The 274190-nt window shown below is 41.9% G+C and overlaps 2 protein-coding genes, 1 long non-coding RNA gene and 2 pseudogenes across 9 annotated transcripts; 4 read left to right on the top strand and 1 right to left on the bottom strand.

Moving 5' to 3' along the window:
- The first annotated feature begins 2343 nt into the window (after positions 1–2343).
- On the top strand, positions 2344–24621 carry LOC112658557 (proteasome subunit beta type-3-like; annotated as a pseudogene).
- Positions 9304–21468, bottom strand: LOC125752270 (uncharacterized). The gene is made up of 4 exons (XR_007401344.1): positions 21382–21468; positions 20839–20940; positions 19086–19175; positions 9304–9881 (listed from the first exon to the last, which is right to left on the bottom strand). It is a non-coding gene; the product is annotated as an uncharacterized LOC125752270 (long non-coding RNA).
- Positions 24622–31255: 6634 nt separating the features above from the next.
- Positions 31256–31783, top strand: LOC112658268 (ferritin light chain-like; annotated as a pseudogene).
- A 24035-nt stretch (positions 31784–55818) lies between these two features.
- SEC63 (SEC63 homolog, protein translocation regulator) lies at positions 55819–129767 on the top strand. Of its 2 annotated transcripts, XM_025444400.3 has the most exons (21): positions 55819–56017; positions 72248–72347; positions 76923–77037; positions 78656–78768; positions 85693–85754; positions 86765–86823; positions 88359–88409; positions 89663–89771; positions 92115–92209; positions 92308–92440; positions 93947–94039; positions 95442–95596; positions 97415–97562; positions 100436–100518; positions 103241–103300; positions 103526–103699; positions 108379–108537; positions 112596–112697; positions 115901–115999; positions 127142–127246; positions 128665–129767. In XM_025444400.3, the coding sequence occupies exons 1-21, from the start codon at positions 55894–55896 to the stop codon at positions 128806–128808; spliced, it is 2283 nt and encodes a 760-aa protein (XP_025300185.1). In that variant the 5' UTR covers positions 55819–55893; the 3' UTR covers positions 128809–129767. The 2 variants fall into 2 exon arrangements, with proteins under 2 accessions (XP_025300185.1, XP_048948403.1); XM_049092446.1 differs by lacking the exon at positions 72248–72347 and having other exon boundaries at positions 55882–56017.
- Positions 129768–158755: 28988 nt separating this feature from the next.
- On the top strand, positions 158756–273509 carry SCML4 (Scm polycomb group protein like 4). Of its 6 annotated transcripts, XR_004804286.2 has the most exons (11): positions 158756–159148; positions 168291–168350; positions 206332–206546; positions 222514–222643; positions 224817–225017; positions 229324–229518; positions 249278–249568; positions 259289–259434; positions 261936–264664; positions 265651–265729; positions 266201–273509. XR_004804286.2 is itself a non-coding variant. In XM_049092442.1 (8 exons), exons 2-8 carry the CDS (start codon positions 206391–206393, stop codon positions 262059–262061), a joined length of 1245 nt encoding a protein of 414 aa, XP_048948399.1. In that variant the 5' UTR covers positions 158756–159148; positions 206332–206390; the 3' UTR covers positions 262062–263333. The 6 variants fall into 6 exon arrangements, 4 of the variants coding, with proteins under 4 accessions (XP_048948399.1, XP_048948401.1, XP_048948400.1 ...); XR_004804284.2 differs by lacking the exon at positions 265651–265729; XM_049092442.1 differs by lacking the exons at positions 168291–168350; positions 265651–265729; positions 266201–273509 and having other exon boundaries at positions 261936–263333.
- Positions 273510–274190: the final 681 nt, after the last annotated feature.

The raw sequence follows: 274190 nt of genomic DNA, 5'->3' as shown, positions 1-274190 counted from the left end.
TAAATAATAGACATCAGCAGCAATGAATTAAAAAGCAAAATTGCACTCATAACCTATGTAACAGTTGAAGATAGAAAAAAAGATTATGTTCCAAGTAAATTGTTTTCAGAGACAGAAGAAACATTAGGGGTCATCTAGTCATAGAATCCTAAGCCAGATGGACCCTTAAAGATCCAGAAAGATCACTTGATCTAATCTATCCACTGCATGGATTCCCTCTAAAAAGTGTATCATTTATGTCCTCTCCTCTTAACTAAAGAAGCAGAACATCATAGCACTCCTTATTTATGACTGGGCCATTGTTTGATAGTTCTAAAACTGAGACTTGAAATACCCAATCAGATGTTTTTCTACTCTGCTTATGGCGTAAAAATTCCAAGAAATGATCATATTGATTATAAAAAGGGCTTTCACCTATGCTGAATTATACGTGTAGCACATAAAAGTTATAACTCCAGCAAGTCTGCTTGTTTTAAACTATTACATTGGGTATAATAAATATTAGTCACATGTAACATCCCTAATGACCAGAAATTTTCTTTGTCTCCTTGACACTACAGAGAGCTTTTAAAAGATGATATGACTGAAAAAAAATAAATTAAATTAAATTAAAAATAAATAAATAAATAGAACATGATATGACTAAAAAAATTAATAACTGATTCATGCTTCTTAAAGTAGAAGGTTTTCAATAATAATTTTTAAAACCTCTTTCCTGTGATAAACAGATATATTTTAAAAAAACCCATCTAGTACCCAAATGGAATCAAAATATTTCAAACCTTTAAAAGGAATGATAAGCCCATTTTAGCTAGATATTGTAGTAGATCCTCCAGTATCTTACTTATGTGCCAGAATTGTATCCAAAAGATTTGCCCAGATTTTCCATTTCATTGGAAATGAAAAACAATTCAACAACTGTAATTTCTGGAATAACTGTAAGTAGCAGGATTGAAATCGTTACCTTATCCTATTGATTTCTGAAGCAGAAGAGTGATCAGAAGAAGTTAGGCGGTTTCTGGTCACTGGAATGTGTATCTTCAGAGACAGGCGCCCACAATAGACAGCCTCGCAGTTACATCTTCCCTTTTTTCTCTCCTACTAGTATCTCATTTTCTACATTCATTTGAAGTGCTATCACCAGTAATGTAATAGAAGCTGACATATATGGGCTTGACCTTGGCTTTTTAAAATCCTTGTTATATCTTGGCTATTCTTTACTAAATAAGGCAGTGTTTTTTTTGTACAACCCAGATTGTATATTTACTGGGGGCGGGGGCTTTTAGAAAATGATGGATCTTATGAAACGGCTAAAACTGCTTGAAATTACAATGCTTGGCACACTTTATTCACCGTCCTCCCAGGACTTCTTGTTCCAACCCAACATCTCAGGAGCAGAATGAAATGGTTGCTTAGATGCTTTGATTCCTCCCTCTAGGTTTATGTTCTCTGCATCTGGAGAGTCTGTGTTCACTTCTTCCTCTGTGTCCTAATACCACAATGGATGGACTCAAAGGAACTATCCTTTGTAGTTTGGCTCTTGTGACCGAATCTGCACCACTCATTCTGTGTCTTTAAACACCAGGGAAAGGTGCTTGGACGGGTACAGAAATTTTGCTTGTAACCAACCCCACCGTGCTGAGAGTGATTTAAGGAATGTAGTCTCTGGTCAGGCTCTGAAAAACCCTTTTTGGAATTGGGATCCTTGCTCATTGATGGTTGATTTCATGAGGCATATCCATATCACTTCCAGCTCTCAAGGCCACCCAGCTCCTTGGATCTAAGCTCTTTCAGTTTTCTCTTGTTCCCATAGTGCCACCAGTTTTCCTTGCTCTGATTAACCTCACCAACATGAAAAATTCAAGGGAGCTGATGGGATTGTCGTGAGGTCTAAGTTTTCCAGTACTTTAAAGAAATCACTCCTTTGCCTTCAGGACTGCAAAGTTTCTGATGAGAGTCCTGCTATAATCCTTTTATTTGTTCTTCTCTATGTAATGTTTTTGTTGTTTTCTGGCTACCTTTAAGATTTCCTCTTAATTTTTTATTTTTAGCAGTTTTACTATGATGTGTCTAAGTGTATTTTTCTTTGTATTCTCCTTGAGATTCTCTGAGCCTCTTGGATCTTTTTGTTGTCTTTCATTAATTTTGGAAATTCTCATTCTACTATCAAATATCCTTCTGCCCTCTTCTCTCTTCTTCTGGGATTCCAATTAGATTTGTTAGGTGATATAATATTGTCCCACAGCTCAGTTGGATGCACACTTCTGTTGTACACTCTGACTTTCTTTCTGCGTTTCAGTTTGGATCATTCCTTTGTTTGTTTGTTTGTTTGCTTGTTATTGAAGAAAAAGAAAGAGTGAACAGGGGGAGGGGCAAAGGGAGAGGGAGAGGGAAAGCATCTCAAGCAGACTCCCTGCTGTGTATGAAGCCTGACAATGGGGCTCAGTTTCATGACTCTGAGATCATGATCTGAGCTGAAGTCAATAGGCAGTTGCTCAAGTGACTGAGCCACCCAGGCGCCCCAGTTTGGATCATTTTTATTGACCTGTTTTAGGTTCATTGATGCTTTCTTTTGCTGTGTCCCGTCTGCTGATGAGCCTATTGAAGTGATTCTTTATATCTTGATACTGTATTTTATTTTGAATATTTTCACTTAACTCTTTTTAAAAATACTATCTCTGCTGAAATCCTCCATCTGTCTTGTATGCTGTGCACCCATTCCACTAAATCTTAGTATTTTATTTTTTAAAAGATTTTGTTTATTTATTTGAGAGAGAGGACACAAGCCAGGAGAAGGGTAGGGGGCAGAGAGGAGCAGACTCCCCACTGGGAAAGGAGTCTGATGTGGGGTTTAATCCCAGAACCCTGGGATTATGACCTGAGCTGAAATCAAGAGCTGGCTGTTCAACCAGCTGGGCCACCCAGGTGCCGCAGATCCTTTATTTTAACCACAGTTATTTTGAAGTTCCTATTAGATAGTATCAATATGTGGGCCATCTCTGGATCTTGTTCTGTTGACTACTTTATCTCGTGACAATACATTTTTGTCATTTTCTTCTTGATTTTTAATTTGTCTTTTAATTTTTGGTTAAATGCCAGATATTGCATGGAAAAGAACGGTAGAAACTGAGATAAATAGCATTCATACCTGCAAATGGGCAAACCTTTCTATGAGGCTATTAGCATGGAGGGAACTGAATTTCTCCTGCTAGTAGTTGATCTGGACTTGGGTTTTACTGTTAATATCATTACCTTCAGTATACCATAGTTTTCAAATTGCTCCAGTGGGGGGACTGCTGCCATTTTGTGTTTGTTGTGTGCCCTGGAATGCCAGAGGATTTTTCTGTGTTCCTATCTCACCATCAGCTCTCAGCAGATTGTGTGTACCTGTGCAACAAGTGGGGTCTCTCTCCCTGGTCCTATCCCTCCTTCCGCTGTGGAGTTATGTTGCTGGTTTCTTTGCACAAGGCTTATGGTTGGGGCCGGCAGTCTCATGCAGGTCCTGGGCTCTTGAGTTTTAGGGTGGGCCTCCCTCTTCCCATGGCAATCAGACTTTGCATTGTAATGAGGTGAGGTCTTAAATGGGAGTGAATTTTCTGTCCTTCTCTCACTGGTAACAGACCTCTGCTTTGTATCACCCAAGGATCCTGGGGACTGGTGGCTTTCCTGCCTTCCTGCAGCATCTGATGGCTTTTGCTTCAACTCTCTTCTACCACAGCCAGTCTTTTCTTGGGACCAGGGGTCAGGAAGGTTTTGTACCAGTGCTCTAGTGGCAGATGGCTTTTTCTTTGTATAGAAGATGGGCATGGGTTTTATGCCTCTCTCCCATTGGTAGCTGGTTGTCATCTGCTCATCTTCCCCAAAGGGAGGCTCTTTCAATTCTCCCCTAGTCTTTCATGAACACCCAGAGAGGCCTATGGAAAAGTGCTGGCAAATGGGGCAGACTGCTTGTATCCATGGCCCCCAGAGATTCTAAGTTGTCATACTAGCCCACAATTGGTCTTTAAGCTTTTGTTAACATTTCAGTTTTTCTTCTCTTACTTTTTTGGTTACTACTCTTCCTCCTGTACTCTGTCCAAAGCAAAACACTTTGTAGGAGCAGTGCTTACGGCTTTCTATATCTTAAGTGGGTCTAGAATTCACTGATTGCTTCTTTGTTGTCAACTCTAAGTTTTTACTTGACAGCAAATTGCTTAGTAGTTCATTCAATACGTTCAAAAAGGTAAAACAGGCAGTGAGCCTTAGTTGACTGGAATTGTGGCAGTTGGAGGTCCCAGTACACTGCAATCATGTCTGTTATGTCCTATAACAGAAGGGCCACTGTGGCCATGAATGGGAAGAACTGTGTGACCATCACTGACGAAAGGTGCTGTGGGATCCAGTCCCAGATGGTGACCATAGACTTCTAGAAGATCTTTCCCATGGGCGATTGACATTACATAGACCTGGCTGGGCTCACCACAAATGTCCAGACTGTTGCCCAGCACCTCAAGTTCCAGCTGAACCTGTATGAGCTGAAGGAAGGTCGGCAGATCAAGCCTTATACCCTCATGAGCATGGTGGCCACATCTTGTATGAGAAGTGGTTTGGCCCCTACTACACAAAGCCAGTCATCATGGGGTTGGACCTGAAGACTAAGCCCCTCATTTGCTCCCTAGGCCTTATCTGCTGCCCCATGGTGACTGACAACATCATGATCCGTGCACCTGCTCCAAACAAATGTATGGGGTGTGTGAGCCCTCTGGGGGCCTGACATGAATCCAGAACACCTGTTTGAAACTATCTCACAAACCATGCTGAATACTGTGGATCAGGATGCACTGTCAGGCATGGGAGTCATTGTCCGCATCATTGAGAAGGACAAAATTACCACCAGGACACTAAAGGCTGGAATGGACTAACTTTCTGTTCTCAGAGACTACTTAAAAAAGATGAATAATTTTGCTATCAAAAACAAAACAAAAGGTAAAGAGGTAAAACAAAAAAGAAGATTGGCAATTATGAAAGCCAAAGAAAGGAGTAAAATCCCAAATAAAAAAATATGATAGCTGAAATTAAGTCCGTGGAAGGGTTTTAATAGTAAATAAGTCCTAGTTAAAGAGTCAATTCAAAATCTGTTAGAAGAATATCTCTGGAAGGAAACATTTAAAGAAAAAAGTTTGGAAATACAGATTGGGTAGGGGATATAGGGGGTGCATTTAGAAGATTTAATATAAATGTAGTTAGAGTCTCTGAAGCAAAGGAGAAAGAAAATACAATGGGAGCAATTTCTGAAAAGCTAATAGCTGAGAATTTTCCAAAATGGTGAAAAATGTCACAAATTAAGCCTAACCAGAATTTAAAACAAACCAAAAAACCTAGTCACATTCATTGCATATGAAAACCAAAGTGCAAATCTTATAAAACAGCTAGAGAAAAGATATGTTACCTTTAAAAGAGCAATAATCAAACTTATTGCTTGTTTCTCAAGAGAAATAATGAAAGCCAGAAAGACAAATGAAATATCTCCAAAGTTCTAAAAGAAAGTAACTGACAACTGAGAGTTATATGCCCAGCCAAAAAATTCTTCAAAATTAAAAGGGGAATAATGGCATTTCTGGACATAAAGACAAAATTCTCACAAGCAGGCCTACATATTAAAGGAATAGCTAAAAACAGTTTTTCAGGCAGGAGTAAAATGAACCTAGATGGAAACTCAGAGGTATAGGGAGAAAATATATGGATAAATTTAATAACAACTGTATACAACAATAATATTCTGTGGGATGTCTCTATATATATCCTTTCTACTCATTTATCTATCTAGATATATGAGAGAATGACTAGAATGAAAACATAACAATGGCATAAAAGTCAGGAGGGGATTATTTTTGGAACAAAATGTTTTAAGGTCATTGCATTATCTGAAAAGGTTATTTCTTTAGGCTCTTCCTGGAAGTAGAATGAACTGTCAGGTGGATACTGGTAAAGAACTTCGTTGTTTTCAAGTTGGACTGACGATACATTCTGATGAAGATACATCCAATTCCATTCCTTTCATTGCCTCTTTTAGGATTTTTTTTTTTTTTTTTTTTTTCTGCTCCTGACTCTTCATATTTCTTCAGGAAGCAACTTGCTAGAAGCGAAAAAGCAAGAGCTTTAGAATCAACCAGACCCGGGCTTAAACTCCTGTTTTTCCCCTTACTTGGGCCTTCACTTTGAGAGGGCTGTGAAAAGGGGAGGTAATCAGAGTGACTTCACAAGATAATTGTGCAAATTAAATGAGAATAAGTATACGAAGAGCCCACAGTGCAATGCCCAATATCTAGGACTTCATATTGCTCAGTAGGTGCTAGTTTTTTTCACTTATGGACTGCACTATGCAATGGGCAATTGCTTATACACCCTCTCACATTATTTCCTAGGTTTCTAATATTTTTTATTATTATCCCCCCTCTTCTGACTAGATTGTAATCTCCTCCAGTTTTGGGACAATATATGTCCCTTTCCTCTCATACCCCTAGTTCAGTGAATGGTGTTTGCGGTAAGAGTAATACTTGCTTGAGGCAAGCACAATGAGATAAAATACATTCCTGCACTATACATTATGTTGGAAGGTGTCTTCATAGCAGGTCCACCCAGAAGGATATTTAAGACCTTGAAGAAAAGTGCTTCAGCTGCCCATGAGAAGCATAAATGGTGAAAACATCTTTAATGGAAAGAGAGAAGTGCCATTTTACCACTCAGGAACCCTCCAGTTTAAGCCTTAAAGATTCCAGGCTGGAGGCAATGTTGAGTATCATGGATTGCTGCCCTGAAAACTAGCATCTTAAGTTATATGTAATACCTTTTCTGGGCAAAAGGCCCATCTACTTAATCTCTGCTAGATGAGTATATATTAGATCTGACTGTTGAAAAATACCAAGTTAAATCAGACAGTTAAGAAAAAATCAACATGATGCCCATAACTGGCTTAATTTATCTTTCCTTTCAGTAATCCCACATATTACCTACTTATTTGCTGTAATGAACATGCCATTCAGCTAAAATAAGATTAACTGCTTAAACCGTGGCATTACAGGCAGAGAACTTTAATGCTGCTTTGTGTTTCATTGTTAAGTTCAGCAGTTAAACGATACGGTGTTGTCGTTTCTTCCTTTGTAATCAAGATGGTTTCACTTAGGATTAGTGCTCCCCAGCCGATTCTCCCGATGGAACATTTGAAGCAGCAAATTTATATGTCTAGGTTACAGCCTGGCAGCAATAATAACCTTCAGGATCAAACCTGTTGGCCTCATCAACACTCAAATTGCACTGCTCTTTGTGAAGCCCCCCTCTGCTCTAATGGTGATGGGAATCTCGCCTGCCATGCAGAGTACGGAAGGCAAATTGAAGAGGGCTTGGCCGTGCATCTGGAAAATAGCACTGTGATGACTCAGGTGGGATCAGAGTGCAGAATGTTAACCTAAGTTCCTCCCAAGTGAATGAACATTCACTTGTTCTCTGCATCAAGATCAAATCCTACTTCAATGGAGCTTTCCTAGATTGTTCCAGCCCCCACTCATCTCTCTTTCTTTGAAGTTTAATTGCAATTATAGTTCTCTCTACATCAGGCCATTTACGGATTTATAATGGTTCATATCATTATTCTATATGGGCTAACACTGTCCCTTCCGTTAGGGGAGTCCAGGACTAACGTCTACATGGTCCTGGGCCCCAACGGGCATATGATTTAACAATTGCTCACTGACTGAAAGAAGCATCCTCTGTGATGTGACCCATTATGATTCTGCCCGGATGGTCCACAGCAGGGACTGCCAGCCTCAGCTGAGCCTGCGAGGAGCCCCCATCCTTATCAGGCCTTGTCTTCCGTGGAGCATATTCCGTTTTGGTGGCTCAGCAGAGAATCAAAGACAAAGAGAATGAACATGGTGACCGACAGGTTTGTTCATCCTTTCATTGATTTTTTTTTTCACGTAGTAAACATTTATTAAATGCCTACTGTAAACCCAAGTAGTTTCAAAACTCTAAAAACTGAGAAACTTCTTGCTGACCATTTTGGTGGAGTTGGGGAAAACAGTTTAAAGGAGCTAGAAGAAAACTTTCTTCTCACAGACTTATCCTTCAGCCCCAGTTTTTGGGCAGGAGCACCTTCCATAATGCTTCCTTTCCTCTGTTTGTTTATTTGCCTCTTCTTCCCATTCTCACTTCTCCTCCTCCTTCTCCTCCTCAAACCACTCTGATAGATGGGATTGCTCCTCCCCTGCCTCCCTGGCTGTGATAATAGCAGGCTATTGAATTTTCCTGTGTGAAACTGGTTTGCTCAGGTCTCTGCCAGGCAGGCTGCACTTGCTAGGTTGGATGGATTCCAGGTATGCTCCTCTGGATAGGATTTAGTGTGGGTCAGCACTCCTCAGTAGGTAGGATGAGGATGAGGAGGGAAGAGGGAGCTTAGGTTGGTTCTGCCCTTTCTGACTAACGAATTCGATAAATTATTTAATGAATTATAAACAGGGAGCCCTACCTTGGATCTACTCCCAGCCCAAAAATTGTTGACCATGTTTTGACTTCCTCAGGGGACAGCCAGAGCCTCAATTGTCCATAGGATGATCTGAGGCTGCCCTGGGTGTGTCAGAGTAGTTGCCATCCAAGCTGGACCTCTTGAGAAAACCTGAGGTCACTCCCTTGATATCTGTGAATCCAATAGTGAAGCATCCTATTCCCTGCTTCCTTCATTTTTCTGGCAGATATAGGGGATACACTAGAATCATAGACTGTTGGAACCAAGAGGGGCCTTCATCACCCTTTATTACAGGCTTCCTTATTTCTCAAGTCTAGAAATCACACAAGTCAAATGGTTTACCCAAGTAGACGAAGCTGTAGTGACAAAGCCAAGGCTGTGACCCATGTTCCCTGTAGCTGGGACTACATCATGCCATCTCTCAAAAATGGAGTTGATGCCGGTGAGCAGATACTGCAGTGCTAATGACAAGTGAGGTATACAACAGGAATGGGAAGCAGGTGACAGAGATTTACTCCAAGGTTGTTTTCAGGGGACACAGTAGAAAAGGGTTGAAAGTAGGAATCTACCAATTTCCATCACTCTGTTCTCATACCTCCCTTTACTGCCTCTCAATCCCTTCTCTCTAGACTGACACATCTCTTTTCCTTCCTCTTACAATTTCAAAAGCAAAAACTACCAGTGTCAGAAGGACAACAACAAAACTGAGCAAAACTGGTTTCTTTGACATTCTCTACCATCTCTGATTTGTTCGTAGTTTGCTAATAAATCTTTATCAGATACCAATGTGCTTAAGTGTTCATTTCATTGAATTTGCTGTGGACTCATAGTCTCTTTCTAATGGGAAGAGCATATTTTTTTCCCAGACTTCTTTTGATTACAAGTGGTGGCAAAAACCCAACTCACACTAGCTTATGCATAAGAGGAGATTTATTGGACTCCATAGCTGGAAAGTCCAGGAAATGATCTCACTTCTGGTTTGACTGGACTCAGGAACTCAACGGGTTGCCCTATGCACCCTTCACCCACTTATCTATGTTGCTTTCATGCTTGTAGACAGGTGCTCTTCATGTAGAAAGAAAAAGGCTGCTGGCAGTCTTCATTCACATACTTCCAAAAAGTAACTCCCCTTCTCCTCTGGCTCCGAATTGAGAAGTCTTAGAAAAGGGCTCTAATTGGCCTAGACTGGGGCACCTGTTGCCCATCCCTGGCCCAATCACTGTGCCTAAGAGAATGAAGTACTGTGATCGTCTGGGCCTAAGGTTCTAGGCTGTTCCTACCACTAGCACACACACTCATATCTCTGTTCGTCTGTTCAAATGGCAGAGTCCTTCAATTTGACAGTCTTGCCAATCATACAAAGTGGCAGAGGAACAAATACCTACAAAGACAAAATTGAAAGATAGTTATCTGAGAAGACAAAATTGGCAGATTCCTACATTCAACCCCTTCCTACTGTGTCCCCTGAAAACAATCTACTTCTAAATCCTTTGGAGTAGGTCTCTATCTGTCATCTGCTTCCCATTCCTGTTGTATACCTCACTTGTCATTAGCACCGCAGTATCTGCTCACCGGCATCAACTCCATTCTCTTTCTCCTGATCACTTAACACCTATTTTGCATATTCAATTAAAAATCTGTTTTGAGTCCTATGAATTATGGAGATGGCCACAGGGAAACAGAACGGACTTGCCAGGCAATTGCCATGGGTACCCATTGAATCCACGCCCGAGTGGTTAAAGATAAACATCAGACTGTTTTACTAGGCTGTCTTTATCCTTCAGGTATGAAATGTATTCTGTAATTCCAGTTACTGTCAATGTTGTATTTATTTATACAGATTTATGCTCTGATTGCTTGGTATGTTTGGGCAGGGGCAGCAGTCTAAAACAAGGTCTACTGATTGCTCAGGTTTGGAAATTGTGAGCTGAGTAGAGTTTGAGGTGGGGCAAAATAGGATACAGTACAGCTTTCTGGTTTCCTTTTGATTTCACACCATACCATTTCTGGAGGCTGAAAACTAAAGTGCCCTTTTCTACTGTCAAGATAGCATTGTGTTTTTTTTTTTTTTTTTTTTTTTAATGTCTGCCTCTGTTTTTGTATGGTGAGGAATGTTTTTGTATGTTTTGTATGGTGAGGAAGAAGAGTGGTAGAAAGGAAGGTGGTAGAAGTTACTAGTAGCCCCCATAGTTGCTCTACATTTCTTCTAATGTAGTAACATTCTTCTAATGTAACATTCTTCTAATGTTAATGTAGTTTGAGCTGGACATGTGACTTCCCAGGATAAAGTCAACATTTCCCAGCCTTCTTGATTACTGGAGGTTGGCGGGGCCAGTGGTTGCCATCTGACTAAGTTGTGGCCCATGGGCTCACAGCAGAAATGTCTAATGGCAACTTCTGGGATCCCTGTTTTAAGAGAGAGCCAATGCCAGCCAATGTAAAGGAACAACTCCCAAGCTTCTCATTTACTCCTGTTCTACTATCATACTTCCCTCACTTCTGACCCTAGATGTGTAAGTTTTCCACATAATTGAGCAATTCTCTGGTACCCTCAGGGTGTCCCTACAATTTAAATCAGTTTTGACACTATCTGCCTGGAATTAGTGTCAGATCCCACAGGCTAAGGGCTTAATTCCACAGAACTGCCTGCAACCTCTCACTTCAGATGCCAATCACAAGTCCAGTGTTGTTCCCTATACTTTGGACTCACTGGCTCTAATCGGGGTTCCCACAACCCTCTTTTTGGGTTTGATAGTTTACTAGAATGGCTTTAAAAAGTCAGGGACACACATATTTGTCAGTTTCTTGTATAATTAAGAATACAATAAAGAATACAGTTGAACAGATAAAGAGATACATGGGAGAGGTCCAGAAAGGTCCTGAGTGCAGGAGCTTCTCTGTCCCTGTGGAGTTGGGGTACATCACCCTCCCCACATGTGGATGTGCTTACCGACCCACAAACTCTCTGAATCCCCCATATTTTGGTGATTATTATGAAGGCTTCATCACATAGCTATGATCGGCTATCACCTCAATGTCTAGTTCCTTTCAAAACTTCCCAGAGGGATCCCTGGGTGGCTCAGTGGTTTAGTGCCTGCCTTCTGCCCAGGGCGTGGTCCTGGGGTCCTGGGATCGAGTCCCACATCCGGCTCCCTGCATGGAGCCTGCTTCTCCCTCTGCCTGTGTCTCTGCCTCTCTCTCTGTGTCTCTCATGAATAAATAAATAAAATCTTAAAAAAAAAAAAAAAAACTTCCCAGAGAATAGGAGGTGGGATTAAAAGTTACAAGCTTTTAATTATGGCTTGATCTTTCTGGTGACCAGCTCCCATCCTGAAGCTATTCAGGAGACTACCAAGAGTTGCTTCATTAGAACAAAAGACACACCCAGGAAATTCCAAGCAATTTAGGACTGTGTGTCCAGGGCTGGGGGTCAAAGACCAAATATTAGAACAAAAGATGCTCCTAGTACTCTTATCACTTAGGAAATTAGAAGGGTTCTAGGACTTCCATGCCAGGAACTGAGAATCAGAGGCCAATATACATATTTTCTATTATTTCACAAAATCTTTTATCTTTCCCCTTTCTCTCCATCCTGCTACTTGGAATATGGCTGTCATGGCTGGAGCTCCACCTTGAAAGAAAGGACAGCAGAGCAATCAGCCTGTTGATTCCTTGCCACCATGGAGCTCCACCATGGAGCTCCCTGCCAACTCAGGACTGCCCACTCAGATTTTATGTGAAGGAAGAAGAAACTTTCATCTTGCTTGGACTACTACTATTTGGAGTTTGGGGTCATTCACAGATAAACCAACACCAGCTGATTCAGTAGATTTCAGGTGAACAGATGAGGAATTCCAGTTTGCGCTAAAGGGACAAGACAATGTAATGTGTTATATCGCCCAGGACGTGTGAATATGTGAAAGCCTGGTGTGAAAAGAGTGAAAAGTTAGGTATCTGTTTTGGGGGGACTTGGTAGGGGCAATGCTGCTCCTAAAGGTGACCAACTTGGAACTCCTTTCTTTCTCTGCTATTGGCCTTAATCTACCAGTACAGATCCCTCGAGCATCCAATGTCCATATTGATAAAATAATGTTCTATAATGTGCTTGTCTTTCATTTCTTGTTTATGAAAGGACTAACACTAAGCAATTCATAGAGAGACACAGATGCAGTCAGTTTGAAAACTGAAATATACTTAAAGATAAAAATAATAAAAACAAGAGCTCCAACTTACTGACAATCTTTGATATTTTAGGCACTGTGCTGAGCATTTTACAAACATTATGTCATTTAATCCTGACAACAATCTGATGTGTTAAAATACTGTTTTTAGCTCCATTTTCTGGATAAGAAAGCTGATATTTAGAAAGGTGAAGCATACTTAGAATCACACAATTAATAAGAACGGATCTGCATGATTTCAAAACCCGCATTTCTACACAATCCTCTGAAGCTGTGAAGAAAATATATTTTATTAACTCAAGCTCTCTTTTAACAGCTTCATTCTGCAAATGAGTGGCAGTTGGTTTATCAGTCAGGTTGCCCACAGGAAACAGAATTCACCCCAGATAGTTTGATGAAGAGACTGGAACAAAGAGGCTACCTTCAGAGGTGGGGGCAGGGTTGAGGACATGAACAAAGGGATTTTGGGTCTGACACTGGCAGGAAACCATTATTTCCCCTAGGGCTGAAGGGGCCAAGGGGAGGAAAATCGGTTTTGGAGCCTGGTGAGAGCTAGAGCATGAAAGATGGGCCACCTGAGGGGAGCCAAATGTGTGGAAGGTCACAGCTACCCACAGAGACACAGCTCCTAAGCAGGGAGGGCAGAGAATAAGGCCTGATTGCTCTCTCCTCCCACCCTCTCCTCTGAAGGGGGCCAGTTTCCTTGGGCATGGAGCAGGGCTGGGAGGGATGGAGAATGAATCGTGAAGGCAAGCAGAGGAATGATAACCAGCCCACTCCATCTCTGAGCTACAACAGCTCTGTAATCCAGCCATCATTTAGACTTTGATTTAAAAAATGGTCTGTTAGGGCAACTCTTCTAGGGACAAATCCTGCAGGACCAAGGGCAGCTTTCAGAGTTTGATACCCCCACTTTCTTATGCCGCTGAGCAAGGATAGCCCTGCAGAAGGCAACCTGCTGGACACTGTGGGCAGTTTCATCTTGCAGGCCCAGTGCTTTCCTTGATGGGACTTCTCCAGGAGCCTTTAGGACAGTCTCAGCCTTTATGGCCGAATCCCTTCACGCCATAGGGAGGAGAAGCACCCGTCAGAGTATAGAGTAGATGATGATCAATAAGAAGCTGTTTCAATGATTAACACATATTTCTTACTTGGGCCTAGTGTAATCATTTATTTTTTGAAAAGCCATGACTATTTCATCAGTAAAACCCAAAAGCTTGTTTCAAACTGTGGTAGACAGACACTTCCTTTTTTGTTTTTTTTAAAAGATTTATTTATTTATTTGAGAGAGAGTGAGCAAGCAAGCACATGCTAGCACCAGGGGGAAGGGGGCAGGAAGGGGCAGAGGGAGAGGGAGGGAGAGAGACTCCTTTTTTTTTTTTTTTTTATAATTTTATTTTATTTATTTATTTATGATAGGCACGCAGTGTGAGAGAGAGAGAGAGGCAGAGACACAGGCAGAGGGAGAAGCAGGCTCCATGCACCGGGAGCCCGACGTGGGATTCGATCCCGGGTCTCCAGGATCGCGCCCTGGGCCAAAGGCAGGCGCCAAACCGCTGCGCCACCCAGGGATCCCGGGAGAGAGACTCCTAAGCAGTCTCGGTATGGAGCATATTTTCGTTTTCTTTCAGAACATATTTTATAATCACTGGCTAAGAAAAAAATCGATATTGTGAAGAGAAGGAAAAGGTATATATAAGTCTCCGAGAGGCACAAGCGATTAAGTGACACTGCCCACCTGGGGTGCAATCTTGTTTTCATGAGAAAATACCTGGAAAAAAGTCAGCAGGCTGCACAGTCCAACTCAAGGCTTTTATAAGCAGATATTGCCATCCTTTGGGGGCCACTAGAACATAAAATCAAATCCTTGGGCAAATTATTGAATGGTACTCTGAGGAATTATGAAAATAATGAGTAATTCTCCTTTTCAAACACATGATGACACCACATTATATCTCAGTGTTTGTGGTTAAGTTTTATTTTAAAAACATTTTTGGAGTTATTTTTATAAATTGTTTTTCTAATTTTGTGTTCTTTCCCAAAGCAGTTTTGTCACATTTTTCTGTTTGTGTTGGTCACTAAAGGGCTAGTTTATATATAAAATATATATTATTTATTTATATTTATTTATATTTATTATATATAAATATATTAAATATAATCTATTTAAATATATTATATATTTATTATATATTATATATTTCTATGTAAAAATATATTTATATATGTGTATATATGTTCCGGTTTCAATGGGCAAAACACAAAAACTTAGGAGAAAAACATTTCTTTCTTACTGAAAAATATGTATTTCAGGTCTTTAAGCTTTCATTTGGGCTCTTGCCATGCCACACAAAAAGCAAATGAAATTCTCTGAAGAGAAAGGTGTTGCCATTGATGGAGAATTTCTTCTAGCAGAAGAGTGCTTAAGGGGAAGTGGGTGGACCCCTGGGTGCCCCAGGACCTGACCCTGGAGTTTTGGACTCCTTGCATGGAGCCTGCTTCTCCCTCTGCCTGTGTCTCTGCCTCTCTCTCTGTGTTTCTCATAAATAAATAAATAAATAAATAAATAAATAAATAATCTTTAAAAAAAAGAAAAAAAAGAGGAAGGTGGGATTACTCAATAAGTCAGTATTTTCCAAAAAGCGCTGTGCGGAATTCCAGTCTTCTTTTTTCTTCCCCCCCTGGAATTCTAGTCTTAAGCGATGCTACACACACACACATTCTTTTGGAGATTCCTAATGTACATTAACATATTAAAGGCTCTGAGAATTGCTATAAGAAAGTAATCTGCTTAGCATTTGTTTTACTCACCCTTTTTTTCCTTCCCACAAAACCTTATTAATCCCCCATGTAAGTTATTAAGAAAAATTTAAAACTATGTTTTGGGGAATGTGACCTTGAGCTAAGGTTCCTCCGACTTCAGTATACTTCACTATAAAGATTTTTGTTGTCAAATTATTTTGAAATGTTTAAGCCATCCCGGGAGGACTCTGGTTTCAAGAAAGCTTCTTTGGGGACCAAGTTTAATGTTTAAACTGGAGGACCCGCCCATATGTCACATGACCGACCAGCACCAGCAAGAACATCTGGGACCCCTGCTTAGTTCTTTGCCCTGTTCACAACCTGAGTTTCTGAGAAGTTCCTGATCTTCGCGGCCTGAACTCTCCTTTTAGCTCTTATTTTTGGCTTCATAAAAATCCCTCAAGGGAAAAACCAAAACAAAGTACATTTGATACTCCTCTGGTGTTGGCTCCCTTCCCTCTGCTTTGATTCACATTTACCTCTTAAGTTCTATCTCCTTCCAGCACTTCAGAAATAATCCAACCAGATTCAGTTTATCCTAAAGGCCTGGTCCTGGATTGTGTCCACTCATTCATTCTCTGAAGACATATTTCTGGTTCCCTAAGAGATGCAGGCAGTGCGCCAGGCACTGGGGCTCCAGCGGTGACCCAGACGGGTATGGGCCTGACCTCACAGAGTTTCTGATCTGATGACCATGCCATTGAGGTGGTCTAGCGCCCAGACCAAGAAATAGGCAGATCTCAGGTCATAAAAACAGGGATTACTAACTTAAAGTTAATGGAGACTGGAACTTGATTGTACATAGGCAATTGCATTTTATTTAAAACTTAAAAATGTATATCCTTTTAATAGAGTGCTTATTGTTTCCTTGGTTTTAATTTTATATGAAAAACAAAGTTGACTATAAAAGCATGATGATTTCTGGGGCGCCTGGGGGGATCTGTTGGTTAAGTGTCTGCCTTTGGATCAGGTCATGATCTCAGGGTCCTGGGATCGAGCCACTTGTCCGGGCTCCCTGCTCTGCGGACAGTCTGCTTCCCCCTCTCCCTCTGCCCCTCCCCACTGCTTATGCTCGCTCTCTCCACTCCGCTCTCTCTTTCTTAAATAAATGAATAAAATCTTTTTATTTATTTATTTATTTATTTTTTAAAATTTTTATTTATTTATGATAGTCACACAGAGAGAGAGAGAGGCAGAGACATAGGCAGAGGGAGAAGCAGGCTCCATGCACCGGGAGCCTGACGTGGGATTCGATCCCGGGTCTCCAGGATCGAGCCCTGGGCTAAAGGCAGGCGCCAAACCGCTGCACCACCCAGGGATCCCCATAAAATCTTTTTAAAAAGCATGATTTCCTGCTTGATTAATTGTTCTTACAGATAATAAAATCATAACCAAGTTTATTTGGTGGCTGCATATTCCAATTTTAGTAAGATAACTGGAGACCAATAAGAAACTTCTTTAGAGCTGGTGTCATAACTCAAAACTTTCATTTTAAAAAATGCTTTGAGGGATCCCTGGGTGGCGCAGCGGTTTGGCGCCTGCCTTTGGCCCAGGGCGCGATCCTGGAGACCTGGGATCGAATCCCACATCGGGCTCCCGGTGCATGGAGCCTGCTTCTCCCTCTGCTTGTGTCTCTGCCTCTCTCTCTCTCTGTGACTATCATGAATAAATAAATAAAATCTTTAAAAAATAAAAAATAAAAAAAAAATAAAAATGCTTTGAGTCATTTTGTTTGTTTAAGTAATCTCTGTGCCCAGCGTGGGGCTCAAACTCAAGACCTTAAGATCAAGAATCACATGCTCCACCAACTGAGCCAGCCAGGAGCCCCACTCAAAACTTTTAAATGCTAAATGAATAGTAGGTATTAATATGTGCAGAAAAAAATTATGAAGAACCTTTTTTATGTCCCAATTCTTTGGAACGGAGGATGGTGATTTTTTGTAAGGTGCTCCTCAGGATGGTTTTGGAGCCACTCACTGGGCTTGGATAACTTTGGAGGTGAGTGAGGTTTTTGAGAATAGGATCAGAAAACCTGTCTTCAAACAGACAGTGTAGCCTCTTTCTCTTCCTTGTTCTTCTTTGTGAATATGAAATTCTACTGATCCCAGCTTCTCCTTCCTCTCCCTAGTTTTGAGATGAATTGAACTACTTTTCAGAGACAGAGATTGGCAGCTGTTTGGAAGCTTGAGCTCTCCCCTGACTCATGGTGGATGAGGTTTGGGGGCAGGAGGTGAGGCGATGCTTTGGGAGGGGATCTGTGGCCACTTTCTCACAAGCCATTGTGAATGACATAGCCTTTTGGGTCAAGATGTACTCAGGAGCAACTCAGGGAAATTCTCTACCAAATCTCATGTTCCTAGCACCAAAACCAAAAGAAAAAAAATTTAAGAACCCCTTTCCCGGGATCATGTGCTCATCTCCATAAAATGTCATTGTGCCCCGAGTAGGGAATTCTTGTTACAAAAATGAAAATCCATAAATAAGTCCAGGGGATGTAATGTACAGCGTGATGATTATAGTTAATAATATGGCATTGTATGTTTGGAAGCTGCTAAGAGTAGATCTTAAAAGTCATCATAAGATGGGCAGCCCGGAAAAAAAAAAAAAAAAAAAAGATGGGCAGCCCGGGTGGCTCAGCAGTTTAGCGCTGCCTTTTGCCCAGGGTGTGATCCTGGAGACCTGGGATCGGGTCCCACGTTGGGCTCCCTGCATGGAGCCTGCATCTTCCTCTGCCTGTGTCTCTGCCTCTGTGTCTCTCATGAATAAATAAATAAAATCTTTAAAAAAAAGTCATCATAAGAAAAACAATTTTGTAACTGTGTGTGGTGACATGTTAGCTAGATTTTTGTGATAAATTTCACAATAATACAAATATTAAATCATGTTGTACAAATGTTATATATAAGTAAATGTTATATAAAAAGTAAAAATGGGGTGGCCCTGGTGGCATAGCGGTTTGGCGCCGCCTGCAGCCTTGGGTGTGATCCTGAAGACTCTGGATCGAGTCCCACATCGAGTCCCACATCGGGCTCCCTGCATGGAGCCTGCTTCCCCCTCTCCCTGTGTCACTGCCTCTCTCTCTCTCTGTGTCTATGAATAAATAAATAAAATCTTTAAAAAAAAGTAAAAATGTTATATAGATGCCAATTATATTTTATTAAAAACAAATGCAACAAAAAACTCCCCAAAACAAAAATGACAACCCAACTGCTTGCCAATCTACTCTCTAGCTAGTGTCACCCTTCTTGATTCTTGAGAGCTTTGTCTTCAAAATGCACATCTCCCTTGGAGGAGTTACAGCTTATCACTGAACATGTCCCAAGTTAAATGTCCTGATTTCCCATCTCAGTAAATGGCTACCAAGCTCACACACTTAATCAAACTAGAAACCTTTTCCCCTGTGTTTCTTATAGAGTGCGTTACCCTTACTCATCAGTTTTTCCTCCAACATATATCTCAAGCCCAACTACTTCTCTCCCTCTCCACCGTCACCATCCTGGTCCAAGCCACCCTCACAGGTCATTTGCAATGTTTTCCAATGCATTCCCTCAGCACCATGTAACACCCCCCATCACCAAGTGCTATAATTGCTGTTTACTCACTTGCCTCCTCTCACATGAGTTCAGGGCCTGGTTTGTCGGAGAGATGAATTAATCTAAGTGACACCATCTTCTCAGCTGCTGGAGATGAGGCTGGAGATGAGGTTGTGAATTCTATTTAGTATGCTAAAGACTATTCTTTCTCTAGGTCTGGTCTCTGGATACTTAAGAAAAGTCCAGAGATATATTTTGAAGGGTAACTTGACCTGAAATGAATCCTAATCAGTTTAGACAGAAAAATAAAAGACTTGATTTAGAACCAAGAAATTTTTCTGTGGCGCCTGGGTGGCTCAGTGGTTGAGCGTCGGCCTTCAGCTCAGGGTGTGATCCTCGAGTCCCCAGGATCGAGTCCTGTACCAGGCTCCCAGCATGGAGCCTGCTTCTCCTCCCTCTACTTATGTCTCTGCTTCTCTTTCTCTATGTCTCTCATGAATAAATAAATTTAAAAAAAATTTTTTAAAGAAAATTTTCTAAGCTTCTCCTTTCAGAGTATCTTTGGTCTTTTTTATGTTGAAATCCTTGATGATGTATATTGCAAAGCACTTAAGAGATGATTCTGGATAAATTAAACAATGGTATACTTTTGAATTAAGATGATTGGGAACAGCTACACAGAGCAAAGATCCCTTTTAACCTTTTGGACCTCAGGATCAAGTTGTCATGTGAGGGGAGAAAGCTACCCTCACATCTAGATGGTTTGAGGGCCAGTTATGCTTCTTTGGTCCAGCTCTTGCCTTTCTCCAATGTACTGCAGCCCATTTGCACTTATACCAGCAGATGCATAGGAGAAAAGAGAAAAAGCCCAGAAAATTTAATTTAACATTGCTGATGTTTCACAAGGAACAGGTTGACACAGTACATACCCAGACTCGTTTTTCAAACCTTATTTTGTTTTTTTTCTTACAGTCTGTCTCTTCTTGCTTCCCTCATCTTTTAATATATTTCCTTTATCCGTTCTCAGAAACATCTCCTTGCTTTCTAAAATCACAGACTCTTAGAGCTGGAAGGTCAGGAGACTCCCCAGTATCTGGTGTAATATCCCCTGCAGGGAAAACTGGCCTCAGAGAGTTGAAATGGTTTGCCCACAGCAGTTGGAAAGCAAGTCTTTGACCCCTGGCCCTAAATCCTTCCTCCCCTGTAATGCTACATTGCCTCTCCCAGAGAATAACGAGGAGAAAGAAGACTCAAGTGCTTGCAGGAAAAAAAAAAAAAAATCTCTTTCTTTTGTTTGGAAAAAGTCAATAACAATATCACATATGCATTTGTGTTTTCAAAATATTATTTTTCTGAGTTAAAGAGCTAAAGCCCTGTAAAAGAATAAAAGAGAAATCCCAATTAAACCAAGAAATAAAAAAAAAATACTTTTAATATCAGTTTATCATTAGATTTCTGACTTGTTTCTCCAGTTAACTAATTAGTTGCCCAGTATTTCTTTTTTTTTTTTTTTTAAGATTTTATTTATTTATTTATTCCTGAGAGACACAGAGAGAGAGGCAGAGACACAGGCAGAGGGAGACACAGGCTCCATACAGGGAGCCCGACGTGGGACTTGATCCCAGGTCTCCAGGATCACACCCAGGGCCGAAGGCAGCGCTAAACCGCTAAACCGCTGAGCCACCCGGGCTGCCCTGCCCAGTATTTCTTAAGTACAAAGCTCTGATAATGTCCTTCTAATCACACTTTATAGAGCAGGGTGGGCACCTTCAGCCCTGGATGAATTAATTCAAGAGGCTTAGAACTCTTCGGCATGCCATACCTGTTTCTTTACTTTCTCTTAGTGGATTTGGTTCACTATTTTTCTTCTACATTCTCAGGTCTTTGGAAGGTACCCATTCAAGTGTCTCTTTGTTTAGATATGCTATAAAAATTAAAATTGACACAAAAATGAAATATCAAATAGATTATCCTCGATAGAAATATTCCAAGGGAGGGTGGCTTCCAATTCAGTCTTTTAAATATAGCTTGGGAACATAGGACTTGTGGCTCAAAGGGGTTGACAGAGACTGACTTAATAATTGTCCATAGTAGAATGATCTGTAGAGATCCAGATTGCCCTCTTGGTACCCTGCAGAAGAGCCCACATGTATACAAATTGAAAGTATTCGCCAAATGTTCTATGAGACAGTCCTGGAGAACCACATGGTCAGCCTAAAGCCTGTGTGGCTCTCATGATCTGACCTCATCTGCTCCCCTGGGGCTCCTCACTGCCCGCTGTCCTCCCATTCACCAGCTATTTTCCATTCTACTCCTTGAATTCCACCTACGTTTCTCTGCCTGGAGGCCCTGCCCTTGCCCTCACCTGTTCTCTTGACCTGGGAATGCTCTCTGTTCCCAGGACTGACTCCTCATCCCAAGGGGAAGCCTTCCTGAAGCACTTAGCCTGAAGGAGGCACCACTTCTGTCCAGTCCATCTCCAGCCCATTGTCCTCTTTGTTTCCCTCATAGCTCCCACCATGATCTGAAATTATTGACTTAATTTTGTGCTGTTTGCACCTGCGCCATTCCCCTCCCCCAAGACGTGAAGCTCCATAAGAATCCGCTTGTCTTGCTCACCCTAAGTATCCCCAGTGTCTCAGATGGCACCTGGCATGTTGTAGATGCTTGATGAATATTTGTTGAATATATGAATTAATGAATCAAACAAGTTAGAGGATTGTGCACTATTGTTCAAACAGCGATGGGCTGTGCAATTACAATGTCCACCCAATTCAGAATTGCCTTCCAGGACTGAAACCTCCAAGGACATCAGTGTGGGAAGTGAGACACATAGACTCATCAGCCTAAGGCAATTGCTTCTAACCGGAACTTTTCCTAAACCTGGTCTGTACTCATTACAGTCCTTTGTGACATATCCTCTCACATATCAGTTTAAATTCCTCAATGAGAAAATGCCCAAGCAGTATTGCAAGGTGTGATGTACATTTTAATGGTAGGTTCTGAGGACACAGAGATGAGGAAGCCTCCATCCTTTTCCTGAAAGATCTTGTAGTCTAACAGGAGGAAGACATAAGAGGCTTTAATGTTTATAAATCGCCTAGACAACAGGATTTTCATTAGCACATGAAGCAGTCTTAGTAGTGTTGTTCTAGGATATAAGATGTTGAAATGATTCTTGAGTCCTTCACCTTTTGAAACCTAGGACACTTTAGATTCCACTAAAGTGTCTAGTGTTTCAAAACTGATAATGATTTTTTTAAAACCTACCCATTACTGAGCTCCTGTTATATGCCAGACCTTGCCCTGGGCATTTTTTTTTTTTTTACAGTTTTTCTTCCAAGGTAGTTCCAATTATATTTATACTCATTTTTTACCTATGATGACACTGAAACTTGGGAAAATTCAGTACTTTGTTCAAGGTCACACAGCTAGTAAGTGAAAGCCATGAATCAAATCCTGGTCTTGTCTTGTCTTGTCTTGTCTTGTCTTGTCTTGTCTTGTCTTGTCTTATCTTCCCCTTCTCTCTTCCCTTCCCTTCCCCTTCCCCTTCCCCTTCCCCTTCCCCTTCCCCTTCCCTTCCCTTCCCTTCCCTTCCCTTCCCTTCCCTTCCCTTCCCTTCCCTTCCCTTCCCTTCCTTCCCTTCCCTTCCTTCCCTTTCTTTTCCATCAGGGCAATTTTTTTTTTATTGCAGGTCTCTTTTTAATATAGGCTAACAGGAAACCTATCCCCAACCTTACAGATTGCACACATATACATACCCATTTCCACACTTCCCTTACAGCGAAAAGTTCTCTGACAAGATACCAGAATGCCAAGAGAGACAATGTTTTAATGGCTGGGCCTTGAGGACAACTCTGGTGGCATTTAAATCTCAGTGCCAAATGCACCAAGAGTTCTCTGCCACTATAATTTTTGGATCAGTCTCTTCAGGAGTCAGGCCATGGATAAAGCAGGATGGTGTCTCCCAATCTCTCCTATAAACCCCAGTGGTAAACAAGATTTCTTTTTGTTCTGGACTTTCCATGGATCCATCTTTCCATGATCATGTGCTTCCTTTTCCCTTAGGAACCACCCAAGGAAGAGTTAAGGGAAAGATCAAAGAACTACTGCCTTGTTACTGGTACAATGCTCTGGAGTTCTGCAGAATGGAAACCCGGAACAGATTCATTGGCTGATGCTCCTTAATAACATGAGAAAGAAACTACTGGAGGTGTGTTCAAAAAGAGGAAGTGCATTTCCTTTCAGAATGCGACCTCAGGAACCCATACACCAAAGCTTAGAGCTACTTTGGAAGACAGTTGGACAAATGTCCAAAAACTCTACTAACTGCTGAACTGAACTACTCTGAGTCACTTCCACTCCTGAGCACATCATTTTCCTCTTGAAAGCCCCTACCTATTACTTGACCATTTTTTGACAGTTTATACAAACTGATCCCAGATTATAACCTTTAAAGGGTCTCTTGTACAATTCCACAGAAAGACTTCTGACTCTTGATGCTTAGAGCTAATGAGGAGAGGTGCTAACTCCAGGTGTTTCTTATGCCAGAGCCCATGTTCCTGGTGCTCTGCTACAGGCTTTTGTTTTGAATATTCCAGGATGCAGTTCTTCCAGTTTTCCTTACAATGGATCTCTTCCCAATTTCCCTTTGCTGCTCATGTCAAAGAACATTTATACGTACCAGGTCAAAACTTTATAGACCCAGGATGCTGGCAACAGGGAAGATTATTAGGCTTATTAGGCTTATTAGAAGGATGAACTAAAGTATCTACCATGATTATTTTTGTAATCTGGTCAGTTAATAAATGACTGCTTTCAAATGGAAAAAAAAGAATGGTGCAGTCCAACGGCTCTTTGTACTGATAGAACCATTAGAGAACATTGTAGAAGTTCTAAGGCTACCTTAAAGACATGCGGCAGAAATAACACCAAATAATTAACTGCAGACATAACTGACACATGACTCTTAATGGGCTCAGCTTCTGCTTCCCCTTTTGCAACTGCAAAGCCTTTCTGGGTGACACACCATTTATTCCCTAGGTCTTTCCAGATTCCTGTCATCTCTTGCTTTAGCCTAGGTATTTTTGGTCCTAAACAGTTATTCAAAATGTATTAATCGATGAAAAGTAGCTGTATCTTCCAAGGGGTATGACTTCCCTGATGACTGGGCAGCAGTGAGGGCTGGTTTCCCAGTGAAGCCAAACTGTCCCTCCACCACAGGGATGCAGTTCCACTCCTCCCATTCCCCTCCCCCCCGTATATATGGTGTTCATAGTATTTTTTATTTCAGATATTACTACTTGGAAAATTATGATTTCATTCCTGCTAATTAAGTCTTATACATATGATTTGCACGTCACATCCCCCAGTGAGTTTCCCCTTTATAAACTCTGGGCTGTTTGGACAGGTGCAGAAACAGGCAGAGAGGCTGGAGTTGGTGGAAATGAAGACAGTCACTCCCTCTCTCCCACCAATACCTTGCAGCCAGTGGCAGGGCACAGCTGGGAAAGTGCAAACATGAGGGAGGAAAACTTATAATAATAATTTTTTTAAAAAGTTTTTATTTATTTATTCATAAGAGACAGAGAGAGGCAGAGACATAGGCAGAAGGAGAAGCAGGCTCCCTGTGGGGAGCCCAATGCAGGACTCGATCCCAGGACCCCGGGATCACACCCTGAGCCAAAGGCAGATGCTCAACCACTGAGCCACCCAGGCATCCCACTTGTAAGAGTAATTATAAATTCTGCCAAGGGAATAAAATTGAGTTTCCTTAAACCACTTTGGAGCAGAAGGCAAACATTAAATTATCTTTCAACCTCTTGAGTCTGAAATAGTTTTGTAGGTATGTGTGACAACCGACTTCAAAACAGGCTTTTAGAGGAGACGGGTCTCTAACTAGCCTCTCTCCTCTCTAAACGTGTTTTCTAAGAAAGCACCTGCCACCAGGAGCAAAGGGACATGAGGAACTGTGGAAATAGTGGAAGAGAAATGGGGGGAGATGGGGAGAGGATGGGAGAGAGGGAGAGTCGGAAACAAAGGTCACGTTGGGTTTAAGCGTTCTGCTTCCTTTTCTCTTTCATTAGCACAAATAATGGGGGTGACCCGTGGGTTTCAAATCCACTTAAGCTCTTCTTGGGAGCTGGTCGCGGCCCGAGGGGCAGGCTGACTCTCCGAGAGAGCCTGGCAGTGACAGAGGCAGAAGTCAGATAGAAAGGCTCTGACACGTGAGCTGTCGGGTGGTGTCAACAACAGCTGACCTGTCATAAGACCTTAGGAAGAAAACCAATGAGAGTCTAGTTCCAGAGCCCCTAGCGCCCAGCCAGCTCCCTGCTAGGTGCTTGGAAACAGATTGACTAGCATAATGGAGTGGTTTTGTAATCTGTCATAATACCATAAGCCACAGACCCACAGACTTTGACCCCTCGCAGGTATAATAAGCTCCTTTATTCAGCTGCACATGTTCTCCCTATGGGGAGGGAGGGAGGGGGCCCTTCTTCTAATTACATATCCACAGCAGATGTTTTGCTGCAGAACAAAGCATTATATTCATTAGCAACAATCTTATAAACCAGGTTCTTTTTACTAGCCAGTTAACTAATTGACAGTTAAGAATTTGTATTACTAATATACTGCAGCCAGGCCTGGCTTAATCTGACAGTTTTATTAAGAACGTAGGCCAGCTCTACAAGCCAGCATGACGGTCAGCCCTTACGGAGGAATCCTGCCTACAAAGGATGCTAACCTGCCTGTAAAACGATGAGGCCCTGGCGGAAGATTGTTCTCTCGGGTCGAAGTGCAGGAGTCAGCACAGTTACTCGCTTGGGTGATTTTTTGCTGTTTTTTTCCCTTGTGACACTGCTCAACAGGGAAGTGATTTTGTCTGGGTTTTCTTAAAATCCTGTGGGTATGGTTTCCTTATCTTGGACCCAATGGTCCGAGTGGTGAATTATTCTGACTCTTTCTTCCTTTCCTCTTTGCTGTGTCCTTTGGTTTACAACTTTATCTCACGCGGTGTAGAAAGAACTGTGTCTCCTAAGTCATTCGCAACTCCATCAAAAGTTACGTGGCGGTAGAAATAGAGAAATTCAAAACCTGTCATATCACTGCCTTTTCCCCATCTCTGCCTCTGAAATTCTACCCATGGTTCAAGACCCAGTTTAAATATTCCCTCCTCCGTGACATCTCTAATTTCCTTCGCTGATGGAAACCAACCATGTTCCTCTTCTGCTTTCCCAGCAGGTGCACCAAACTTCCCTTGCGCCCTCGACTCGCTGACCGGAACCCCCTGGGCACACAGTCCGTCCCGTCTGTGCCCTCCTCCTCTTTCCCATGATCCGTTGCCTAAGCAAATCCTTACTAAACATTTGCAGGCCCAGGGGCACCTGGATGGCTCAGCAGTAGAATGTGATCCCCAGGGTCCTGGGATCGAGTCCCACATTGGACTCCCCACGAGGAGCCTGCTTCTCTCTCTGCCTGTGTCTCTGCCTCTCTCTGTCTCTCATGAATAAATAAATTTTTAAAAATCTAAAAAAAAAATGTGTTGGGTCACATTGAATTTATTCTTTATTGCTTCTTCTTATTTCAGTGAGTCAGTCTGTAAAGACTCTTTTGATCCCTGCTCTTTTTATAGCTGTCTCCAGAATCTAGGCCTTTCTGCCGCAAGGCCTTCCATACCCCTTGCCCGTCTCCCTGCTTCAGACTCAGCCTCCCTGAGACGATCTAAGACATAGGCGCATTCGCTCCTCTGCACAAACTCCTTCCAGTCATTCCTTCCCCCCCAAACATGTACGGAGCGTGCGCTGTGCCCTGCCTTGTGCTGTGGTCTGGGAATTCCGCAGGAAACAAAACCTTCCGAAATCCTGCACCTGTGGGGCGGACACTCTGGTTGGGAGAGAAACAAGAATATAGGGCTACCCTCTCCGGTCCCCTCCCTCTTCGGGAGCTTTGTACTATCACTTTACTATTGCTCAATATGTTTTGCTCTGCTGCCCACCAAGAACCCCCCAAACCTGCCCCCCTCCCCGTAGAACCCCTCCCCCTCCCCCCAAGAATATAGTATGTCAGATGGTGACAAGTACTGCAGGGAAAAGAAAACAAGGGACGGGGTCAGGCATGACGGCCGGGAAGGTTCTATCCTGGGTCGGTCAGGAAAGGCTTCTGCATGAAGGTGATTCCGAGCAAAGCCTGGCAAAGTGAGGGTACAGGCCGAGGGGGAGCCTGAGGGACAGCTTCCCCGGGGAGGGGACACAGTGAAGGAGGTCATCTGGCAGGAAGGGGCACATCCAGAAGAAGGGTCAAGTGGGAGGTGGGTGGGGTGTGATGTTGGGCTTTGGGAGCATTACTAGGAGGCCTTTGGATTTCACTCTGGGTGAGAAGGCGAGCTTTGGAGGATTTTCAGCAGAGGAGGGTTTTGATTTAACTTCAGCTTTAAAAGCTCCCCTGGGCTGCTGTGTTGAGTCCTGGGGAGAGCCCTGGGTAAGGACAGAGGTAGGGAGACCCGGTCAGAGGCTCATCACAGCAATCGAACCCAGTGATGGCAGGTCTTGGGCCCAGGTGGATCCTAGGGGTGGTGAGAAGGGGCTGCGCCGGATGCTCTGTGAAGGTAGAGCCAACAGGAGGACTTGCAGCTGGTGTGGGTGGAAGGAGAGAGAGAGGGGTGGGGAGAGAGGAATCAAAGGTGACTGCGACTGTTAAAATGTTCATGGTTTTGGATGAAGACCAGGGGTTTTTCACCCTAGGACTCCATTTGGCCCACCCCTCAGTGTTGTCACCCGTCTCCCTCTTTCTATGTTCTATGCTCCATCCACACCCAGCACCTCCGTGCTCCACACTCACATTCTTTCACATGCCTGAGTCTTTTTTTCGTGCTAATCCCTCCTACAGGGCTGCCAAAGTGTGGTCATCTGTCCAACAGGCGAACTCCTACTCCTGCTTCAAGATCTCTAAGATGACACATCTTCTGTGAGGTCTGATTTCTTTTACACACATGCACAGGCACATGCACACGCATACCCCTGAGCAGGTGCATCCACACTCAGCTCTCTTTCCCATGGCTCTTTACCAATACCTCTTCGGCCCTTAGCTTGCTTATTCAGATTCCCTGCATCTGTGGCCTCCTGGAGAAAGCATGCTCCCGGAGGGTGGGACTCTGCTGTGTCTAGCACTCTAACCTACAACAGCAAGTGCAGCTTGGTGGGGCTGCATTAGGTGCTTATTAACTCAGTGAATGAATGGGAATCATGGAGGGATGTGCCTTTCCCTCTAAATCCCTCTTCCTCCTCCCCTGCCCTTGCACTAAATGTTTGGATTCCCCCCCTGTAGCCTCTTAAGCATGCATGCTACCTGGCAGGGCATGTGATGAAGTGACTTGATGGATAAACACTGATTTGGTTTGGAAACAGAGGAATAAAATTTCATTTGCACCTTCAGTATGGTTTAAAATATCAAATGGACTTAGGACTGCTTTAACCATCCCCCAAATGAGACTGTGTTGCAAGGAATGACAGCTTTCTGCTTCATCCCCAGGAAAGCTTTCCCACAGGTCTTGGAACAGAAAGGCTCATGAACCAAATCAAATAAAAAGATATTGAATCTATTTAAAACACAGGATGGGAACAGGGGGACAGAGATGGGGTGAGTTAACACCCTTTTGATAGGGGGCAAGCACATGCAAGGGAGATTATCTTCCTCTCTCTGCTTATGCTGTAGTTAGGAGGACCAGGGTTGAGGATGGACAAGGTGGGATGTGTCAGCAGAAAGAAGGTGCCTGGAACTACGACATGCTTGCTTTATTGAAAAGACACGGGGCAAGTGTGCCTGCACAGACCTGAAGCTTGCCAGTCAGAGTGCTCAACAGCTGTGGGTTTTATTTGTATTTCTAGGGCAGAGTATACATGAGGCTGTAAAGAATAATATTGAGATCACTGGAAGGTGGCTGGTTGTGTAACTATCAGCCTTGATGTAGCATAATCCATACTCCATGACATGTCTCTCCATCCTTTTTTGTCTATAAATAACACTCTTGTCGTTCTGTCCTTAAACATATAATGTATTTTACAGGTTACCAATTTACTCACTACCTATTACCTAGCACATCTTATGAATTCTATGTTTCAAAGTCTATTTGCTCACTCATCCTACACTTAACAGAGTTCTAGCTCTCATAAGCTACTCCTTCTTTCTATCTATGCTGAACCATTCTTCGGAGTTTTATCTATCTTAGGTGTTTTTCTTTCTCTTATAGCGGAATGGGATATCTTTTCTTTTTAAAGATTTTATTTATTTGAGAGAGGGCAAGAATGAGAGAGAGAGCAAGCATGAGCAGGGGGAGGGACAAAGGGAGAAGGGGCTTGAATCCCGGACTCTTGAGTCATGGCTTGAGCTGAAGGCAGGCACTTACCCGACAGAACCACCCAGGCACCCCAGAACTGGATATTCTTAAATAACACAGCAAACACATGCACCCGTAGGCTGGAAAAGAGAGATTCTAAAATGCCAGTTTAAGTGTATCTGTGCCCCTAAGACAATGTCTAGGGAGGTTAATTACACCAGGTAAGTTATGCCTTTCACCCCCTACAGTGCGTTCCCATGATGGGCTTACTGAAGAACATGTTTAAGGGCAAAAGAAAAATGAAAGTCATAAAAACCTCTGGGATCATTAACTATGGAAACCCATGCTGGCTGGTTAATAATCATAATAGTTAATTGGAAAATTTTGTTTCCAGTCACTTTAATAACTCAAAATCTTTTTATTTTCCTGCTTACTCCTTGAAAGTCCTAAATTGTTTCCAAAATGGTATGGCTTAGCTGCAAGGAAGTCCAGGGATAGTGATTACGTATGCCCGATGAATTATATATATGTATTTATAGATTCACTCTGATATCTGATATTTTTTTATTGTTCAAATTGCTTTTTAAAAATAAACATTTTTTAAAATAAATAAATAAATAAATAAATAAATTAATAAACAAACCTTTTTGAGGTATACTTTGCACACAATAAAACACACCCATTTAAGTATGCAATTCAATGGGGTTGGACAAATGTTTGCCCCCATATAAACACCACAATCAAGACATAGAGCACTCCGTCGTTTCCTCCAATTTTTTCATCCCGGTGGCAATTTGACACAAAAAAGCAAAAGGCTCTAAAATGTCAATTCTTAAAGGATTTCATTTCCCTTAAACTCCCAATTCTTGCCTCTGTGGGCAAAAACATCACTTAGTAATTTCTTTCCAGTAGGTACTGGGCAACACTTATCCAATACACGGCTTTTAGCTTTGGTGTCAATTTGGAGCATAAGTGTTTTTTGTCATTAGTGTCAGCCTTGCCTTCTGCCATCATCCTGAGAAATGGCCCAACCGTGGTTCCAGCATTACTTCTTTCCCCTTCTGGGCCCTCAGCCACGGTCAGACAGGATGCGTGACCGCCTTTTAAGTGCACCGCATTGACACAAAACCCAATGCCAACTCTACGCATTTGTTCACACGAAGTCCCAGTCTCAGTAAAGCCCTTTCCGGGGAGCAGCTCAAGCCCTGGCTGTCGGAGAAGCCAATCCACCTGCAGCGCCGGAGCTCCCTTTCTATCCAGAGCATTCATGTTACGTGCTGTTCAGCACACGGGGTGGGGGTCATCAGTTGAGTGTGTGGAGCTGGGTCGTAGCCTCCTCAACGGCAGAGACTTCTCTTCCCAATAGCAGTGTCCGATGCTCAGTGAATAGTAACTGAATGGAAAAAAAAAAAAGAATAGCTACTGAATGACTGAGTCCATGAGACTTTCCTTGGCTGAATACATTATATGTGAACAGGTCCCAAAACACTCCTTGAGGGACACCTGGGAGGCTCAGTGGTTGTGTCTCTGCCTTTGGCTCAGGGAGTGATCCCAGGGTCCTGGGATCGAGTCCCACATCAGGCTCCTTGCAGGGAGACTGCTTCTCCCTCTGCCTGCGTCTCTGCCTCTCTCTCCGTGTCTCTCATGAATAAATAAATAAAATCTTTTTTAAAAATTAGAAAATAAATATATATTCTGGTGGTGCATCTTGCAGTCCTGCAGATCTGTCTCTTGCTTCAGCAGCACTTGGATGGAACAGACCCAGGGATGCTCCTTCTACCAGCCTCCAACCACCCTCCAAACCTTTTTCTAGTTGCAACTTTTGGAGCCATCTTCTCAGCCACCCTCTGCCTTTGGGTCCAGCCAATACCCTATTTTGAGCTTAGCTCCTTATTACAGATCCAACATGAGCTCCCAGACTTGTCAGAATTATTCCACTGAGGTGGAGGCTGCCGTCAGCCACCTGGTCAACATGCATCTGCGGGCCTCTTCTACCTGCCTCTCTCTGGGTTTCTATTTCGACTGCAAAGATGTGGCTTTGGAAGGCATGGGTCCCTTCTTCTACAAGTTGGCTGAGGGGAAGTAAGAGGGTGCTGAGCATCTCTTGAAGATGCAAAACAATCCTGGTGGCAGTGCCCACTTCCAGGATGTGCAGAAGCCTTCCTAAGAGGAGTAGTGTAAAACCCTGGATGTCATGGGAGCTTCCCTGGTTCTGGAGAAGAACCTGAGCCAGGCCCTTTGGGATCTGCCTGCCCTGGGTTCTGCCTACATAGATCCCCATTTCTGTGACCTCCTGGAGAATCACTTCCTGGATGAGGAGGTGAAACTCATTAAGAAGATGGACAACCACCTGTCTAACCTCCACAGGGTAGCTGGTCCCCAGGCTGGGCTGAGTGAGTATCTCTTTGAAAGACTCACCCTCAAGCATGACTAGGAGCCTACGGAACCCAGCAGCCTTTGAGGGGCCCTTCTGGCATCCCCCTGGTGCCAGGACTTGTGCCTGAGCCTCTCCTTGCAGCCACACTGGAGCCCTCTCCCAAGCCATGGACCAAATGGAAACAACAAAGCCCTTTGTAGCAGCTGGTGAAAAAAAACTCAAAAATATCAATAATAAAAATATCTTCTATGTCTCTACTTTTTTGAACATATGGAGAATACTATTTTAGTGTTGTCTGCTAATTCCAAATCTATACCGGGTCTGAATTGGCTTCAATTAATTGTTGTCTCTGCACAATGGTGCATATTTTCTTGCTTCTTTCGTATAGTTGGTAATGTGTGATTGGCTCGCAGACATTGTGAACTTTAACTTGTTGGGTGATGGGTATTTTTGAAGTTTTATTAATATTTTCAACATTGTTCTGAAATGTGTTTTAAGTTACTTGGGTATCATTTGACCCTTTTGGCCTCACATTTAAGAGGTTATAGAATAAACTAGAATAGAGTTTAGTCCAGGGATAATAATCATTCTCCATTGTTGAAAGCTTAACTGACTGAGCCACACAGGTGCCCCCCATCCAATAAGTTCTGCATCCTAAATATTTACCTGTCTCCAGCACTACTTCCTAATCATCTCTCCCTATGACTATGGCAAGCCTCTCATCCTAACAACCACCACACCCAATCCTTTTTTTCCCCACAACATGGCCAGAGAGATTTTTTTCTAAAATGAAAAACAAACCATTACCCTCAGGATAAAGTTCACAATCCATATTGGAGACTCAAGGCCCTTCCTGGTCTAGTTCCACCCTGCTTGCTCTCTTGAGCCTTTTGGGAAACCATTCTTGCCTTTCCCTCCTGGCTCCACTCCTACTCTTTCATCCTGTGGCTTCCTGCCTGCAGTACTTCTCCCAGTGATTTTTCACTCAGTTAATGCCTGATTATCATTAAGTTCCCAGCTTAAATACCACTTCCTCAGAGAAGGCTTTCCTGACCACCTATGTGGTCAACTCAGGTGCTGGTCCTGCTACGCACTCTCATATTTCTTTGCTTGTGTGATCCTAGCACTGACCTCACCATCTTATTAATTGTCTCCCCCCAGCCCAACTGCGGTGCCTCTTCCCTATGGCATCCCAGCACCTAACCCAGTGTTTGGTTCTAAAAAGAACAAATATTTACCCTTTATAACATATTGCAGTTCTGCTCCTTCCATCCCATTCCCAGAGCCCTGTTCTAGGCCATGCCCTTGTAACCCTGGATTCCTGAAAAAGCGTCAGATCAGCCTCCCTGGCTGAGGGTCTCCTTCATCTAATCCACCCTGCTCACAGCAGCAAGAACCATTGTCTTCAAGCATCATTTTGATCATATCGCTCCCCTTCTTAGAAGCCTACAATAGCTCCAATTGCCTCTTGAATTAAATTAAAACTCCTAATCATGGGTCTCAAGGGTCTCTACCAATTAGCTGCTTCCCTTCCCCCACACCTAGCTGCTGTCATTTTCCACAGGCCCTCCAGCATGGCTTCCCCGGCTGCCCTGCAAATCTGCGCCATGCCCACCTCCCCCCTAAGCTTCCCTTTGACACTCTCACCTCCTTCCTTAGCTTTCTCCCTTTTGCTCCGCCACATCATATCCCTTCCTGCGCCGAAAAATTATGGCTCAGTAGTCATTTTCTCCATAGCTGTTTCCTAAATCAACTCCATGTGGTTTTTCCTTTCTATGGCACAATCTGTTTTCAGGTGTGTAGGATATTTGTGCTTGTGTGTATGTTGCTGGTGTCCAGGCCCTATGGCTTCTGCTAATTTATTATTGGCAATGTCTTCCCTATTAGGGTCCAGGAATGATGTCTTTTCATCCCTTGTAACTCCCTGTGATCCTCAGGCATGTTCTGTGCCTAAGGTCCTTGCTTACCTTTGCAGCAGAGATGGAGAGGAGACTGGTTTTCCTTCAGGTTTGCCAGACCGGACTCCAATCAGTCTGATTAGGTGTAGCCCCAGCTACGCAGCAGAGTTTGTGCTCGTGTGTCATGGGGGTGGGGGTGGGATCTCAGTGTGGAGTGAGAAACAGGGACAGAGACAAACCTTTCTGAGTGTCTGCCCTGTGCCTAAGTCTATGCTGGGAGCTTTACGTATATTATTTCATGCCTGCCCGCCGATAACATGACAAATTACAAATGATTATCCCTGACTTACAGATACATTAGGACTCAGAGAGGGGAGTATAACCTGCCTGGTCACTGATTCAGGTCTTTCTGATCCAAAACACGTGCTCCTGTTTTCATACCAAGAAAGACCTGTTTCTGGATGAGTGCCCCAAATCTAAACCACAATCAGAACACGCACCCTGACGCTGTCATATCCACACAACGTGTATACAACACATACAATGTTGTCTAGCACTGTCTGAAGAAGATGCTCACCAAGCCTGAACCACATGGCTCTGCTCACCCTGCTTACTTGTCTAGCCCTTGTGAAATAAGATTCACCCCATAAATGATCATTTTTAAAATTTTTGTCAAAGATTCCTTTAAGAATTTGATGAGAGACGTGTACTCTCTCCCCAGAAAAAAATATATACACATATAACTTAATGTACAATATCAGAGTGTTCACAGACACACCTTACTTCCAGCCATAGGGTTCCAGAGACCTCAGGCCTACAGAGAGAACTACATGTTCTCCTTATGCTCTTCCTATTTTACAGACCCGACCTATTAAAGGTAAATGTGTGAAGACTCTGTGTTAATATTATTTATGTACATGTTCCAAGGATTGCTCCAGAAGGTTTGACTTATTTAAAGATGCAAAGGTTAGCTTCAACATGGAGACCTATGAGAAAACCTTGGGATTGAAAAGAAGTCAGAGAAGGGGCTTTTGGGAAAATAAATTTCATGACCCTTCACAAGACAGGTTGTGCCTGTTTTAATCTGTGATCCCTACTGGTAGGTTTTAATCACATCTTTATTTCCAGATCTGTTTTCATTGTGATTATAGACAACACTATCCTTCCATCTCAGCTTAATTTTTTTGAAGCTTGAGCCAGAGTTTGCTCTATTAACAAGGGGAAGCTCCTTCCCAAACAGTAAACTCATTTTCCTGGGAAATTTTTCCCTTTGTAGTTGAGGAGGAAGGAAAAAGAAAAAACAACAACAACAACAACAACTAGAGGTTTTGGGGCAGCTGTTTGAGGCTGAAGAGTGACATCTCTTGGTGGAGAGATGGAAGAGACTTTTAATTAGGCCACTTTTCACTGGACCGTGTAGGAAATTGAGTGTTCATGGCTTCAGAGTGTCCAAGAACCCCTTAAAGTCAAATGCCAAATTTGGGGTGTAAAATGTGTATTTTTCTGAAGAAAAAAAAGAAGGTCCAGAGCTTTCATCAGCTCCTGGGCTTTCATCTGAAAAAAAAAAAAAGAGGCCCAGGACTTTCATCAGGGTTCTTTGCTCAGGAAAGTTAAAGTACACTAGGTTGGGCCTGTATTTCCTGTGTTTAAGGTCAGAAGACTACGCACAGCAGAACCACTGTGGGGTGCTCATTAAAAAGCCAGATTCCAGGGTCCCCATTCCCAATCGTCTGAATTAGAATCTCGAGGGGTATGACCTGGACTCTGAATCTTTAACAACTTCCCCAGGTGATTTGGTTAAATTTCTGAATATGTTAGGAGGTTTCAAATGTTTAATATCACCTTTTAGAATAAGGCCAACCATTGCCGTGTAGGGAAGTGCGTACATTTCCCCAAATAGGCCTACATTCTAATCCCAGCTCAGTTACTTCCTAGATGTATAAGCTTGGCAAATGATGAACGTCTCTGAACCTTAGTTCCCCCACCTATAAATATGAAGCTAATTTTTCTGTCTTGAGATAATATCGCTTAATACATAATAAGAGTCCAAAAAATATTATTGACTGCTCATAGCTTCTTAAACATTGATTATTCCCCCAAACTCTCTAGGTGTAATGTTTATTTTTTTACATGCTCTATGGGGCTTTTTTCATAAAGGTGTTGTAAATAAAAAAAACAAAACAGGTTAATCATTGTCTACAATTTATAGCCACATATAAAGGGGTTCTGTTATGCCATCAAAAATGCCTGACTTGTAAACTACAAGCTGAAATTTTCTTTGCCTCAACTTAACAAATTAGCAATATTCATATTTTGCAGGCTCTACCACACTGCAACTCTCTCTTTGGACTCATAGTGATTTTAGAAAATGGGCAGCAAAAATGCCAGAGTTTACCAACAAGCACAAAGCCTTCCATGCTTAATGGTTACATTATTGAGAATGTTTGGTTTAATTGAGAATCCACTCTGAGTACGGCTCCAGAAGCCAACAGCAAAAAGGAGGAAAGAAAGTCCTGTTGTTGTACAAGCAGTTCTAAAATCCCTGGGTTTGGTAAAAAACGCCTCCTGCCCCCAGGCCCACTCCACCTCCTTCCACCATTGCCCTCCTCCACCCTCCTCCACGTGCCCCTCCCCCCACCCCCAGGAGCATTGGATGATTTCAGGCAAATTCCTTCTGATTTTGTAGCTCTTTTCTACTACAGCTGTATATCTTTTATCATTGGAAAATAATTTACACAAATAGCCATTTTTCCGCACCAGTGAACATTCATCCCCACTAACAATGTAAGCAAAAGATATAAAGGAAATATAATGCCTAAATAAAAACAACAAGCTCTTCTAATTCATTTTCACAAAGAGCAACCAAAAGTAAAGTTCTCATTTGATCAACTAAAGAATCTCAGAATTGGTCCCTGGCCTGGTGCCTTTTTTTTTTTTTTTTTTTTTTTTGAGGCTAGATATTTATTTCAGTTGCTGGTGGAAGAAGACTTGTTTGGAACATAAGAAATTGTGATTCTCTCAAGAATTGGTACCAAGAGTTCTGCTTATCTTAAATTTCCCATTTTATCAGTCTTAAATCTATCAAACTCTTCTTGAAGGACAAGCTTAGATTTTGTGTTCTTTGATTGCCATCTGCTGGTGGTCCTTTATAACAGAAAAAAATTCTCCGGAAGGTTGCAACAATCTGGTTGTTGCTTGATTTTGGCAGAGAGAATGACACGTCAGAGAGAACATTCTTAATGTCCCATGAAGACCATGATGACACCAGAGAGTCATACCAAAGTTCCAGAAAACATGTCTCTCAGAAAGATTCCTTGTAAAAAAGAAAAGAAAAGAAAAGAAAAGAAAAGAAAAGAAAAGAAAAGAAAGAAAAGAAAAGAAAGAAAAGAAAAGAAAGAAGAAAGAAAAGAAAAGAAACGAAAAGAAAGAAAAGAAAAAAGAAAAGAAAAGAAGAAAGAAAAGAAAAGAAAAGAAAAAAAGAAAACATTCTTTGCATAGTTGTTTCCTGGAAGATGGCACAGCTACTAGGCATCACTCTGCAGGGCCAGTTGCTCATTCTTTTTAAAAAAATACACTTTGTTTTTTAGAGCAGTTTTAGGTTTACAGCAAATTGAATAGAGAGTATGGAGATTTGCTATATATCACCTGCACTCACACAGGCACAGTTCCCACTAGAAACATTTGGCACCGGGGTGGAATATTTGTTAGAATTGATGAACCTGTACTGACACCTCATTATCACCCAAAGTCCATACATTGGGATTCACCCTTAGTGTTATACATCCCACAGATTTTGACAAATGTATAATGACACATATCCACTGTTACAGTATCATGAGGAATCGTTTCACTGTCCTAAAATTCCTTTGTGTTTTGTCTATCCATATGTCCCTAACCCCTGGCAACCACAGATCTCTTTATGGTCTCCATAGTTTTGCCTTTTCCAGAATGTCATATACTTGGAATAATATGGTACATAGGCTTTTCAGATTGACTTCTTGAACTTTGTAATATGTATCTAGATTTCTTCTTTGTCTTTTCATGGCTTGATAGCTCATTTCCTTTCAGCACTAAATAATACTCTATTGTTCATCTGTCCATCCACCGAAAGACATCTTGGTTGCTTTCAAGTTTTGACACTTTATGAATAAAGCTGCTTTAGGAATTTGTGTACAGATTTTTGTGTGGACATAAGTTTTCAACTTACTTGGGTGAATACCAAGAAGTGCAATTGCTGGATAGTATGGTAAGAGTTGCTCATTTTTAAAAGGACTTAAGTGGGCAGAATTGGCCATGAACATCGATAACAAGAAAGATTTTTAACCTTTAGTCCCTGGGCCCATGGTGGGCTTCAAGTGTTCAGGAGTCCTGCCGAAATCATACACAGGCTGTTAGGTAATGTGCATTTTCTGGGGAGATGTTTCACTATTTTTATCAGACGCTCAGAGATTGCTATGGCTAAGTGTTTCTTCAGCTCCTTGGAAACTCTGAAAGGAATATAGTTGAGATATAAATAGAAAATAAGAAAGCTAACATTCCTTGAGAACTTAACATGTGCCTGATACTCTTAGCTTCCACGTTAAAAAAAAAAAAAGCATAATACTAAAAACAATACCTGGAATTTATTGAGAGTCCACCAAGTTAAATAGTTTATCTTTGTTACTGTATCTCTAAACTTACAACAACTCCACACTTACAAATTATTTTGTTTTATAAAAATGACCAGGAATCAGAAATATTGCATTACTCATGTTTGCACAGCTAAACATGAGGCTAAAACTCAAATGTAGACCAGTTTAGACTCCATTCTCCAATAACAAAAACAATAAAACAAAACTTCTACCTCCAGTGGCTTCCATCAGAGAATACAGAGCTTGATACCATCTGTGTTGAAGAATGGAGGACCCCCCCCAAAAAAAAAGAGGAAGAGAAAATATCTGAGCTAAGTGTTGATGGGCAATAAAGACCTCATTAGGGAGAGAAGATGGGGACAGAGATGGAATTCCAAGAAGGAAACAGCACATTCTATGACACAGAACATGAGAAAGAGGCTGATTGAAAGTTCCAGAGCTGGTGGTATGACGCTCAGAAAAAAATGAGTCCTTGCCACTCTTGGAGCAATAGGACAAAGACTAATCATCTCTGGTCTTAAAAAGAAGCAATTCCAAAAGTGAATTTAAAATAGATAAATTGAACTTCATCAGAGTTATAAGCATTTGTGCTTCAAAGGACACTATCAAAAAAATGAAAAGACAACCCACAAAATGGGAGAAAATAATTTTTACTTTAATACGGGACTTTCATCATAGTATATCAAGAACTTCTACAACCCAACAATAAAAGAACCAAATAACCCAATTCTTTAAAAGGGCAAAGGTTTTGGAGACACATTTCTAAAGAGGACATACAAATGGCCAATAAGCTATGACAAGATGATCAACATCATTAGTCATTAGGAACCTGCAAGTCAAAACTACAGTTAGATACCACTTCAAGCTCACTGGAAATGGCTAAAATAAAAAAGATAGACAATAACAAATGTTGATGAGGATGCGAAGAAATTGTGACCCTCATACTGGCTCACCGCCATCCAATGCTGGTGGCAGTGTAAATGGTGCAGCCACTTTGGAAAACAGTTTGGCAGTTCCTCAAAACGTTAAACATAGTTAATAAGATGACCTAACAGTTCAGCTCGTAGGTACATGCCCAAGAGAACGGGAGGCATACCTCCACACCATGAGTGCTCATAACAGCATGACTCAGCTAAACAGTAGAAAGAACCCAAATGTCTGTCAACCAATGATTGGATAAACAAAACGTGGAATGGCCATGTTCTGGAATATTATTCAGCCACAAAAAAGCATGAAGAGTACTATTTCAGGCTACATGGTGGATGAACCTTGAAAACACTGTACAAATTGAAAGAAGCCTGTCATGAAAGACCATGTCATGTAATTGTGTTTATATGAAATATCAGGAGAGGTAAATTCATAGAGATAGAAGAGAGGTTATAGGGGTTGCCGCAGGCTGGGGGGAGATGAGGGATAATACCAGTGGCTGCTACTGGATATAGGATTTCTTTTTGGGATGATGACGTGTTCTGAAATTAGGTAGTCATGATGGTTGCACAACTCTGAGACTTATATGAAAACCATTGAATTGTACACTTTAATAGGATGAATTTTATGGCATATGAATTATATCTCAGGAAAGCTGTTGTTCCAAAAGGGAGTGGGCGGGGGGTAGGGTGGGATCATTCCTGAAGCAGAGTGGTCCTATGCCCGGAGCTGTATGGGAAAGGGCAAAGTGAGAGGGGTCCTAGGGAAAGACAAGGATAACAATTATAAGCCCTCGCTTCATTCACCTCACAAGTAGTTGTTGAGCACCTACTGCAGTCTAGATGCTCGGGATACAGAGAAACACAAAATCTGTCTTCATGGAGATTCTATTCTAATGGGGAGGCAGGCAGTAAGCAAATAAGTCAATATGATTTCAGATAGTGCTAAGTGTTACTCAGAGAAAGAAAGAAGGGCAAGGGCTAGAAAGAGATAGAAGATGGAGGGACTGTTTTAAATGAGAGGCCTGGGAAGGCCTTTAGGGGGTGACATATGCACAGAGACCCAAACACAATGAATTTTTGTCAGTATTTGTCCTGTATGGCACTGAGCTTCGATGTGCATGTTATTTGACCCTCTTAACCACCTTTGGGGTAGATACTACTATTATCCTCATTTTACTGATGAGAAAATTTAAGTGGAGGGAGATGGAGCTGGTGTTCAAACCCAAGTTTGTCCTTTTACAGCACTTTATAACTTTCCAAAGCTCTTTCATGCAAATGGAATAATATATGCAGAAGTGCTTTGTGGATGATAAAGTACTATGCAAATGTAAGTAATTATAACTATTTTAATGTAATCTAGTTCGACCTCCATGGCATCCCCGTGAGGGACATAAGGTGTGTAATATAATATCACTCTTAGACGAAAACAAAGACACACAGCTGTGAAGTGCAAAGTAAAGTGGCTTGCCCAAGGTCACAAGGTTAGTTAATGGTATATTCAGAACTAGTACCTGTTTTTAAAGTTTTGTATTTTCATCTCTTGGGATAATAAATTCTATGTATTTTTCTTGCCAAGCATATTTATAAAACTATATTAATTATTAGAGTTAAAAACCAGTTTAGCATTCCTAAATAAATGTTCAGATGATCCTTTCTTCTGTATCTTTGATTCCACTTACTCTATGGGTTCCTTCCTTCTCCACATCTTTTCCCATTCCCTAACTTTTCCAGGCACTGACACCCTCACATACAGACTCCAGGAATTAGGGAGAAACCACCTCTTAATTAGCATAGGGAAGAGGCACTTACCTTCTTAACTGAATGAGACCAAGTCATTAGCTCTCAAGATAGAGAATCAGAGTGTAGTTACTAAGAGAAATCTGGATTTCTTAGGGTGACTACCCAGGGTTTGAACATCACTCTTCAAAGTGATGAGATGTGCTTGATTTTAGATGCTTGAGGTCAGAGGGCATTGGCAACAATCCTTGAATGTAAGATCTATTAAGAACGGATATTATTCTTCACTTCATCCACGGGACCAGAGATCGGCCCTTCCCTGGCCATTAAAGGCCAAAGCCAGCAGCTTTGAGACTGTAGGATTTCAGAAACCTCACACTGGGGATTTGGTTTGTGAATGGTGCCTTGGAGCAAAGTGTCTGGTTAGGGGCCTGAGGACCTTAACCAACCTCCTCCTTATCTCCCATCTACCGTAAAGCTTGGCTCTGGACCTTTCCTAAGGTTGGCTCTTTATTCAACCTTTGAATAAACTATTGTTTAAACTTCTGTAGGGATTGAAGGCAAGTCTGTATCTGGAACAGAGGACTCAGGCCCCTTCACGGCCGGCATAGGAACCTCACAACTGACCAGGGAGCCTCGCCCCAGAGGAGGGCAGCAGGAGTGATTTCTCTTATGTTCCACCTGGAAAAGTAGCTAGATGCATCCTATGAGGGAAAGAAAACAGAGAGGCTGAGAGCATATTAGATGAACATGGCCAAGTCGTCTATATTTAAAAAGAAAAAAAAATGCAACCATCGATTCTCCCTTGATATTGTGCACACCTCCATCCTGTGCCCCTTCCTGCAGCTCTCAATCCTGCTCCTTCTCTTCCTCACAGGGTAGTCCAGAGGCGGAGCACCTTCACTTGTCCCTGTCTCTCCTTTACCTTCTAATCCCTACACTTCCCTACCCCAACTATTCCACTGAAAGTGCTTTTCTTAAAGCCATCCATCGGTGGCAGCCACCATGCTGTACCTACAAGACCAGGATTTCCCAAAATGTGTTTCTGCAGACCCTTGTGATGCCTGGTTTTTCTTTTTTAAGGGGGAAATCACCAAATACTTTGGGAAGCCTCACATCTTATAACTTCATCTTAGAGATGTACATTCCTGTTAACATAGCAAGGGTTCGGGGGTGTGTTTCAATCCCCTCTCCTCTCCTTGTTTTCTCTTCCTGCCTGGTTCCAGTTTGGGACACCTTCATCTGATACCTGCAGGTCAGGGGTGGGTCACAGCAGTTGTAACCCTGTATGTATTACAGTTAATAATAGTCTGACAGCTATTCACTTGTTCTTATATTCTTTTATTGTGGAACTTTCTATCTGAAGCACTTGGGCTGCCCTTATCACTAGTTTTGGAACCCAAATCTGAGTCATTGACAGCCTGAACAAATGAAACGGAGATTAAATTTTTTATTCCTTTTGCCCTTTTTAGAAATCCCCTTTACCCCCTGACATTATATTGATAGAGTCTTAGAATTTGACGATAGGTTAAAGTCCAGATTCCTTATTCTGATCTTCAAAGCCCTTTACAAACTGGTTCCATCAATATCATCTTAATCCCATAACTGGGGGACTTTGCTGGAACAGACCTAAGATTCAGATGCTCTAGGAGAGTGGAACCTGATGGCCTTCTTTACTGTGTAGCTATTTCCATTTACTGACATGTATCAGGACTGAGGAGCCCTATGGGTAAAACACTTGAACCCTGTCCACAGTTGGGGTAAAGACATATATAGATAAGTCTGACTGACTGGGCCCCCAGGTGGAAGCTGGGATAACATGTTGGTAAGTAAGGGGAATCTGGTGCAGGGAGCAGGGTAGGGAGCAGATGCAAAGAGGAACGTCCCTGTCCTGGATTCCAACTGCCTGGATTCCAAACTCACTTCCACTGCTTACCCCCTGTGTGTGTCCCTGGGTACATTTCTCCATCCCTCTAAGCCTCCTTTTCCTCATGTTGAAATTGGGTGCCGTTCTAGTAGCTACTTCACAGAGTTGTTTGGGAATGAAATGAACTAATGAATGTAAAGTTCTCAGCAAACATTCCTGTTATCAACAATAAGGCTTTAGCATCAAGGAGTTCATATGAGCAGTTCTGGATAGAGTGGAGATTGACCCTGTGCGCTCTGGGGAGAAAAACGCCTTTTCTCATATATGTATGGAAGGCTCTGTGATTCTTGGGCACTCAAGAATCCTTTCTGTGGACTTCTCCATTGGCTCTTCTATCCCCCACCCCCAACTTCAGAGAACACTCTACAGCCATCACCAACAACATAGTAATACTGGGGTATATTCTTCTTGCAAGAGCAATGACATCATGGACTTCAACAATCAGTTGCAAAGGCTCTAGCATTTAAGCAGTGGCAACAATGGTGGTGAAGGCTGGACAATGGCCTCTCTGGATTCCATTGTAGTCTGTGCCTGCAGGGTTGTAACCTAATTAGCCATGGAGGAGAGCAATTTGCAAATCCAAAACGGGCACACAGGAGAGCTCCCCTGGTCACTTGTGCAACGTCCACATGAAGCTGGATTCCTGCAGCCTGCCAAGAGGGGATGGAGAGCCATCAAAATTGGATGAATGAACCTAAATCTGGGGAAGTAGACACTGAGGCTACATTTATACACTGATGGCAATCATTTATTGACGACCTGTTGTTGTCAGGCCCTAGGTTGGGCACCTTTCATTGACTAAGCATACATGAGAAAAAGTTATTCCCATTTTACAGATGAAGTTAAGCCATTTACCTAAGATCACATAGGTAGTGAATAGGAAGCCAGGTTTTGAATTGTAAGCTGATTGGAAGCCCAAACTCTTCCCTTCTACACTAGTCTGCTTTTCTCTATCTACACTTCCTGCCATATCTTCCAGTATTGCACACATTCTGTAACTTTGTGTCAAATCTATCTCATCAGTTTGGTCTACAGTTCTTCTTCCGTTTGTTTCCTAAAGCACTCCTTTTATGATGTTCAGTAGGCATATGGTGTCTTGCCTACATGGCCGGTCTCTTCGATTTTAGCCATCACTATATACTTTTGCAGTTTTTATCCACTGACAGTAAATTTGGGTGGGTGGGGGGAGTTCTACAACTTTGCTACTCAAAGTGTAGTTCATGGTCCAACCACATAAGTTATCACCTGGAGTTTGTTAGAAATGAGGAATCACAGGGACCCCTGGGTGGCTCAGTCTGACTTTGGCTCAGATCATGATCTCAGGGTCCTGGGAGCCCCACTGGGTTCCCCACTCAGTGAGAAGTCTACTTCTCCCTTTCCCTCTGCCCTTCCCCCCACCTTGTACTCTCTGTTTCTCTCTCTCAAATAAATAAATAAAATCTTAAAAAAAAAAAAAAAGAAATGAGGAATCACAGATCCCACCTCAGACTTACTGAATTAGAACCTTCATTTTAATAAGGTCCCCAGGGATCCATATGCACACTAGATTTTGAGAGGCACTAGTCTACAGCTTTGAGCAGAATCTCTGAAGCCATCAAACTTTTTGAGGTTGTTCCTGATTCAGTACAGAGCTTTCTAAAGCTAATACACTGCTGCTCAGCAGTTCAAGAGCCCTCAAATTACTTGATAGGGTATCACCTACCCCAACATTTAAGCCTCTAACACTTAAGCACGCTGCAGGTTTTCATGGTGATTGGAGGCAACTAGGTGCTTCAATATGAAGAGGAGCTTAACTTTTATAAATGATAGTAGTCATTCTAAAATATAGCTGCCGATTGGAATCACAGTGGGAGGTGGGAAGAAATATTCTGATATAACTGGTATAGAGAATGGCTTACACATCGGAAATTTCTTAAGTTCCCCAAGTGGCTCTTATATGCACCAAAGTTTGAGGACCGCTGAACTACTGTAAATATGTTCTTTTTTCAGTTAATATAATTCTAAAATCTGTATTGAATTCTAAGGTAGCTTAACACAGGGTTTCCCATGCTTGATTTAAAGACTTACCTGGAGTAACTGCTAAAAATACAGTAATCAGGCCTCATTCCAACTCGCTGAGTCAGAATCAGCAAGGGCCCAGGATCTACAATTTTAACCAGCACCTATGTGCTGTGCAACTCCTCATAGAGGAGATTTGGAAGATACTGCTTCCAAAGACCAGTGGATTAGAAACTCTAAAATCTGTAGCAGTTGCCTGCTTTTCTCATCTTCTCATTTCTGGAAGGGTAACTGACCTTCACCTGTCAGGAACTAATTGGGCTTAAAAGCATAGAAAAATGGTCTTGGCATCGTTCTACAGCTTTCTAAAGGAAAATGTTTTCTTATAAAATTCTCAGGCTGACTGTAATCTAGAGTCTAGCACAGCTCTTGGCACAGAGTCTCAAATATTTGTTAAATAAATTATTGAGTGGTAAAATGGCTCTGAAAAGGAGCACCAGAGTGGCTGGAAGAAGGAATCAGCAAGCAGACTATCTTCCTTAATTCCTGACTTTTGACCTGCTCATACCCGAATGATACTCACACACATCCAACCACTACACCATACTTTGTATACTTTGCTTCAGTAGACTCGACATTTAACAAATAGGTAAATTAGGAAGTGGTTATTCATTGCACAAAAGGGTGATTTGATTTACAGATATGATTCACTAGAGCAGTGTGGTTCCCAGACTAGCAGAATTAGCATCACCTGGGAACTCATGAGAAATGCAAATTTTTAGGTCACCCTGTATAGCCCGAATCAGAAACTCTGGGTATGGGGCCTACCAATCTGTGTTTTGATAAGCCTTCCAGGTGATTCTTTTGCAACTAAAGTTTGAGAACTGCCCCAGAGGAGTACTTTAAATGACACATTCCCCAGCACAAACGAGACAAAATATTTTCAAGAATACACTTATTGTCAAAGGAGGCCTTATCTGTATTCTGTGGCCAAGTATCCCTATCCATCTTCAGAAAGCTTCCAGACTGCAGTTGGGTATTTCTTTAAGAAAGCATTTTATATAAAAATAAGTACAATTTGCTTATATTTAATATGAACAACTTTATAGGGTAATATAGAAAAATAACACAGCACATTGCACAGGGTGAGAGTCAAGTTCTCTTTTCTGACTTTTTCCCCCCAGTAATAAGATGAGCTGTAATGTAAAATATATTTTTTGCTATGAAGAATGGTCAAAGATAGCTTGAAAAGCACAGCTATATATATTGTACAAGGTTTGGTAGCTCTCATGCATGTGAACAGAGAATGTCATGGAAATAGGTATGCAGAAGGGCTCATTATAAGGATCAAATCAGTAATCCCTGCTAAGGAAGAACATTCTTTCCGTTATAACAAGGCTTTTTATTTCTGTGGTCCTAGCTCAGATTTCAAACAACGAGCTGCCTTCTCAGGTTGTTTGGTTGGTTTCCCCAGAGTTTTGGTGAGAGGAGATGCAGGCACTTGGCAGATAATTAAGACATGTATGCTAGGCTACTAGTGGGTAATACTATACCTAACAACTGTTCAAAGTAATTCGTGTAGCATTTACCTAGTGTGGAAACAAATGAAGATGATCCAAATGAGGACAAGCAGAGGCTATTTATTCAGAGCTTGCTACAGCAAGGGAATCTGCCACCATCACTTGCATCTGGCAGAGACTTAAAGCCAGGCAGGGGAATGGGGAAGCTTTGCAGTGCAAAGAAGGGAAAGCTTCACGTGTGCTCTGACCATAGGTTGTTGGCATGGAAATGGAGGAGACAGGCTAACTTGGAGCGGGTCATCCTGCGTGATGGGCTTAGGCCTGGTATTTGGCTGGTTGATCCCAATTTGAACATGAGGGCAAAAAACTGGAAAGCTGGCAGTTGACCTAGACCTGATGTTCTGAGCTGATGGCTGAAGAAGTCGTGTTTTGAATTCCTGGATTGGTTGCTGGCAAGGTTATGTGTTACAGCTCTATTGTCATAGAGGTCTAGTCTATCTCATCACCTATCAAAGCAGGGTAACGAGTTAACCTGTAGGGCAAGTTTATTCCTTTAATACTTACGGTCTCTTGCCAACTTGTCCCATGAATCAGAAGCTAAAATGAGGGCTGAATCTAAGCGGCCTACAAGTCAAAGTTTCCCTTCCTCTGAGTAGTTAGTGTTGGCGCGGATAACCTATAGAAATGTGCTTTTGGTGGACTGGAAATGTTCACTGATGCTGAAATATCTTCAGCTCAAGGGTGGCTACCCTGAGTCTGTGCTAATCTAAGTGGGCCATGAGAGCCGGGGACCCCATAGTGACCATAACTGCTCACCCCTAGGTAGCCCAGGAACAAAGCAAGCTCCCATCCAGCTGCTTGTGTTGGTCTTAGGCTGCCATGCAAAGGTTGCCAACCTTAGCAACTGAGTGAGGTCAAACTTCTAATATCTTCTTCTTTCAATTAAGGGTTTCAGACAGATGCTAACTGCAGCCCAGGAAGTAATGTCTAGAGGATCTCACCATTTAACTGCCCAGTTTCCACGGACCACTGACATTCTTAGTGGCATCTGTGCCCCTTCCAAAGTTTGGGAATCTCTCACCACATGAGGCAGAACATTTAACTCACCATAGAAGATACTCATTTTCTCATCTCACCAAATTCACTTTCCCAGTCTCCTCTGCAACTGTGGCATGGCTGTGACCCAGACCCACCAATTGACCACAACTGTATGACTTAAGCCCCCTCCCTATACAAATGCAAAAATCCCACAACATACACTACTTCCCATTATCTACGTGATCTGCTATTCCATAGTGTGAACCAGATAAGGTGGGGGAGAAACCGGAAAAGAAGGAAAGGGAAAAAAGAGTCAGGGAAACTTGTTTTAAATGGAAGGTTTTGACCAGGCTTTTGCTCAAATTTAAGCAGAAAATACAGTTTCGGAGACTGTAACAATTAACATGAATTTACATAGCATGTAAAAGGATAGACTATAACAAAAACAATTATAGGGGCATCTGGCTGGCTCAGCCAGTAGAGCATGTGACTTTTGATCTTGGGGTTGTGGGTTTGCACCCCACACTGGGTGTCGAGATTACTTAAAAATAAAATTTAAGAGAAAAATAAAAATAAAAACAATTTTGTGGAGGAGTGGGAGAAGAAATTCAATAAAGAAAAACAAATCAGTATAGAATATGTCACTTGGTGAGAAATGTCCTGAAGAAAAATAAAAACAGGGATCCCTGGGTGGCGCAGCGGTTTAGCACCTGCCTTTGGCCCAGGGTGCGATCCTGGAGACCCGGGATTGAATCCCATGTCGGGCTCCCAGTGCATGGAGCCTGCTTCTCCCTCTGCCTGTGTCTCTGCCTCTCTCTCTCTCACTGTGTGCCTATCATAAATAAAAAAATTAAAAAAAAACAAACAAACAAACAAGGAGATAGAAAATGAAGGAGGAGGCTACTTTTTTTTTTTTTTTTTAATTAAGTAAGCTCCATACCCAGCGTGGAGGCCAACGTGGGGGCTCAACGACGGGCTCAGTCTCACAACCCTGAGATCAAGACCTGAGCTGAAATCAAGAGTCAGTTGCCCAAACAACTGAGCTACCCAGGCGCCCCAGATGCTACTTTATAAGGAGATCAGGTAAGGCGTCTACTGAAGAAGTAATATTTGAGCAGAGACCTGAATGATGAGGGCTTTGAAGGGGACCATTGGGATAGCTGGGGGGAAAGAATATTCCAGGCAGAAAAACACTATGTGCAAAGGCCCTGAGGACAGAAAGGAAGCCAAGTGTGACTGGAATAAGTTAATGAGGGGGCAGTGGGAGCAATGAACCCCAGAGAGGTGGAGTGGGGGGGCAGTTGACTTAGGACCTTGCAGACCCAAACCCTTGGCTTCCTTTCTAGTAAATTACGAAGACTGTGGAGGATTTTGAGGAAAGGAGGCTTTTAAATGATCTCATAGGTTTTTGAAAGATCTTACACACATACACACCCAGGTGTATATGTAAACCTGGTGAAATCTGAATAAGATCTGTAGGTGGTACCAGTGACAATTTTCTGATTTTGATACTGTACTTTAGTTATATAAGATGTTACCACTGGAGGAGGCTGAGTGAAGGGAACATGGCCTCTCTCTACTATTTTTGCAACTTCTTGTGAATCTATAATTATTTCAAAATCAAAAGTTAAAAGAAGGGGGAAAAAAGGATTACTGGCTCTTGTGTAGAGAACAGATGTGAGGAATGACAGAGTGGGCAGCAAGATTGGAAGTAGAGGGGGGAACAGGATGTGAAATTGAAGAGCCAGCCAAGTGAGGTAAGGCATGTCAAAGAAGTCTTTTTGGGGACACAACTTTTGTATTAGATCTTAAGAAGATTTGATTGATATCAAAGAGTGGAAACTATATCCTGGGTAAAGAAGAAAGAAGAAAATAATAGAAATGGTGGCCTAGTTCGCCCTCTTGTTTCCTGCAGGACTGTCCTTAAACCATGTTAGTTCAAACCATTCCTTTTTTCTCTTTCTTTAAGGCATCCCAAGGGGATTGCAATGTCTCCCACTCATGCACTCCTTCAACAAAGTTCATTTTAAAAGCAATATTGCTAGTATGTAGCTTGGAAACTGGAAGCCTGACTTAAAAGTATTTTTTTCAACTCTGTTAGTCCCATTCACAGACTGGACTTTATGGTATTCTCCAAATGTTCTTTGAGCTGACTCCATCTGGATTTTTAAAATTCAATTTCTATTTAAGTTTCGAGGCCTACCTCAATTGCCATCTCTTCCTTGAAGATCTCTGATGTTCTCTGACAAACAAATGCCTCTTTCCTATGAGCTTTGTAAATATTTTTATCAGTATACTTCTTATTGCATTTGTCAGTCCCTTCCTTGGGTTTTTACTACTTATTGAGATAGTATGTCCACTTCATTAAAATTGTAGGTGAATTTCTGGAGGTCAGAGACTCTGTCTTAAGCTTCCCACACTTACATTCCCCACACTGGCTAATAGTGTGTGAGCTCTGTGAATGTTAAATGTTGAATGACTGAATTTCTTCTTTTTTTTTTTTAAATTAATTAATTAATTTATTTATGATAGTCATCAGAGAGAGAGAGAGAGAGAGAGAGAGAGAGAGGCAGAGACACAGGCAGAGGGAGAAGCAGGCTCCATGCACCGGGAGCCCGACGTGGGATTCGATCCCGGGTCTCCAGGATCGCGCCCTGGGCCAAAGGCAGGTGCCAAACCGCTGTGCCACCCAGGGATCCCTGAATTTCTTCTTTATAATAATCTGTATATTTGGAGGTTAGGGTATATATTCATTTTGGAGTTAGGGAGGTATTTTTATGTAGTGTAGAGTTCTGTGTATAGTTGTTACCACCTTCAGGAATACTCCTTCTAGGCAGTCATGCCCTATTGTCACATGAAAGAGTGATACATCTTGATTCAAGATATGAATATATCCCAGGAGGCCCAGTACCTGAAGTAAATAGGTAGTAGAGGAGAAACATAGTTTGAAATATACAGAACCAGAAACTATTCTGTGCAAAATTCTTCCACTTAGTACGTGTTAAAATTGTGGGCAGAGGATTTGGTTCTCCTTGAGGCTTATCAAAAAGGAAAATCTCTTAGTAGGAATATATTCAATATGCAATGTGTACATTTATAAATGTACCATAGTTTTTTTAAGTTTTATTTATTTATTCATGAGAAACACAGAAAGAGAGGCAGAGACATAGGCAGAGGGAGAAGCAGGATCCCCATGGGGAGCCTGATGCAGAACTAGACCCCAGGGCCCCAGGATCACAACCTGAGCCAATGAAGGCAGTCACTCAATTGCTGAGCCATCCGGGTTCCCCCAAATGTACCATAGTTTTAAAAAATCCTGATGGAAATCATGAAAATAGAGTTTATCAGAATTCTTTTGTTTATGGTACACAACCCTATAGCAATTATAATTATTATAAATATTAACTATCTTTAGTAGACTTTATTATTAAGAGCAGATTTAGGTTCAAAGAATAATGAAATGGAAGGTACAGAGATTCCTCATGTAATTTCTGCCCCCACTCATGTATGGCCCCTCCCTCATATCTACATCCCTCATAGAGGCAAATCTTTGTTACAACTAATGGACCTATGTTAGTTAACACATCATTATCACCCAAAGTCCAAAGCAAATATTGATTTTTGTGCCTAATTTTATAATCATAATTTTATATTCTTCTTTCTAATTAGGGTCCTCCAATCTTATATGCGGTAGGACCCACAAATATTTGCTTTTCAGAAAGATGATTTATGTTTTTCCTGAAGTCCTGATCTCTATTGAGATTTTTTTTTCTTCCTACTCAAGTATATGCCTTTGATATTTGCCCATAATGAACTCTTCTGTCTACATAGGGCCATTCTTCCAAGAAGAATAAGGTGGGAAATTTCATCCAGAGCTATTTTATGGCTTACTGGGCAATGTCAATCATTATCTTTTTTAATCAAGCAATTGGATATGTTGGTAATTAATTCATAAAGGAATGACTTTGAGGTTTTTTTTTTTTTTTTTTAAGATTTTGTTTATTTATTCATGAGAGTCTCAGAGAGAGAGGCAAAGACATAGGCAGAGGGAGAAGCAGGCGATCATGACCTGAGCCAAAGGCAGATGCTCAACCACCGAGCCACCCAGGTGCCCCTGACCTGAGTTTCTTGATACATCATTGACAACTGGTTTTAGTACAATAAATTCTCAGCTTTGTAATCACAAAAGTAGAGGTAGAGTAAGAATACTGACAAGTCCAACATACTCATGAAAAGAGAGAAGCCAAAAAAGAGACCTACTCCTAACACTTAAAAACCACTGCCCTCAATTTCTCTTTTAAAATTGTTTTCATGGGGTGCCTGGGTGGCTGAGTCAGTTAAGTGTCTGCTCAGGTCAAGGTCCTGGCTTAGTTAAGTGTCTGCTTCCTGGGGAGCAGTGGGGAGTCTGCTTCTCTCTCTGCCTCTCCCCTGGAATCATGCTCTTTCTCACTCTCTCATGGTTTCTCTCTCTCTCTCTCATAAATAAATCTTTAAAAAAAGTAGTTTTCATGGTTTTGGAGTTAAGCATAATCAAGTCCTAATGTCTTTCCACACATCCCTTCGCATTCTCTCCAAGTGTAAGACTGGGGTTTCATTGCATCCTAAGGTTCTTACAGGCGTAGGGAATGAAAGGATTAAAATGGTTTGATACCTTTTATCTAGTCAAATTTCCAATGTGTAGGCCATGATCTGAAATTTTAACTGTAATAATGTGGTGGATGCTTTTTGTAAATTGTAAGTCTGGTACAAATGTTACTTTGTTGATGTTACTATTGCCATTACTAAGGGGGTAACCTCATGTCTATTAAGGACAAATAAGAACAAATTGGTTAATTTGTATTAGAAGAGATACAGCTCTTTAAAAAAAATTATTTATTTATTTTAGTGAGAGAGCACAGGGAGCAGCAGAGGGAAAGAATCTCAAGCTGACTCCTGGCTGAACATGGAGCCCCATGTGGGGCTCAATCACATGACCCTGAGATCATGAGCTGAAATCAAGAGTTGGAGACTTAACCCACTGAGCCACCTAGATGCTTGAATTTAGCTCTTAATGGAAGAACATTCTAACTCTGAAACAAAGTAATAAGGAGTTTAACATTAAAGATGATTTGATAGGCTTTGGCAGTGAAGATTATTACAGGGTAGGGGGAGGGAGAAATGACTAGAAATAATTGCATGTACCTACCTAATAATTTGGGTCTTTCCAGTCTCTTTGAGGCTAATTCCATTAAGTGGAAAATTAAATAATGTTGATTACGGCCACATAAAGGAAAAGTAAGGAAAAAGTAAATTATTAAGAAGAAACTAAAAATAGTCAGGCTTTCTATACTTGAGAGGAATTACCTACCTAGCAGTCGAAATAAAGTTGATTAAAATATTAATTTACAGACACATAGATAATACAAAAATGCCTTTTTAAAACATGCTATTAGATTAAGAACAAAATGTGTATGTAGATCTGGTTCCACCATATTCACTTACTATTATTAAATGTTTCATTAAAATAGTCCTTTGAAAGAAACTACTGTGTTAATTTGAAAATACCCTGAATCAGAAATTGTGATTAATTAAAGATATAGTTCAGATTTGTTTTGGAGAATATTTGAGTGATCTGAGTTTATTTGTGTTCTTAAGTTTTTAACTTATCGTTAAGTTCTAGGATAAAATGTCTTTATATCTTTAAAAACAGAAGATACTTATGAAAAGAGAGGAGCCAAAATACAGACCTGCTCCCAATACTAAAGGACAAACCACAGCATTCAATCCCTCTTTAAAGTTGTTTTCATGATTTCAGAGTTGAGCGTAATCAAGCCCTAATATCTGTCCAACACCTCCCTTCACATTCTTTAATTTGCTTTAAAAAATTCATGTTTTAGATTCGTCTGGAGGTTAGCAAATAATAATGATTCATTCAAAATGTTATTTCATACTTCAGTTTTGTTCAAGCCACTCTTATGCAAACACCCAAAGCTGCAGTGAAAAGATTACTCCTGCAGGAAAAAAGTCAGAAGGAAGATATTTATCATCAATAATTTATATTGTCACAAGGTTATAAAACTGATGTATTATCTTTGCACAAATGCTGAGTAAAACGTATAATCAGAGTAATAAAAAATAACTTGTTCAGCATTATGAAAACCTGGGAAGACTTAATAACAAATTCAACATAAACAAAAGAAACTTCAGGAACCTACCCACTTCAGTTGAGCCAATTTTATGGCTAATTTGTTTCTGAAGCAAGGCAAATTGTTCTGGGCATATCTGAGTTGGGGTAATCAGAATGTTGTGCTGACTTCACAGTTCAGTCCTCTTCCCCTCACATCTCTTTTATTTTTTTCTCCTCTAAAACAGCCTTGAAAACTTTATACAGAAAAAAATGAGGAAGGAAATGCAGAGAAGACGATTTTTTAAAATTTCCTTTTCAAAATGGGTAGGTAGGACACTTGAAAAGGAAGAGACATTCCAGGTGAAAATAATCCATTATGAAGAAAAGCTTTACCAGTTATGATAAAAGCTAGTTTTGAGGACACAAAATAAAAGACATGTGAAAGCATATTGAAAGGAAGTTAGTAAATAGATTGCATAGTCTTAAAACACATTTTAAAAAATAGTGCAATGTGTGGTATTCGCTTATTACATTTTTCTCTCTCTCTTTTTAAAAATATTTTATTTATTTGAGAGAGAGCAAGAGAGCAAGAGAGCAAACGAGCAGGAGAAAGAAGGAGAAGCAGGCTCCCCACTGGCCCGGGTATCATGATCTGAGCTGAAGGCAGATAGATGCTTAACGGACTGAGCTACCCAGGCGCCCCTGCTTATTACATTTTTCAAAGCATTTTCCACTATCATTCCTTTAATCTTCACAACCAGTCTGTGAGGTAGATTGGGTGGGTCTTTCCTTTTGATCCCTAGAGGGGAGATGGAGACACTGGGATAGGCCTCTGGCCAGGGCTACAGTGGGACCGTGGGGAGTCATTCCCAGATCAGGGCACCAGCCCTCTTTCCTAGCTCAGCTGATTCGGGCCTCTGGGACCTCAACAGGCAGCCAAGAGAGAGCCTCTTGACAGCGACTGCTTCCCTAGCTGTCCCTCTCCAAGCACAGACCATGCCCACACCTCCCAAGTGCCAGCCACTCTGAGGGCAATGTGAGGCCCACGACGAGATGGTGGCCAAGGGCACTGGCTTTGTGGCATCAGAGTAATCTGGGTTTGAATCCCTAGACCTTTTTTTCTGTTTTCTTTCTTTCTTTTCTTTTCTTTTTTTTTTTTTTTTTTTTTTTTTTTTACTGTGCATGACTTTAGGCGATCTCTCTAAGCCTCAATTTCCTCATCTGGAGAGGGAGCATGCATTGATTTACTCCAAGGGGTTTACTGACTATTATCATTATTCTTCTTTAAAAGACTTATTTATTTATTTATTTATTCATTTATTTATTCATTCATTCATTCACGACAGACACACAGAGAGAGGCAGAGAGATAGAGAAGCCGGCAACCCTGTCCGGACCCAGATCACTCCCTGAGCCAAAGGCAGACAGACGCTCAACCACTGAGCCATCCAGACATCCCTTTACTGACGATTAAATTATATAAAGCAATAGAGGTCAAAGAAGACACTGGTGACCTGGTGTCTACAACGTGTTGCCTCTGGGATGGGTAGGTCACCGTCTCTGTCCGCCTGGGGAAGCTCCATCTGCAAAATGGGCTCAGTGCAGACCGCAGTCTTTTAGTAGCAAACATTACTTTGCCAACAAAACCCCCCTGCGCCGCCCAACTCTGAATGACCCTCGTTTTCAAAATGTGGGGACTGGAGGAACGGACCTGGAACCTAAAGAAATGTTATCTCGACCAGGGAAATTAAATAAACGAGAGGGCAGGACAAGGTGAGGTAAGGATGGGAGAAGGGAGAGGCAAGGAAGCCTCAGCTCTGCTCGGAAGAGCTGCGGATCCGGGCGCAGCCAGGTGAGCCGCGTGCACCCACTGCTCCGCGGGTCTTTGCCGGAACCCCCTAATACGCCCCCCTGCCCCCCGACACGGCTGGATCGCTGAGAAAGCAGGCGGAAGAGAAAGGGCGGGGAGAGCCGGGGAGCTCCAAGGCTAGGGGCGGGGCTCCGGAGGGGGGAGGAGCCACAGAAGAGCAAGGGGGCGGGGCCGCGCCCTGGGGGCGGAGTCAAGGGCGGGGCCTCGCGGAGTTCCACGGCTGCGCGCGCCACGTCTCCCTTAGCGAGTGCGCTGGGGAGAGGCAGAGGGAGGGAAAAGCCGAGCGGGGCGGGAACTCTGTCTTCTCGCGAGAGGTGGCGACGGCAGCGGCGGCGGCGGCGGCGGCGTGTCCGTGAGAGTAGCGTGGGGGCGGGGAGGAGAGGCGGCGGCGGCGGCGGCGGCGGCGGCGTCCGAGCTACGCCACACAGGGCCGGGGCGCTGGGGGCCGGGGCGCAGAGCGGCGGGGTCGTGGCGGCGGCGGCGGCGAGCGGAGCGAGGCGGAGGGGGGGGTGCCATGGCGGGACAGCAGTTCCAGTACGATGACAGCGGGAACACCTTCTTCTACTTCCTCACCTCCTTCGTGGGGCTCATCGTGATCCCGGCCACCTACTACCTCTGGCCCCGGGACCAGAACGCCGGTGAGTCCTGCCGGCCGCCGCCCGCGGCCCCGCGCAGGCCCCGCCGGTGCCCGTGGGCCGCGCCGCCCCCGCCCGGCCCAGCCCCCAGCGTCGGGGTGCAGCCGCCCGCCCGGTGCAGAGGCGTCGGCGGCCGCGGGCCCCGGGCTCCGCTCCGGGCTCCGCGCTCCGGGCTCCGCGCTCCGCTCCGCCCCGCGTCTCATTGTCTTTTTTCAGGAGTTTCGCTTCGCTCGCTCGCACCCATTGTTCCGGGCGCCCCTTGCAGCCTCCTCCTGCCTCTTTGTCTTCCCTGCCTCGGATCGTATAGGTCGTTTTCCCGTCTGGAGGGAGCGAGATGGGGATGGGGAGGATGCGGGTCGGGGAGGGGAGACCAGAGTTGGCGAGGGGAGGAAGCCGGACGTGCCCGCGGCCACTGCGAGCCCCCGATGCTCCCTCTGCCCTCGCAGCCCCGTTTAGGGCACCGTCGCGCTTGGGGCTCCCAGCGGGGCTCACCTGCCCCCCTCACCCCCCTCACCCCCTCACCCCACCCCCGCCCGCGGCGCCCTTTCCTCCTGTTGCTTTTCCCTTTGCTCACTAACACTGTGGGGTTGGGGTTGGAAGCAATGCCGTTATCCTAACCCTTTGCAAAAAAAAAAAAAAAAAAAAAAAAAAAAAAAAAAAAAAAAAAGATCCTGTTCTCTATTTCCTTCTCTTTGGAGTTTCCTGTTGATGGCGGAAAAAAAAAAAAAAAGTGCGAGCATGAAGGATTCAGTCTTGGAGGTAGTTCATCCTCTGCAGGTAGTTGCGAGGTAGCCAGCTGGTCCATCTGCTTTCAGGCCTGAATCTCCCTCCCCCCCCCCCCCCCCACGTTAAACACCCGGGATTAGAGCACCAACTAACTAACATAGATTCCTTCCCGGGGTTATTTTATGGTCCGCTGTCCTAGGATATACGGTAAGTGATCTCTCTAAAGCTGATGGAACTGCCTGCGGGGCCTAATAGGTTATTTTAACAGTAATCAGTAGGTTTTTTTTGGGGGGGGGGGTATTGGCATATCACAGGAGCTACGCTGTTATGCTAATAACTTGATTAGAGATCTTCTTTGAAGCCGGGTGGGGTGGAAGTCTAGGCTGTCCAGGTTATACACCCTCTGGGGGAGCATTGACTCAGCTGAGAGCTTGTTAACGTTTTAAGACTGACTCAAATGCTCAAATGTAAAATTCTTGAGTTACATAATGGAATTAGGTTGCATTTAAGGTAAATAACAAAGCATTCCATTTTGTAGAACGTTTGATAGTAAGTTTAAAAATGTCCAATAGGTGCAAAAATCTGCCCAGAGTTACCGGTTTTCTTATTCAGTGGACAGTTGACGAAAATCCGATTTCTGGACTGTTGTGCCTCCTTTTCCTAAGTGTGTGAATTGTCTGGGTTCTTTGGACAGGGGTCGTATATAAATGAAGAGATCTTAATACTGTGATGGTTTCCCTTATCTGCAAAGCCTCTAACCTATTACCAAAAATTCTGGTCATTTTATTTTGAGTTAAAAGTGCACTTTTCAGTATAGTGGTTTATTTTCACTTATCCCTTTGTGTGTGCAGCTGGCCGTGTGGCAGACAAAAGGGTACCAGGAGAGTAGGTAGGGTTGGTTAGAATGTGTTTTGAGAAGCTGCTGATTTCAGAAATTAGTCATTTTAATCTACACTGGATTTTTGAAGTTTGAAAGCCCTGTTTTCTTGGTGGGTTTTGTATTATAAAATTTGCCTGATAACTTGCAGGCAAGTGATACATGAGCTCCGTCACAGCATAGAAGTGGTCTTTGGAAAAGTGGTAGGGAATTAATAATGACGCTAAGTTTGGCATTCAGATGTCACTTTATGTAATTCTCTTAAAACACAATGAAGTAGGTACTATTACTGTTATCTCTGCCCTTCTGTGAAGAAGCTGGAGTTTAGACAGCTTAAGTAACTTTGTCCTTTGTGGTGGAGCCTGGTCAGCCTAGCTGCAAAGTCCTCTGTGGTCTCTGCATTGCTAGATAGAAAGGTGTTGATTTGCTCCGTCTTGACATCTGGCTCTCTGCTTCAGGCTTGCCTTAGTCAGTAAATGTGCAGGTGTTGATGTGTGTGTTTGGCCTTGCTCACAATTGCACTGTGAAAACGAAGGTGGACGCTTAAATGCTCTTCTAATCATTTTCGTGAACACTGGCGGACACCACTTGGACTCTGTGTATCTAACATAATTCAGTTGTTTCTTTAGAATTACAGTGCTATTAAAAGGATGTTTTTATCATAAGGACTTTTTTCTGAAATTCAATTTGCACTGTCTTGAATTTCAAAGAGAAATCTTAGAATTAGTAGGATCACCTGAAGCTCTGAGAAAGAAAGGTTTTTTTTTCAGATGTTTGCAGAAAAAATAATTTGGTCATTTGTATCACTAAGAGGCTACTTACAGTCTTTATTCTTCTCATTTAGAAAACTCATTAATATAGCGTATTAATTTGGAATATTAAGTTCTTTGATTATTGGTGCTGTTTTAGACCTCGGGCTTGTAAAGGTAGAGACACTACTGTCTTTTTGGAATCTTAAAAATTCTGAAATTTTTGAATAGAGCATGTTTGTTTTGAATAAAGCATGTGGACCTGTAGTAATATTTTTGATTAACACAACAGGATATTTTCATATTTGATTTTGGAGCTTATTTTATTTCATTTTCCCATGAAACTGTAAGTAGGCAAATATAAAAACGTAGGCATGTAAGTTCAGAGTTCTTATGGTGGTCTTGACACTCTCTGTAGGAAAGCATGAAAAGATTTTCTTTGCCAGTAATTCTATAGTTTTAAAGTTCAGTTTAAGTAATCTTTGTTTAATTTTTTTAAATAGTTGATATATGTGGGTCTTTTAGTTTCAAGGTTTAGTTCTTTCAGTGTCGCTCTTCTGGAATTACTGGACTCGAGTCCATTAGAAAGCATGGCACCATTTCACAGATGGTAAAATCTAGGGTTTGAGAAATAGAAGTAGCTTGGTTGTTGGCATATTTGACATATTAATTGAAGTTACTGTTATCCAGAACACTAATGGAATCCTTTTGCCTTGATTTTTGTCTAATATACTGGGCTAAGTGCACTTAGAATTAATACCCCTTTTAGTAGTTGAGGGGTTCTATTTATCTTACTCTCCTCCTGGCTGTTTGCAAATTGGCTGAATAAGTTGACTGAATTCTTTTTCAGACCATTATGGACAAAAGCTCTGGATGAAGTAATAACAGAGGGTTTAGATTTCCTTAAAACAGTGGTTCTCAACCCTGACTTCACATTAGAATCTCTTGGGGGAGCTTTTAAAAACACTTTTAGCCACCCCCTGATATTCTGATTTAATTGGTCCAGAGTGGGTGCTGTGTTATTGGTTTTTTCAAAGGTCCCTATGTGACTGTAAATTGTAGCTAGCAAAGAGGAGAACTTCCTTAGAGTGGTTTTCTGCTGGAGTTGTCATTTTGGGAGACGGTCTATTTCTTTTAATATGTGCCTTAGCCTTTTTGTTTTACAAAGTTAAGAAGCACTTACTGTGGAGCAGTGCTGTAAAATTCTTAGAGTTGAAAGCCGGGTATATTTGTTATAACAATGTTAATAAGAGAGGTTTACAATGGTATTTAACAAGAGAAAATTGCTTGTAATTATTAGAATTTCAAATAACCAAGAGCATGCTTTTATCTGTTCCCATAGGTGAAGGCTTATTGATCATTTGAATTGAAATAAAATGTTATCATTACCTTTTCCAAGATTTTGTTTTAACTCCTTGACATTTTTTTTTTTTTAACTTGTTTGACCTTACCCTTGATCTTACTTTTTCAAAACTGCCTGGTTTTGAAACCTGTCTGGATCTGCTGCTTTACTAACAGTATGGTCTTAGGCAAGTTACTTAACTTCCTTGTTTTCATTTACTCATCTGTAAAATAGACACAGTTATTTGTTTTACAGAATTAAAATGAGGATTAATATACTGTACTCAGGTTTTCCCCCCCATGGTTTGAAAAGATTATTGAAACTTTATTTTTATTTTTTAAAAGATTTTATTTATTTATTAGAGACAGAGAGAGAGAGAGAGAGAGAGAGAGGCAGAGACACAGGCAGAGGGAGAAGCAGGCTCCATGCAGGGAGCCTGATGTGGGACTCGATCCCGGGTCTCCAGGATCACACCCTGGGCTGAAGGTGGTGCTAAACCGCTGAGCCACTGGTCTGCCCAGATTATTGAAACTTTAAAAAAAAGTTACATTTCTTTATTCTTTGCTTGCCCCCTTTCAAACACTGCACAAGTGATTCAGCTCTCTGACTTGGGAATGTGAGTAGGAATCCACTTTTAGTGCTTTAGTAGCGTGTTTTGATTTTAAGTTCTAGTTTAGTCCCTATTTTGTTAGAAATTTCTGAGATTAGCCTTATTTTTAGGTGTGATAATAATATGTCCCATAAGAAGTTATTATGAGAAGCAAAGCAATAAATGCATATAAACATACTTGCAAAACCAAACACACTGTAGAAGTTCCTTCATTTAGTAGGTATTTATAGAGCATTAACTTTGTGCTAGATGCCGCTTCTAGGCATCAGATTTTTCAGTGCATGTTCTATATACCCAGTGCAGAAAAGCAAAACCAGAACAAAAATTGCTTGTAATCCCATCATCCAAAGGTAATGAAACATTCCCTTGTATTCCCACTCCCCCCCCCCACCCCAGCTATGGGGATGAATTTAGACATGGTCCCACCTCTTGGTGGGGAAGGCCCTACCCTGCCCCACCCCAGCCTGAGACAGGTAATTGTGATTCTCCTCATCTTAGCTCTGCTGCTGTTCATTTGAATGTTTGCTGCCCCAAGGTGGGTAGTGCTGATAGCACTTGCAGTAGTGTTTTGAGCTAGACTCACATATTATTCCAATCTTATTAATGAGAAGACTAAGTCCTAGAGGGGTAACCAACTTACCTAAAGCCATATAGCTTTTAGTTGGAAGATTGGGTGTTGGATTCAAATCTGTATTTCCTTTTCTTTTCTTTTTAAGTTTTTATTTATTTTTTCATGAGAGGCACAGAGAGAGAGGGCAGACTCCCTGCAGAGAGCCTGATTTGGGACTTGATCCCAGGACCTCAGGATCATGCCCTGAGCTAAGGCAGATGCTCAACCACTGAGCCATCTAGGTGTCCCTCAATCCTGTCTTAATGCTAGAATTTCTCTTGTTAGCCATCCTATAATTAATATAACACATTATAGTAAGTATTAAAATGGTAAGTGGAAATTGCTGTGGGAACACATGGGAGGGAATGAATAATTCTGTTTGGGGATTTGGGTGTTTCATGCAGAGGAGGAAATTTGAGATAGGTCATAAAAGGTAAATGGAGGAAGTGTATTCCTTAGGTAGGAGAAAGTATATGCAAAGGCATGGAGATGTTCAATAAATGGTAAAGATTTAACATGCACTTAAATGTAAATCAACCATTTTAGGCTGATTTAACTTACTTTATTTTGTAAGTTCTTGGGTAAACAATGGAAGTTTCTAAGTAGTTAGTGACATGGTCAGTTTTGCCATTTTAGGAAGCTTCTATTTGATCTTGTAAGTTATTGGTAGTTTTTAAGGTAGGGTAATGATTTGATCAGTTTTGCTTTTGTGTAGAGAATGATTTGGCAGAGGAGAGTGGGAGGTGGTGGTTACGGGGTGTGGGGAAAGACTAGATGGAGATGGAGTCCATTTCAGAGGTTTATTAGTCCACTGAAATGTAGGGGAATGGACAGATTAGAAAGAGAATTCTAAGACAGCTTGGACTATTTATGGAATATAAAAGTACCTTGGAGGGAATGAGAGAGTAGAGTGCAGATTTTGAATTTTCACTTATTTCTGTGTTTGCTTATTTCTCCCTCTCTCAAAAGCTGTTTGGTGATTGGCCCAGTAATAACCTACTTTTATCAGTTTTGGGATTGAGTGCAGGGAAAAGGATGGGGATGATCATTTTTATTTAACATGAAGTATTGGCCTTATCTGTTGATTTATCTAGGTTTCTAATTACAGTAGGGTTGATTATTTCAGTCTCTTGTGGATTTTAACAGAAAAAAAACTGGCTAATAATCAGCTTTGTGTATTCACAGGAATATATTTGATGAGTGTTCATATTTAATTTAGAGCATATAATCTTCCTAAGACTTTAGCTCTTGAAGGGATATTAGAGATCTGAGAAGTTTGTGTCATTTGAAAATAAAGTCATTCCCCTCTGTGTTCTATCCTGACAGAAAGGGGTATCAAACATGTAGTTTATATACCCTTAAGGCTTACACAGTAGAGGAAACCAGCTGTGACCTTGGCAGTATGAATTATAGTACAACATACTAGGCTTTGTACGTGTGGTGACAAGCTTTGGATTAGTAAATGCATTGCGTACAGTTGTTTTCACTTAAAGGTCATATTGCATACTTGCTTGATCTTGGAAGAATCTGAAAAACAAAAATAGGCTTATTTTCGTTTTCTCAGATGTTTGTTCCCTTAGTCATACTTTTTATTCAGACTAAAGGAGGTTACAGCAAGTAATCTACATTATACTTGGGCTTCCTTTTAAAGAATGTTTCCTATTACCAGGCTTTATCGATAAGAAATGTTACACCATCTCACCATCACATTGTTTCTTTGAAAAGTATTTGCATCTACTTGGGAATGATAGTGGGGATCTAGAGGTATTTTGACTAAAGGATGAGAAAGATTTAATGGGTAGAATGGTGGGGGTGGTAGTGCAAAAAAGAAATCCCATGAGCATGGCACCTGGCTGGCCCAGTTGGTGGAACATGTGACTCTTGATCTCGGGGTCGTGAGTTTGAGCCCCACGTTGGGTGTAGAGATTACTTAAAAATAAAATCTTTGATAAAAACAAAATCATATGAGGAAAAGTACAGAGGCTGGAAAGCATGGAACGTATTCAAAGTACTGATCAGTTGAGCAGAATTCATTTAGTGAATAAGTGAGAAAAGGCCGGAAAGTTGATTTAAGTCATATGATGGAGAATCTTATATTCCTAGCTGAAGAGTTCATATGGGTTATGGTTGACAGTATGTCATTTTTGGGCATTTTAGAATGTCTTTTTTCTACATTTTTTTACATTTTTTAATTAATGTAATAACTTCTCTTAGAATGAGAAAGAACAGAGACTAAGAAGCAGACAAGAAATAATGAGGGCCTGAACAATGGTGGTGGCAATAGGAAGATAAGGGACATACTTGAGTTGGTACTGAGGAGGAATCTTTTTTTTTTTTTCTAATTTTATGTCGAAAAGTATATATAACATAAAATGTGTAGTTTTAGCTATTCTGAATGAACAGTTCAATAAAATTAATTACATTTATGGTGTTGTGCACATTACATTTATGTGCTGTTTACATTTTTATCACCCCAAATGAACTCTATTGAACAGTAACTCCTCATTCTTTCCTCCAGCCCCTGAAAAACTCTCAAGTCTTTGTCTTTATACATTTGTCTATTCTAAATATTTCATGTAAGTGGGATTATACAACATTTGTTCTTTTGTGTCTAGCTTATTTCATTTGGCATAATTTTTCAGGATTCATCTGTGTTGTAGTATGTATTAGAACTTCATTCTTTTTATGGCTGGATAATATTCCATTGTATGGATATACTACATTTTTATTCATCTCTTGATGAACACTTGGCTTGTTTCCCCTTTTTGTCTATTGTGAATAATGCTGTAGTGAACATAGTAGTGCCATACAGGTATCTGTTTCAGTCCTTATTTTCAGTTCTTTTGGGTATATTCCTAGGAGTGGAATTGCTAGTCATGATAATTCTGTGTTTAGCTTTTTGAGGAGCTGCCAAACTGTTTGCCATAGTAGCTGCACCATTTACATTTCTACCAGCAGCATACATGGGCTCCAATTTCTGCATATCCTCTTCAACACTTACTTTTGATTTTTAAAAAATTATAACCATTGTAATAGATGTGGTGAAGTAGTATTTCATGATGGTTTTGATTTGCGTGTCCATAGTGGCAAATGGTGTTGAGTATCACTTCATTTGTCTTTTGACCATTTGTATATCTTTTTTGGAGAAATGTCCATTCAAATAATTTGCCCAGTAATTGGGTGATGAGCAGCACTAAGGAGGACGCTTGATGAGATGAGCACTAGGTGTTATATGTTGGCAAATTGAATTTAAATAAAATATTTTTAAAAATTTGCCCATTTTTAAATTGAGTTTATCTTTTTTTGTTGACTTGTAGGTGTTCTTCATATATTCTAGATATGAAACCCTTATTAGATACATGGTTTGAAAATATTTTCTTTCATTCTGTAGATTATCTTTTCACTTTCTTGATTGTGTCCTTTGATGCACAAAAGTTCTTATTTATTTTTTATTTTTTTAAAGATTTTATTTATTTATTCATGAGAGACACCGAGAGAGGCAGAGACACAGGCAGAGGGAGAAACAGGCTCCATACAGGGAGCCCGATGTGGGACTCAATCCCGGGACTCCAGGATCATGCCCCTGAGCCAAAGGCAGATGCTTAACCACTGAGCCACCCAGGGATCCCCAAAAGGTTTTAATTTGATGAAGTCCAGTATATCTTTTATTGCTTGTGTTTTTGTTGTCATATTTAAGAATCCATTGGCAAATCCAAGGTCATGAAAAGTTCTCCCTATATTTTTTTATATAAGAGAATTACTACGGTTTTGGTGTTGAGTTGTGCAAGTCCTTTATAGTTTGGATATTAACCTCTTGTTGGACATATCATTTGCAGATGTCTTCTCCTAGTCAGTAGGTTACCTTTCCTTTTTGTTGGTTTCTTTGCTGTGCAAAAGCTTTTTATTTTGGTGTAGTCCCAATAGTTCATTTTCACTTTTGTTTTCCTTGTCCTTTATCTGTTCTTTAGTGATTATTCACTATTCCATTGTACCATTTATAACTTTAGGCAAGTTACTTAACCTCTTGGAGCCTCTGTTTTTTTTTTTTTTTTCCCCAAGTATGATACATATATACATATCCCCCAGGTTATTGGAAGGTCTAAGTAAGAAAGTTGATGCAGTCAGCAAATATTTATTAGGCACCTACTATGTGCCAGGCATTATGTTTAGGCAGTCGAGTGTTTGGTAAACAATGTAGATGGGATTTCTTTTCTCTTGAAGCTTACATCCTAGTGTGGGGGAGATGATTGACATAGTTTATATTAAGTTCATGTTAACAATAAAATATTAGATAGTGATATATACCGTGTAGAGAAATATTCAGAGACAGTCTTCTGAAAACGTTCCTTCAAGCTGAGTGACAAAAGGAAGTCAGTTTTTCAGAGACCTGAAGCCTGTTGGCTAGATGAACAGTTGTGTGTGTACAAGAGCCTTTAAGGCAAAAAAGGAGTTGGGCATATTCCATGAACAGAGAAGACCAGAATGGAAGGAGTTTGCTAGAGTGAGGAGAAATCTGGGATAAAGTCAGAGAGGGAGCTGGGGTGCAGAGCAGGTAAGAAGTTCGAATTTTATTTTAAGTTCAATGGGAAGCTATTGAAGGTTTTTAAGCAGAGAAATGACAAGATCTTGACTTACTATTCTCCTATTAATGAGGTGAAAAAAAAAAAATGAGGTGAAAATAGTTCTTTGGCCACCTTGCCTATGTATCCTTTTATGGATGATGGCTTTCTTACTTAAAATGTTTAATGAAAAAATTTAGTTGTATATTTAAAAAATTACATACTATAAAATATCATACAGATGGTCCTGAGTTATAATAGTTCAACTTATGATTTTTGTACTATAAAGTGTGAAATTGATACACATTCAGTGGAAACTGCTTCAAATTTTAAATTTTGGTCTTTTTCTGGGTGGGTGATATGTGGTACAGTACTCTCATGATGCTGGGCAGCAATAGATGCTGGGCAGCAATATTGAACCTTGGCTCCCAGTCAGCTATGTGATCACTACGGTTAACAATGGATACACTTAAAACCATTCCATATACATATACTCCCATTCTGTTTTTTACTTTCAGTACGGTATTTAACAAATTACGTGGGTTTCCTTCTCGAGTGTAGGTGACAGATAAACTCAGGTTTCTTGAATTTTCCAATTTAGGTAATCTGTGATCATATGCACTGGTGTAGTGGTGGTGGCAAGTAGTGTTTAGTCAGTCCTCTATCTGTCCCAAATCCAAATGGTTCAGACTTGGCCTTGAGAATGACACATTTTGGCATTCAGATTCCAGTTAAGATCATAACAGAAGCTTTAGTTTATCTTAGTGTATTTTGAGATTAGGATGCTTTAGGCCTGAGCTATAAGTATATATCACTATCTAATATTTTATTGTTAATATGAGCTATGTCAATCATCTCCCCCACACTAGGATGAAAGCTTCAAGAGAAAAGAGATCCTGTCTACATTGTTTACCTCTGAGCTGTAGGCCTAGAGCAGCAATTCCTAATTTTTCACTATCAAATTATCATTCTGTGCCTCTCATTTTGAAGCATTCTGGGACCCAGACTGCACTATTATAGTAAAACATGTTTTACTATTTTTTCAAATTAATAAAACAAAATTGTCCCAACAGTGAGTGAGCCATTATCATGATGGTGAGGTAATACATTCTCGACTAGCTGTAGAAAGACTTTGGGTATCTAGAAAACTGATGTATAATGTATTTTTAGACTTTTTTTTTTTTTTAAAGATTTTATTTATTCATGAGAGACAGAGATCGAGGCAGAGACACAGGCAGAGGGAGAAGCAAGCTCCATGCAGGGAGCCCCATGCGGGACTCAATCCCAGGTCTCCGAGATCACACCCTGAGCCAAAGGCAGATGCCCAACCGCTGAGCCACTCAGGCATCTCTCTTTTTAGACTTTTTGGATTATTGAATATAACCTGACTCTTGGACCCCTCAGGGATTTAGGAGTAGTTTTAGCAGTCACTGAATTTTGGGAAGAGAAGTGTGGTACTTTTTCTTTTTAAGTAAATTATGTCCTCTTTATATCATTTAGCTCTATTAATTTAAGTAATCTATATTTGAGGCATGTTCATAAATTTCTCAGGTATTTTCAAAATATATAGTGATGTGTTTATTTGCACTGAAAACTGAAGTCATACTTCTTTATTTTTTTAGATTATTTATTTATTTATTCACAAGAGACAGAGAGAGAGGCAGAGACACAGGCAGGGGGAGAAGCAGGCTCCATGCAGGGAGCCCGATGTGGGCCTCGATCCCAGGTCTCCAGGATCACGCCCTGAACTGAAGGCGGTGCTAAACCGCTGAGCCACCCGGGCTGCCCCATACTTTCTTTGACTGATTTTGATTTATCTAAGTAATTTAACAATGAGGGCTGCCTTTGCCAATTTGGTTATATAGGGTATATTTTCTATAAATTGAATGATGCAAGGTAGTCTTCACCTTGGAGTTTTAACAAAATATACTTAAATTAGAAGGTAGAGCTACTTTGTCTAAAATTGTGTCAGGTTGGCAAAAGTGTACTTTTCATTTTTAAAAATAAGTTTTGGGATTTATGGGGTTTTTACAAGCTTATAAGTGACAGCATAGCAGATATTTTTCTCTAATTTTAGTAATTTATCAACTTATAATATTTATCTTGTCTTAGTAACACCAAAAAAAGTACATCAAATTTTAACATATAAAAGCTTGTAGGGATCCCTGGGTGGCGCAGCGGTTTAGCGCCTGCCTTTGGCCCAGGGCGCGATCCTGGAGACCCGGGATCGAATCCCACGTCGGGCTCCCGGTGCATGGAGCCTGCTTCTCCCTCTGCCTGTGTCTCTGCCTCTCTCTCTCTCTCTCACTGTGTGTCTATCATAAATAAAATAAAATAAAAATTAAAAAAAAAAGCTTATAGATGTCAAACCTGAGCATGATAAACTTCCTGATGTTCTTTTACAATGTGTTAAAGCATTTGGAGGTGAAGCATCTTGATGCTTGCAATTTATAGGAAGTTAAAAAAAAAAAAATGAGTGGGGAAAAGGAAATTAGAGGAAAAGCCAGGAGTTGCAAAATGTTAACATTTGGTGAATATAGGTGAGATATATTGTCCATTGTAATATTCTTTCAACTTTTTTGAAGTTTTGAAGATTTTCAAAATAAAAAGTTAGGAAAAACTTCATAGTCACAGGGAATAAAAAATTAATTTTAAGAAATAATGTGTCAGTATTATAAGAAATGGTTTGTCAGGATAAAAATATATCACATTAGGATAAAACTATGTGCGGGATGTAAAATGAAGGGTTGGCTTGTTCATGAGGTTTTGTGAATGGATGATGGTAGGTATGAAATTGCTGTGGCTTTCAAGATTTCATTGGTGTGTTTAAAAGTGATGGAACTATTTTAAAATGTCAATTTCATGTCAAAAATGACATCTTTGTGATAAAAAATTTGAGATGCTGTATTAGAAATCTACAAGTAGATACATGATTTTTAAAAATTCTTTAAAAATTCTTAGGCAGACAGGTTTGAAGACTTCAGTTCCGGTTAACATTCTTTCGGCTCTTTTGGGTTCTAGGAATATGGTGCTAAGAGTTCACTCAGTTATACTAAACCCTGACAGATCATTCTGGCACGGACAGATGGCTGTGACTATTTTAGCAAAGACATTATATAGCTTATGAAGCACAACCATAATAGCCTTCCCCCAAACCTGTACTATTTCCACAGACATAAAAACTTTTATGTTCAGCTGCTGAGAGCGATCATAATATGTTATATTGTTTTTTAAAATCACAGAATTGTTTTATGACTTTGTAATTTCCCCTTTTCTACAAATGTGGATAATTTCTTTAAAAACTATCATAAGTTAATGGTATTACTTAACATAAGTTTTACTAGGCATGACACTAGTAATTCTCTAAACTAGAAGTTTAAAAATGAACTTTTGTTTTGTTTTAATTCTAAGATTCTTCTAAAACCCTGCCTGGAAGGACTCTACTTGTGATATTTACTTTGACTTTGAGGTCATTGTTGTAGAGATTTGGAATGTGTGCTCTGAATATTTAGTTGTGCAGGAAATCTAAATGCCAGTGTGTTACTGTGTAAACCATAGCTTGTAGTACTAACTGATTGACTTCGGTATTATCCTAAAAAGTTAAGATTTGAGTTTTGGATCAGAAGAGTGAGGCATAGAATGTACACATACACATTGTGCAAAATTACGGGGCTGAAAACCATGTGTACATTTTTTTGTTCAGAAACATTGAGAGAGGGATCCCTGGGTGGCGTAGCAGTTTGGCGCCTGCCTTTGGCCCAGGGCACGATCCTGGAGACCCGGGATCGAGTCCCACGTCGGGCTCCCGGTGTATGGAGCCTGCTTCTCCCTCTGCCCATGTCTCTGCCTCTCTCTCTCTCTCTCTCTCTGTGTGACTATCATAAAAAAAAAAAAAAAAAAAGAGAAACATTGGGAGAATATCATTCCTTTGAATAGGTCAAGCCATCTGGTTAATAGAAACCTCAGCATTATTCTTATAACCTTATTAAAATTTCCCCTTGGTTTTATAGTTGAAAATGGGAGACTGTGGAGGCTTAATTTAATGAAATATAGATTAAAAAATCACCAGTGATATATTCAAAAGTGTCCATAATTTATCCAGGAAAATAAAAAAGTTAACATTACTGTCATTTCATTCTCGGACTCTTTACATTTTGTCACTTGTCTCAGTGAAGTTCTTTATAGCAGAAATTCAGTTTAGAATCACACATGACATTTAGTTGATGTTTCTTTAATCTTCTTTAGTCTGGAACACATCTTCAGTTTTTTGACTTGGAAGATTACAGGCCAATTGTTTTGGGAATGAACCTGAATTTGGGTTGTTTGGTGTTTTCTCATGATTAGATTGAGGTTATATATCTTAGGCAGAAATTTTATGAAACTGATGTTGTGTGTTTCTTATTGCATTCTGTCAGATGGTATGTGATTGCATTTTGTCCCATTGCTATTGATGTTCACTGATCACCTGATTAAGATAATGTCTGCCAGGCTTTCTGTATTAGTTTCCTATTGCTGATGTAACAAATTACCACAACCTTAATGGCTTATTACAACACAAATTTATTCTCTTACAGTTCAGGGGGTGGAAGTCCAAAATCCGTTTCACTGGCTAATCATGGTGTTTGGTAGAGCTGGTTCTGCCTGGAGGCTATGGAGTTGAGTCTTTTCTTGCCTTTTCCCAGCTTCTAGAGACAGCATGTGTTCCTTGGCTTATGACTCCTCCCTCCATCTTCAGAGGACATCACTCCAGCATCTCCCATTGTCATATCATCTTCTTTGTCTTTGGTCCTCCTGCCTCCTTATAAGGACCCCTGTGATTATATTATGCTCATCCAGATAACAGGATACATCTCCCCATCTCATCTTAATTTTGTTGGATCTGTGAAGTCTTTTCTGTTAAAAGACTATTTCTGTAAAATAATGCATTCACCATTTCTGGGTATTAGGATGTGGACATCTTGGATGTCAGTTGTTCAGCCTACCATACTTTCCCACTGTAAAATCATTCTTTTCCCTTTTGTAATAGTCTGTGGAGAGACACTTGGATCCCTTGTTCTTGTTAGTGGAGAATGGTATTTAGAACCTAGAAACTAGCAGTAAAGTGCCAATGTTCTGACTGCTATTGATCTCATTCACTGCTCCTAGGCTCACTTAATAGTGCTAGTGAATACATATGTATAGAATACATCTGTATTTCTCTATGAAAATCTATTAGTCCCTATAGATATCTTTAATTCCTATTCAGTACCATAGGATTCATTCTTTTTATTTTTTTCATGTGTGTATCTCCCTTCTCTGACTGTGAAAAACTGATTCCAGTTATCTGTTATGTATGTTAACTTATTTGATCAGTTCCCCTGCATATTGCCAGTCTTCTTTTCTGTCACCACTCCTTCCTGTATGTGGATCTGTCTTCATCACACCTGGTTCTGATATCTCCTGCCACATACCTCTCCTGTGTGGATGCTTTCCTCAAAGCATGGTGGTTAACAGGGTAGTTGGACATCTTACATGGTAGCTTTGGAACATTCTGTTGTATGCAATGTATGTTCTCTTATCTAAAATCTCATTTAAGTAGTGTGGTTTTGTAGTTTTTTAGTATTGTGAAAAAATTTCTATTTAGTATTAGCCAGCTGGAGTCAGTTTAGGTGATTTCAGTTTTTTGGCAACAACAAAAGCATTATAGTCAGGAGCCAGTGGACCATATATATGCCTTCTCCATCAGGCCTGATCGAGGTGTTGACCTTTGGCTCTTGTCAGTGTCATAGAGCTTCTTCATAATCAGTTTGATCTGGTGCTTCTTGGCCTTGACATCCTTAGTGAATACAACAATTATTGTTGTCTTCTATCTTCTTCATGGCTGACTCATTGCTCAGGGAGAGCTTGATGATGGCATAGTGATCAAGCTTGTTGCTCTTCCAAGGAAAATATTTGGGCTGCCTTTGGAGTGTCTTGGGCCACCAGAAAGTGGGTGACATGCAGATCTTCCTTTTTTTTTTGTAGCTGAGGTTGCTTTTTAGCACTGCCTTCTTGGCGTTCAGGCCTTTGTTTAGGCTTCAGCTTTAGGGGGAGGGGCTTTTTCTTTGCTTTTGCATGCCATCTTTGTAAAAAGGTACATTTTTATTTTAAAACATATTTTTTTTAACTTGTATTCAAGTGATAGTAATGAGTTTAGTAAAACGATACATGATATTTTGGCTTGGTTTAATTCCTTTTTAATCGAGTTACACATTTTTCCTGATGAGTAAAATAATGCCTTTTCTCATTCCTATATGAACCTATTTTAACTTCTCAGAGGTTTGGGTGGTTTTTCTAACTTAACATAATTATTTACATAATTGAATAATACTATTTCTGCTTAGCTTCCTTTACTAAGCTGCATGTTTCACTTGTTTTATACTTTTGTACCTTCTATAGCAGAAGGGAAAAGAAGAGAGAATTTCTGAGAAATTACTATGTGACTAAATATTTTGGGTTCAAGTCAGTTTTTTGTGTTTTTCAGTTAGAAGTTATTTAAGTCTCACATGAAAAATGATTGCCTGATAGTTGAACAAAATTTTCCAGGTAGATCATTTGTTCTGAGTGACAGAAAAATTAACCTATAATGTGAATTTTTCTTAAAGGTTATTTGATTAGGTAGTCTTTTATGTTCCAGTAAAATTTTAGCATAATAATAATGGTTAGTATAGTATTAACTGGTTTCGCCTTCACTGTGAAAAATGCTTTACCTTAACACCCTATTTATTTATTTTTTTGACAGAGCAAATTCGATTAAAGAATATCAGAAAAGTATATGGAAGATGTATGTGGTATCGTTTACGGTTATTAAAACCCCAGCCAAATATAATTCCTACAGTAAAGTAAGTAATTGGTTTCAGTAAAAAAGTACTTAGTGCTTATTCTTTGCTAGGTAACAAAAATATGCATATAAAGATGAATAAAACATATGTTTAAAGAAATTGTAGTCTTAGTAGGGATAAAATGTGAATTTGGGAGTTTATAAACAGTGATTTAGAAGTTCAGAGGAGAGAGAATGTACTTCTGACGTGGGAGGAAAGGAGAAGGGGAAGTCAAATCTTGAAGGAAGAACTTGTGCATCTTGTCAGGATTAGAATTCTGCCTTAGACTATGGGGAAATGTTTAAAAGATTATGAAAATGAAAAGTAGGGAGGTGACAAATTCAAGTTTGCATTTCATAGTGATAATTAAAGTTTATTGAGTACATACTATGTGCCAGATGCTGTGCTTAGGGGCTTATATGTTGTTATCTCATAACTTTATTATTATCTCAAAGTAGATATTTTTGCTATTTTTTTTTTTTCAAATAAAAAAAATTAAGAGTAAGATGAAGTAACTTGACTGTGGTCCTGAAGTTGGAAGTGTTCGAGTGGGGACCTAGTCGCCCTTTATTTTGGCAGGCCAATCTGATTAAACAAATCATCAGCCTGTTAAATTAGAGTAGGCCTGTTTGATTTTGTGAGGTTCTGGGGTAAGCTTTAGAGCCTAGGCTTTGGGCCTTCACCCCAAGTCATCAATTTTGAGATAATAGATTAATCTGATAGGTAAAAAAGTTGCCATTGGAGGATTGTATCTTGTGAATTACTTATATCTATCTATCCAGTAGATAAGAGCAAAGGAAATTAGCAAAAGTAGAACCATTTATTTTTTAATTTTGGTTTAAATGATGATGATAGTTTTCAGCATATCTGTGTAACTTCAAGGAGTTTAAATAGTTTTTCTTTGTAAGGTTTTACTTTGCCTGGTTTAGTTTCTTTGCAAAGGGAGGGAACTATTAGCTTTCACGTTAAGAGTTCTTCATTGATGTGAAACTAAAAGGCAGAATTAGTGTTTACAGGAGTAGTTTTATGTTCACAGTTTATTCTTTGCTTTTGCTTTTCATTTTATTTTATTTTTTTATTTTTTTGCTTTTCATTTTAAATTATAAGTTTTATGAGGTAGCAAGACAAATATTTTTGGCCTCCCAATCTCTTCCTTTTTGAGTTTTGGTCAGTAATTTGTGGGTATGCGAACCTCAGTTTTCAAGGAAAAAACCCAACTCTGTGAAGATCTCTTCAGTGATTAGTAAACTCATTTACTTAAATGGAAGCACAGAGTAAGGGATGTTTATAAATAAGGAAGAATTAAGTGGATAACTAGGAATAATTTAGATAAGATAAACATCAAAACCTTTGTGCTACTTAATTAACCTTAAAGCATTGTTTTGTAATTAAGCAGTCATTATGTAATGCTTTAATTTCTGGAAGTTGCTTCCAAAATGACCTTTAATATATGCCTAGAATAAAAACACAAGACTTCACAAGTTGATCACTGATGCTGTATGTAGGGAAAAATGCTTATCTTTTCACAGGACCTAAATATGTTTTTAAAAAATTGAGTATAAATCATGATGATGAAATCCATTATGTTTTCACCTTTGCTTTGACTTTCAGGAAATTAAAGCATAGTTGTACTGGTTGTTACAGTTGTCATCAGTCTCCAGGGTTCTCTTACGAACTTCTTTCTTCATTCTTGGGCTCAGGGAGCCAGGTGCAACATGTAAAGTCTCTATCATGGGGTATAACATATCCTAGGTGTTTTGATTCCTCTTCTACTCATGATTGCTTTTAAATCTTGTTTTAGTGATTTTCAATTTTACTTTTATCTTTGTTTTCTGAGCTTTTATAGCCTTTTGGGGCATGGGCAAAACAAAATGTGGAATTGTTAACTTGTAGATTTATTTATGATAGTCACAGAGAGAGAGAGAGAGAGGCAGAGACACAGGCAGAGGGAGAAGCAGTCTCCATGCACCGGGAGCCCGACATGGGATTCAATCCCGGGTCTCCAGGATAGCGCCCTGGGCCAAAGGCAGGCGCCAAACCACTGCGCCACCCAGGGATCCCTAGATTTTCAAGTGTTCTGTAGCATATCAAGGGTATATATAGCAAGCTTTGGGTTTGAATTAAAAATTACTATGTAAATTATTTTCATTATTCAATAAGTAGTTCTTGTGTGCCTGTTATTTATGTGTCAGGTATTATATCAGGAACTGATACATTGTAATTAACAAATAGATGTGGTTCAGCAACTTGACAGTTGTGGGAGAAAGGGGTGGAGTAAACAAGTAGTGATAATAGAGTTTAGTAAGGGCTGTGAGGGGGGTGCTATGATAGAGCAGAGGAAGGGTGCTAAACTCTGGCCTGAGATTCAGGGCTTCCCACTCAGGGTTGAAATTTGGGTAAGAAATACTAAGAACAGCTAAGAGGAATTATTTACTATCTGTGAGGTGCCTTCTAGGTGCTTTCCATACCTTTATCTCATTTAATTCTCAAACCCACTCTAAAAATTGGAAACTGAGTCGTTAAGGACAAAGCAACATTCCAAGAAAGTGTTGTGAAGCTGGGATTTGACCTCAAGTAGTTTTGTTCCAGAGCCTGTGTTAATTACCTTTCCCTAGATAGCTAGGTAAAAGTGGGAGTTTTCCAGGTAGGGCATCCTTTTCCTCTTTGGGGATGTAGGTAGTGTGGAAAGCAGTTTGCAGTATTAGGTACTTAATTAGGATTAGAACATTATTTTGGTCAGATGGAAAGAAATTTACATCTGAATGCCACTTGTGTATAAGCTACTCTGGGGTTAGTCAAAGCTCCTAAGATCCTGTCCAAGTGCTCAAGGAGCTTGCAGTGAATTAGAGGAGAAAGATCATGGTTTTTGCTTCTTTGTGATTGTAACCCTGGTTTACCCATTGATCACCTTGACAAGGGTAAGGATTGCTTTGAAGTGAGTCTTGAAGGATGAATAGAGCTTAGATAGGCAGATCTGGGGAATGGGAATTCTAGGTAGAAAGATTCAAGAGCAAAAGCATGATGGTGGGAACTTGGGAGATGGGGATTTTTTTTTAAATGGATGATAAAGGTCAGTAGTTGAGTTGGAACTTGATCCGTGAAGCTCATTCCAAATAAACATATATAAGGTAGGTTTCTACCAAATTAGCTTAATTAAACGTGGAACATTTTCTATCTTTGAAAATAGGTCACTCTGATTTTCTTTGGTTAGGCATTGTGTGATTCATTTTATGCGTTTAGCAGTTCCTGTTTAGCATAACAAATTGTGATATAGAGAGTATAAAAAATAAAAATTACTCAATTCCATCATTTAAAGATAGCCACTATTAAGATGATTTATCTTCTATATTTTTCTATATTTTTTTCTATATATTTCTATATTTTTAATAAACTTTTATTTTTTAAAAATAGCATTATATTATACGTATACCTTTGAAAGCTGTTTTTCTTGTTTTAACAATACAAGGTAGATAGTCTTCCACAGCAAATACTGTTTTTATTGGCTAGATGGCATTTTACGTCATTAATATACCATTAATTTATTTGTCTACTACTCTGTTGATGGACATCTCTAATATACCATTAATTTATTTGTCTACTACTATGTTGATGGACATCTCTGTGTGTGTTTTCTGTTATTTGTATCTGTAATCAGCTTTTTATATTTTATATGCTTTTTAAATTTTACTTTTTATTATTTTTAAAAATATTTAAATACAGTTTGCCAACATATAGTATGACACCCAGTGCTCATCTCAAGAGCCCTCCTTATATTTTATAAGCTTAATTCTAGTTTATTTCTAAGTTTCTTGAAATGGATAGTTAAAAGGGTGTGTACTTCTGCAGGGTTTTTGATACTTTATTGCCAGATCATCCTTCAGAGTGTAGTTTCTTTTTTCTTTAGCCTCTCCAACACTGGTAATATCAGTCTTTTAAATATTTTTACTAAACAACATATTGGAGAGAAATTGTTTTTTTTTTTTTTCAAACTATATATTCCTTTATATCCCATTTTTATCCTATTATGTACATCTTCTTATATCTGTATTGGCTAGTTATTTGGCTGTGTATTGGTTTGTTTTGTCTCCTATAAATGGTTTGTTTAATTAGTTCCATATAAATGGACATTTAATTTGTTTCCAAAGTTTAATTGTTATAAACAAGACTATTCATTCATCATTGCACAATTGACCCATTATTTTTTGCAGTTTATCTTACTAAAAGTCTAATTGCTAGGTTAAGAGCAGCTCTTTTTTTTTTTTTTACATTAAATGGTTTATTAAATACTTAGTATTAATATGTTTTGATCAAATTAAAACCATTAGTTAATAAGTTGCATTAAGTTCTATACATAAAATTCTGTAAATAGTTATTGAGGGAATATTACATGTAATCTAGATGCACACTATAGATTCTAGGGAATTCAAAGGTAAAAAGGGCACTGTTCAAGAAATTGTAGAATGGAGTCAGTATCAATGATGTAAAACACTTTAGATTGTTTTATTGTCTTGATCTGCCATAATGTCTGCATAGACTCTTAAAGGAATACTACATACATGTATTTATTTATATTTCACTTATGTTTTTCCTAAACAGGAAAATAGTTCTGCTTGCAGGATGGGCATTGTTCTTATTTCTTGCATACAAAGTTTCCAAAACAGACCGAGAATACCAAGAATACAATCCTTATGAAGTATTAAATTTGGATCCTGTAAGTAGTATTTTTACATAATGTGCAGTAGTTTATTGACTGTATGAAGACACTATAAGTCCATATCCTAAATAATTGGGTTGTGCCTAAAGAAATCAGACTTTGGGGATGTATCTTATCCATTATTATTCTAATATATGCATGTTTTTTAAGCTATAGATGTTAATTTCCATCCTTGTAAGGCTTACTTTGAAATTGCGAAATATAAGAATATTTGAAGATGAGATAAGAAAGTAATATATTTTTTATTTTATTTATTTTTAGGAAGTATGTATTTTAAAGATTTTTATAAGATTGGTTTAATGCAAAGTTAAAACCAGGAGGATCATGTATGTTGGGTGGTAAAAATCTCATGATCCTGTGTTAATTAACACTAAAGCAGTGTGTTAAGTCTTTATGTCTTATAAAGAACTTCATTGTTTCATTGTTAATGGAAATTCAGATTAACTTTGGATAGACTCCTTAGGTGATCTCTTAATTGAACTTGATTGATGCATCCCAGTAGAAAATTTGTCTTTTAGATATATCAGTGGAAAGTTAGAATTGAAATGAATGCTAGAGATCATCTAGCTTTTTTTTGCCAATGGAGAAAACAAGGCCTGGAAAATTTTTGTCTTGTCTAGAGTCCCATAACTTCTTATTAGTCAAGCTGAATCTAGTGTTCTTTCCATTTTTTTTCCCGAACCACTTTGTTTACTTCTAGTATTTGCTCAGTAGGTGGCTTTATCCAGATATTAATATAATACAAATACAAACCATGTTTTCTAGTTTTATGTTTTGTAGAAGCAAAATTTGCATATCTGATTTTTCTTATTGTGATGGTGATAGTCATCAAAGAGTTTTTTTTTTTTTTTTCCAAAGAGTTTTTTTAAGGTTAAAATATTTAGGGACAATTTAATGCCATAAAAATATGAAAAATTTATTGATAGAAATTGAGTCTAATTAGGAAAAGCTAAGATAAACTTATGTGTTTAAAATTAAAATACTGATAAACAAATGAAACCAGATGTTCTTCAGATTATTTCTTAGAAAGGAAGTTAACCTTTGATTTGAGAGTTTCTTCAGACTTAATTTACTGTGATAATTCTTTGATATTTAAATGTTACTATCCTTTTATTTTATTTTATTTTATTTTATTTTATTTTATTTCAGTATGGCATTGTGTGGTTTTCATTCTTAAATTATTGGTGCCTACTGAATCACATGACTCCTAGTAGGTGCTCAATAAAATAAATATATTGGACAAAATAAGTATATTTTTATTTAAAAGATACATGGGCTGAAATTTATGGGACAAACATACAGGATGAAAGCATTTTTCTCTTTTTGAAAATATTGAGTAGTTTTTTTTTTTTTTTTAAGATTTTGTTTATTTATTCATGAGAGAGACACGGAGAGAGAGGCAGACACAGGCAGAGGGAGAAGTAGGCTCCATGCAGAGCCCAATGTGGGACTGGATCCCAAGACTCTGAGATCATGCCCTGAGCCAAAGGCAGATGCTCAAGCACTGAGCCACCCAGGCATCTCATGAATAGTTTATATTTAAAGTTCAAAATGGGATGAATTATGGTTTTACAGCATTGCGCATATTTTTATTAAAACAAAGCTTTCCTTTTAGGGGGCAACAGTAGCAGAAATTAAGAAACAATATCGTTTGCTGTCACTTAAATATCATCCAGATAAAGGAGGTGATGAAGTTATGTTCATGAGGATAGCAAAAGCTTATGCAGCGTAAGTATCATAGAACCCATTACACATTTTTAGGAGTGGTAAAGATAGTTTTTTATTTGAATGAAACAGTTGTTATACACTTTTAAATGCTGACCTCATGTGTTGAGTCTATTACTTATGGAACTACCTTGGCAACCCTAAAGTGCTAATTTAACTAAACTTGAATTTTAAGTAACTTAGAGCAGAGTAGTACTTTTGCCCATGAAGTTTGTTAAATTAAGTAGTAGGTAATACATTAATGGAGTTATTTTCCAAGCATGCTGATTAGAAGAGGATACACTTAACACCTTGTTTTCATTTCTAGGCTTTTATTAGGCTAGATCTACTTCTCTTGTTTTGGCAATGTAGCTTGTCTCATTAAGCTATCTAAAGACTAATTTAATTTTGGAGAAACAGGATAGAGTATATAAAATTGGAAGTAATTTTTCCTTCTTGAGTGTTAATATTACAAGAGATAAAAGTTAGCTGGATTCTTCAGGACTGATAGGCATATCCCCATATAGCTCTTATGTTTTAAATTAAAGAGTAAAATACAGACAAGATGTCTGTTTTTAGGACTCCGTGATGTATAATTTTGTAAGCTAGTTTTAAAAATGGAAGTAAATGATAGGATACTCAGGTATAATAGCAAACTGTGAAAGTGGTGTATGAATTACAGAAGTTTGGGAAATACTCATTTTGTGCTTAATAAAAGTATATATTGACTGTGCCTCCTCTCCCTTCTTTTTTTGAGTCGCTTGTTATGTATGTGAATAGGATTCTGCGATAAAGCAGTGCCTTCAGGAGCTTCCTGAAGTGTGTACTACGTTTTCTTTTCTGTATAGCAGATATCCTCCAGATTGCTGTCTTTCAGTTGATGTCTCCTCTCTTTTTCATTGTGTCTCCTCCAAGCATTTATTCTCATTGCCCAAGTGTTTCAGTGCCTTAATTGCTGTCTTCAGGTAATTTAAAAAGAACTGAAGATACTCAGGAAAATCAGATAGCTAAGACTATTTAATTAGTAATTTTAATTTTAGTGCCTTTGGTACAGTTATTTTTTTCCTCCTCAGTTTTCAAGTATTGTAACATTTTTAAGTTGATGATTTTGTTCTCAGGTTACTGGAAATCTGACTCTTTATGATGTATGGTCACTATTCTAAAAAGTACAGAAGAATAATATCTGGCCTTTGGTTTTAACTCAGTTACATGATCAAGCTGTAGAATATTTTATAAGTAAAATGTCTTAAATAGTTGATGGTCCATTAGGCAAATGAAGAAATAAAATGACTGTGGGACCCAGAACTTCAAGATCTTATAACTTGTGGAAGTATAAATGAGTTAGATAAAGGTACATTTTACTAAATATAAGTTCTGAGTGATTGAAGTCCCCATTTTATGCATAGCTCTAACAGCCTAAGTATAACTCAAGCAGCTTTTGAAATGCATTTATAGGCTTTGAACTGAATTCTAAAATTTTTTATTTTTTATTATTTTTTAAAGGTTTTATTTATTTATTCATGAGAGACACAGAAAGAGAGAGGCAGAGACACAGGCAGAGGGAAAAGCAGGCTCCATGCAGGGAGCCTGATGTTGGACTCGATTCCGGGACTCGAGGATCATGCCCTGGGCCAAAGGCAGGCACTAAACCACTGAGCCACCCAGGGATCCCTGAATTCTAAAATTTTTTAGAATTTGCTTTGGCTGTTCAGGATAGTTTTCCCTTATTTGTCCATTATAATAATAAGCTGGGTCATTCCTATTTCTTCATACCAGTTTCTAGCTTAAAGGAAAGAAGTCTGGTTATTTTAGAGGAGTTAGACCAGCAATTGAATTTTCTGGTTCATAGTTTCTGGCTTCTCTTTTGGATGTAGTTGGGATTTGGCTTTCATGTGTAAAACCTATGTTTAACCTACTTTATAACAAGTGAACACCGTAGATGTTACTTTAAAGCTACTTTTTTTTTTTTTTTTTTAAATAAAAAGCCTGTGTTTTCATGTATTCCTATACATAAATATGTAACTTAGCTTTATATAGTCAACTCAGGGTCAGTCACCTATAATTTAATGAATTATTATCTAGGTTATGATATAAAATCTGGGGCCCCTGAAACTGTACACAGAATTTATGTGTATTTGTAACTGTGCATTTTTCCAGGGCAGAAGGGTTACAGATTTTATTGGATTTGTAATAGGATCTATGACACAACCTCCCACTTGCAAAGTTAAGGGATATAATCATGTTTAGGAAACTTTATACTCATTGAATTTTTAAAAATTATGTTAATATCATTGGTCTTTTTAAGCTTATATATATATATACATATATATATATATATATATATATAAGCTTATATATGAATTATACCAAAATTACATAACTTTTAAGTACTTTAAGTCTTAGTAATGGTATTATACTGAAGCACTAATAAGTAGCCAAAATTATTTGTTTTCTTACACTTTTAAAAAGTTGATAAAATTCCTTTAATTTGAGTATGGAGCATGGTGCCTGTCACACACCATTTGTACAAGTCAGCTTAATGAATTAATGGAATGGTAATCAGCTGTGTTTGCAGTTTGAAAAAATCGAGTGCTTCTATGATGTGAGCTATGCTTTATTTTGCAAAATCTGAGGGCATTGTATAGAGAACAGAACAGTTTATTATGCTGCCATCATCAGGAAGGTAGAGCAGACAGATAATTACTTTTGGGAAAAGAATCTGATTAGAAGACAGAATATTGAGAAAAATAGTAGCTAAAGCCCTGGGTGGGTGGACAGTTGTACTGGGAAACCAGAGAAAAATATTTTGAGAACTGTCCCTCCCTTAGTTAAAAAAGAGCCACCATAAATACCCCTCTTTATGAGCTTGCAGTCTCTTCGACAGTGCTTTTTGTTGGCTTCTGTATTTTACTGTGGACTTAGGTCAAGTAGTGTAAGTGGAGTTACAAAGGGACTGAAGATGTCAATGTACTTGTTTTTTTTAAATGACCAAATTGATAAATCTAAAAATATTTTCAATCCTTGATGAACATAGGTAAAGAAATCCTCAACAAAATACTACCAAGTTGCATTCAACAATACACTGAAAGGATCATTCACCACAATCAAGTAGGATTTATTCTGGGGATGCAAGGGTGGCTCAGTATTTGCAAAAATCAACCAGTGTGCTACACTGCATTAACAGAGCAAAAAAATAAAAATCACATAATCATCTCAATAGATTAAGGAAAAGCATTTCACAGAATTCAGCATCTGTTTATGATAAAACTCTCAAAAGTGGATTTAGAAGGGAACATGCCTCAACGTAATAAAGGCCATATATGAAAAACCCACAGCTAACATCATACTCAGTGGTGAAAAACTGAGCAAATTAAGACAAGGATGTCTACTCTCACCACTTTTATCCAACCTAGCATTGGAAGTACTAGCCGTAGCAGTCAGACAAGAAAAAAAAAAAAAAAGAAAGAGACATCAGTATTGGTAAGGAACAAGTTAAACTATAATCATTTGCAGATGGCATGATACTATACATAGAAAACCCTAAAGACTGCCAAAAAAACTTTTAAAAATAATAAGTGAATTCAGTAAAGTTGTAGGGTACAAAGTTAATACCTAGAAATTGGTTGCATTTTTACACACTAATAATGAACTAGAGAATTTAAGAAAAACAATTTCGTTTACAATTGCATCAAAAAGAATAAAATAAAATAATTAAAAATTAAAAATAAATAAAAATAATAAAAAAATAAAAAATAAAAAAATTTAAAAAAATAAAAAAAAGAATAAAATACCTAGAAATAATCTTAAGATGAAAGACCCATACTCTGAAAACTAAAACAATGGTGGAAGAAATTAAAAATATGACACAAACATGGAAAAATATTCTATGCTCATGGATTGAAGAGTTAAATTTTTTAAATGTCTGTATTACCCAGAGCAATCTACAGGTTCCATATAATCCCTATCAAAATACCAACAGCATTTTTCACAGAACTAGAATAATTTTAAAATTTATATGGAATCACTTGTGGTTCCCCAATCAAGAGATTCTGAATAGCCAAAACAGTCTTGAGGCTGAAGAACAAAGCTGGAAGTATAACAATTCCATATTTCAAGATATGCTATAAGGTTATAGTAACTAAACTATATAGTATTGGCACTAAAATAGACACACAGATCAATGGAACAGAATAGAGAGTCTGGAAATAAACCTGGATTTATATGGTCAATTAATCCATGACATAGGAGGCAAGATATGCAATGGAGAAAGTCAGTGTCTTCAAAAATGGTGCTGGGAAAACTGGAAAAGAATTCTTATATGCAAAAGAATGGAATTGGACCACTTTTATATATAAAAATAAACTCAAAATAGATTAAAGACTTAAGAAGACCAGAAACCATAAAACACTCAGAAGAACTTAGGCAGTAATTTCTTTGAGATCTGCCATAGCAGCATTTTTCTAGATAAAAATTGTAAGACAGGGGTGCCTGGCTGGCTCAGTCAGAAGAGCATGTCATGTGACTCTTGATCTCAGGGTCATAAGTTGAAGCGCCACATTGGGCATGGAGCCTACTTAAAAAGATTTAAAAAAAGATTGTAAGGCAAGGGAAACAAAAGCAAAAATGAACTATTGGGACTACACCAAAATAAAAAGCTTTTGCAGGGGCCCCTGGGTGGCTAGGTGATTGAGCATCTGCCTTTGGCTGAGATCGTGATCCCAGGGTCCTGGGATTGAGTCCCGCATGGGGCTCCCTGCATGGAGCTTGCTTCTCCCTCTGCCTGTGTCTCTGCCTCTCTCTCTCTCTGTGTCTCTCTTGAATGAATAAATAAAATATTAAAAAAAAAAAACTTTAGCACAGTGGAGGAAACCAATAAAACAAAAACTACTTACTGAATGGGAGAAAATATTTGCAAATGATACATTCAGCAAGAGGTTAATTTCCTAAATATATAAAGAACTTAAGCAAAGCAACATCAAAAAACCAACAATACAATTAAAAAATGGGCAGAGAACCTTTTTTTTTTTTTTAAATGGGCAGAGAACCTTAATAGACATTTTTCCAAAGAAGACATATAGGTAGATGATCAACAGACACATGAAAAGATGCTCAGCACTAATGATCAGAAAAATACAAATCAAAACCACAGTGAGTTATCACCCTGCACCTGTCAAAATGGCTACAATCAAAAAGAAAAATAAGCGTTGGCAAGGAGGTAGTCTGTGCACTGTTGGTAGAAATGTAAATTTGTACAGCCACTGTGGAAAACAGTAGGGAGGTTTCTCAGAAAATTAAATACGTAAATACACTATGATTTAGTAATTCTGCTACTGGATTTTTCCCAAAGAAAGCAGAAACATTCGTTCAAAAAGCCACATGCACCCCTATATTTATTGTAGTATTATTTACAATAGGCAAGTAATGGAAGCAACCCAAGCATCCACTGATAGATGAATGGATAAGGAAGATGGTGGTATACACACCCACGAACACGCACAGGACTCTTACCTAGCCATAAAAAAGGATGTGATCTTACTATTTGATATGATCTTACTATATGATAACATGAGTGGACCTAGAAGTATTATGCTAAGTGAAATAAGGTAGAGCAAATAAGGGTATTATGCTAAGTGAAATAAGGCAGGGAATAAGAGATAAATAGCATAGGGAATATAGTGAATGGTATTATGATAGCATTGTAGAGTGACAGATGATAGCTACACTTGTGGTAAGCACAGCATAATTATAAACTTGTCAATCACTATTTGTACACCTGAAACTAATACTGTGTTTAACTATACTTCAATTAAAAAAAATTAGGGGGCTAGCTCAGTCAGTAGAGTGTGTGACTCTTTATCTCAGGGTTGTGAGTGCAAGCCCCACATTGGGTGTAGAGCTTGCTTAAAAATAATAATAGAAATTATGGTTTAGATGAAAAAAATTAAAATCATTGAAAAATTTTACAATTTTTTAAGGTACTTCTGCATTTTCCCTCAATGTGGAGCTTTGTTGAATGAAAACCACATTGTATCCTCTGTGTGTATGTTCTGGGAAATAGAAATATTAAAACTAAATTTGGACATAAACATAATCTTTTGCCACTTGGTCTTCAAAAATGCCTTTTTAATGATATTACTGGTCATTTTGTGTGTGTCTGCATTGTCTCCTTAAGAACATTGTAAAATTTTTGAAGGATTTGAAATTTTCTTTAAGTGTTTTTTTTTTTTTTTTTGACATCTATTTTGGGACCTGGAAAAAAAAAACACTCTCATTCTGTGCTTTGAGCCATTGCCCAGGTCAAAGGTTATATTTCCTTTTAAGTTTTTTAAAAAAGATCACTGTTATTTTTATATTGCTGGATTAGGAAGCTGTTGGTTTAAAAAGTATTTACCTAGTCCTTCTGGCAGTTGTTTTAGGAGAAAATTGTGACCTCAGCACAATGCAAATAACTTTTACTATAGCAATGGAATTTTACAGGTGGTTTCTTTTTTTTTTTTTTGAGAATGTGGTACCAGTTTTGGAAGGAATATTATTATTTGTATTAAATTTATAAATAGTATATATTATTAAAGTATAAACAATGCTCATTGAAGAAATTTTGGAAAATATATAAGAATATAAGAGAAAAGTCACCTATAATCCTTACTGTCTTCTCATAAAAATGTAGTTACCTTTAATGTTTTACATTCCAGCTTGAACTGGCAAAACTTGAGAACCCATGGGCCAACCAGGAATTTTTGTAAAGGCTCAGTAGTTCTCATTTGCTTTAATGTAGAACTCCTTGCTTTCCTCTCTCTCTTGTTTTCTGATTTCAGAGGCTTTTCTTGATTTTTCTGAAATTAATATCTTTAAGAAATGAATTGGTTAGTTAATAGAGTTTGTATGTATGAGTATTTACTTTTCATATGTGGCTTTCTAATTTCACAATTTTGTTTCTTTTGATGCTAGTTTAACTGATGAAGAGTCCCGGAAAAATTGGGAAGAGTTTGGAAATCCAGACGGCCCTCAAGGTGTGATAAATGATAATTAAAAATTACTGGTGTTATATACACACATTTTTATATGTAATGAAAATATTAATAGATTGAAAAGAATTCTTGATTTTCTTAGTTTGTGAATCGGAAAATTATAACCTCAAAGAATTAAATAGATACGTAAATTGAGTCCTCTTTAGCTAATTTTTACTTTTTCTTTCTAGCAACAAGTTTGAAAGATAGAACTTAGATTGGTTTGATGAGAAGAGTAATCACTAATTATTCATCATTTCCAGCTAGCAGTTGATAAAAGTTGGATAAAAACAATTGTTGAAAAAAAAAAATCTGTTGTTCTTTACTGACTTTAAACGTTTTCTTATGTATTCATAGAGTTTACTCAGGATATATTAAAGAATTTAGATTTAATTATTAATGTTTTAAAGATTTATTATTTGAAAGAATGTGAGCAGGGGGAAGAGGCAGAGGGAAAGGGAGAGAGAGAATATCCAGCAGACTCCCCACTGAGTGTGGAGCTGACGGTGGGACTCGACTCTGACTCCAAAATCATGACCTGAGCTGAAGTCAAGAGTCAGACGCTCAACCAATTGAACTATGAAGGCGCCCCAAAAGAATTTAGATTTAAATAAGAAGGAATTTATGTACTTTGGTTGAGCTCCCCCCCTCTTCCTGAAAAATCCATGAACTTTTATGTGTTGGGAGCACAGTCTTTCTTGGGACACCTGGGTGGCTCAGTGGTTTAGCGCCTGCCTTTGGCCCAGGGTGCGATCCTGGAGCCCCGGGATCGAGTCCCACATCAGGCTCCAGGCATGGAGCCTGCTTCTCCCTCTGCCTGTGTCTCTGCCTCTCTCTCTCTCTCTGTATGTCTATCATAAATAAATAAACAAACAAATAAATCTTAAAAAAAATACAGTCTTTCTCAAAGCTTTTTTTGAGGAAGGGGGATAGTTTGGGAGGCAGAATTTGGGGATATAACTAATAAAACTGGAAGTGGAGGAGATTCTTCAGAAATACTCTTTCTATTTTAGCCACAAGCTTTGGAATTGCCTTGCCAGCTTGGATAGTTGACCAGAAAAACTCAATTTTGGTGAGTGCATGTAAATAAGACACATTATAATAAAGAGAGCTGTAACAAAATACTGCTATGTTGTTTTTAATGTAACTGTGTATTGTCAAAACTATTTTTACATAATAGAGAAGATAATTGGTTCTCGTGATTAGATTGCTGTTTGGGCAGTAAATGTAGTTTTAAAACTTTGAAGTTGTGATTTCTTTTGGAGGCAGTTTCAGGTTGGGTCTTATCCTTGGTTTGGAGAACTACGGTTTTTATATGGTATCCTAAGTAGTACTCAGAATTTAAATTATCCTTCATTTCACGTTTATCCAAGCTCAATTAATGTTAATATATGCTTAATGATATATATATATTCCATATGGTACTTAGGAAATCAGTAGGATATTAGACTTTTTTTTTTTTGAAGATTTTGTTTATATATATATTCCATATGGTACTTAGGAAGTCAGTAGGATATTAGACCTTTTTTTTTTTTTTTTTTTGAAGATTTTGTTTACCTGACAGAGTGAGTGAATGGGGAGGGGCACAGGGGGAGGGAGAAAGAATCTGAAACAGACTCCTCACTGAGTGTGGAGCCTAGTGTGGGGCTTGATCCCATGACTGTGAGATCACAACCTGAGTCAGAACCAAGAGTCAGAGGCTCAACCAACTGAGCCATTGAGGCTCCCCAGATATCAGACTTTTAATCAGTGATAGATGCTGCAACTCTAAAACATCAGAAATTATCTTAACCTATTGTTCAGGAATAGATGTTTCCCTATTTCACATTTCTTAAAAATGATTAGGAGCTGCCTTTGTAGCAATAAAAAACAAAATTCATATAATCTGAAATTTTTGAAAATGAGGGTTTAATGTTCTAGTGGATGACCATTTGTTATTTTCAGGGATATATGGTTTCTGTATATAAGAATGTTTGTCACACTTAGGATTACTTTGGGAATACTGGAGAAGAGAAAGATAGTTAGCTATCAGATTTGGGATTAAGTAGTAGCAGAAAAATCTAAGACCAATAGACAGAAATTACTTGTAAACAGAACATTAGGAAATTGCTCCTTGATAAAGAACCAGGGTTCTAGTATTTATTTCCAAGACACTAACTACTTGCTAAAGTGTGCATCTATAAGTACCTGACTGGAAGGAAAATATAATTTATTTATTTTTTATTTATTTATTTTTTTTGAAAATATAATTTATAAAGCTGTTTTGCTGGTGTTATCTACAGAGGAGATTAAAAGATAATTTATTATAGTGGATAAGAGTATAAGTTTTTAGATTTGAAGTGCCTGGATTCCAATCCTCGCTCCACCACTTACTAGCTTTGTGACCTAGGACAAGTCATGTTACCTATGTGTGTGCTGCAGGTTCTCTATTTGCAAAAGGAAAATAATAATGATGTCTTTCTCCTAAAGTTTGAAAATAAGGATTAAATCAAATAATACATGAGGAATGCTTTTGATAGTGCCTCCGCCATGTAAGCCTAAAAATAAGTGTTCTTAGATGTTATAATTTATCTGTGAAAACCATAATTATTTCCTTTTCAATTCTAGGTTTTACTTGTATATGGATTGGCATTCATGGTTATCCTTCCAGTTGTTGTAGTAAGTTCTAATTCTTTTTATTAACAATGTTTGGAAAGGGAATTGGTGGCATGCTTTGGAGTCTATAAGATTGTAATTTGTATTAGAGTATAATCAATTGATCCTTGAATTTTAAGAATCTTGTATTCAGCTGTACTTTAAAGGTCTTCTAAAAGTGATATCATCTGAGTATGTTAAAGTATATATAGCTCCTCCCAATAAAAGTTAAACACAACTGAAATATACAGATGTATTTAGAATTAAGAATGTCTTCCTTCCTACCTCTCTCAACTTCATTTCTTTGTTAGAGATAATCACAGCTAAATTTGGTGTTCTCCCTTCCAGATTTTTTTTTAAAAGATTTATTTGTTTATTTTGAGTGGGGGTGCAGAGGGAGAGGGAGTAAGAGAATCTCAAGCAGACTCCCTGCTGAGCACGGAGTCCAGTGCAGGGCTGAATCCCTTGGACCCTGAGATCACGACCTGATTTGAAATCAAGAGTTGGACACTTAACCAACTGAGCCACCCAGGTGCCCCTTTCAGATATTTTTCTTTGAATTTTGTATACATACACACTTAAAAAAAAATCATCTTACTGTATGTATTGTTCTGTGACTTCTTTTGCTTCCTATATTATAGCAATCTGATTTTTAAAAATAAGTGCAATAATACCTCAATATGGACATAACAAAGTTTATGATTTTGTGACTTTCTTTTCTTTTGTGACTGGTGGTTTTCTCTCAGGTCTTATAGTTCCTGAGTCTCATAGTAAACTAATAATTAAGTTGTCTTGCCTTCATCATAGGCTTGTTGTGTGAGGATACAGCTGTATGGAATCAAATGAATGAAAGTAGTATATTAACAGTAAAATTGCTCCTGACCTTATATAACAAATATTTATTGAATACAACCTGTGTGTCAGGAGCCAGCTTGTTGCTTTTAAAGCAGTGGGTTGTTTTGGTTTCTGTTTTGTCTTCAGTTTCTAGCTGAAACATAAATGTTTTAAAATATATATATTTTTTAAATAAATAAATAAATAAATATATATATATATATATATATAGTGAGGTGTAGGTTGCTGTTTAGGTCTTGGGCAGTATAAATACTTGCTAAATAATTTGAAATATGTAACAAAACATTTGTGCTAAAGTTCAGGTATTGTTACTTGTTTTACGAACATTTAGAAAATTTGGCCAGAAACATATTCTGCATCAAACCTAATATTTATGGTGGTTTTGATACTTTATTTATTGTTCAATTTTATTTGCGTTTTAGGGCTCTTGGTGGTATCGCTCAATACGCTATAGTGGAGACCAGATTCTAATACGCACAACACAGATTTATACATATTTTGTTTATAAAACCCGAAATATGGATATGAAACGTAAGTAAATTTAAGTAGGCATGATATTAGATTATTTTCTGAGTCATTCTTTTTTTATATATATATTTTTTCTCCCTTAGTGTTTTCTTTTTTTTTTTTTAATTTTATTTATTCATGAGACACACACACACACACACACACACACACAGAGAGAGAGAGAGAGAGGCAGAGACACAGGCAGAGAGAGAAGCAGGCTCCATGCAGGGAGCCCAACGTGGGACTGGATCCTGGGTCTCCAGGATCAGGCCCTGGACTAAAGGCGGTGCTAAACTGCTGAGCCACCTAGGCTACCCTTTCTGAGTCATTCATGTGGGGTCGATATATATTCAACTGGAGACATTTCATTTCAGTGTTATACTCCATTTGTATAACTAAAGCTGAGGAAAATGCTAACACCCTTTATCACATTTATTTCTGTTATTCCCAATATATATATCTATATATAGATAGATAGATATCTGAGTAATTGGGAATAACAGAAATATATATATATATATATATATTTTTTTTTTTTTTTTCCTAGAAATTTTAAGGCAAAGCTTCATATAAGTTAATTTTGTAATAATACTAGCTAACATTTCTTGAGTGTAGTGTGCCAGGAATTGCTAGGGATTATGTATGTGTTAATTCATTTAAGCTTTATTTTGCTCTCATAAGTAAGTTATTGTTTTTAAGCATATTTTATAGATAGGGAAACTGAGAAACTGAGCTTAAGGATACAGTAAGTGGTAGAGTTAGGATCGAACTCAAGCAGTCTGGTTCCCAGGCCCTAAAACGGTACATTATACTGTATTAATCTTAGTAAAAATAAGTAGAGATTTTGTGTGTTGAAAGAAAACTGCCAGAATATTTCATTCCCGGAGTCGTAATTCAGAATTACTTTATGGAAAAAGAAGCTCCATTTAAAGTATTTTCTTTGATTCCGTAAAGCTAACATTTATGCCTTTCAGAATCACTGCTCTGCAGAAATTATAGACATATCCTAGACAAACCCTGCTTCCCCTCCTTGGGGGAAAAAAAAGAAGATACAAGTTTTAAAAAGTTTTAAATTGTGCCTCATTGTCGAATACACTTTTGTTCCAAAACCAAAATGGACTTTTCTATAATTTGGATTTGCCAGTTTTATTAATTTTTGTTGTTAATGAGAAAGAGACTCTGAATCATGCGACTGTGTGAACAAATCTTTTATTTTTGAGGAATGAGCAGATCTTTTATTTCTGAGGTACAAGTGGTTGTTAACTCTCCCTCACGCACACATATCACTCTTATGTTGAATTGAAATATGAATACAGAAACCCTCTTATGAAAATGTCTCAAGTTTATGATGTGTTTTTTGCATCAGTGATCTTGATTTCTGATTTATTTCTGAGAGTGACACTTAGCCTTACACAGTTCTATTAGAAAAGCATTGTTTAGCTTCTAGTAGGCTTGGTTTTACGTATCCTTGGTTACTTTAGTGTTGGCATCATTTATTATATAGTTGTCTTAGGAATAGGTGTTTCATGAAATATTTGAGGATAATGATGGTGTAGTAAGTTGCACATATTAATAACTGTGCTTACTGTGTGTCAGGCACATCTGTGAAAAAGTTGAGGTCCACAGAGAGGTGAAGGATATTGTCCTGGGTCATTTAATTAGTGAAAACTCTAGGGTCTATGCTCTTTTAATCTTTGTACTGTCCTGCTTTTTGCGAGTACATTGCATGTATCTTCTGGAAGGTGTGATTGATGAACTATAGTAGCAGTTGTTAAAGAGTTTGTATAGACTAATGAGGGTAATGCTAAATATATGTGGCTGCGAATCATGTGTATGTCAAAGAGCACTTCCCACAAACCCTCTGGGGTTCCATAATAAAAATTTGTCTAAACTACAGAGTATTTCAGTTTACTTAAGGTGCTGAGATGTCATGAAGTGAGGAACCCTAAAACTCTTTTTAACTCATTGTTTTTCAGCCCTGTTTAACTATGGAGTCCTGCTTTTTCCACATAATAGCTATATAAATCACATGGGATACTTAATAATTACCTATAGAAAGTTTCTGTGGAACACATGCTTAAGTACAGAAACAGATGCTATTTGAAGTGATTTTAATGCATCCAGTGCTTTGGGACCCTTAATTTGATGAATATGTTTATTTATAGGTAATTTTCTACATATTTAGAAAAGCAAAATGTTTCTTTTTCTTATGAGAGAAATGAGTACTTGTTAGTGGAGTTCAGATGATTTTTAACTTTGTGTGCAAGTGGAAAATTGCCTCAGTTTAGGATTAATGAAGTATTATAGGAGAGGAAATTAATAGGTTAACAATTTATTTACCTTCATATTATTTTTTTGTTTTCTTAGGTCTTATCATGGTTTTGGCTGGAGCCTCTGAATTTGATCCTCAGTATAACAAAGATGCCACAAGCAGACCAACAGATAATATTCTGATACCTCAGGTTAGACCTATCTCCCAGATTCCTTGATACAAGCATATAGGTACTAAAGTTAATGCTTTTTTTAAGTACATATTTTTTTATTATTTTATTTCCTCTAGCTAATCAGAGAAATTGGCAGCATTAATTTAAAGAAGAATGAGCCTCCACTTACCTGTCCGTATAGCCTGAAAGCCAGAGTTCTTTTACTGTCTCATCTTGCTAGAATGAAGATTCCTGAGACCCTTGAAGAAGGTATGGTTCTAATATCTGCAGGGTTTTTTGTTTTTTGTTTTTTTAAAGATTTTATTTATTTATTTTAGAGACCACATGCGAGCTGAGGGGAAGGAGAGGGAAAGAATTTCAGGCAGACTCAGCTGATCATAAGCCTGAGGTGAGGCTCTATCTCATGACTCTGAGATCATGACCTGAGCTGAAACAAGGAGTCATATGCTTGACTAACTGAGCCACCCAGGCACCCCTCTGCAGGGTTTTAATGGTACAAAAGCAATGGGTTTAATTAGACCTCATGGTATAGTGTTTTTTGTCACTGTTCTTTTTTGCTCAACTAATTGCCCAAGGACCTTTTAAAAAGAAATTTTATGCTGCATAATTCACAAATATTTTGAAGATCTAAAAGTAATCGTATTTTGACAAATGTTAAAATTTAGTATTTCAAGGTGAGAGAATACTCTGAGAAATGTTTAGCTAGTTGCAGATATACAGTACTTTCCTAGTGACTTTTAAAAAGATTTTGTAAACTTTTCAGGGAAAGAAAAAATGGATTTCACAGCAGTTATCTCTGTGAACTCCACTACCTCCAGCAGGGGTTGCTGATGAAGGCTTTAATCTTTATTGCAAGCTTCCTAGTGCTTGAAGCCCCCTCTATATGTAAAAGAAAAGCAGTGTTTTGGGACAGTGGTGTTCCCAGGAATGTCATGAATTTGAGTGTCATCATTTCTTCTTTACTTGTATTATTTCATTTGAAGTTTTAAAAGAAAATTATTATCCCTAGGGAATAAATGTTCTTTCTGAATGAGCTCCTCCTCTTCGTTTTTAAAGCCAATAATATAACTAAATGCCTTTGAAAACAAGGCCAGTTGATGCTTAGTAATTGGTGATAAGATAAGATACTTGTGATGGAATGAAGGGTCACTATTTAGGCATTGTTATTGGAGTTGCAAATTAACTAGTAATTCTGATTTTCCTAATGCTCTGTACAGATATAAAGCCACCTCTATTTTTTACCAATTATCTAAGAAAAACAGGGAACAAATTTTTTTTAGGCTGGGTACCAGCTCCAGTCCATGATCTTAATAGCCATTATATGCAGTAAAAATGAATCTGTCTCCCTCTTCCTTCCCCTTTTCCTCCTCCCCCCCTTCTCTTTTTGCATTGAGTTAACATTTATTCCCAATCTTAGTCTTTGAACTTATTCATAGTTACAGAAATTTATGTGCAAAAGAAGATTCTTAAGGTTTTTAAGTATAATAAGATTAGGATTAAGTTTTGAGACTGTTTCTTCTGAAACAATTTATGAAGCACACCACCGTTATATTAAAAATTTGCCTTTGAAACATCTAATCTGAACCGAAGGTTTTCTGACTGATTTTGACAGTACTACTTAGAAGAAACCGTTGCGTTCAACCTGTAAAATTCTGATGTCATATAAATTTAGTATTGGTCTTACACCACAGATGATCAAGGTATTTTAACTATAAGAGTAGAATGATTTGTTGGAGATTTTCCTTTGTTTTGCAGATCAGCAATTTATGTTGAAAAAGTGCCCTGCCCTACTTCAAGAAATGGTTAATGTAATCTGCCAACTAATAATAATGGCTCGGAGCCGTGAAGGTGAGGTAGAAATGTAATTAATTATGTTGTAGTTTTTCTTGCAGGCATATGCAGATTATACTTCATAATTTTTAAGATTTATGAGTACCTACAGTAATTCTGCCTTGTATCTATGTTGAATCAGCTTTCCCACTTTTGTTCATGGTTTTTCTTCTATATTTTCCATTATGTAAAGTCTTTATCACAACTCATGTTTTTGAATTTATTGTTTTATTTTTTGTCATCACTTACTGTTTGTAAAGATTTAAGATACCTTTTCCTTCCTTTGAATATTTTTAGAGTTAGGTTATTCTGTATTTTAACAATGAGTTTGAAATAATTCCTTAAGTGATGTAATAATAATTCATCTGACATGTATTTCACATGAAGGGAAAAAAGAATGAGGAGAAAGAAAAAAAGAATGAGAGAGTTTGTGGTCAATAATGGAAAGGGAGACCCTTAAAGGAGATAATGGTTGTGGTTTTTTGTTACAGCTGATGTCAGTTCTTGGCATGATGTCAGTATGTTATTGATACTGATAAAGTTTTGGGAGATGATGGAAAAATTTTCTGTTAAATCGGTGCTTGTTGCTTGATAATGATGGTTGCATTTGAACATGTTTGTATATTTTTGGTATCTTACAATTTTTTTTTAATTTAAATTTTATGTCGTTAACATACAATGCAGTACCGGTTTCTGGAGTAGAATTCAGTGATTCATCATTTACGTTTAACACCCAGCAGTCAGCATAACAAGTGCTTTCCTCCCATCACCTTTCTAGTCCGTCCTCTACCACATCCTCTCCAATTACCCTCAGTTTGTTCTCTATTGTTAAGAGTCTTTTATGGTTTGCCTCCCTCTCTGTTTTTATTTTATTTTTCCTTCCGTTTCCCTATATTCAGCTGTTTTGTTTCTTAAATTCCACATGTGAGTGAGATCATATGGTATTTGTATTTCTCTGACTTACTTCACTTAGTATAATACATTCTGTCTCTATCCACGTCATTGCAAATGGCAAGAGTTCATTCTTTTTGATGGTTGAGTAATAGTCCATTGTGTATATATGCCACATCTTTCTCCATTCATCAATCAGTGGACATTTGGGCTCTCTCTGTGGTTTGGCTATTGTTGATAATACTGCTATAAACATTGGGGTGCAGATATCCCTTCAGATCACTACATTTGTATCTTTGGGGTAAATACCTGGTAGTGTGATTGCTGGGTGATAGGGTAGTTCTATTTTTAACTTTTTGAGGTATCTCCATACTGGATCTTACAACTTTTGGAGGAAAATCAGCATTATGATCTTAAAACTTGAGGTCTTAAGGATATTCAATGAATCATGTTTTTGTGATGAAGTGTATAGTCCTGAACATATAAAAAGTCCAGCCTTGTTTTTTCTTTTGCTCCTGTTCTTTCTAAGAAAGGGAGTTTCGTGCTCCAACTTTGGCATCCCTAGAAAACTGCATGAAGCTTTCCCAGATGGCTGTGCAGGGCCTTCAGCAGTTTAAGTCTCCCCTTCTGCAGCTCCCTCACATTGAAGAGGACAATCTTAGGAGGGTTTCTAATCATAAAAAGGTAATTCTTTGCTACTTTAAAATCAGCTTTAAGCAGTTTGTCATGTTACTTAAAGGTAACATGAATAAAAAGGATTCTAAAAGTGTTTACTATGAATTTCTTAGGTTTAGAATGTCTTAAACACTAAAACTATCCCTGAAGTGGTTCAATTAGCATTTTCTTGGTTATGGAGATATTTTATATTTTATCTACTCTAAGTGATTTTACTACTTTGAGGGTCAGTGCATTTTAGCAGTTAGAACTATTCTTTATAGTATGTTACCAAAAATAAATGTACAAAGTAAAAATGCACTGTATGCTTTCCAGTCATTTCAGGCCTGGCTTAAAGGTTGGGCAATGGTGTATTGGTTGAATAGGAACAAAAAAATTAAGCTTTCAGAAAATAGTAGATCAAATACAGATGCTTCTAATTTAGATAATGCAATCGATAGTAAAGATCTGATGATGAATCTTAAGATGTGGCAAAAATATGTGTAAATGAAAAAACTGGAGGAAATATAAGAAAAAGCAAATTATAGTTTTTAGATTTTAAACATTACTTTGTATACATTAGACAAAGTGGGCAGAAAATCGACTTTGGATTTGATAATATATTAAGGTAGATGTAAGGTAGTGTGTATTAGAAATTCACATATGAGTTCTCTGTCCTTTCAGGTAATTATATTGCCCTTATAAATTTGTACACATTTTAAATTGAAAACTGTGTAATCAAAAAGTGGGCATTTCACCTGTCTCATGATCTAATCCCTGTCTGTGAAAGTAAAAATTAATAACTAATACCAGATGCCTGGAAATTAACACTCTCCTAAGTATCCTTTTAGGCTAGATGGATATTACTGCAATAACAGACTACTTGCTATATTTAGAAAGTAATAAAAATGAGAATATTGCATCGTTATAAATCTTAAGGATGCAGTTGTACATGGAAATAAATTCCATACTCTTAAGGTTTTTATCATTAAAATTGAAAATATGGATCAGCAAACTGAGCATATCAAAATGACAGTTGTTTTGGTTGGGTCAAGATTCTATGAATATTACTAAGTTTTTTTTTCTCCTGACTTTATTTTTTTCTAAATTAAAAAAATTACCCTGTATTAACTTTGTAATTAAAAAAAAATCCTAAATTTGAATTTCTTTGGATAAAAGGCCATGAAATGCTATAAAGTTGTATCTTTTGCTTTGAAATGTGTATGCAGATCTTCCTCAGCTTACAGTGGGGTACATCCTCATAAAGCCATCGATCGTAAGTTGAAAAAATCCTAAGTCAAAAATGTATTTAATACCCCTAGCCTACCAAACGTCATAGCTTAGCCTAGCCTACCTTAAACATGCTCAGAACACTTACATTAACCTACAGTTGGGCAAAGTCATCTAACACAAAGCCTGTTTTATAATAAAATGTTGAATATCTGTCTCATGTAATTTATTGAATACTATACTGAAAGTGAAAAACAGAATGGTTGTATGGGTACAGAATGGTTGTAAGTGTATGGATTGTTTCTCTTGTGATGCATAGCTGACTGGGAGCTATGGTTCTGACCAGCTGCCCAGCATAATGATAGTATTGTATGAAATATCACTAGTTCTGAAAAAGATCAAAGTTCAGAGTATGGTTTCTACTGAAGGTGTTGCTTTTGCAGCATTGTAAAGTTGAAAAATTGTAAGTAGAACCATTGTAAGTTTGGGACCAAGTGTAATCTTAACATTTTTCTAAAAGTTGTTGGATTTTGTTTTAGTGAAACATGGTAGTTTTGTTTTTGTGAAAAATTCTATGACTTTGGGATTTATTTTCTTTCTCTCTCTTTTAAAATTCAGTACAAAATTAAGACTATTCAGGATTTGGTGAGTTTAAAAGAATCAGATCGTCACAGTCTACTGCACTTCCTTGAAGATGAAAAATATGAAGAGGTTATGGCTGTCCTTGGGAGTTTCCCATATGTGACTATGGATATAAAATCACAGGGTAAGTGGGAGATTTCCCTATTGAACATTTTTTCCTTTTGTTTATGTGGCTTAAGGTTCTCGAACATTTAATATCATAATGTATAATTAGACTTTGCAGAACTACAGTTTACCTGTCAGATTGGCTGTGAATGGACTATTATGATGTATGCTTAATAGTTTGGAGAACACTGATAGAGTCCCACAGAATCTTACTTTGATTATCCTCAGAATGGGATTACGCTTGAGAACCCTCTGTTCTGTAGTTCAGATTTTGGGAATATCTTAATTTTTCAAAGAATGAAAGAGATTTTTAGATGTGCTGAAAGATACTGCAATATATACTGGTAGTGTTAAAGAAATAGCTGCTTAGCTCTAAAATTAATTTTTTAAAAACCCAATTTACTTTAAAAAGCCTTGGAAATGACCATGTTCTATGCCAGATTTCATGTGTTTTTCTCAACCTGTCTCTGCTGCGGTGAAAAAATCGATTTTTCTATCTACAGAATTGCCCTGTAAGTGCCCATTTTAATAGCTGTATAATATCTTATAGTGGGGGCAGAATTAGAGATTATCTGCTCCATTTCTTCATTGGAACTTTATTCTCAGTTTTGATATTTAGTAAGTTCCTGTTAGAACATTCTTGTGAGACCAAGAATACAAGGATGCATTAGGAATGGTATCTGTCTATAAAGAGCTTATGGTCTAGTTGAGGAAATAGGATGTAAACATAGGATCAAAAATAAGGGAACAAGGCAGAGGTTAAGAGAATAACACAGACATTGTGCCATTCGTTCATTCAACAGCTATTGAGTGCCACTCAATTTTTTTTAGGAGGGGTGTTGGGGAAGCAGACAAAGCTTCTGCCTTATTGAGTTTGTATTCTAATGGAATTGAAAAGAGAGAAATGGCTCTCAAAGACTAGGGTATTTGGGAAGTAAGGTAAACTGCAACTGGTTTCAGTTTGGCTGGAGTGTAGGATGCATGGAATGAAACCGGGACTGCTTTGGTGGGGAGTTTGGATTTCCTTGTGATCTCATTGGGAAACTTCATGATGTTTTCATCCCATCGCAGGGTTTTTTTTAAAGATTTTATTTATTTATTTGAGAGAGACAGAGATGGTGAGAGAACATGAGCAGGGAGGAGAGAGAGAAGAAGGATCCCCGCTGAGCAGGGAGCCCTATGTGGGGCTCCATCCTAGGACCCTGGGATCATGACTTGAGCAGGAGGCAGATGCTTAATTGATTGAGCCACCCAGGCACCCCCATTCCATAGCATCTTGTGTAGATAATTTATTGTATTCTCACAGTGCTATCCAAATGTGTAATATGAGTAATACAGTTAATGGAGGGAGAAGAGAAGAATTTGACAAGCAGGAAAGGGACATCTGCATGATCCAGTGCTAGAGATGATGGATCTCTTTCCCATACTGCTTACAGGCTGTATAGAATCTCCTTTAGGCTTTTTCTCCACTTGAAAGCATCACATGACAGATATGGTTATAGCTGTTAATTCACATGCAGTACTCACACACACAAAATTGTGCAGTGTTGATGAATGTGTAGCCCAGATTTAATAGGAAATGATGGACACTTTCAGATTGAAGAAAGGATATTATATCCTTCTTTTATTAATATTATTATTTTTTTCTTTTTTTAGAGAGCGAGCAGTGGTCTGGGGAGGGGTAGAGAGGCGGGGAGGGGCAAAGGGAGAGGGAGAGAGAATCTTAAGCAGACTCCATGTCCAATGCGATCTTCAGACCTTACTAAGATCATGACTTGAGCTGAGATCAAGAGTCGGATACTTAACTGACTGAGCCACCCAGGCAACCCCAGAATATTGTATCCTTCTCAAGGCCCAGCTGTTGCACCTCACAGCCAGTAAAGGAGGTGAAAGCAGTTCTAGTTTGTTGGAGGCTGTTCTTTTCCATCTGGTGGTGTATTAATGTAGGCCAGAACAGAGTATGCTAATCTAAATCTGTATAAAAGAAACATAACAAACTTAGAACATAAGCAGAAATACACAGTGAAAGAACTCTTAAAGATAAAATTTGTAGGAAAGATATGTTTGATTAGTTACACTAATTTTATTTATTAATTTTAACATGAATGTGTGTGTGTGTTTTTTTAAGTTATTTATTCATGAGAGACAGAGAGGCAGAGATACAGGCAGAGGGAGAAGCAGGCTCCCTGCAGGGACCCCAGTGTGGGACTCCATCCCGGGTCTCCAGGATCACGTCCTGGGCTGAAGGTGGCGCTAAACCGCTGAGCCGCCTGGGCTGCCCAACATTAATGTTTATTTTAATGATAAGTTTATTAGTTTTTGGCAATATGTGTAGCAAATGTAGTCTTAATTAAACAATTGCAAAAACATTATGAAAACTTGTTAAGGTGATTTTTAATATAAACAAAACTTTGAAGTTCTTGCCTTAAAAAATAAATTTAATATGGCTTGGAAATACTAGTTCTAATTATTTTATTTCTGACAAGCAGGGTGGCATTGATAATTAAGGTAAAATCTTGTGAATACAAGGTTTACACAATTTAATAGAGTGACAGATTTTTATATCACTATGAAAAAAGTTGGGGTACAATAGTCATCATGTTGTACTTTGTTTTAAAAGACCTGAGTTTGAAACTTGGCAGTGCCAGTATAGCCATTATGTGACCTCAGGCATTTTACTTTAGTTTTGAACCTCACTTTCTTCTTTAAAGTGGAAATAATAATGCTTCATAGAGCTATTTTAAAGATGAAATGAGTATGTTATTGAAGGTAGCTAGTGGAGCGTTTTATATAGTCAAGTTTTTTTTTTTATTAAGGTTAGAATATATTTGAAATGGTGAAGTACCAAATTGAATTTTATTTTTTACTGATTTTTTTACTCTTATTTTACAGTATTGGATGATGAAGATAGCAACAACATCACAGTAGGATCCCTAGTTACAGTGTTGGTTAAATTGACAAGGCAAACAATGGCAGTAAGTAATCTCTTTTTATTTTTATGCTTTAAGAGTTATGTGTTAAAAAGAGTTATGTGTTAAGAGATGAAGGGGAAAAGGAGGTGAAGACTTTCAATTATGGAATAAGTCATGAGACTCAAGGTATAGCATAGGGCATATATATTAGAGTAGTGTTAAAAGGTGATAGAGTATAGTTGTCGAATCACTGTGTTGTACACCTAAGACTAACATAATGTGTGTCAACTATACTTCAAGGAGAAAAAGAGAAAAAAGTTATGTGCTGAAGTTCTTATATTTATTTTCTCACTTTAAGTCACATATTCTCTAAGTCAAAACTATTATAGTGGTAAAATCTAATTTTGCAAGTCCTATTAGCTGTTTTGATACTTTAAATTGATTTTTATAATTTCTTACATTAGGTTTTACATACAAAAACCCTTGGAAAATAGATTAATTCTTCATGTGATGATTTGTTAATTCCCTGTAAAACATTATAATAACAAGGTAATGTGAGCATAGTATTTAAACTCCAAAGTGCTATACAAAGATTAATTACTGATTATTTTTGAGAATTTCATTACCTATTTCTTCTTGGTTAATTCTGAATTTATTCTTAATTTTTTAAATTACAGTGAAAATATTTTTTTCTACTTATATGAAAAATTTATACTACCTGGGAAAAAAATTCAGGCAATGCAGAAAACTATAGGAAGAAATTAAAATCACCTAAAGTCCTGCCACTCTGAGATTATTGATTTTGAAGCTCATCACTTTAGCTATCCTAATGGATGAATACCCATGGGGTTAAATGATGTTTTTACTATCATGGATTCCTTCTCTCACTCATCTCCCTCAGGAAACCCCTTGTCTCAGTCCCAGATGACCAGAATTTAGTCTTGTGTGTATCCTTGCATATCTTTCTCCCCATGCTCATATTTACTGTCTGGGCCTTTATAGTGTATGTATATATATATACACACTGATACTTTTCTCATTCTCTTTCATTAAATTCAGTCACATTGTATATGTTTCCTGTATTTTGTTTTTCTTAGTTTCTATAACATGTGTTACCTCCAAGTCAACTATTACCTCCTAATTTAGAACTATCATTATAACTTGTTTTTAGTTGACTGTTCTATTTTTAAGTCCACATATTCAACTAGTGGTAGATTTTAGTCTATTCTACTCTGAGGTCTGTGAACATCTGCAGGAAACATACTCTGCATGTCCATCTCTAAAACTTTTGGTCAGAAAAGCATACTTTGTAGTAGGATATATCAAATCAAAGATTTTGGTTTTATTAGTAGCAAGTGGTAAGAAAGCATTTGTGTCATGGACTCTGGATTCGGAGTGCCCCCCTAGAAGAAGAGGAAACTCAAAGCCAGTGGCTAGGATTGGCTGTAGAATCCAAATTTGTACTACCTACATGTTTTGGAATTCCAGCCTGAAAAAATGAGCAAAAATGGGCTGTTGACACTTACGGGATAATTGGTAGGGGAAAAAAAAGCAAAATTGCCCTGGAGCAAGGGAAAGAATCAAGCATTTATCTTCAAGTTCTTGTATGAACTGAACTTCAGAGTAACTCAGTATTAGAACCCAGCTAATAAATATAAAAATGAAACAAATGGGGCAGCCCTGGTGGCTCAAGAGGTTTAGTGCCGCCTTCAGCCCAGGGCGTGATCCTGGAGACCCGGGGTCAAGTCATGTCAGGCTCCCTGCATGGAGCCTGCTTCTCCCTCTGCCTGTGTCTCTTCCTCTTTCTCTCTGTGTCTCTCATGAATAAATAAATAAAATCTTAAAAAAAAAAAAAAAAAGAAAGAAAGAAACAGATGGTAGAATTAGATTAGGGATTGGCAAACTTCCATGAAGGTCCAGTTAGTAAATGTTTTAGGTTTTATAGGCCACATAGTTTCTGTAACAACTGTTGAATTCACAAATGGGCAATGTTGAGTTCCAGTAAAACTTTATTTAAAAACCAGGCAGTGGGCTATAGTTTGTGGACTCCTGAATTAGGCTAACAGTTTAGAGCCTAAATTATTGTTTTTACTTGTTAACTTTAGTAATTAAATTCCAGGGAGATTATTAAACACAGCCAAACATCGCTTATTATCTTTTAGTATAGATTCTAACTGAAATCTCACTAGAATTTAAATCCTAAATTTATGCTTTCTATACTGATCCTAAGTGAATTATATGATAGACGTATCTTTATTTTTATTTTTTATATCTTTAGATTATATGGATTTTCTTGGTGTTCCACCCATTAATTATTTTATTTATTTATATATGTAATTAATTTTTAAAAATTAAAAAAAATGTTTTATTAAGTAAATTCTACCCTCAATATGGTGCTTGAAGTCACAGCCCCAAGATCAAGGGTTGCGCACTCTACTGAGCCAGCCATGTGCCCTTCCATAGTTATTTTAAACTAAGAAATATTTTTGACTTTATAATGAGTTTATATAATCTTAAGTCATGACATTTGTAAATTTAAGTAGACTGTACTTTTTAAAATGTATTCAAGACAGATGTGAGATATTTCAGAAGTTATCTTCTAAAGTGTCATAGTAATTGCTAACTTTGCACACATCATTTAGTAATTGCTACAAGTCTCTTGTTCTCCCCCCCCCAATCAAGTTGTCATCAGTTAAATTTATTGGTCATCTATTTTGAAGATTGCTTTATTTGAAAGATAAATATAGGTTGATAGACTTTATGTTTTTCTTCTCTCTGCCTCTAGGAAGTATTTGAAAAGGAACAGTCAATCTGTGCTGCAGAGGAACAGCCAGCAGAAGATGGGGTAAAACTTGATTTTTCTTACCTATCTTTCCTGGTGAAGGAAATATTTAGTTTTCTGATTCATAGTGTTGTAGGGGAGTAATTCAATTTATGAAAACATTTAGTGTAGCCATTTTCATTTCAAAATTACTCTGACTTCCAAATGAAACTATAGCAATAGTAACTTCAGAGTTCAAAGTAACTTCAAAGTAACTTCAGAGTTTATATGTGTGTTTGTGATTTACAGCAGGGTGATACTAATAAGAACAGAACAAAAGGAGGATGGCAACAGAAGAGCAAAGGACCCAAGAAAACTGCTAAATCAAAAAAAAAGAAGCCTTTAAAAAAAAAACCTACACCTGTGCCCTTACCACAGTCAAAGCAACAGAAACAAAAGCAGGCAAATGGAATTGTTGGGAGTGTAAGTTTATTACTGTTATTATCCTTATTGAGGTATACTTACACTAAAATGTTCAAATCCTATGTGAATGGTTCCTAAAATTTTACATATGTATGCACCCATGATATCCACATTAAGATAGAAAACCTTAGCATCCTAGATAGCTCATTTGTGTCTCTTCTCAGTCAGTGACCCTTCCATCTACCTCCATACTCTACATTTCTGGCTGTTACTACCACAGATTAGTTTTATCTATTCTTAAATTTCACATTAGTAGAAATATGTTTGTCTACTTTCATTTAGCATTATGACTCTGAGATTTATCTGTGTTGTGTGTAGCAGCTGCCCATTCTTTCTGTGTATGTGATACTCCATTTTATGAATAGACTACAATTTAACTGTTCTGTGGTTGGTGGACATTTGGGTTCTTTCTAGTTTTGCCTGTTATTCAATTAAAATGCTGTACTTATTCATATACATGTCATTTTGTGGACATTCATTTTTCTTGGGTATGAACCTAGCAGTGGAATGTTGGGTCATAAAAGAAGTGTACATTTAACTCCATGAAAGAGCCTGTTTTTCCAAAGTTGTGCTATTCTATGTTTCTACAAGCAAAACATGAGTTCAATTGTTCCACATCCTCACTAATGCTTGGTTTTACCATCTTTTTTATTTTAACCACTGTGGTGGATCTGTAGTGGTATCTCTTCTTGTGTGATTTTTATTTGTATTTACCTGATAACAATGATATTGAGCATCTTTTCATATACTTACTGGCCATTTGGATATCCTTTTTCTTTGAGTTGTCTTATGGATTTGTAGGATTCCATTATATATTCTGGATAGGAGTCTTTTTTTACTCTCTTACTGGTAGCTTTTGATGGTACTTAATTTTAAGGAAGTCTTTCATCCATTTTATGGTTAGTGCTTTTGTGTCCTGTTGACACTTATGCCTGTCAAAGAACATGGAGATGTTTTTCTGTTTTCTCCTAGAAGCTATTACTATTTTACATGTTATATTTAGCTCTAGATAACATCTTGAATTAATTATTGCAAATAGTGTGAGATAGGGATTTGGACCACCTATTCTAGCACCATTTATTGACAACATCATCGTTTTCTCAGAATTGCAGTAGTGATTTGTTACCAAAAAAAGTGACCATAATTATATATGTGCAGATCGATTTATGGATTTGCTTGTCCATTCTATTGATTATTTGTTTATTCTTGGGTCAAAACACATTGTCTTAATTATCATGAGTTTATATTAAGTCTTGAAATATGTTAGTATAAGTCCTCAAACTCTTATTTTACTTCTTTAAAATTATCTTGCCTATATTAGGTTTTTTGCATTTCCCTCAACTTATTTATTAATTGTGTGTGTATGTGTGTGTGTGTGTGTTTTAATTTTAGTGCATGGGGGAGGGGCAGAGGGAGAGAGAATCCCAAGCTGAGGGTGGAGCCTGACTCAGGGCTTGATCCCATGACCCTGAGATCATTACTGAAGCCGAAATCAAGAGATGGATGCTTAACTAACTGAGCCACCTGGGCACCCCTCCCTTGACATTTTAAAAATAAGGTTGACCGTTTCCACCAAAAACTGCTGGAGGTTAGATGAGGATTGCCTTGATTCTGTGGTCCAGTGTGGGGAGAATTCACATGTTAACAATATTGAGTCTTTTTTTGAAAGTTTTATTTATTTGAGAGAGAGAGAGAGAGAGAGCACAAGTGGGGGGAGGGGTATGGGAAAGGGAGAAGCAGGTTCCCCATTGAGCAGGGAGCCAGACATAGGGCTCCATCCCAGGACCCTGAGATCATGACCTGAGCCTAAGGCAGACACTTAATAACTGAGCCACCCAGGTGCCCCTCAATATTGAGTATTTTTATTCATAATCATAGTTTATCTTTATTAATTTGTTTTTTTTTTTTTTGAAAGGGAGTTTTGGCAATTGAAGTGGCAGTGGCAAAATGCTGTCACTTTCTTTTTTTTTTAATTTTTTTTTTATCTTTATTAATTTGGATCTTCCTTAATTTTTTCTCAACTGTGTTTTGTAATTTCCCAGTAGCAGAAGTATGGCACCTTTTAGTTAGAAAATACCGTTATGTATTTGATACTTTCTAGAGCTGTTGCATGTAACATTAAAAAAAAGACATCCTTCAGTGTTTATTGCTGGTGCATAGACATAAAATTGCCTTCTAAATATTGACCTGGAGTCTTGAATTGACAATATGGGCATACCTTGTTTTATTGTACTTTAGTTTCTTGCGCTTGGCAGATACTGCATTTTTTTTTTTTTTTTTTTTTTTTTTTACAAATTGAAGGTTCGTGGCAACCCTATGTTGAGCAAATCTATTAGCACCATTTTTCCAGCAGCATTTGCTCAGTTTGTGTTTCTGTCACATTTTAGTAATTCCCTCAATTATTTTAAACTTTGTGTTATTATATTCGTTATGGTGATCTGTGATCAGAGATTACAACTCCCTGAAAGCTCATACAGTCATTAGCATTTTTTAGCAATAAAGTATTTTTTAATTAAGGCATGTACTTTAGACGGAATACTGTTTGCACACTTAACATACTACAGTATAGTGTAAACATAACTTATATGTAATGGGAAACAAAGTCATTTGACTTTATTGTGATAATCGCTTTACTGCATTGGTCTGGAACTGAACCTGCAATATCTCCAGGGTATGCCTATAATTCTAACCATTTGTAGGTAGTTTTTAAAAGATTTTCTGGGTATGCAATCATGCCATCTGAGAATAAAGACAGTTTTACTTTTTTCTTTTTAATCTTTTTTGCTTTTTCTTCCTTTCTGTCTTTCTGTATTGGCTGAAACTTTAAGTGTAATGTTGGTTAGGAATGAGGATGGTGGTCACCCTTGTCTTCTTGTTATCTCCAGGAGAAAGGGAACAAACTATTAAGTGTGATGTTAGCTCTAGGATTTTTTTGCAGATCTTCCTTACTAGATTAAGGAAGTGTTCTCTTCTGTTCCCAGTTTGCTGAATTTTATTAAATGCCATTTCTCCATTTGTTGAGGTGATGATGAAATTTTCTCCTTTCTGTAATGTAGTGAATTATGTTGATGTATTTAAACATTTTAAACTATCCTTGCATTCCTGGGACAAATCCATTTTGTCATATTATCCTTTTTCATGTTTATCTGGATTTGCTAATACTTTGTTTAGGATTCCTACATCTGTTTTTATGAGAGAATATTGGTTTGCCATTGTCCTTTCTTGTGGTACCTTTGCCACTTTTTTTTTTTAAGATTTGTATTTATTTATTCATGAAAGACACACGGGGAGAGAGAGAGAGAGAGAGAGAGGCAGAGACATAGGCAGAGGGAGAAGCAGGCTCCATGCAGGGAGCCCGATGTGGGACTTGATCCCGGGTCTCCAGGATCACACCCTGGGCTGAAGGTGGCGCTAAACCGTTGAGCCACCTGGGCTGCCCCCTTTGCCACGTTTTATATCAGGTTTATGCTGGCCTTATTAAGTTGGGGAGTATTCTTTCTTTTTCTTTTTCCTGGAGGAGTTTGTATAAGATTGGGTTTCTTATTTGGAAGAACTATTTAGAGACACCATCTGGGTGTAGGGTTTTTTAAAAGGTTTAGTTATAGAGTCCATTTCTTTAACAAATTCTCCTTTTTTCCTTCTATCAATTTTAGTAAATTATATTTTTCAAGGAATTTGTCCATTTCTTCTAAGTTATCAAAGTTATTGACAAAGTTATTCATAATATTTTTTATTTGTAATATCTTTTGAATCTATAGTAATGTCTCTTTTCTCCCTAATATTGGTAATTTGTATTACCAAATACAAATTCTCAAAAAGAAATACAAATTCTCTTTTCCCTTTGATCAGTTGTGCCTAATAAAAGTCTTTCGGCTTTATTAATCTTTTCAACAAACCAACTTAATGGCTTTAAGTTTCCCTTTGTATATCTGCCTTCTCTTTGATTTTGGGTCTGTATTACATACTTTGACTTTTTTAATACTTAATTTGCTGTTCTTTTTTCTTCTTGAAATGGATTAGTAAATATTTTGTTTGGGATGTTGCCTTTCCTTACTACATTATACTATGTCAGCTATAGAAGACCATATTAATTTCTCAAAGCAGTACTTTTCTATGAGCTTCCCATTTCCTCATCTTAAATAAAATATTTTATATAATTGGGATGCTTGAGTGGCTCAGTTAAGTGTCTGACTCTTGGTTTTAACTCAGGGAGAGCTTTCAGGGTCGTGAGATGGAGCCCTGTGTTCTTGGGCTCCGAGCATAGCAAGAAGTCTGCTTGAGATTCTCTCTTGCTCTACACCTCCCACCCCCATGCAACACTCTCTCAAATAAATAATTGTCTTTAATAAATAAATGTATGTATATATATGTGTGTGCATATATAATATAATTGGTGTTTTGAAAGTTGTGCCATGTTGCCATTGTGTAGTATACTTTGCAAATAAAGATGTTTTGCAAACGTGAAAAATGATTAACAATGGACAAATAAGCTAAATGTTAAAGTCTTTAGTCTGAGTACCACATGTTTACAAATAAGTGCGTTTTTAATTCTCTAAAATTATGTGTGAATAGTAAAATTATAATCTTGAGCTAATTTAATTATAATGGCAATAAGTTAGCTTCAGGGACTTAGAATTCACTGAGATATTCAGAACTTTTGTGTTTGCTTTTTCTTTTAGGAAGCTACGGTAAAGGAAGATGAAGAAGAAGTTTCTGACAAAGGCAGTGATTCTGAAGAAGAAGAAACCAATAGAGAATCCCAAAGTGAAAAAGATGATGGTAGTGACAGAGACTCTGATAGAGAGCAAGATGAAAAACAAAACAAAGATGATGAAGCAGTAAGAATTATAGGTTTAAATAATAGTAATTATATACCTCTGTTTTGATTTTTGTTTTTTTTTTTTTATTTACTTGTTTGTCTTAATACCAATATATGTTATAATCTTATTTTGTAAGAATATGTGGGATGGTGGCCAAAATTATAAAGAAAAATAGTTTCCAACAAGGATTAGACCTCTTAATTTTCTTAAATATTAAATTGCTATTAGTATAGGATGTAGATTTGAGGTAAAGTCAGTTTGGTATCTTACAGTAGTTTTTAGCATTAAAGTTGAGTCTGCAAATGAATTAGGAAAGGTGGATTATGGCCTAACCAGTTACTTAGAAGAATCTTTCAGAAGTTCCAGGTAATACTTAAAGAAACCTCACTGTGGACTTGAATGACAAGAGGTTGGTTAAGGGGAAGATAACATTTACAGAATGCCACCTTGTTTCAAGAGATATGTGAAACATTAAGGAAAGGAGGAGTCTCTAAGGAACTTACTAGATGGTGAGGGTAGAGAGAGTTGAAAAAAATCTCATAGTATGGCATTAAGTTATACCTGGTTTATGGTTGGGTTCTAGAAAAGAGGACTTGGTGGACAAATAATGGGTCCTGAGAGGCTTACTGCAAATGAACTGTAAGCTGATCAGCAATTCCTTTATGTTTGTGGTGTTCTGTTCTTTCTGATTGGGCCATTGACCTTAAAAGTTACCCCTGAATAACCTGTTAGACACAGGTTGAGGCCAGAAAGAGAATAAAAAAGTAAAGGGCAAAGAATAAAAGTATAAGGAACGGCAGCCATACCTTGGAGATATTACAGGCTTAGTACACACACAATGAAACTAGCATTGCAATAAAGCAAATAAAACAAATTTTTTGGTTTCTTAGTGGATGTAAGTTATGTTTACACTATATTGTAGTGTAGTCTATAGAGTGTGCAATAGCATTGTCTCAAATAATATTCATGCCTTAATTAGAACATTCTTTATTGCTAAAAAATGCTAACCATCATCTGAGCTTTCAGTGAGTTAAACCTTTTTGCTGGTGGAAGCTCTTGCCTAAGTGTTGTTGGCTGCTAATTCTTTAGGGTTTTTAAAATGAGATGACAAAAAAGTTTACTGCATTGATTGTTCCTTTCACAAATGATTTCTCTGTAGCATTAGATGCTGTTTGATAGTATTTCACCCAGAGTAGAACTTCTTTCAGAATTGGAGTCAGACCTCTCAAACCCTGCCACTGGTTTGTCAGTTAAGTTTTTACAATATTTTAAATCCTATGTTGTCATTTCAACAGTCTGGACAGCATGTTCACCAGGAGTGAATTCCATTTCAGGAAGTGACTTTCTTTGCTCATCCATCAGAAACAGCTCCTTATATGCCCATGTTTTCTCATGAGGTTGCAGCAATTCAGTCATATCTTCAGGCACCTTTCTAATTTTAGATCTCTTGCTGTTTCTACCACATCTGCAATTACTTCCCCCAGTGGAGTCTTGAACCCCTCCAAGTAATCTGTGAGGGTTGGAATCAGCCTCTTCCAAACTTCTGTGAATCCTGATATTTTGACCTCTTCCCATGAATCATAAATGTTTAAATATATATATATATATATATATATATATATATATATATATATATATATATATATATTTTCTTAATGGCACATAAAAGGGTGAATCAGAAGATTTTCAATACACTTTGCCCAGATCCACCAGAGAAGTCACTCACTATCTGTGGCAGCTATCACTTTAAAAAATATATTTCTAAACTAGTAAGACTTGAAAGTGATAATTACTCCTTGATCCATTTGCTGCAGAATGGATGTGTTAGTAGGCATGAAAACATTAATTTTATTCTGCATCTCCATCAGAGCTCTTGGGTGACCAGGTGCATTGTCAGTGAGCAGTAATATTTTGAAAGGATTTTTTTTTTTTTTTTTGAGTAATCTGTCTCAACACTGGGCTTAAAATATTCAGTTAACCATGTTGTAAACAGATGTGTTGTCATTCAGGCTTTGTTGTTCCATTTAGAGAGCACATGCAGAGTAGATTTAGCATAATTCTTAAGGGCCTTAGGATTTTCAGAATGGTGAGTATTGGCTTCAACTGAACATTACCAGCTGCATTAGCTCCTAAGAGGAGAGTCCGCCTGTCTTTCAAAGCCCAGGCATTGACTTCTGTCTAGCTGTGAAAGTCTTAGATGGCATCTTCTTCCAGTATAAGGCTGTTTTGTCAGCATTGAAAATCTGTTATTTAGTGTAGCCATCTTCATTAATTATCCTAGCTGGGTCTTGTGGATAGTTTGCTGCAGCTTCTTCACTAGCACTTGCTGCTTCACCTTCCATTATGTTATGGATACAGTTTCTTTCCTTAAACCTCATGAACCAACCTTTGCTAGCTTCAAATTATTCTTCTGCAGCTTCCTCGCCTCTTGTAGCCTTGATAGAATTGAAGAGGCAGGTCCTTGCTCTGGATTAAGACTTGGCTTAAAGAATTATTGTGGCTGGTTTGATCTTCTCTCCAGACCACTAAAACTTTCTCCATATGAGCAATAAGGTTGTTTTGCATTTTTACCATTCGTGTGTTCACTGGAGTAGCACTTTCAATTTCCTTCAAGAATTTTTCCTGTGCATTCACAACTCGGCTAACTGTTTGGCACAAGAGGCCTACCTTTCGGCCTATTTGGCCTTTCAACTTATCTCCTTCATTAAGCTTAAACATTTCTAGCTTTTGATTTAAAGTGAGAGACATGCAGCTCTTCCTTTTACTTGACCATTTAGAGGTCATTGTAGGATTATTAATTGGCCTAATTTCAATATTGTGTCTCAGGGAAGCCCCAGGAGAGGGGAAGAGATAGAGGAACAACCCATTGATGGGTCAGAATGCTCGTTTATTGATTAAATTTGCCATCTTATGTGGACATGGTTCGTGGTGCCCCAAAACAACTATTAAAGTACGTCAAAGATAAATGATCACAGATTACCATAACAAATATAATGAAGTTTAAAATGTAGCAGGAATTACCAAAATGTAACACGGAGACATGATGTGAGCAAATAAATGCTGTTGGAGAAATGGCAATAATAGACTTGCTTGACACAGGGTTGCCACAAACCTTCAATTTGTGAAAGCCACGATATTTGGAAAGCATGAATGTGCAAAGTGCAATTAAATGAGGTATGCCTGTAATGTACCTGCCCTTGAGAATGGTGGGGAAAAATGAGGATGACTTTTTAGCAGTTGCTGGCCCTCGACTGGTTTTGTACTTTGGGAATTAAATTGATTGCCAAGAAATTAAAGCCTATTAAAGGAAATTATTTCCCCAGCCGCACTTTGAGAAGTTGACATATTACTTTCTGAGTATAGTATTAGGATTATAGAGGTGACAGACTAGTTTCTTTAGATACCAAAAATACATTCATTCAGTTGTCAAATAATTATACAAACAGTTATTCATTATCTGTCACATTGCAAGCACTATGTTAGATGAGAGGAATGCAAGCCAAATGTAAAACAGTTTCTGCCCTTGCATGATATACAGTAGGCTAGTGGGGAAGGCAGACTTGTAAATAAAACATTAATGTACAAAAGAGATTATGCACATTTTGTGCAAGGTACAGTGAAAGCACAAAGGAGTGAGTGGTCAGCTCACTTGAGGGAAATTTCTGGTATTCAAGAGTTCGTGGTTTAGGCTTTAGTGGCTCCCGAAGGAATAGTAATAGAAATTTGCCAGATTAGAGAAAGAAAGAGAAAACAAAAATCCAGACATGAAGTGAGATAGCTTTGTGAGTTCAGAGAAGTCAAGGTAGTTTGAATTGACAAGAATGGAAAGTGCAAAAAGATAGGCAGTGGCAGTAGATTGGAAAGATTGGCCCAGGTCAGATCATGACTGTGTAGTTCATGCTAAAGGGCTTAGATTTGATTTATGAAATGTTGCATTGTAGGTTTTGAGCAGGGAAATGATCAGGTTTGTGGAACTGAACTCTGTGGTAGTTAGCATTGTTAGGAATAATAGTTAGAAGATGAAAACTTCATTAAAAACATACTTGATTTCAAATGTTTGATTTTTGCTTTACTAGGAGTGGCAAGAATTACAACAAAGTATACAGCGGAAGGAGAGAGCTCTACTGGAAACCAAATCAAAGATAACACATCCTGTTTATAGTCTTTACTTTCCTGAGGTGAGTTATTCATGCCTCAATGTTTTCCTTATCCATTTACTTTCTCTTTGGGGATTTTTCATATGCCCTTTATCCCTCTTTGGTGTACACTGGCTTAAATGTGCTAAAGATGGTCTGTTCTTGATAGGCAACATTTTGAAGGATACATTTCAGTATGAATTAAATTTAGTGAACGTGGTATTTATTGAGAGGATTGTTAACTTTTTAAGTATTTCTATAGTTTTCTGGGTTTTGTCTTTTTCATGCCTGGATTACTGAAGGTTGTGCTGAATAATAATTTCTCTTTAGCAGTTCAGGCAGTCTTTCAGACAAATGTGTATTTTGTCCTCATCCTAGGACTACATGGGTTTTGTGAATCTGTCACTTCTATCAAATTTTAAAAAGGATTTTAAAAGTGCTTAAATTTTTCCCATGGGTTTTCTCTGATGGTCCTATACTGGCCACCTGGAGCCACTACACTTGCTCTGGCCTTAGTAATTTCCCCAGTCCATGGCTGTGGGACCAGCTAAGTTCAAGTAGGAGTTGAGAGTGACTGAACCCCAAGTTCAGGACAGATCAGTGATGTTTGTTCTCTTGTCCTTGTTTAGTTTGTGGCTGTGGCCTGCTCAACTTTCGATCTCCTTGAGTTTTTTGTCTTTCAAATGAATTTGGGATTTGCATGACGTTTTGCTTTTGCCATGACTCTGTCTATGGCCAGGGGTCAAGAACTGGTTGCCTCTTAGTTCAGTGATGCTGCTCCACAGACTGCCTCTGAGCTTTGCCATAGAACCTTCTGCTCAGCACTCATGTTTGGCAGGTGATTTCATGTATAAATCTGCTTTCTGCTTTAGAATGTCAATCCAGAGTTGCTGGGGGCTGCTGAAGGCAAATTCCCAAGTAATTTGGCTTTCCTAATAATAAATGAATGGCTCTGCACAGACTGTTGTTTTGACTTGGAAAGAAGTCAGCCTAGGATTCCATGTTAATACGCTCGCTGATCTTCTGGCATGTCCTGAGCTTTAGCCCATCTGGTAAAGGCACTTTGCCCATTGCGGTGGTAGCTTGCCAGCCCCAGGGCTCCCGAAATCAAGCAAGTAGATCCACTCATTGATTGGTTTTAAAAGTGCCATGGGATATTATAAGCTGTATAATTTGTACCCTTTTAATAGTTCATTTTAGTCTATGCTTAGTTAATAAGCAAAACATCCATTCACTGCCTTAGAACATGTTAACCTTGAAAACGCTTTTTTCTAACTTAAGTTACAACTACACTGTAAACATCTCAATGTACCATTTATTAGATAAATTTAGTTAGGATTTTCCTAACATTTACCTACCTTCCCGTGTACCTACCGAACTATCCTAACAACCAGACTACCCGCTTAAATTGCTTGAAGCTTTATGATTGTAATTGACCTATATGTTACTGAAACTCATTCATTATACTTAATGTGTTAAGAATGGAAGGATTCTCACATAACAGAAAAACTGTTGTGTTGAAGGTGCAAATAGCTCATGCTAGAACATCTTTTCCACTTCCACCATGTGCATCAAAGAGTCTAGGCACAGGTACGTTGCTATGGATTGATATTCACCAGTTTCTTAATAAATATTCTTGAATGAATCTCATTTTAATCAAATAATCTGGGAGAGAAGAGGGAAAGGCATTCTTTTGGTGGAGAGATAAAGAAGAATTGCACATTCTTGAGCATATCCCTGTGCTGCTTACATTATGTATATGTTCTGGTAATGAGATTTTTGACAGTGAACTGCCAGAACCACTTAAATGATCGATGTGTCTACCTTATTTCATTAACAATCATGATTTTCATTTATCACACTCAATATGTTAGACATTCCAACATATCTTTTGCTTGTATTATCTCCGTTCATCTTCATAACACAGCCTGAGGTAGACACTCAATCATTTAACAGAGAAGAAAAGCGAGGTTTAGAGAAATGAAACAGTCTGTGTGGCTTTTAAACAGGCATCAGCAAACCGCAGCCTGCAGACAAGTCTGCCTCCTTACCTGTTTTTTGAATGAAGTTTTATTGGGGCACAGTCACACTCATTCTTTTCATGTTACCATTGGCAGAGTTGAGTAGTTGTGACTCAGACTCTGGCCCACTTTGAGTCCATTATGTCTTTACCTGCTTTGTGTGTACAAGACACATATAGACAAACATGCATACATACACCTATTGTGGTAATCCATCTTGGGTTAAGCAGAAGTTGCTTAACTTAAATTGTGATTTATTTGTACTTGTGATTTATTTATTCTGCTTATTAATGTTGTTGTAGTTCTTTGTAGTTTACAAGAGTTTTTTTTTAGTTGACCTTAGTGTAGCATTCTTAGAAAGATGATCAAATTTTAATGTCTTGTGGTTAAAATAAAATAGAAAGTGCAAGTGATTTGGCTTAAAAAGACCTTTTCCTTTTTTAGCCCCAAAAAAGCCGTTTTAGAAAGCTATCTTCCCTGATCAGTTCTTAAGCAGTAGATACCAAGATATGACTTAATAGTTACTGATGTGTCCTGTACAGCCATGCTCACTGATCACACTGAAATTTGGTGCTTCCAGACTACTTGGGCTTCTGTTTTGGGGGCTTTATAAAAAAAGCTCTTCTATCTCTTTTCAGTTCTTCCAGTTGTCATTGCAGTTCTTCCTGCATTTTGACAATTTCTTTACTGAGCTCTTTTTCTATTCCTAATCTTTTATGAGGTACAACTAGAAATACTATACTTCTAAAATCATGTGGAGTGGAATCTGAGATGCTTTCTTATGAGTAGTAAGTTTCAATGATTTCTGATTTGGTTGCCCGAGTCCCTTCCACTCCTACTTTCTGGCTTTTGCTTATTACTAGGTAAGATTACTAAGATTATTTGTTAGATGTTATTGTAGTAGCTTATAATGTTTTATTTTTTAGACTATCTTTTATTTAAGATTAGTACAGGGGTTTTTAATACAGAGGCCCATCATTAGGATTTCTTTAAGGGGCCATTTAAGACCCCAAAATTACATACAGAATTCTTTTGGACAATAGATCTACAAATGGTTAAGAACGATTTATTCATTCAGTAAATATTGAATATTTTGTACCAGGCACTGTATCTGTGCTAGAAATACTTTAATGATAAAACCAGAACAATGCCTCTAAAAGAAGACAAGGCAAAACAATTATCTAATTCTTTCTGATAACACACACTCTTTTTTTTTCTTTGCAGGAAAAACAAGAATGGTGGTGGCTTTATATTGCAGATAGGAAGGAACAGACATTAATATCTATGCCATATCATGTGTGTACACTAAAAGATACAGAAGAGGTAATTATCCAACAACATTATTTCCGTTTTTACAAATGTATGGTGTCTCACCATCATGCTGCTTCATAAAGTCTGTTTTAGAAATCAGTTTATCATATTTTGCTTATTGTTTTTTTTGTTAAGACACATTTTATAACTTTTCTCTGCGTCTTTTTTTGGGCTGGTAGCTGATTGGAAATTTATACAGTATTGTTAAAGGCAGGCAACTTGATCAGTCCTAAAAACTTGTTTTCAACTTATTTTTGGGAGTTTTCACTGTTAATGTCTAAGAATATATGCTTTTTGTTTTGTTGTCCAGAATTTAATTATATTTTACAAAAATTTATGATTTTTACCTTCATTGGATTAGTGCTAAGATAAATGTCTTTGGTCTTAAAAACAAAGTTAATAACTGGTAATTAGGGACACCTGGGTGGCTCAGTGGTTGAGTGTCTACCTTTGGCTCAGGTTGTGACCCCAGGGTCCTGGGATCAAGTCCCACACATCGGGCTCCTAGCAGGGAGTTTGCTTCTTCCTCTGCCTATGTCTCTGCCTCTCTCTCTTTGTCTCTCATGAATAAATAAATTTACAAATCTTTTGAAAAAAATGGTAATTAAGTTTTTAGAGTGGAATTTTTAAATATGTGGCATTATTCATTGTTGATGACATCACTAATACATCATTGCGATGAACATATTTTGTCCTTGGGAACTCCTTTCTGTTTTCTTGTTTTCTTCATGCTACTTTTCTAGAAAGAAGATTCTTTCTGCCTGGACTTGGTAGACAAGAGCAAGGTTTTTTTTTGAATATCAAGATAGTTCTATGATGTTGATTTTTAATCCAAAAAGTATTTTTCCAACTTTATAAGCGAGTAGTAAATACATGAATAGTTTGTTTTTGTTTATTTGACACCTAGAGCTAAAGTAAGGGTATTTCTTGGATAGAGCAGTTCTATTTTTTTTTAATTTAAGTTTTACTTATTTTTGAATAGATAATATATTCCTCTAGTTAATATTTCAGAAGATATACAAAAGCGCACCCACTGAAACATCCCTGTCTCTCAGTCACCCATTTCCTTTCCTAGAGGCCATCAATATTATCAAATTTTTATGTATTCTTCATGTGATACTGTATGTAAATTATGAGCAAATACATATGCATATTTTCTCCAGTATTGCATATAAATAGCATACACCTTCCCTTTTTCTCTCAGTGATATAACTTGGAATTTGTCCCAAGTTAACTACAGAAAAACCTTCCTCATTTGTTTTTGCAGCTGCATAATACTCTTTTGAGTGGTTTATTTTTTATGTAGCACTCTACCATTTAATAGACTTAAAAATTACTTCTTTTGCTTCAGTAAATAAGTTCATATGTCATTTTGCTCTTGTATAAACATACAGGATTAATTCATTGAGGTAGAATTAGTGAATCAGAGGCTGTGTATACACTGTAGTTTTGTTAGATGTATGCTAGATATTTATTTCTCCATAAGGAGAATGAATGTTTAAGAATGCCCTTTATTTCTCAATGTGTCAGACATTTTGAGTGTCACTGCTGATCAGAAAGGTGAAAATGGCATCTTAGTGTTATTTTTTCCTTCTGATCTTTTATTTTAAAAAGTTTCAAGCCTATAGAAATGTTGCAAGCACACGATCATGAGCTCCATCATAAGATCCTTCATCTACACTGATGAATTAACATTTTCTCTTATATTTAAGATAGTTTAATATTTTTCTCTACATGATATCTATAACATCATAAAATTATAACCCTAAATATTTGACACGTATCTCATAAGAACAAGGGCCATCTCCTGCATAAGCACAATAAAATTACTATATTTAGGAGAGTTAGCATTGATATGGTGTTCATCTAATAATGCAATCCATATTCAGATTTCCTTAAATATTTCACTAACATATGTTACAATTTTTATTTATTTTTAAAGATTTTATTTATTCATGAAAGACACAGAGAGAGAGGCAGAGACATATGCAGAGGGAGAAGCAGGCTCCCTATGGAGAGCCTGATGTAGGACTCAACCCCAGAACCCTGGGATCATGACCTGAGCCAAAGGTAGACACTCAACCACTGAGCCACCCAGGTGCTTCTTGTTTTGCTTTTAAACTCAAGGATCATACATTGCATTTGGTTCTCATTCCTCTTTATTCTAGAACTCTTTTTGGCATTTTTGTTTTTAAATTTTTCATGCCATCATTTTTGAAAAGTCCAGGCAAAATATTTTGTAGAATATCCCTCAGTTTTAATTTGTCTCATTGATTACTCGTGATTATATTCATCTTAAATATTTTTGGCAAAAATACTACATAAGTGATATAATCTTAGTTGGTTGCATTGGGGCACATTATATCAGTTTGCCCCACATGCCATGGTTGAACATTTAATTAAGGCTTCTCTCTACTCTAGAACATATTTTTTTCCTCTAATCTTTGGGGTAATACTTGGGCACTATGTTAATATCTTGTTCTCTAATAGTCTTTTACCCATTCATTTTATTATACATTGATGATTCTTGCCTGAATCACTTTTTACTATGCTAATTATTCTCGTAATGTCAGTTTTGTATCTCTCTTAAGAGTGAAACTGAACATCTTTCAGTGTATTTGAATTGTACTTTTTTGTGTGTCTGTGACTATTTTTCATTTTTGTTGGGTTATTGATGTTTCAGTTGTTTGGAGGAATTCTTGTTTTAAATATTATATCCCGTTGTGATATTTTTTGCAAATATTCTCCCCAATTTGTTTTACTATTATGGTTGTTTTTACCAAGCAAAAATACAAATATTTATTCATTTACTTGGTGTATTTTTGATAATGTGATTAGATTTCTTCTTTTATAATTTCTGGGTTTTGTGGTGTACTTAGGTCAAACTGTGAGATTAATTTTTTAAAAATGATATTTCCATGAATTTTCTAGTTTGTTTTTTCTAGTTTGTTTTAGTAATCTTACCTACAAAAATCTAAATTTTGGAGATTGGAGGCAGATCACCAGAACATCAAAATGCCATCTTAATAATTTATCCTTCCTTTAAGTGGAATTGAAACTTTTTCTTTAATCATCTGGTGCTCATCACAATTGCACTTCTTAATCCCCATCACCATTTTCACCCATTCCCTGCTCACCTCCCCTCTGGTAACCCTTGGTTCTCTATAGTTGAGAGTCTGTTTCTTTGTTTCTCTCTCTCTCTCTCTTTTTTTTCTTTATCTCCTTTGCTCATTTGTTTTGTTCCTTAAATTTCACATATGAGTGAAATCTTACAGTGTTTGACTTAGTTCACTTAGCATTATACTCTCTAGCTTTTCATTGCAAATGGCAAGATTTCATTCTTTTTTTATGGCTAATAGTCCATTGTTTGTATATACCACATCTAAGGTCATCCATCAGTTGGTGGATGTTTGATCTGCTTCCATAATTTGCCTATTGTAAATAAGGCTGCTATAAATATAGGGATGCATGTATCTCCTTGAGTTAGTGTTTTGTTTTTTTTTTTCTTAAGATTTATTTATTTTAGAGAGCAGGGGGAGGGGCACAGGAGTGGGAGAGAGAATCTCAAGCAGACTTCCTGCTGAGCACGGAGCCCAACATGGGGCTTGATCTGATGACCCTACGACCATGATTTGAGCTGAAACCAGGAGTCAGACGCTTAACCAACTGAACCACCCAGGTGCCCCTGAATTAGTGTTTTTGTGTTTTGGGGTAAATACCTAGCACTGCTATTGCTAAATCATAGGGTACTTCTATTTTTAACTTTTTGAAGAACCTTTTTGGGTTTTTCACAGTGGCTGCACCAGTTTGTATTCCTACCAAAGTGCAGGAGGGTTCTGTTTTCTTCACATCCTTGTCAACACCAGTTGTTTCTTATGTTTTTGGCTTTAGCCATTCTGACAGGTGTGAGGTGATATCTCATTTTAGTTTTGACCTCTGTGTCCCTGATAAGTCATGCTGAGCATCTTTTCATGTGTCTGTTGGCCATCCATATGTCTTCTTTGAAGAAATATCTGTTCATGTCTTCCGCCCATTTTTAATTGGATTTTTTTGGGTTTTGGGTGTTGAGAATTATAAGTTCTTCATATACTGGATACTAACACTTTTTTTTTTTAAAGATTTATTTGAGAGAGAGAACGTGCACATGTGTAAGCAGGAGAGGGGCAGAGGAAGAGGGAGAGAAGCAAACTCCCAGCTGAGTGAGGAACCTGTCACAGGGCTCAGTCCCATGACCCTGAGATCATGACCTGAACCAGAATCGAGACTTGGACACTTAACTGATTAACCACCCATGTGCCCCATTGGATGCTAACCCTTTATCAGATATATTATTTGCCAATATCTTCTCCTATTCCATAGGATGCCTTTTAGTTTTATTGATTGTTTCCTTTATTGCACAGGATTTTTATTTTGATGAAGTCCCAGTAGTTTATTTTTGCTTTTGTTTCCCTTACCTCAGGAGACAAGAAAAAAAGTTTCTCTGGGCAATGTCAAAGAAGATACTCCCTGTCTTCTAGGATATTTATGGTTTCAAGTCTCACATTTAGGCCTTTAATCCATTTTGAATTTATTTTTATGTATGATGTAAGAATAAGAAGGTGGTCTAGATTCTTTCTTTTGCATGTTGCTGTCCTTTTTTCTCAGCACTGTTTGTTGAAGAGACTTTTTCCCACTAGATATTCTTTCCTGCTTTGTTGAAGATTAATTGACCATATAATTTTGGGTTTATTTCCAAATTTTCTATTCTGTTCCATTAATCTGTGTGTCTGTTTTTGTGCCAGTACCATACTGTTTTGATCACTTTGTAATATAAAGTTGTTTTGATCAACTTTGTAATATAACTTGAACTCTGGGATTGTAATGCCTCCACCTTTGCTTTCCTTTTTCAATATTATTTTGGCTAGTCGGGGTCTTTTGTGGTTCCATATAAATTTTAGAATTATTTGTTCTGGTTCTGGAAAAATACTGTTGGTATTTTGGTAGGGATTCCATTGAATATAGATTGCTTTGGGTAGTAGAGATATTTTAACAATATATGTTCTTCCAACCCATGAGCCTGGAATGTCTTTCCATTTCTTTGTGACTTCTTCAGTTTCTTTCATTAGTATTGTATAGTTTTCAGAGTAGAGGAGTAAACCTCTTTGGTTAGATTTATTCCTAGGTACCTTACTATTTTTGGTATAGCTGTGAATGGGATTGATTTCTTATTTCTCTTTCTGCTGCTTCATTTTCGGTGTATAGAAACACAACAAATTTCTGTACATTGATTTTGTAGCCTGTGACTTTATCAGTTCTAGCAGTTTTTTGGTGGAGCCTTTCAGGTTTTCTATATCTAGTATCATGTTATCTGCACATACTGAAAGATTTCTTTCTTTCTTACCGACTTGGATACCTTTCTGTTGTCTGGTTGCTGTAGTTAGGACTTACAGTATTCTGTTGAATAAAAGTATTGAGAGTGGACGTCCTTGTCTTGTTCCTGACCTTAAGGGAAGGGCTCTCAGTTTTACACCATTAAGGATGATGCTAGCACTTTGGTTTTGCATACGAGGATGGCCTTTATTACACTGAAGTATGCTCCCTCTACACCTACTTCATTGAGGGCTCTTTTTTTATTTTTAATTTTTTTTTTTTAAGTAGGCTTCACACCCAGCACAGAGGTCAATGTGGGGCTTGAACTCATGACCTTGAACTGAGATCAAAAGTTGGATGCTTAACCAACTGAGCCACCCAAGTGCCTCTTATTGAGGGTTTTTAATCACGAATGAATGTTGTACTTTGTCAGATGCTTTTTCTGTGTCTATTGGAATGATCATAAGGTTCTTATTCTTTCTCTTATTGATGTGCTGTATCACATTGATTTGTATATATTGAACCAATCTTACAACCCAAGAATAAATCCCAGTTGATCATGGTGAATGATTCTTTTAATGTATTGTTGGATTTGTTTTGCTAGTATTTTCTTGAAGATTTTTGCATCTATTCTTATCAGAGATAATGGCCTGTAGTTCTCTCTCTTTCTTTCTTTCTTTCTTTCTTTCTTTCTTTCTTTCTTTCTTTCTTTCTTTCTTTCTTTCTTTCTTTCTCTTTCTTTCTTTCTTTCTCTTTCTTTCTTTCTTTCTTTCTTTCTTCTTTCTTTCTTTCTTTCTTTCTTTCTTTCTTTCTTTCTTTCGTAATATATCTGGTTTTGGTATGAGGGTAATGCTGGCCTCATAGAATGAATTTGGAAGTTTTCCTTCCTTTTCTATTTTTTGGAATAGTTGGAGAAGGTATTAACTCTTCTTTAGATGGTGTAGAATTCACCTGTGAAGCCATCTGGTCCCAGAGTTTTGTTTTTTTGGGAGTTTCTTGATTACTGATTAAATTTCTTTGCTGGTTATCAGTCTTTTCAAGTTTTCTATTGCTGTTTTAGTTTTGGTAGGTTATATGTTTCTAGAAATGTATCCATTTCTTCTAGGTTGTCCAATTTTGTTGGCATATAGTTTTCCATAATAATCTCTTAAAATTGTATTTTTGTGGTGGTGGTGATTTTTCCTCTCTAATTTGTGATTTTATTTGGGTCTTTTCTCTTTCTTGATAACTCTGGGTAGAGGTTTATCAGTTTTATTGATTTTTTTTTTCCCTTTCCTTTTTTTTTTTTTAAAGAACCAACTTTTGCCTTCATTGGTCTGTTGTATTGTTTTCTTTAGTTTCTAGATCATTAATTTCTGCTCCAATCTTTATTGTTTCCTTCCTTCTGCCGGTTTTAGGTTTTGTTTGCCACTCTTTTTCTGCCTCCTTTAGGTGCAAAGTTTGATTGTTTATTTGAGAATTTTCTTGCTTCTTGAGGTAGGCCTGTATTGCTATAAACTTCTCTCTCAGAACTGCTTTTGCTGCCTCTCAAAGGTTTTGAGTTATTGTGTTTTCATTTGTTTCTTTTATTTCCTGGTTGATACATTCATTGTTTCGTAGCAGATTATTTAACCTCCATGTGGTTGTGGTCTTTCCAGATTTTTTCTTGTGGGTTATTTCTAGTTTCATAGTGTTATGGTCAAAAAAGATGCAGGGTATGAATTTGTTGAGACTTGTTTTGTGACCTAACATGTAATCTTTTCTGGGGAATGTTCCACATGCACTTGAAAAGAATATGTATTCTGCTGTTTAGGGTGGAATGTTCTGAATATATCTGTTAAATCCATCTGGTCCAGTGTGTCATTTAAAGCCTTGATTTCCTTGTTGATTTTCTGTTTAGATTATCTATCTATTGATATAAGTGGGGTATTGAAGTCCCCTATAGTTATTGTGTAATTTTTTATTAATTCATTGATGTTTTTTTATTAACTGGTTTATATATTTGGTTACTTCCATGGTGGGAGCATAAATATTTACAATTGTTACATCATCTTGTTGGATTGTCCCTTTTACTATTATGTAGTGTCCTTTTTTGTCTCCTGTTATAGTCTTTGTTTTAAACTCTTTTTTGTCCTATATAAATATTGCTACTGTAGCTCTCTTTTGACATCTATTTGCATGATAAATGCTTCTCCATCCCCTCACTTTCAATCCGCAGGTGTCTTTCAATCTGAAATGAGTCTCTTATAGTCAGCATGTAGAGGAGTCTTATTTTTTTATCCATATCCATCTGTGTCTTGATTGGGTCATTTAGTTAATTTACATTCAGAGTAATTATTGATAGATACGTATTTATTGCCATTTTATTACTTGTATTATGGTTGTTTCTGAAAATTTTCTCCGATCCTTGTCTTTTTGTGGTTTGTTGGTTTTCTTTAGTGTATGTTTGGATTTCTCTCTTTATTCTTTGCATATTTAGTATTGATTTTTGATTAGTGTTTACCATTAGGTTTGTATATAAATCTCTGCATATAGCAGCCTATATTAAGTTGATGGTTAAGTTTGAACCCATTCTTTACTCCTCCCCATGTTTTAGATATATATTTTATATCCTTTTAATTTTGTGAGTTTCTTGACTGATTTTTTTTACAGAACTATTTAGTTTTGCTGCTTTTATATATTCTACCTTCATAGTGTCATGTTTGGTCTTTCCTTTCCACTCAGAGAGTCCCCTGTAAATATTTCTTGCAGGGCTGGTTTAGTGGTCGTGAACCCCCTTATTTTTGTCTAGGAAACTCTCTCTCCTTCTATTCTGAATGATAGATAGCTTTGCTGGATAGAGTATTCTTGGCTGCAGGTTTTTCCTTATTAAGCATTTTAAATAACTTTCCAAGCATGATATCATGCTACTCCTGTTGGCTTGGAAAGTTTCTGCTGGAACATTTGCTGATAACCTTATGGGATTTCCTTTGTATGTAATTGTCTTTTTCATGTTGCTTTTAATATTTTTTTCCTTTATCACCTTATATTGCCATTTTAATAATAATCCGTCTTGGTGTGGATCTGCTTTTGTTGATTTTGTTGAGGGTTCTCTATACTTCCTGGATCTGGATTGGATATCTGTTTCCTTTCCTAGATTAGGGAAGTTTTCCCCTATTATTTCTTCAAATAAAGCCTCTGTTCCCTTGTCTCTCTCTTCTTCTGAGATCCTATCATATGAATGTTACTATGCTTGATGCAGTCTCTGAGTTCCTTACTTTTATTCTTGTTTTTTGCATAATTCTTTTTCCTTTGTTCAGCTTGATTTACTTTCCATTACTCTGTCTTACGGATCATTAATTCATTCCTCAGCTTCTTCCAGCCTGCCATTCACTCCATCAGGTGTTTCTTATTTTGTTCATTGAGCTCTTTATCTCTACTATTGTTATTCATTTTCTGCTGTGTTAATGGTCTCGATGTCCTCTACTCTTTACTCAAGCCCAGTGAGTATCCTTATGATTATTGCTTTAGGTTCTCTATCAGGCATGTTACTTATATTTGTTTTGCTTAGATCTCTTGCTGTGGCCTTTGTTCTTTTAATTTGGGAGAGATTTCTCATTTTGTCTAAGTCTCTGTGCCTCTTTGTGTAGGAAAGTCAGCTATGTCTTCTGTTCTTGAGAGTAATGGCTTTATTTAGGGGAGGTCCTGTAGTATTCTGTAGTGTAGTGTCCCCTGTTTCCAAGGGCCTGGTGCTTCAGAGAATGTCTCCAGTGTGTGCTTTGTGGGCTTTGGTTTTGTGTTTTGGCTGCTTTATCCTTCAGGCCGTTAGTCTACAGATGGTCCCTTTGCTTGTTGGTAGGCAGTGTTTGGTCCCCTGAATGTGGCATGTTTTAACTAGGTTCTGTTTTGCTCTGCTTGTAAAACGAGTCTTGTTGCCACCTCCATGGGAACTGAGGCCCTGCCAAACTTAGGGCCCATTGTGCTGGGACTGAGGCAAGTATGACTGGAAGGGGTGGTTCTGCTGGAACATAGGTGTTGGGGGGCTTCATGTGAGCAAGTTAGGTAGTGAGTATTGGTACTTTGCTGCTTCCTGTCTGAGGCGAGGGGTAGGGGAGGGTAATGGCCCCAGCCAGAGGACTCTCCGTGAACACCATCTCTCTCTGATGCCCTCTGAAGTGAGTGCATGCCCTCCCCACTGTGTGCCCCATTATTTTTCAGGTCACTGTTTCCATGCTGTATGTCCATGGTCTGTTTGCCCTGCCTTTTCTCTAAGAGCAGCCCCAATGCCCTCTGAGCTCTCCCAGAGCCAAGCATGCTGACCTTTAAAACTCCAGGCTTTAAGCCCTGCTAGTTGCAAGAACTCATGAAATTTGGGCACTCTTGTTTTCCAAGGCCTTTGCTATGAGATTTCCTTTTCCATGTGCACTCCCCTGTGTATTAGTTTGTCTCTTGCCATTCTCCACAGCTGTGGCTCCCTCCCTACCACAGTGCCCATGATCCATTTCTCCCAAACTGTGTCTCCATACTTCCTACCTTCTTCAGCATGGCTTCTTCTCTGCCCTTAGCTGTGGCGTTTTTTTTTTTCCACCAGTCTTCAGGTCAAGTTCTGGGGTATTTAGGATGATTTGATAGTTACCTAGTTGTATTCATGGGATGATGTGAGCCTAGAGTCCTCCTGCTCCCCTGCCATCCTTTCCCTGGAATTGAAATTTTTAAGAGTTTGTAACTGTATATGAAGTTTATGATTTAATAGGTAATAAATATATTCTTGATCTTTTAAGGTGCTGGGCATGGGTTTTTTTTTTCTTTTTTATTTAAGAGAGAGCAGGAGCAAGAGCAGGAGAGCACAAGCCAGGAGGAGTGGCAGAGGGCGAAGGAGAAGCAGACTCCTCACTGAGCAGGGAGTCCGACTGGCTCGATTATAGGATCCTGGGATCATGACCTGAGCCAAAGGCACATACTTAACCGACTGAGCCACGTAGGCACCCCAGCACTGGGCATGTTTTAAAAAAATTATTTTATTTGAGTATAGTTGACATACAATGTTACATTAGTTTCAGGTATATAACAGTGATTCAGCTTCTCTATATGTTAAATTATGTTCACAATGAGTATAGCTACTGCCTGTCACCATACAATGCTATTATAATATTATTGACTATATTTTCTATGTTGTGCCTCTTGTTTATGACTTATTAATTCCATAACTGGAAGCCTGTATCTCCCATTCCTCTTCACCCATTTTGCTAGTCACCTCACCATTCTCTCTGGCAACCATCAGTTTCTTCTCTGTATTTATAGGTCAAATTCTGTTTTTTATTTATTCATTTATTTCTTTTTTAGGTTCCACATATGAGTAAAATCATTCAATATTTTCCACATTGGGCATTTGTAAAGGAAAAACTCACTTCTGTGTGTTTTTCATTTACACTAGTATCATACTCAAAACACTTTTGAGACTGATGAGGTGTATGGGTTTATCCCCACACCAAGCAATTCTTTGTCACACCAGCAATGTCCTCCAGCTTAATGCTGGCACTCTTTAGCTGGAATTAGCATCACATCCCCCAGGTTAAGGGCTCAGTTCCACAAAACTGCCTCCCCACCAAGTACTTCACATGTCAGTTGCAAGTCTGAAGTTGTCACCTGTATTTCTCACCAACTGGATATGAATTGGGGTTCCCATGACCCCCTCCTTGGGTCTGATAATTTGCTAATAAAATGGCTCATAGAACTCAGGGAAACATATTAACTAGTTTATTATTAAAGAATATAATAAAAGATATAGATGATGTTTTTTCCATTTCTCAAAAATACAGATTTTTAAGTGCTATTTTTTTCTTCTAGGTAGAACTGAAGTTTCCTGCACCAGGCAAGCCTGGGAATTATCAATATACAGTGTTTCTGAGATCAGACTCCTATATGGGTTTGGATCAAATTAAACCCTTGAAGGTAAGAATAGTGACTTCAATAAATATGGTTGCCTATTTGAATAAGTGTTTAACATACTATGAAAGCATTTCTAGTTCTGACATGTAGAGTAAGAGAGGGAAAAAGATGTCTTCTCATACTTTGTATGTGATATACTTGATGGTCTGCTCTTTCAATAATAAACTTAATTTGTTGAGTTAAAGTAGTATAATGCTTTAGAACCTAGAATATAAATTACTAAAATGATTTAGATTGTTAAGTATAAATTACTTAAGTGTAGTCTTAATGTGTTACATACTGTTAACTTTCTAAGACCTCATCAGCTGAGTTCTGTATTTTGGGGTTTTTTTTAATAGAAAAGCAGATGTATTTTCCCACAGATTCTGTTGGAATGTTGATTTCTGAAATTAATTTGTTTTTATCAAGGTATACACTTTGTATAAGTATCACTTAAAGCACATTCCTGTCAGTGTTTACCAGCTTCATTTGTGGTTTTTATAAAAGGCATTGTTGTGTAAATGTTGTGCTGAAGTATTGTTCCACTGTGTGCTAGAGTCCCAAAGTATTTTTTTTTTAAGATTTTATTTATTAATTCATAGAGACAGAGAGAGGCAGAGACACAGGCAGAGGGAGAAGCAGGCACCATACAGAGAGCCTGATGTGGGACTCAATCCAGGGTCTCCAGGATCACACCCTGGGCTGCAGGTGGCGCTAAACCGCTGTGCCACCGGGGCTACCCTGGAGTCCCAAAGTAAAGGGAACTGGTAAAGGCATACCTGTTTTTTCCCATGAGAGTGCTATATTTTTTTCTTATTGTCTATAGAATATTACGTGATGAGTATGGAGCCTGCAAAATACCGTTTTGAAAGTCATAGTTGGGTTTTTCTTCCCTCAGCAGACTTGTTAAGACATAATTCTTAATTCTTATTAAGACTTATGAAGACGGGGATCCCTGGGTGGCTCAGTGGTTTAGCGCCTGCCTCCGGCCCACGGTGTAATCCTGGAGTCCCAGGATCGAGTCATGGGATTGGTCCCGCATCGGGCTCCCTACATGAAGCCTGCTTCTCCCTCTGCCTGTGTCTCTGCCTCTCTCTGTCTCTCATGAATAAATAAATAAAATCTTTAAAAAAAAAAAAAAAGACTTATGAAGACATAATTCTGTGTTCTTGCTGAAGAATCACAGTGATTAATCTTTCATTGTATAGGATAAATAGTATAGCCTCTATAGAATTAAAATGTCAAACTGTATTAGAAATTTAACCATATTTGTCTGTTAACAGATTATAAATATCTATTATAATAAATTTGTTAAATTTAGAGTTAACCATAAAATCTATTTCTTATAATTGCTCTGGTCAAAGAAAACCTTTTCTTTATATCAGATATTTCTTCCATTTTTCCTCCCAAAATTTCTGATGTCTGCGTTCAATTCTTTATAGTTGGAAGTTCATGAGGCTAAGCCTGTACCAGAAAATCACCCACAGTGGGATACAGCAATAGAGGGGGATGAAGACCAGGAGGACAGCGAAGGCTTTGAAGATAGCTTTGAGGAGGAGGAAGAAGAGGAGGAAGATGATGACTAAGCAGTACTATGAACGGACCACAGTATTTGCAAATGTTTGCTGTTTTGGAAGTGTATAATAAACCGGAAACAGTGCAGAACTGATGTTGAGGGAGGTGTTAGTGCTTTACTAGAAATGGGTGCATAATATAACTAGGCAGTGGTGATGCCTTGGTACAGTCTGAAAAACACTTAAGGCTTGTTAAAGCCTTTCAAGTATGGGATGGTGCATTTATTTCATGGGCAAATGATAATAAACCCTTTGTTATAACTGTCCAGAAGTGTGGGCTATGTATTATCTGATCAGTTTATGGTCCCAGTAAAAGTAAAGGTACATAAAAACCAATCTATAAGTGAGCAATTTTTCTTTGTTTAGCTTTAGTTTTCAGCAAACATTGAAGTATGATAAACACCACACGTTTTAAGTAACATCTGATCAAGTTTTAATCTTTTGATAAGCTCTGCCATTCATTTATTGACATTTTGCAGTGATACAAGACTATTTATATCAGTTCCATTCATAGCTTTGAAATTTTTTTTTTTTTTTTTTAGCTTTGAAATTTTTATTTTTACCTGTCTTGATCATAAGTTGACATTCTATCACATTCCACATAATATAGAGGGCTACATTTGAGGATGTTCCTTTTCTTAATTGCCCAGAGTCATCAGACGGATTATAAAAATGGCTTTTAATGGCTTAAAACATTTTTAAGCCTCTATTTAGCAGATCAGTGCAGGATCTAATTCTTTTTATAAGCTATAGGTCTAAAAATGATTGTGGGACCATGTGTTCTCTGATGTTGGTGACTCATGTTATTAAACCTTTTTTAAAAGGTTCACTATAAAAGCTGAAGTACATTCTTAGCTTTTAAAATCTACCTGACTCAGAAGCCTTTTAAGGAAAAAAATACATAACATGCAAAGGAGGCATTCTTTTGTATTCATTTTGGACTCCTGTCAATAAAATAGAAGTTTGACTCATTTTACGTTTGTAATGGTGTGTGTCTTTTTACTTCCAGAGAAAGGATATAATAGGATAATTCACTCTTATTTTTCAACTAAAAAATTAATAATGTACATTACTGCTGAAGTGACTGCTGTTTCTGTATGGTATAGAAAAACCCATGCGTGGGAGGAATTTCCCCCTCACACATTGCAACCCAGAAAGATAGTGCTTATAAAGAGTAGGAATGTATACATGATGAATCATTGAGGTAAGATGAATATTTTTATTACTATATACTGAGGAAGCATATGTCTATAATATAATAGGACTGATTGTAATAATCCTCTCCTATCAAAATCTCCATAGGCCAAAGGACTGTTGGAATACTAATTTGTGACCTTATTGATTTAAAAGGTTGCCACTTTCCATGCAGAATTATCACTGGTATTTTGTTACTGTGGTAGTTGGAAATAAAATTTGAAAATTACCAAAAACACGAATGGTTTTTCTGGTTCTAAATTTAGGATCTAATTTCAACAGTATACTCAAAGCAATTTCATTGGAAATTCCATCACCTGTTTTTCTTTTTAAAGATGTTAATGAGACCTTTCCTTGGCAGGCAGTAGTGCCACTGAGGATTTGTTTTCATTTTACAAGTAGACGGTGGGTGGGTTCAATTTTGAGTCAGGTTTTTCTGGAAGCTCCAGTGTCCGGTGAGACAGCTGCTGGTCACCGAAGTGCGATAAAAGGGAGTGAGCCCAGCCTGTAGCAACAAGCAAAAGGAGGGATTTGAGAAAACATGTGAGCAAACCAAACAAGGTTTAATGTGCACATGTCCTGGTTTTCTTAAAAGATAATTTTCAAGAAAAGTATTTCTATTCTAGTAGCTATTTTGTCTGAGACTTGATTCATCCAAACAACTGGCTTTCTGTGTTTTAAACCTCCAGAGAGGATGATTTTGCAACTCAGTAACTCACCACAGTGCTTAAAAAACATCATTTTGACCTTAGAAAATCCCACCAGTCTGTTTTCCTTTGTCCTTTGTGTGATACATATGTACTTCCCAACCACGTTAAGTACATTATCCTTTAATAAGTACTTTAGGTAAAAAAAAACTCCTTCCATATTGCGATAGTGAAAGAACTAAGCTTTCATATGGTTCCCATCTCCAGCAAATCTCTGAACTCCATATCCCTTCTCTTGATCAAGATTTGATAACTAACCCTGGTTTGCATTTAATGTAATGGAAACAGTGTAATTTCAGTTCTGTTTTCATCAAGAAACTTGACATTTTGTCAGCAGAATAAATGAACGTATAGATGAAAACATTCAGCATGTGTACACAAAATGAGACTGGTTATTTATGAAATTAAGTTACTTAAATTGTGTAATATTTTAATCTCTTTAAATTGATGAGGTACCTATTAAAAGAAGTCATGAGGAGACCACAACTGAAAGTCTCGCAGTTGTAAATTTTAGTGTTATAAAACTTGATGGAGGCCCCACAGTGTTTTGTCATGTGTGTATCTTGATTTCAAAAGTCAGATTTTCATGTCCTTTCTAAAAATGTTTAAGCTTTCATGAATATTTTTTTTTAATTAAGGAGCACTTTGAAAAAGATTCTCTGTATAGAACAGTACTCTTATTTCTCCTCGCTTGCACTAAGGTAAGGGGTGGAGAAGGACAAGACTGTCCGGCTGTACGACTCCACTGCACTCCACTCCATGGTGGGAAGCTCAGACCTTGGGTGCAAGCAGTAGGAATTGGGGGATGCCAAAGGAATGATGGGAAAGGGAGTGGGAGGATGTTGAAGAAAGTAATGAAGCTCTCTGAGTGTGTCATTGACCATGACGTTCATCTAGTTACTTGCTTCAACAAATCAAAACCAGATGCTGGAGTGTTTTTTAGCAACAATTATTTCAAATGTAATTCAGTACTCTACATACTTTTTGAGCAGTTGTTCATCATTCATCATATATTCACTGAGTTTCTGTGTGCCTGGGCTTATGATTGGATACTGGGGCTATAGAAATAAAAGAATTCCTGTTCTTAAGGACTCACCGGTATTAGGACAGGCGGATGTGCAGCAATCCATTCTAATCCATTTGTGTTAGCTAATGGCCATTGTTTGCAATGGTTTTTTTTTTTTTTTAAGTTTTCTACTGTAGGCAGAGGAATTATTTTTTTTCAGATGCTAGCTATTGGCTCTTTATTTTTTTCATAGGCAAATCCTCATCCTTTCGTTTAAGTATTTCTATAAAGCACTTTTTCCTCTCCAGATTCTTAACTCTGTGAAATTCCCTACTTAGTTTGCCTTAAAATGAAACCGCTATTAGTGAGCCATAAAGTAACATTTCACACTAGCTGTGATTAGGCCAAATATGTCATAAGTTAGCATCTTAACATCTTCACACAGTAAAACTAGATACTAGGGCTATTTTGCAAAACTTTAAAAAGCTGTGATATCATACATTTTTCTGTAACCTGAGCTAAAAATCCAAATACAGCAATCATTGGCATGCTTTAGGACTGTGGTTTCAGGTAGGGGTGTGTTAAATCCCTGGGGTATCCAGATAATCAGTCCGTTGGGAAAATGTTAAAATGGTTATTTGTATTTACTCTCATCCTTTTAAATTTCTATTTTTGTGTGTTTTATAATGTACATAATATATTGTACAATTGTACACTTCTATAATTCATAAATAAATACATTTATTGGTGCATTATAACTTTTTCTGATTTCAGTGCATGATCGAAACATTTGGATATGTTGCTTTTAGGTATAGATAGGGTGACCTTTAAAATGAAGGTTTGGACCTTTGGCACTCACCATTTGAATTCACAGTGTGATGTTACTCTGTTGGAAGAGCCCTACTGTAGGCCCCAGGAGCAGTGATACTTATTAAGATGGAACTGAGTCTGTTTCATGATGGGGTTAATAGATGAGGGACGAGTTCTGAGCGGATCTCGTCCACGAAGTGGAAGTGGGGTAGGTAGAGGCAGAGGCGCTGGGGACTACCTGCTGGGATGTCCAGCAAAGGCTATGCTGTTAGTGGTCCCTGTGATCTGGCTGCCACAAATTAAAGGTGAGTGTGGGGAGGATTGTCTACTCTTTTCGGCACTAGGTTGTTCAGCATTAACCTGTCAGGCTGCATATGCAAAGGAAGCTGTGTTGTTTTATCTTTCTGAACATCTGAGGTTTATGCTTTAAAAATCTGGAAAACGAAAAAAATAATAATCTGGAAAACGGTAACAATAAATAACAGAGATGTGAGCAGTTTTCATAAAGATCAACTTCAAAACTATTTCCCTGCAGTTTCCAGCCTGGTTCCGGTAGAGGGCGATAGGGCTATAATTTTCATTAGTAACGAATGATTTAGCCTGTGGGATGAAACAAAAAGACACGCTTTGTAATTTATTTCTATTTCCACCCTCTAGAATTACTTTCTTCCCCTTTACTCCTTTTTTTTTTTTTTAGCCCTATCTAACCTTTGTCTTTCTTACACGTATCCTTTAATACATTATATTTACTTCTCAGTTTTCTGGCTGGAAATACTAGATCCCTTTGCAACAAACTCCAGAAGACAGTCCATATTTATTCGTTGTGCTGGAATTGTATTAGATCGTTTGCTTGAGGTAGGAAGTTAGGACAAAAAAAATCATTTTATTCTGTAAAATTTAAATTTGCGGAGTGATTGGTATCAAGAACTAGGGAGGGTCCGAGACTGAGGCTGTGTGCAGGCTGACAAGTTAACCTGCCACCGTGTCATGGGTGTTAGCCAAAGACAGGGGAGTCCCGGGTCAGAGGCACCACAGACTGCGTGAGCTTCATGTTCCCCATCTGCTCTTCTTGTCTCCCAAGCTCTGTGGGAGCTACGCAGAACAGCCCAGATGCTGTACATGGAATAGGCTTGCATCACAGCTGAGGAATTTCTAGCTCTGGATCTAGTCTTTAAAGGGTATACAAGTAAAGCTGTCCAAGAGGGAGATACTCTGTCTTCGAAGCGAGTTTCCTCCATCAACATTAAAAGCCTGGAACAAAAGGTCTGTGCCTCGACTCACAAGGTATGCAGAAACATGAGCTCTCCGTGGAAAATTGTCTCTCCAAAGTTGGAATTCAAAATACATAGTACCTGTATTTAGAGAAAGTCTTTGGACCTCTGGTTAAAACTGAGGAACCTCTGAGATACCCTGAACAATCGTGCTGCCACCTATGATCATCCTTGGAGGGAAGATTAATTTTTGGTTTTGACTACGAAAAGTTGCCCAGGAGATTATGCAGATGAATGGGGAGGGTAATCAAATTTGCTGGTAGACATTTTGATCAAGAATTAGGCATGTGACTAAAATTCAATGAGAGACTTTAAAAATTGTGATCAAATTGCGTTCGAGACGTCCAATAATCATACTGGGATAACTATAGCCTCCTTCATTTCTATGTATTAGTCTGCATCTATATCTTTGCAAAATCAGTCTACTTACTTTATCATCACATCCAAAGTTTCTCCAGCTTTTAAAATAATATTCCAGTATAATTAATAGTGTTGTCTTAATTTCTCTCCAGCTTTTTAATTTCTTGATTCTCTGCCACATTCTTAGGACTTTCAGTCACTGGCTGTGCTGTACATCGCTTTCCAAATTTCTCCTCCTACTGTGACAACATACACATAGAAGGGGGAGCCCCAGGAGGGGTGTCCCAGCTGAAGGGAGGCGAGGCACCCCCCTTCCAAGTGTCTTGGGGGTTGCCCAAGTGTCGGAATGCCCCACAAGCCCCTCCTGGTTCAGAACTCTGCAGTTACTCCTTTTCCCACCGTCTCAAGGAGCCCTTGCCCCACTCACCCTACCCTCTACACACAAAACACTGTTGTAGGCCTATTATCATGGAAATTATAAGGATTAATGTGATTTTCAGCAAAATGCTTTTGAGAATTGGAGATGAAACTGTAGTGTTATGATTCACAGCATTATTTCTTTATACACTGAAAGCCCCCACATCTTTCAAGTCTGCTGACTTAATGACAGGGTATCTCACTAAATGTCAGGAGTGACATGTCAGGAGCAGCACATTTCAGATAGGAGCTTGGGTTTGGTAATATTAAAAATTGAGTTTTGAGTAGCATTTTGAATGTGTGTTAAAAAGGAAATTTTTGGAGAAAAAAAATCTTAAAAAAAAAAAAAAGCCTGCCTTCATTCCACTCCGTATGATTTGTAAAGTTTATTTTGCATTTGATCCTAGGGTGCTCATAACCTGATTGAACAGAGTACCTGCCTGCCAACGCCCCACATAAGCGAGCTAGAATAAAGGACTGGAAATGAAATCCCCGGGCTGTAGTCTGGGATATCAGGCTTAATCTGGTAAGTGTGGAAAGTGCTGGAAACTTATGAGATGCCCTCTCTGGAGTCTGAAGTAAATGGCACTCGCAGTTTCATGCACAGAGGGTTGGTGTGAGAGGGAGACAGAGAAAGGAAGACCCAGGGGCCGGGGCCTGCGTGGCTCAGTCGGTTAAGCATCTGCCTTCTGCTGGGGTCATGCTCCTGGGATCCTGGGGTCCTGGGATCGAGCCCCATGTGGGGCTCTCTGCCCCAAGGGAGGGGGTCTGCTGCTCCTTCTTCCTCTGCCTGCCTCTCTGCCTGCTTGTGCTCTCTCTCTTTCTCTCAAATAAATGGCTGGAATCTTAAAAAAAAAAAAAAAAAGGGAGGGAGGGAAAGAAGAGAAGTTAACTTGTCACCTGTCACAGGGGTGACAGACGAGAGCAGGCATGCAGGCCCCCTTCCGCACAGGGTGCCGCACGTCCCCCAGCCCCACGTCCACCTGCACCGCAGGTCTCCTAGGGCGGAGCTACCAGCAGAAGCTCCACCACCCAGTTCCTCGCAGGCCCCGGCTCCAGGGCCCTGGAGCTGCAGGAGGGCCAGGGGACAGGGCCAGCAGTACACGTCACCGGCCCTGTGCTTGGGACAAAGAACAGAAAAATCGGGAAAAGATCCCCTCCAGACACTCTAGGGGGGAAAAGAGTGACCAGTAAACAGATAAGCGATGTAAATAGTACGTGTGCGCGCGGTCAGTGTAGTGGACAAAAGGAGTAAAGTACAGAAGGTAGAGGGAGGGCAGGTTCAGGTTTCATGGTCAAGACGAGCTTCATCTCAAAGCCGACGCCCGGCCTTGAAGGGGTGGCAAGTTCTCCTTGCAGGTACTCGGGGGCAGTGGCCCCGGCCTGGCAGTGCGCGCAGAGCACCCGCGAGGCCCGCGGCCCCATCCGAGTCCACCAGGGGAGACGCAGCGAGTCACAGCAGGCTGGGCCTTGCAGGTCCCGGTAAGCACGTCGGCCTCTACTCCGGGTGAAGTGGGAGCCATCGCAGGTCTGGAGCAGGGGGTGATGAGATCTGCCTGTGTCTCCAAAGGATCCCTCTGGCTGTTGTTTAAAACCAAAACGAAAACCAGACTACAGAGAGAGGGGTTGGAAAGGGAAGACCCAGTGCGAAGGTGATTGCAGAAATCTCCCTGGAATTTTTACCTTGTTCCAAGGCGATTGGTGCTGTGCCTTTGTCCCTACGGAGGGTCTGACGGGGGGACAGCTTGGAGGTAGGGTGCAGCGTTTGGATTTGGGCTGTACGCATTTGAAGGTAAACCCAGCAAGATTTCCTAATGAACTGGACGTGCTGTTATGAGAGAAAGAGAGGGGGAAGGAAGCTGCTAAGAATGTGCCTGAGCAAGTGGAAGGATGGAGGTGCCGTCAGCTGAGAAAGTAAAGGGAAGATGTGGAACAGATCTGGGGGGGAAAGATGAGTCATCCTGCTTGGATATGTTAGTTTCAAATTCTTCAAATGGAGAGAAGTTAGGGGAGGCAGCTGGGTATAGGGGTCTGGAGTTTGTGAACAAAGTCTAGTTAGGAATATAAATTTGGGGTTTAAATGGCATTAGCATGCTGAATGAGATCCCCAAAGAAGTAAAAGCAGAGGTCTGGGCCCTGAGGGGGGTTGACATTACCAGGCTGGAGAGGGAGAGGCAATGGCAGGACAAGGGAGGCGGTGAAGGAGCATGAGGTGTGGCAGCAGGAAAACCAACAGTGTGGTGACCTGGAAGACACTGTGCCAGGAGAAGGACCACGGATGTCACCTGCTGCTGAGAGGGCAAGTAAGGTGAACACTGGCGTTGGCTGGGCAGGGTGTTGCTGATCCCCTTAGAGCAATCCTGGTGGAACAATTGGAGACAAAGCCCTGTTCTAGGTGGGCTTGAGAGAGAATGGGAATTAGGACAGTGTGGTATTAGGACAAAAGCAGAAGGCCAGCGATACAGAATGGAAATCCAGAGACAGACCCGCACATGTGGACAGACTCACACACCTGGTGTGCGTGACAAGTTGGTGTTGCAGGACAGCGAAGAAAGGAAGGACATTTTCAAAATACGGCGCTGGGATCATAGGATACCCATGGGGTGGGGCGGGGGAGGGAATACCCGAAGCGTGGCCCCTGTCCCATCCCTTATGCAGCAATTAATTCCAGGTGGCTTGGAAGTCTAAATTTGCAAAGCAAAACAATAAAAGCTTTTAGAATATGGGAGATATTTATGACCTTAGGGTAGGATACAAAGAGCATGTCGAAAAAGGGAAAAAAATGGAGAAATTAAATTACATCCAAATGAAGGACTTTTGTTCTTCAAAGACACAATAAGGAAAGAAAAACGGAAGCCCTCGAGTGGGACAAGATATTCACCACACACATAACTGACAAAGCACTCAAATCCATACTAAACAAAAGACTCCTACAAACTGGTAAGGAAAAAAAAGAGACAATGGGAAAATTGGCAATAGGCTTAAAAAGACACTTTGTGTCACCGATTGTGACACTTTGTGAGGATCGAGTCTTTAAGAAACAGACACTGAGAAGGGGTTTGTGGTGCCAGATATTTATTAAGAACCAAGATGTTGGGGATCCCTGGGTGGCGCAGCAGTTTGGCGCCTGCCTTTGGCCCAGGGCGCGATCCTGGAGACCCGGGAACGAATCCCATGTCGGGCTCCTGGTGCATGGAGCCTGCTTCTCCCTCTGCCTATGTGTCTCTGCCTCTCTCTCTCTCTCTCTCTCTCTCTCTCTCTCTGTGACTATCATAAGTTAAAAAAATTAAAAAAAAAAAGAACCAAGATGTTTATTGCGAACCAAAGAGGGAGGGAGCAGGATGGGGCAGAGAAAGGAGCTGAGCCATGATGGAGGCCTAGCAAAGCCTGGGCCATGCTAGGGGGTGCTCCAGAGGGAATATTGCTCCTTAGTACGTCCCATGTCAGGCTGAAAAGCTGTGTCTTCAGAGTCCTGCCTTGCTCAGTGAAGAGCATGGGCTCCTCAGGAGGGGCATGACCTTGACAAGGGGCGGACGTCTCCGTATCAAGGCCAACCCTGAAGAAAATGTTGGCTGGAGGCTCTCTGCAGACCGCGCACACTCTCTGCCGCTAGGCAGCACGACCTTCCTTGAAGGAGGACCTGAGTGCCGTGTCTCCGTGTCTCGTATACTTTGCAAAATACCGTATCATCAGGGTGAAACAAATACATGAAAAGCCAGCTGTTCAGGTTCTTCATCCATCCAGGAATCGCAAATTGAAACCACAGTGAGATACCACTACACGTTCACCAGAACGCAGAAGTTGAAGAGATTGGCAACACCCACTGGTGGACACATGGCACCTTGAAATCTCATCTGTTCCTGGCAAAGCTGTAAATTTGTAGACTACTTTGTGAAACGGTGTGCCGTTAATTACTAAAGTTGAAGTTATGCCTGGGCAGGGATGTAGTCATTATACTTTCAGGTATTTACCCGACAGAAACGTATGCAGATCTGCACCAATAGACACGTATTAAGAATGTCCATAGAAGCTCTATTCCTAACAGTCCCAAACTAGAAACAACCCAGATGTGGACTCATCATAGAATGGATGAATACAGGGCAGCCTGGGTGGCTCAGCGGTTTAAGCGCCTGCCTTCCGCCCAGGGCGTGATCCTGGAGTCTCAGGATCGAGTCCCATGTCGGACTCCCTGTGTGGAGCCTGCTCCTCCCTCTGCCTGTGTCTCTGCCTCTGTGTGTGTGTCTATCATGAATAAATAAATAAAAATCTTTAAAAAAAAAGAATGGATAAATACGTTTTTCTGTGTTTATACAAAGGTTGTGATGGGCAGCCTCCAACATGGTCCCCAATGATCCCTGCCTCCTGGTGCTCCCATCCTGGCCTGGTCCCCTCCCACGCGGGACCAGCTTGGTCTGTGATCAATAGCGAATGGCAACAGTGATGGTGTATCACTTCTGAGATCAGATTATAAAAAACATTGCAGCTTCCACTGTGAGAGCTCTCACTCCCATGTATTCTCTTGGACTATTTGCTCTGCACAATCTAGGTCATGAGCGCCCCCATGGAGAGGCCAACACGGGAAGGATCTACTCTCTCGTCAACAGCCATGTGAGTGAATTTGGAAGTGGATCCTCCAGCCCTAGTGAAGGCTTCCAAGATTATAGCCTCAGGCAACAGCTCGACTGCAAAGACTTGAGAGACCGTGAGCCAGGACACCCGGCAAAACCGCAAATGATTCCTGACTCCCAGAACGTAGGTGATACAATAAATGTTGGTTTTCAACTGCTAAGCCTTGGGGTAATTTGTTACACAGCAATAGATAACTAATGCAACGGAATGGTACAAAGTAATGAAGACAAATGAAATGCAGTTACATATGTCAACATGGGTGAATTTTACCAACACAATACTGAGTGAAAAAACCAATCACAGAAGACATTTTTAAGATTATCCCATTATTTAAAGCTCAAGAAATGGGTAAAATTGGGATCCCTGGGTGGCTCAGCAGTTTAGCACCTGCCTCCGGGGCAGGGTGTGATCCTGGAGTCCCGGGATCCAGTCCTGCATCAGGCTCCCTGCATGGAGCCTGCTTCTCCCTCTGCCTGTGTCTCTGCCTCTCTCTCTTTCTCTCATGAATAAATAAATAAAATCTAAAAAACAAACAAAAAAAAAAAGTCAGGATGATGGTTACCTTTGGGGACAGAACGGGGTAGGAAGTGGGAGGGAGCACAAGGAAGGCTTCTGTGCACTTGCGAATAATGTGCCGCTTCTTGACCTGGATGGTGATAGCAAGGGTGTTCGTTGTGGATAAATCAATAAGCTTTATGCTCTTGTTTTTAACCACCCCCCCACACACACACATACACTCCACTTTTTTGTATATGTGTCAATCTCACAATGAAAAGGCAGACAGAGGATGGGTTGAGAGAAATTGGGAACAGAGAACACAGACAACTCTCCAGAAGAATGTTGTTGCTGAGAGGATCAGAGAAATGGAATGGGAGCTGGAAGAGAACTTCTAAGAAAGATTTCCAAAACAAGACTTTTTAAGAGATGAAAACAACAGTGTGTTCTGTGCCGAAGGAAATCATCTGCTGGAGAGGAAAACCCACTAAGACAGAAGAGGGGTATTGCTGGCACCACGTGAGGTAAGCGAGTGATGGGTCTGGCCTGAGCTGGGGATACAGCCTGGGTCACAGTCCTCTGGAGATACACCCCAGAGAATGCACCTACACCTATACCCTCTTCGTAAGCCTGTATCTATATATTGATAAACCTGTATCTGTACCTAGCTCCCTGTCTATAGATTTATTTTGAGGGGTTTATAGTTGATTCTAAGGCTCACATGACTGTGGAGGCTGGAGAGTCCCAAATCTCCAGGGTGGTCGGGCAGGCTTAGCAAGTCCTATGTTTAAAAAGATGGGACTTCCCTGTCACAGATGCCCCAGATGACCCAGCAGGCGGGGCATGAAGCTGCCCAACACCTGCAGACCAGCCGCGGAGATGTGCTCGGGAGCAATGAGGCTCTTTCCTGGGGGACACCCAAGTGTAGCCTTAGTGCGGCCCCAGAACTGGGTGACCAGCAAGGTGGGTGCTTCGGGGGAGGCTTGGCTGTGATGTCCAAGTCCGTGAAGACACTGAAAAAGGTGCCTTCGGGGGGAAAGGGCCACTTTTCCTTCTTCTCCGCCCCACAGAGGCACTCACTAGCTCCCCCAAGACTCTGCCCCCACCAAGGCCCCGGTGCAGGTGCTCTGGCCATTGGGCAAGCCAGCTGCAGCCTCCAGGGGACACCTTGGGGAACCTCGCTCCGCCGGCCCCCCCGCCAGAGCCCAGTGGGGAGCTACCCTCACCTAAGGGTACACCTCGGCCTCCTTAGGCCCCACTGCACACCCAGCTCAGCTGTTTGGGACTTGCTGGGGCACCGGGAGCGGGGGTGCCAGGTGCACCGCACCCACGGAAAGGACACCCAGGTACATTTGCATTTCGGATAAACAGCAAATTATTTCGTATGTGCATGTCCTGTGCGATATTTGACACATTCTTATGTATTTGGGGCAATACTTATACATATATGTGAATATTCATATTCATTTATGAATATATATAGTTTTAAAAATTCTGACTTCTCTCTTTTGTTTCAGTGAAACCCAAGTACATTCCCCCCTGCTCCCCTCCCCGCAAGCCCTCAGCTTTCTTAGCAGATTTGAAAAAGAAGCCACTTATCCTTTTCGTCACGGCATTCATTCAGCTAAAGCCGCTGCCCTTTACGTCTATGGAGCCTTTCTTTTCGAGGAACTTCGTGTTTTTATGTTAACTTATTTTTATGGGCAAATCTGTATTTTTGCTCTTTGGGCAGAGAGGTTTGCTTTTGGCCTGGAGTCCAAGCTGAAGAGGAACTATTCGCTGGGACAGATTATGGAAATCATGACAACATCCGTATGCCACCTGGAACGAGGCCCTGAGGGATCTCCTGGGGACCTTCCTTCTGGGTCACCATTTCTCACACCCACTCTCCTACGGGACACACACACATACACACACAGTCTATGTGTCCATTACGTTTAGATTTTGGATCAAGAGATTCCATGCCCTGTAAGGGACCAAAGCCCTTAACAATATTCCTAGTGACACTGCTTGGCCCTTGTTGAGCTCATTTCCCTGAATCCACTGTGGAATGACCTCCAGAATCAGACGGCCTCAGATGTACATATGCTGTCCCTTGGGCCTGACCCCCTGGGTCTTGGAGGACATGGAGCCAAGAACATCAGTTTCCTGGGACGGGCTGTGACCAAGTACCACAACCTGGAGGGCTTAAGCAGCAGAAGTGTATCGTCTCACAGTTCTGGAGGCTAGATTTCCAGAATCAAGGTGTCAGCAGGTTGTTTCCTTCCGAGGGCTGTGAAGGAGATCCAGCATCTCTTCTTGGCTTGTAGATGTGTCTCTTCACGTTTTGTTTTCTCTCTACATATATGTGTGTCTCTGTGTCCAAATTTCTCCTTTTAATAAGGACACCAGTCGTATCAGATTAGAGTCCACCCTAACGACCTCTGTAAAGACCCTATTTCAAATAAGGTCCTGTTCTGAGGTACTGGGCGCTGAGGATTTCAACGTATCTTTTTTGGTGGTGGTTGGGGGAGGGGGACACAATTCAACCCATACACCAAGGAGACCCTGATGAGGGAAGGCGCAATCCATTGGTATCTGAGAGATGACTCTTTGAGGGATTCCCATCAACACCTCCATAGACTAGAGCTTGGCTGTCAGGCTGGAGCTTTGGTCAGGAAGCTTCTAGAACCAGGAAGTGCTGACTTCATGGGAGAGCTCGCCGTTCCTGTTGGACACCTAAAGCTGTCTGAGAGGCCAGCTGAGCTCCTGGTAGGGAGAGACACTTTCCTCTCCACAGTGAGCCTCAGGGAGGGGTCCTTTCTCTTCAGCAGGGCAGGGGGCCACTTGCCTTCTCTCCCTGCAGGTGGGAACAGGCCTGTGAGCAGAGCATTCTCCACAGACTTGTCCAACCCATGTGGCACCCGAGTTCACTGGGGAGCTGGGAATTGGTCCAGGAAACGAAAACAAGGGCAGGCATTTGGAGGGTTTGAGGTAAAAATGTAATAACATGTGTGGTAAATGTTCGTAGTAATTTGGGTCTCATAAAACCCTGCCTTCCCGCACCGTATCCCCTTACTCCGACAATAAAACTCTAATGTTCTGTCACAGACAATTGAAATCTGAGGATTCAAAATAATACCTTGCCTATTTCTCTCTAAGGGAGCACAGTCACTGAAGAGTTTCAAACTTCTCATTCTCATAAGTTTGCTTTTTTTTTAAGAGAGAAAGAAAGAGAGATGGGGCATCTGGGTGGCTCAGTAGGTTGGGCATCTGCCTTTGGCTTGGATCGTGATCCCAGAGTCCTGGGATCAAGTCCCACGTCGGGCTCCCTGCACAGCGGGGAGTCTGCTTCTCCTTCTCCCTCTGCAGCTCCCCCTATGTGCTCGCTCTCTCTCTCATTCTTTGTCAAATAAATAAATCTTTAAAAAAAAAAACCACACAATCATAGTAGATCTGTCTTTTAAGAAAAAGGAGAGAGAGAGCAAGCACAAGTGGAGGAGGAGAGAGGCAAAGGGAGAGGGAGAGAGAAATTCTTAAGCAGGCTCCACATCCAGTGTGCAGCCCATCACAGGGCTTCATCTCCTAACCCTGAGACCATGACCTGAGCCGAAATCAAGAGTCGGACACTTAACCCACTGAGCCACCCAGGGCCCCTCTCATAAGATTTTAATATTCTGCTTAGTAATAGGAAATCATGTAAGTGAGTGAGAAAATCTCAGTCCCTCCATCGATTCCATGGAGAAGAAAGACTCAATCATTCTGTCATTTCCAGGGAACCATCCCCTTACCAAGAGCTGCTGAGCTACTAGCACCCGCGGTCTCCCACCGTGTCCGGCCCGTGGGACAGTGTTCAGCCTTCAACAACACTAACTTGGTAGTCAGGGTGATCATGTCCTGCTGTGTTTGGACAGATTTTTTTGACCCCCTCCCCCAAGCCTAATTTCAGATGATCCCTTTTGCCAAAGTGAGATCCTCCCAGTCGCTGTGTTGGGGATATGGTTTCGTAGTCTCTCCATAGAGTGTGTTGGAGGCGCGGAATTTGGCATGTGAACATAGGGGATGGAGAACTGACTGCAGGGAGGGAGTTCCCCGTGCCCTGGCTGCCCAGGCAGTTTGGGGCCTCGGAGGTAGACGTTTGGAAAATGGATTAGATTCTGTCCTTAAAAATCAAGTTATTTAGCAAAGTGGGGGAGCCTTGATCCAGCTGAGAGCCTCAGGAGCAGCCGGGGGCTTAACACCCTCCTGCACAGCTCTAAGGACATTTGAGGCTTGTGACCACTCAATCAGTCCCTGCAAATCATTTTAATCATCAGCTTCTTGCTACGTTGTGAGCACATTAATGATTTTTTCTCAGTGTGTGTAAGGGAAAAAGAGATTGCTAGTAGAAGCCTATTTAACTTGATTGCCTGCGTCCACGGGCACCAACGCGTCCCTTCCTCTGCCTTCCATCCATGGCACCCTCTGGCTGCGACACCTATCTATCATGCAAGTGTGAGTCAACCCCATGCCACAAGACCTGCTTGCCCTCCCATAGCCAATTTGTATTTTCTTTCTGCTTTTCATTCCTTCTTCTCCTCCTGACACACTCACATCTGTTTCTCATCGTTTAATTATTCTGTGTCATGGTTTACAGTTTATTTTCCAGTTTCCTCTGTTTTACCATCATACATCTAGCTTTCCTTTAGCAAACCCATACTCATTTCATTCTGATACCGTGTCCTGACAGTGTCCCTACTTGGTTTGCTATCATTGTTGGTTTCTTTTCTTTTTTGATTTTTTTTTCCCCATCACTTTGGTTTTTTTCTCTCTCTCAGGAACAGAGAAACCAAAGTACAGGTGTCAAAGCCAGTCAAGAGGACATTGCCAGCAGCCCGGTGTCATATCTGCCAATCTCTGTATTAATGGTCTCTCTAATGCTTGTGAAAGCAGGTGTGACAAAGTCCTCTGTTCCCCCCTCTCCCCCCGCACCCCTGCCTCCAGGCCATTTCTGAAAGTTTGGATGGGTAATCCATACCTGGCAATATGTTCAGTCTCCTTCTTCCCCAGAGTTGAGTGTGCCTAGGATTGTACTGGTTTTCTACAATCTCCCTTTGCAATGTCCCCTGTGCTGGGGACAACAGCACAGACATCACTAGCAGGGTCAGTGGGCAGAGGAGGCAGGTTGAAGAAGAAGTTAGTGGCAGAAACAATTCTGTGTGTAGAGGGAGTTGTTTTCCTGGCCCAATTTGAATTACGCACTTCTCTGGACTTTGGAATACCTGGTGGTCAAAGGGCATGCTCTCAACAGTTTTAAGATTGCTACAAAATAGGCTGCTCTGAGTTTGGTGAAGGCAATTCTAGATTTCCTTTTTTCTTTTTAATTTTTGGATTGATGATTTCTAAAGAAAATGAGAATGATGTTTCTGATGACTCTCTGAGAGTCTCCTCCCTCCCTCAGGGAATGTAATATGCCTTTTTTCTTTGGCTGCCTTCCAGGTTTCCTTTTAATATTTTGTTTTCAGCAGTTTAAAAGTGATATACCTAGGTGTCATGTTTTGTTTGTTTTCTGCTTGATGTTTCTGAGCTTCTTGGATTTGTGGTTTGGTGTCTGTCATGAAGTTTGGGTGTCTGTCAATGGTTCTTCTAATATTTCTTCTGCCTCATTCTTTCTTCTTCTGGTATTACAATTGCATTTATATTAGACCATTTGATATTGTCTCACTTAAAATATAAAAACATAGATTATGGCTAAAAAGAATGAAAAATAAATACTAGGCAAACATCAAAGAAAGCTGGAGTTGCTGTATTATATTAATATTTGAAAAAGTAGACTTCACAATAGGGAATATTTTCAAGGATAAATAGTGACATTGTATAATGATAAAGAGATTAATCCTCCAAAAAGACCTAACAATTCTAAATGCACACATCCCTAACAACAGTGCTAAAAAATCCATAAAGCAAAAACTGCCAGAACTGAAAGGAGAAAGAGACAAATCTCATTAAAGATGGAGACATCAATGATTCATGGAAAAAGGAGGCAAAATCAGTAGACATAGAAGATATGAATAATATCATTAACCAACTTGATCTAAGTGACATTTACTGAATACTGTACTCAACAATAGAATACATATTCTTTTTTTTTATTTTATTTATTTATTCATGAGAGACACAGAGGCAGAGACATAGGCAAAGGGAGAAGCAGGCTCCCTGCGGGGAGCCCGATGTGGGACTCCATCCTGAGATTCCAGGATCACACCTGAGCCCAAGGTAGAAGCTCAACCACTGAGCCACCCAGGCGTCCCCACATTCTTTTCAATTGCACACAGGATAGTCATCAAGATAGATCATTTGCTGGCCCATAAAGGAAATCATAACAAACATTTATTAATTTATTTTATTTAATTTAAATTCAATTAATTAAGATATAGTGTATTTTTAATTTCAGAGGTAGAGGTCGGTGATTCATCAGTTGTATATAACACCCAGTGCTCATTATATCACGTGCCCTCCTTAATGCCCATCCCCTAGTTACCCCATCCAACCATCCCTCTCCCCTCCAACAACCCTCAGTTTGTTTCCTGTGGTTAAGAGTCTCTTATGATTTGTCTCCTCTTGGCTTCTGGAGGTGCAGCCTGTGGACAAGAGTGGTGGTGCTGCTCAGAGAGTCTACAGGGCACTCCTGCTGGGCTCACGGGCAGAGGGCAGGCAAAATGGTTGAAAGAAAGAAAGAAAGAAAGAAAGAAAGAAAGAAAGAAAGAAAGCAAGCAAGCTCTCACAAAGTAATGTTCTTGGAGCATAATGGAATTAAACTAGAAATCAATAACTGTAAGATACCTAGAAAATCCCCCAAATAATCAGAAATTAAACAATACACTTTTATATAATCTATGGACTGAAAAAAGAAACCTCAAGAAAATTTAAAAATACTCTGAATACAAAATAAGAGGGAAAATTTATTATATCTAATTTGTGGGTTGCAGCTAAAGTAATGCCAAAAGCATGGCACTTTTAAGATGTTTATGTTAGAGAAGAAGCAATGTCTCCAATCAATAGTCTTAAGCTTCTACTCCAAGGAACTAGGAAAAGAAGAGCAGTTAAACCCAAAACGAGCAGAAGAAAGGAAGGAGCAATTAAGAGCCTAAATTAATGAAATTGAAGAAAATGGAAAACTTCCTACCACCCACTCACCCCCACCCCCACCCCCGCTGAGTCCTATGTCCCTGTGTACATCAGTGAACGTAAACAGAGACGTGTGGAGGAGGAAGGATTTATCAAATTACTCAGATCAGATTGTAAGTGTTAGCTCTGTCCCAGGACCTCTGTGAAAACTAGATGTTATAAATGTCTTAAAAATTATTATAAGCTCTTTATGTCATTTTAAAAGCTAACATCTATGGGGAGCTTATGACATCCCAGGTACTCTGGTAGGCACTTTAAATATTCATTTATGTTAACCCAACAAGTAACCTATTTTATTCCCATTTTACAAATGTGGGAGCTGAAGCCCGCAGAAGTTAAGTAATCTGACAAAAGTTCCTCACCTAATGAGTCACAGAGTCAAGGTCTGAATCCAAGCAATCTGGCCTGAGAGCACAGATGTAAAGAAGTGTTTTTGCTGGTGTCTGCGACTGTGAGGTCCATGATACGAAAGGTGTGTTTATTTATTTGTTTTGCCTAGCCCAGTCTGACACATGGCAGCTCTGGATTAGTGTTAGTTGGCTGATTTACAGCTTGAGCCCCCTGTAGAATAAAAACGGAAACAATAGTGGCTTTTTAGAAAGGGAACTTCAAAGTTGCTAAGAGACTAGGTCTTAAATGTTCTCACCTCAAAAGAAGAAGGAGGAGGAGGAGAAAGAAAAGAAGAAGAAGGAGAAGAAGGAGAAGGAAAAGAAGAAAGAAGGGATCCCTGGGTGGCTCAGTGGTTTAGCGCCTGCCTTTGGCCCAGGGCATGATCTTGGAGTCCCGGGACCCAGTCTTGCATCAGGCTCCCTGCATGGAGCCTGCTTCTCCCTCTGCCTGTGTCTCTGCCTCTCTCTCTCTCTCATGAATAAATAAATAAAATATTAAAAAAAAAAAGAAAAGAAAGAAGGAGGAGAAATAACAACTATCTGAAGTGATAGAGGTTTTAGCTAAAGCTCTGGTGGTAATCATTTTGGAAATATATAAATGTATCAAATCAACATGTTGTGTGCCTTAAATTTACACAAATTTAAGGGGAGCCCGGGTGGCTCAGCGGTTTAGCGCCACCTTCAGCCGAGGGTGTGATCCTGGAGACCCAGGATCGAGTCCTATGTTAGGCTCCCTGCATAGAGCCTGCTTTACTCACCCTCTGCCTGTGTCTCTACCTCTCTGTCTCTCTGTGTCTCCCATGAATAAATAAAATCTTTAAATTAAAAAAAAATACACAATGTTATAAGTCAATTGCATCTCCAAACAAAAAAAGGTGATGACTACCACTCTACATTTTATTTATTTATTTATGATTTTATTTATTTATTCATGAGAGACACAGAGAGAGGCAGAGACGCAGGCAGAGGGAGAAGCAGGCTCCATGCAAGGAGCCCAATGTGGGACTTGATCCCAGATCCTGGGATCACGCCCTGAGCCAAAGGCAGAAGCTCAACCACTGAGCCACCCAGGCGTCCCCACTCTACATTTTAAACTATTAAGTATTGGTGGGCACTTGACGGGATGAGCACTGGGTGTTATTCTATACGTAAGGGGAGCGGGAAGGAGACGGCGTGTTTGGGGATTGAGCGGAGAGATGGAGCGGGACATTTCTCTGATGACATCACAGAAGTCCAGAGGATTGCAAATAAATCCGTCTTGAAGATCTTCATATCCTTTCTTCGGGCTGACTTCCACTGCGCCCAGTCGGAGGGGCCCAGGCAGTGCTTCTGCAGACATGCAGCGGGGAGGGAGGCTCTCCCAGGACAGCACCCCGCTCACCCTCTTCCCCGGGCCGTGGGGTGCGGGAGCTGACTCTCACTGGGCCTGCGCCCCTCGCTGCTTTTAGGCCTCAGCACACCTTCACCCCCAGCGGACTCCTCTGGCTGCTCTCATTTTAATCACAACACTCCTCCTCCCGGCACCATGACCCTGACCCTCTCTAGCCCTTTCCTGCTCAGATGTTTCTCCTTAGCACTCATCCCCATTCAACGTGATAAATATTTTAAATATTTCACTTATTTATCTTGCTTATTGTCTGTCTTCCTACAAGAGAAAGTAAGCTCCCTGAGTGTAGACATTTTGGTCTCTTTCTTTCTTTCTTTCTTTCTTTCTTTCTTTCTTTCTTTCTTTCTTTCTTTTATATTTTATTTATTTATTTATTTATTTATTTATTTATTTATTTATTTATTATTATTCATGAGAGACCCACAGAAAGAGAGGCAGAGACATAGGCAGAGGCAGAGGGAGAAGCAGGCCCCATGCAGGAAGCCCGATGTGGGACTCGATCCTGGGTCTCCAGGATCACGCCCTGGGCCGAAGGCAGACATCCAACCGCTGAGCCACCCAGGCGTCCCTCTTCCTTTCATTCTTCTTTCAGATTTTATTTATTTGAGAGAGAGAGAGAGAGAGAGCACAAGTGGGAGGAGAAGCAGAGAGAGAGGGAGAGAGAAGCAGACTCTCTGCTGAGCAGAGAACCCAACATGGGAACCCAATGCTGGGCTCCATCCCAGGACCCTGGGATCATGACCTGAACCGAAGGTGGATGCCTAACCCACTGAGCCCCCCGGGGGCCCCTGTGGTCTATTTCTTAAGCTGAGCCTAGAATAGTGCCTGACACTCAGCAGGCATTCAGTACTATTTGTGGAATGAATGGAGGAGTCAAGATTCCCTGTCATTTCACCTATGAGTTAGGAGAAGGACATTCAGAAGTCAAGATTCTGTGAGCATCTGATATGCTATCTAGATGGCTCAAAAATGCCATATTTATTATAAAATCCCTGCTTATGATTAGGTGTGTGTGCTCGGCACATAGTGGCTCATGTTATTTGTCTCCGATCAGGACCCAGCGATCAATCTGACAGCCTCTGCTTCCAAGGAACTCTCTCCCACTCATTCAGAGTTCAAGCTAGGATATTAGATGTTCACAAGTGCGTAACAAATTAGCATTTCTCATCCATTCATGATCATTAACAAACATTTATTGAGTGCGACCATATGGCAGGCACTATTTCAGGATGTCTCCAAGAAAAAAGTCCAAAATTCGACTAGAGAGTAATGGCTTAAGTATCTTCATAAAGAATCTATAATAACAGGGACACCTGGGTGGCTCAGTGGTTCAGCGTCTGCTTTCAGCTCGGGGCGTGATCCTGGGATTCAGGGATCGAGTCCCACATCAGGCTCTCCATGGGGAGCCTGCTTCTCCCTCTGCCTGTGTCTCTGCCTCTCTCTCTGTGTCCCTTATGAATAAATAAATAAAATCTTAAAAAAAAAGACTTTATAATAACATTGCTTTTTTTTTAAAGATTTTATTTATTTATTCATGAGAGACACAGAGAGAAAGAGAGGCAGAGACACAGACAGAGGGAGAAGCAGGCTCCATGCAGGGAGCCTGACGTGGGACTTGACCCTGGGTCTCTAGGATCATGTCCTGGGCCGAAGGCAATGTTAAACCGCTGAGCCACCCGGGCTGCCCGGCATTTTATTACGAGCAAAAAAGCCATAAAATTAGGTTTACAGTTTTTTAGAACTTTGTTTACAATTTTTATTTTAATTTATGATTGGATTTTACGAAATGTTTTTAAAAAATGACAACTCTCCTTAGGTGAAAAAAATATCATGTTCATGCTTTTTGTGAACTCTTCCACTCTCAGGGGTAGAGGATCAATGATTGCTTTTTATTGTAAAGAGAGTGCTTAAAATGTTTTATTTAATACTTTTTATGATCAAAATTATGTATGCATATATCTGTGTGTGTATGTATCTATTGAGAAAGATTAAAAAGGGAAATAGTTCCATAAGATTTATATCAAAAATAGTTGTCTCCTGTTCCTGCATCCCTTCTCTCTAATGACAACCATGGTTTTGGCTGTTGCTTCTGGTATTTGCCTCTGAATTCCTAATTAACCTGTATATATTGCCTTTTCTTGCTTATTTTTTGTTTTAGATAGTGATTCCTTACTTTGGAATGTGTGGGCTTGTTTAAATCTCATCTCCCCTTTTTCCTCTCTCCATGCTCCCAAAAAAGTTATGGCATAATTTTTAGTGAAATCAATACTTAGTAATAATATTATTTTGAAAATGTGTATGTTATTTAGAATTCAGCTATATGGTATACTACAGTTAATGTTTCTCTTTCTCTGAGTTAATAATTCTCTTTTTTATTTGTCACTTGGTTTTCCAAGTACCTTTAATAAATTTATCCCCAAATTATCCACCAGCACTGTAACACTTTCATTATGCTCAAACATTAACCTTACCTCCTCATTTTATTTTTTTCCTTTAGAGACATTCCTCAAGGATGGACAATTCACTACGTCCATTCATAACTGTCATTCTGGAATTTCTCTTCACCATTATTCTGGAATGAAGCATGACTACCAACTGCCCTGTGATGATTTATCCATCTTCAAATACTCCTGATCCAAGCCTTAGAGGACACTGGGGAAGAATTAAGGATGAGCCAGGCCTGACCTCATGTTTCTCTTACCACCCCTGGTATTTATTTGAGGTTCTTGACCACTGTCACGGACATGGTTGAGCCAATATCACTGCTCTGAGCCACTAAGCTTCACATAAAACTTGTACATTTCTTGTTAAATTTTCTTTTCATTTTTGCCATTTCTATCTCTTGAGTGTTCATCTATGGGCTGTACCCCTTCCAACAATCTGGGAAAATGGGTTCTGTCTCTCCAGACAGTCCCCCCAAACTCTCTGAGTTTGGTTCTTAGTCCAAAGAGGTCATTCCTGGGCTCAGTCCCTGGAAGGTCAGTAAAGGGCCCATCTTTAGATGCTGCTGCTATGTCCTCTTGTGCCCTGAGGCCCCTCCATGTCCCTTGAGCCCCAAGCTTTGTGATGCTCGCTCACCAGCTCCTTCAGGTCCCCTCTGGCCATTTTCCCAAGGCTTGCCTTTGGGCCCAACTTGGTCCTAGAGGGCAAAACTGCCCCTCCCACAATTCCCTTCAGGCAGAGCCTGGCTCTTAACTCCTACCCCACACCATACCACGCATGGCACACACACCCACATGAGCCAAAGGGCAGACCGCAGAGCCCCATTAAGGCAATCACAGTATTCTCTCAAATAACCCATCTGGAGAATACCAATTCCAGTCAAGCCCTCCTCTCCAGAAGACCCCTCATCTTTATTAAAGAATAAAGTACAGCTAAATACACACCCAACTTCCATAACTCTAGCCCCTTGGTCAGCTGGCTGCCTTTCCGCCCTACAAATTCCTGATTTTCACAACCTGGGAAAGGTCCAGAGTCCTCCTGGTTATGGCTACCCATTCCCCCAGGCTCGATAGTTTCTAAATCCCTTTGGTCTTGGCCCTGGCTTCTCATGAGCTCTTTGGTTTCACCTGCGTCGCCCCAGGATGTGCAACTCAGCCCAGCCTCTTCAACAGTTTCTACAAGAAATCCAACCACATCAAGCACTTCACGATTCTGTGGTCTTTCCTGAAGATCTGTGTCTGAGAGCTGTAGCGGTGAAGGTCACAGGCACCAAGCACAGCAGCCTACCATCTCTTCTCCACATCTCCCCTCACCACCACCTCCTACTAATCAGTTGCTTCTTGCTGATTTTGGTCGTTTAGCATCCATTTCTCTAGGAGGGAAACTTCCTAGCTCTTCCATGGAAAAGTCCTAGGAGAGGCTCTCCGTTGTGTTGGATGTCAGTGGGAAAGTATGGCAGCCTGAGAGCAACTGGCAGCCATATTGTGACCATGAGGGGAGCCAGGCATAGGATGATTCAGACCATTTCTTTGGTGACATTACTGAGCTATTGGATCAGCCTCACCTATAGCTCACTAGACACCCTGCCAATGCATGATCTTTATTTTTAAGCCAGTTTGAGTGGTTTTTACTGTTACTTGCTGTTTTACCTCCTCTTCCTTCCTCTTGGCCCAGACCCAGTTTTTTTGAGTTTAGATTCTACCCTAGGTGGGCTTATCAAAGACATGGTCCACACTAAAGTTGGTTCTTCTTAAGGGGAATTCATCAACCAATTGCTTTTTATTCACCCACCAAGGGTTTTTTCGGTTAAAGAGAGTGAAAAATTTCAGACTGTATCATCTGCATTGAGATTCAAGTTTTAGTAACCAAGAGGCCCATCTTGGAGATCTTCCCCCAAATAAGGGGAGACAGAGCCTCGGGTGATTAATGATTTTATTCTAGAAACTGAAAGTACAGGCAACCTTAACAATATATCTAAATGAAAATTTTTTTAAAAAGTAATCATTCTTGGCTGTGCCCCCTGCCATGTCCTTTCTCCTTTACATATGTGTGCACACACACACATACACATGCACACGTGTCTTTCCATAGAAATTGGGGTCAAGGGTGCCTGGGCAGCTTAGTCAGTTGGGTGCCTGACTCTTGATTTTGGCTCAGGTCGTGATTAGGTCATGATCTCAGGGTCGTGAAATGAAGGCTCTGCCCACCTCTCCCTTCTACCTCCCCTGCACAGTCACTCTCTGACACGCTCTTGCTCTCTAAGATAAATAAATCTTTTTTAAAAAGTTAATTAGTTTCAAACAAACATGGCTCAAAGCAGAAGTGATCTGAAGAAGATAATATTTTAAAAGTATAAAGGAGGAAGAAGGTAGGAAATAGAAATCATCCTTTCAATTTTAACAAATTAGGATTTTTTTTTTTTTGATGACAGACATCTAAAGTCAATCACTTTTTTCAGAGAAAAGGAATAGTGTCTAAAAGCTTAAACTAATATTGAGATTAGGTTACTGTCTTTAACCTCTAGTTTCTTTTATTCATCAGCAGCAGTTGTTGACTTCTTGGTATAGAACAGGCACGTGTTACACGCTACAGATACAGCAGAGTACAAGACGGTGCCCCGCCATCTTGGAATTTATGGCCTAGTGACCAAAGAGAAAGCCCCTGCTGTCGTCCCCCTCAGCTCTCCCAGCTGTCAACACATGCCTTGTGTTAGCAGACGCTGCCCCTGGGATGAGGGTCTCTGGGCTTGCTACTACCCAAACTGCCAGACCTTGAGACAAATATTTCCACTAAGTCAATCCCTGAATATCAGCCAAGGCCACAGGCCCAGAGCCACAAAGAAAGGAGGCCCCACCTGAAAGGAACCATGTTTTAGGCCCCAGAGAACTTGAATGAGTCACTCTTTCCTTGGACAGGAGTGATTTTTCACTTTATTCCATCACCTTCCCCCCCTCTTCAACCTCTGGTGTCTTTAGCACATGGCTTTACTCGGACAAGACTATTACCAGCTTGAGGACCCTACAGACTGTGGGAGCCCTTGCGTGGGAAAGGGTAGGGAGTCTGTCCCTGATTTTGTATTGGCTGTGCTGAGTACCCAGTATGGCTTAAAGGTATTAGGAGGTGGTAAAGCCCAGAGTGAAGGGCAGCAAAGACAAGCTTGAGTGAGTTAGGGGCAGCCTTCATGCTTGAAACACTGGCTAAGGCCATGGCCGAATGAGGCCTACAGCCAGTAGGCAAGGATTTTATTTTGATTCCATTGATTAAAAAAGAAATTTGAGACTTACGATTTATGAGAATTATTTTTTTAAAAATTTTTATTTATTTATGATAGTCACACACAGAGAGAGAGAGAGGCAGAGACATAGGCAGAGGGAGAAGCAGGCTCCGTGCACCGGGAGCCCAACGTGGGATTCGATCCCGGGTCTCCAGGATCGCGCCCTGGGCCAAAGGCAGGCGTTAAACCGCTGCGCCACCCAGGGATCCTGATTTATGAGAATTATAAGTAGATGTTTGCAGATGTGATAGGAAAAATTTGGATACCAATCAATTGATTCAGATAACTTTTTATTATCACCAAAAAGTGGGTCTTTCTTTGTAGAAAATATTAAAAAGAAAGATTAAGATACTAAGTACTTGTAGTCCTATCACCAAGAGAACATGACTGTTAATATAACTCCAGCATTTTGCAAATTATTATTTTTTTCTAAGTAAGATTCTCTTCTGCATATACTTTGTAACCTTCAGTTTTTCTCTATTGAGAACATTTTTTCATGTTGTTAAATGATCTTCTGTGACATCTTTTTTGGTAGTTTAACATTGTATAATCTATGGTGTGGACCCATGATCCACTTACTTATGTAATCTCTCTTTTTTAAAAAAGATTTTATTTTTAAGTAATCTCTGTACCCAACGTGGGGCTTGAACTCACAATCCTGAGATGGAGTCACATGCTCTACGACTAAGCCAGCCAGGCCCCCCAGCCAGGCGCCCCCAATAAGTAATCTCTTTTTATTGGACTTTGAGGCTATTTCCCATTTACCTTCACTACTGAAAATAGTTTTGTTTTTAATTTCAAAAGATCCCTGCTTGCTTCCCTGCTTTGTTTATACAAAAATCTGACCCTGTGGCAGGCAGGGCTTTGGGCCGAAAAAGACTCAGATTGGAGGAGCCAAGGAGTCTGGCATCCCCTTTCTGTTTTGCCTCTCTCATCTGACCCATCAGGTTAATCATTGGCTGCCTCGATTTCCACTTTGGCAAAATGGTGACATAAGTCTCATTACTTCCATAATCCTGAAACTCTCAAGCTCTTGAATACTTAAGGAAAAGTTGGAGATGAATGATGGGAAGCAAAGCCTTGTGGCCACATGAATGTGGGAGACTGGTCCCCCGTTGCTACTTCAGAAATGGAATCTCAGCCTGTTCTTTCCACATGCCCTCTTCCCCTGCCTCCATCCCAAATTGGCATTCCAAAGCTCTGGGTTGCCAGGTCTTATTCTATGGAGAGAGAGGGTGCGTTTTGTCCCTTAGGTGCCACGGCCAAGGCCACAACAAAAACTGAGCTCTCCTCCAACCCAAAGCCTTGGACTGTAGAACGTCAGCACCATAAGGGACTACAAAGATGATCTAATCCCTATCCTCCTCCCCCCACCACCCCCACCCCGTCCCCCTGTGCTGTTTAAGGAGTGATTTGATCAATGTCTTTGGGTTAATGACAGAGCTGGAACAGGTGCAGTGCCAGGAGGCCATGTGGCCCAATGATTAATTATGTGTCTTTGGGGACAGACTGAGGGTCAATCCTCTATCCAGCGCTTCTGAGCCGTGTGACCTTGGGCAACTTATTAGCATCCCTGTCTCAGTTTCCTTATCTATAAAATGGGGATGGTGTCATAATACTTACTTCATAGGATTGTTACCAAAAAAGGCTGCATGTGAATAGGGCTCCTGCGTAGTATTTCCCCGGCAAATGTTAGCTGTTATTATGATAATATGGGCGGTTTTTGCAGTAGCACCAACCCCCCTGTCCAGGACACAGCCCTCTCCACCTGATGCTTGTGTTGGAGCCACAGCTCTTTACCAGCAGCTGACAGGGATTACTCTTCAAATGGATACCACTCTGAGTAGGTTTGCATTTGGGATGCCCCCAAATTAACCTGCTCCCGCTGGCCGCCTCTCCCTAACCACCAACCCAGTAGCATTTGTGAGGCAAGAGTGGAACATGCTGCTGTGGTCTGAGACAGAAATGTAACCACAGCGCCAAAGAAAATTAACAACATGGCACAGCTAAGCATCCTGATTGCAGCCCAGGGGTGTATAAGACTGAGAGGTACGTTAGCTGGGAAGGGTCCCTTTGCTGCTTAACATACCCCTTAGCTTGGATGCAGCCATCCCACCAAATTGCTTTTCCCTTACGTGTTTTTTAACTTATTTTTTTCTTGGAATTTAGGATTTTTAAAAACATGGATTTTAATTTTTTTATAAGATTTTATTTATTTATTTGAGAGAGAAAGACTGAACGAGTGGGAGGGGCAGAGGGAGAGGGAGAGAATCTCAAGCAGACTCCATGCTGAGCACAGTGCCTGCTGCTGGGCTCGATCCCAGGACCCTGAGATCATGAGCTGGGCTGAAACCAAGAGTCGGATACTTGACCCACTGCCCCACTCAGACACCCCTGGATTTAATTTCTTAAGGCCAAAGTCCTGGTGCATGAAAAAAGAAATTCTAGTAGATATCTATCTATCTATCTATCATCATCTATCATCTATCATCTATCAATTATCTCTATCATTTTTTAAGCAAGACATCTTAGTTAACTTCCATTTTAAGCCTCACTGCGCAGTTGACGTGTGATGCCAATGCCTGTATCCCAGAAACACTCGACTTAAGGACAGGCCACAACAGCACTTCTGGGAGGAGGTGAGGCAGTGCGGAGTTCAAGGATCAGAATCGCAGATTCTCACAGAGCTGGATAGGAAAACTGGAAACGCCTTTCTCTGGGCCAGATTCTGCCAAAGTTCGTTCATTCGTTCATTCGTTCGTTCGTTTGTTCATTCATTCGTTCCTTCCTTCCTTCCTCCTTTCTTCCCTCTCTCCTTCCTTCCTTCCTCCCACCCTCCCTCTCTCCTTTCTTCCTTCCTTTTACAGGATCTGAGAAATATCTTGATGATTTAAGAAGGATTTATCTTATTCACCCAAAGAAGCATTGTAAAGCGAACACTGGTCTAGCGTCCCAGACACCGGGGCGCTTTGCTGATCTGCACACCTCGGGGTTGTGCTGGAGGCTGTGGGAACAATACACGCCGCCCCCGCGACAGAGATGTTGCCGATTGAAATCACCCAGTCGGTCCTATTTTCTTTCCTCCTCCTCTCCTTCCTTCCACCTCGTCTTCCCCCTCCTTTACTGAAATCAGCTTATATTAAATGACCAAAATGAAGAACTCCCATACTTGCCTTCTCCCACCCAAAACAAAATAACAAAATTAGATGATTGAATGAATTCAAGTAGCACATTCATTTCTTGCTCAGTAAGTACAACGCTTGGACTTCAAAGAAATTTATTTCTTTCCTATGTTCACCATTCGGGGAGACAGATTTCTTATTTCTTTCTGATGTGACTCTGCAAATACAGTCAGAAAAACCTCAAATTGTAATTTCTTTTTTGTCACTCTCAGTAACTGTGCAAGCTGTGCCCTGAGCCTTAGTCAGCCCTAGTTCATGTGAGTCCTAAACATTTGCTAAATTTGCTTGTTGCTCATCCCCAGAGGTAAGCCTGCGGGTGGCCACATATTTGTTGAGTAGATGTTTCATCTCATAGGAAATACTTGGGAATAATACTCCAGGATGGGCTGAGTGAAAAGAGTGATGGGGAGTCTTGCTCCACTTTACTAAAAAAAAAAAAAAAAAAAAAAAAATGGAGAAAAAGTCCCTTTACAGGTATTAATTGATTAACATTGTATAATGTTATACACAGAGAACACAATGGGGTATGGAGGATGAATAGTAGTCTTTTTCCCGGGTGGGGACCATCCTGTCCCATGCAGGCCCTGGTCATGGTCACAAGTGGAGAAATGCTTCTGTCCTGACACACACACCGGGAGCCCAAGTCCAGGCTCCATCCGCTGACCGTGCGTGTCGTACACAGCTGTACGGTCAACACGTGCGATCATGGTGTGTTCACCTGTGTAGGCAGCCCTCTTCTTATGCCAAAACACACAGTCTCTCCTGCACAGTTGGTGTTACTAGGATTTTTTCTGTTGTGGTTGTTTTATTTGTGCAAAGTCCAACAGTCGCTCCTTCAGATCACCGGTATCCGACAAGACTGGTGCTGGCCCCTACTGCTACAGGACTGGGACAAAGAGATGATGTTACAGTCTGGTTTCTATGGCAACAGAGGAGGGGTAATGAAAACCGAAATGTTGGAAACACCCATTCTGACAATTGTGACATAATTCAGGTTATTACAAGGACGTAACTACCAAAGACGCCGAGGTGTCATTACCTTGCAGCTCATGTCGGCAAAAAGCTCCACTGCACATTTCTCTTAGTTGGGCTGCTAAGAGGAAGGAAACACGAAACACACACACACACACACACACACACACACACACGCGGGCGCGCCTCGTTTTCTGCATGTAAAATGTGTGTGTTCTTTAAAAGCCAGTGGTTGGCTGGCTTTCCGGACATGATGTGGTCGAAGCTGTCATCGTAATGGAAATTCATTGCTGTAGCTATGGTAAATCGAGTTCTCTGCCCGTGCTGAATGCATTAGTCTAATGAGATGTTTGCAGCCGGAGAGCGGGGCTGCTGGGGACCGACTGTGAGCTCCTAGCGCGGCTGCGGGAGCAGCTTTTGTAACGGTGGCCGGTGGCCGGTGGCCGGTGGCCGCAGGTACCGAGAGCGCCTGGGCCTCCTGAGCCAGCCCTCCCGGCCCCGCGGAGAGCCCGAGCGGGGCTCTGGCGAACGAGCCGGAGGTGAGGGAGATGCACAGGCGGAGGGGGTGCCACTGACTTGGGATCCTGCTCCTTCTGCTGTCGCCACGACAGGTGACGCGTTGGCTGCGGCCGCCTGGGCCCGGTGCCACGGCGAGTGTCCCGGACCAGCAGGTAAACTTCCCTTCCTCCTGCTCCAGACACGAAGCCTGGTCTCTTAACGGGATCTCAGAGACGAGGCCATAGTCTAGAAGGACAGGGTGTCTCGGTTTGGGGCCCAGACACATTCCCTGCCCTTCAACTCCGCGGTGGAGTACGTGGAAAGTTGGGTTCCCCCCACCCACGTGGGATGTCGAATAACTGTTTTTGCTTTTTCGCATGATGACTTTGCTTTGCTTTTGTTTTGTTCTGTGAATTTAGACAGTGTTCTAGGTCCCGGGCTATGCATATTTACTAAACCCTAATTATCAAAATTGACGTGTTGTGAACACGCAAGAGGACTTTTTAGAACTGGATTGCATTATTTATAACCCAGCTGGAATGTTTTATATGCCTTTGTGCTGCTTTTTCTTGATTCACCAAGATAGATGAGACTACTATTTACCGCTAGGAGCTGGCACTGGTTGGTTTGGGAGGAAAAATATACCCAGGTGGCTATGGGAGTGTCAGGAGCAGCTTTTCCCAAGTTCGAATACAGAGTCACCTCCCTCCCGGGTAGGGCGTTGCATGACCGGGACCCCAGTGGCATGAAGCTTGGTCTCCAGGAGCTTGCGGAGTGGAACAGGACAGTGGATGAGGGTGGTGTCAGCTGTGTCTAGGTCCTCTGACCCACAGCTGCTGAGGGGCTGAGTCCAGGTTCCTCTGCTCCCTGTCATAGTAATGGGCAGAGACCTCATGGGGCTGTCTTCAGAGTCTGTGATGGTCCTCAAGAGGGTTAGACACCAGTAGCCTTCTGAGACGGTGGCCCTTGGTTGGGCACAGAGCCCAACTTGAGAAAGCCACCCAGGTGCTTCGAAATTGAGATGTTGTACACTCTTGTGGTTTTCTTTCTTTTCAACCAGAGGAACCATTTTTGAAGAGTGAGAGGCAGAGTTGTTTTTTTTTTTTTTTCTCAAGACTTAAAAAAATAAAATAGAATATTTGGAGCAAAAGCATAAAAATAACTACAAAGGAATTTACAGTGTGGTAAAGTAAACTAGCAAGGGGCACGATATTTGTGTGGAGCGTTTTTCGTGTTGCTGGGTAGGACCTGCCTGAAGAAATGAGGGGGGCCCTGGCAGGAGCCCCTGGGTGGAGATTACCTAGAAAGCCGCTGGTGATCATCTGAACTCAAATAAAACGTTGACATAGACGCTTCAGTTTTAGGGAAGTGGATCGGTGGCTCCAGATCTTGACCTTTTAAACCTATGTGTTTAAATGGATATATATATATATTTAATGTGAATAGGTTTTCTTTAGCTCTCTACGTTGTGTGTGTGGACAGCCTCTGTAACGTTTTGGAGAATCGGTCAGTCTGCTTGCTTTGTGGAATTACAAGGGCAAATCCCACAAAAAAAAAAACAGTTCTTCCGTGTGTAACATGTTTACATTTCTTTGTGTCACCAAAATCACTTTTATGTTGCTGCAAAAAAAAAAAGAAAAAAAAGAAAAAGAAAAACGGAAGAAAAAAAGTAAATGAATGATAATAGAAAGAAAAGAAAGCAGCAAGAGAAACGGGGAGTACATCGCTTGGGGTCATTGGTTTGCTTTTGGTGGTGTGTTTTCAAGGCAAGTGAAACCCGCAGAGGCAGTTTCACTTTCTGGTCCTCGGGCCCTGGGGGCTGGGGTCGCCGGGTCCCAGCAGCAGGTGACTCCGGCCCACCAGGGCTGGAACACAAGTCACACTCACGGGGTGGGTGGGGGGGTGCGAGAACTTCTATGTGGCAAACTCAAAACCAGGAACGACTTCTTCAGTGTTAGGCAGTATTTGCTGCTTCTCAAAATGCAAGCGGTGCCCTCAAAGCACAAAGATCCAATTTAAACTTTTTCTTTTTTTTTTTTTTTTTTGGTGGAAACTTTAGATGAGGGGACAGTGACGAGCAGATGGCCTCCCAGCTCTCCCCGGGGTGGTGGGGCGATGCATTTTCAAATCTTCACTGTTGGGTCCCAAGTACTTCCAACCGGGCTGCAACAGGCTGCAACAGGCTTAAGGCGGCGGCACTGAGGCTCCCCGGGACGCGAAGAAGGGATGCTCGGAGAGCCTGGCCCTCGGGGCGTTTGCGGGGGGAGTTCCCGTGCAAGGGGTTCTGCAGAAGTGGGGACCGGGCGGCGCGGCCCCGGAGGATGCATCACACACACACGCGCACACACATGCACACACGCACACGCGCGCACACGTGCACACGTGCACACGCGCGCGCACACACGTGCACACCCGCACCTGCGCACGCACACTCTCGGGCCCTCGGGCTGCGCTGGGTCCCCGCAGAGGGGAGGCGGGCAGAAGCTCGGCTTCGGCTCCCCTCCCCCCCGCCCCCCCCATTCGCGGCCCCCGGGGAGGCGGCATCAGAGTCCCAGCACCGGGCGGTCGGGGGCCCTACGCTCCTCCTCCACCCTCCACCCTCCACCCTCCACCCAGCCCTCTGCTTCCCGTGGGGGGGGGCGAGCGAGAGAAGAGGAGGGAGGACGAGGTTAGCCTCTGCCCAGCTCCCTGCCCAGCTCCCTGCCCAAGGGGCGCGACATCCACCGATTTGCAGCTGAAGTTTGTGCAAGCAGTAGCCCCCCCACACGCCCCCCCCTTTTTTTTTGGCGTGAGCATCCGTGCTCCCCCGTCTGGGTGGGCACCTTGACAGGGCTGGGAGGGAGCTTTGTTGGAGAGCCTCCCTGGACGTCTTCGTTCAGCCGGCTCCCACAAGGCTGCTGGGAGGTTTACACGCTTTAAATTTTATTTATTTATTTATTTATTTATTTATTTATTTATTTATTTATTTATTTATTGCCTCCCGAGGCAGACAGGTGAGGAGAGAGGAGGGGGATTAATAACAGCCCCTGGGCGAAAAATCAAATGGTTTGATGCCGTATATAACGTAAGAGAAGCCGCCACTGTGTCTAGTAAATTACTCTAAATTTTAATTAATGAGTCACAAAAGCCACACCATAAGCTTTAAAAAATTACCCCTTTATCAATAAGGTGATAATTAACTTTCTCTGGAATTAGCAATTCTCTCAGCCCCCACGGGCAGCAGGCAGCCTAGGAAGTTCTCTGGAATGCTGCCAATTTTAAACAATTGGTCTTTTGGCAGATCTACCGGATTTTAATTCAAACATCCATTGTGACATTCTTCCAGTGTGGTTCAGAGACCCTCAGGATCACCCAAACCGCGGAAAAATTTCCGAGATGGAAGGAGTGGCTCTCAAGGTTTGGGGTGGGGGAGGATCTGTCACTTTCTCTTTCTTCATGGTCCCCCCGCCCCCCACCCCCCCCCCCCCCCCGCATTTGCACGAGCGCCACACTCCAGTCTCGGCTGTAAACCTCTGCTGGCACCTCTGTGTGAACCGCTGTGGCGCCGCCTGCATTTGCTGGTTCGCGCAGCACTGGGTCCCGATGTCCTGGCCGCAAGCCCACGGGGTTCTAAGTGTTTTTCATTGTTGTATTCATCTCGGTTTCAGTTCTGGCAACGGTTCTTCCCTAATATTTCTGCAAACCCTCACCCGCGGTTTGTCAGATGTTGAGATTTAGATTGAAACTCAGAGAAGAGGAGCTGCAGGCGCAAGGGCCATTTCGGTTATGCTCGCGGCTGATTGAAATTTGGCTTGTTCTGACCTACACATATGCACGTTGGGGATTTCAGAGCAGCTGGCTCCACAGTGACCCCAACCCCCCCCCTCCGCCCCACCACCACCACCGAGCTGCTAGGCACTGGTGGGCGACATTCAGGGGCAGCCTGATGAGGGATGCTGCTGTTTGGCCACAGTGGCCAGAAGGCAAGTGGCGTCAAGTGCAAATCACCCCTCCAGAGGTCAGTCCCCCCCCCCATCCTTCAAATGTTACCATTAGTGGGGCTCCTGCTTCTTTCAGCCAAGAGCCTGGCCAGGATGGCACGCTGGTGACAAACTTTGCTGCTGGGTTCCGCTGGCAGTGTTGACACAGTCAAGAACATCCTTCAGGAGGGTGGGACGAGGGGTGAGACAGGAGACGAGCAAGCAGGATTTGTGCATTTGGGGATAAATCAGCGCTTTGCAATCAAAAGAGGCACTTTGCCACCACCAAGGAGATAAAACACCTCTTGCTTCTTGCAATGATTACCTTGTGGACTATTTTAGAACAGAAAGGAATTTATTACCCACCGGCAGTTCTCACTTTGTGTTAAGCTGAAAATCACTCCACTGAGTCTGTGTGACACCCCGGAGTAATGGGAGCATATTCTGGGATCCACACCATAGGCTTCCCTGCGGTGGCTGTTGTTACTCGTGGCCAGTTGTGTTTCAGAGAGAATCTGGTGGCACAGAACCCTGCGCCCTCTCCTCTTTGCTCTCCCACCAACTCAGGCATGGTCCACCTGACTTTTTATTTGTGGGGAAGCAGGTGTGCATTCCTTTTTCAGCAGCCGCACTGGTCGATCACGTAAGCGGACCTTGTTTCCCGGTGTCGCTCATGTTCGGGAACGATCGCGGACTCCTGCACACACGGTGCCAGCCCTTTGAGGAAGGGGCTTGGCTGAGGAGTGTCGGCTTTACTTTCTCCATGAGGCGCACGATACAGAAACGGAGTGGAGCTGGCCGTCACGAGAAAATTGATGTGCCAGGGAAAAATAGTGTCAGTGCTGTGCTGTGCAAGGTGGTGACGTTGTCTGGTTAGCCCCGTGATAGTGACTCAACTTTTGGGAGCTAAATATTTGGTAACAAAAGCCTTTGCCCTTTTTTCTGTCTCTGTGCTGATCATTACAGAGCAGAAAGCCGTCATCGTTTCAAAACAGAAACATACGGCTGGAGATTAATCCCAAAGGAACATGCAGCTTTTCGGGAGGCTGGGTGCTAACCTTGGGAACAAACACGGGGCTGGCCGAGCAAAGGATTACCCTCACCGGGTTGCAGTCCAGCCGTCGGAAAATGGCACGAAACAAAGAGGTGCTGGGATAAAACCCACAGGAGAGAGCCTGTTCCATGCCCCTTCCCATGAGTGCTTGGCCATCTCTCTCCCTCCCACATCTGCTGGTGCCCCTCAGAAGGGACTGTAGGGCCAACAGGAGCATATGGCTGTCAGCTTATAGACCTGCTGGGTTGTTTCCTTTTGGATGGAAGGAAAGGTTTCCTCTTTCCTCTTTCACATTTGTCCACAAGTCATCCTGGGACATTATCATTCTGATGAGAAAACCAGGGTCCAACACCAAGAGGTCTGTTTTTCCCTGGTGTCTGGAGCTGGGCCTGGGCCCCGCCGCGTGACCCATGTTAACAGCGCAAAGGCCATACCTGAGGGTATAGGGTGTGCCCTGGACGCAGCCTTCGAGCTGGCCTGCGGCTGGTGTCAGGACTAATCCTGTGTGACAGGTAACTGTGAACAAGGACAGGAAGAACCGAAGAGGACACCACAAAGTGAAAGCCAGCGTTGGGGCATTGATGCTTTTTGTTTTGGAGAACAGGATTTGGAGGTCATGTAATGCAAAGAATTCCTTTGGCCCTGTTTCTGAACTATTACAAGCTGATAGGGTTCATTCTCCTTCTTTATGGCCTTTTGAAAAAGAGCCTGACTACCTTTCTTCACCGTCCTTTGGGATTCCCAATTCCCTTGCTATTAGGAAATTATGGTGAAATCAGGACTTAATCTAACAATTAGCTATTAAAATATGCTGTTCATCCCAAAGAGAATAACTCGAAAATGTCATGTGAGGCACGGGGCTTATTGATGAGTAAAGAACGCCACCCTGGGAAAAGATTTCTGTCATTTTTCAGTCTTGAGAGTTGTATCTTGCCGTTGTTGCCTGTACTGGGGGAATTTGCCATGAGGTTTGGAGGTCAATACAGTTCGTGACTGTCTGTGCACTTCCCCTCATGTTGTGAACATAACATAATATAATCCCTTTCAGATGCCGTGAGATGCTCCAGCATATTTGATTGTATCCCTCGTAAGAGCTCATTTGTAAAAATGCTTCAAGTGGATACTACCCACAGTATGAAAATATAGCACTTGTTTTGAGTGTTTGTAACATGATTAATATTAAATACTTGACATAAATAATGAGGGCAAACTGTATGGTGCGGTTATACCGGTGCCTGATATGGAAATGGTTAATTGGTCCCACAGTGAGACCAGTAACAATTGCGTGATGCCTTAATGAGACCAAGTGAATATAAACTCTCTCCAGGGAACTGAAGTTATAAAGCCAGGTTGGGTGTGATGTGTGTGACAATGTGTGGAAGCCAGTGATCTGTAATGGTATAGAGGACTGGTCTTTTCTTTCTATTGCCCGTCCTTTCAGTTAGGAGTCATTTGTCATGAACCCAGGAACAAATAAAGGGACCGAAATTCTCTGTTAGCAGAATCAGGAAAAAAGACACTCAGAAAAGTTTGTCTTACAAACTTATGTTTCCAAATCAGCCCCTGATCTCTGCTAAGGTCAAGTACTGAGTTTCTACTAATTGGTTTGAGATCAGAGTAATGTGGAATAAACTGGAACTATAATCACTTAAAAATATATATTCCTGGGCACAGATTAGGTCACTGTTTTTATGGACTATATTTAACATTTTCATACCTGAAGAAAAAAAATTCCGTGGGACCAAAGACCTGGCTGGTCTTTGTAGGTTTCTGACAGCGGAGAGCATGGGTTATACTGCTTCTCGGACAAAGTCAAGCAAACCCAAGGCCTCCTTTGGCCAAGATTTCCCGTGTTCTGCTTGTGCACTTGGTAGATTATCAGTTTCCAGGAAGTGTTCTTTCTTTTCCCCAAGAATACAGATTTAGGACAGGATAAGAGGAGTTTCCATTGGGACCATGGCATCTCTTAAGTTCCAGACCATTTTCAAGCCAGTTCACCCCTCCTGTGTAAGCTGCAAGGTTACAATATAACCAGAATAATGAACTTGAGGGAAAAACATCTGACATTTGAAGGGACACGTTACAAGCAAAGACCTGTTCTCCGAGCAGTGGTCTTGGAGTGATTCCTAGATTCTTTAGATTGAATGGATCGTAAAGGTCTTCCTCCCAGGGCAAGCCTCAGCCTCTTCTTCCCTGGTGTCTGCAAAGGATGCAGACAGCCCAGCCCCCATTCTCAAGAGGCTCTCCCTCTTGCCTTGCTGAGGACTTCAATAGTTAGCAGGGGCACTTTTCCCTCCAGAACTTCCCCCAGCTTCCTCCACTTCTTCCTGGGGGCTACTTTTGACCTCAGCGATGTATGGAATAAATATAAATGGAGCAGCATGGATTCTGAGCAGGGAAAGCCAGTTGAATGGTCACCAGTGTGACCCAGGGTGTCTATGGTGGCAGACCTGGGCCTCCCTTCCTCCCCAAGGATGCTCTTCCCTGTCAGTCCCCACTGCCAAGCTCCAGTGCTCGGAATGGGGCAAGTGCTCAATAAATATTTGCTGAATGAGCGATTGCACGAATGATAATGTCAGGATGGGTGGAGGCAGCGCAGTGTCGTGGAAAGAACATGCCTAATCTTTGGTGTCACCCCAACTTTAGTAGATCACGGCATATAATGTTTTATAAGTTGTATAACACCCCAAAGGTTATTTGGGTTAGTGTATATAAAGGTCAAAGGAAACAGTATATGGAAAAGGGCTTTGTAAACTGTAAAGTGCTGTACAAGTGGTAAGAAATACATGTTCCCATTTTTTGAGCGTCATATGCTCAGGGAAGCTGAGAGAAGCACTAATCGTGCTTTATCTTATTTATCTGACTTAAACCACACAGGAAGTCAAAATGAGGACTATTTTTATCTCCATTACACAAGTAGGGAAATTGAGGCTTACGTTAGATAACTTGTGGAGGGTCACATGGCCATGTGAAGTCTTGCCTTCACTTTTGAGAAGCCAGTGGGGCGTCCCTGTCTTTTCACCTGTGAGGGCCGAAGAGAAAGAGCTCTTTCATGCCTCAGAGCCAGCTGCTCCTGCTCAGCCCCGGCCCGGCTGCTCCCAGGTCCAGCAGGTTCCAGAAAGGAAATGATTCCCCCGGTGTTTCCACTTGGAAAGGCTTTTTTTTTTTTTTTTTTTTTCAATCCACAGCAAACTTCTTTTAAAGCAGTGGGCTTTCAGTCCCATCAGACTCAACCCTCATTTTTATGACCAGCATTTCTGATGCCCTGTTTACAGTCCCAGAAAATACAGCCCACCCACACCCACAATCTAAGAAAAACCAGTGTAATGTCACAGTTGAAATGAAAAGAGGAATAAAGGCAAAGTAACTTATAATTACTTCGGGCGCAGGCCCCCTGCTCTGGATGCCAGAATGAGGGGTCAGGTGCTTGACATCCGCTACCCAAAGTGCGGCCTCCCCCAGTGCTGTCTGGTGGCTCGGATGACACAAGCGGGTCCTGCTGCCAGTGACATGATTTTCCCAAAAGGGTAAAACCACTCTGAGTATTCTGAGCAAAACAGTCTGCCTTCGATTTCTGTATTATTTGCATTCTTGGAAAATAAAGCAGATATTATAGCTGAGCAGCACTATGTAGTTCAAATGGAGTTAGGTCTAGGTTTCACAAAAACAAGGTTTTCACTCCTGTGACCATCTGGTGAGACAGCGCTTCATTATGCGGGGTAGCCCGTGGGCCCAGCATCCCTGGTCTCTGCCCTCGGTGGAGGGAATTATGGTAACGCTCACCCTGCCCCCAGCATCACGCCAGGTGAGACCATATGGGCCGGTTTCCAGAACGCTCCTCTGCAGGCAGGGCCGCCACCGCCGCTGCGCACCTGCGGATCGGAGCGTGCCAACCCGCCAGGAATTTCACTTTCTCCTACCTCCCCAAACACCTGATTAATTAGAGTTTTTAAAAAATGGTGCTATTTTGCCATGATTGCTAAGTAGAGGCATTTCAAATATATTGTGGCAGCAATTTCAGGGGGTAACCTTCACATTCTCTAAAGATGCCCGTGGTGGGTTTCCTCTAAAAACGGTGGCTTTGAGCCTGAGAAGACCTTTCCTATCGTGTTTCATTCTCCTTCGGATTAGGCTTAGGTTTTTATCCTAACTATAGTATTTTAAAAACACTTTTGTAAAACCCCCACTGTTCTCTGGGTTTGCTTCAAAGCATTACCGGTTACCAAGGGACCATGATGATGTAGGCTTGGTACTAGTTATCCATACAGTAGTCCTGGACTGTATCATTATTCTACTTCACAGGTAAAAACCTCAAGATTCGGTCAATTTAAGCAGAGAGTTTCAGTGGCTCAAGGTCATCCGGTAAGTTCTACAACTGATCTCGAAGTCAAACCCATGCCTTCACTCCAGTGTGCCTGTCCCCTGTGACAGTTCTGGATATATGGTATGCACTTTTACCCGTGATGCGGAAATCTCATGTCTAAGAACTTTTTTTCTTGTTGAGCACATAAAAATGGAGTAGAGGAATAAACATGGCCACAGATTCTTTGGCATCCCTTCCACGAGGCTGTGGGGTCTGATTCCCTTCTCCTTGATTCTGGGCTGTTCTAAGTGACTTGCTTGGCTTCTAGGATGTGGCCAAAGGAATGTTCCAGGACTGACATCAGGAGTCTTCCAGTTCCACTTGGGACTCCGAATGCTCACTCTTGGAGCCCTGGAGCCACCACGTAAGACATAGATTGCCCCAGGGCTGCCCCATGCTGCTGAGAGCCAAAGCTCTGTGGAAGCCCCTGGACAAAAAGACAACAGAGTAGGGATGGGGTGGGGAGACAAAGAAACAGGAAACATGGAGCTGCTAGATTTGTGGGTCCAGAATCCACCTTGGAAGGGGATCCTCCCATCCCAGCCTCCCCAGCTGATGCTACACAGATCAGAGAAAAACTGTTCAGTCCAACCTTCCCTGAATGCCTGACACACAAAATGGTGAGACGTAACAAGCCACACATTTTGGAATAGTTCTGAGTGTAGCAGCAACTGATAACCAAAACACACATTAATGGCACTCTTTCCCTTGTATTGTGTATTGTGCATTATTTTTGATGCCTAAGAGAGAAGGATTTTCTACTTTAAAAGGAGGTGAGATTCACTATAAAATATAATTGATCTCTGGGCACCTGGGTGGCTTGGGAGGTTTAGCGCCTGACTCTTGATTTCAGCTCAGGTCATGATCTCAGGATCCTGGGATCCAGCTCCACATCTGGCTGCGTGCTCAGCAGGGGAGTCTGCTTGAGATTCACTCTCTCCCTCTGCCCCTCCCCACACACTCTCTCTCTCTAATGAATAAATACATCTTTAAAAAGATATATAGTTGATCTCCATTTGCTAGGAATTGAAATGAGAGATAGTTTCATTCCATATACAGTTACTGTCAGAAGTATGTGTTTTCAGGACTATTTTTTTTAATAAGTGCACATTTAATTTTACAGTTAGTTTATATATTTATGTTGTTAACAACAAATACTTGATTTGAATTTATGAATATGACATGAAGTTGGATTCAAAATGTATTTATTTCAATAAGCCATTTAAAAAGTATTAAGTTGGGATCCCTGGGTGGCGCAGCGGTTTGGCGCCTGCCTTTGGCCCAGGGCGCGATCCTGGAGACCCGGGATCGAATCCCACATCGGGCTCCCGGTGCATGGAGCCTGCTTCTCCCTCTGCCTGTGTCTCTGCCTCTCTCTCTCTCTCTCTATGTGACTATCATAAATAAATAAAATTAAAAAAAAAAAAAAGAAAAAAAAAATAAAAAGTATTAAGTAAATGCAGTATAGGAGGTGTTTTAGGGTTATTAGGTGTATTAGAGAACCAGGACCAATGGGTTAGATGGATGGATAGACAGATAGATAGAAATTTATTGTAAGGAATTGGCTCATATGATTATGGAAGCTTAAAAGACCTAATGTGTAGTCAGCAAGCTGGAAACCCAGGAGAACCAGTGGTGTAGTTCCAGTCACAGGCTTGAGACCCAAGAGAAGCTAATGTTTCAGTTTGACTCCAAAGGCAGGAAAAAGTGGATGTCTAGCTCAAAGGCCATCAGGCAGGAGGAGTTCCCTCTTACTCAGCTTTTTTTTTTTTTTTTATCCTACTCATAGGTTTTGAATTCATTGGATGAGGCCCACCCACATTAGGGTACTTTACTGCTTTACTTAGTCCACAAGTGTTAGTGTCATCCAAAAATACCTTCACAGATACACTCAGAATGATGTTGGACCAAATATCCGAGCACCTCATGGTCTAGTCAAGTTGACACATAAAATCAGTCATCATAGGAGGTATTCAGATATTACAAATTTTGCAAAGGTTGTACCTAAGGGATCTGAAGTTTGGTAAGTGCTGTTTTGAGCCCTAGGCTGTCCACATCTTTAATCCAAGGGTTTGGAGCTAAAATCCCAGGTGGCATTCCTCATTCATCCATAGAGACGTGATCCTCTGAGTCCTTCCCATAGTGTCTCTTGAAGTTATCCTTTGGTTGGCAGAGCAGCCTTTGAGAATGTCCCTGTTGGTGAAGCTAATTCTGAGGAAGTTGTGCTATCCTTTAGACTTCTGGCTGCCCTCTCCAGAGTGGCCATCTCCCAGCATCCCACAGCTGGCCACCATGTTTATTGTCAGTTCTGTAGCTGCAGTTCAGGCTTCCTGCTGGCTCCCATGCAGGATCATATGTCACAGCAGGCCCAGTCCTCCAGTGAGAGAATGTCTGCCCTGAAAGTCAGGGTCACTGATATCCTGTCTCCCTAGTTAATGTTAAGTATGGCTCAGTGGTGACAAGGAGCTCAGATGTGATGTATATGATATGACATCATAGGAGCTATGATAGGTCCATGTCTCATGGCCACGAAGGCAGCTAGACATTTTATGTCCCCCTCTGGGCCATGCTCGTTTAGATGATACTATGTGGCACCATTAATTTCACTTACCCACTGTCCACTCTCAGTGAATTTGTGTCCAAACTGCCCTCAAGGAGCAGGACAAAAAATCTTGAGGTCAACAGTTTTATCTCTGGCTTCTTTGGCTTCAAGTGTCGGCACCTCAGTGGAATGGAAGACGACACATGTTTTTCTTTAAGTGGGTGCCTTTTGATGAGAACATTCTGGGCAGCCCTCAGCTTACACAAAGGGCTACAAATCAGTGCAACTAGTTCTTGCCCTCAGCTATCTTTAGCTGTCTGAGAGAGGGGTCGAAGCTTCCATGCCATAATGATGATCCATGGTAGGACTAGAGAGAGGAGTAGGGTAGGCTGATTCAGAAGTAATATGAAGAAGAAGCACAAAATACAATAAAAACAAAAAGTTTATAAAAACAAGTTGTATTTATTTGGATTATGTATTTGTAGGATGAAAACAGGTGATCTATTTCCCATGCTAAAGAAGAGAAGGTATTCATAGTGTCTGCATTAGTTTGGTAGGGCTGCCATAATAAAATACCAGATGCTGGGTGGCTTAAACAACAGAGATTTATTTTCTTATCATTCTGGAGTCTAGAAGTACAAGTTCAAGGTGCTGGCCATTTGGTTTTTCTTGAGGCCTCTCTCCTTGGCTTGTAAATGCTTACCTACTTGCTGTGTCTTTACATGGTCTTTCCTCTGTGTGTTTGCACCCCTGGTGTCTCTCCTTATAAGGACACCAGTTCTGTTGGATTGGGACCCCACCCTTATGACTTCATTACCTTTTTAAGATTTATTTATTTGAGAGAGAGGGACAGAGTGCAAGCATGAGCAAGGAGGTGGGGGGGGGGGGTTGTGGACAGGCAGAGGGAGACAGAAACCCAAGCAGACTCTGCACTGAGCACAGAACTTGACACAGGGCTCGACGAGGGCTCGACCTCACGACCCCAAGATCATAACCTGAGCTGAAACCAAGAGTTGGATGATTAACCGACTGCCCTTGGTTTGGGTTCCTCACCTGATAGTAGTGATGGCATCAAGATTGCTGTGTGAGCCTCCAGCGCGGAGGCCAACGGCCAAGTAGCTAGTGGCAGGGCTCAGCCCTATCAGCCCAGAAATAGCCTCTGCTTGTGAACTGCCCTTGCCTGCTGACCACCTGAGCATGGGCCTCGCATAGAGAGCACTCCTTGCGTATTTTCTAGATGGACTGAAGATATATGGACAGAAAAGGAGATGGATCCCTACGTGAGGGGGTTATGTACCCGAAGGCTTGCTCGGCTAGCTCCATGGCTTCCAGGTTGGAATTTCAACTATTTTAATGACCGTCTCCACCCACATGTTCCACAGGCACCCTCAACATTTCCAAAGCTGGACGTCTCATTTGTCTCCTTCCCCACATCTTCTCCTTTATTCTGTCTCCACAGAAGCTATCACTACAACTTCTCCAAGATAACAGTTTCAGAATCCCAAACTTGCCTTACCCCGTGCCTTCCAGTTGGAAATCCTAATTGATGATGCTTTTCCAAAAGAGTTGCCTGTACTTCCCCCCCTCCCCCCTCCATTGCCCTTGCTCAGATTCTCACGAACACTTTCCATCTGGACCAGAGCCATGGCTTCCAGATCCACTTCTCTGCCTGCAGCACCCCACCCCCCACCCCAAGCATCACATGAGGTTATCTTTGTAGGACACCCATACGCTCTAGCCACTCAATTGCTTAGAAATCTCAGATAGAGGGCACCTGGGTGGCTCAGTGGTTGAGTGTCTGGGGGGTAAAATACGCCTTCTAGGGCCCTGAGGGCAGAAGCCAGACAGACCCAGAGCAGAAGGAGAGGAGTGGAGGGAGATGTGCCAAAGTAACCTTAATTCTGCACGGGAAGCACGAGGCTAAGGTGCTGGGGACCAAGGATGCTTATGTCCCCCTCGGTCTGTAATTAGTTCGCGGCCATGTCCCCGGCTGTTGCATTTTGGTCGACGAATAAAGAACTAACTGTTCTTTGAAATAAAAGAATAACTGTTCTTTGAAATATATTTTTTATAAAAAAAATAAAAGGTATACCTTTTTTCTTTTTTAATGAGAAAGCAAAACAAAACCAAAAACAAACCCTGAATTTCCATTAAGAAGGCAAAAAAGACCTTGAAAACTAGCACGAAGGCCCTGGTCATGGTGCAGGAGCAGAGCGGGAGGCATTAGCTTGCAGTCGGAGCGGGGGCGCAGGTGGGACCCCGGAGCGCAGATGGGACCCCGGAGCGCAGGTGAGGAGGCAGGTGGGCAGGTGGGCAGGTGGGCAGTGGCCCCGGGCCTGCTCCCCTGGCTCTGTAGATACCCCGCCAGCGTCCTACAGGGAACTGTGCTGATAAATATGACAATGACGCCCTACTGCGACAAGAAAGGCTGACGTGGCATTTTGCTAATTTGTGTTCTGCATTAGCAGGGAACTTTGCAACCCCTGGGCCCTGAAACAGGAGCGCGCTGGTGGGCTTGCAGGCATTTTAATTAGAGGCCTTGGGAATATCCGTGTGGGACCCGGCCGCACAGAGTCTACCCAGGGCCTGCTTTGCTTCCTTGCCCTCAGCAGCCATGAAAAGGCCTCACCAGTAGCAGGGACCTGGGAGGGGCGAGGAGAAGTTTCTAAGAGGAGGAGGGCTCCTGGTGGGCTAGCGTCCAACACCAATTAGCTCCTGGGCTGTCAGCACCCACAGCCCTTGTTTGAACAAAGTGGTGGGCAAAGATGGGCAGAAATGGCTTGCCCCCATGATGGATCCCGAAGCATTTTTAAAAGGCTCTTTTTACTCTTGCTCCTCTTTCATGATTTGGCTGAGACACGAGGCGAGAATAAGCACATCATAAATCAAAAGCTGTTAGCATACACGACCCCTGAAATTTATGGGTATTAAGCAGAGAAAGCTTAGGAACATTTCACCAAATAATTTTCCAATCCCCTAAGCCTCGTTTAAATTTCCCTCGTCTCCATCCCCTGTTGCTGATGCACATTTACTGCACAGGAGCATCTGAGCCCCAGGGTGGAAGGAGCCCCCTCTTTGCCATCAGACAGGCTGGTTGATTTTTACGAGGTTGAGCGCAAAGCGCAGCCGGGCACAAGGCCACATGGGCAAAGAGCCAAGAAGCACAAGAAAGCCATGGCCAATGCCCTCCGGTTGGTTGTGCAGCCTTGGAAATGGCAGGGTCTCTCTGTGCTGCCCTCCTTGCCATTTCTTTCACCTTTAGCCCTGGGGCTGGAGCAGGGGAGCTTCAGTGGGAGACAGTGGGCCTAAGAGTAGGTAAAGGGCCCACGGCCAGGCCAGGATGGGGACTTAACAGTGAAGCCAGCCTCTTCTGTGACGGCTCAGGGAAGTGAGTGCCAGCGCTAAGGCCAGGCAGGCAAGGTGCAGAGCAGTGGGCCCATCAGAGGCCAGCCTGAGGGGACAGAGCCACCCAGTTATGCCCTGGATGGTGGGTACTGAGTCTCACTGTGTTCATGGAGAAGTAGACACTGATTAGTGGCATTACTTCCATTTATTAGTCAACTTGACAAATAATAATTGAGCCCCTCTGGCCAAGCAGGTAAAGGCAGCAAGTGTCCACCAGGGCCAGGAGTGGGTCTGCAGTCCTCCAAGGATCAGCTCTTCCAGAGAGCCTCCTAGCCTTCCTCCAGTTCCTGTATTGACTATTGGAGGGCCATTCAGGTCTGTACCTCAGTCCCTTGCGTCCTTAGGTTGGATTTTCACTGGTGTGTGTGTGTGTGTGTGTGTGTGTGTAGTTGTGTTTTCTTCTCAATTAGGGCAAACCCTGAGGACTGCTACTACCTTGCACATGAGACTCTGTGGTATACCACTGGTGTCCAGGCAGCCTAGTCCTTGCCTCCCAGCCCTGTCACTGCCTCAGTGGTTACGTTGCCTCTTTTCACCTGAGTTTCAACCCTCCCACTGTGAAAATGCAGACATTAGCACCTGATCACAGGTTGCCATGAGGAGCAAATGAGCTGTTTCCAACACTTTGTATATTGCCTGGCTCACAGGGAATACACAATAAATTGAAGCTAATATGACTGTGTCATTTAGCACGTGGATGGTCAACTGAGCCTCTGTTCATTGTCTAGTAGGAACAGATCTTATTTGACTGTCTTTCCTTCTTGAGTTGAGAAGGGGCCCTCCAAGTTAAAAGCTGTCTGGGAAAAGTAGAGAAGGTGGTAGGCATAGCACCCTTGGTTGTGTCACTTGGTCCTGTGATAAACCTATTTTATTCCAGGAGGAAAAGACAGAAAAGGAGCCCATCCTTAGCCATTCCTTTGAAGCTGATGGGAATATACATGATTATCTATCAAATAACCGTGGCCTTCTCCATATGCATCCCTGGGCTCTCATGCTCTCTGATCCCCCCGCCCCCACCAGGCCTGGTTCTCCCCGGAGATCGTGTCTGTCCAGTTCAATGCTATTGTCCTTATTCTAATTAGGAATATGATATTTCAGAACTAGGCCAATTTCTCATTGGGTCTCATTGCTCATTAAGAGCACTGCCATGTGCTCTTAGATCTGAGGGCCTATAAAATAGCTCACCACATATGTGCAACTTTATGTCACTCTTCACTGAGCTGAGTTGGAAAATTTATAGTTTAGAAGAATGGAATCAAGTTGAAAATGTGGCTTTGGCTGGATCTGGGCATAATTGGGGTTTTCAGGTGTAGTTTGGCAGCTTGCATCTAACAGAAACATCAAGGCCCATAAAATCAGTCCAGTGTCAGAGTTTCAAGGTGCTATACTAAATATTCCTGCAGTGCCTTCATCCCTCATCCTTTTTTTTTTTAAATGAGGGTATCAAAATGGCAGAGCATACTGCTTTAAAAAGGCCACAATCCCAATCTTCCTCACAATGAGTGAAGAGCAGACTGTTGAAAAAGGTGCTGATGTTTTCTTAATATTTATTGATATCCCTGCATTTTAGGCACTTTCCTGTAATAGACAAAAGAGTAAGACATGGTCTTAGTCTTCAGGGAGCCGATGGAGTACTAGAGGGCTCAGCAAACATTTTCTGTAAAGGGCCACAGAGCAACTATTCTATGTTGGGGGACCACATGGTTTTGATGGTGAGGCCCACATCAGCAACTCCATGTGTTTCCCACAGTCCTCACCTCTCCATTCCCCTTCCTTTCCCTCATGCCTGCTGGGCCCTCTCTTCTGTTCCCAATAACAGAACACCTGTAAGACAGACACCAATAGCTATAGCACAAGCAGATTGCAAGGACAAACTGAGTTGATGTGTGCAAAGCCCTTGCTCAGGCTCTAGCTGTCACTTAAAAATGTTAGTCTGCGTCCCTCTTGTCCTTCCAGATGAATCTGAGACAGCAAAATCCCTCTTGTCTCTTCCAGGTGAAACCATCTAGCCATGCCCCAACCCCAGCTCAGACCTCTTCTCCAAGACCTTCACCTACTCAGCTCTTTCTCTCAAACACCCACCCTACCCCTCTGTCTTGCTCCACTTTGCCTGCAACACACTTAGGTCTCTTCTGTACAAAGATAGATTTAAAGAAGGAGGAGGAGGAGGAAGAATGTGAAGGGGAAGAAGAAATCTCTATCTGACCTTACATCCTCCTCCAGCTACCATTCTTTTTCTCTTTTACCCAGTATCTCCAACTGCCTCACTTTCTTATTATTTCTCTTTGTTCATTTCTGTTCCTTCTTTCTGTTTTTTCCTTCCCAGAGACATACTGGGCTGTGGAAAAGGAGTGCTTTAGGGTCAAGCACGCATCTCCACAGTCCTGTTTGTGGTGTCACAGGCCCTGGGCAGCTTACATGGCACCCAGTTACTCATCTGTGAAGTGGGAACAGGGAGGCTGACTCCATGAGGGGATTATGAGAAATCAAGTGAGGTGATTGGTGAAAGGCACCTTGTCAGGGCTCAGCATGTGACAGGTGACACTTAAAGAATTCTGTTCTCTTTCCCCTCTACCAGCTGTTTAAGGAAAGGCAGGGGTCTCTGTCCTTGGGGAAATGGGGAGGAAATGGATAGGGACTGTTTTTTATTCCAAAAAGTATCTACTACGGTCCATCAAGTTGGGGAGACATGCCTAGACATTTTCTTTTCTTTTTTCTTCATCTTTGATAAGACTTGCAAAAAAAGTAATGTGGGATTCTAGTCATGTAAAGATGGGTAAGCACCCAGGTTGATTTCATTTGTTACTTAATCACTCTACTCGATATATATTTATTCAGCATCAGCTAGATGTTTACCCCTGTGAAAGGCCCGGTGGTCCCTGCCCGAGAGAAGCTCTCAGTCTGACTGGGGGTACAAAGAGCCTGCCCTCAGCCTAGATCACAGAGAGGTGAGGTGAGCAAGGCAAGCTGGAAGTGTAAGCCTTGTCTTGATCCTCCTCTAGACACATGAAGACTTATTCTACCATAGGAAGGGAAGAGTGGACTTCCCCATCCAGAGGGTAAGAGGAGAGAAGTTTCTGGGAGGCAGAGTTCAACTCAAGATTAGGAAGAGTTTGCCATCAGTCATCTCAGCAGTGGAGCAGACATGTGCAAGCAGGAACCAAGGCTTGGGGGTGAGGGGGGTGCAGAGAGTGGGGGGAATTAAATGTGATGGGCGGGAGAGATGAACTTGTTCCCAGCCCATGCCCAGGTCATGCTCCCCCTACCTCACCCCATGCAGAGGGCTGATGCTGCCTCTCACACCTCAAGGTCCCCTCCCCCAAAAGGGCTGTGTCTCCAACTTAGTTCACGGCTGCCTCAAGAATTCCAGTTTTGCCATGCTTTTTCCCTTTAAGGGATAAGAAAAAAAAGGGCGGGGGGGAACAATTGGATAATACCTTCTGGTAGCAGGATTTTACAGAGCTAGCCAATGTTTAAAATGAAACGGATGTGTATGTGCATAAGTGTGTGTGTAGGCATGGTATAGAGTACTGTGATTTCATTCCAAATGTTATTATTCCAATAATAGTAACCATCTTTATAATTATTATAATATAATTTATTTTTATGTACTTACCTGTTATTATTTTATATTTAATTATATAATTAAATTAATTAATTATATAATAGTAATTACTATTATTCCAAATATCAGGTCTGTTGGGAATGCTTTAAGAAATCACAATTTGTATGTGCCCGCATCATCTCCTATGTCCTCAGGTACCCTTTGGGTACACTGAATCTGAAAAGGTTAAAATGAACTTTGAGAAGTGGAGCCCTACCCTATCCAGCTTTCTCATGGGACCTGGCCTCAGGCAACTATGGGCATTCTGTTGGGACTCAATTTTGGAGCAGGCAGCTGGGGTTATCTATTTATTTTAAAATTATATTTTCAAGTTATACAAGTTGTACACACATATATTCATGTTTACAATGAAAATTAGTAAATCAGTACAGAATCTATGAAAGTCATGTTCTCATAGCATCTAGAGTGAGTCTTTTAAAATGTGAGTCACATCATTTCTCTGCCAGGTTCAGAAAAAGAACTAGTTAGTGATGCTAAGAGGCCTATAGGGCACTCATGTCCCTTCCCTTCTCCCCTCAGTCACACTGAATCTCATATCCTTGCTCTCTTGTAACACACCCAGTGCACACCCACCACAGAGCTCTTGTATTTGCTTTCTTCTCTACCTGGAATGGCCTTCACCTGCATTTCCCTGCTGCGCACTCTTCAGGCTCCTTAAGGTCTCTGCTCAAATATTTTTTGATGACAGAAGTCTTCCCAGACCATCACTATGAAATAGCACCATCACTGCTGTCATGCTTTAGCTCCCTTCACCTGATTTTGTCTTATAGCATTTATTATCACCTGGCTTGTTATGTATTTGTTTGTTGCCTGCCTCTCCCTACTAGAACATAAGTTCTATGAGAGAATGCAAATTCCACGACTTTATGTTGTTGTTTCTACTATATTCTTAGTGCCTGAAACAGTGGCACACAGTAAGTGCCCAATAAATATTCATTGACTAAATGAATGAATTCATGAAGATTATAGTAGAAAGTAAGAATTTCTCTCTCTTATGTGCTCACTCCCTTTCCACGCTTCTCAGTTCTTAGCACTGTAACAGTGTATCCTTCTAGAAATTTTCTTTGCATGTGAAAGTATACCTAGAGGTTTCTGCTTCTAATTAGGATGTAGAAGGATGTGAAAAACTTTTGGTCATGGGAAGCAACAGCACTTTTCACTGGTGCTAGCAAAAAGTGATGGATGCAAAGAAATCCTGATGAACTACATTCCAGAGAGAAATGAGCCCTTCCCAAGTATAGCAGAAAACTCTACACCTTGGGGAATGGACGGATCCAGGTAGATACAGGTGTGAGGAGTTTTCTAGAAGGAGATGCCCATCTGGAAGGGTAACTTTATGTAAGGGAGATGGGGAAGGGATGGCAGGAAGTTGGGATTAGTATGTGCAAAGATAGTGCTGCCTGGGACCATTGAAAGTGTGACCTGCATCTGGAATGGAGGAGTGGACCTGCAAAACACAGAGAACCCTACAAGGAGAAATCCATCGGGCTTTGTACACAGCATGTGCTGGTAGGAGGGATTAGAATCTGAAAGACCCTTGGGTTCAGTCAGAAGACATTAGCCACAGGAGAAATTTCAATAACAAAGACTTAATATAAAGAATTGCTAAAAAAAAAAAAAAAAAAAAAAAGAAAGAACTGCTAACTACATGAAAAGTGGTCAACTACTGAGAAGGCAAAGAAAGGAGCACCCTAAAGTAGTAACTGCAGAAAGTAGTAACTAGCCCTAAAGCTGACAGAAGAGTAAGTAATTAAGAAACTTAGACACAAAGGAAAGACCTTTGGTGACGCACGTGAACCAAGGACTATCCTCCTCTCTGGGAAACACTGCCAGGGCCCCTGCATGCTGATCCATTTGCCACCAAATAGAAACGAAACACTGGAGGAAGAAAAAGTCCCTTTATTCCCTTCCAGATTTGCGATGTCTCTCCAATGCCCTCTGTTGACAGGACCTAACATTAAGCCAACTGGCAAGGAAGAAATGTAATCTGTAGAATCACCCCAGGATCACAGAGTAGAGCAAAGAAAAATGTGTATGTTGCTGAGAAACAATAAATTACTAAGTGGCACAAAAATACATTCATAAAAAATACACAAAACCACCACAAATTCATCTCCTTCTTTCTGAATTTTACCGAGACAGCACCAGTGGAAGAAGGGCTGGTGGGCAGAGAAAAATCATGTAGCTACAAACATTCTCCTGGTCTTTGAATTCTGGGGGCCCTGTGAGAATTGAATTCAACTCTTACAGGGATTAGGACACTGGTTAGGAGTTCGGCAAATCGAAAGTAAACTCGGTTTAAAATAAAGCTGCATCTCAGCCCCAGGAGTAGAATTTTTAAAAAGAGACACACATAAAGGAACAGGGAAATAGTACTCATGATCAAGAAAAAATGCAGACCAAAGGAAAATATCCACGATAGCCTAGGCGTTGGAATTATCAGTTAAGTACTTTAAATTAACTATTATAAACATGTTAAATAATTTAAGGAAAAGGGATGGATATTGCAGAAGAGAAATAGAAACTAATGATAAAAACAAGGGGAAACTGAAATTCTAGAACTGAAAAATAAAATACAAGATATAAAAATAAATCACTGGATGATAGACTTAAGTAACTTAACAGAGTAGCCATTGAAGAGCAATGGATACGTGAACCTGAGCACAACTAAAAAAGAAACAACTAAGAAACTAAGAAACACAGCTAAGAACACAACTAAGGAAGACAACAAGAAGCCAAGAAGCCAAAAGCAGAGATAAAATGGGATTCTTAAAAAAAAAAATGGGATTCTTGAAAAAACCCTCTCAATTAATACAAAAGAAGGCAAGAAAAGAGAAATAAAAGACAAGAGTAATCCAATAGTGAAATGGTAGGCTCAACATCAACTCCTTCAATAATTACGTTCAATATGAATGAACCAAACACTTCAATTTAAAGGCAGTATCTGATGGACTGCATAAGAACAAAAAATTTAACTATGCTGGCTACAGGAGACACATTTTAAGCATAAAAATTGAAAATAGATTACAAGTAAAAGATCAATAAAAGAGAAACCATGCAAACAATCATGAGAAAGATGGAGTGGCTATATTAATACCATATGAAGTAGACTTTTATCTGATATAAAGAGGGACATTCATAATGGTAAGAGAGTCGAATCATCAAGAAAGTATTAAAATCTTAAATGTATTTTCACCATAATAACAAAGCTTCGAAATACATGTAGCAAAAGCCATCAGAACTAAAGGGATAAATGGACAAATTCACAATTTTATCATTAGACAGATTCTCAATTAGAGTTGCAGATTTTAATGCCACACTTTCAGCAATTGATAGAACAACTTGACAAAAATATATAAGAATACAGAGGATTTAAACAGCACTTATCAACCAACTTAACCTAATGAGTATTTCTAGAACACTGCTTCCTACAACTGCAGCATACTCATTCTTTCCAAATATATGTGGGTCATTCACCAAGATAGACCAAAAGGTGGTCCATAAAACAAATCTCAATAAATTTCAAAGGATTGAGAGCATACAGAATGTTCTAAAAGCCAATAGCAGAAATATATCAGGAAAATGTCAAATACATGAAAATTAAAAACAAACCTGCAAATAACCCTTGGTTTAAAAAAGAAATTACCAAGGAGATTAGAAAATACTTTAAACTGATGGAAAATGAAAGGAAGAAACCTAACTTGCTCAAAGTTGTTGGATGTTGTGAAAGGAGTGCTTAGACAGGAATTTATCTTTTTAAATATTTACATCAGAAAAAGAAGAAAGGTAAAATAAATCACTTAAATTTCCACCTTAAGAAGCTAGAATAAGAAGAGCAAATTAAGCCCATAGTAAGTAGAATGAAGGAAACAATCAAGTTAAAAGCAAAAATCGATGGACTAAAACCAGATAGTGGGAAAATATTAGCAAAAGCAAAAGTTGATCTTTTAAAAAGGTTAATACAATTGATACTCTCTAGGAGGATTGATTAAGAAAAAGAAAGAAAATTGTGGATTATCAATAGAGGACATCTTTACAGATATTAAAAATATTAAAATGATAATACAAAAGTATTAAGAACAATTTATGTTAATAGATTCAACAAAATCTTTGAGAAACACAACTTATCAAATCGGATGTGAGATGACATAGAAAACCAAAATAGTTCTCTAGCTTTTAAATAAATTGAATTTATAATTAACAACCTTAGAGCTTCAGACTTAAATGACTTTACTGGTGAATTCTATCAAATATTTAATTAAGAAATAATACCACTCTCACACAAGTTCTTTGAGAAAATAGAAAAGGAGAGCTGACTTCCCAACTTGTTTTTTGAGGCCATTCATGATACCTGTTTCCAACCTTGACAAAGATAGTATAAGAAAAGAACATTATAAACCAATATTGTGGGGCACCTGGGTGGCTCAGTCAGTTAAGCAGCTGCCTTCTGCTCAGGTCATGATCCCAGGGTCCTGGGATGGAGCCCTGCATCAGGCTCCCTGCTCAGCGGGGAGTCTGTTCTCCTTCCTCTGCCTCTTCCCCAGCTTGTGCACGCTCGCTTGCTCACTCTCTCTGTCTCAAATAAATAAAATCTTAAAAAAAAAAAAAAAAAAAACAAGCAGGGACGCCTGGGTGGCTCAGTGGTTGAGCATCTGCCTTTGGCTCAGGGCGTGATCCTGGAGTCCGGGGATCGAGTCCTGCAATGGGCTCCCCATGGGCAGCCTGCTTCTCCCTCTGCCTGTGTCTCTGCCTCTCTCTCTGTGTCTCTCATGAATAAATAAGATAAAATAAAAATCTAAAAAAACCCAAAACAATATTATTCACAATAACGGATAAAAGATAGAAATTATACGATCATTTCAATAGATGGAGACAAAGCATTTTACAAAATTCAACGTCCATTCATGACAACAAAACAAAACAAAACAAAACAACAACTGTTAGGAAACCAAAAATAGAAGAAACTTTCTCAATCTGATAAAGGGCATCGTGTAAATACCTAAAGATAATACCACACTTAGATAAAGTATTGGCGCACCTGAGTGACTGAATTGGTTAAGCATCTGCCTAAGGCTCAGGTCATGATCCACAGGTCCTTGGATTGAGCCCCATGTAGGGCTCCCTGCTAAAGTGGGGAGCCTACTTCTCCCTCTCCTTCTGCCCCTCCCCCTGCTTGTGCTCTCTATCTCTCAGTGTCTCTGTCAAATAAATAAATAAAATAAAATTTTTAAAAAAGAAAAAATAAAATATTGGAAAATTTCCCCCTAAGATCAGGAACAAGCCAGGATATTCTCTTTCATCATTTATGTTCAACATTATTCCAGAGGTTCAAGCCACTATAGAAGGACAAGAAAAAGAAATTTAAAAAAATTAAAAGGCAAAAAGATTGGAAAGAAATAGAATTTTTAATTCACAGATCGGATTGTGTATATAGAAAAGGTGTATACAAAACGGCTCACTAGATCTGGTCATTTAGAAGTAGTTTCGTAGCAGGACAAAGTCCAAGTATAAATGTATTTCTATGTACAAGCAACAATTGGAAAAAAAAAGTAAAAGTGCCATTCCAATAGTGTCAAAAAATGAAAATGAAATATACTTAGTAATAAATTTAACAAAATGTGTGCGTGATATTTACACCAAAAACTACAAAATGTTTCTGAGAAAAACCAAAGTCATAAAGAAATAGAGAGATACACATGTCTATGGACTATAAGGCTCAAATTTCAGTTCTTGGCAAATTGAGTGTCAGTGGGTTCTTGGCACTTATTTTTAAAGATTATTTATTTATTTATTCATGAGAGAGAGAGAGAAAGAGAGAGAGAGGCAGAGACACAGGCAGAGGGAGAAGCAGGCTCCATGGAGGGAGCCCGATGTGGGACTCGATCCAGGGTCTCCAGGGTCACACCCTGGGCTGAAGGCAGGTGCTAAACCACCCAGGCTGCCCGGTTCTTGGCATTTAAATAGAAATTGAAATGTAAATTGTGAAGTGATTATGAAAAAGGAAAAATAAAGTTGGAGAACTCACATTACCTGATTTTAAGACTTACTATAACCGCAAGAGTTTGGTATTGACATAAAGATTGACAAATATGTCGATGAATAAATGGTCCAGAAAGAAACTAAAATTCATACAGTTAATTGGTTTTGATGAAGGCACCAGAGTAATTCAATGGAGAGAGAAAAGTCTTTTCAACAAATAATTGTGCTGAGTGACTGGATATCTGTGTGTGTGGGAAGAATGAATCCTGAACCTTATCTTGCACCAAATACAATAGTTAATTTGAGATCAATTGTAGACTATTTTTTTCTGATTTTTACATGATGGGATTTTAAGTTATGTTATTTAAATTCAAGTTAGTTAATATAGAGAGCTGTATAGATTTTAGGAGTAGAAGTTAGTGATTGATCACTTACATATAACACCCAGAGCTCATCACAGCATGTGCCCTGCTTAATGCCCATCACCCATTTAGCCCACCCCCACCCACTTCCTCTCCAACAACCCTGGGTTTGGTCTCTATAGTTACGAGTCTTTATGGTTTGCCTCCCTCTCTGTTTTTTACCTTATTTTATTTTTTCCTTCCTTTCCCCTATGTTCAACTGTTTTGTTTCTTAAATTCCGCGTATGAGTATTATTATTTTTTTGAGGGATTATTATTATTTATTTGAGGGATGTTGAGTTTGGTAAGTATTATTTATTTGAGGGATGTTGAGTTTGGTAAGTTCTTTATAGACTCAGAATACTAGCCCTTTATCTGATATGTCACTGCAAATATCTTCTATTCTATAGGTTACCTTTTAGCTTCATTGTTTCCTTCACTGTGCAGAAGCTTTTTATCTTGTTGAGGTCCCAATAGTTCACTTTTGCTTTTGTTTCCCTTGCCTCCGGAGACGTATCTAGTAGGAAGTTGCTGTCTGTGTTCTCCTCTGGGATTTTAATGGTTTCCTGTCTTACATTTAGGCTTTTCATCCATTTTGAATTTATTTTTGGATATGTTGTAATTAAGTGGTCCAGTTTCATTCTTCTGTATGTCTCTGTCCAGGTTTCCCAGCACCACTTGTTGAAGAGATCTTTTTTCCAGTGGACATTCTCTCCTGCTTGGTCAAAATTAGTTGACCATAAAGCTGGGTTCTCTATTCTGTTCCATTAATCTATGTGTCTGTTTTTATGCCAGTACCATATTGTCTTGATGATTACAGCTTTGTATTATAGTTTGAAGTCTGGGATTTTGATGCCTCACATTTTGTTTTTCTTTTTCAATATTGCTTTGGCTATTCAGGATCTTTTCTGGTTCCATTCAAATTTTAGGATTATTTGTTCTAGTTCTGTGAAAAAAATGCTGGTGTTATTTTGATCAGGATTGCATTGAATGTGTAGATTGCTCTGGGTAGTATAGACATTTTAACAATATTTGTTCTTCCAATCCATAAGCATGGAATGTTTTCCTACTTCCTTGTATCTTCTTCAATTTCTCTCGTAAGTGTTCCATAGTGTTCCATAGTTCCATAGTGTTCAGAGACCAGAATAAATCTCTTTGGTTAGGTTTATTCCTAGATATCTTACGGGTTTTGATGCAGTTGTAAATAGGATCAATTCCTTGATTTCTCTTTCTGCTGCTTCATTATTGCTGTCTTGAAATACAACAGATTTCTGTACATCGATTTTATATCCTATGACTTTGCTGAATCCCTGTATTAGTTATACTAATTTTTTGGTGGAATCTTTAGAAAAACCTTCTGCTTACTAGAGGACACTATTTAAGAGTGAATAGGCAAGCCATGGACTGGGGAAATTTTGTGGTGCATATATTTGACAAAGAAATTGGATCCAAAATAGATAAAGAACTTCTACAGGCTTCTTTAGGCTTCTTTGTTAGCTTAAAAAGGGCTAACAACCCAATAATAAATATTTGGGCAAAGGACTTGAACAAGCACTTTAAACAGAAGATATATGAATGGCCAATATACTCATAAAAATTTGTTCAATGTCTTTACTCATCTAGGAAATGCAAATTAAATTCCACCTGATAGAACAGCTAAAATGAAAGATCAACAGCACCCGTGTTGGTGACGATACGGAACCCCTGCTTTTCTTCCACACTGCTGGTGCAGTGTAGACGGTGCAACCACTGGGAAATTGTCAGTTCCTTACAATGTTTAACAGAAACCTATCCTATGACCCAACCACTCCTAGGGATTTACTCCAGAAAATGAAAACAAATATCTGCAAAGGACTCATACATGAATGTTACTAGCAGATTTATTCAAAATAGCTTAAAACTGGAAACAATCCAAATGGTTATCAACAGGTGAATGAACAAACAGACTGTGGTATAATCATCCAATGAAATACTACTCATCAATAAAGAGAGATATACAAAAATTGTTTTGTGAACTAATGAAGCCAGCTGCAAAAAAGTACAAACTGTATGATTCCATTATATTAAACTCAAGGACAGAGAAAACTAATGTATGGTGATAGAAATCAGAATAGAGGTTGCCTTTGAAGGATTGGAGTTGACTGCAAAGAAGCATAAAGGAATTTTCTAGGGTGATGAAAATAATCTATATTTGACTAGGGTATGAGTTACATTAGCGTATACATTTATCAAAGCTCATTTAATTGTACCCATAAGACCTGTGCATTTCACTGTATGCAAATTATTCCTCAATTAAAACAAATATTTTTATTTGGAAAATGTAAATTTAATTGGAAAACTTGATTTGCACAAATTAGCCTGGGGGTACAACACTTATAATAATATTACAAGAAGGGCTATCAAATTTTCTTCATCTTCCCAGAGGATGTAGGAAGAAAAATGCCTTCATTTTACCATTATTTTTTAAAGATTTATTTATTTTTATTTGAGAGAGAGAGGGGGAGAGCCCACACAGGCATGCAAGCTGTAGGAGGGGCCGAGGGGACAGGGAGAGAGAATCCTCCAGCAGACTCCCTGCTGGGAGCCTGACACCAGGCTTAATCCATGGACCCTGAAATTATGACCTGATCCAAAACCATGAGTGCCACTTAACCGATTGAGCTACTTGGGTGCCCGGCAAAATGCCTTTAAATGATAGCAAAAGACTTCTATAGAAATTCATATTTGAGTTAACATACCACCATAGTTGATAAGGTGAAATATAGTATTTCCCCTATTTGAAAGGATGATGTATAGTGCTTGTACTAGATTGAGTAGTGTCCCCTCAAAATGCATGTCCTTTGGAACCCCAGAATATGACTTTATTTGGAATTAGGATTTTTGCACATGTAATTGGTAGGATGAGGTCATCCTGGATTAGGGTAGGCCCTAAGTCCAATGACTCGAGTCATTATAAGAAGGCCATATAGAGATACAGAGAACCCTAGAGAGAGATGAAGGCCATGTGACAATGGAAGAAGGATTTGGGTTGATGTCGAACTGCTACTACAGAATGCCAGGAATTTCTGGCAACCACCAGAATCTAGAAAAAGGCATGAAACAGATTCTCAGATTCTCCCTCATGGTCCCAAGAAAGAATCAACACTGCTTGAAATCTTGATTTTCTAGTTTTCTAGCCACCTGAACTGTGAGAGAATAAATTGCTGTTTTTTTTTTTCTAATTCACCACATTAATTATGATAGCACTAGGAAGCAAATATACTACTCAAATATACCTAAATTATCAAAGGGGAAAGTTTGAAGTATGCAACAATCTGTTTGGTGTACTTGAGTAGACTTTCATCAATAAACTAAATAAAATATGCTATGAAAAATACACGTCCTTATATTTTTAGTATACAATCAGATAACACACAATTAAGGTAAGTGTACAGACTCTTTGGCTATTTCATATTGTTGTTTTCTAAAGGGGCAATAAATCCTGAAGACATTTCCTTGTTAGCACACAGAGAGAAGCCTGAACATGCTCCTCTGGCCTGCTCTGGGACCAGAGAATTCATCTTTCTAAAGACTGAACTGTATTCCAGGATGTGGATTTACCATGATTTACTTTGCCAGCCAGCTCAGTTAGATGAAGGTTTATTAAAAGCCTCATCCTGAGTGCTTCAGTTTAAATCTGTTCAATACAATTCAATCTCATGCAAACCAATTCAGTAAGCATCTACTGAGCTCCGTCTTTGTGCCAACCACTATGCTACGATCACATTTGGGTTTACTCTTGATTGACTATCTCTCCCCTTCATGTCCTTCTTGAAAATTCAAGATACTTCTTGAAAAAAAAATTTTTTTTTGGATTTTACTTATTTATTCATGAGAGACAGAGAAAGAGAGAGAGGCAGAGACACAGGCAGAGGGAGAAGTAGGCTCCATGCAGGGAGCCCCATGTGGGACTCAATCCTCAGTCTCCAGGATCAGGCCCTGGGCCGAAGGCGGCGCTAAACCACTGAGCCACCCGGGCTGCCCTACTTCTTGAAAATCTATTTTGAACTCCAACACGGGAGACTGATAATAAGACCATAGTAAAAGGGATTGATGTTTGAGATGGAGAAAGTATTTCTCTTTTCCCATGCTTACCTCCTTATGTTAATAGGCTCTAATGTCCTTACTTAATTGGGCTTCTTAGGATTTGGAATTTGTCCCAATATAAAGGTGCAACTCAACCTGTAAGAAGTGATAAAACTGCTGAACGCACAGAGAACGGGTTCCATCTGAGACACAGAGAGAAAGACACGATCCTAGAAGCAGTGAGGAGAAACCCAAATGTTTTGTCTTGCAATTATCCAGCATTTTCTAGTCCTGTTTCGTGTGCGTGCAGGGGCTTCCCGGCCTGTGAAATAGCCCCTGGCTATAACATGGTATCTCATTCAGTTCTTGCTGCTCATGTAAGGAAGCCTGGTGAGCGTTGCCTTCTTGCTTTTGAATTAGACTGGGTCTTGCATAATGAGAATTCTGAGTAATCATCTTTTTAATTAACAATTTAAATTCTTGGCTCAGGGTGAGAATGCATTCCCCAGGGGATGGGGATCACCGGGCACCATCTAGGAGGCTGCATATCACATCCTGCTTCTGCCTTGCGGTGCCACATGGGCTAATCTGTCTCTTCTCTGGGCTATGTGTCCTCTGTTATTTCAACTGCTCCACAAAAGAAAGTTTCCAGATGCCCCACTCCCCGCTCCCACCCTTTCGGAGACAATGTTTCCTTTAACCCTTGCTCTGGAAATGAGTGTAAAACTCCAGATATTCTGCAGACAGCAGTGTTATTGTCCCCCTGGATCTGGACACGATGCCACCTATATTCCCATGAGGGTTTTTGTTTTGTTTTGTTTTGTTGTTGTTGTTGTTGTTGTTGATAAAATGGGTCACCCCGTAGTCTAAATAAGACTTGGTCTTAACTAAAATCCCTAGACCTTTTCCACGCAGCCAACCTTTCCTGCCAACTTTCTCCTGTACACCTATGAATAAGGTGTCAACCATTTGTCTTCTTAAACTGCCATTTACTTGATTCGGTCCATCCAATTAAGACAGTTTGAACCTGAACTCTGTAATCTGCGACATTAGCTGTCCCTCCTAGGTATCTGTCATCTGCTTACTTGGTAGGCCTGTCTTCTAAATCTTCAGCTACGTCACCAGGGGAATATAACAGAAACTAGAGACCTGTGGTGCACCATCAGAGACAACCAGCAGGTCGGTACTATCATTGGTCATGCAACGTGGAGACTCCCTTAGGATCTTACACAAAAGTATCATGATTCTGCTCATGTGAACTGTTTGACCCACGAAATAATCTTGGGAAATTAGGTCAAATGCTTTGTGATAATCAACACAGGCCATGGTTATGGCGTTCCTCTGAATTCCAACCTGATTACCACCCCCTCTCAAAAGTCCGTCGAACTAGGTTAAACCTTAAATGTAAAGGGAATTTGCTCTTAGAAAGCGAATGTTCCAATATTACTGATGATCACTTTTTTTTTTTTCCATGAGAGTGTATGAATTTCCACATCCAGAATCCAATGTCTTTCGAAATTGGGATTAAAATATGTCTCTCCGCTCCTCTAGAACTCCTCTCCCATCCATGACTCTTGGGAATTCCCAACCACAGCTCTGGGAGCCCCAGTGTATGCTCCTGCTGCATTCAGGGGGTTGTTTGGTCTGAGCCTGGAGAGAGTTGAGCTTGTTGAAGTGATAAGCAGCTTGTCAGTATCCCTGCCTCACCTCTCCATCCTTGGCTTCCCTGGCTTCTGGTTTGAGATCCTTTGCTTTTCTGTGCTAAACTAAAGAGAAACAAATAGTGTCTGGCTTCCCACTGCCACTTGTGAACTTCCCAAATATTTTCTGAGTGGTAGGGTAATTCTGTCCTTGTTCTTGCTTTGAAAAATAAAAATTAAAAAAAAATAAAAAATAAAAATTAACCCAGTGACACATCCCTGTATTCTTTAGTGATGTTGTAACTGTCAGCACCTTCCGTGTTTTGACTTCTGTTAAGACTTCTCTTCCTGACTTCCTCCAGTTAAGTATGGAAGGCTTGTCCTAGGTTAGGCAGGCCTGTCGGCTGCAAGCATTTTTCTGTTTGCATGCTTGCCCCACTGCCCCATTGTATCTCCAGGGCCTGGCACAAATGCTTTGTACCTAATAAGTGTTCAATAAATATTCATATATATGGATTTTCAAAAAGTAAACTTTGAAAGCTAATTACGAATTGATTTAACTGTTGTTACATGGCCTCAGGAGACTTTTGAAGAGGGGAGAGGGTTTGGAAAATTATCCAGGAAGCCCCTGTTTTGCCTACTGCTAAGCCACTGGAGAGGACAGGACAAAGGAGTGGTTAGTTTTTCCTTTTTTGTCCTTTCCTTTAGCAACCAAGAAGTGGGGGACCACAATTGCATTGTTGTAATGCGCCCCTCCCTCCCTTCCTTCTTATCAATCAAATCCTATTTCCTGAGGTTTCACCGTGTGCAAGGCCCCCAGAGGTCACAGAAGCTTTTACCCAGCCTAGTTACAGCGCTGAGAACCTCATTGACTCGTCTCAGGGTGTGTACAAGGCTTCTGGTCTGGAGGAGTCAGCTTTTTAAACTACAGCATCGCCCAGCTAGAAGCAATAACCTTTGGAGATAACACTCCTTGGGTCCCAGCAGCTAACTTCTTATTAAGTGGGTGCCCGCTGGAGACAGGCTGGGCTGGGCATTGGCTGTGTGGCCTCTAACAAGACATGGAGCCTTTCTGAGCCATCATCAGTGTAGATTCTTCATCTGTATAATGGGGGGTACCTAATATACTTACTTGCCTTAAAGGCTTGTAGTGAGAAGTAACAAAATAATGTATGCATGGAAATGTGCTTTATTGGTTCATCTGTTCATATACTATTTATTGCCTTGTTGGTCCTGTCAGCAGGGCCCTGTGCATAACCGTGTCCACCAGAGACAGTACTGGAAGCAAGGGGTGGGGGGTGCAGGTGTGAGGAAAGTAGCCGACGTGGGCTGGAGTGACTGGGTAGCCTGTGTGTCCAAGGGTGGAATGCTCTGGGGGGGGGGGGGCGCGGGGGAAGGGGTTGCCCAAGGAAGACCTGAAAGATAACTTGGCTGTTTTGCCACCGGCTGGTAGGCCTGGTCCACGGAGGCTCTGTCTTTGTGGTCATCGCCCACCCCTCCTTGTCTGAACTGAGTGTGTGTTGTGACTGCTTCACCTTCTCGGGTGACCTGTGAGTGTGACCAGGCTCAGAGCCTCAGAGCCATCGTGGGGAACTGAGACCGAGAAGCTGTGTGTTGACAGCACAGGCATGGAGGATTGGGCTGGACAATGTGTCAGTGGGGCTCCCTGGAAGGGGATGTATGTGTGTGCACATGCCCGAGGGGGGAGAGGGGCTGGAAGGGGGAGAGGGCTGGAAGTCAAGGAGACCCGGCGACCTATATGCTCTGCGTCCCTTCCCTCCTCCTGAGACTGTCTGGGGAAGGGATTGTTGTGGGCTCATCTTCGTGGGCCCAGTGGGCTCTGCACAGGGCCTGGGACATAGTAGGTGCCCAGAAAACATTTGTCAAATAATTGAAGTGTTGAGACAGGTGGGAAGAGTCCATTCCTGGCCAGCGGTTCCCTTTGGGGGGCTTAAGAAGTTTCCTTTCGGCCCATGGGACCACCAGTCCGTGGAAGTGTAGCCACCCGGGGTTGCTGGTCAGAGAAGTAGTGACCTGCCTACCGTGTCCGTGACAGGATGATGCTGTGACCACAGTTAACAGGATAACTGAGAAGACTTCGTGATCCTTGGTGCTCAGAAGCAAATTAGGACTGCAGTTCGTTTTCCTGCCTTTGAGTTAGAGAAAAACCATCTGGGGCCAGTTTTCTGGACTCCTGATTCCAGCCTTGCCCTCCCTTTATCCCTTCCCTTCACAGCCCTGGTGAGAGTTTGCACTCCTAATATTTGAAGACCCTGGGATTTTTCTTTGTGAAATAAAGGGGGAGAGTGAACCGGCGCACAGTGACCGCCTGTGCAGGTGACGGCTGGTGACCCTCCCCACCTCTCAGCCTCCTGGCTTTCTAGAGAGCCATGGAACGTCCCAATGCCAGGCTGTCGGCAGCAGCTGCACCCCCATGAGTGGGTGCAATCTAGACGGGGGACAGGACGGTAGGATGCCCTGCAGGCAGAGTGTGGTGTTGTCTGGATGCATCTGGGTGTCTTTCTTCAGTGTGGTGGATACAATTGAAAGCCTTTGTTGTGTGCTGACTTTGGGGACCCTGCAACCAAGTTGGTTGGGAAACAGAGTTCCCATTGAAAACCCATTCTTTGCAGAGCGAACAAAAGAAAAGAATTACTTGTCTGGCCCCAGCAGTAATTTATGTCATATAAGGCTTCGCAGTTTATGGATTCTCTTGGTCATTTTCTCAACGGATCCTCACGGCAGCCTGGTGGTGTGATCCTGGCAAGTCCTGGTGTCTCCGTTTGCCAGGTCAGGACACTGAGGCTCAAGAGTCACACTGCCACTCGACTTCCTTCCCACCATAAACTCAAAGCCGGCTCTCCTGATGTTTGCCTGCTGGCCCCGACCACCTGCTCCCCTCACTGATCCCTCAACCACAGGAACCTGGTCCTTCCTACTGGGGAAGCAAGGTTCTCAGTTATCAAACACGGAGGAGTAAAAGCAGTTTCCATAATCTGCACTTGCTCTTGCCTTTCACGTCTAAAAGGCATCTCTCTGGCTTGCACAAGGGGTGAGGGTGTTAGTTCATGGATGGTTTTCATACGTGTTTTCTGCTGACCACTGTATCTTGCGTACATCCATCCAAGGTGTGCAATGTTCTTAGACAGTGAATTCTTCGAGGGCAAACACCAGGTTGCTACACTCATTCCATAGCACTAACAGTGTGTCTGAGACACTTCAAAGTTTTGCAGAGAGTATCACAATGAAGATATATCCTAGTTACACATTTCTGTGCTTCCGGATGAACAACCACGTGCCTGGAATTTTGGGTGAAAATGTTTGCATTGGAAAGGTCAATGGCCCAAGAAGGCTTGGGGAAATCTGTAAATCCTCAAAGCTGGCGAGTGGATTCCCACTCCATGAGGCATTGACTCGGAGAGGCGTGATTTGTGCTGTTTGAATGGTATTGTTTCATTGTTCAAGCTTTGAGAATTTTCCTTAGCAAAGTATTTGAAGAGGATCTAGGTCTACCGTGGGCTTACATTACAGAAAATCATTTCGAAAAGAGCATTGGCTTTGTAGATAAAGACCGAACTAGAAACAACCAAAACACCAAACCACCAGTGCTTTCTCAAAACTAAACGTAAAGTATAAATAGAGAACAAAACAGGAAATAGTGGTTTGCAAAAGAAAAAAAAAAAGAAAGAAATACTTGTAGCTGCCCTAAAAAGTGAGTTCGGAGACTAAGAGGAGCCGCTGGCTCCAGCTCCTCGTAGAGACAAACGTCTTCCAGCAAGCACTGCCCTACTGCTGCCTGCGACTACTCTTTAACCAGCCTTTGGAAATATTTGGGTGGGTCTCTATGACGCAGGTGCTGATTCAGTAAGGGTGCTCTTCTCTCCACCCAGTCATCAGGGGTCAGCAAGTGGATTGGGCTGTCTTAACCACCTAGGTTTTGACTTCGTATCAATACCTTCTCTTTCTGTCTTGTAAGACGTAGAAGTGTGGCTTGAAGGGTCAGATTTCCCTCCTGTCCCCCTAGCCAGCCCCACTGCCAGCCTCTTACCTGCTACCCAAGGCTGACCCTGGGAGGCAGCTGCAGGGATTTGTGCAAGAAGCCCTGGGGTGGAATCTGAGTTCTGCCCACTAATGGGCCATCTGCTACAACCTCTCTGGGCCTCAGAGCCTCATCCCTACACCAAGGACAGTCATGCTTATCTCACAGAGTTGTTGGGAAAATTAATAGAGATGAAGCAGATGAAGACCCATCTTGGCAGCACAGCCCACTATGTCTTGCAGGACTGGCTCCATTGGAAAGTGGCTCTTGGGCTGAGCCTGGTGGAGGCAAGTGCCCTGGACTGGATCCTGATGCCTCAGTGCTGGGGGGTGGGAGGAGTCTGTGAAGATGAGTTGGGTTACTGATCATTCATTCATTCATTCATTCATTCATTGTTTATTTGATGAACATTTGTTGAATCCCTAAGATGTGCCGGACGCTGAAACAGGCGGGCTGCATTGGTCAAGACATAGCATCTCCTTCAAGGCGCTTGAGTATATTGGGAGAGATAGGCTAGTGTACAAATAAGTGGAATGGCACGTTGGAGGTGCTCTGGTAGAAGTGTTCAGTCACAGCCACAGAGGAGGATGAAGAACAGAAACATTCTGTCCAGGCAGAGAGCAGGGAAGGACCCCTGGGATGCCACCTCCTTGAGGCACACAAGTCTTTGCAGGTGATTCTTTTTATATAGCCAAGGGGAAAAGCTTCACGTTTCAGGCAGAAGCTGATGTTTTTTGAAAAGAGGATAGAGATAGAGCTCTCTTAAAAAGGTGGGCGAAGATCAGGTCATATCACTTTCCTGACTCCAGCCGTAGAGGAGAGCGACTGTGATTGGAGGCACCAAAGTAGAGGTGTCCAAGGAGGACCTTTGTGACTGACTTACCTGCAGTTCTCCTTCTACTTTTCATTCAAGCTGGAGGCAGGCCACCTTCATTATTATGTTCAAGCCCCCAAAAGCCTTCTGGAATGAGGTAGGTAATGGGAGTCATCTCCAGGGGCTGCACGCAGGGGAGCCCTTCAGCTTGGATGTCCTCTAGGGTCAGTGGCTAAGAGGGAGGGTGCACAAGATCCCCCAGGGAGTGCCAGGCTGCAAGAACCTGGTGAGGGTAGGGTGGAGAGGAGCCAGCCCACCCTGAGCTCTGGCCTTCCCTTCATCATCCTGTGGCCCCGAGAACCTCAGCCCCACAGGACTTTTCGTCTCTGAACATTCTGGGCTCTTCGGTCCTTATTCCTGAGGATATGCATTGCTTCAGAGCTGTCCTCCCGGCAGATCATGTACAGCTCTCTCTTCTGCTCTTCTAAGTGGTAAGCTTCTCAGGGCAGAAGGGGACTGTAGAGGCCCCCCTGTGGCACCTTGGAGACTTTGCCCCATCTCCACCCAGGCCACGCAGCCAAGGCTTGACCGCAGCTGATCCGAGTCTTGGCGGGACCCCTGTGACGCCAAGAAGGATCCCTCCCAGAGCATGGCTGCATGAGAGACTTCCAGGTCACCCGCCACTCACCTCCCCATCTCCCCCGGAGGCTTTGGAGGACAGCTTGTCACTGCCTCCCGGGTGCTGAGGAGCCATGGGGCCTTTGCTTGGCTCTCCTTCAAGGCACAGCTACAGACTCTAAGACTTCTTCTCTGCAGCCTCGTGGCTCCTCAGCAGCAGGTGCCACACTCTCACAATGTGGTCATCCGGCCCCTTTTGTTTCTGTGCTGCCCTAGGGGACAAGGGCCACCCCAGAGTTGACACTCCCCTTGCTTTTGCTGTCTATGCCAGTAAGACACTGAATCAAACCAGGGCTTGTTGCTTCCTGACTGATTGAATCTCAGTTTCGCTCAACAGGCAGTTTTAGAGAGCTAAACCCGTGCAGAGGCCCTGAGAGGCTGAGTGACTTGTCCCTGACACTCAGCTGATTAGGCGCAGGGCCAGGACTGGAGGACAGCCTTCTAGATCTGGAGTCATTGCCACTAGGACCTAATGTTCGCTTTATGTGCCATGAGTGCCCCCTGAAGTGGTCGTTGATCTGATCAGTCAAGTCTCTGGGGTTATTTGGTGTTCTGGTGTCCAGGGCAAATGCACACAGCCATGGCGTGTGACGCGTGCAGCACCCACGTGTCGGAGCACCTGGCCCGTCCTGCCTCCCACGTGCTGGTGCAGCTGGCCCTGGCGGATCAGTATCTGCAGATGGCAGAGGCACTCTCCTTCTCTAGTGTAAGAGGTCGTAGATTGAGTTTACTTGTTTGCCTTTATATTTTTGAATATACACAAAAGGTGGAAAACAGTGTGCAGGGAAGTCTCTTTCTCTCTCCAGTCCCTCCCACACCCCTAGCTCCGAGAGATGACGGCTACCATCTTTAACCATTTCTAGAGATGTTTTATGCACGTAGAAGCATATGTGGATGAAGACTGTTTGCTCTCAATTTACATAGCCTTGATTCTGCTGACCATGTTGCAACTACTGTCAAGACATTTAATAGGTTCATCACCTTTGAACATTCTGTTGAACCTGCTTTCTATCTGGTTATTTTGTGAGACAACTGGGACTAACCAGTCCCTTTTGTTCTTGAGCCAGTTCCTATTTTTCCAGGACAAGTTGGCTTGTTTACATTTCTTTGCACTCACCCTTGTCTATTTAAACAGGTAGAGAGATAAGGGCATATCGGTACGTAATTAATGGAATAAAATACCTATAGATAAGCTCTCCCATATTTTAAAAAATCAACAAAAATTGATTACATGTTATCCTATTCATCCTTTTATTGGAGTAAAATGATTGCAGCTAGAGTTTGGTGCACTTTATCTTAGGTTTCTGAGTATCACAAAGAGCTCATAGCTTTTAACAAACAGTTATTTCAACTCATATTACCATTGCTGCTGTCATTGACTCATAAATTGTTATAACTTGCTTCATTGTCCTCTTAGCACCCTCGCTGATGTTCTTAAAATCATTCTTGTTCTGGTAATAATAAGACATTTCAAGCTGATCCTAACCTTTCTCTTCCCCAAGATATGGAATTGGCTATCTTTAAGGCGTTTTGGTTTTATTTGAAGTGGAGAATAGTATCAAAAAGCAAAACGTGAGCGCTCAACTTCTCATGAGTACACATGAGCATTGGCTTTGGCTTTTCTTGGCCCAATTTTTTTGCGTCAGAATTGGAGAAAATGTATTAAGGAGTTCCTTTTCTGGGGCACCTGTGTTGCTCAGTGGTTGAGGGTCTGCCTTCGGCTCAGGGCGTGATCTCCAGATCCAGGGATCGAGTCCCACATCGGGGTCCCTGAGAGGGGGGCCTGCTTCTCCCTCTTTTATGTCTCTGCTTCTCTCTCTGTGTGTGTCTCATGAATAAATAAATAAAATCTTTTTTAAAAAGTTCCTTTTCTCCATTTAAGAGATTATTTTACTGTCCCTCTTCTTTATGGTATGAAGGTTTCATTGAACATCAAAGTATTCTACTATATTGATACACTTCCATCCAAAGTTTAAAAATATGAAAGCACACCTCTGAGTTCAGCTGTGGGTTGTTAGCCTAGGTAAGATGGTAAGCTCCATGGTGAATGGTACTGCCGCAGGTGTCAGGTACACCCACAGGGTGCAGTACTGCACTAGGCGCTGCAAAGAGCAGGGCGACATATGAGACATGGCCCCAAGCGTCCAGGAATGCACAGAGGTCATTTATGTGCCTGAAACAATGAGAAAACTGTGTAAGCCATCATTTCATTGGTGCGCACTGCGACTGGTGGTGCAGGCGGGGCCTGGTGAAGGCGTTGAGAGTAGAGGTCGGTGTGTGGAGAAGGAAAGGTCTCTGTAGCAGGAGAGGATGGGCCACCTGGGAAATGGTTGAATTTTAGATAGATGCCCAGACACGTCCTTCTCCCTGGAAACAATCTCACGCACATACAGACCTAGGCCGCCTGTGAAGCCATGGGTAGGAGGGTGTGTACGAGGCTGCTGGCCACACCAGCTTATAGTGGATTCAGTAGGGTGCCTCAGAGTGCGAGAAAACAGGATTGCAGTTGTACTTTTGAAATGACAGAAAGGACATCACACCAAGGATAGGAACCCATGCCATATAGTTACCAGAAGGAAATTGAGTCCGTTAAAAGTTTAGACATCTTTCTAACGGGCTCCTCTCGAAGCTCTTAGAAACAACAGAAAGCCACTGATTGTGCTTCCAGTCTGGCTGGCCCACCCGCCGTGCACCACCAAACAGCCCTGCATGTACCTGCTCTATTGCCAACTCGGTGCATTTAGCTTAATCTGTCTGGGAAAATCCTAGGTCTGAAAAATAAATAAATAAATAAAATAAATAAACTAAAAAAAAAGAAAATTCTAGGTCTGATGTTACCTGTTGGGGCCTCGCCTGCCACCTCTCACTCCTTCCAACCCTGTTAAAAGAACTGATTTCTTTTCTCCTTATAGCATTTCACGTGGAACCTCTGTTATACCATCTATCCCACATGTTATTATCACCTCTCTACTCACCTGCTCTCCATAGTGAGCATCTTAGGAGGTGTGTTTTACTTATTCTCATCTGTAATCCAAGTGCCTCACACAGTATTTGACAGCGATTTGTTGGATGAATTAATAAACAGAGGAGTGAATGAAAGAGTGAACGCGTTGAAAACATGCCTCGGGATTGAGTTAGGTGACTCAGTGGTGCCATGCAGTTTGGTGTCTGCTTTGGATTTAGTCATTCCTTGTTCTCTACCTTGATGGAGTACTGTTAGCCTGGACAGGGGTTTATATGTATTGGATTTTCCACGCTAACAGGTAAAATGTCAGCCTCAAATTCATAGACCAGGTCTTAGTTTCTCTTGGTTCAGTTGTGATATTTCCAGCCAAGCCTTGTTTTGATAAGAAGAGGGAGATTTAGGAAACCAGCAGTAAATAACTTGATTTAATATGTCAAGCCAGGATTTGACAACTGCTGAAAGGTTTATAACTTGAAGATTTATAGACTTGATGATGAGGCTGTTCTAGAGACAGAATCTTTTATGTTTACTAGAGCTCTTTGCTCCAAGGTGGCTTCCAAATCTGACCTGAGCTAGAGCAGCCTCTATTTGCTGAAGTCTGCAATTGAAAGCAGAGAAATTCAGAGGTATCATACAACCTAGCCCCAGGATTTTGAGAGTTCTCAAGTGATGTATATGTTTGGTTGTATCAAATCAAGTGTCCATGGAATGGATGTCTTTGGACAGTCTTTGAAGTCTTTTAAGGTCTTTGGAGATGAGGGAAATCATTGGGGGAGGTCAGTAACCCAACCGACCCCTGGTCCCTCCAGTGGAAGGACCTGGAGGGAGGTGGTATGAAGGAGGGTGCAGACAGTGAGCTGTTTCTCTCTTGAGAGCTGGTTCTCTCTCCCTGTCCACTATCTGTTTGTGACATTCTTTTTTTTTTTTTAATATATTTTATTTATTTATTCATGAGAGACAGAGAGAGAGAGAGAGGCAGAGACACAGGCAGAGGGAGAAGCAGGCTCCATGCAGGGAGCCCGACATGGGACTCGATCCCGGGTCTCCAGGATCAGGCCCTGGGCTGAAGGCAGACGCTTAACCGCTGAGCCACCCAGAGATCCCCTGTTTGTGACATTCTAAGTAATCTCTACACTCAGCGAGGAGTTGAACTTAGAGCCCTGAGATCAAGGGCTGCATGCTCTACCGAATGAGCCAGCCAGGTGCCCCTTATTTATGGCATTCTTATTAGCTCTGAAATAACTTCTCCATTATTTTTGGTGATTAAGTCCTTTTTTTTTTTTGCGGGGGGGTTGGGGGGCGGTTCGCAATTTGTTTAGGATGTTAAAGCAGTGGCCAGTGAAGTTCTGTAGCTCAGGAGACAAAACCATTAGAAAACAGGAAAGCAAAAAGCCATCTAAAGAAGCACAAATTAAAAAACAAAAAACCCTCCAAACAGTGAGAATTATCCACTCATTGTTTATTTTTCTAATTTTTTTTTTGTGCCTATAGTTTTAAAAATTCACATAATGGTACAAAGACAGCAGAAACATCTTTCAATATCTTTCTGTCCAGAGGCAACTACCATCAGCCTTTTGATGATTATCTTTCCAAGATTTCTTTCTGTACCTAATGCATGCAGACTTGTCTATATCTATACACTTAAAAAAGATATGAATAGAATCATACTTCGTATGCTAGAAGCATATGTATATACACACACACATATTTAGATTTACAATTTATGAGTGTGAAATATTTTATTTATAAAATATCCATTTTATGAATGTGAAATAATTTACCTAACTAAAATGGTTTGAGAGGCATTTTGATTGCTTTCGGTATTTCACTATTTGAAACAACGTGCCAAGAATATCCTTGGCCATATATCGTGTTCTTCTCAGATTATCTTCTTAGGATGAATCCTTAGGAGTAAAACAGCTGGATTAGGAAGTGTGCATGTGAAGGTTTTCAAGTGATTTTCAAATTGTCCTCCAGGAAGGAAAGCCAGTTTCCACCCCTACCGGCGGTGAATGGAATGCTTGTTCCTCTACCCCTCACCAACAAGGAACTATCGATCCGGTTATTCACATTGATCGGCCCAATCAGTGATTAGTGAAATCTCCATGTACCTTTGGGGGGAGGTTACGAGTAAAGTTTAGAATCTTTTCTTTTGATAATTGATGATCTATTTCCCTCCCTTCCTTGCTTCCTTCCTCCCTCCCTCCCTCCCTTTCTTTCTTCCTTCCATGCTTCCTTTCCCTCTCTCTCTCTCTCTCTGAATTTTCTGTGTCTTTTGCCCATTTTTCTATTACAGTGTTTGTATTTTAACAATTTGAAAGGGCACCTGGGAGGCTCCAACAGTTAGGCGTCTGCCTCTGGCTCGGGTCATGATCCCAGTGTCCTGGGTTGGAGCCTCTCACCCTGTGCCACACTCAGCAGGGAGTCTGCTTCTCCCTCTCCCTCTGCCGCTCCCCCTGCTTGTGCTCTCTCTCTCTCATATAAATAAATAAAATCTCTTAAAAAATAATATGAAGTTTTTTAAAAAGTTTTTTTTTTACAGTTTTTAGAGTTTTAAAAAAATATTTTATTTATTTGTTTTAGAGACAGACAAAGAGAGAGAGACAGAGAGCAGGGGAAGGAACAGAGGGAGAAGGACAAGCAATTTCCTCTCTGAGCGCAGGACCCAACACAGGGCTTCATGCCAGGACCCGGAGATCACCACCTGAGCCGAAACCAAGAGTCAGATGCTTAACCAACTGAGCCATCCAGGCACCTTTTGAAGGAGTTTTTGTTTTTATTTTTGTACTAACCTTTTCTTGGTCCTGTATGTAGCAAATAGTTTCTTCAGATTTTCATTTATTTTTACCCTCCTTCATAATTTTACCTTCACTGTACAAAAGCATTTGAGTTTTATGTAGTCATGTGTATTAGTCTTTCTTTTTCTGCTTCCTGAGTATTTCAATGCATTTAGAAAGTCCGACCGAAAGAGTATTAAAATGTTGACCTTTGAGGCACCTGAGGGCCTGAGTCGGTTAAGCCTCTGACTCTTTACTTAGACTCAGGTCATCGTTTCAGGGCCATGAGATGGGGCTCGAAGCTTAGCGCAGAGTCTGCTTGTCCCTCTCCCTCTGCTCCTCTCCCCCGCTCTCCCTCTCTCTCAAATCAATCAATAAATAAAATCTTTAAAAATAAATAAATAGGGATGCCTGTGTGGCTCAGCGGTTGAGCAACTGCCTTTGGCTCAGGGCATGATCCTCGGTCCTGGGATCGAGTCCCACATCAGGCTCCCGGCAGAGAGCCTGCTTCTCCCTCTGCCTATGTCTCTGCCTCTCTCTGTGTGTCTCTCATGAATAAATAAATAAAATCTTTAAAATAATAAATAAATAAATAAATAAATAAATAAATAAATAAATAAATAATAAATAAAAATGTTGACCTCTATTGTCTTTGGTACTTCTTGTTTCTTTAAGATATATTTTAGTCTTACATATCTCTAGAATTAATTTTGCTCAATATAGCTGAAATTTTATTTCTAAATGTCTGTTTTCCACAACTCATTTATTGAGTGTTCCTGATACAAATTTAAAACAAATGGAAACTTAATATATGCTTAATTTCTGGACTAACTTTTCCATTGATCTGATTGCTTACCATACAGCTGCCCTTGTTATAGCTTTATAATGCATTTGAGAAATTGGGAAGGCAAATGTCCCCCATTGACCTTTGTTTTGTCCTTCTTTTCTAAGTCCATTTGGATTTTTGATGTGATTGTACTTAATTTATAGAATTATTTAGGTGAAAATTATATTTTAGATATAAAATATATTTTATATATTATATATATTTTATATGTTATATATATTTTTATATATATTTTATATATTTTAGTATTCGGATAACAGAATAATCTTTTTTATTTATTTGAGTCTTATTTTAGGGCATAAGTAGAATTTTTTTAAATATTATTTTCTTTGTGTAAGTCCTTCTACTTCTGGTTAAATTTCATAAGGAACTATGAAGGGTCTGCAGTTTTCTCCTCTGCTAGCAAACAAGTCAGCCTACTACAATATTATGGATACAGTAGGAGAAAGTGGCTCCTAGGCCAGAGGCACAGCAGGTGGTATTGACTTCACGTTCCCACCTTCTTCCCTTGTCCAAGTTCCATGGCGGATGCTGCATATGCAGTGGGTTCCTGTCACAGCTGAGGCACTCTAGGCTTAGGAAATCAAATGAGAGGTCATTTGATGACTTCTGTGACCTAACTGATGAAGAATGAGAGGACCAAGGGAGAAGACAGCATTCCAGGCAAAGGGAACTACATGTGCAAAGGCCCTGTGGTGGGAGGCATTGTGGCAACTATAAACACCTAGAAAAAAAGTCACTATGGTGACTCCATTATTTTTCTGGCTAATGGTGCTATAGAGAGCTAGCCTGTTTATTTTTCCCATTATAAATGATCTATTTGTTCTGCCAAAGTGTTTAGAGATTTTTTTCCTTTTGCTTTCAAGTGTATCGTTTTCATTAGGATTTGGTGCTGTTGTGTGAACTTTTTTTTTAAGATACAGAGAACCTCTTCATTATGGAAGACGGCCTCTTAGTATATCTTTGATATCTTAGTATATCTTTCCTTTTCTATTAGTGTTGATTTTTTCATTAAACATCTGATAAATTGTCATTGTCTATCTTCAGTGGTTATTCTCCCTTTAAAAAAAATTCCATCTGTCTTGTTTCCATTGCATTACAAGATTGGGACTCTTCCTTATTTTCAGTATTATTCTTTGCTATTTTTCCTTTTTTTTTTTTAGTTCATATCTTAGTTTTGGAAAGGGAGATATTTGGGGATGCTAAACTCTTGTCACCATTTATCACACATTTCCAAAGTGTCTGGGTCTGTTATTAACTGCCACTTTGTAAATGTTTCCCCCCGCCCCATCTCTTTAAAATTATTCCAAGGAGACTTTCAGAGTATCTCCCATAATTTAAAAAAAAACCCTCTTCCGTCTTTAAGTCTCTGTCCGGTTACTTAAAATTGCATTTACTTGTGTATTAAAATTGTATTGGTGTGTGAGAAGGAATGGGAAAATAGCATTCTTGACCAGTGGTAAACCATCTCCAAGTGTCTCTCCAATAGCTGTGGTGCTTTGTATGCACCAATAGTGGTTCATTGTTGCTCCACTAGCATGAAATTCATTCATTAGATTTCGTTTTCAGGAAAAGTCCTTCATATCCTAAGATAGATGTACTTCTACAGAAGTAAGGAAGTAGAAAGTAGAACAAGTCCGGTTTTTCCCTCCCAGTCAAGAAAGAGAAGTAGAAGAACGGAAAAGGCCAGCTTAAAAGATGATTTTTTTTCTAGGAAATTTTTTTTCTTACATACTGAGAAACATGGGGATAGTTCAGTATAATTTTGAGTGACACCAACTCTTAGGACAATATGCTAATTAATTTGTTACCCTTCTTTTATTCCCCAAAACCTGTTCATCAAGAAGACTTTTTCAAGGGAGTATCTAAGTTAGCAGAGAATCACGATTCACCAGAGCAGGACTGCAGCCCATTGAACCTTCACCCATAGGAGCAAAGAGATTCAATGCCTTCTCTGGTCCTGGGTTTTCTCTTACTGATTTTTGATCTTAATGTTAGCTACGTTGCTGACCTCCTCACTAGAAGCAAAGTAGAGAGGTAGAAAAATAGGTCCTAAGCTAGGGAAAAAAAATCCTATTTCCAAAATCTGGAAAGATAATCTAATAATGCAGCAGCAGGAACTTGATCATGATAGTTCAGAATGGGGCTCAGATCAAGTTCTCATTTTCGCACCACAAAAATACTATTGAATAAATTTCGGTGGATTTTTAATATTTTAGGAAGCTTCTTTTGTGAAAATGAGTGTTTGGGGGTATTTATTGGCACGGTGGAGTCCTGATGCTAAGTCTAGAAATGGAATGATAGTTTTTGTTCACACGTTGGGTTTATCCTCATTGCTCATGATTCATTGACTGTAAGATACTCTTGATAATAGCGCACCTCACTGTTCCATGTACCATAAGAAAGAAAAATTGCTTCTTATGGAATTCTGATGTGCTTACCGCGCTTGAAGGTGCATTGTGATTTCACAGATGTTAATGAGTGATAAAGCATGCATCTTAGAATCAAAGACAGGTGGTATTTTTCTTACACAAAACCAGGCAAAATGGACACCTTCAACAGCTTGTCCATCTACCTGAAATATTTACCAATAAATTGATGTTTTAAAATTCTATGTACTAGATGTGCTATTTCCAAGAGCAATCAGGATTATTGAAAGAATGCTATTTAATATTCAGAGAATTAACAAAGTGAACTGATATTGGTAAAAGATGCCCCAAATTTCCCATCATGTTTTCAGATATCAAATATCTGCTATTTGATATTTTCCTTCCTCAGCAAAGCAATCTGGTTCCTGCGGTGTTGCCCAGACCACAGGATAGGGATTGCTTCCATCACCTTTCCTGACTCTTTCTGTAGCCTTTTGATCGAAAGCTTCTCATTTCCACTGTTGGCTACACTAATCCTCAGAAATAAATTTGATCACCTAACATCACTCCTGATTTAGAGTCTAACGTTCTGTCCCACTTGTCACATTCCTGAACATTCAAGGAAATCTGACCCCTGAGCTCATGATAGCATTGTGTTCTCTGGGTTGGAGTTGGTCAACTACCTCTTGCTGCAAGATTTAGGCAACTCTACTTGTAGGAGCTCATTATTAGTATCTTTAGTGCTATGAATATTATTGTTTGTGGAGTATCTGCTTGAAGGAAAGGATGTGTCCATAGTGAACAATCACCCACAATCGCACATCTTTGCCATTGGTGACATTTTAACATGTTTCCTTTCGCTGTTTCACCACATGAATTTTTGCGTAGTGGAGATAATTTTTATGTGCAGTTTATGAGATGCTTTTTCACTCAGCTTCATGTTATTGAAACAGTAGGGTTAAAGGCTTTTAACTAGTTGATTGTTTTATCCCATAGATATGTGAACTATTCCCCTGTTGCTTGTTATTTGCGCTCTATCCATTATATATTTGCCATTCTAAATTATGTTAAAATAAACATGTCTGTATGTAAATCTCTATCCACATTTTGATCAAAGAACATAACTTTTCTTTTTAGAGAGGGAGAGAGAGAGAGATTGATGATGGGAGGAGGGGCAGACAGAGAGGGAGAGAGAATCTTTTTTTGGGGGGGGAGAGAGAGAGAATCTTAAGCAGGCCCCATGCCAGGGACCAGGACCCCTTGTGGGGCTCAATCTCACAACCCTGAGAACATGACCAGAGCTGAAATCAAGAGTCCAACCTTTAACCGACTGAGCCACCCAGGCGGCCCCAGGGACATAACTTTAATACAATCAATTTGTATTGCTAAGTTTCTTTCACAGGAAAAATAAAGGTCCTAACCATTTATAACCCAACCAAAGGGACAGGAGCGATTGTGAGAGAATGATCATATTTATTTAATACTTTTATTATATCACCTCAAAGTTGAACTGACTGGGGAAACTGAGACACACATTGACGAAGTCGTCTCATTGCTGGTGACACTCTTTGGTTGTGTTTGGAGCTGGGAAACTACTGCCCTCTCCCCGTTGCCAGTATCTTCCCTACTTCATGATAGCCCTGTGGAAAGTTCTACCAGAAGCCTAACAGCCCTGTAAAAACTCCGTGTGCTGCCTGGCTCTGTCTCCTATTTGGTCTTGCCCCCCAGTAAAGGATGGGCATGGCCCAGAACACCAAACTGGATACACGTTTGCCTTGCAAACCCAACAAACCCTTCTGTTTTTGTTTTGCTTTGTGTCTGGACTCATTCTTAGCACCTCTTCTGCCTGTGAGCGATTTGTCACTTCCTTCTGTAAGCCTGGCACCAGCAGACATGCAGTCTCAGAGGACCCCGGGGAGGAAGCGAGGCCGGCCCCCACTTCACTCAACACCCATGAAGATGGCAGTCCATAACCTTTATTCCGCTTCAGCTGGGTCTTTGCCAGCAGTGAAGATCCCAAAGAAAAGAGGGCGGAAGCCTGGGTACAAGGTACGGCTCCATCATCTCCTTTCTCCACGGTGACGTTGGGCTGGGCCCCGGGTGCTTGGGCAGACGTGAGCAAGGGCTGGGCGCTGGGCAACCAGGGGCTGGGAGCCTGGTGGCCTGGGCCTCGTTGTTACAGGCCAGCACACAATGCCCGCCTTCCCGTCGTGTGCATTTTTACAAGTGGAGACAGCAAATTGCACCAGATGGGGAAAGCTGTAAGGCCAGCAGATTTTAGGATCACAGCTCAACACGCATTATTCAGTTTTGCACCTAAATTAGTGTTTCAGACACCAAGGGATCCCCTCACTGTGCGGACTAGGGCGGCACTCAAAGCCACCTTCCAGAACTCCTTGGTCATTTATTTTAGTAGAAGCAGCTGATGTTCCTGAGACACTTAAATCATCAGTGTGTGCAGGCTAGTGTCAAAGGACATAGGAGCGTTTTCCCAAACAAAGCCCCCCCCCCAAACCTCAGCCCCCCTCCCCGCCCCCCGGCCAGGGGACTCATCACAAATATTCAGGGTGTTAATTCATAGTTTCCTGCTTATAAAGAGTGCTGACGTCAAGTTTGGCTCCAAGGAGGCACTGGAGGCAGAATTAAAATCCTGTGACCCTTTGAAGACTTAACAGTTTGGAGTGGCAGGGGGTGGAAAAGAAATTCTCTGATGTAATTGCAATCGCATAAAGCAATCTGAACCGGAGGAGGGAGAGCGTCTCCACCAAGAGGTTTTTGAAGAGGCTACTGGAGAAGAAAGACTGTTGAGTTTGTTCTCCACGAGCCTTTTGGGTATTAGAAAATGAGCTTCAGAAGTCTTCCTTCATTTATTTTTCTTGAAAGAAAGAGCTTATGTTTCCATCTTGAGATCTGAACACTCAAACCAAAATGCAAATTGGCAATTAAGTCCCATATATTTAGGAAAATGTATGGAGATTATTTCAGGTCAGCAGAAAGACAAAGCATCCGGAAGAATTGGTAATGAATTCAACCTTTATCCCTTTGGTTCTCTGCAGTTCTTCCAACAGCTAGAAAATCAGAACGGTAGGTTGGGGGCGGTGGAGGTGACTCCAAGTTATTTGGGGGTCATGGGCTTTCGTAAAAGAAGCTTTTACTCAGCCATCTCATGAAGTAAAGTCTTCTGTCACTGGTTATTCTTCCAACAAAGACAGACTCCTTTTTTCTCATGGGCACATCAGCTTCAGGATGATGTCTCCGAAGCGGGCCCAGGGCAGGTCTTCCCAGCTCGGCTACCTGCACCATTGCCGAGGTGTGGGAATTGCATCTGGAAGGCTGGAGCAGGGAGGGCAGCCCTTCTGTTGATAGAGCCAGGGAGCAAATCCAGGGTCTGAGGAAACACACTGAAAACTTCTCTCTCCTATTTGGCCTTTCTCCTACTCTCCTGGGAGCTGTGACCCAAGAATGAAAATTACCAACAGACGCAGCATTTCTGGGGCCAGGAAAAATGGAAATTCAGTCCGTGGAATGAGCCCAACTTGGCAATTTTCCTGTGTCCTAAAAGGGGCAGTTCTCAGGGCCTCTAATACTTAGATACATGTCAGGGCAGGAAGAAAGCTTTGGGGCTGGTTAGCTGACAATATGGGTCTTGCACATGGTAGGCAGGTCTCGTGCCCATGCTTCACAGGGACAACAGGCCCCAGCTCTTCCTTGTGTCCACCTTCCACGTATTTGGGGAAATGTGTGGGAATTATCTCAGGCCAGCAGCTCCCAGACGGCTCCCCAAGCCATGGATTTGGTGTTCAAGAATGCCTCCAAACCAGGTGCGAGCCTGCTGGAAGTGCTGACTCCCTCATGGCGACACAACAAAAATAAGAACCATGTGAAAATCTTCATAAAGTTAAAATGATCCCACCTAAAGGACCATCCTTTATTCTGAAATATCTGCTTCCTCCTATTTGGCATTAATGTAATTTTATTTAAGTGATTGGGGAATTTAGAAAAGTGTTTTATTGAATGTTGTATGTTGTCAGGATTTGGTAATTTAAAAAATGTCCTTACTTGGCAAAATAAATTTGGCAACCTATCAAGTCTCCCCGGTTTTATTCTGACACTTTCTGAGACCCAGAAGCCCCATTGTACCATTAATGAAAAGGGTTTAACTGTGGAGAAGCCAGCAAGGAAACTGTACAGTTTCATATCATTTAGCAAATGGCCACTAATTTGGCAATTTTCACTATCTGAGATACAGCTGGGGAGACAGAAGTTGTTAAAAAAGAAATCCTGAGCGAGCGAACTAAGATATTACTTGGTCTAACCTTAAAGACCTTGTATTTTACTCCCAGTAAAATGCTTCCAAGCCCCCCTTCAGAGTCTACTCACCTTTATCATAGGTGCATTTCTCACAAGCTCAATTATAGCAAAGTAATAGTCTTCAATTTGAAGGGAAGATATTTCAGGGGAGAAGCAAGCACACATAGCTGGACGTGGAAAGCATAATAATAATTTTTGTCGTAATTAAATGGTATTTTATGAATAATACAGAACAAGAAAAATGCAATAACATGATCAGTATTATAAAATAATGAATAACAATTGTTATGCTGATAATAACACTATTATGATATACTCATGCTAACGATCTTGTCATAATAAAATAATCAGTGTTTGAGTCTTCAGAAGGCTCTTTTCCCGGAGATTCTGAGGACGCCTGGTTGTGCTGACTGTGTCACAGGTCTGTGCTGGTTGGCATTTGCCACTCCTTGCCTGGTGCTCTCCCAAACTGCACTGTCCATCACCTCTGTGTCCCGGCACGTGTGGAAACTCTCTCTGGTCCAAGTATGGGCACAAGCCTCTCCGTTTAAGATCCAAGCACAGCTAACCCGGGCTGTGATTTTTAACCCCTTCTCTGGGTCTTGAGAATAATCTGAGTGAATTACAGGCAGAAAAGGAAAAAATTCAACTGGTAGTCAGGTGTCTGCACTCCAGAGTTCATAGGTGATGCCTCCTCCCAGGGCCCATCTGCCCGTGACTCTCGGCCCAGGCCTGCGACCACATTGCCAGGGCATGCTCAGTGCTGTGAAAACATCATTTTATGGCCTTATGCCCCCTTCTCACCCCAGTTGAAGGAAGCAAAAACCTCTTAACCTCATATTTTCTCTGAAAAGCCATACGCTGACTGCCTTGAAAACAGACTTCTTCATTACGGAACAGAATTTACATCTCAGTTTGAAGCATCTGCTGCTGGTTTAGTTCAGAGACAACACAAGGTCAACAGATAGATTTTCCTTATATTTCTTGGCTACAAAGACCATTAAGGTCTTTTGAAAGAGATAAACAGAGAGGGTCTACATCAAGGAGAAACTCTAGCTTCCATTCTGTAGATGCAGCTGATTGTAATGTCACCGAACAGTGGGATTTCCAGCTTCTGTGTCTTTATGATTGGGATTATGATTTAAATAGGAAGAAAAAAAGTGCTAGGTTTTAAAAATAGCTGTTTGTCCCCCTACATAATAATAATAATAATAATAATAATAATAATAATAGCAATAACAGTCATAGGTAACATTCCTTGTTTGAGGCTCTGGGCCAAAGCACTTTGTGTGTAGTTTCTTATTTGACCCCTGATAATGAGGGGAGTCAGAAAAACCTGCAGGAATTAGGTATGAATGAACCAAGTCCCACAGCCTGAGGCCACTTACTGATGGGCCAGCAGTCCTCTAGACCTTGGCAATCTCTTTGTTTTATTGCTCAGAATACTAATTATGCTTTCCCATTTACTCTCTCCAAAAAAGGGTAAATTATGTTCCGTCTGCTGTTTAATGAGCTTCGAAAAGTGTAACATGTTTCAAAAGAATATCATCCCTAAAATACTAAAAACAAATGGTTACCATGGTCTAAAATGTTGGTAATTGTATCATTCAGAATACAAATCCAGCTGCTGTAACAGAGGCCAAACAACAGTGGCTTTAAGAAGATAGAAGCTAACTTCTTCTTGGATTAAAGTCTGGGAAGCCCATCTAAGGATGATATGATGCCTCCATGGTGTTGGGGACTCAGGCTCCCTCTCTGTTGTTGCTCTGCTACTCTTTTTTTTTTTTTTCTTTCTTAGATTTATTCTGGAGAGAGAGAGAGAGAGTCCAGGGGGAGGGGCAGAGGGAGAGAGAGAGAAGCAGAGTCCCCACCGAGCTCGGGGCCCAACACGATGTGGGGCTCATCCCAGGACCCTGAGATCAGGACCTGAGCTGAAATCGAGAGTTGGACACTTAACCGACTGAGCCCCCCGGGCGCTCCTTAACACAAAGTCCCGACCTCATGCTCTACAATGGCTCCTCCAGTTCCCGCTACTCCACTTGTCTCACCAGTGGAATGGGGGGCAGAGGTATTGGAGGCATGTCTTGTCCCCTTTAAGGACTCAACCCTCAAAGCTGCACACACCTCTTACATTTGCATCTCACTGGCCAGAACCTAGTCCCCTGGCCACACCTAGCACCAAAGGAGATGAGGAAATGCCCATGCTGGGTGACCAGGTGACCAGCTAAAATTCCGGGATCCCACTAATAAAGAAAGAAAGAAGAAAGCATGGATATTTGGGGATAACAAGCAGCCTCTGCTAAGTTCTTCTGTTAACTAAAAATTCATGCTATAGAGTGCTTTTTCTAATAAGCGTAAGTAATGTAACATTATGTTTTATTTCCTTCTTTTTTTATTGCCATCCTTCCCGCCCCTGCACCTACCTCCCCACCAGAAAGTGTGTGTTCTTGGCGTTGTGTAACAAGGAAGTCAAATTCACAAAAGCGTCAATTAAGAGAATGTTCGAACTTAAGTAGAAAGGATTTTGTTTGTTCTAACACTCGCTTAAAGCCGCTTTCTCGAATGTGTTTTCATGAGAACTGTTGAATTGGCTTCAGTGTTCTTTGATTATCCAGATCTTGTATTGTCTTGGAGCCATCCTCCTGAATACCGCCCGTAGCTTGATACTGCATGCAAGGGAAGGATAGATGTCTCCAAGCCTTCCTGTGCTTCTCTTCAAGGTCCTCCCTTGCTGACGGTCGGGGTGGCAAGCCACCTGTGCCCTGTGGGGGAGAATCATTGCACAAGCACAGCAATGCTTAAGCACTCGGGGTAGGAACTGTCTCACTCGGGGTAGGGACAGTCTCTCCTGTGGTTTTTCTGTTACCCTCTACCCCCCACCGCAGGGCTGGAGCAGGAGCCAAGGTTGAGGCTCAGTGGTGGCTGGGATGCCCTGGTAAGCTGGGTAAGGTTTCCCCACCAGCATCCCGAGTGTAACTCCAACATGAATGCTACTTGATATTTTCAATTATGTTAAGAAGTAAAAGAAATGTAAGCAGTGAAGTTGTATGTTGGAATTTTGCTCCTTTGTGGAGAATGTGATTGACTTCTTCACTGAACTGGATGATAGTGAAAACAAAAAAGAGTTCAGTTTGGGGTTGGGCTTTTTTCTCTTCTTTCTTTCTTTCTTTCTTTCTTTCTTTCTTTCTTTCTTTCTTTCTTTCTTTTTCTTTTTGTGCTATTCATGGTGTAACAGCCACAGACAAGGCATATTTTAAGGTGAATTTGTGTGTTTAACATTTTCTCCATCACTTTCTTAAGTCTGTAAGTCAACAAAATAGTAAATTCAGCCCTAATTTGTAGCATTCAACAATTTCCAAGGTGTAAATATTCCCAACATGTCCCATTTCAAGGCACTGGGATGACATCCCCAGACATGGCACTGGTAAGAGAAGTGGGGCACCGCACTCCTGCGTCTGTACATCCATAGGGGTGCCACAATAAAATACTTTGAAAGTGGTGAGTTTTGACTAGCTATTCCCTTTGTTTTTAACATATTTTAAATTAATACTCTGTACGTGTATACACTTTAATGTTTAACGATCACTGTGTTTAACAAACAATGTGCAATATTCCTGAAAATGTTTAGTCATTCTTTGTGGACCAGGCCCAGCTTGCCACTGCCTTGAGTTCCTCTAAACACTCAATCCTGTAACTGGATGTGCCCTGTTTCCTCTCCCATCTGCAGGGCCGACCCTACACCCGCTGATGCAGAGAATTTGGCCTCCTCACCAATTTCTGTAAAAAACCCAATCACAACAAGCATTCCTTGAAATGTGTGGTCTCTACTCAAAATTGCTGGGGTCATAGGGCAGAGTGCCCAGCATTCCATTAAAGAATCCTCAGACATAGAGCCACTTCTCTGAATTTCACTTTCTCCAGTGATGGTGTTTTTTGTTTTCCCTTTACTTCTTTCTCTCTCCGTACCCTGGAGTGCTGGGTTCATGGTCTCCTCTCTCAGCTTCCCCCTGTCAGGAGGAAACTAAGCCATTCTTTCCTGCCCTCGACAAAGCAGGAAAGAACTTCACCAGTTGCAGGGGCTCTCTGGGTCCAGAGGAGAATCTGAACCCAGCACAGAGAGGGTGGGAGAAAACTCCAGCATCCTCACCTTATCCCCACCCTGTTTGCACCTCTGAAAGGCATTAGAGAGCTGGCCTTCCTACCTTCAAGCACCCCCTTCTGTCTTCGTTGTGATGTAGGCAGTATTGGGGTGGTTTTATTTTCCCAGGGAAGTTTTAATTCAGAGAAAGCTTAGCCAGGATCTCAGATTTAACTGAGAGACATGTTGCCAAAGCAGGTCTCAAGGCCGAAGGATAGCGGCCCCTCCATCCCTTAGGTGTTTCATCTCTCCCCCAAGTGCAGGGAGGAAAAGGTATGGGTGGACCCAGAAACAGGCTGACTCCTAGGAATGGAATTAGGTCATTGGCTACAAGCTTCTTGTTGTTGGAGCTGATTTGCATTTCCAACAGGCAAGTTTTTAGACTAAAGTCTGAGGTTAAACACAGTGAGGTATTCAGTTTTCCCGAAGCCTGCTCCTCACAGCATCTCCCCAGAACCCTGAGGGAGTTTTGTGTGGAGAAAGAGTCTAAAGGAGGTATGTCCCCCCAAGAAAAGCTATGGCAGGTACTTGGACAAAACTATCCTCAAGTAAGGGGGGGGGGAGAGGAAGAGAGGGCGAACATGATTTTTTTTTTTTTTTAATGTGGTATATTATTGCGTTCCTAGGGCTGCTGTCACAAAGTACAACAAATGAAGTGGCTTAAATAACAAATTTATTGTCTCACAGTTCTGGAAGCTAGAAGTCCAAGATCATGGTCTCATAGATGGTGTCCTTCCTCCATCTTCCTGTTGTCTTCCCTCTCACTTGTCTGTCTCTGTCCACATTTCTCCCTCTACAAGGACACAGTCATATTGGATGAGGGCCCACCCCAATGTCCTCATTTTAAATTGATCATCAGCAAAGATCCTATTTCCAAATAAGGTCACATTCACAGGTCCTGGGGGGGTTAGGGCTTCAACATCATTTTGGGGGACACATTTCAACTCCTAATATCCAGTAACAGGATAATCTTTGTCTTTTAACTAGGCATTTAGTCCATTTATGTTTAAAGAGATTACTGATAAATTTGGGTTTGCGCATGTCTTATTTTGTGTATGCAATTTGTCCATTCATCCTTTGTTCCTTTTACCCATCTTTCCTGGCTTCTTTTGGATTTTTTTTCTGTTTTTTTCTTTTAGTATTTTTTTTTCCCTACTCATTGAAATTTAAGCACTCTGTTTTATATTGTATGACTATTTGGCTTATGGAAGTATCTTTTCGGAGATCTGCATGCTCCTCTACCCCAACATTAAGGCAACTTTCTTCATTGTCAGGTGTGAGCGAGGGTCGGGTCGAGTGGGACAAATTTACAACTGTCTCGCTCTTCCCTGAGGTTATAGCCCTTTGGATGAGCCCTGAGCTCCGTAGCAATTCCCAAGGCCTACATTTCACTTATATTTTGGCCTGATAATTTTTTAAAAGATTTTATTTATTTAGTAGAGAGATAGAGTGGGAAAGGAGCAGAGGGAGAAGGACAAGCAGCCTTGTCCTTCTGAGCGTGGAGCCTGATGCAGGGCTCGATCCCAGGACCCTGAGATCGTGACCTGAGCTAAAATCAAGAGTTGGACACTTAACTGACTGAGCCACCCAGGTGCTCCTGGCCTGATAATTCTTTATATATTGTCAGTTCCTCTATACTTTTATAAATCTTACACTTTATCCATTATTTATGATTGTTTTCAATTGATCCCAAGAACCTGGTTTTCTGTATTTCCAGAAACAGAATTCCAAAGAAATTTAGGATGCCACATTTCTTCTAATCAACATTCAAAATATGGCACGGACACTGGTTTTTTTGGTCTCAAGTGCTTTAATGTTTCTGAAAGTAGTCTAATGCAGGGTATATACACATTCTGGATTGGAAGAGAATTTAGAAACCAACAATCTGCCCAATCTAATGGCTTTGGAAGATGAAGCCCAGAAGCACTGAATGAGTTGCTCAGAGTCCCATGTGAGTTGGTGGCAGACCCAGGATTCCAACCCTAGTCCTGCCTCTATGCCCCATGTTGCAGCCACTGCCCTGCAGGGCGTGAGTGATGTGTAACTGATGACTGAAAGGATCTAGCCATGATATCACATTAACATTTAGTCATCTCGTCTCTTTAGCATACCGGTTCTCAGTGTCCATTTCCCAGGGGAGGAAATGTGGGTCCTCTCCTTCTGGTCATGTCCTCCCCCAGTACTATTAGCAGTAGTGATGATGAACATTTATTGAGTCCTCACTCTGTGCTATAGCCCTATGCTGAATGTTTACACTCACATCCTGCCACATCCCTGTGAGGAGATATTATTATCCTCACACAGGTAAGGACAGGCAGGCTCCAAAATCCTAAGTAATGAGAGCCCCTCCTGGTAAACGGCTGAGCTGGACTTTGAGCCCAGATCCAAAAGCCAGTGTCCCAGTGTATGTGCCCACTGTCACTCCTGACTTATTTTTAAATTTTGCTTTGTTGGTCCATCTCTGCCGATGTACAGGCAGTGTCTGCACATCCTACTCCCCCAAACACATTCTCTGTGGCACAATTGCATATTTATAGAAAAACCCTTCAATTTTTGCATCAACTAACCCCTTCTCCATTAGTGTTCCCTGGCCACACACCTCAGTTTGCAAACAAACCCTCCCCTTCCCCAACTCTTTCCAGTGATTCTCTATCAAATATCTTAGAGAAGGTCTCCCCCCAAAGACAGCTGGAGCAAGAAACTCTCCAGCCCCTTATTTTGGATCTGTAAATGGAAAAGAAAGATGAGCTACTCCCACATTCCCCAACCCCCTTTGATGGAGACGCCAGCTGGCAGGGGCCGACTCTTCACTCTTCTGCGTCACCCACCACGATACTCTACCCCAGCGAAGCACAACCCCTCGGGCAGCTGCTGGCAACCACGCCCTGGATGAGGAGTCATCACACCCTTTTGATTGAGGTTTTGAATTTCGGGTTGAAGGTGCCAACTTTTTGCCAGCATCTGTATAGAGCTGCTGGCTTTGAAGGCCAAGGCTTAGCTCCAATATATGTCAGAGCACGGCGTCCTGGGCACCTAATCTCCCTCTAGCCTTATGCTTCCAAGAAAGAGGCTTCTCCTTCCTTCTTCCTTTCCATTTTACCCAGTTTATTGCCAGATCCTGTTTTCGATACTTTAAAAATAAACTATATTTTAGAATAGTTCTAGATTTACAGGAGAGTTGCAAAGGTAAAAGAGAGAATTCTTATCTGCCCCATACCTAGTTTCCTCTATTGTTAACATTTTATGTTACTGCGATACATTTGTCTCAACTAGTGAACCAGTAATAATACATCATTATTAAACCATATCCCTATTTTATTCAGATTCATCAGTTTTTCCCTATTCTGTTCCAGGATCTAGCCATGATATCACATTAACATTTAGTCATCTCGTCTCTTTAGGCTCCTCTGGGCTGTGAAAGTTTCTCAGACTTCCTTTGTTTTTGATGACATTGGCAGTTTTGCAGAGTATGGGTCAAGCGTTTTGTAAAATTTGTATAACTTGAGTTTGTCCGATGTTTTTCTAATGATTAGACTGGGGTTATGGGTTTGAGGGGAAGGAGATTCCCAAGGAAAGGGGCTATTCCCATCATGCCACATCAAGGGTGCCTGCTATCAACATGACTTATCACTGTGGATGGTGACCTTGAGCGCCTGCTTGAGGTAGCGTTTGACAGGTTTCTCCACTATAAAGTTACTTTTCCCCCATTTCCATACTGTCCTTTATGGAAGGAAGTCACCATGTGCAGCCCACACTTAAGGAGTGGGAAGTTATGCTCCACAATAAACTGTTTGGAATATTTATGCATAAGAGGTCTAGTCTCCTCCAGGTATTTAGTTAGTCATTCGTTCAGTTAAATCAGTATGGAGTCATGGATATATTTATTATATACTTGGAATCATAACCCATTACTCATTACTTGTTGCCCATATTCTCCAGATTTGGACACGGGAAGCTCTTTCAATTGACTCCTGTGTTCCTATGACCTACCGTCATCATTGTGTGTGTGTGTGTGTGTGTGTGTGTGTGTGTGTGTTTGTGTGTGTGTTTAGTACTTTCTTACTTTCTGGGACAAGATGCCCTAGGCACATCTTGTAGATTTCCTGCCCTTGTCATAGGATCCCCTAAAATCAACCATTTCTCTAGGGAGCCCTTGTACCTTTTATTGAAGCATGGTATTAGAAATCAGGATAGGGGGACGCCGGGGTGGCTCCGCGGTTATATGTCTGCCTTTGGCTCAAGGTGTGATCCTGGGATCTGGGATCGAGTCCCACCTCGAGCTTCTTCCAGGGAGTCTGCTTCTCCCTCTGTCTATGTCTCTGCCTCTCTCTCTGTCTCTCATGAGTGAATAAATAAAATCTTAAAAAAAAAAAAAAGAAAAGAAACCAAGATAGGAGCATTCTGTTTTATTTTGTCCATTAAAAAAAAAAAACAATAAAAGAAAACAGCAATTGCAAAGACAAATGCCTTGCAGGATAATAGCTTGGATATGTTGGGGCATACAGAGAGCCCCTCATTCCACACACAGAAGAGGCACTGACAGAGAAGGACCCACATCACACCAAGGGACATTCCTAGCCAATGGGCTCATTTCTACTTTAGGCCCTTCTCAAATCATATGTGACTCCCTTTCCTAAGCCAGGATTTTTCCTTTATATTAGGCAATGAGATAGAAATTTCAGAATGCTGGGTCAAAAGTATTCCTACTGATGATTTATTCTCTTACCGAGAACGATTTTTACAAAGGCACATACCACCCAGAGTTGCATGAGATGTCTTCTTTGTTCAAAAGTCCTGATGGTTGTTTTAGGGGTTAGATGAATGCAGACGGTTTGCCCTGCGACCAGCTGACTTATTCTAATTCCTTCAGTTGCTTTATCTGGGCAGAAATGAGGGGCAGAGGTAGCAGCCAACTATAATTGTGTTACTTCACTGGAGGTGGGTTCAATGAACAGATCCTTTTCTAGTAAATATGAAAATAGTGAGCAAGCATTAGATGTTAGGGTTGTGACAATGCTTAATATGAGTGGTAAGCGGTATCTGGTCATCTGTCTTAGCTGCCAGCACTCTCCTCACCATCATCACCATTGTCACATCACCATCCTTCCAGGGAAGGATCATGAGGATCTTTGTGTGGTTTACTTAAAGACCGTGGGGGCGGGGAGCGGGGGTGGAATGACAACTTGCCAAATCTTGCTTTTTCGCAACCAACATCATTATCTGTGCATTGGTGGGAGGGCTTTAACCCTGTGAAGGAGGATTTAGCCAAGGTCCTTCTAGAGCCCGCTGTCCACGATCCTTGGGGACTGCCCCCACCAGCCTTTCTACCACAAGCCATGCAGGGCAGCATATCATTCCTAGAAGGACCATCAGAGGGACCCTTGGTGCAGGACCTGTGAGAACAGGCAGGGTAATGATAGCCCTTGTCACCCTTGGTGGGTGAGGGAAGCGTGCCAAAGTCATGGTGACTGAGTCACAGCAGGTTTCTGGTCTACTCCTTCCCAGCAGTGAGGTTTCTTTTAGATTATTTTTATAGTATTTAACAGAGGATGGCCACGTGGTGAGCCCTTTAATTTTTCAAATGGTAAACACAGGATAAGATGAAATCTGTTGTTGACTATAGCTCCCGACTAATGTAGGGTCCCTTGCAAGAGCCCCAGATTCTGTGCCCATACAGCCCTGTGCAGCTAGTATGCTCACTTTTGACTGATCTCATTTTAAACTCATTTCAATGAATTTAAATTCGTTTCCACACATCCCACTGCACCCTCAGTGCTGCTCAGCAGCCACACCCTATTCCCCCACTCCTCCCACCCTCCTAGTTCATTAACACGCCCTCCTCCATCCTCACACTCAAGCTCCTGCACTGAGAAACTAGAAGCCAACAGAAGAGACCTTTGTAAGTTCTCATCTCCACATCCACCCACCCCCCACCCCCCCTACCCCCTGCCCGGATCTGGGCCATTATACTCTACTTATAAAATAATAAAAATAGATGAAAAGTCCATGTTTCTCTCCACGGACTTGACACACCCCTCCCACCCGCCGCCTCCATTCACTAACTCTCATCCCCTCTCACCTACTCAAAGTCCTGATGCCCGCAGCTTTCCAAGCACTCCCCTGTATCATTCTTTCTTCCCCCCTCTCCATTGGATTATTTCCATCAGCATTAAAACACATCTTTCCCATCTCAAAAAAAAATCTTAAAGGATCTTTTTAAAATCTTTTAATTGTGGTAAAAGACATATGACATAAAATGTACCATCATAACCATTTCTAAGAGCACAGTTCAGTCATGTTAAGTGTATTCACATTGTTCTGCTTTCAGTCTCCAGAACTTCACCTTGTAAAACCAAAACTCTATACCCATCAAATAATTCCCCATTCCTTCCTCCCATCCAGCCTGGAAAACACTATTCTACTTTCTGTTTCAATGGATTTGACTATTCTAGGTACCTTAAATTAGTAGAATCATGTACTTTTTGTGACTGGCTTATTTCACTTAGCAAATATCTTCAAGTCTTACCCATGATGTAGCATGTGTCAGAATTCCCTTCCTTTTTAAGGCTAAATAGTATTCCCTGGAGTGTAGATACCCCCTCTATCTATCTATTGTAGTTGCTTCCTTATGGACTATTGTGACTAGTGCTGCTATGCACTTGAGTGTACAAATACCTCTTGGAGAGCCCACTTTCAATTCTTTTAGCTATAGACCCAGAAATGGAATTCTTGGGCAATTCTAGTTTAAATTTCTCGAGGAATTGCTATATTGCACCATTTTATATTCCCACCAAGTGCACAAGTGTTCTGATTTCTCCACATCCTTGCCAACACTTTATTTTTATCTGTGTTTTGATAGTAGCTATCCTAATGGGTATGAGGTGATACCGCATCGTGGGGCAAACATTATTTGATCCAACGTTTCCTTCTTGCTCTAATTTTTGGCTCCCCTTCCAGACAAGCCTTCTTGAAAAAGTTGATCCCAGTGCTTCTCTTCCCATTACTTTTGAGATAATTTCAATCGGGTTCTCATCCCATCCACTGCCTTACCACTCTTGCTGAGAAGTTGCTACATCTAATGGACACATCTAGTCTTCCTTGTGATCAGAGCTCTTGACATGGCTGACTCTCCTTTGTAAAACACTTTCTCTCAGTTGGCTCCCACAAGGCCATACTCTCCCAGATTTCTTTCTACCCCACCGGATGTCTTTCCTGGTTTCTTTTGCTGGTTCCTCCTTGTCTCTCCAAGACTCTTCATGTAGGAGTCTTGCAGGACTTAGTGCTTGGATTTTTCTCTTTTCCATCTACACTCCTTCTATTATTCTCTGATTATCTTACCCATTATCATGGCCCTTAAATATCAGCTCTATATTGATGATTCTCAAATTAAGTCTCCCTTTAGATTTTCCCTCAGAAGGCCGTACTCCAGGACATGCATGCACCTGCCTATTTAACATCTCTATTTGGATATAGGCATTGCTACTTTGACATGTCCAAAAACAGCCTCTGGTCTTCCCTAGTCAACTCCTCCCTCCTCTGTCCAAAAAACCCTTTACTCCACTTGCAGCTTTCCTGGCCCAAACCTCAGAGCCATCTGACTTCTTTCACACACACACATCACAACCAGTGTGTCAAGTCCTGCTGTTCTACCTTGAAAATCTATTCAAGTAGATTTTCTACCTCTGTCTACCTCTCATCACCTCCACTGCTATCAGTCATGAAAATCCAACCTACCATCATCTCTCATTTACTCTAGATTAGTGGTCTTCTCATTTTTGCCCGTTTCATGTCTTCTCAACACATCAATCAATGGTTAAAATGTCAGATCCTGTAGCTTCTCTGCTTTAAAGAACCCAGAGTAAAAGCCAAAGAACTTACAGTGCCCTGCAAAGCCCTGTGGTTGTGTTACCGCTCCAGTATCACTTTTGCTTCCCTACAGAGGCATAAACCCTCTAGGCATGCGTCTGTCTCAGGATGTTTACACTTGATAGTCTCACTCACTGGAATATTTTTCCCATAGTCACTGGTATGACTTGCTCCCTCATCTCCCTGAAATCTTTGTGCAGTGTCGCCCAAGAGTGCCCTAACCGTCCAATATAAAAATTTCAATCTAAAGTACAACTCCTCAATTGAACTTCCATCTCCCTTCTCTATTTTTACCTCCAGCTATTATCACCTTCTAACATACTATATCACGTACTTATTTATTCTACTTATTGTCTATTACCCCCAATAGCAATTTTACCCTCAATTCCATGAGGACAAAGACTTTCGTCTGATTTGTTCTCCTGTTGTATCCCTAGTAACTAGAAGAGTATCTGGTTTGCAATAGCCACTCAATACATATTTGTTGAGTGAAGACATGAATAAATGTGGAATGAGTGCATAATTAGCAGTAAGAATACTTTTTTCCATGACTGTTACTATTATTCTATCTTAAAAATCCAGGAAGCAAGTTAGGATATGGGTGAGGTCGGCCTATGATTAACAACAGAATGCAGACCCTTGCTACGCAAAGTGTGGTCCACAGACTACAGCATCAGCAGTGCCTAGAAGCTTGTTAGAAATGCTGAATCCCAGGTCCCACCCCAGACTTTCTGACTTAGAATCTACATTTTCATAGGACCCCCTAGGTAACTGATTGCATCTTAAAGTTGAAAACCACTGGAGCAGTGGCCCATAATCTTAACTGTGTATTGGAATCATCTGAGTACTTTTTAAAACTCCTGATGCCTTGGTCCCACTCCCAGAGATTGATTTAACTGGTCTGGAGTAGAAGACAGACAGGTCAGTGGTGAAGAGGAGAAGTGACTGAATTATTCATTATTTTTTTGATGGTGAACAAGGATTAGACGATTTTCTGTCAAACCTTGGTACGGAGAGTGACTTGTTGGCATTGACATAATCAACCAACCAGTCATCTCCATCTTATTCCATAACAACAAATCTCAGCTCCTCCTTTGTGATTTCCAGTGAGTCCTTTAAGGCGGCTGCTTCTCACCACCAGAGAATACACTCAGGACCACACTCAGGCTGTCCTTGACAGTTTCTGCTTTTGGAAATAAACACTGAGCAGTATGTCAACCTCTCGGAGAAATGGTTTCTGCTCTTTTTTCCCCAGCAGGATCTAGTGATCTATGTGAGCAGAAAGCTGAGCAGAGACTGAGGAGAGCTTCAGAATCAGTCTCTGGTTGCTGTTGGGAAAGCCTTGTCCACAGGATTCTAGGGATTTGCAGCCTGGGAACTGCCCTGCATCCTGCATTCAGAGGGCTCATAGGCCTCAACCGTTCATACCTCTTGTGTTCCCACACTCATTGGCTGATACAGTCATTTCCTGGGTGGCTCCACCATAAGAGTGGAGTGTAGAGCTGATCTCTGAGTGTGACCCCAAACACTCATGAATTTTGATCATGAGCTTGAATCTGAAGTTCAGCCCCTTAGTTGCACAATAGAAAGGTGTAGAAAAATGATAGAGTAGCAATGGTTAACTGATGTCCAGGAAAAACTAGGGGCAAGTGTGGAGAGCATTTCCAGATTTTCCTTGACCAAATGGGCTCTGTCTTGCAGCTCAAGTCTCGGGTTCTTATGACTCCTTTAGCCCTCTCGCCTCCACGAAGCACACCGGAGCCCGACCTCAGTTCCATCCCTCAGGATGCAGCCACCATACCCAGCTTGGCGGCCCCACAGGCTCTCACAGGTAGGTCAGCTGAATGACCTCTAAAGGCTGTGATGGCCAGCACGCCATCTAGCAGTTACTCTGTGAACTGGAACTGGAGAGCTGCCACTGAGATAGCTCCGATGAAGGACTTAGTGTGTTAGCTGGACAGCAGGAAGGACAACCGAATTCTCTGAGAACATTAGCTTAAGTGTCTCATAGATAGGATTACTTGAAACTTGGTTTTCAATGCATCTCAGGTTCAGCTGGTTTTCTTAAGATGGGACTAGAAAGGGGGGTTTGGTGGCCCAGTTTGGTGGCTCTTCACAGAGCCAAGTTTACTTCGCACCAAGAGTGAGCCTGCTTACCTTAGAGAGAACTTCCATCCCTGTGTTTGTGCTTCCAGGTCTCCTAAGGACCCTAACTTCCCTTAATCCCACCTGCTGTCTCCAATCCAGTCAGAATAGAGTTCAGTCCAGTCTTTCTCATGTCTGCCAGCAAACATTTCTATTATAAGAGTACCTGCAGTAGGATGACATCTCTCTCTCTCACACACACTCTCCCCCTCATCACAAGCCACCCATACCCCCTAACTCACGTGAACCCCATCAGTTTCCCTCCCATTGCTCTTTGGAAGAAACCAAACTTGTTTATGTGGCCAACAGAGCCCTGCAGTTCACGGCTCTTCTCTCAGTCCCTAGAGCCAACCCCTCCCCTTGGGGCTTCAACATATTGCCTTCCCTCTATCTGGAACAATCTTCTCTCTGGTCGCCCTTCTCCTCCAGTGTATCTCAATTCAGGCATTCCTTGCTCCAGAAGGCCTTCACTGACTTTCCTGCCAGGGTCCCCAGGATGGGCCCTCCTAGCACCTCCTCAGGGTGTCTTGAAGTGACAGTCCTGCATGGCTTCCTGTAGTGCTCCCAGTAGCTCTGCCTTCCCAATTGGCCCCCCAGCTCCGTGAAGCCAAGGACCCTGTGAATCTGCCTACCTAGCACAGTGCCTGGCATAAAGGTCCCTTATTGATTAGATTTCCATAATTATCTGGGATGAGTAAAGAGAAGGCAGCCTGGTGGAGGGGAAAGAACGCAGATTTTGACATCACAAAGACTTGGGTCCAAATCCCTGTTGCACCACTAATGAAACTTTAGACTTTAAAGCAGCCATCTGACCATTAAGCCTCAGTTCTTCATTAGTTTCTTCATTAGTGGAGGAAGTAATCGTACCCCACTCCCAGGCTTGTCTTGAGAATCACACAAGATAAAACATACAAAGAGCCTGGAATAGAGTAAGTGCTGAATAAAAACTTTCTTCCCCTTTGTTTTTGCCGTTTAATCCTTTCCAAATCCTGTTGTTCTCTTCTTTAAGTCCTTTTTGGACATCGTTTTGCCCTAGTGGCCCCCAAGGTAAGATCCTCATACCCTGGGCTAGGGGTGAGGGGGAGACAAAAGAGGCGTCGTTGCTATAGGGAAGAATATATTGACACCTATCATTAATTTTTATTTCTATCTCATTCTTTAAAATTCTCTATGTCTTGATTATGTTTTAAAATGCATGCAAATATATTAAAACAGTCAAGAATGTATATAACCTATAAATAAATAAACACATTTTGGGGCATGTGCTCAAATATACTGATGGGGTTTATGACTTTAAAAGTGTGGGGACCATTGGTCGGGCTCACCTAAATGGGCAGCTGAGTAATACATCTCTGGGATTATAAATAACACTCTCTTTAGAATTTCATTGAATTTATAGTCTTTGGAATAATCAGCATCGTCTTAATTTTTTTCATTCATTGAAAGTTAACTAAAAAAAATTGGCAAACATTACGTGTAACTTCACAGATTCTTTGGAGGATGAAGGAAGATTTTGTATGGGTACATGCCCGGTATGGAAATACATTTATACACATGGTCCACATGGGCCTCCATAATTGTCTGCAATTCTGACTTGAGTACATCAGAGGGGACACACCTGTCTATCTGTTCCCAACTAAGAGGTTCTCTTGAGAGCAGGCCCGGAAGTCCGGAGTGATTGGCTCTCTGGCCTCTCTTATTTCTCAAGTTGGGAAGAATCACTACCACTTTTGTCTTTTTCAGCTTTCCCAAGGTGAGGGCCAAGGGGGCACGGCTGAGGCATCCCCCATCCACACAGGAACAGCCCCCTGGCATGATGCAACCGATGCTGAGGGCTTTGTGGGTCTCTGTTTCCACAGTCTGTCTCTACATCAACAAGCAGGCCAATGCAGGGCCGTACCTGGAGAGGAGGAAGGTGCAGCAGCTCCCCGAGCACTTTGGGCCCGAGAGGCCCTCGGCGGTCTTGCAGCAGGCCGTGCAAGCATGCATCGACTGTGCCCACCAGCAGAAGTTGGTCTTCTCCCTGGTCAAACAGGGTTATGGTGGTGAGATGGTGTCAGGTAAGGCCCTGGGGCAGGTTGTATGAGGAGGGCCGTGGGTATCTCTCTGAAGCGGAAAGAAGCCATAGTCAGGCTTAAGGGACAGTGTGGCTAGCGTCTGTCTTCCATCTGCTGGGCTCCAGGAGCCTTGAATGAGTCTGTGTGCTGAGGTCCTCTCTCTGAGCTCAAGGAGAAGATCCTTCTAGACCTGGACAAGAAGATTGAACATCTGAATCTTGTTTCACTATCCCTCACTTCCAGCTCATCAGGAAATCCTATTGCTCTAAATTCAAAATATATCCAGAATCCAGCCACATTTCACCTCACAGCAGCCACTCTGGTTCTTTAAAACTCAAAGTCAGATCATGCTCCTCCCCTGCCCTACACCTTCAGTGGTTCTCATGTTACTCCAAGAAAAACTCACTTCCTTGTGAGGACCCAGAGGCCTTATGTGACCTGGGCCCGCCTACCTCTTTGATCTCGAGGTCACTTCTCCTGAATCCTCACTCTTCTGCAGCTATGGTGGCCTTTTTCTTACCCCCGTTATCTCCAACCATCACATCTCTGGGGGCTTTGCACCTGCTGTTGTTTCTGCAGTGTTCTGTCCCCAGCTATCCATGTGCAACTTGCTCCTGGATTTCCTTTGGGTTTCTACTCAAATGGTGCCTTATCCAGGAGCCCTTTTCTGACCGCCCTGTCTAAAATATCAGCCCTTGTCACTATCTATCGTCCCTTACTCTGCCTCACTCTTTCTTCATGGTACATATCATCACCATGCAGGGCAGTGGGGAAGCTCTTGGTCCCAAGCACCTCTCATGAGGTGGGCTGTTGTCTTTTTTAAAAGATGCTTCAGGGCCAGTCCCTTCTCCCATTGTTACCACCATCCTCCAGTTTCAGCTCTACCTCAGCAGCTTCCAGTGGTAGTGGCAGTGTCACCCCAGGTGAGAGGCTGGTTGAGAGCTCTGCCCCCTTCCAATGCTTGCCTGCAGAGCTCTTTCTGCCCTGCCTGTAGCTCTCTACACAATTGTCACCACCTGCCCTTAAGCCCTGGAGCACCAGGTCTTTGCAAGGTGTCTTGATTCCAAGGGGACAGTCTGATGTCTTCTTTGGCCCAACATCAAGGGCATGGCCTCCATACCACCAGGAGATAGGGAGAAGATTCCCTAGCAATGGGGAGCTGCAGATGACCCTGCCAACTGTCTAAGAGAGGGTCGGGGGAGAGGGGCCTCTAATGTCACTGGGCATTTTATTTAACTCTAGAGCCTCAGGGCTTGGGGGTGGGGAAGTTGTCCAACACAGCTTCCCCAGCCTGGTTGGTTCTGCCTACCTTCTGGAGTTCCTTCTGAGCAGGAAGCTGGGTCTGACTTGCTGGTAACTGATTAAAATAGAACTTGGCAAGGTCTAGGTGCATGTGTTTGACCCAGGATGACTTTTAAGAAACTTTAGCAGAAGCAGAGACAAGAGGAAAAAATACTGCACCAAAAGAAGCCAGGAGGAGAGTCTTGTCAGCCTTCTGGGATCCCATTGGCCATTCTTCTCCTGGTTTTTGTCTGAGAGCCAGGTTCTCAAACCTGGGCTGCCCTCTGAGGTTGAAGGCTTTGTCCTTTTCCTGCTGAGTAACAGGGCCCAAGACACAGAGACATGGTGCTGAGAGAAAGCTTCTCCTGTACTGTGCGCCCACCCTCTTGAGCAAATTCTACCTGAGTTCTTTATGGCCCCTCTCCCTAAGCTGGGAGAGCCAATCACATTTTCCCTGCTCAGCCCTTCTGTGGCCTCAGGGGCCTTGGCACTGGGGAGCAGGTTCTGCAGTGCCTGGCACCAACACAAGCCTGGGCGGAGCCCTGCCAACTTTCCCTTGGCTGAGGGATTCCCAGGGAGTCCAGAGCTGAGCACTCACTCGGTCTTAGTGTCTTGGAGAAGGCGGTAGCACTAGGGGACTCTTCATGCTGCCTCCTTGAGGTTGCAAAGTGGTAAGGTGGCCTTTCACATTACTGATGTGCTATGGAGGCTCAGCAAGACTGTGATAGCACCAGGATGGCTCAGGGAGGGACTCAAGGAGAAATAACTAGACTCTCCCACTCTCTACCTAGAACCTAATCCTTAGGGCACTGCTTTCCAAACATTCCCATGGCACAACACAGGAAATGGTGACATTGGTGCTGGCACAGTGAGCTAAAGGAAACCGACTGTCATGAGTGGGCCTTGGCGAAGGACTGGTAGTGCAGTACCCTGGAACCCTCACTCTGTCTGAGCCACACTATCCCAGAGGGGTAGACTTTATGGTCTCACAAATGCCACATCTGCTTCTAGGATGTGGCCCTTCCAAGCACCTCTGGGAGTGTATGAACATTGATTTAAGGGACAGACCTGATGACCCAGACTCTCCTGTTGTGGGTTCAGTTTCCATCACACTTAGTCTTCTAAAATATTGGAGGTCAACAGCAATACTCGCACTAAGAGGGAATCTCCAGAGTGTGTGAGTGGCTAGGATAAATTCCTTAGTGACAGCTTTTTGCCAGATCTCCCAAATAGAGTCACCTGGAGCATTAACGTGACAGGCAAGTGCCACTTAGAGGCCACATGAGCTGGAAAAATCACTCTATACCCTCTTCCCAATCTCCTCATCTGTAACACGGGGTAATAACTTTTTGTCTACTCTCCTCACCAGAGAGTCAGGAAGCCTGAATGAGCCGATGGATGTGAATGCTCTTGTCAAACTATAAAGAGCAGTACATACCAAAAATGGATTCTTTTGATTTCTAATTAAAATATCTTGTTTTTATTTTAGTTCTAAAATCAAAACTAGTTCTGGTGTTGCCCCTGCCCCAGTCCCTGCCATGTGCCTGCCTTGGGATAAAATATGGAAAACAGGGCTGCCCTCTAGGTGTTGACAATGAATGGCGGAGACCTGGGTGGGAGCAAATTGTCCTCTTAGGGTCTGCTCCTGTGGAACAGCGGAGCTGGTATTCAAGCGTCATGGGGTGAGAGAGGCTGCGAGGACAATTATAGAAAGGAACATGCTGGAAGAAACGTATTTCTTCTAAATTCTAGTAACCCTATAGAAATTGAATTTCATCTAGAATCACCATGGAGAAATTATTGTTCCTTTTAAGGGTTCTTCCCCAGAAGGGTAGAAAGAACCCTGAACTCTGTGATGCTGGATTAGAGCTAGAGACCTCAGCATGAACTCAGGTTTATTTGGATATATCTATCTATCTATCTAGATCTAGATCCCCCAATCAATCTATTGATTGAACTCACTCTATCCATCTCTCTCTCTCTCTCTCTCTCTCTCTCCAGAGAAATAATCATAATAGAATTGTATACATACATATGATTCTTAGCTCTCTCCACCGGAATGACCCAAAGCTACTGACACTCCAGTAGCAATGAGCATATCCAGTGTCCAAATCTTGGTTTCTAAAGATCACTCTTCAGTAACAGGGAACTAGGGCTGTCGGAGAAATGGCTGATTTAGGGCAGGGGCAGGAAAAATTCACGATGAATTTGAAGCATATTGAAGTGTCAGTAACCAAAAATTGCTTTAAAAAATGGGGGCATGTCATAGGGACACAGGACACCAAAAGTCCCAAAGACAAAAGATGGAGCAAATTAAGCAACAAAGTAAATAGTATAGTATTGGATAACCTACAACGCAAAATACATATATTGCATCTACACTGATATTAATAAATAATGGAAGGAAGGAAGGAAGGAAAACGGAAGTTTTCTCTTATAAAGAATTCAAATGATATAGAGACTCTCCCCTCCTCAGGAGGTAGAGCTTAATCCCTTCACTGCCCTTGAGTGTGAACATGACCTTGTGACCTGTTTCCAAGGAATGGAATAGGGAGGATGCAGTGGAGAAATGCAGCAAGCACTATCTGGCCAGGTGATGAAGGCTGACATCCTAGTGATGTCCTGTGGACATCACATACCCCTGATCTGATGTGATGACAGGGGCGCTTCGATTCTTCCCCCAAAACCTTAATCCCAGTCAGATCATGAGAAAAACATTCGAAAACCACATATTGAAGGACATTTAACAGAATACCTGACCGGTACTCTTCAAAACTGTCAAGGTTATGCCAAACAAGGAAAGACTGGGAACCAGTCCCAAACCAGAGGAGACTAAGGAGATGTGACAACTAAACCCAGTATGGGATTCTGGATGAGATCCTGGAACACAAACAGGACATTAAGTGACAGGTGAAATCTGAATAAAGCTTAGTTAAGAACAAAGCACAACTTAACAAACAAAATCCTCCTTGCATGGACCCATGGCCCTCGTGCCCCATGGTGAGTTGCTGTCTCTGTGGCTTTCCAGTCTCGGCATCCTTTGATGGGAAGCAGCACCTGCGGAGCCTGCCTGTGGTGAACAGCATCGGGTATGTCCTCCGCTTCCTCGCCAAGCTGTGCCGAAGCCTCCTGTGTGATGACCTCTTCAGCCACCAGCCCTTCCCCAGGGGCTCCAGGGGCTCTGAAGAAGCCCAGGAGAAGAAGGAAGGCAGGATGGAGTCAGGTAGGCTTTGTCTGTCTGTCTTCCCTGTGCGCACAGGTGGTCCCAGATGTCCCTGCCCTCCTGGAAGCTCTGGTGAGCTCTCCTGCTGGAGGCTCCCAGGCTGCTTCTCTGCCTACCCCCTACCCTGGGAAAGATCAGGAATGGCCAGGACGAAGGCTGCCTAGACAGTCCCCATACAGGCTGTAGTGGGAAGAGATTATTCCAGCTACTGAGAGCTGATGTTAGAGCTTTCAGGCCTATGGTGCTAGAACTTAGACAATGAGACCACATCACAGATAATGAATGATTTTCTTCACTCTCCTCTAATTAAGACTCTTGGACACTTATCCATCATTGCTGAGTCACTGAAAGTCTACAACAGTGAGGAACAAAGGAATCCTGAAGAAACTAGGGCTAAGGAATAGATTATGTTGGTCTTACCTGAGGGCCACAGGGACCCACCCACCCACATCAATAGGCCATGAGTCAAATAGGTTTTTCAGTAAGAGTCAGTGTTTCTCTGTCATCACAGGATGGAAAGCGATCCAGGGGCTGACTGCCTTTTGTTGCAGAGTAGCTCAGCATAGGAAAGCTGCTGGGAAGGTTGGTAAGGGCACGTAGGGGCCACAACATTCTGCTCAAGGGGCTAGGAACCTCCACTTAGTGATCTTGAGTAATGGATTCGTAAAAAATTGAACATGAAAAAAATATATAATAATAATAATAAAAAAGTTGAACATGACTCTAGGCCCAGATTCCAGGTTCCCGAGGATGAGCAGAAATGTTGCCTTTTTTCTTTGTCTGGAAGCAGTATTGTTGATATATAAAGAACGCATAGCCAGTGAAACTGGAACCTAGGCATTATGTCATTCTACAAACATTTACTGAGCCCTCTTCTGGTCTAAGCATCATGTGAGATCTTGTGTTGTGATAAGACAAATGCATGAGCTTGGGAAAGTTTTAGGGGTATTGAGTGACTACTACAAATAATGCAAAATGAATACATTCGCACGTATGTGGTCACAGATAGGCTTCGAGCCTTCAACAAAAAGATGCTTATAATAAGAGTGGCTCTATCTTAAGCTTAAGAGGACAGCAGAGAAGAAAAAACCTAGATTCTTCGCATAGGTTTTTATTTTTAGATACTGTCAAGAAGGCTGTTTACAATTTTACATTAATCTCCCTGAGACCTGGGAAATGGGAAGAAATTTGGCCTCTACAAAGAACGCTACCTAATTAAATATGGTCTATGTGAGCAGATACTATATATATTTGTGCTTTATTGTTTTTGTTTGTTTGTATTTGATGTCTCTACATGTGCAAGCTTGGGAAAATCTTTTCTTCTCTCTGAGCCTTCATTTCCTAAATAGGGTGTTGGGGTTGCTCACGCATGGTACGCTTTCTGGTTCTGACAGTATGGCTCTGGCCTCTCCTGGAAGCCTTAGCTGACTCAGGAACATATCCTAAAGCTAATGTGTCTTTTAGTGAATCTTGCAGTGGGGAGAGCAGAATGATCTGATTTCACTGTGCAAACCACTGAAGCACTGTTACGTTGAACAAGCAATGACCCATAGGATATAATCATAAAGTCCCATAATTCATGTCTTCCATTCTTCTTTAAATGAATCCTGTGGGACCACTTTATTCTGTCCATGGATGAAATTTTGGACAAATCTTATGACTTCTCTTGCTCCTTTCAGGTAATGAAACATTCTCTACTCAATAATTAATATATCTAGGTCAGTGTAATAATCAAACTTCAAATTTCACTCAAAGTTAGAACTACTCCCCTTTCCCAGTTCAGACGTGCTTCAGGCCAGTTGGCTTCTCTCCACCTCACACCGAACTTTGTATTTTTGCCCCTTCTCATATCTAGCTAATAATGATTTTGAATCCTTCATGACCAGAGTAGGGGAAGGAAGAGAGGCAAGAGGTAGGAGAGTTTTTACTTGACTAATCCTGCTGTGAGTAGGAATCATGCTCCCTAGTTCTGGCAGGTGTTTAAAGCTGATTCTTCATCCTCTGGGCTCTTACACGGGTGCTTTGGTGATCCTACCATCTCTCACCTGCACTTTCCTTGACATGGACAAATCTAACTCTTCTCTGGCTGGTCACCTGGTCACTTACAATTCCTTCCATGGCCCCAAATCTGCAGGTAAATCTCTAGCTTCTTTCTGCAGAGGTCCCTTTGTGCCACCAGGCAGTCCCACAGAAAGAATCTGAGATGATCTAACTTTTTTAAGAGGCAGGGGGAGGGTGAGAAGGAGAGGGAAAGAGAATCCTCAGCAGGCCAGGGCAGAGCCCCACAGGGAGCTCAATCTCACAACCTTGAGATCATGACCTGGGCCAAAATCGGAGTCAGATGCAACCAGCTGAGCCACCCAGACGCCCCAAAGACTTTACTTTAGATCTCTCTTCTTTTTTCGTGTTCTAAAACAAACTTTTTATTTTTAAATTTTTATTTTTTTAAAGATTTTCTTTATCTGTGAGAGAGTGAACACAAGTGTGGGGAGGGGCAGAGGGAGAGAGACAAGTAGACTCCCCACTGAGTGGGGGCCTGACCTGAGTCTCGATCCCAGGATGCTTAGCCAACTGAACCACCTAGGCACCCCTAGATCTCTCTTCTGATGTCCTACATCTGGCCCCTGACAAACACTGCACATCCTTTGCCCAAACAAACTCTGGGCATGCAGGCTGAACCCTGCAGGCACCTCTCCTTTGTCCATCCGAGTAGCCACACTTTTAGATTTCCCATGGGAATCAAACAATAATCCCTTGCATATCTCGAGCTCCAGAGATAGATATCAAGCTATTCATATGGCCACTTTGGAACCCTTGGGAATATACTAGACTGTTCTCTCCATAATTCATCTTCTAGTCAGCCTGTTTCTCAACCTCTATATTTCTTTTGCAGGTTAGATGTAGGTAGTCACCTATAGGTATAAAACTGGCTTTCCACCATCTTTTTTTTTTTTTTTTTTGCAAGACCTGCACACTTCACTCTACCTTGGGGTGTCTGTTGTCTTGCAGCCTCAGCCCAAACTGAAACTAAAATGGTTTCGTTTTAACATCCTGTTCCAGGAACCCCCCTTCGGCTTTCCTTAAGTGATTATTGAGGAAACTCTTGCCTTGGTTTCTAGGATATTCTCTTCCCTCCCAAGCTCACCAGGCTGGAGAAAGTTCCCGTCTCTTTCCTGGAGCAGTGCAGCTGCCTCACTTCTTCCCTTGACTGAGACAGTTATTTCTACCTGAAGGCTGCTTTGCTTCCTAGTTGGCTTGGCTTCAGAAGCAATGACTCGAATTGTCTTCATGAGCCCTTCCCTAGCCCATGGCTGATTTGAAAACGTGAATTGCTCCAAATCCACCAACCTTGGGGAAATTGTTTCCATGCCATAGGTGTTGCAGAACCGAGCACAGTATGTCTCATGTGTCTGGGAACCAAACAGAAAGTGGAAGAAGCAGCTATGTCACCGTACGCTCTAAGTGGCCCCCTTGCCACAAGTCGTTTCCACCAGTCTGCTGTGGAGCCTAAAATGACACCAGTAGAGAGTTTGCCTTTAGATTAAGACATCGCCTTTTTAAGATTGCCTTGTCAAATTTCCCTTAAAGGGTAACACATTAAATTATTATTACTTCAGATGAAGAGTTAGCTTATCACCCACTATTGTGGCAAGAAGGGCACATGTAAGGGGAAAGGGATGGAGGCTCCATATCCCTCCACGTCATTCCTTTTTTTTTTTTTTTTTTTAAAGATTTTTTTTATTAATGATAGTCACAGAGAGAGAGAGAGAGAGAGAGAGGCAGAGACACAGGCAGAGGGAGAAGCAGGCTCCATGCACCGGGAGCCTGACGTGGGATTCGATCCCGGGTCTCCAGGATCGCGCCCTGGGCCAAAGGCAGGCTCCAAACCGCTGCGCCACCCAGGGATCCCCCTCCACGTCATTCCTAAACACGACTGCACAGTCTTGAGCTCGTTTGCACCAGGTTGCTCTCTGCCCCAGTGTTGTTCAGTCCAAGCTCTAATCTATCAGCCTTGGTGCCACACAGTTTCAGGGTTTGTCAACACTTATGAGAGCATTTCTAGAAGATGGTTAATCAGATGAGAAGAAAATGCAAAACCATGACATATAAGGAACTATCAAAGAAACAAGGTTGTTGTTGTTGTTGTTGTTGTTGTTGTTGTTGTTTTTAAAGATTTTATTTATTTATTTGAGAGGGGTAGGGAGAAGCAGCCAGAGGCTGAGCAGGGAGCCCACAGATGTGGGGCTCTACTCCGGGACCTTGGGACCATGACCTGAGCTGAATGAAGGCAAACGCTTAACCGACTGAGCCACCCAGGTGCCCCAGAAACAAGGTTTGTGGTCAAAAACTGGATGATTTGGGGGAAGACATGATTTCCTGATCCAGTATATGACAGCAGGTCATGTGGGATTGCTCTCTGTGGCTCTGCTGATAGATTTAATTCAACCTAAGGTCTCCCCACTCAGACTCTGGTCAGGAGCATCCTCATCACCTGAGAAAGGCAAAAGCTCAGAGGCCCTCCCACACTCATTAACAAGAGATCCCAGGTGTTTTGAAGACACATTATAGTTTGAGAAGTGTGGATTTAAGGGATGCTCTCCTTACCCTCCACTAAGGTAGAGAACTTGGCAGCTGCGGACCCAGGTGGAACACTTACAAGATATCTCCCTTGGGAGTCAGGTAGGTTGTATTCCTAAGGAACTTTGAAACACCAAAGCCAGGGACGCCTGGGTGGATCAGTGGTCGAGCATCTGCCTTGGGCTCAGGTCATGATCCTGGGGTCTCGGGATCGAGTCCCACATTGGGCTCCCCGCAAGGAGCCTCCTTCTCCCTCTGTCTCTCTCTCTCTCCCTGTGTCTCTCATGAATGAATAAATAAATAAAATATTTTTTAAAAAAGAAATGTCAAAGCCACAGAAGTAGAAGGGACGGCTTGAACGGTAGTGATCTCCCCATTACCAGTGACAAGTGCAGATGCCCACCTGTTGGAGCCATTAGGGGGAACGCTAATAACCCAGCGGAGAAGTAGGAGGAGATGTCACAGCTGGAGGTGACAGAGGCTAGCTCTGAGCAGCGGGTGCCCCCCGGGGGGCCCCCAAGAGATGAAAGTGAGGAAACCAAGACAGAGCGGCTCACATCGGAACAGAGAGAGGGCATCTCCCAAATCGCATTCTCAGACCTTTGATACCTAAACTTTCTCCTGTGATCTTTCTCCTGTGTCAGGGGAAGACCAGACTACCTGAATCCAGTCTGGACGGTAGAGTTCTTGGCTTGATTTCAGGAACTCTGATTATTTCCCTTTAATTCTCTTAACCGACAGCCCCACGTGGTGTGTTTTAGGAAGTAGAGCAGCTCTCTGGTGCTTTAGGAGAATGGAGGCAGAAACGTGGATCTGATAACATTCGTGGTTCTGTCAGAAGCCATGCGATGATCACAGGGAAATTTTACCTTAATCTTTGAATACTGAAAAGAAAAGGCCTCAATTATAAATAAATGTTAGCCAGTGTTTTCCAGACTTTATTGTGCTCAGGAACCACCTGGCATCTTGTTCCAGTGCAGATTCTAGCCTCGGGGGGCTGGCGTGGGGCCTGGGGGTCTGCATTTCTAACAGGTACACAAGTGGTATTGGTGCTGCTATGGGGCAGCGACCACATTTTGCATGATAAAGCGTGGGCTCATCTAGGGAAATGTATACTTCATTTCAGGTTTGCAGTAAAATAAGTCTGTTTGCATTAGGACAGTGCCTCCCCTGTACAAGTGTTGCCACTGAAGATGCTCCAATGCCCATGGAGAGGAGGAGGCAGGTGTGCAAGTCCAGGTGAGAAAGGACAGGTTTGCTGCACTGGTGAGATGATCTTCAAGAAAAGAAGACAGGCAAAGTCCTCAGTGTGGCCTGGCCACCTGCCGCAGCAGGATCCCTGCTGTCCTTCAAGCCACCCCAAATCCCGAGAAGATGGCCATCCATTCTCCCAGACCCTTGTTGACACATCCTCAGTGACACTTAATTTTGCCTTCTCTTGCAAGAATCTGGGTCCGGATCTCGTCTCCCTGCTGGATAGACTTGGGGGGCAGAGCCTGAGATGTAACAGGTCTGCAGCAAATGTTTATGACTTGAACTCTATGCAACACAACAGAACACGTCGTCCGCTCGCCAAGAGTGCGGGAGACCTCTGGAAACCACAAATGTGATAGCTGAACTCTTCTGCGAGATCTAATTTCACGATTGGTTTCCTGCCTTTGAAGCTCTAACGTGATGGGAACAAACTGTTTACTTTTTCTCAAGTAGCTTTTTCGATACACAGATGGTAGGGGTGGGAGATGAGGAAGGACATTTGTTCTTGAAGCTTGATGTTTTCTTCCTGGGCTTGGTGGTCTTTGAGCCAGGTTCCAGAAAACCATCGGCGTAACAGACATTCACAGTGTGTTCCATTACAGCTGAACCCATATACCCAGCCTCTGGAAATCAAATCTGCTTCCTTGTTGAACTACAGGTTCATCTAACATGATAGCACTACAGAGAATGACTACACAGGGAATACCTATCTTTCTGAAAGATTGTTGATTTCTACAAGGAAATAGAGCTTATCAAGTGTCCCATGAGTTATATTATGTGGAAACATCATTCAGTCAGTCAGCAAACATTGAGTGAGCTTTCCCATTTGGGATGCACTGAGGCCCGCAGAGTCAAGGCCACTGGTTCAGAGCCACACAGAAAGGTCGCCATGGGGAGGAAAGTGAGCCCAGGTCTTCTCTTCCCTGACCCTTTGCTTGCCTCCCAAGCCAGTTGTCAGTAGCGTCCTGTGACCCAACACTTGCCAGGTAGGGTGTACGTCCTGTTTCCCCGGCTCAGAAACTCAGAAGCCTGACTGCACAAAATGGATGTTCACAAGTGGCTTGTGGTGCACCTGTGTCAGTTCATCTCGTCACGATGTAAAAGAACAAAACAAACCCCAACCCCCCATTTAGCAAAATCCAGGCCAAAACTGTACTCCAAATACATTAATTCTCTTTTATCCTTCTGGGTTTCCTATCTTGGCTCCAAAGAGTGTTTCATTCATGCATCTGTGCTCAGGGTACATCCTGGCTGGATGACAGCCACAGGATAGGCCAAGCCCATCATTCCAGACACCAGGAGAGCTCACCTGTCTTTACAAAACCCACACAGAGTGGCCTACTCCACCAGACATTAGGCAGAGTTTGACCTGGTATTTTAAATAATATGTGGAACGATGGAGGCAAAAAAAAAAGGAAAAAAAAGAAGAAGAAGAAGAAGGAAGGTGTGTTATACCAGATTCCCTGCAGCTGCTTGTCTCTCACTGCAAGCCAGTGACTGGAATATCCCAGAGCTGTGCTTGCCCCATCACAGCCCGGCCCATGTGAACAAAATGAGCTGTGCTGTTCTCAAGCCAAGGGTTGGAAAGAGGGTCATGTGGGAGGAGAGCAAGGAGTATCAGTATCCAACTCAGGTGTTAAGAATCCTCTAGAAAGTGTTGATGGAAAGGTTCAAAGAGGAGTGTCCACAAGTCCTGCAGCAAATACAAAGGAATTCCTATATTTTCAGACAGATAGGTCCAGGGGGAGCCCCGCCGGAGCTACTACAGCATAAGATGCAGAGTGTTCACCAGGGTAGGATTTCTAATCTGAGTTCTGCCCCCAGGCATCAATATGAGTTCATTTAGGAAAATTTATTTATTGTGTTTTCGATTATGTCATTTATGAAATTATAATATCTGTACATATTTTATTTAATTTTATAAAAGATTTTATTTATTTATTCATGAGGGACACAGAGAGAGAAGCGGAAACATAGGCAGAGGGAGAAGCAGGCTCCCTGCAGGGAGCCCTATGGGGGACTCGATTCCAGGACCCCGGGATTACACCCTGGGCCGAAGGCAGATGTTCAACCACTGAGCCACCCAGGTGTTTCTCTGTACATATTTTAAAACACTGAGCTAGGGACACCTGGCTGGCTCATCAGTAGAGCACATGACTCTTGATCTCAGAGTTGTAAGTTTGAGCCTCTGGGTGTCGAGAGTACTTAAAAAAATAAAATCTGAAAAAAAAAAAATATTGAGCTAAAAGGGAAAAATATACCCTCGTGGAAAAGGCCTGAATTTTGTGGAGTTTAAAACTGATTTTTTCAATGTTCAGTAATTCATTGAACCTCTTTGCATTGCAAGGCTTATGTTCTCTTTTGAGTCCTGTAGATACTGAGGAAGCACAGACAAGTATTCAATAATTATTGTTAAATGCATGGATGTTCCAATTAAGCCATTATATACCACTCTAAGATAAATTTCATGAACTCTCTCCTATTCCTGGGTAGTTTCTGGGTCTTGTACATAAGCAGTAAGCCATTTGCTGAAAAAAATCCCATAAACTTTCTGGCAGAGAACCGAATAGGTACTCTTTGGCAGAAACTTCCTAGCTGCAACTGAATTAATCATTATGATTTCCAACCTGATATTTGGAGTCAAGAGAAATGAAACAAATACACTTTTCTCATCTGTATTAGTTAGCTGTACGACCAATTACCCCAAAACTTAGTGGCTTAAAATAACATTTATTATCTCAGTTTCTTGTGACTCAGGAGTTCAGGGGCCACTTAACTGGGTCTCCTGGCTCTGGGTCCCACACCAGGCTGTATCTCGAAGCTCAACTAGGAAAGGATCCACTTCCTAGCTTATTCGTGGGGTTGTTGGCAGGATTCAGCTGTTGGTTTCTTCCCATATATAGGCCTCTCCACAGAGCATCTCCCAACCTGGCAGCTTGCTTCACTAGCGTTAGGAATCCTGGAAGGTATCCTCAGCCTCCCTGAAAGTCAGGATGTCCCTTTAGAACCAGAACTTACAACCTGTCCTCTATCCTGGTGACTCCAACCTCTTCTTGTTTGAGGACCGCTTTTAATTTCCCGAAAGTTCTAAAAAGACCAAAAAGTCTGGGGGCTGTTGAGGAAACAGCATACCTGCGAAAGGTGGCCCCCTACCCTCGCCCTCCCCCACCTCTTAGGAGTTGGCCATAACAACGTGGGTGGAGGCCTGGCAAAGCTGCAAGACCTGAGGGGGGTGCTTATGGAACCTGCTCTCCTCTCCTCGTGAGACTGGAAGGGCATTCATTATCCCAGACGGCTGACTTTGGGCAGAACTGCCTTTGGGCGAAATTTTCACAGGCAAAAATCAAGCCATAGGCCTAGAACAAAGTCTTAGGCAAACCAGAAACACTGGGGAGGGCTGCAGAAGTTCAGGTGTCAGGCGTTAAAATTATGGCTGGTCTCTGTGCATCTCATTAGGGGAGAAAATATATAAATGTACTTAAATGGACCAGAGGGGAGTCATAAGGTTGATTCTGAGGCCTGAGTGATCTGAGCTTTGAGACGAGCTTAAAGGGAAAAATCTATACTGGCCAGAGACCAAGTTAATGGAAAATTTAATTGAAGCGAATGAAATGCCAAGCCCCATAGGTGGTGTGGCCTGGTGCCCTTTGAACCGGGAAGGCCGGGACAGGAGGCCGCAGAGGGACCTGAGGGAGAACGTGATGAGCTTATCTGAGCAAGGACGAGGGCGGGACTGAGCCCGGGAGAAGGAAAGTCTGCACACCTCCCCTAGAGCCTCAGTGAAAGGCAGTCCGGGGGCAGAGAGGAAATGTGCTGATTTGTGCCACCGAGAAGTCCTTAGAGGTCCCCTGGCTCCCGCAGCAGCAGCAGCAGCAGCAGCAGCAGCAGCGCTGAGTGCTGGGCCCCAGGGCGCTGAGAGCAGCCAGGGAGGCGGCCGGTGGCAGTGGCAGTCGCAGCCACCAAGGTAGGAAACAAAGGCCCAGCAGCTCCCCCAGGGCCCTGCTCTTGTTTCCGGGGCTCCTCACCCCCTGGCCCCCTTCCAGTCTCTGCTTCTCTCCTTGCCCGTCTTTCTCTGCATTCCATAGCTTACAGGCTACATGCACCCCTAGGTGGTCGCCCGGTCTCCCCCAGCAGGGCCCCGGGGGCCCCCTGGGCCACTTCCCCTTCTCATCTGGGTGTCAGAGCTGGGATCCCTGGAGCTGCCGGGCTGCTCCCCCGCGGAGCCCTCTGGACGCCGCTCCAGGGGGGTGACTTGCCTGCCAGCCTGGGCAGACCGGCTGGTCGTGGATCCCCAGCAAGGCCGCGGCCCCCCAGCCCGGGGGAGGGTGGCAGTGATGGTCACAGAAGGGGCTCGCTGTGCAGCTGCTCCTTCAATGGAGAAGTTATGACTGATGTGGGGAAGTAAGGTGGGGAGTGGAGGGCGAGTGTGTGTGTGTGTGTGTGTGTGTGTGTGTGTGTGCATGCGTGAGACGGGGTGGGGAGAACTGTTTGTACTGAAAAACAATAGTTTCTAAGACTCTGGAATTTGGGAGTTATTATTGCATGAATAGGTATTATTTGAGAATAATTTTGCAGATGGTGGTATTGTGGCTTTTTCAGGGCTTCATTTGCTTAAAGAATCCAAGTAAAGGGCCAGCTTCACTGTTTTGGATTAAACAAGAGGCCAAGTTCACATACTATGAGCAGCTAGGCCTTGGGTCCTAAATGACAAGGGGTCACCAGCAGCCTGAGCTAGAACCCTGCCAGCGGCGTCTGTACTTTCACACATGTGGGTCCCTTTTGCCTCCCTCTGCCCCTCTTGCTGCTCCGGGACTTTCTCTCTCTCTCTGGCTCCTGGCTTTCTCCTTCCTGTCCTTCTGTCTCTTCCTGCTTCCCTTTGGACCTTCTCAACATTCCAGGTGCTCTTGCCCGACCTGTCCAGAACTGCAGCAGGAACGGGTCGCATGGGGCGGGCGACCCAGAAGCCTCTGCAGAGGTGAGGGAGGAGGGGGGGGTGCCCACACATGCCTGGCCCCCGAGTTTGTTCCCAAACAGGGAGGCTTGGACACAGGTCAAAATCAGAAGCAAATGGGTACACCTTGAGGCTCGAGTGGGTTTGAACTCTTCTAGAGTGTTCTTTGGCTCTGCTCATGGGCTGGATTTATATGCAGTGGCAGGGGTGTGTGGGGGGGGGATGTAGTTCACAGATCAGCAATTCTGAAAAAGGAACACCAGGCCCTCCTGACGGTTCCTAAGACATTAAACCCTGAAAATGTAGCCGCCTTCTTTGGTTGGCACCATTGGGGTGTTTGCCTTTCTATTGAAGCCTCCTCCTGTGATCGTACAAGAGCAGATTATTCCCTTTTCTGGAGGGAAGATTTAATGATTTTACAAGCGGCATCCTTTGCCTCTTGGGTAGAGGCAGGGAGATTTTGGGGAAAGTGCACGAGACCCCCTCTCCCTGACCCCGCTTTGCTGAGCTGATGTTCTCCATGGAGATCAAACGGCCCTAAACGGAGACAGGGTTGGATCCTCTTGTTTAATACGAGGTTCCGGGGTGATAAGCTCAACATCAGATGAGAAGCGATTCTCTTAAAAATTGGGGAGAAGGGCAGCCCGGGTGGCTCAGCGGTTTGGCACCTGCCTTCAGGCCAGGGCCTGATCTTGGAAACCCGGGACTGAGTCCCACATCAGGCTTCCTGCGTGGAGCCTGCTTTTCCTCTGCCTGTGTCTCTGCCTCTCTCTCTGTGTGTGTGTGTGTGTCATGAATAAATGAATAAAATCTTTTTAAATAAATAAATAAATAAATAAATAAATAAATAAATAAATAAATAAATATCAGGGAGAAGAGGGCAGAGAACGTCTTAACCTGCCAGCCCCGTGGCTTGCCACGGGTGTGTGCGCAGGAGTTGGAGGTGCAGAGGTGCAGAGGGCACGCGTGTGCCACAGTCCCAGGACTGCTGACCCCAAAGCCACAAAACCCACTGAGAAGCGTAATTCCCTCCTCAGGTACTGATTTGGTCTTTCTTCTTTTGTTTTTGTTTTTGTTTTTGTTTTGTTTTGTTTTTTGGTCCTTCTTCTTATGGACTCGAAATAGTGGTTTCAGGCAACCAACAATCCACGGGTCATGCTGTGAAATTCTTAGTTCCTAGAAGCTCTGCATACCCATAATTTCTCTCCCTGGATGTTGACAACTTCATAGTTTTGAATAGTACAAAAGCGAGGTATCCAGCAGTCATCTTTTTGACTAAAGCAAGAGGAATTGGGGTTAGATGCAAGGAACTTTTGGGCAGTGAGATTTGCAGTACAATGGCCTAATTGTGAGGGAGACTGTAAAGTCTCTTGCAGGAAGCTTTCAAAGAAGAGGCTCATTTATTTTCCTTAGTTACCACCCACCTGAAAAGAGGGCTTGGTACCAATTCGGTGCATTCCAGGGGTCAATGCACCGCCTTCACAATCTTTGCTACTTCCACGTAACAATTGCAAAAAGTGTTTACTCAAGATATTCCTTTAAAGAGATCCATTTCTTTTTTAACTTTTTAGCTGTTCATCGCTTTAAGCAATGATACCGGATCAGGGAAATCATAGTTTGATGGACTAGTTGTATTTTATTGCTGGACACTAAAATACATGCCTACAAAAAAAACAGCGTTCACCTGTTGCCATGTCTTCCAAAAAGATAACGTGTTCAAGTCCTAATTTTCAATGCCTGTGACTAGGACTTTTCTTTAGAAATAGGGTCTTTTGGGGCACATGGGGGGCTCCGCTGGTTAAGCATCTGACTCTTGGTTTCGGCTCAGGTCGTGATCTCAGGGTCATGAGTTCGAGCTCCATGTCGAGCTCCACGCTTGGCATGGAGCCTGTTTAAGATTTTCTCTCTCCCTTTCCCTCTGCCCCTGCCACACCTGCTGGTACTCTCTCTCTCTAAATAAAAAAAAAGAAATAGGGTCTTTGCAGATGTAATCCAGATGAGGTCATACTAGATCATGGGCCCTCATCCAGTGACTGATGCCTTTCTAAGACATTTGGACACAGACACAGAGGTGCAGGAAAGATGCCGTGTGGGCTTAGAGGTAGATTGGAAGGATATTTCTACAGTGAAGGATTGTTGGCCACCACCAGCAACTAGGTAGAGGCAAGGAAGGAAACTACCCTTGAGCTTTAAGAAAGGACATGGCCCTGGGTGCCTGGGTGACTCAGTTGGTTAAGCGTCCAACTCTTAGTTTAGGCTCAGGTTGTGGTCTCAGGGTCATGAGATCGAGCCCCACATTGGGCTCCACACTCAGCATGGAGTCTACTTGAGTTTCCCCTCTCCCTCTGCTCCTCCTTCTGCTCTCTCTCTCTCGAATAAATAATAAATAAATCTAAAAAAAAAAAAAAAAAAAAAAAAAGAACATGGCCCTGGCCCTGCCAACACCTTGATTTCATATTTCTAGCTTCCAGAACTATAAAAGAATACATTTCTGCTATCTTAGGCCACTAAGTTTATGGTACTTTCTGTAGCCTTGGGAAACGAATACACCAAAGTCCCACCCAAAATCGTCCCCTGTCCCACCAGTGGGAGGCATCTACCACTTGGGGGAAATGCTGGGCTAGCTGCTCTGCGCAGGCCCTCTTCCGTCCTGTGGGTGAATGATGATGGCCTTCATTGTGTCAGTCATTTTCATACTTTGGTATGATGTGAGTGTCAGCACCCCCATTTATAAGGGTGAGGAAAAGGCTGTTTAAACCACATTTGAGCAGATGTGTCTCATCAATTCTGAGCGGCACCCCAGTGCGTGCACCTGAATGTGCTGTTCACTCCAAGGCTTCCTGGGGGTTACAGGCTCTGCGGAGCCGTGGTGGGTGGTGGGGGTGGGTGGAGGGCTTATGGGTCTGTCTCCGCGGTGGTTCATCCACTGTGTCTGGAGTAACTGGTGTATCCTTTGCTGGGTACAGGGCTCTTGCCTGATGGTGTCTCAAGTTGGTTTTATTTTTTGATGAATTCATTTGGATCATAGCCCAGAAGCTGACTTTTATTACCTTTGATCTCACCCATGGTCGTCAGCAGTTTTTAAAGCAAGAAAGTCCATGTTCCCTTGCTCCCCATTTCTGCACATCATCATAGGAGAGCAATCTTCCACCTGCATCTGTATTTCCCAGCTATCGTGCAGGCTGGGGAATTATCTGCATTCTCTACCTTACTGCTCTCAGAACTAGGAAGACATATTTAATTTGGCTTTAAAATATTTAATACACGGAATAAATGTTTTCATTACATCTTTATCACTATTTATCATGCATCGACATGAAGAATTTATATTTAGTCCTTTATAACCTGAATTGTGATGCATATTCTGTGTACACTGCTCGCAGTGGCCCAAATGCCTACTCAATAACTATCGTGTGCACGCACCATCTATGCCAGATACCATACGTTGCCTCCTCACACGTACCAAGGCACTTGCCACCAGAGACACAAGAAGGATCGGTGTCTCAGATATCGAGAGCATTCCATCAGGGAGCATAATGACAGCCTTACTGCTTACGGCCTAGAATGGTGCTAGCCTAGTAGGTGCTCAGTAAGTGTATAGTTTTCCTCCTCCTCCCTCCATTTAGGAGGCAGCCTGATATATAGGCTCCATAGCCTGGTCCGCTTTGGAGTCTTCCCACTGATGTCTTCTGATTCAGATGGAAAAGATGCAATAGATGTCATCCAGGTGAAGAGGCAAGGAAGGATACTGACGAATGTTGAGCCTTAAGAAAGAACATGGCCCTGGGGCACCCTAGGAGGTGCAGTCAGGAAGCGTCTGACTCTTGGTTTCGGCTCAGGTGGGAGGTGAAGGTGTAGACATCCAGGTTCCTGAAGACACCCTGCAGCACTCCACTGGCCACAGAACACAAAGCACAGAGCATGCACACACTTAGGCCACGCAGCTTACTCGTGTCGCAGCGGCCAAAGCAGCGTTTGTCGGACTTGCCCATATAACACTCGAGGACGTGTTCACACCTAGCACCAGGCTTCTGCAATGAATTTTTTAAACAGCGTTAGTGAGATGTAACTCACGTATCGTACAAGAGTGCGACAACACGGTGGTTTTTAGTGTATTCACAGAAGTGTGCAGCCACAACGGTAGAAGACTTTCAACACCTCAAAAAGCACATATCCTTTAGCTCGCACCCCTTATCCCCCCGCCCCCATGCCCTCAGCAACCACTAATCTACCTTTTCTCATTTATAGATGTATAGATTTGCCTATCCTGGACATTTCGTGTAAGTGGAATCACTTCATATGTGACCTTTTGTGTGACTGGCTTCTTTCACTTAGCACAATATTTCAAGGTCCATTCACACTGTAGCAGTATCATCAGTATTTGTTTCCTTTTATGCCTGAATAATATTCCATTGTGTGGATAGGGCTCATTTTGTGAATCCATTCATCAGCTGTTAGTCTTCTGGCTTATTTCCACCTTTGGGCTATTAAGAATAGTGCTTCTGTATATATTCATGTACCAATGGTTGTGTGGACATATGTTTTCATTTCTCTTGAGTGAATTCCACCTCAGAGTGGAATTGCTGGGCCGTAGAGTGACTCTTGTTTGAACCAGTTGAGGAAGAGCCAGACTGTTTTCCAAAGAGGCTGAACCATTTTACAATTCACATCAGCAGTGTATGAGGGTTCCAGTTTTTTTTTTACAGCATCATCGACATTTGTTATTATCTGACTTTTTATTATAACCATCCTTGTGAGTGTGAAGCTACGCTTCTTTGTGGTTTTGATTTGCATTTCCCAATGACTAATGATGGGGAACATGTTTTCGTGTCTTTATTGGCCATTTGTATATCTTCTTTGGAGAAAGGTCTAGTCAAGTCCTTTGCCCATCTTTAAATTAGGTTGTCTTTTTCTTATTGGGTTACTCTGGAAACAAGTCCCTCAGGAAATATATGATTTGCAAGTATTTTCTCCAATTCCATGGGTAATCTTTTCACTTTCTTGGTGCTTTCAATGCAAAGACGTTTTAAATTTTGTTAAAGTCCAGTTTACCTATTTTTTCTTGTGTTGCTCATGCTTTTGGTGCCAAATGTAAGACTGCCAAATGTAGAATTTGCCAAATTCTAGGTCATAAAGATTTATTCTTATGTCTCCTTCTAAGAGTTTTATACCTTTTTGTTCTCATGCTTAGGTCTTTGGCCCGTAGTGAGTGAATTTTTGTGTATGGTATGAAGTCAGGGTCCAATGACATCGTTTTGCATGTGGATATCCAGTTGTTCCAACATCAGTTGTTGAAAGGATTTTTCTTTCTCCATTAAATGATTTTGGCACCCTTGTGGAGAATCAGCTGAACGTAGACCCATCAGTTTATTTCTGAACTCTCGATTCTATTCCATTGATCTCCTGCCTATTCTTATTCCAGTATCACACTGTCTTTATTATCATTGCTTTGTAGTTCGCTCTGGAATTGGGAAGTGTGAAGGCTATATTTTGTTCTTTTTGCATGATTGTTTTGATTAATCTTGGTCCCTCGAAAATCATGTGAGTTTTAGAATCAGCTTGTCAATTTCTATGAAGAAGTCAGCTGAGATACTGACAAGAATCACATTGACTCTGTGGATCAATTTAGGGTGTATTGCCGTCCTAACAATATGTAATCCTCGGATTCATGAATTCATGATTTTTCCCCATTTATTTAGATCTTCTTTACTTATTTTTTTAAAGGTTTCATTTATTTATTTGAGAGAGAAAGAGAGAACAAGCAGGGGGAGCAGCAGGCAGATGGAGAAGGAGAAGCAGGCTCCCCACTGAGCAGAGAGTCCGACATAGGGCTTGATCCCAGGAACCCGGGATCAAGACTGAGCCAAAGGCAGCGGCTTGACCAACTGAATCACCCAGGTGCCCCTAGATTTTCTTTACTTTATTTTAACAGTGTTTTGTAGTTTTCAGTTTTACACTTCTTTTGTTAAATCTATTCCTCCATATTTTATTCTGTTTAATGCTATTATAAGTGAAGTTGTTTTTCTTAACTTCATTTTCAGACTGTTTAATCTGAAACACAGCTGCTAATATTTGCATATTGATCTTGCATCCTGCAACCTTGCTAAACTTGTTTATTAGTTCCAATAATGTTTTTAATGGATTCTTTAGATTTTCTATATATAAGAGATAGTTTTCTTTCTTCCTCCCCATCTAGAAGCCCTTGCTTTCTTTTTCTTACCTAATTGCCCTGACTGGAACTTCCAGCAAAATATTGCATAGATACAGTGAGAATAAGCATCCTTGTCTTTTTCTTGATCTTAGGAGGAGAAGCATCCAGTCTTTTCACCATTTACTGTGGTGTTAGCTGTAGGTTTTTTGTAGATGCCCTTTCCCAGTTGAGGAAGTTCCCTTCTATTCCTAGTGTGTTGAGTGTTTTTATCAGGAAAAGACATTGAATTTTGTCATACTATTGGGATGATTGTGCTCTTTTTTTAAAAATTCTATCTAGATGGCATATTACATTAATTGATTTTTGACTGTTAAACCAACCTTGCCTTCCTGGGATAAATCCTACTTGGTCATGGTGTATAAGTCATGTTATATGTAACTGGATTTGATCTGCTAGGATTTTGTTGAGGATATTTGCATCCATATTCATAAGAAATATTAATCTGTAGTTTTCTATTCTTGAGATGTCTTTTTCTGGTTTTGGTGTCAGGGTAATAATAATAATGGCCTCATAGAATAAGTTGGGAAGTATCCCTTTCTTATCAGTTTGGTTGGTTGCCATAACAGAATACCATAGTCTAGGGGACATAACCAACAGAATTTATTTTCTCACAGTTCTGGAGGCCAGAAGTGTAAGATCAAGATCTTATCAGGGTTGGTTTCTGTTGAAAGCTCTCTTTTCTTCATGATTTGTGGACAGCCACTGTCTTGCTATGTCCCTTCCTGGCCTCTTCTCTGTGCATCTGTGTTGCTGGGGGACAAGGAGAGAGGGAGAAAGAGAGAGAAAGCACATGTACGTGAGCCAGCATGTGCATGCCCTGTCTTATGTCTCTTCATCTTCTTGTGAGTACTATCTGCCTAACTGGTTCTCTAAGATTAAGTTCCTAACCTTAAGACCTCACTTAATCTTTATTATCTCCTTATATGTAGTCTCTTTGGGAGTTAAGGCTTCAAAATATGAATTCTGGAAGGTACACATCAGTCCATAACATTCCTCTTCTATTTTTTGGAAGAGTTTGTAAAGAATTGGTTTTAGTTTTTCTTTAAATGCTTGATAGAATCCACTCATGGAACCGTCTGGGCCTGGGGTTACTTTGTGAATAGTTTTTGATTATTAATTCATGCTTTTTACATGTTACAGGTTTGCTTAGATTGTCTATTTTTTTCAGTCAGTTTTGGTAATTTGTCCATTTCTTCTAAGTTACCTGATTTATTGGCATATGGTAGTCCATAGTACCCTTTAATGATCCATCTTGTTCCTATAAGATTTGTAATAATGTCATCTCTTTCATTTCTGATGCTAGTCATCTGACTTTTTTCTTTTTTCCTTTGGTCAATCTAGCTAAAGTTTATCAAATTTGTTGATTTTTTTTTCCAAAGGGCCAGCTTTGGCTGCATTGATTTTCCCCATTGTTTTTCTAGTCTTTACTTAATTTCTGCTTCAATCTTTATTTCCTTCCTTCTGCTTGCTTCAGGTATAGTTTGTTCTCCCCCCCCCCCCCCCCAGTATCTTATTGTGAAAGTTTAGGTTATCAATTTGAGATCTTTCTTCTTTTTAAATGTAAGTATTTACAGCTATAAATTTTGCTCTAAGCCCTACTTTAGTGTCATCCTGTATGCAATGGCTTTTATTTCCAGGCAAGTTCCATATCTATCCCCATCTATGAGAATAATTGCTAGCTCCTTGATTAAAATCAAATCTTAATCTTTCAATATCTGCATTATGAGAGGAATCCATGCATGAAGAAGACATCTGGATCTTGTTTTTCCTCATTGCCAACCTTGAAGGATCTATTTGTTTTTGTTACTCTAGCACATTTTCTTTGTGGGTGTCAAGATCCGTTTTGATCATATGTGGTATAGGGACGATTATTGATGAGACTAGGCATATATGATCTTGTCTGGGATGGGAGGGAATTTGTAGAATATTTTTCTTTCTCTTTCTATCCCCATAATGCCCTTGAACTTTGTCCTTAGAAATAAAACAAAACACCCCACACTTTTTGACCATAGGTAGAATTCACAGACAGAGTTCAACAAACTGAGATTGAGCCTTAAAAGTGTAGAAAGTCATGATTTACTTGGACAAAGGGGAGCTGATGATGAGGTTGGCTGACTCTTCAGGTCCTTTACTCCTCTTGCTCTTTTGATTGGCTCTTTACCTCTTACCTGCAGGTGAAAGGGAAGACCATGGGGCTTACCAGATCAGCATTTGTGTCTCCAATTTGTTAGCTTTGGAGGAAGGACAGTACCCTCATGTGTTCTGGGACTAAAAGTGTGGGGAGGAAGCACCATTGCCCCTGTATCTCCACCCAGGTCAAATTGTTTCTTTAACTCAGGGACATTGTGACTCCTGCTTGATCTCTCTAAAGCCTCCCGGGCCAGGTGAGGAGGGCAGTGTTAGTGGGCAAAGAGAAAAGAGAGCAGAGACAAGCTGGGAGAGACTGCTGGAAGAGCAAGACCATGCAAGGAGAAAGACCGTTGAATTTTACTTTCAAGTCATCAATAGCCAAAATCATCACTTTCCTCTGAACACAGGGAGGCACATCTCCCATCCCTACTATAATGTGCTTTGTTGGTAAGGCAAGGGTCTCGGTCTGTTGAGAGGTGAACTATTTGGGATTGTGATGTGGGGTCCATTCTACTTCATCTCTCATCTCGGCAGATGGTGACAGCTGTGCTGGGGGGAAACATTTGCCAAAACTGTCAAGCAGCTTGTTGACTTGCTTTCTGATCTCTGCTTCTCTGTCCTGCCTTCTCACTTAGCAAAAACAGTCACCACTGAGGACTGCCTGGCGAACCCTGTAGGCATGAACCGCTACAGTGTGGACCCATCCGCCTCTGCCTTTAGCCACAGGGGCTCCTTGCCCACCTCCTCCTCGCTGTACTGCAAGAGGCAGAACTCTGGAGATGGCCATCTTGGGGGAGGCCTGGTCACCACTGCCGGTGGTCCCCGCTCCAGCCCCATGTCCTCTGGAGGCCTCTTGGCACCTGGGCTGAGGCCCCCAGGCTCCAGCCCCAAGAGAAACGGGACCTCTCTTGAAGGAAACAGATGTGGTAATGTAATGCATGCTCTGACTTCCCCACGATTGAACCTCCTCGGCCCTTGCCCTGGGATCACTGCATGTAGGGGGACAGGGGCGGGGGGCAGTGGAGGGGGGAACCGTGCTGTCTGAACATGAGAACACTGGGAAATCAGAAGCCCTTTCATGGATGTCTGTTGTTTTTAAAGGCAGCTAATTTCAACCTTTGAACACAGTAAAGAAAATGGTAAATTAGAGTAGGCTAGGCTGTAGGCATAAGTAGACTCCAAAACGTACAGTGGCTCAAATGCACCAGAAATTTATTTTTTTGTTCAAGAGTCCAAGGTGGGTGCTCTCAGTTGGCAGATGCATCCCAATTTGTGAGCTCAGCTTTGTCCATTGAGTGGCTCTGCTATTCCCTGTGGCCTCCATGCCCCCCAACACTTAGCGGGTAGAAAAAAGAAAGAGTAAGCAGGGAAGGCACACGCTCTTCCCTAGAGCCTGGAAATGATGCCCACGACTTCCACTCACATTTCATTGGCAAGAAGTGGCCATCTTGCCACACCTCACTCTAAGAGAATCTGGAAGATGTAGATCAAATTCTGTGCCAGGAGAAAGAAGAACCAGATACCAGTTAAAGCATCTTCTCTTCCATAGTGGGTGACATTTGCAGGATACAAATACCGGAGTTAAACATTTCCATAGTGCTGGTTGTAATACCACCTCTGGCTCACCCATTAAAGGTACCTTGTCGGGACGCAATGCATGGAAGTGCTCTCATTCCAGGGATAGCTTGGCATCCGTTGTGAATTATGGGTTTTTTAAAATTATTTTCAAGTTTCAGTATTGCATTAATGAACAAAGGCGGTAGAACATAGTGGATAATCACATGGACGGTGGAGCCAGATGCACGGGACTGGAATCCTGGACCCACCACTTCCTGACTGTATGACCTTTTGGAAGTCTGGACTACTCTGTGCCTCAGTTTCCTCACCTGTAAAATTGGAATGATAATAATAGCATCTATCTCATAGGTTTGTTGGAAGGAGTAAATAAGCTTATATATCTATTTAGTGCAAGACCTAGGAAGACCTAGGACATGGTAAGAGCTCACTAAACATTATTAGTCACGGATCATGTGAGCACACCTCTCAACAGATCACAGCCCAGTAGCTCTGTACCTGAAAACTGCTGAAGAGAGGAGGCCCCAGGCCGAGGAGTCAGGGAATCTTCGTCTTGCCCCTCTGGAGCCTCTGAGTGGGTTGGCTGTCTTCTCTGGCAAGGCACATTTTTGTTCTGAGCCTTGGATCTCTCTCCCAGTAGGCCTGAGAAGCCACAGTGATGAGCTATTTTGTTTGATCCAACATCGTCCATATGCTCCCCTCAAAGACCTCCCCGGTCCCACACATGCCTCTCCTGGTTGAGGATAGAAAGGTGGGCAGGAAGCCCTGGAGGGGAAGGCAGTTCTGAGGAGCAGAGCACAGGATCCCTCAGCCACAGGGGCTCTTGCCCAGTGTAGTGGCACCCCACAGACTACTTCCCAACATGGTCACATAGAGCCATTGGCCAGGAGGAAGATTTGAGTGGACAAAACACATTTTCCAAAGAAGAGAGACACTGTTCCACCTGATTTTTAAGAACAAGAAAAGAGAACAAGATGTGGCATAAATCAACATCTTAAAGTAAATGAGGGGGCCCCAGTTATTTCCTAGGCTTATCCCCCAAGTTTGTGTAACGTCTGGTAGAGTCTGGTCAGTAAGCGTTCGTGTGTCTCTGTGCTCCTATCATGATGCCAGTGCCCTCGTGTTGTCCCTGCTTGTCAAAACCCTCAGTTTGGTGTCCCTCTGGCCTTCATATGTCTCTTCCTCTCAACCCCTTCTCCTCAACCCAGTTCCCATTTTCTTGGAACAATTGAATTGACTGATTGAATTGACTCATAATCCCATGAGTGGTAACACTTTTTAAAGAGATATTTACTGTCTCTTCCATTCAAGTTGGTGGGGTATCTGGCCCTAGGTCTTAACTATAGGATTCAAGCAGTAAGAAGAAGACGTGATTTGGATGAAGAGAACTTCTATCCTTAGCTGAAGAATTGTATGCTCCATCCCAGTCTATCTGGTGGCCCTAGATGAGGGGAATCTGGGACCCCTCAAAGGGATCTCAAGGTAGCTTCCCTTCCCCAGCCCCTTGTTGTCTCTTCCAAGAGGAGCCCTGGGAGGTCCTCTCATCCCAGCCTTAATAACCTTCTTATCTTTCATTTTCATCTCCAACCCAACCCTTTGTTCTCCGGAATGACACCCTGATTAGCTGTCTGAGGAGTTTGCCTGAGGGGAGGCCCAGACCCTCCCTGGGAACCAGCTCTGAAAGAGCTCTCTCTATTAGAGCTCTGGTTGCTCCCAGGAGAGCCCCACTCACTCAGGACTTCTTCCTCTTGGGATCTTGGGTAAAATCAGAGAGCTGGAGCCCACCAGTGTCTGCTAACTTCCACTCCAAGCAAATTGCCAACTATATCCTGAAGACTGACCATCTCTTAGACAACTTAGAAATATTAGTGAGAACTTTGATACCCAGCAAATCAGAGTAAATTATGAACAATTAGCAAGACCCCTCTGGGCTGTGGGATATTTAAAAAATCACACAGCCACCCAGCTTCCTCAGAGTAAAGCTGCTGCAGGATGTAGCAGCTGAAGGTCATTGTTAAGCCTCTATGTTACACTGAAAAAAAAGAAAATTATTCACCCTTTGTAGGTACATTACCTCTCAAATGCTCCAACAGTTCCTTTAACCAGTACACTAGATGGAACCACTGATACCAGAAAGCCACCCAGTTATCATTCTAGCATCAAGGTGGAAGGAGGTGGTAGGAGAATATGAGGACCGAGGGCAGTGCTGACCTCTCTGAAAGAGGTCTCCACTCTGCTTACATCTCGTTGGCCAGAAGTCGTCACATGGCCACCAGCTGCAAGAGAACCTGCAAATACGGTTTCATTCTAAGCAGCCACGATCCCAGCTGGAAATCAGGGATTCCGTTACAAAGGAAGAAGTGGAAAAAAGATATTGGGGAGGCAACAACAGTCCCAACCACACCTTCAGATTAGAAATGTTCATTCCCTCAATTTCCTTCTGTAGCACTTTGTTCCCTCATCTCTAGCATTTCCTCTTTCCTGTCCCATGGTAGGACGCAGCCCCTCAGCTTTGTGAGGTCCCTTGCTCATCCCTGAATCCTCCACAGCCCCAGAAAAGGGGCCTGCTTATTTGAGGCCTATACTAAATAGCTACTTATTGAGCACCTACGATGAGCCAGACACTTGCCATACATCATTTATGACTTTTATCAGTTAATTTTATAACTTACTATTACAGTACATATAATTATTATAGTGGGTATTATCGTATACAGCGCACAGGTAAAGAAAGCGAAGATCCAGATAAGGTCATTCACATGTTGAGCCAAGATTTGACTTTAACTGGCTCCAAAGCCTGCGTCTTTCAAAATTACCCCAAGGATTTCCAAGCTATAGTCAGTGGGCTGCAGGGGGTCTCACTGAGGTTCTGGGGGCTAAGGAAGAGGGGATGGGAACAGATAGGACTCCAACACCCCACCGTCTTTAACCAGGGCCTCTTCACATTTGCAGAGTGGGGTTTTGCATATGCTTTGCTCGAACCAAGTTTGCACAGCTAAACACATTTGGAACCCATGGAGATAAGCCATGCTCAACTGAGTGGCAGTATATTAAAGTAGGAGAGAAAACCATTGGCTTCCTTGCCCATTTGTCACCTGGCTGACAGTGTGGACGCTTACTGTGGGCCCTCTGGAGGGTTATTAAGTTTTCCCTCACCCAAGGAACTGTTCTGTCTTGCTCTGGAATTCCATCCCAAGTGAAAGTAGTTGATGTAAAGAAACTGTACTTCTTTAAGAGGGTTTGACTTTGACCCAAGTCATAAACCCTAGAAGGGACCTAAAAATGGATTTTCTCCTGTGGTGCTAATCAAAATAGTTTAAAACCATGGAAGCCAGAAAACTGCACGAGCTGCAGGCAGGAGAGTGGGTATAGATGACACGACAAACTTCTCAGCCTTCTGAGGAGTGCTTACCCTGGCCTCCTGCTGTCTCGACGTATCGTACCTATGACCTCTGCCAGTGGACTCTGAGGGGATGTCGTCACAGGACACATTTCCCTCATTTGTGCTGATACTTGGATAAAAATTTGAGAGCTCTTCCCCGTCTCTCATCCAAGATGTTATAGCACCAAGAGCTATAAAGTTTTCAAATAACAAAAGCTTCCTAACTTTTGCATGCTGTAGGATTCCCAACCACAATTAGGTCCAAGTTTCAGAATCAAGAAATGAAGTAAATATGACATTGGTAGGACCCCCCAAATGCTTCCCACGGATTAGAGTTGGCTTCATCAGGTGAGGTGTTGGGTGGATAGACAGAGAGACCACTCAGTCAGAAAAAAGAAAGGAGAATGGGGCCCCTGCTCAATGCGCAGGGGCTGAAGTGAGCAAAGGCAGGGCAAGAGCTTATTCATTCCAGGGCAAGAAGAGAGTTTGTACAGAAATGCTGAGGGAAAGCACGCTGGGAGACTTGGGGTCCAGGTCAGGCAAATTGGGCTTTAGTCTGTGGGAACCAGACATTTCTGAAGAGGGAGGTAAGTTGATGGCCATGGACTTTAGGAAGACAAATCTATTGGCCATTGGAGAATGACATATAATAGCGATTAGAAGAATAGCAACTACCTTTTGATGAATTCTTACTGTTTAATGCCTCACATTATCCCATTTAATCCTCATAACGTGGCAGGTGTTTGATAGGTGAGGCAATGGAGACTCAAGGAGGCTTTGCTCAGTTTCAGCCAGCAGATACTATGCCGGGGCTTCTCTCAGGTCCAGGGATGTTGCTGTGAGCAAGACACACGTGGGCCCTGCTCTCTGACCATGTGCAATGGCAGGATCGCACCAACTTAATGACAGCTGAGACTATCGCTCCAAAGGAGAAGTATGGATGCTATGAGAGAATCAGCTAGGGAGGGCCACTGAGCCTACTCCAGGGAGGTGAGAAAGGCTTCCCTGAGGAGTGACGGCAGAGCCAGCTGGACCAGGGAAGCCGGCGTTGACTGGGCAGGGGCAGTGGGGAGAAGGAGTGGCTGGAAGCTTCTCAGCAGAGGTCAAATTGCTTGTCCAGTGTCTATGGTGGTAGAGAAGGATCCAGCCCAATTTGGCCTCATTTCAGACCTGTGGACTCTCCTTGCCTCTAGGGGCATCCTCTCTTCTCATATAGTATATCTGCTGCTCTTGAAGGAAAAAAAGAAAAATCTGAGGGGCTCCTGAGTGGCTCAGTTGGTTAAGCATCGGATTCTTGGTTTCGGCTCAGGTCCTGATCTCCGGGTCAGGGTCAGGAGATAGAGCCCCATGTCTGCTTCTCCTCTGCCCCTCCCCTAGCTCACATGCTCTCTTTCTCTCTAAAATAAATAAATCTTTAGGGGGAAAAAGAAAAACCTGATTAAAATTTGAGGATTGGTCAGACTCTCTCCCATCTCCTATCTTTCTCACCTCACAGAGTCTTGAAAATTCTTATGATAGAAATAATGAAAAACAACATTGTTTTAAACTACTATGTTGCCCAGCTAGCCTGGGCCCCTCTCACACTCTGCATGGCCTCGTTTCTAGGAAGAACGCATTCTACAGGGACCAGGTGGCTAGGAGTTGCTGAGAATGGATCTACCCTTTTCTTGCCTTCACCCCCATCCCTCCCAACCAGATCCAGCTGCTAGAGGGGTTGAGAGGGCCAAGGGGTCCTTTTGGAGACTGATGTGCTTCAAGATGCTTGTCATCAGGCTCCAACCCGAAGCCACACACTCACTTGAGTCCTACAATACTTTTGAGAAACAAGATGAAGGAACCGAAGCCCACTGAGAATGATCAGGGCCAGGAAGGGGTTGTTGGCTCCTGGTTCAGTGTGTTCTGCTCATGGACACAACCATGAGGCTTTCTGATGCATGAGAAGGTGACTCCCTCAGTGTCATGCAGGACAGCCTGTGGCATAAAGGGCCCAAAACAACGGCAGAGAGGGAAGGAGCCTTAGACATTCTTCCCACCTCCCTCATTTCACACCCAGAAGCACAAAGGTGCTTACACAGCTGGTGGGTGGTGGGGATTTTTTGACCCCCAGCCCATTGCTCATTCCATTTTCCCACATGATGCTACGGTTAGCTAACAAGCTTTCTTTGAATTATGGATGAGCAAAAGGACATGATGTGTGTGGTTGCGGGCATGTGTGAGACACAGGGACTCACGCACAGCAGTGCAAGTACCTGGGCCGCGGCAACGCCTGGGGTTGCACTGAACACTGACTCATGGGCACTCCGTTCCTGGCGCGTGTGAGATCGACTTTAGAAACAACCACCCCATCTTCCACTACACATCCACTCACAACCGGGTTTCACTCTTCACAGCAGCTCCAGTAAAGGGACACGCCGTGCACAAAGTTCCCTGAGCTGGAGAACGCCGCTGCCTCCCCATAAAGGCGTTCGGTGAGCGCTTCGCACACCCTGGTGCTCCACGAGCAGGATTCTTTTCACATCCATCATGCCTTATTGCTGTCCAATCACCCCTGCCTGGCCTGGCGGTGTCAGGCCCGACCCATCTGTCTTCCTGACACCTTCCCCGCCACCGGAGGGGGTGCTGGCATATTTATTATCTTTGAGAGCACACGCCACTGCAGAGGCTTTACAAACCTGCCACTGGAAAGTTCCATTTCTCTTCCTTCTACAGTGACATTATGTGCTTTGGATGTTGAGCAACTCCCAAGGTGTGCCAGGCTTCCCACTGCTCTCTGCCCTGCACGACTCAGAGGGCCCCGAGACAGGCTCCATGCCGGCCGGGCTGCTGCCTTGCATCCAGCAAGGGCCAGTGATGCCCACAGCGGGCCCCGGGCTCCAGGAGCAGAGCCGCCTCCAACGGCGCTGCCTCCCTTCACGGCCATCACCTGGACTGCAAAGACAAGCCGTCTTCACTGAGGGCAAGCCCGCCCCTCCTTCTCAGCCCCCGCTCTGGCCCCCTAGCAAAGTAGCACCCTGACCTTGCACAAGGGGCCTGGGCTCCCCGGGACGATGCAGAATCGGTCTGGTACTCTTCCTTCCTGTACGATACAGGAACCTCCCTCTGACCTCTGCTCTGATCCCTCTAGAATCATTCTCGGCACCCAATACCTCTGTCATCAGAGCCTTTATTGTCACCCCGATTAGGGCCAGAGCTCCCATGGGGTGAGATCCAAGGCGAATAGGACCTCCGTCCCCATGTTGAGTGCAGATGCCTTTAAATGCGGTGAAATCTCTCTAATTAGCATGCATCAGCATCCAGGGGGCATTAACAGGTGCCCGGCCAAATGCCCCATGCCAACCCACCTTCGGGGATCCTTCCAGGCCCAGCAAGGAAGAGGCGGGGGGAAACCTCCAAATAGATGCAATTCTCAGCCAAACCGTGGTGAGTTTAGGGCAGATTTGGAAACATGATGCTGTACTGCTCAGCACTGAAGGAGAAGCGTGCCCTTCTCAGGCTCATTAAGAAGAGGAGCAAGTAGGAGACATCAGGGAATCACTGCAGTTTGAGGCTGGAGGAGGCAAAGGGAAACTGAAGCTTCTGGCCATAGGATGATTCTGTAGGGAAACTGCTTCGTTGTTCGAGCCTCTGCTTTCTTCTGGTCCAAAGACAGAATGAAGGATTATCTGCTCAAGGTTTTTGTAGGAGTTATGTACAGTGTTTCTACAAAATATATTGATTCATTTTACACTTCTCGAGCCCATATTTACAAACACATCTACTTAGAACTGTGGAGGAGTCAGTGATTATAAACCCAGTAACAAGAGGATCCTGTTTTTCACCAAACACTTTGCCCAGGACCTGGTACAGAAGAGACCCTCTGTGGATGTTTATGGAATGAATGGGGTAGGGGTGGGGGGATGAGAATGATCATCCTCAAGAAATGTAAACCGAACTGGAGGTTACAGGCATGCCTATTTGCAGTATAAGGCCATCGTGGACAGCATCTTGGCACAAAGCTGTGGGGGTTAAAAGCAGAGGAAAGTGATATCCAGGTGGCAGGACACAGACATGCTGCCTCTAAAGGAGCCCGCCTGGGCTTTGATGGCTGGTGGAACATCTGTGGAAAAGCGGCAGGGTAAATGCTTTTAGAGAAAAGCCAAAAGCATCGGCTAGAGATGGAGAAGGGAAGCTGGGGAGACACTTGGTCCGTGTGCCTGGGTGGGGGCAGGGAGGGTGCAGGAGGGCAGTGGAGGCAGGCAGGGAGCCTCCTTCCCTCTCTGGAGCATCTGATGCATGGTTGCTCCAGGGCTAGGCCTGATCCCATTTCAGTCCTGACACTTGCCCTTCCTGGAGGACAGCGTTGCATTTTACAGCTAATGAGCTGAGTCGTGGTTAAATTGCTAACAATGAGGGCGGCGGGATTGTTCCTAGGTCTCTCTTGGCACCAAAACTCTTCCCCTTGTCCCAGAAGGAGAGATATGATTTAGATCAAAAAGAATCCTTGACCTTGACCTAGAGAGGGGACTCCGGAATCCATGCCGAGGCAAGGCACGGACAGAGCTGGGTCTAGGGAACGCACTGAGCCAGTAGACAGTTTTTCTGTAGAAGGAAGAGATCCCAGGGCAAGGATGTACATAGAAAACCATTGCAGGGGATTGGGTAAGAGGTTCCCAGATAGGGGAAGCCGGGTGGAAGGGAGGGATCAGAGGCATCCTTCTAAGAGCTTTAGAATAATTCAATGTGGGGAGCAGATAGGGGTGGGAGAGATAGAGTGGAAATAGAGATGTCACTGCGGTTTCAGAAACCTGAGGGGTAGGAGGAGATGCTGAGCCTGGGGGAAAAGGATGAGGTAGTTTGGGACATACAAAAAAAAAGTCAATGCCTAAAAAGTGCTGGACATCTGATTCCTTATTTTCCTCCTCCTTCACTTGCCCTGCACCTTTTAATCTGCCATGTGGGAGACCTACATGTGCAACAGTGCACCTCACGCAGCCACCGTTCGTCAAGGCCAGCTCCGCACCAGGCACAGGACTAGGCCCTTCGCTGTCAAGGACGTCCCAGCCTAGTGGGGTAGATTGGAGCAAAGGCGCGGGAGAGCAGGGGGCCGTGAAGGTGCTCGGTGCCTGCCTGCAGCAGTCACACGCGCAGAGCAGAGGACGGCCCCTCACGGACAGGGACCTAGCACAGGGACCAGAATGCACCTCAATCCTGCCATGGCTGTATTGTCTCAGTGTCACCAGGGGAGGCCGAGAGGATCTGCATTCATTTTGGCCTCCCAGCACTTTAGGGGCCCGGTGGACATCGATCCTGGCAAGCTTTCTCTGGCCACCAAGTACCCGCTTCCAGGAGGCCCGGGGCTCACTGAGGTAGAGCTGGGCAGGAAGGGTTTGCAGATCTCCAACGTGGACCCGGAGGATCCCAGCCTGTGGAAGGAGATCCATTTTCTAACACTTCCCTCCCTGGGAGAACAGAGGACTTAGGCCTGGACGGGAGGCCCTGCCTCCAGAAGGGGCCTAGCTGTGCGCTCCAGGCTCCTGGCCAGAGCAGCCGCTCCCAGCCTTTCTGTGTCACGGGGTGTCAGGGGCCTGTCACAGGAGGTGGCTCAGGCCGCTGCCCTGGCCTGGGGCCGGGGGTGGGGGGCAGGCAGCACCAGGTAGGCCGCAAGGCCTCGTCCTGTGTCTCACGTCCTCCTCTGTGCCTACCCATCCAGCCTCGAACCCTTCCCCGGCCGGGCAGGACGCCCGGCGGCCGAGGAGCAGGAACCCTTCCACCTGGACCGTGGAGGATGTGGTCCGGTTCGTGAAAGACGCTGACCCGCAGGCCCTGGGCCCTCACGTGGAGCTCTTCAGAAAGCACGTAGGCGCGGGGTGGGGGCCGGGCCTGGGGGGCGGGAGGGCCGGGGCTGCAGGAGGGGGGTGGGAGCAGGGTCCTGGGGGCGCCCCTCGCCAGGCCAGCCACTTGGTTTGGCTTTTAGGAAGGGAGCTTTGTCCCATCTATTCCTCCGTTTTGGCCTTTACCAGCAGTGCGTGTAGGCACGTAGTCTTAAAACTATTTCGGAGATTCTGAAATAAAGACGGTCAATGAAAACAAAACAAAACAAACAGGTAATAATTAAGACCTCACCTGCCAGGATTACTCTGCCCATCTGCTGCTATGGCTGCTCTAACCAGTTCCCACCAACATCTAGCTTAGACCAACACAGCTTTATTATCTTCCAGTTCAGGGGGGTCACGGGTCTGACAGGGATCTCCGTGGGGCTGAGATCAAGGCCTCTGCAGGGCTGACAACTCCTTTCTAGAAACTCCAGGGAGAATTCGTTTCCTTGCCTTTTCCAACATCTGGATCCACCCTCATTTCTTGGCCCTTGTGCCTCGGCCCTGGGCCTCTGGTCCAGCAGCAGCAGGCGAGGCCTTCCCAGGCTGCCAACTCCGATTCTCTCTTCTGATTTCTTCTTCCACTTTTCAGGATCCCCGTGGTTACACGGTCTCTCCCACCCAGTAACCCAGGATACTTCCCTGATTTTAAAGCCAGCTCAGGGCAGCTGGGGTGGCTCAGCGGTTTAGCACCGCCTCCAGCCCAGGGTCTGTTCCTAGAGACCCAGGACCGAGTCCCACGTCAGGCTCCCTGCATGGACCTGCTTCTCCCTCTGCCTGTGTCTCTCTCTCTCTCTCTCTCTCTCTCTCTCTCTCTCTCTGTCTGTCTCTCATGTATAAATAAATAAAAAATTTTTAAAAAAATAAATAAAGCTAGCTCATTAGCAACCATAATTCCCTTTTGCCAGGGAAGCTAACATACTCACAGGTTCGGGGAGTAGGACATAGACACGTTGCAGGGAAGGATGGGAGCATTATTCTGGCCTAGCACAGTTACCACGATATTTTCCCGTCTGTCCTGTCTTTATTTGGTGCTTCTGTCATAGAAACCATATTCTCAGATCTGGGGAGACTCCTCCTCTAACCCGACACTCACATTTCATTAGGGATATATCTGACATCGCTGGACAGTGGGGCCTTGCAAGCAAGGAGCACAGAGTGGGTTCTGTTGAGACAGATCTGGCCCTCTTCCAGAGTGGTAGGGGACGGTGGGAGACCAGGAGGGGTGGGGTAAAGAGAGAAGATGAGGCCCGCAAATGAGATTTGTCCACTCTGCTATTTTGCCAACGACGCAGAGAGTGAGTGATACGGAGTAGGTGCTTCCGGCTGGCTGGCTAGATGCATGAGAGGGGCTGATGGCCCTCGCACAGTTGTAGTAGTCCTGTAACTGCCTCTTCCCGCTACCTGAGAACCCAAACTATCTACCTTTTGTCTCTTGTGACCTGAAAATAACAGTATAGGTGATCGAGGAAACCCAGCCTTACTAGGTTCATGAATTCAACGAGCATTCTGGAGACTTACCATGTTCAGACAAATGGGAACGACCTCGACCACGACCTCGAGGGGTTGGCATCCCCTTAGTAGTTCTTTGTGCTAAACCCTGGGATGAAGCAGGTGCATGAGTTAGTTGTATGCCACCTGGTATTATTAAACCCCTGAACTCCCCCGTCATTGTGTAATTAGCAATTCGGTAATCAGCTCAAGGTCGGTGGGCTTACCAAGAAAAGAAACAAGAGACTAGGGTGATGGATGGAATACCAGGGCCTCACACCAGCACCTGAAGTGGAAGAGTAACAGCTACTTTTGGGGTCTGACGGATGACACTTGGTCTAGTCCGTTCAGGCTACTGTAACAAAGTACCATAGACTGGCTGGCTCCTGAGCAAGAGCAATGTACTTCTCAGCTCCAGAGGCTGGAAGTCCAAGATCAGGGTGAGAGCCCTTTTCTGGGTTGCAGACCACCATCTTGCTGTATTAGGATACTAATCCTATTCCTGAGGGCTCCACCTTCATGACCTCATTACCTCCCAAAGTCCCCGTCTCCAAATACCATCACTCGGGGGTTGGGGCAGAGGGGGGTGGTTAGGATTTCAACATTTGAATTTGGGTGGAGGACACAAACATTCAGTCCATTGCAGATGTTTTGCTCCTTTAGCCCTAGAGGAGATGAGGAGAGAAGGATCACATGGGGGACATTGGGAGCATAACTGGGTTTAGGTTTGGTTCCTTCAATCGAGGGAGCAGGAATATGAAATATCCAGTGTGTCATATGACCTCAGGGAGATTATGGGAAGAGGGGCACATGGTATTGGCCTGCTTTAATTTATTTTCTTAAAGAAGATACAGCCCTGGGACTAAGAGAATGTGTGCCCGAGTGAATCCATATTCCATCACCTCATCCCCCAACCACGAGTTAACCATAGCCACTGTTGGATTAATCTGACCATCTTCTGGATTTTCTTTTTTTCTGATCCTGTTCCACCAGGAGATCGATGGCAATGCTCTCTTGTTGCTGAAGAGTGATATGATCATGAAGTACTTGGGTCTGAAACTGGGACCCGCACTGAAACTCTGTTACCATATTGATAAACTGAAGCAAGCCAAATTCTGAAGGTTTTTAAAAGGACAGAAGCAAAGTCCAGACAACCGGTCTCAAGATCATCTGCCTTACCAACATCCAAGCCACCTCCACAAGATGGATTTTCACCTGAAAAATCACAGCCACAAAGACTTGGTCTTTTTATTAAACGTGTGCATCTCTGCCTTTTTAAAAATTCAACGTGGCCCTTCTGAAAGGCTCCTCTGTGTTAATGATTTGCCAAAAAAAAAAATAATAATAATGGAAAGCCTATTATTTGAGCGTTTCTGATAGGTTGGTTGCTCTTAGAATGGGTCCTATTTTTATGATGAGAGGTCAGGAAACCCAATGCCACCGCCCAAGGAGAACCCTGGAGGGTTCCAACGATGTGAGAAGAAAGATCTTTGTCTCTACAGGGACACTACCACAGCACCACCTGTCTTTAACTCAGCCCCGGGGACCTATCCCTGTGAGCCTTGCTTAATTCAGCTCTGGAAGCTGTCTTCTGAGGAAACATGCCTCACCTTGCACTATCTGGAAAACTTGAATTTTTTTGCTCTCTGAAAGAGAAAGGGAAAAAAAAAAAATCTTTTCTATTCCTTGTTATTTGAAGTACTGTGTTGTCTCGCTAGAGGGCAGACTGCAAATGAAGTTTCAGGACCCTCCCTGCAGCAGTAGCTGCTGCTTTGGCTCTCGGTGGCCGGGTTAGGGTCTCGGTGAGTAAGATCTAACCTACGCAGACGGGGAGTTTCTTCCACAGTCAGTACCACAGATTGCAACTTGGGAAGAAACACTCTTCTAGAACGTTCTAGCTCATAGCCAGTCTTTATCGACTGACCTGAGATGCACAAGCAGCAAAGGCAAGAATTTGGAAGTCTGTTCTTCCTGAAGGGAGTTCCTTCCCTTTCAGAGTCCTAACTGGGGTGTGGATGTGTTGGCACGCTAAAGAGTCCTGGTGACATTTAGCCACGGGTGTTTCTTTAAAAAAAAAAAAAAAAAGAGGAAGAAGAAGAAGAAGGAAAAAATGTTTGAGATAAGCTTCGAAATGAGAGAGTGATTTCTAGTGACATTGCTGGATTATGTAGTTGTATCGCTGGCTATTTTTTCTAGCTCTCAACAAATACACAGATATGCTATCAGTGCGTTTAATTCCATTTACAAATAGGTTTTCCTTCTTCACCGTGAATAATAGGAAAAAAATTGATTTTTTTTACCCCTTCACAGTTGTGTTTAAGGAAGGACGATGAATCCCCGAGTTACTAGGCAGAGGGCATCCTCATCTCTCATTCCTCTTTTTTTTTTTTTCTCATTCCTCTTTTTATCCTTCTCCTTTCTCTCTTTCCCTCTTTTATTCATCTTCCCTTGCTGAAGAGGAAACATATCTTCAAAACGAATTCACCTTTGACGCGGGCATATCCTCTTCCTTAAAAACATTTGCAGTGCTGGAGGGGAGGGGATGAAAACTAGGCCTTGCAATCTCTGGGAGGGTGACAATCAAAGAAAATGCAGGGCCTCCCTTGGCCCAAATGCAGATGAGAAGCACACCTTCCTCTATGGAGCAGGGTGGGCTTTCACCCCCCTCACCCCTCAACCAGGTGCCGGACAGGAGCTGTACAGCCTTGAGGGCAGCCAGGAGAGATTTGCATAGGGATCTTCTAGAAGTCAGTTAGAACTTAGAGGAAGATCAGAAGAAAGAGTCCATGCCATGCCGTCAGACCCGCTCTGATGAGCAGTATTTGAGAAAGCGCATCATAGCAAAATAACTTTTTTGGACACACAAATGGTGGCTGGACCTAAAGCATGACAGAGACAGGAAGGAGGACAGTGTCCTAAATGTGCTCACTACTAGAGCTTGAGTCATCAGGCTGTGCAAGAGCTTGGTGTCTGTTGCTTTCAACACCTGACAAAACTACCCTGAATCAGGCCCCAGACAGAGTCCTCCAAGATTTTTTTTTTAATTTTTATTTATGATAGTCACACAGAGAGAGAGAGAGAGAGAGAGGCAGAGACACAGGCAGAGGGAGAAGCAGGCTCCATGCATCGGGAGCCCGACGTGGGACTCGATCCTGGGTCTCCAGGATCGCGCCCTGGGCCAAAGGCAGGCACCAAACCGCTGCGCCACCCAGGGATCCCCTCCAAGATTTTAAAGTGATAAAATATTTGTTCATTGTAAGTGCTCATGGCTGGTCCGGAGTTAGATAAGTTCCCTCAAAAGGCCGTGGCTAGGTTACGTGTTCAGCACCGCCAGTGTGAAAATGGTGAGATCCAGAAAGCCCCCCCGACAACCCATCCTCACTGTCTCCACCTGTGGCGTTTTTGCTCAGGCCTCTGAAGCTCCTGCCTCTTCCATCAACATATACCTCTTGGAGAGACCTTCGAAGCTTCCTACCCACCCTCACGAGTGCCTCCCTCACTACAAAGCATGAACGTTGGTGCCCCCCCCACGAATGAAAATCACCCCCAAACAAGGTCAAGGAGATACTTGGAGTAGTGTTTGGGGGAGAGAGATTTTCTCATCTCAAGTCTGGGAGAAAACTGGATCCATGTTCACGTGTAACTGCTGTCACCGAGGTGCGATCTCATTTTGCGTGAAACTTGAAGCAGGAGGACAGATTGCTGGAGCCATGATATTTAAGGTTTGACTTTTTAAAAATCTCATTACTCTTAAAATGAACGCTGCCATATCAGAAAATAACCCAGGGAGGAAATGCCTCCTTGCCTGTTTTTTGCACTGAAATGCAATTAGCCAACCAAATTATTGTAGCAATACTGCAATTATAATTAATTTTCACCCCTTTCAAAAATCTTGTCAAACCAGGCAGCTAAATAGCTTAGCAAATGTAAAACATGCCAGGCCATTTCCTCTAAATGGACCTTAAAGAGTCAGGCCATGTGTGTCACTTTCGTCCAAATGTGAGCTGATTTGGGGAGCCTCACACTTGTGCAGATAGGGTACTTGTCATTCCGTGGCGGTAGCTTTGCTTCAGGTTGTGGTGAATAATGATATAGTTTTGCATAATTCCAAATTAGAGTGTGTGTGTGTGTGTGTGTTCATGTCCAGACATTTCCAATCACCCGTGTCTGTTAAACACTGGGAAGGAAAAAAAAAATTGTAGAGGCAATTCTATTGCCTGAATCGTTTTAAATATTTCATAAGTACCTGAATCCCTTTGTGAAGGCTTCGGGTAAAAGAGGGTGTGTGTGTGTGTGTGTGTGTGTGTGTGTGTGTGTGTCCAACAGTGGTTGGAAGAGCTGGAAGAGCCTAAGGAAGAGGCTGAGAGCCTATCAGCTCTTCCATCTGGTGTAGACGCCTCCCCAGCACCCGCTTTGGGCTCTTAGGACGAGGAAGCCCCCCTCTACTGTGAGCAGGGGGTGCCCTAGAGGCAGCCGGGGATGGTTCTGGGGGTTCTGGGCCCGCCTCCTTCTGGCGCTGACCTGCCCCCACCCAGCCCATCCCGGGCTCTCTGTGCCGAGGTGGCACACCTAGCCTGGGAGCCCCCCGGGGCAGGGACCCGACGTCTGGAGCGCCTTGTCTAGCGCCCACCAGAGCGTCCACCAGGCCCCCATCATTTCCCTTCAGCCGGGCTGCCAAGCTTTCTTTTTTTCTTTTTCCTTTCTCCAGGAAAAAGGAACGAAGAGCTCCTCAGGAGAACCAAATAGGCTATTTAAGTCGATGTATTGGGAAGGAGTCCTGAGCTGAGGTTGGTTTGCTGGAGAAGGAACCCAGGGAGAGGGAAGGCGCAACTATAAACTTCTTAGGAAAACCATAAAAGAGCACCTCGCCTAACAGCCCCAAGCCTGGAAGTGGCAATAACCTATTTTTTGTATTTCTGGGCTGTGTGGAACAGTATTTTTTTTTCGATTAAAATCATTTTTTTTAATTGTTTCTTGAGATTGTCTTAGGAGAATTTCGTCACATCTCTGAAGATAATTGGAGATGCCCAGGGGTGACCAGGGACTTGAGTTTAGTCATTGTCAGAAGGTCTCAGCAGGTGGGAAGATCCCGCTTTATTTCTAACTGGCCAGGTTTTCCCAGTTTTCCCACCTGTGAGCAGGTGAGGGCCCACGGAGAAGGTTCTCCGACGGGGCCCTTCCTCAGCGCTTCCCTAGCGGGGTACCAGGACGGAGAGGTGGGCCTCACCTTTTTTTTTTTTTTTTTTTTTAAACCTCAGACATGGGATTGTGAGGGAGTAGATGAGATGACCTCTGCAGAGCTGCCGTGTTTTGTTGAGGAGAGCGGCGAAAACCTGACGGCGGCTTATTTTCTGTCATGAACACACTCCAAGCACTGCGTGTCCTAGGCCCGGTGGCATGAGAAGGCCACTTGAGAGCCCCCGGAGGTGAATCCAGCCGCTGGTCAGACGTCCAGAGATGCCGTCATTCCTGTTTCCGTCTGGTGATGTCACCTCAGGGGCGACGCCCGCTGCCCTCACACACCCCAGGCCTTCCAGCGCCTTCCAAAGCCACCGCGCGCCGGCCGAGCTGTCGAGGGAAGAGCACTGGGAGCCTCGGCCTCCAGGGAGGCCTCGCCCCCCGTGGCTCCCCCAATGGAAGACGATTCCTTCATGGACAATTGGAAGCTGGATTTTGGGGAATCTAACATTCACTCGAAAGAGAATCTCTCTTATTTATGGCCACCAGTCAAATATTACGGAAACATGTCTGCTAACAATTTGCTTTGTGTAATTTGTCCTAATGCTAATAAGCAACAGCTGGGATTCTTCCTGTGGTAAATTCCTGCGTGGTTACGGCGCTGCTCTCACACGCGGACTTCACCAGAGCGCCGGGCTTCCGAGGAACGTGCACGCGGGCTCTCCCGGGCTCCAGGGAACTCCCCCAACTCAGAAGCAGCTCTGGGCACAAGCACATGTTTAGAGGAACGTTTGCTCTCAGGGCCCCAGACCTGTACTTTCAAGACCCTGCGTGCAGGGCCTGGACCGGGCTGGGAGGCGGGGGTGCGGGGCGGCCTCAGCTTCCGCTCAGTCCTGGGTTTAGGTTCCTCCAGAGGAAAAGACAGAAAGGAGCACGTAAGAGTGACGCCTTCTCTTGGGAGGATCTCGTCACATCTCTGAAGATAACTGGAGATGCCCAGGGGGGACCGAGGACTTGAGTTTAGTGGGCAGGACGTGCACCCGAGGCGGTGGTAAGAGCGTGCGGAGACCCAGCCAAAGGCCTGCGAAGGGCGGGCGCAGCAGCCTGGCAAGTGACGACCTCGGACAGTGTGGGGACAGCCACACCCTCCATCCAAAGGGTCTAAGCGGACCACGGAGACTTGCTCTGCGCTGCCGGCCCAGCAGGCTCCGCCACACCACCTGGGCCGTCGGGGGGCCCATGCACTGAGGCTGCTTCACAAGGCCAGGCAGGCCGCTTGCGTCAGGTGCCTCTCTGGAGCACACCCGGAGCCCCGCTTTTCCTAAGAGCTCCCTGTGAAAGAGCCGACTAACGGGGTGCCACTGCACTGTCACCTGGGTGACCCCACGTGCCTCCCATCACCCGGGAGCCCCCTCAGATCTCAGGAGGGCCCTGCCTCCCCATCCAGCGTGGGATCGCCTTCCCCACAGCCCCAAGAGCTGGCCTGATGGCTTCCCATTCGAGGGGACTCCACTCCCGGAGGAAGTGGCTTATGTCCCTGTTGGACAGTTTTCGTGGCGAGAAAGGTGCTTCTCAGGGAGACACAGATGTCTGTGAACAGACGCAGGCGTCAGAGATGAAGCCAACTCCGCAACCTTTCTCTTTTGAGCAGAGCTTGTCCACGCGGTACCCACACCTACAATACACACCGACGCTGCGGGTACACCCCAGCTCCGCCACACTAGGGGAGAGGAGCAGACACTTGATATAAATGTGGACCTTAGCTAGGTCATGGCCATCAGATTCATCAGCCCTGCATTTCTTGTGGCCACACACACCCACCCACACACACACACACACACAGCTGCCCTGAGAGATCTTCAGTGCAGCTATAAATCCGGCTGTGGTCACATACGCATGTGAGCTACGCAGGCTTGTGTGAAGGAGTCTATAAGGCCGTGGGCTTCATTAACTGTGAAAAAAAATACTATGAGACGTGGAGGGCCTATCTCTTAATTGTACTCATGAGTGATATAATGAACTAAGGAAGCTTTAGTTGAGATAAAAAACAAGTTATAATTGATGATAGAAAAGTGAACATGGTCTGTTGTGAAAGTATGAAAGACACGGTTATGACCCCAAGCCCAAATTGCATTACACGCTTGTGTGTGCATGCACGAGTGAGCGTGTGGCTGTGAGTTCACGCAACAAGAAGTAGGAATTGAGGGATGTTTGCGAAGGGGCTGCAAAGGGAGATATTGCTTCCTAGGGCATTTTGTCTTCAACAGAAGAACTATCTGGCAATTTTTAGAAATCAGACCCCAAACTAAACATGACATGTGGTTTAGGTAGCTCACTTAGATAGAATTCTGGGTTATGGGACAGATTCCCTATGAAAATATTTAAATCTTGGTGCTTGGAAAAAGTAGATACCAGCTAGCCCCTTGCATAGCCCTTGCCATATAAACGGCACCTTGTTAATGAACTGAATGAACGCGTGCTTGGGCAGGTTTCATATTTTTGTCGAAAAGCCACTCATTTCTCTTTGAACTCCATGATCTTTATGGAAAGGAGAATTGCCAAAGCAGAGCATGAGGCCTTTCATTTCCCGGCTCTCCCAACCTCCACAGTCACCCACTTGCATCTCACTTGTCTCTCTTTGTCTTAAGGTCTCACATTCCAACTGGCCTGTGGTCTACTGTGAGCATTAGAGAGCAGTATGTACGGCTTTACTCTAAAAACATCTTTTCGTTCCCCTTCTCAATCCACATGCTCCCTCACAAACGAGTAGGGTTCCCACCTGCAGGTAAAGTGCACAGGGAGGTAACCATCTCTCGGGGAGGGCCAGGGTGCTCTTTCCATGACCCCCCACCACCCCCGCACTCCCAGTCCTTGGTAGACAGCAGGTCTACCAAACCGGGCCTCCCGCACAAGCCACTCTGTCGTGCGTGCAGATGGCAGCAGGCCTGTTTGAGAAGACACAGCCTGTAGGAGATGGCTAGAAGCGAAATTTCCCCCGTCCTCTTCTGTTCTTTACCCATTTCCATCCTTGAGAGCGGATTCAGAAATATCTGGGACTTCTCTCTCTCTCTCTCTCTCTCTTTTTTTCAAAATCGTTACATAGAAACATTGAGAATAGAATCATGGGACTGATTATTTCATAACCACACCAAAACGTAGAGTGTTCAACCTTCAAAGAAATCTCTTTTTAAAAGCCTGGGCATGTGTTCCAAGGATGTTGTCACTGCTCAGATACATCTCTTCTGGGGTCATCTTTAGAAGCCAGAACACATTCCTTCCAAAGTGTGGCTGGAAGCGCACTGTCGTCCCTTGGGAGTGGATGGCTTTTCTTTACGGAGCACGCCAAAGCCCCTGGGGTGGTGTCAGGTGAGCAACACAGGTAATCAATCCACTTGAGATTTTAAAGGGTATATCTCATTAGTTTGTCTTCTCCTTGTGTGTTCCCTCAGTTGGTCAAAAACTTCAAGCGATAACATCCACAATTCATTTCTTAAATATATTAGGCGGGCGTCAGTATAAGGAGCTGCAATGCATAGACTACTTTGAAGGGCCACTTCATCTGGATAAATGTATAACATCCACAGGGTTCATTTTAAAGTAGTCTTGCTGTATCTTTAGGATAAGCTCAGGATATCGTGAGCATATGCAAATACACGGACTCCGCTCTTACACCTAGAGCCCCCAAGTCCCAGGGGAATGGGGAGGAAGAAGCAATGGGGACACCTGGACTGCCCATCTCCAGGGTGGAACCTTCTCCACATCTTCTCTCATGGGTCCCACATGAGTCTGTGAGGGCAGATTATGGGGGCGGTGCAAAGGGGCCAAACTCTCCAACCTCCTACCCTCATCTCCTCAGCTGGAAAAGGAGGGGGCACCCGGGTGACCTTTAAAGCACAAACAGTCATCACTCTCACCAAAGCCCAGTGGGGCTGCTGGCTCCTCACGCTTGTGTTTTATGGCTTGTAGCTTCCGCGTGTCCCCCTGTCTGACCTCATCTGGATATGTTCTTATCCTCTTCTCTCATGGGCCCATAACTCTTCCTCCAAGCCACCTAAGTGTGATATTTGCCATCCTTTCTCATTACTTTCTCCGTTTCAGTCTTCCTTTCTCTTCATTCTTTCTTTTTCTCTTTTTTCCTTCCTTTCTCTTTCTTTCTTTCTTCCCTCCTTTCTTTCCTTCTTTCTTCCTTTCCATTCTTTCTCCCCGCCCCCCCCTTTCTGTTTTTCTCCATTCCACGAGCTCAAATGCTTTTTGGGAAGGAGAGCGGGGTGGAGAGAGAAACAAAGAACAAACGGGTGGCCTCCTCCCCCACTGGCCCAGCAGTCCTGCCCCTCGCCTGCCTTCCACTGCCCTCTCACTGCCTGCTCACAGCACTCCTCGGCTCTGGCATGCTTCCGGCCCCATCTCCACTTGCTCTTTCTGTTTCTCAAGGTCTAGCCCTCTTATCTATCTTTCAGTTTAGGATCAAGAATCCTGTCCCTTTTATTTTTATTTCTTTTTTGAGTCCCTATCCCTTTTAAATGCTTCATTCTGTGACTCACCCTGATGTCTCAGTAATGTAACTCATCAACCTTCCTCAAGTGCAGGCGCAGATGCCCAACCCTCTAGGGATTCCTCCTCATTCGGTCCTGAAGGTCAAGAGCCAAGTGACCTGGAGACAATCTGACATACCTCTTGAGAAGCATGAGTTGTTTCTCCCGGCTGCGCTGCCTCCTGTGATCTGCATGGGGTCACTCTGACATCCAGTAGCAATTCCAGATCGTTCCACAGTTCTTAATGGAACATGTGGCTTTGTCCAGACCCACTTAACACTGACTACACCCCCTGTGACCAAAGCCAGGCCAGCGCATCAGTTTAAAAGAGGAGAGCCAGCCCCGATCGAAGATGAGGCACAGTGACCTCTATCAGAATTTCTGGGGTACGGTTTTGTTCTTAGACAGTTACAGATCTGCTGAGAAGTGTGCAATATTAAGTCTGGGTAGGGAAAGACGATGACATATTTCTCAAAGGAAAATGTGGTTTAGAGGAGAGAGAAAGGCAGCAAAATTCTGGAAAGGGGATGCCCTGTTCCTGGCCTTTATTCAGCAAATCACATGCCCTCGAGGTCTTTCTAGAAGTCAAACTTGTTTCCACCACAGGACCTGAAAGTGTTTCTGCCAAAGTGTGAGAATTTGGAGGACTTTAATTTCTTTTATTATCCAACATATTCGAAACCACAATATTTAATTTGCTGTCATCTTCCGGCTAGATCTTTGATCACTTGAGGATTAAAAAATAATTAGCTCCTCTCATCTCATCCTCCAGAAATGTTGAAAGATCATTTGTTTTATGTAGCAAATATTTCCATTTTATAGACATCAGTTGATTACAGTGTTTCTCTCCTGCCTATGCCTATACGTAATTTTATTAATATAAAGATTTTCTCCTTTAAATACATTTCCTGATAAACTGGCTTTTTATTCCATACACACACAGTGAAAATGGATGAATCAAATCATTTCATGATAATTGTCTTCTGTTGCCATTTTCTCTTCACACTAACGGCGAAAACTTTTTGTTAATTAAGTGCCATTGTAATATCACAAAGCATCACTGGGCCAGAAGGTTTGTGTTTTCCTAGCTAGGCCAGGCTGTAATTATCTGACGAGGCTCTTGCTAAAGAACAAGGGCATCTGAGCAAGTGGAAATCCATGTTCTCCAAGCTCGTGAGATTGAACGATGATGATTGAAATGTTAGGCCTTTTGTTTTCGAAGTTGAGGGGTTTATCGTCAGATTCTTTCTTTCAACTCAGGCTCAGTTAATCTCATGTTTCCACCTCTTTATTTTACTTCTCTACCCACAATGCCCACACGGGAGACTTTCTGATCTCTCTCCACCTGGGAGAAGGGCAGCCAAACCCTTTTCCTGGCAAAGCTTCTGTCCTTAACCATGCACTGCATGAAAGAGCCAGAAACCAAGGGTACAAACAGGTCATCCCCGCATCTCCCTAAGAGAAAAATAAGGTTGATTGCATTGCCTTTTCTCTACCTAGATGGCCTTCCTCCCTTCTAATTAAAGATTTTAAAAGGGTGTGTGTATGCATATTCATGTGTGTACTTATGATTGGGTTTGGGAATTTGAGATAAAGGTCATCCAGTGAAAGTTTATGCATCATTGGCTCGTGCCGAGGCATGTGTGCAAGGAGGGCCTGGTATATGTATTGCAGGTACTCGAAATACTTGAAAATTCATTGTGCTTTCACTTTTTGTGGACATAATGGAATTCTGGAACATTACTTCAATTCCATGCTTTATTTAGAAGTGCTTGGAGAGTGTGGAGCTTTGAGCTTAAGAAATGGTGTAGTTTTAGGGCCTAGGTTTTTTTTGTTTTTTTTTTTTTCCGTTAATTTCAATGGATCTAATTTTGCAGACCAGGAATCAATGAATAGAACTCATAATGGGGAACAGCATTTAAGTCGGAGAGAAAGAGCAGTAAACTCTGTCACATGGGGGAAAGAGCCTCTCCTTAATTTTTGCTCTCTGTAAGCATGATGAAATCAGTGTTTCCTAATATCGGGACAATCCTCTCACTTCGCAATGTTCCTATGTAATTGTGTCACATAATGGTAAATTGTAATAGGCAATTTGGTTCTGTAATTCGGTTTGCAAAGCATGCAAACATAAGATAACTAGGTTAAATGCAAATAAACATTACACTAAGGTACAAAAAACAGGGGGGGAGAAAAGATGCTGTGTCCGTAACTTAGAAAGAACATGAATTTTATTCCTCATGTGCCTCAAAATGTAGTTTATTAGAGTTATTTATCCTCTGGTTTAATTGTATCACATGCTGTTCATACAGATAATTATCTGTGTATAAACATATATGTATTCTTACTGCATATATTTACAGATCTCTCATTTGTAATAAGCAGGCTCCAAGCAAGCATGTTCTTTAGGAGTGGGTGGATGTGCTCTTTTTTTTTTTTTTTTACAATGTACAGTGTTTTAACAAATAGATGATTATATATAAGCATCGTATCAAAACGTGCTTTTAAAAATTTTCAAAGCCTTTTTGTTATTGTATGTAAATTTCTTCTGTTGGGTCCATTCTTTCATTATTTAGAGATCTATTTTAATATATTCCTTTAAATAGTGACCAGTAGGTACCCTATAGTCAGATATGTAGTTTCATTCAATAAACACTACTGGCCTTAATGATTTTAACATTTTGGACTGCTTTTCCTTTCATTTTTGAAGCAGCATTTTTTTTTCAAATACAGTGTATTGTGGGCCTGGGGAGTGATTCAATAAAATTTCTAAATCTTAAGATTCCAAGACAATGCAGTATTTTCTGTTCATGCTGTAAAAGGTATTTCTGTATTTTAATAAAGAATGGAATTTACATGAGACTCTGTATCTTTTCTCTGATCAACTTCCCTATGTTCATTATTATTTCATTAGATCTAATTCCCATGGGTGGTATAGGCAAGGAAAAGCCTTTCAGAGGGGGTCTTTTGACAGCCAAGGCCGAAAAGTCCCCATTCACAGTGCTGCAGGCAGCACTTCCATTGCTGGCACAGAGCTGGCTGGGAGGACCTGTTCCAGGAGCCCAGGGTTCTCTAGTGACTATAGTTCCTGACCTTCCTATTCTGGTGAGTACAAGGGGGTAGCCCAAGGCAGGGAAGGAATGTGAGAGCTGCTCAGAGCCCCGGGTACGGGGTGTCTGCCCAGGGTCCTCTTGGACCAGTCTCTCCTCTAGGATTTCCTTCCTGGTTAGTAATCAGGCCCAAGGGGAGGACCACCTCCTGTGGTGCTCAGGGGGATTGAAATAAATTGCAGTGCTTGGAAAAGCCTTCCAAACAGTGTCAGTTGAATTTGGAAACCTCTTCTAGCTGTTTACTCCGGCGGGTTGGTTGTGACTCTGGCTGTTCAGGGGTCATGATTGCTCCTGGGATTTGAGCCCACCCTCACCCTGACATGCCAATTGCATCTCAGAGGCCACCATCCTGTCCCTGGTGCTTTCTTTGCAAGGATCCTCCCCAAAGGCAGCACAGTTCTCGGTGAAACAATTCAGGAACAAGGAGCGGT

Source organism: Canis lupus, chromosome 12 (genome assembly GCF_003254725.2).
Source record: "Canis lupus dingo isolate Sandy chromosome 12, ASM325472v2, whole genome shotgun sequence".
NCBI classification, from domain to species: Eukaryota; Metazoa; Chordata; class Mammalia; order Carnivora; family Canidae; genus Canis; species Canis lupus.
The sequence above is the reverse complement of the archived record's forward strand: the minus strand, read 5'-3'. Positions and strand labels throughout refer to the sequence as shown.

Bases quoted from the DNA above. Each gene is read 5' to 3' on its own strand.
- SEC63 (XM_025444400.3), top strand. From the start codon at position 55,894: ATGGCGGGACAGCAGTTCCAGTACGATGACAGCGGGAACACCTTCTTC. The intron at 95,597-97,414 runs GTAATTCTTTGC...TTTAAAATTCAG, and splicing joins GGGTTTCTAATCATAAAAAG to TACAAAATTAAGACTATTCA. The intron at 112,698-115,900 runs GTGAGTTATTCA...TTTTCTTTGCAG, and splicing joins ATAGTCTTTACTTTCCTGAG to GAAAAACAAGAATGGTGGTG.
- SCML4 (XM_049092442.1), top strand. From the start codon at position 206,391: ATGCAGTCTCAGAGGACCCCGGGGAGGAAGCGAGGCCGGCCCCCACTT. The intron at 225,018-229,323 runs GTAAGGCCCTGG...GTGGCTTTCCAG, and splicing joins TGGTGGTGAGATGGTGTCAG to TCTCGGCATCCTTTGATGGG. The intron at 259,435-261,935 runs GTAGGCGCGGGG...CTGTTCCACCAG, and splicing joins TGGAGCTCTTCAGAAAGCAC to GAGATCGATGGCAATGCTCT.